We start from the raw sequence: 244,381 nt of genomic DNA, 5'->3' as shown, positions 1-244,381 counted from the left end.
ATTCCTGTGAGTCTATTCGGGAGGTTGAGGCTGGAGGATCGCTTGAGCCCAGGAGTCCAGCCTGTGCAACATAGTGAGACTGATCCATCTCTTTAAAAGAAAAAAAGGCAGGCCGGGCACAATGGCTCACGCCTGTAATCCCAGCACTTTGGGAGGCCAAGGTGGGTGGATCACAAGGTCAAGAGATCGAGACCATCCTGGTCAACATGGTGAAACCCCGTCTCTACTAAAAATACAAAAAATTAGCTGGGCATGGTGGCGCGTGACTGTAATCCCAGCTACTCAGGAGGCTGAGGCAGGAGAATTGCCTGAACCCAGGAGCCGAGGTCGCGCCATTGCCCTCCAGCCTGGGTAACAAGAGCGAAACTCCGTCTCAAAAAAAAAAATAAATAAATAAATGAAAGAAAAGCGGTCCAGGTGCAGTGACTTATGCCTGTAATCCCAACGTTTTGGGAGGCTGACACAGGCCAATCACATGAGGCCACGAATTCAAAACCAGTCTGGCCAACATGGTGAAGTACAAAAAATACAAAATATTTAGCTGGGCATGGTGGCAGTCACCTGTAATCCCAGCTACTCAGGAGGCTGAGGCAGTAGAATAGCTTGAACTTAGGAGGTGGAAGTTGCAGTGAGCTGAGATGGTGCCATTGCACTCCAGCCTGAGCAACAGAGCAAGACTCTGTTTCGAAAAAGAAAAAAAAAAAAAGGCTAGGAGCAGTGGCTCACACCTGTAATCCCAGCACTTTAGGAGGCTGAAGGTGATGGATCACTTGAGATCAGGAGTTCAAGACCAGCCTGGCCAACATGGTGAAAGGCTGCCTACTAAAAATACAAAAATTAGCCAGGTGTGGTGGCACATGCCTGAAATTCCAGCTACTTGGGAGGCTGAGGAAGGAGAATCACTTGAACCTGGGAGGCAGAAGCTGCAGTGAGCCGAGATCACACCATTGCACTCCAGCCTGGGTGGCAAAGCGAGACCCTGTCCCCTCCACACACACCCAATCCCTGTGGGCTACAAATAGGAATCATTGCTTTCTACCCACTTTCCATGCAGTTATGTGGGGCCAGGAGAAGTTTGTTTAAAAATTGTGGCCCAGATAAGTGGGTGACCCACCCCCATTGTCAAATATGCTTAGGGAGCTTGAAAAGTGGGAGAGGAGCCCAGAGCTCCATCCCGTGGAAAGCCACAGGTGTTTGCCGGGCCCTCAAGCCCTCCATGGCGGCGGGCCTCTGGTTATCTGCAAGGGTGAGTCAAACACGAGTGTGCCTGCAGGCAGCAAAAGAACGCCAAGGTTTCCTCCAGCCAAGCAGACTGCTGGACTTGATGATTTGTGGGTTTTCGTTTAGTTTTGTTTTTCTTTTTCTTTTTTTTTTTTCCCACAAGAAAACACCAATTTTAATTTAAAGAAAAAAAAAATCAGAAAAATATCTGTGAGAATATGGAGCAAAAGAAGTCCTGAAAAAGAGTTCTGCATCTTGGTGGTCATATTTATTGGAAGAGCTTGAGAAAAATGGAAATACAATTTAGCTTAAGAAGTTGTGAGTTATCTGCAAATCGACTCATTTCAGGAGTGGAAGAATCCCTGGAAATATTTCTTAATATCAAAATGTATGCAGGTTTCTCTTTTGAATGTCTTGTACATTTAAAGAGGCCCTTGTACAAAGTCTCCTGTTTTCCATACAGGACAAATTCTTTGTTTCAGCCAACTCTCAGCGGAGGGGCAACCAGTACAACGCCATCTCCCCGGACAAAGAGCATTGGAATATTTCGTTTCGTTGATTTATATATCTCTTTATATGTTTCTTCATCAATTTCTATAGTAGTCACAGTTTCTTCTACATCTCCTAAGATCATATTTAAATGTTGATCATAAGCGTGTAATCTGCCTCGAAGCTCTCGGTCATTTCTCATTTTCACATAAATTCGCTCATCTAGGCTGAGCCGGATAAGATCCAGGGGCTCCTCTACAGTGTTGGTAGTTTGTTGCTGGTCTACGTCGTCCGCCATGTTTCCTGTTTTTCTTTTTTGAGACAAGATCTCGCTTTGTTGCCCAAGATTGGAGTGCAATGGCAAAATCTTGGCTCACCGCAGTCTCAACCTCCTGGGTTCAGGCGATCCTCCCACCTCGGTCCCCTGAGTAGCGTGGACCACAGGCACGGACCACAGTCACAGACTACCACTTCCAGCTAATTTTCTGTATTTTTAGCAGAGATGGGGTCTCACTATGTTCCCCAGGCTAGTCTTGATCTCCTGACCTCAAGTGATCCACCTACCTCAGCCTCTCAGCGTGCTGGGATTACAGGTGTGAGCCAGCATACCCACCTGGACTCGGCGATTTTAATAGTGACTTGACACCAATGTCATCCGGGGCGAAGGAGCAACTGTATTTGATCAGGACACGGTTTCCTGTGTTATCCTCTAAATTATGACTGTGGTTCCCCTCAGGACAAGTGTTTTCTCCCATGGGGCAGATGCTGAAGCTCTAATTACACGAATGGGAAGCAGGGTTCTATTTACAGAAGCACCTCTGCAAAGCAAGCTGCAGGTTTCCCGCTCTCCATGTGTGTGGTTACCCCCCGAGCAGCCGGCCGGAGTCCGGTGATTCTGACTTCTTCACACCAGCCTCACTGGGGATGGCAAGTGGGCCCTGACTGGGAGTGACCAGGAGCTGCAGACAGGAGCCCCAGACACAGGTGTTCTCCAGAGTGACTCTTCTCTTTTTCTCTTGCTTTTTTTGAGATGGAGTCTCACCCTGTTGCCCAGGCTGGAGTGCAATGGCGCCAGCTCGGCTCACTGCAACCTCTGCCTCCCGGGTTCAAGCGATTCTAGTGCCTCAGCCTCCTGAGTAGCTGGAATTACAGCGCCTGCCATTACACTGAGTTAATTTTTTTTATTTTTAGTAGAGACGGGGTTTCACCATGTTGGCCAGACTGATCTTGACCTCCTGATCTCAACTGATCCACCCACCTCAGCCTCTCAAAGTGCTGGGATTACAGGTGTGAGCCACCATGCCCACCCTAGAGTTACCCTTTCGTACACAAAACTCTAATTTACTCCTCTTGCCAGTCAAACCACATTTTTCTTCTGGGGTAAGCAGCAAGCTGGGGTGGCTGAGCTAGGTGTGGTGGCACATCCTGTAATCCAAGTGGACCAGAGCTGGCCCAGGCACCTGCTCAGCCTGGGGCAAGGCTGGGGGCACCTGCTCAGCCTGGGGCAAGGGTGGGGAGCACCTAATCAGCCTGGGGCAAGGCTGGGGGGCACCTAATCAGCCTGGGGCAAGGCTGCGGGGCACCTGCTCAGCCTGGGGCAAGGCTGGGGGGGCACCAGCTCAGCCTGGGGCAAGGCTGGGGGCACCTGCTCAGCCTGAGTCAAGGCTGGGGGGCACCTGCTCAACCTGGGGCAAGGGTGGGTGCACCTGCTCAACCTGGGGCAAGGGTGGGGGCACCTGCTCAGCCTGGGGCAAGGGTGAGGGGCACCTGCTCAGCCTGGGGCAAGGGTGGGGGCACCTGCTCAGCCTGGGGCAAGGGTGGGGGGCACCTGCTCAGCCTGGGGCAAGGGTGGGGGGCACCTGATCAGCCTGGGGCAAGGCTGGGGGGCACCTGCTCAGCCTGGGGCAAGGGTGGGGGCACCTGCTCAACCTGGGGCAAGGGTGAGGGGCACCTGCTCAGCCTGGGGCAAGGGTGAGGGGCACCTGCTCAGCCTGGGGCAAGGGTGGGGGCACCTGCTCAGCCTGGGGCAAGGGTGGGGGGCACCTGCTCAGCCTGGGGCAAGGGTGGGGGGCACCTGATCAGCCTGGGGCAAGGCTGGGGGGCACCTGCTCAGCCTGGGGCAAGGCTGGGGGGCTCCTGCTCAGCCTGGGGCAAGGGTGGGGGGCACCTGATCAGCCTGGGGCAAGGCTGGGGCACCTGCTCAGCCTCACTTGTTCCCAGACCTCGGGTCTAACTTGTAAAGCAGAGGGAATAAAAGCACTCTGGGTTTGTTGAAGACTCAGCAGGAGAGTGCCCGTGGTGCCCTTTACATGGGCCTGGCACCTGAGTCAGTTGGTACCCATGTCCTGCCTCAACAGTCTGTGAGTGCACCCTGGACACCTAGTGCACCCTGCTCTGCCTCTCAGCTGACGCCTGCTCAAACATCTTGATCACAACCTTCTCCAGCCCAGCTTCAAAACGCAGACGATCCTGGATCCCGGTCCTATTGCCCCCTGGTTGATGCCTCTCTGTCAGCTGCGCCACCTCTGCTTACCTGAAGTCTCTGCTCCACCCCCGGGCCTCTCCTACTTCTAAGGGAGTCTCTCTGGATTCATCTGCTCCCTTGACAGCCTTCCCTATTTGAGTGCGGAATAGAGGCTGGACACTCAAAAGGCACAGGGGACACGGGTGATTTAAACCCACTCCTTTCCCTCCAGGGAAACACACACAAATATCAGGAAAATGTGCTACATGCCAGGATGTGTGTTTGGGAGAAGCATGGCAGAAGGACTAAGGAGAGTGTCCCTGTTTCTGCTGGGGAACCAAGCAAGGCAGGCTTCATGGAGGAGGTAAAATTAAGAAGGGTCCTGAGAGATGAATAAGAGTTCATAAGCCTAAAGGGCAGAGGCAGTGGACACCTGCAAAGTCCTAGAGACATGGAAGGACAGGGTGCCTCATGGAAAGGATGATGAGAAGTTCAGTGTGGCCAATCCAGAAAAGGGGATGATCAGTGGGGCCCAGCCTGTGCCCTGAGGAGCCTGGGTGGAGTGCATTGGCCTTAGGAGACAGGGGGACATCCGCCTCTAGGTGAGAACCCTGATCGGGCACCCTAGGGGCAGATTCTGTCTTCACTTCCTGGTTTTGCAGCTTTTCCTATCTGAGCCTTAGTTTCTGCTCTGTAAAATGGAGATGGTAACAGTATCCCACTCACTGAGGAGGAAATAAAACAGCAAAAGATGCAAGGGCTCCACGTCGGACACGAGGTAAGTGTTCAGTAACTGTTAGTGGCTTTTGTTATTTCCTGGAATCTAATTGCAAAGCCTGTTTGTTTTTTTGAGATGGAGTCTCATTCTGTCACCAGGCTGGAGTGCAGTGGCGCAATCTCAGCTCACCGTAACCTCTGCCTCAAGTGATCCTCCTGCCTCAGCCTCCTGAGTAGCTGGGATGACAGGCACGAGCTACCATGCCCAGCTAATTTTTTGTGTTTTTAGTAGAGACAGGGTTTCACCATGTTGGCCAGGATTATCTTGATTTCTTGACCTTGTGATCCACCCACCTCAGCCTCCCAAAGCGCTAGGATTACAGGCGTGAGCCACTGTGCCTGGCCAAGCCTGTACTTTTTTTTTTTTAGACGGAGTCCCACTCTGTCACCCAGGCTGGAGTGCAGTGACTCGATCTTGGGTTACTGCAACCTCTGCCACCCTGGTTCAAGCAATTCTCCTGCCTCAGCCTCCCGAGTAGCTGGGATTACAGGTGTGCGCCACCGTTCCAGGCTAATTTTTATATTTTTAATAGAGACAGGGTTTCACCATTTTGGACAGCCTGGTCTTGAACTCCTGACCTTGTGATCCACCCACCTCAGCCTCCCAAAGTTCTGGGATTACAGGCGTGAGCCACCGCGTCCGGCCAAGCCTGTACTTTTCTACTGGCTTCAACTAATCAGCCCCAGCCCCAGCCCAGCCCTCCAACTTCCTCCTGGCCCCCAGCCCCAGCTGTGGCCCAGCCATTCCAGGGCTGGCTGTCTTCCCAAAACAGAGAGATCCAGGCTCTCACTGTACAGAGAGGCAGGGCCAGTGACTTACCTGGGGTCACACAGTGAGTAGGAGCAGGGGCAGCCAGGGCTTGCACCCGGGCAGTAGCTGCCCTTCCCTGACTGTTGGCTGTGGTAGGCAGTGCCTGGAAGGGCTGCTCTGGTCTCTGAGTCGGCAGCGGCCCTGGCAGCAAAGAGGTGGCCGCCGTTGACACATGATAGCACGTGTTTGTTTAGCTGGAGTCACTCACCAGAGGGGTGTTCAGTTCCCTGCAGCAGAGAGCGGACTTTGAGGCCAGAGTCTTTCTACCCTTCCTCTCTGACACCCACGAAGGCTGATCTGGCCTTAGAGAACACCTGGCCGGAAACTCACAGCTGTGCGTCTCCTGGGTGTTTGGGAACACAGAACTCCAACAGGGTTCCACATCGCTGCTCTTGGGAGGAGTAGCCTGAGGCTCCAAGTGGGACAGCAGTCCCCAGCGTCCCCAGCGTCCCCGGCCTACCAGCTCTACCGCATGGGCTGCTCCAGGCTGGGGACCCCCGGGAGGCCCTGAGGAGTGGGGGTGCTGCTGGTCGGGGGTCTCGGCGCTTTCCTGGGTCATGAAGGTCTTTGCATCTGCTTCTCCCTCTGCCTGGGACCCCCTCTCTGCCCCACCCACTCAGGTCTCTTTGTAGATGTCACCGCCCAAATCTTCCCGCATCCCTCACTGCCATCCCCAGGCTTCCCTCCACTTAGCCCTGAGTCACATGGGGTCCTTGGGTCCTGGCCAATGTCAGGCTGATGTGGAAGGGGCTTCTTCTCTGGGAAAGCAGCCCCAGAGACTCCAGTGTCTCATTCCCATAATGCTGCAGGATTCAGGTCATCCTGAAGTCAAAGCCTTGGGCTGCCAGCCGCTGACAGAATCCCTGGGCCAGCCCAGACCCCTCCCCCGACGGAAGCATGGAGACCAGGAGGCCATGTTGGGCAAATAGGCTGTGCCCAGATAGTGCCCCAAGATCAACTCCAACTCATCACACCCACAGGTCCTGGCAGAGAAGGAGCCGGAAGCTGGGGGCAGAGCTTGCTCTGGGTTGGGCAAATGACATGGCCTGAGGTCTGAGCAGCCTCTGGCTTCAACCTGCTACTGCCATAGCCTGTGTGCCAGGAAAGCTCAGGGGACTGGCAAGGAACGAACTGTCCTCGAGTTGGCCCTCCGCCTACATCCGGGCACAGAGCCCACCCTGGGTTCCCATGCAGCCCTGAGAGCACAGAGCTCAAAAAACCCGGCCTTTTGAGGCAGGCAGATCACCTGAGGTCAGGGGTTCGAGACCAGCCTGCCAAACCTGGCAAACCCTGTCTCTACTAAAAATACAAAATTAGCCAGGTGTGATGCGTGCCTATAATCCCAGCTGCTCAGGAAGCTGAGGCAGGAGACTTGCTCGCTTGAACCCAGGAGGCAGAGGTTGCGGTGAGCCGAGATCGTGCCATTGCACTCCAGCCTGGACAACAAGAGCAAAACTCCATCTCAAAAAAAAAAATTACAAAAAATTAGCTGGGCATGGTGGCGGGTACCTATAATCCCAGCTACTCGGGAGGCTGAGGCAGAAGAATCACTTGAACCCGGGAGGTGGAGGTTGCGGTGAGCGGAGATTATGTCATTGCATTCCAGACTGGGTGACAGAGCAAGACTTCATCTAAAAAAAAAAACTAGCCTCATCCAGCTTCAAGGAGCCAGCTTCCACCTATTGCCTCTGTACAGCCAAGAAATACAGAGAGGGAAACTGAGGCCCAGTGACTGGCCAAGCATGTGTGCCAGTCAGAGGCAGAGCTGGCACGAGGCCCTCTCTCTCCTCCAGGACAGAAGAAGGGAAAGTGTGCTCTGATCGGTGGGTAGCGCTTCAGGCTCAAAAGAAGGAATGAGAGAGAGATGTGCAGGGTGCCCAGTGACGGACCCAGTGGGGAGATGAGCCTGGCATGGCCATGGTCTGAAGCTGCCCTTCCCACTCCCAGTGCCCCGTGCCCAGTGGGGCAGCCAGGTTAGCATGTGACCCCTTGCCTGGCAGACATGCAGAACAGGGCAGTCCTGGAGACGAGCCAGGTGTGTCCCATACCCCCCACACCAGGCAGCATTCCAAGCACTGGGTCACAGACCTGAGGTTCCAGCCATTCGGTCAGGTAAACAGACTGCAGCAAGGGAGACAGTGTGTCACTGATCACGTGGCTTCCAAAGGCTGTGGTGTCAGCCGAGTTCAGAGGGGCCCTGTTGAGAGAGGCTGACCTCGGACTCTGGCCTCCAGAATCTGCAAAGGACTGGCCGTCTTTCCCTCCTCCAGCTTCAGCCACCACAGACCAAGGCACTAGACGGCCATATTACCCTGGGTGGACTGATGATGTTTTTCAAAGAAGATAAAGAGGAGGTTTTGCTGGAGTCGTGGAATTTGGAGTCTGGGATCGTGCAGACCTAGGTTTGAGCGTAGAGTCAGCCGCTCACTGGCTGCTGAGCCGTTTGTCTTTCTGAGCCTCCATTTCTTCATCTGTGCAATGAGCGCTCGTGAAGCTTGGCAAAGCTGAAATGGGGAGATTCATCGCCTGTGCCCAGCATAGTGCCTGGCCTTGGGTCAGCTCTCCGTGAGGCCCTGATCTTGGCTGTTAGGGAGATTCCTGAGACAGAGGCTGGTCAGGCACTTGCTGTTCAGAGAAGGGGAGGACACATTATTCCCCATTCTCCAACAGAACGTTCCGTCCTCCACTGTTTCTTAGACTCTGAGCTCCAGCATGTACCTGCCACCTCCCCAGAGTCCATCCAGCCCCTGCTGCCAAGGCGAGGAAGAAAGGATGGCTGCCATCAGCAGGGCTGGGGACACTGGGGCCTGTGTCCCCTGTCACGGTCATTCACTGCTTCTGACTCCTGGAGTCCATTACCCCCTCTTTGGAAAGTCCACTTCCCCATTCCCAGTTCATATGGCTCAGGGTGGACAGGCCTCTGCCGACCCCAGCCTACTCCAGGGCTGGCCTAGAAGAAGGCGCACACTCTGGGCACTGTGATTGGTCATGGATGAACATGTCACCAAGCCTGGCCAATGAGATGCAGCCTGGGGACTTCAGCTGGGACCCTGAGGCAAGGTGACCTCTCTCTCCACTCAGGCGGCCTCATGGGCAGGATGTGATCCTGTAGCTACAGGCTGCTATCTTGTGGTCACAGGGGAAAGGCGGCCAGGGAGGAAGCTGGTCCGCCAGACTGGCGTCTGCAAGCCCCAGTGCCTTGAACTGCAGCCCAGATCATACCTCCAGGCCTCTGCCCCTGTGCAGCCTGAGTCCAACCTGGGTGAGGGGACTTGGAGGCTTGAGCTCAGGCCCCAGGCCCACCCCAGCACTGGTCTGCTGCATGACCTGGGGCCAAGCGCTGCCCTGTTCTGAGCTTCTGTCAACAGCAGGCCCTGTCCCTGCCCTGTGGAATGCATGGGGCTGACAAGGTCCAGGCAAGGTGGACAGCTGAGGGCCATGGCAGCCCCTACCTGACACGGCAGTGGCCCCAGGAGAGGGAGGGGAGGCAGGCCGGCCCCTGACTGGCGTCCCAGCCTCCCACGGGACACCGACCCCCAGCCAGGGAGAAACAGACCGGCAGAAGCTTCACACCCCTGGGTTTGAATTCACACTCGACCACCTCCCGACTGTGTGATTTGGGGCTAATGATGTTTGAGCCTTGCTTTCCTCATCTGCTACCTGGGAACGGAAAGAGTGCCTTGTCAGCCATGACTGCAGGCACTGGGCTTGTATTGTCCCCAGTTTCAGCCTGGTTTCTCTCCGAATCCCCGTGAGAGATGCCATCACTCCCTGTTCCAAATGAGGAAACAGGAAAAGGAGACTCAGGCACATGAAGTGACCGAAACACCACAAACCCCCAGAACTGGCAGAGCCAGGCTCGCAGTCCCAGCTTTTCTGTTCTAAAGCTAGTCCTGCCTCAGCCTCCTGGGGCCTGGCGCCGGTGAGTGCTTGGCAAATGCTGGCTGCTCTGTGGGTAGGACATTTCTGGTTAGAAGCCCCTGGCTGCTTATCTAGCTGCCCCACACCTGGTGCCCCTTCTGCAATGTGGAATTCCCCACTGAGGGGGTCTTGTTGAGCGTGGAGAACCGAGCCTTGTCCCTCCATGCCCAGCCTCTAGAGCTCAGGTCTATGGGCCCAACTTCTTTCCCTTAACAGCTCTGTCTCATCAAGGCTCAGCTGGGAAAATGGCATTTCAAGCAGGAAAGATGTTGGAAATCAATGTTGAGTGCCACAAAGAAAAATCAGCCCTGAGACAAAGGATCTTTCAGCCATGCAATTTTTGCTTCCTGGACCGCAGGAAGGGCTCCCTCACTAACCATCGTGCCACGAGAGTACAATGAACAAATGAAAACACACAAATTTATCCCTTATGCATTTGGGGTCGTCCTTACTGCTGTGTCTGGTCTCCATTGGCTGGAGCCAGACCTCACAATCTAAACTAAAACATGATTGGCTGATAACGTAAAAGTTTTCTAAACAGGCAAAAGCAATGGAGAGCTGGGGCATACCTGTGAGCACGTCCAGCACAGATATCTTGGTTAAAGTACAAGGTCATAGAATGTACTACGTGCCTGTAGGCACGGCATGTCTAACAACTACACAGGATAGGGCTTCACAAATTAGCACACTCATTCTTTAACAAGAAAGGAAACTTTAAAAAGGAACTTTTCTATTTCCCACAAAAGGACTGACACGGGGAATTTGAGGCTTTGCACAACCATCCAAAGAGCTGAGGGGCAGCCGTGCCTGGTCCAGAAATTAGGACTTGTAGCCGGGTGTGGTGGTGCATGCCTGTGGTCCCACCTACTCTGGAGGCTGGGGCAGGAGGACTGCTTGAGCCTGGGAGGTCAAGGCTGCAATGAGCCATGATTGCACCACTGCACTCCAGCCTGGGTGACAGAGTGAGACCTTGCCTTGAGAAAAAGAAATCTGGGCATGGTGGCTCATGCCTGAAATCCCAGCACTTTGGGAGGCCAAAGCGGGTGGATCTTGAGGTCAAGAAATCGAGACCATCCTGGCTAACACGGCGAAACTCCGTCTCTACTAAAAATGCAAAGATTAGCTGGGCATGGTGGTGGGTGCCTGTAGTCCCAGCTGAGGAAGGAGAATTGCTTGAACCCAGGAGGCAGAGGTTGCAGATCGTGCCACTGCACTCCAGCCTGGCAACAGAGTGAGATTCTGCCTCAAAAAAAGAAACCAGGACTGGAGGAATTGTAGGATTGTGCACCACTGGAGGGGCGGTATGCCCCAGGAGACCCTCAGAAGTCACGGGCAAAGTGTCACATCTGGCAAAGCCCGCCCCTGCCTGCCACCGTGTCTCCCCACAGACTTCCATGTGTCAGGCAAACGCCCATGACTGATAGGCTCTAACCCAAAAGCCTGCTGCAGGGGCTTTGAGGACATGTGGCTCTCAGGCTTCCAGCCCCTGCAGCCCCCTGGCAGCCACAGAGCAGGGAGAATGGTGCTGACTGTCCGAGGCCCTCAGCCCTAAGAGGACTGCCAAGTGTCCTGCACTGACCTGGCACACAGGGGCCCCCAGTTCAGCGCTGCCTCCTGTTCGTCATGTGTGTGGTCCTGGGCAGGTTGCCAGATTTCTGTGCCCGCCTGCTTGTCTGCAAAATCATGATAATGATAACCCCACCCCGCAGGGCTAACATGAGGATTCTCTGTGATGATCCGTGTGGAGAGCTTGGCCCAGGGGCCAGGCACCCAGTGAGTGCTTAACAAACGCTGGCTGCTGCTCTCCCAGGAGGAATTTCTTGGGGTGGGAGCCCCTGGCTGCTTGTCTAGCTGCCCTGCCTCTGGTGCCCCTTCTGCAATGAGGAATTCCCCACTGAGAGGGTCTTGCTGAGCATGGGAGCCAGAGGCTCGTCCCTCCATTCCCCAGCCTCTAGAGCTCAGGCTTATAGATCCCTCCACAAAGAACCGGGGCCCATTGGGACCTCTTCCCAGTGGCTGTGGCTGCAGCATCCCACAGTGGCACTGCCCTGATGGTGACATCCGCAGTGTCATCAGTGGTTACAGTCTATTCCTGGGGTAACCAGGCTGTGGGGCAGTTTCCTGCCTCCTTGAGCGTCTCCTTTCCAAACCAGGTTTCCCAGCCTTCCCAGGGGTCTGAGAAGAACCTTCCAAGAAATTCTTTTACTTCTTTTTTTCATTGAGATGGAGTCTTGCTCTGTCACCAGGCTGAACTGCGGTGGCACGATCTTGACTCACTGCAAGCACCACCTCCCGGGTTCAAGTGATTCTCCTGACTCAGCCTGGAATTACAGGTGCCCACTACGATGTCCTGCTAATAGTTTTTTATTTTTACTAGAGGCGGGCTTTCAACATCTTGGCCAGGCTGGTCTCAAACTCCTGACCTCGTGATCTGGCTGCCTTGGCCTCCCAAAGTGCTGGGATTACAGGCATGAGCCACTGCACCCCCGTGTTTTTTTGTTTTGTTTTGAGAGGGAGTTTCATTCTTGTTGCCCACAATCTTGGTTTACCGCAATCTCCATCTCCTGGGTTCGGGTGATTCTCCCACTTCAGCCTCCTGAGTAGCTGGGATTACAGGCATGTGCCACCATGCCCAGCCAATTTTTTATTTTTATTTTTTGAGACAGAGTCTCGGTCTGTTGCCAGGCTGGAGTGCAGTGGCGTGATTTCAGCTCACTGCAACCTCTGCCTCCCTGGTTCAATTGATTCTCCTGCCTCAGCCTCCAGAATAGCAGGGACTACAAGTGCACGCCACCACACCTGACTAATTTTTGTATTTTTAGTAGAGATGGGTTTTACCATGTTGGCCAGGATGGTCTCAATCTCTTGACCTCATGATCCGCCCACCTCGGCCTCCTAAAGTGCTGGGATTACAGGCGTGAGCCACTGAACCCGGCCAATTTTGTATGTTTAGTAGAGATGAGGTTTCTCCATGTTGGTCAGGCTGGTCTCAAACTCCCAACCACCCTCAGGTGATTCGCCCGCCTTGGCCTCCCAAAGACAGAATCTTGCTCTATTGACCAGGCTGGAGTGCAGTGGTGCAATCTAGGCTCACTGCAACCTTTGCCTCCCAGGTTCAAGTGATTTTCCTGCCTCAGCCTTGCAAATAGCTGGGACTACAGGCATGTGCCAACACACCCAGTTCATTTTTGTATTTTTAGTAGAGACAGGGTTTCACCATGTTGGCCAGGCTGGTCTCCAACTCCTGACCTCAAGTGATCTGCCCGCCTTGGCCTCCCAAAGTGCTGGGATTACAGGTGTGAGCAACTGTGCCTGGCCTGAAGGTGGTATATTCAGAGAACATTTGCAATGATTTTGGGGGATGGGTGCAATAGCTTATGCCTGATGTCCCAGCTACTTGGGAAGCTGAGATGGGAACATCGCTTGAGCCCAGGAGGTAGAGGCTTCAGTGAGCAGTGATTGCCCCACTTCACTCTAGCGTGGGTGACAGAGCAAGACCTCATGTCTGAAAAATAAAAATTACTCGGGAGCCAGGGGCAACACTCATGCTAAATGTTTCAGCTGAAGTGTAACTGACATGTAATAAAGCCCACAAACCTTCAGGTACAAGTCCATTTTTTCGTATGGTGGTAAAACACATATGAAATTTAACATCTTAACCATTTTAAGTGTACAGCTCAGTGGTGTTAAATATATTCATAACACAACTCAATTTTTTTTGTGTGTGATGGAGTTTCACTCTTGTCGCTCAGGCTGGAGTGCAGTGGCACAATCATAGCTCACTGCAACCTTTACCTCCCGGGTTCAAGTGATCCTCCTGTCTCAGCCTCCTGAGGTATTAGCGCCTGCCAACATTTCCAGCTAATTTTTGTACTTTTAGTATTCGTTCACCACATTGGCCAAGCTGGTCTTGAACTCCTGACCTAAAGTAATCCACCCGCCTCAGATTCCAAAAGTGCTGAGATTACAGGCATGAGCCATCGTGCTCAGCCCCAAGTATCTTCACTATTATTTCTTTTTATTTTATTTTATTTTTTAAAAGACAGAATCTTGCTCAGGCTGGAGTGCAGTGAGTGGCATGATGTCGGCTCACTCACTGCGACCTCCACCTCCGTGTTCAAGCGATTCTCCTGCCTCAGACTCCCGAGTAGCTGGGATTACAGGTGCCCACCACCATGCTCAGCTAATCTTATGTATATTTTTTTTTTTAGTAGAGACGGGGTTTTAGCATGTTGGCCAGGCTGGTCTCAAACTCCTGACTTCAGATGATCCACTCACCTTGGCCTCCCAAAATGCTGGGATTACAGGCGTGAGCCACTGCACCCAGCTAACTCAATTATTTTTGACAAGCCATATGCCTGTGTAACCACCACCCAGCTCAAGATATAGAACATTCCCAGCCCCCAGACAATATTCCCAAAAGTAAACCATCATCCTGAACATTATCCTCAAACTCCCCTCGATTAGTTTTGCCTTTTCTAGAACTCCAAAGAGACAGTATGAAACCAGCACACTCTTTTGCCTGCTTTCCTTCGCTTCATGCACGTCTGAAAGATTCCCCTTCACTGTCAAGCTTGTGGGCTTTCTTCGCTGCTCTGTGGTATCCAATTGCATGATGGGAATGGAAAATAAAATCCCAAATTACTCTGCCAAAAGGAAAAAATTAAGCTGAAAGCTGAGTCATGCAAGAAGCTGCCTTCCCTTTTGTTCCTAAGCAGAGAGCTACGGATAAAAGGTTAAATATCTACACTCTGCATTCACCTTCTCTTGTGTAAAATGCCGACCTATGAGCCCTGCATACCTGCTCCTTTTCCCCTGCAACATATGGATTCAATGATGTGACCATCCCTCCAACCTGCTTTTCCCTTTTAAATACTGAAGCCCTCAAAGTCATCTTTGATGACTGGGGCTCAGACTGGGAGAGTTTTTGCTGAGAAAAGAAAACAAGGCAGAACAAAGCAAACACAAGTTTATTAGAGAAACAGAGCGCAGGAAGGTAACTGCTCCATAGGACGGTCAGCACGCAGATTGCTGGCCAGCTACACTTACGGCGGTTCCTTCATTATATGCTAAACAAGGGGCAGGCTATTCACAGGCTTTCTGCAAAAGGAGTGCGGAGTTCTCCGGAACCAAGGGTTTCTCCTTTTTTTTTTCTTTTGAGACAGAGTCTCCATCTGTCTCCCAGGCTGACGTGCAGTGGTGCAATCTCGGCTCACTGCAGCCTCCGCCTCCTGGGTTCAAGCAATTCTCTTGCCTCAGCCTCCTGAGTAGCTGGAACTACAGAACTACAGGCGTGCACCACCACACCTGGATGATTTTTCTATTTTTAGTAGAGACGGGGTTTCGCCATGTTGGCCAGGCTGGTCTCAACTTCCTGATTTCGTGATCTGCCTACCTCGGCCTCCCAAAGTGCTGGGATTATAGGCGTGAACCACCGCGCCTGGCCTCTATCCTTTTTAAAATAAGGCAGCTTCTGAGAGTGGCCATAGCATTTGTGAACTGTCACGGTACTGGTGGGAGTGTCTTTAGCATGTGAATGCATTACACTTAGTGCACAGCGAAGAAGGAGGGCCACTACGGGTGGCTTCGGTCTCCATCTTGGTCTTAGCCAGTTTCCGCCCATGTCTCTGCTGTATCCTGCTTGATCAGATCCGGATTTGTTCAGGGGTCTCTTGAGACTGGTGCTCGGAAAACAAGTCCTGCCGATCTCCTACATTCTTCTCCCCTCGGGGACTCTCGACTTCTCCTTATTCTTAAGAGGTCGCAGAGGGGCAGAGGTCCGCCTTCTACCACTGCCTCCTGCTGATCTGACAGGCGTAGGCTCTGCCTGGGGTTGGAGAAGGAAACATGTCCGGATGCCTGATCCAAGGGGCCCAAAGGCAGGAGGAAGACAGGAGGGTCAGAACCCTTGGGCTAGAACCGTCTCCACGTGGAACTGGTGTAATCTAAAAGGCACGAACTTTACTAACAGGTTAAATAAGTAAGGGCCAAAGATCAATAGTAACAAAAGAGCTGGTAAAGGTGCCAGGTAAAAACTAGGTCACTGTTGGGAGAAGGCCCTTTATGGAATGCCACATAGTTTGGGGATTGGGGTTGTGGACACCACATAGCCACTTGGCTTGTTCTTTTTTTTTTTTTTTTTGAGACAGAGTCTCACTCTGTCGCCCAGGCTGGAGGGCAGTGGCACAATCTCAGCTCTCCGCAACCTCCACTTTCCAGGTTGACACAATTCTCCTGCCTCAGCTTCCCAAGTAGCTGGGATTACAGACATCTGCCACTGTCTCTGGCTAATTTTTGTATTTTTAGAAGAGATGGGGTTTCACCATGTTGGACGGGCTGGTCTCAAACTCCTGACCTCAAGTGACCCGCCCTCCTCAGCCTCCTAAAGCACTGAGCATGAGCCACCTCGCTCACCCAGCCTTGTTCATATATTTTGTTGGTATCTTCCTCTATTTGACCTGAGGTGTTTACATAGGTACAGCAGGTTTTATTAATCATAGCATATACCTGCATTGTGCAGCCAACAGATAATCCACTGTCAACATATTATCCAGGGCTGGGCACAGTGGCTCATGCTGAAATGCTGGGAGGCCGAGGAGGGTGGATCACAAGGTCAAGAGATCGAGACCATCCTGATCAACATGATGAAACCCCATCTGTACTAAAAATACAAAAATTAGCTGGGCATGGTGGCGCGTGCCTGTATTCCCAGCTACTTGGGAGGCTGAGGCAGGAGAATTGCTTGAACCCAGGAGGTGGAGGTTGCGGTGAGCCGAGATCGCGCCATTGCACTCCAGCCTGGGTAACAAGAGCAAAACTCCATCTCAAAAAAAAAAAAAAATCTATCATCCATAAGTATATTTGCTAGTCAAGAGAGAGTCTCAATTTATATAGCATCTCCTATTTTATTTATTTATTTATTTATTTTTGAGACCGAGTCTCACCTACCGCCCAGGCTGCAGTGCAGTGGCACGATCTTGGCTCACTGCAACCTCTGCCGCCCAGTTTCAAGCAATTGCTCTGTGTCAGCCTCTTGAATAGCTGGGATTACAGGCGCCTACCACCGTGCCCAGGTAATTTCTGCAGTTTTAGCAAAGACGGGGTTTCACCATCTTGGTCAGGCTAGTCTTGAACTTTTGACCTTGTGATCCACCCACTTTGGCCTCCCAAAGTGCTGGGATTACAGGCATCTCCCATTTTATAAGAAGGCATGTAGAGTGAAAAGTAAAGTTTTGAAGAGTTGCCTCACGTTAAGGCAAATCCTCTCCAAAAGGCCAACAAGCCAACAGCAGCCCTGGCCCCAGACAATCTAAGGCTGATTGCCCGCTTAGTTATTGGGCAAGCGATGTTGTATGATTGCATATTAGAAGGCTTCGGCTGTCTTACTGCGTGTTGACCTTTGAGCCGAATTTTTTTCTTTTTTTTTTTTTGAAACAGAGTTTTGCTCTTGTTACCCAGGCTGGAGTGCAATGGCACGATCTCAGCTCACCGCAACCTCCGCCTTCTGGGTTCAGGCAATTCTCCTGCCTCAGCCTCCCGAGTAGTTGGGATTACAGGCACGCGCCACCATGCCCAGCTAATTTTTGTATTTTTAGTAGAGACGGGGTTTCACTTCGTTGACCAGGATGGTCTCGATCTCTTGACCTCATGATCCACCCGCCTCGGCCTCCCAAAGTGCTGGGATTACAGGCGTGAGCCACCGCGCCTGGCTGAGCCAAATGTTATCAACGCACTGGTACCCACAGTCTCAGATGAGAGATGAGCTGTTTATAGGCTGACTGATTAGCAGATGTCCCAAAAGCCACAGATACCCACTGGTGCCTCACAGCCCCTAATGGAATGGGAGCTGTTGAGAAGGCTAAGTACCTGTGTTATTCAAGGGGTCCTTTGGTTTAAGCATGGATAGGATAAGAATTTTGGGGGAAAGTAGTAATTTAAAGCGTTACCAGTATTATGGGAAGCAGTTATGGGAACTGAGAAAGACACAGCCGTCTGTAGAGGGACTAAGGCCCTCCAAGGGGGAAAAGAAGAATTAGAATAGGTGGTACCATCAGGGCAAATTTGTGTGGAATTCCAAGGCGAGGAGTAGTGAGGCGTGGCTAACCCCCTCCCCCTACCCACTTCCTATCATGGACTGAACTCGTTTTTCAGGTTTTGTTTTTTTCTGATCAAGATAGGCCAGAGGCAGTATCATGGCCAGGCTTTTATTCCATCCCATATCAATGCCAGGGTTGTGTGCTACCTGCCCTGGCTACATCATGTCCCACAGCCAATTAAATATGCTAGGCTGGATGGGAATGGAGGTGGGCCGGCACTCAATCATCTTAAAACCCCTTTTAAGCAACAGAAGAGCCAAAAACCAGGGCAGGCGCTGTGGCTCACGCCTGTAATCCCAGCACTTTGGGAGGCCAAGGCAGGTGGATCACAAGGCCAACAGATTGAGAGCATCCTGGCTAACACGGTGAAACCCCGTCTCTATGAAAAATACAAAAAATTAGCTGAGCATGGTGGCGCATGCCTGTAATCCCAGCTACTTGGGAGACTGAGGCAGGAGAATCCCTTGAACCTGGGAGGTGGAGGCTGCAGTGAGCTAAGACTGAGCCACTGCACTCAAGCCTGGGTGACAGAGAAAGACTCTGTCTCAGCCGGGCGCGGTGGCTCACACCTGTAATCCCAGCACTTTGGGAGGCCGAGGCGGGTGGATCACGAGGTCAAGAGATGGAGACCATCCTGGTCAACATGGTGAAACCCCGTCTCTACTAAAAATACAAAAATTAGCTGGGCATGGTGGCGCGTGCCTGTAATCCCAGCTACTCGGGAGGCTGAGGCAGGAGAATTGCTTGAACTCAGAAGGTGGAGGTTGCGGTGAGCCGAGATCGTGCCATGCACTCCAGCCTGGGTAACAAGAGCGAAACTCCGTCTCAAAAAGAAAAAAAAGACTCTGTCTCAAAAAAAAAGCCAAAAGCAAGGTGACAAACAGACTTATCTATAAATTCCATGCATTTGATTGAATGTAACTGTGGCCTGTAGCCATGAGCTATACAAAACACAAGCATTTTGTTGAGCTGTTGAGGCATGTGTGTCTGCCGTTGATTTGGAGGGCCTGAACTAATTTTATTTCTCCAAACAGGCCCTTATGATCTCATGCAGTAGCTCCTGGGCCTGGAGAGATTAGTTTCAAATTCTGGAGATAAGATAAAACATGAAGAATTAACAATGTTTCAAGCAAAAAGGCCAAGAGGAGTAGGAGGAGGAGGAGGAGGGGAGAAAAAAAGGTCATAGGCTCTGCCTAGTTTTGAGAATGACAGCAAAGGAAGCTCATGGGTAGCTACACATTCAAATTATTTAGTATCCGAGGCATAGAATCAATTACATTAAATGGATACAAGTCTGTCCCTGTGTCTCATGAAAGCAGTTTATAGCGGGCACGGTGGCTCATGCCTGTAATCCCAGCACTTTCCGAGGCTGAGGCAGGCAGATCATGAGGTCAGGAGTCTGAGACCAGCCTGGCCAACAGGGTGAAACTTTGTCTCTACTAAAAGTACAAAAAATTAGCTGGGCATGGTGGCAGGAGCCTGTAATCCCAGCTCCGGAGGTTGAGGCAGGAGAAAAAAAAAAGACTGGGTGCAGTGGCTCATGCCTGTAATCCCAGCACTTTAGGGGGCCGAGGTGGGCAGATCACGAGGTCAAGAGATTGAGACCATCCTGACCAACATAGTGAAACCCCATCTCTACTAAAAAATACAAAAATTAGCTGGGCATGGTGGTGTATGCCTGTAATCCCAGCTACTCAGGAGGCTGAGGCAGGAGAAGTGCTTGAACTTGTGAGGTGGAGGTTGCAGTGAGCTGAGATCATGCCACTGCATTCCAGCCTGGGTGACAGAGCAGGACTCTGTCTCAAAAAAAAAAAAAAAACCCAAAAAACTAACTAATAAAGACAGCACAGGAACTATCTTGATGAAACATGAAATCTTGTTTCTTTTTTTATTTGTGACGGAGTTTTGCTCTTGTTACCCAGGCTGGAGTGCAATGGCGCGATCTCCACTCACCGCAACCTCCACCTCCTGGGTTCAGGCAATTCTCCTGCCTCAGCCTCCCAAGTAGCTGGGACTACAGGCATGTGCCACCATGCCCAGCTAATTTTTGTATTTTTAGTAGAGACGGGGTTTCACCATGTTGACCAGGATGGTCTCGATCTCTTGACCGCGTGATCCACCCGCCTCAGCCTCCCAAAGTGCTGGGATTATAGGTGTGAGCCACCGCGCCCACCCGGCCAAAAAAAGTATTTGAATTTAATTGGACACCAGAAGAGTATGTTCAAGGTTTGGCGTGTGGCAGGGGAATACATGGCTCATAGTAATTGCATGAAGAGTTTCCTGACTACGTTGAAAATTTAGATATATCAAGAAAAAGCCAAGAGTCTAAAATCAATGTGTACTGAAGGAAAGCACTGCTTTTATAGACCTCTAAGATAAGACATTTCAGCATCAGGCCATAACAGCCATGAGAATCAGGAGAGAAAAAGTTGCTAGAGCTGATGAAAAGGCTAAGACAGTTATCATCTCAGGCCTTCTTTTTCTCAGGGGAGAAAAAGCTGAAAGCGGCAAGATACAACATTTGAACTTCTGAGATATGAATCTGAGAAGTTTTCAAAACAAACAAGTTATAGCATTGAAAAGCAAAATTTCTTGTAATTTCATTAAGAGCAAATCAATACCTTAAGCAAGCCTTCTTTTAACATACGGGACCATTCCTTAGAAAGACTAACATAAGGCTGGGTGCAGTGGCTCAAGCCTGTAATCCCAACACTTTGGGAGGCCAAGGTGGGTGGATCACAATGTCAAGAGATCGAGACCATTCTGGTAAACATGGTGAAACCCCGTCTCTACTAAAAATACAAAAATTAGCTGGCCATGGTGGTGTGTGCCTGTAATCCCAGCTACTCGGGAGGCTGAGGCAGGAGAATTGCCTGAACCCAAGAGGCGGAGGTTGCGGTGAGCCAAGATCGTGCCATTGCACTCCAGCCTGGGTAACAGGAGCGAAACTCCATCTCAAAAAAAAAGACTAACATAAAGAATTCACTTTTAATCACAGCTAACTGAATCACAAACAAAATTCCTATTTTTTATAAATTCCCCTTTACAAATCTTATCACAAGTTACACAAACCATCTCTGACATGCTTGGACTTGACTTGTCCTAGACTGCCTAGTTTTTTCTTTTCTTTGAGACAGGGTCTTGTTCTATTGCCCAGGCTGAAGTACAGTGGCACAAACTTGGCTCACTGCAGCCTGGACCTCCTGGGCTTAAGCAATCCTCCCACCTTAACCTCCTGAGTACCTGGGACTACAGGCACAAGTCACCATGCCTAGCTAAGTTTTGTATTTTTGTATAGACAGGGTTTCACCATGTTGCCCAGGCTGGTCTCAAACTTCTGAACTCAAATGATCTGCCTGCCTCAGCCTCCCAAAGTGCTGGGATTACAGGCATGAGCCACATCTGGCCTACCAATTTCTTAAATAACCAGTCATTCTACTCTAGGACAAGAATTTTCCATACTAGATGCCTTGTCATATAAAGTTATTGTCTTTTCTTTGTAACCTTCCTTGCCAAACATACATCTTTACATCCATCATTTTCTTCATCTCTCTCTCTCTCCCCTACTTGCTGGTTTCTTTCAATCTTGTTTAAGAACCTCTTTTGCACCCAAATGCCCATTGATAATAGACTGGATTGGAAAAATGTGGCACATATACACCATGGAATATTATGCAGCAATAAGAAATGATGAGTTTGTGTCGTTTGTAGGGACATGGATGAATCTGGAGAACATCATCCTCAGCAAACTGACACAAGAACAGAAAATGAAACACCGCATATTCTCACTCATAGGTGGGTGATGAAAAATGAGAACACATGGACACAGAAAGGGGAGTACTAAACACTGGGGTCTATTGGGGGGAAAAGGGGAGGGCCAGTGGGAGGGGGAGGTGGGGAGGGATAGCCTGGGGAGAAATGCCAAATGTGGGTGAAGGGGAGAAGAAAAGCAAAGCACACTGCCATGTGTGTACCTACGCAACTGTCTTGCATGCTCTGCTCATGTACCCCAAAACCTAAAATCAAATAAAAAATTTAAAAAAAAAAAAAAGAACCTCTTTTGCTGGGTGCAGTGGCTCACACCTGTAATCCCAGCACTTTGGGAGGCCAAGGACAGGGGATCACCTCAGGTCGGGAGTTTGAGACCAGCCTGACCAACGTGAGACCAGCCTGTCCCGTCTCTACTGAAAATACAAAATTAGCCAGGTGTGGTGGCACATGCTTGGAATCCCAGCTATTCAGGAGGCTGAGGAAGGAGAATTGCTTGAACCCGGGAGGTGGAGGTTGCAGTGAGCCGAGATCATGCCATTGCACTCCAGCCTGGACAACAAGAGTGAAACTCCATCTCAGAAAAAAAAAAGAACCTCTTTCTCCCCAGTTAAAGCGATTCTCCTGCCTCAACCTCCCGAGTAGCTGGAATTACAAGTGCCAGCTAATTTTTGTATTTTTAGTAGAGATGGGGTTTCACCATGTTGGTCAGGCTGGTCTCCAACTCCTGACCTCAGGTGATCTGCCCACGTTGACCTCCTGCTTTAATTCCCTACTTGGAATTGACTTTTAGATAATTTTTTTTTGCGTTTTTAGTAGAGACGGGGTTTCACCATGTTGGCCAGGCTAGTGCTGGGTTTACAGGCATGAGCCACTGCATCCAGCCAGATTTAACTTCTGAATTAGACAAAATTCTTTTTTTTCTCAATAAAAATATATCTTTGGCACATTTTATATTTATATAAATCTAGAAAGCAAGAAATCCTGAAATGTGTATTAGATATTAGCATTTTATAGATGAGTAGCATCCACAAATCTTTTTGTTTGTTTGTTGTTTTTGAAATGGAGTCTCACTATGTTGCCCAGGTTGGAGTGCAGTGGTGCAATCTCAGCTCACTGCAACCTCTGCCTCCTGGGTACAAGCGATTCTCCTGCCTCAGGCTCCTGAGTAGCTGGGATTACAGGCACGTGTTACCACGCCTGGCTAATTATTTTTTATTTTTATTTTTTAGTAGAGATAGGGTTTCACTGTGTTAGCCAGGATGGTCTCAATCTCCTGAACTCAAGTGAGTGATACACCTGCCCTCAATGTGCTAAGATTACAGGTGTGAGTCACCTTGCCCGGCAGCATTCCACAATTCTTTTTTGTTTGTTTGTTTTTTGTTTTTTTGTTTTCAGACGGAGTTTCACTGTTGTTACCCAGGCTGGAGTGCAATGGTACGATCTCGGCTCACTGCAACCTCCGCCTCCTGGGTTCAAGCAATTCTCCTGCCTCAGCCTCCTGAGTAGCTGGGACTACAGGCGCGCGCCACCATGCCCAGCTAATTTTTGTATTTTTAGTAGAGACGGGGGTTTCACCTTGTTGACCAGGATGGTCTCGGTCTCTTGACCTCGTGATCCAAAGTTCTGGGATTATAGGCATGAGCCACCGCACCTGGCCCACAATTCTTAAAAACATGTTCCCACCAGGCCACAGTGGCTCACGCCTATAATCCCATCACTTTGGGAGGCTTAAGCAGGATCTTCAAGGTCAAGCGTTCAAGACTAGCCTGGCCAACATGGCAAAATCCTGTCTCTACTAAAAATATAAAAATTAGCCAGGCATTACAGGTGGTGTGCACCTGTAATTCCAGCTACTTGGGAGGCTGAGGCAGGAGAATCACTTGACCCTGGGAGGTGGAGGTTGCAGTGAGCTGAGATCACGCCATTGCAACCTGGGCAACAAGGGTGAGACTCCATCTCAAAAACAAAACAAAATCAACAACAAAAAACATGTTTCCCTATGCAATAACCCTTTCCTACTTGGAAAGGAGCTGGACATCCAATAAACATCTAAAATGATTCTATGATTTCAAATTATACAAAAAGTTAATTTACGGCCGGGTATGGTGGCTCACGCCTGTAATCCAAGCACTTTGGAGGCCAAGGCGAGTGGATCACCTGAGGTCAGGAGTTCAGGACCAGCCTGACCAACATGGTGAAACCTCTTCTTTAAAAAAAAAAAAAAATTTACTTACAAGCATTTATCTCATTACATTTACCTAATTTATTATTGTTATTATTTAAATAGTTTACCAGGACTACTTATAAAAAATATGATACTAGGCCGGGCACTGTGGCTCACAGCTGTAATCCCAGGACTTTGGGAGGCCAAGGCAGGTGGACCACAAGGTCAAGAGATCGAGACCATCTTGGCCAACATAGTGAAACCATGTCTCTAATAAAAATACCAAAAAAATTAGCTGGGCATGGTGGTGCATGACTGTAGTCCCAGCTACTCGGGAGGCTGAGGCAGGAGAATCACCTGAACCCGGGAGGTGGAGGTTGCAGTGAGCCGAGATCACACCACTGCACTCCAGCCTGGCCACAAAGCAAGACTCCATCTCAAAGAAAAAAAAAAAGAAAAAAACAAAAACAGAAACTATGATACTAGACAAAGCTAGACATCATTCAAAGTTATACCCTGGTTAACCATTTTTAAAGTCTGAACATGGCCAGGCGCGGTGGCTCACGCCTATCATCCCAGCACTTTGGGAGGCCAAGGCGGGTGGATCTCGAGGTCAAGAGATTGAGATCGTCCCGGTCAACAAGGTGAAACCCCGTCTCTACTAAAAATACAAAAATTAGCTGGGCGCGGTGGTGTATGCCTGTAATCCCAGCTACTCAGGAGGCTGAGGCAGGAGAATTGCTTGAACCCAGAAGGCAGAGGTTGTGGTGAGCCGAGATCGTGCCATTGCACTCCAGTCTGGGTAACAACAGCGAAACTCCATCTCAAAAAAAAATTAAATTAAATTAAAGTCTGAACATTAGGTGAACACCTGTCTAAAAATCTTAAACACATAATTTTGTGGACAATTCAGAAGACTCAGTCATTTTCATTCAACCAACAATGTGAAATTAGTCTTATTTGCACAATGCTGTTTTTGTCAGTAATTTGACATTTCTATTTTTATCAGTAATTTTACAACCAGTTTTATTATTTTATTTTATTTTATTTTTTTGAGACGGAGTTTCGCTCTTGTTACCCAGGCTGGAGTGCAATGGCGTGATCTCGGCTCACGGCAAACTCCGCCTCCTGGGTTCAAGCAATTCTCCTGCCTCAGCCTCCCGAGTAGCTGGGATTACAGGCACGCGCCACCATGCCCAGCTAATTTTTGTATTTTTTGTAGTAGAGACCGGGTTTCAGCATGTTGACCAGGATGGTCTCGATCTCTTGAGCTCGTGATTCACCCGCCTTGGCCTTCCAAAGTGCTGGGATTACAGGCTTGAGCCACCGCGCCCGGCCTACCAGTTTTATTTACCAAATATTCATGTGTGAATTTGAAAAGCATTTGTACTTAATTTATAAGTACTCATTTACTTAAAATTCAATCTGGGGCCAGGCACGGTGGCTCATGCCTGTAATCCCAGCACTTTGGGAGGCCAAGGCGGGCAGATGATGAGGTCAAGAGATTGAGACCATCCTAACCAACATGGTGAAACCCCGTCTCTACTAAAAAATACAAAAATTAGCTGGGTGTGGCGGAGGGCGCCTGTAGCCCCAGCTATTTGGGAGGCTGAGGTGAAAGAATCACTTGAAACGGCAGGTGGAGGTTGCAGTGAGCTGAGATTGCGCCACTGCACTCCAGCCTGGTGTCAGAGTGAGATTCCGTCTCAAAAAAAAAAAAAAAAAATTCAACTTGGTATCATGTTAGACACAACATGGTGGGGAAAGGAATGATATGACGTGTCAGTCAGGATAGGTCAACTGCTGTAACAAACAGCCCTCAAATCTCAGTGGCTGAACACTACACAGCTGTTTCTGGCTCTCACAAAATCCTTGCACGTGGTCTTTGTCAGGCAGGCATCCTGGCTCCTTCCTTGTGATGCTGTTATCTTCATCTTGCAGCTTCCTAGGTCTCCACGGAAGCAGAAGAGTGTGGGGAAGGCATACCAGGTGTTTCACCTCCTTGGCTCTAAAGGTGTATGTATTACTTCTGTTCATGCCTTAGTCCATTTCAGGTGGTAGGTGCGTAGACTTCCATGTGGTGATTCAGGGACCTAGGCTTTGTGGGCTAGTAAGTCTGCGAGATTTCCTCCCTTTGATCCTTTGCCACTATTTAGACATTGAGAGGGCAGAGAGGGCCTCCCAGGAGAGAGAAGCGACCTAATTAACCAGTCACATGGTCCTAACCACTGCAGGGCACTGGGTGGCTAGGAAATGTGGTTTTCTGGTGTGCCTAGGAAGAAGAATGCATCCAGAGGGTGGAAGTAATGAGTCTCTGCCAGGAGGGGTGGCAGTGTCCTTGAGAGGATGGAATCTACACTAGGGTTGGGGATAGGTTCAGGCTGGAGGCAAGAAAGGGGCAAGGCCAGTGAATGGAATGTCGAAGAGGGGTTGGAAAATCTCAGACAGGGAGGGTCCTAGAGGAGAGCGCTAAGCTCAAAGGCTAGGAGCTGCTGGACCCAAAGTCAGATGTTTAAAACAAATTTCAAGCCGGGCGTGGTGGCTCAAGCCTGTAATCCCAGCACTTTGGGAGGCCGAGGCGGGTGGATCACAAGGTCAAGAGATCGAGACCATCCTGGTCAACATGGTGAAACCCCGTCTCTACTAAAAAATATACAAAAAATTAGCTGGGCATGGTGGTGCATGCCTGTAATCCCAGCTACTCAGGAGGCTGAGGCAGGAGAATTGCCTGAACCCAGGAGCCGAGATCGCGCCATTGCACTCCAGCCTGGGTAACAAGCGCAAAACTTCGTCTCAAAAAAAACCCAAAAAAACAAACAAACAAATTTCAGAGCCAGGCCATTTCTAGTGACGAGAAAGTGGGGGACATGGTGGGAGGCTTCAGCAGAGATGTTGATGAAGGTGGCAAGGTAACAGAGGCCAGGCGCTGCAGAGGCCATGCAGGTACAATGGTGGAGTCACAGAGTGTGATGGCAGAAGCCTGGAGAGAAATGGGTTTTTAATTTTTTAAATCCTGTGGCTGTGCGTTTCTTTGAACACTCTGTCCCAGGCTCTTTGTAACTATGTAATCCTTTAACAAGCTCATGCGCTAGGTACTGGTATTGTCCTCATTTTACCGGCAAGGTACAGAGTCACAGAGAGAATCATCACCTGTCCAGGGTCAAATAGCCAACAACTGGTGAGGCTGGGATTAGAACTCGAGCTGAGATCGCGCCATTGCACTCCAGCCTGGGTAACAAGAGCGAAACTCTGTGTCAAAAAAAAACCAAAAAAGCACTGGAGCAGCAAGGCCCCATTAGGCTGCATCTGGAATCTGCACGCCATTTATTCATGATTCATTTATTCGTTCCTCCAAACAGCCATTGAGCATTTGCAATGTGCAGGCTCTGGAGGAGGAGGGGGTCTGAGGGGACTGTAGGGTCTCCACATGCAAACCTGGAGCCTAAAAGTCTAAAGTCCTGCTTGCCTTAGGCTGAAGTCTCCCACCCCCTGCCTGCTTTAGCCATTGTCCCTAATCGCCCAGCGGAGCTTCCCACAAGCCCCTCACCCAACCCCGCCGTCTTAACTGTTCTTATGATGATGTAAATACTTCTCACCCAACCCTGCCATTGTAACTGAACTTGTATACCCCTTACCCCTACCCCCACCACTGTAACTGAACTTACTCTGCAACACCCCCGCCCCCCAAAAAACTACCCAAACCTATAAAACCAACTCCTATCCCACTGCCCTTTGCTAATGCCCTTTTCGGCCTTAGCTCACCTGCACCCAGGTGAATAAACAGCCATGTTGCTCACACAAAGCCTGTTTGGAAGGTCTCTTCATTCAAAGAGCGTGTTTTTTCAATTGGGACCATAGATGCAGGAGGCAAGGACAGGAGAGGACAGCGTTGAGCCCAAGGACACAGAGACTTCGGGAGAGGACTGGCAAGGGGTCGTTGGCCGGGCTTGGGGGCCTTGCTTGGTGGGATTAGTCAATCCTGTCTCCCGGGCGGGGATAGGGACCGCAGGCATCCCAGGCAGCAATCCAGCCAGGGAACCTTTGCCCTATCACATGCTGCTGGTGGCCAAGGGTTTCCCTCTCCACCCCTCAGCCCCGTCCAAATGGCGCCGTAGCCTGGAGGGTTTATTGGTTTTAGCATTGTAAATATAAATTCTGATCGCAAAAACAGCTACAGCAAACTACGTTGAAGGAAAATTGTAATCCCGTTAGCCCAGCCCCCGCCCCAACTTTGCGGGGCATCTCTTCACCAGGTCCCAAGGCGGGGGGTGGGGTGGGGGCTTGTACAGCAGGCTGTGGCTGTCAGGCTGCACCGCTTCCCAGAGGCCCCAGGGAGGAGGGAGGAATGGGGATCCCTGGACCCCTCGCCGCCAACCCCGCCCCTCGCGCGAGGCCCCGCCCACTGTTCTGGGAGCTCCGCCCCGCCTCGGGCCCCGCTCCTTCCTTCCCGGGTGGCCCCGCCTCTATCCGGCCCCTGCGAGGCCCCCTCCTCCCCGCCCGGCTCCTGCCAGGAGGGGCCGGAGGGAAGCCAGAATCCCGTTGGTCCGGATTCCTTCTCTGCGGGTAGCCGCTGGCCTTGGAATTCGGCCCGGGCTGTGGCGCTGGGGGAGGAGGGTCCGGCCTTCGCCTCCCTGGACCCAGCGGATCTCCCAAGGCCGCCCCTCCTCCCCGCTGCCTTTTGTCCCCCTCTGCCTTCTTAGATGGCATTCTAAGAAGCTTGGGAGCCCGGCCAAGGTCACACGGACGGGCTGCCAGTGGGGCCCCATCGATCGCTGGTAGCTTCCACGAGCTGGTGTGGGGACGGGGGCTGCCAGCTCCCCTGCTTCCCTGTCAGTCACTCAAAGGGGGTGCCAACAGGACTGAGGGCCCCTTAGAGGCCTCTTGACATTCAGGCTGGAATGGCACGCGCCCTTGGGAGGGGAGGACAGAGGATGGAGTAGGCCCACGACCAGCCATGGCATCCTGGGTAAAGAGTTGCTGTCCTGCCTGTGCCCCTGTGCCTCTGCTTACCCATCTGTACAAGGGGTCCCCTGAAGAAGGGAGGGCCAGCCCAAAGCTACCAGGCAAAAGTCCAGCCTGCGGGACTCAGGGCTGACTGAGGGGAGAGGGCCCTGTGCAGCCAGCAGAGGGGGTGCAGTGCCTGAATTCAGGTTGCCGAATACCTAGTCCCGAAGTGGCATCCCCACAGTGTGACCTCCATGATGACTGGGGTCTTTTTAAAAATTGTATTTATTTATTTTTTATTTTATTTTATTTTTTTGAGACAGAGTCTTGCTCCATCGCCAGGCGCCAGGCTGGAGTGCAGTGACACAATCTTGGCTCACTGTAACCTCCGCCTCCGGGGTTCAAGCAATTCTCCTGCCTCAGCCTCCTGAGTAGCTGGGACTACAGGCACGTGCCACCACGCCCAGCTAATTTTTTTTGTATTTTTAGTAGAGACAGGGTTTCACCATGTTGGCCAGGATGTTCTTGATCTCTTGACCTCATGATCCGCCCACCTCGGCCTCCCAAAGTGCCGTGATTACAGGCGTGAACCACCGTGCCCGGCCACAAATTGTATTTATTTTTAATTTTATTATTTTGTTTGTTTGAGATGGAGTTTGGCTCTTTTGCCCAGGCTGGAGTGAAGTGGTGCGATCTGGGCTTACTGCAACATCTGCCCCCCAGGTTCAAGCAATACTCCTGCCTCAGCCTTCTGAGTAGCTGGGATTATAGGCACCTGTGCCACCATGCCCAGCTAATTTTTGTATTTTTAGTAGAGATGAGGTTTCACCATGTTGGCCAGGCTGATCTCAAACTCCTGACCTCAGGTGATCCATCTGTCTCCGCCTCCCAAAGTGCTAGGATTACAGGTGTGAGCCACCACCCCAGGCCAAAAATTACATTTATTGTGTTATAAACGTAATGCATGCTTAAAGCACACAATAGCAAAGGAGGTTTCCACCATCTTTGGGAAGGGAACTTAGATTGCCTGACTTAAGGTTGGGCACAGTGACTCATGCCTGTAATCCAGCTCTTTGGGAAGGCAAGGTGGGCAGATATTGAAATCAGCCTGGCCAACATGGCGAAACCCCATCTCTACTAAAAATACAAAAATTAGCCAGGCGTGATGATGCATACATGTAATCCTAGCTCCTTGAGAGGCGGAGGCAGGAGAATCACTTGAATCCAGGAGGCAGAGGCTACAGTGAGCCGAGATTATGCCACTGCACTCCAGCCTGGGCAACGAGAGACATGTCGTCTCAAAAAAAGAAAAAAGAAAGATTGCCTGACTTAAAATATAGGCTATGGGGACATAGGGGATGCACTCTGAGGGTCCCAGGGGATCGTCTCCAGTAGAGGGACAGTCACCAGGTCATTGCCAGGGTCTACTACAGCGGCACCAGTAGGGATTCATGTGTCCCAATGGCCTCAGATTTAGATGTATCTGAATAAGGATAATCAGATTTGCACAGAGATATGTTGTCGGGCCTGAAAGATACTTGTCACTCCAAACCACATAAGGTGCTCTACAAACTACTATTATTATAATAATTATTTTTTTTTTGAGACGGAGTTTCACTCTTGTTACCCAGGCTGGAGTGCAATGGCGCGATCTCGGCTCACCGCAACCTTTGCCACCTGGGTTCAGGCAATTCTCCTGCCTCAGCCTCCTGAGTAGCTGGGATTACAGCCATGCGCCACCATGCCCAGCTAATTTTTTTTATCTTTAGTAGAGACGGGGTTTCACTTCGTTGACCAGGATGGTCTCGATCTCTTGACCTCATGATCCACCCGCCTTGGTCTCCCAAAGTGCTGGGATTACAGGCTTGAGCCACCGCGCCCGGCCAGACTATTAGTATTATTTTTATTGACAGTATGTCACTCTGTCACCCCGGCTGGAGTACAGTGGCTCAATCATCTCTCACTGCAGCCTCAATTCCCTGGGTGATCCTCCTGCCTCAGCCTCCCCAGTAGCTTGGACCATAGGCAGGAACCACTATGCTTGGTTCCAGTATTATTTTAAATTAATCCCTGTATTACCTTGAGAATAGCAAAATTATCTTGAATGGAACTTTTGCATGTGTGTTAAAAGCATTGATTTGTTCAATTTTAAGTATTTCAAATATGCCTCAGTTTTGGTAACCCTGTCGAGATGTTTCTTCATTTTCTTGAGACAGAGTCTCCCTCTATCGCCCAGGCTGGTGTGCAGTGGCCCTGTCTCAGCTCACTGCAACCTCTGCCTCCTGAGTTCAAGAGATTTTCCTGTCTCAGCCTCCTGAGTAGCTGGGATTACAGGCGCTTGCCGCCATGCCCAGCTAATTGTTGTAGTTTTAGTAAAGACAAGGTTTCACCATGTTGGTGAGGCTGGTCTCAAACTCCTAATCTAGTAATCTGCCCGCCTCGACCCCCCAAGGTGCTGGGATTACAGGCACGAGCCAGTGTACCCGACTCTTTTTTTTTTTTGGTGGGGGAGGTGGGGACAGAATTTCACTCTTGTTGCCCAGGCTGGAGTGCAGTGGTGAGATCTTGGCTCACTGCAACTTCTGCCTACCGGGTTCAAGTGATTCTCCTGCCTCAGCCTCCTGAGTAACTGGTGCCCACCACCATGCCCAGGTAATTTTTCATATTTTTAGTAGAGACAGGGTTTCACCATGTTGGCCAGGCTAGTCATAAACTACTGACCTCAGGTTATCTGCCCGCCTCGGCCTCCCACAGTGCTGGGATTACAGGCGTGAGCCATTGTGCCTGGCCTAGATGTTTCTTAATTTTTGAATATGCCAGGAGCTTCAAAGAACGGAAAAGTCTCCAGGCCCTGCTGGACCTGGCAGAGATCCTATAGGCTTTGCCCTGCCACTGGCACTTGGGATGAACGGGTGATGGCTGCTCTCTGCCAGGTTCTGGGAATCCAGCTAACAATAAGCAGAAAAGCATAGATACCCTTTGTGGGGCCTTGGCTCTGCATTCAGCTCTTTCCTTGCTGGTTTCAGTGAATCTCCCCAACAAACCTGTAGAGTAGGACTCTGTTAGGGAATGAGGAAAGTGGCTTAGAGAGGTAGATACTCTGTTCAAGGTCACACAGTGGGTGGCAGCATGACCTCTAAATATTTTTTGTTTTTTTTTTGTGATGGAGTCTTGCTCTTGTTGCCCAGGCTGGAGTGCAGGGGCATGATCTTGGCTTACTGCAGCCTCTGCCTCCCTGGTTCAGGTGATTCTCCTTCCTTAGCCTCCCAAGTAACTGGGACTATAAGCGTGTACCACCATGCCTGACTAATTTTTGTTTTTTTTTTTGAGAAGGAGTCTTGCTCTGTCACCAGGCTGGAGTGCAGTGGCACAATCTTGGCTCACTGCAACCTCCGCCTCCTGGATTCAAGTGATTCTTCCGCCTCAGCCTCCTGAGTATCTGGGACCACAGGCACGTGCCACCACGCCCGGCTAATTTTTTTGTATTTTTAGTAGGGACATGGTTTCACTGTGTTGTCCAGGATGGTCTCGATCTCTTGACCTCGTGATCTGCCCGCCTCGGCCTCCCAAAGTGCTGGGATTACAGGCATAAGCCACCGCGCCTAACCAGATTTTTTTACTCATAATATTACACTCAAAATCCTACAAATGAGGACGGGAGGAGTGCCTGCCGCATCCACCAGACACATGGGTATTCTAGTCACCTGGCTTTCTCTGAGCCCTCTGGACCCTGGGCTCTGGCTGCGGGTACTGAGGCCAAATGTATGGTAGAAAGGTCAGTCCAAGTCAGACCACACTTGGGCTCAGAAACCTCCAAAAAGCTGCTGAACCTACACAGCCTTTTGCTGACAGAGCTTCCTGGGCTGGGGCCAGGCTCAACACTCAGGGAAGGCCCAGCTCCATGTCACTCTGCTAACTGGGACTGCAACCTGATCTTTAGGGTGGAGTACTGCAGCTGGGTGGCCTCTGTGCTCTCATCAATATTTTAAGGCTCAGAACTGGAGTAGGGGTGCTTGGTCCTGGGTGTGACCTGGGAGGGGGTGCGAGCACAGCCTTGCCAGGGCTCTGCTTCTCCAGCCTGCAAGGGAACCCCCACTATGTCAAATGTCTAGTGCTTCCTGGGCCAAAGGTGCTTATAGTGCAGAAGGCCAGAAGGACAAGTTTCCCCTTAATGGGGTCCTGGGTGGATTCCCAGGTCCTACTGGCTTTAGAGAATGGTTTTACCCCTGGTGAAGCTCCCTTTTCAACCTCTGCCTCCTGGGTTCCAGCGATTCTCTTGCCTCAGCCTGTAGCTAGGACTACAGACACGTGCCATGATGCCCGGCTAATTTTTTTTTGAATGTTTTTAGTAGGGACAGGGTTTCACTGCGTTGGCCAGGCTGGTCTTGAATTCCTGACCTCGTGATCCACCCGCCTTGGCCTCCCAAAGTGCTGGGATTACAGGCATGAACCACCGCGCCCAGCTGGAAATTTTTTTTTATCTTATCCTAGAGGAAAAGATTTTGTACTTGGAACAACCTCTCCTTAGGATCAGTGCCTGCCATAGCAAATTTCTCTCAAAGTCCTGTCCATTTGTGCACAGACATTGACGTTTCGGTTATCAGAGTGTTTGAATGATCTTTGTTTAAAATTTGTTTTTATTTTTTTAGACAGCCTCTGTTGCCCAGGCCAGAGAGCCGTGGCGTGATCACGGCTCACTGTAGCCTTGAACTCTTGGGTTCAAGGGATCCTCCCACCTCAGCCTCTTAGGTAGCTGGGACTACAGGCACATGCCACTGTGCCTGGCCAATTATTTTATTTTTTGTAGATACAAGGTCTCACTTGGTTGCCCAGGCTGGTCTTGAACTCCTGGCCTCAAGTGAACCTCCCACCTTGGCCTCCCAAAGTGCTGGGATTACAGGCATAAGCCACCGCACCCAGCCCAAATTCTTTTCTTATATGACGTTATCTTCCCAGGCTGTGAATTGCTATAAGTGTCGCATTATTCATCTCTGAAAACCAACCACTGGCAGAGGCAGTACCGTACAACGCACTGCAGCAAGCAACAGAATGGGTGCATCTTGTGTCCTTTGCATTTTGCATACATTCTCTCATTCAGTCCTTACAATAGCCTGATGCTCTGGGCATAATCCCCATTTTATAGTTGAGGAAACTGAGGCTCAGCCCAAAGTCATAAGTTAGTAAGTGCTGAGCCAGAAGCTCACTGATTCATACATTCGGCAAATAGGGTCTCACTCTGTTGCACAGGCTGGAGTGCAATGGGTGCCTTGACCTCCCAGGCTCAAGCAACCCTCCTGCCTCAGCCTCCCAAGTATTTGTATTAGTGTGAGCCACCATGTCCTGTTAATTTTTTTTCATTTTTACTTTTTGAGATGGGGTCTTGCTATGTTGGCCAGGCTGGTCTCAAACTCCTGGCTCAAGTGATCCTCCTGCCTTGGTCTCCCAAAGTGCTGGGATTGCAGGCGTGAGCTGCCATGCCTGGCCATGAGGCAACCTCCTACTCCCACAGGGAAAGGTAATCCCATAAAAATATCTCAGGGTTTTCATAAGAAAACCCAGCAGATGCCAGAAAGAGTTATTTCAAATTATAGAGGGCCACTCCTGACTTTAGTGCTCCCTCCTCCTGGCCAGATTTCTGGCATTCCTTTGAGATTATCAGACTGGTGCCAGGGGACAGTGGGACAAAGGGCTTGCCACCTGGGCAGGCCAATGGCATGGCTCCACTTCCCTGTGAGCTGGTATTTTTAGAGGAAAGTCCTTGGCTCCTTTATCCGAATGGCCTCCCCAGATTGGAGCCCTTGGCTTCTCAGCCTTTCAAACATCCAGTGAGATTCCCACCTTGGCTGGCCTCTGTCCCAGGGGCCTTGGTCTCTCCTAGCTCCCTGCAGGTCAACTTCCAGGCCTATTGCCACAGCAGCCTTGTAAAATTTAGACCCCTTTCATTTTTATTCTTCGTTAAATAAGACCATTCTTCTTGGGGCAAGTTCAGCCAAGTACACACTCTAAAAGATTTTTGCTTCCGACAGACTGTGAACTCCCTGCGTGGAAGCCATTTCCTGTGCATCAGGCACTGGATTTCCTAAGCCTCTGGCAGCCCAGGAAACCTCGTTTCAGCTCATGTCCCATAAAATGGGATCCGTAATTTTTATATTTATCTGCACCTCACTTCCAGGAAGGACAAAAGCAGCAGGGCAAAGAGCAGTGAGGGACGTGGGGCGGTGTGTGGCAAACGGGAGCAGGGGCCCTTGCCCCCCTACCCCGGCAAAGGTGTATTAGTCACGGTCACAAGGCTGTTTCCTGCGGGGGACGGGGAGGAAGGGGACAGCGTCCACAACGCCAGCAGCCCCGTGGCACGCACCTTTGGCCTGTGCTCTGGGCAGTAGCGGCAGCCCAGTGGCGGGGATGATGCCCCTCCCTCACCGGTCCCTGGGCCTCCCGCCCTGAACTTCTAGGCCCGAGCATCCTCAGCACCACGGACAGGGAAACTAAGGCTGCAGGGGGCTTGCAGAGGGCTGGGTCCGGGTAGCCGGCGTGCAGCCCGGCCCAGCCTGGCCCACCGTTGGGGCCTGGAGCCCGTCCCTTCTTCCCTCCTTCGGGCCTCGGTTTCTTAGTAATTCCTCGGGCTCAGCGTTTGACGGGCGAGAACGCGCCTTGCACAGCGCTGGGAAATGTTACAAAATCACATCCACTGAGCCCCAGGAGGCGGCGGCTCGCCCAAGGTCACGCGGAGAGGGCCGTAGCCTCCAGACACGTTTCCTGCCTGCCCTTGCCAGGCCCGGCCTCTGATGTCATGGGGCTTCCGAGGGATCCAAGGAAACTTTCAGCTCCCAAAGCCAACCCCGGGGTCCTCCGAGGCTCTGGAGCCTCCCCAGCTCTGCCCAGTCCGGCTCGGTTCCACCCCAGAGCTGCTTTGCCGGCGCCCCCCGCGCCTCGCTCCCCTCTCCTTCTTCCCTGCAAGCGGGGGCGCCCCCTCGACGCCCCGCCCCCTCCGCCCAGGCTCAGCTCCCTGAGGCCGCAGCGCTCCGGGAGGGGGCGGCGCCGCAGCCAATGGGGAGGCGGCGTGGCGAGGGCGGCGGCGGGTGTGTTGCGCCCGGCCGGCGGAGGGCGGCCAATCAGCGGCGAGCGCGAGGGCGGGCTGTGACGCGGCCGGCGCTCCTCGTGCGGCGGCTGCAGAAGAGCGAGCGCAGCGAACAGCAGCACGTACCCGCGCCACAGCCGCCGCAGCCGCCGCAGCCGCCACAGCCGCACCCGCCCCGCGCGCCCAACCGCCGCGGCCCGCCGTCCCCCGCCCCGCCGGCCGGCCCGTCAGAGAGCGGCGAGCGGCCTCCCGCCTGACCCCCAGACGCGGGCGTTCGGCCGGACCCTGAGCCTCGTCCTCTCGCGCTGCGGCCGCCCGCGCGTCCTCGGCCGCCTGTCCGGCATGAAAACCAAGTTCTGCACCGGGGGCGAGGCGGAGCCCTCGCCGCTCGGGCTGCTGCTGAGCTGCGGCAGCGGCAGCGCTGCCCCGGCGCCCGGCGTGGGACAGCAGCGCGACGCCCCCGGCGACCTCGAGTCCAAGCAGCTGGGCGTCCAGCAGCCGCCGCTCGCGCTGCCCCCGCCGCCGCCGCCGCCGCCGCTGCTGCCGCTGCCCCCGCCCCCTCCGCCGCCGGCCGACGAGCAGCCGGAGCCCCGGACGCGGCGCAGGGCCTATCTGTGGTGCAAGGAGTTCCTGCCCGGCGCCTGGAGGGGCCTCCGCGAGGACCAGTTCCACATCAGTGTCATCAGGTCGGTGGCGGCGGGGGCGGGGGCGGGGGGCCGCGGGCCGGTCGGGTGACGCGGGGCGGGGCCGGGGCCCGCAGCCCTCGGGAAAGGCCGGCGGAGCGGTTCCGCGGGCAGGCCTCTGTACGAACGTGGGTTTCACGGGCAGAGGGGTGTGTTCCGGGAGAACAATACGGTTCCGTGGCGAAGAGCGTGCGGCGCTGAGGCTCAGGACGCGGCCAGAGGGTCTCTGCGCTTTAGGGCCTTGAATGAAGGTGGGCGGTTGTGTCTGGCTGTAAAAACGGGATCACTTTTAAAACTTTGTTCTGCTGCTTTCTCGAGTTGGAGATTCCGTGTTGTTCCCCTGCAAGTCACTCGTTAGTGGAGGAGTAGCGTTTGCTCCTCCCTGAGACCGTGGAGACATCGTGTAGCTGTTAGTAGACAAAGGTGGGAGGCGTGGCTCCCACGAGTAAGGTGGGAATCTTTTTCCCTTTGTTTTTTTTTGGACGGAATCTTGCTCTGTCGCCCAGGCTGGAGGGCAGTGGCGTGATCTCGGCTCACCGCAACCTCCGCCTCCCGGGTTCAGGCGATTCTCCTGCCTCAGCCTCCCGGGTAGCTGGGACTACGGGCACCCACCACCACGCCCCGCTACTTTTTTGTATTTTTGGTAGAGACGGGTTTCACCATATTGGCCAGACTGGTCTCGAACTCCTGACCTTTTGATCCACCCTCCTCGGTCTGCCAAAGTGCTGGGAATACAGGCGTGAGCCACCGCGCCGGTCCATTTTTTCCTTTTTTAAAACTTGATAATATTTCATCTTAAATTTGAATTACAGAAGTACGCGTGTAGGTATTCAGACTTAACAGAAAAATGTAAATACCCCTTTTTTTTCACCACTCTGCTCACAAGACATAGCCATTCAGCGTAGTGCGTGCATCCTTCTGTTGAGAAGTTTAAGAATGTCTTTCCAGCACGGCACTGTGACTCAGGCCTGTAATCCCAGCACTTTGGGAGGCCGAGGCATGCGGATCACTTGAGGCCAGGAGTTTGAGACCAGCCTGGCCAACATGGTGAACCCCATCTCTACGAAAAATACAAAAATTAGCCTGGGCTACATGCCTGTAGTCCCAGCTACTCAGGAGGCTGAGGCAGGAGAATTGCCTGAACCCAGGATGCGGAGGTTGCGGTGAGCCGAGATCTGTGCCATTGCACTCCAGCCTGGGCCACAGAGTGAGACTCTGTCTCAAAAAAAAACAAAAACAAAAACAAAACGAAATACCCAAAAAATGTATCCCATCATTTTCTGCCACTTTCCTTTGAACTGCCTGACCGAGTTGTGCGCAGTATCTAGTAACTCGCTGGCTGGCTGCCAACCGTAATCCCCAAATCCAGTTTCGGTCATTTGATTCCTTTTCCAGGCCCACTGTCTTTCACCAGAGCCGCCGATGCAGCAAAATTAACTCTTTGAGCTTCAGCCCCTCCGACAGTCATGCTTGAGAGCTACGAGTGAGATTTAAAAGGCAGTTGGTGAGGAAACAGAGAAAAGAAAACCGAAGGCGTTTAGATAATCCCCGAATTGCTTAATGACACTTAAACATATGCAGCTTTCTCCAAGGTTTACTTTAATCCACTTTTTAGTTAGGCCTGAAAGTTCTCAGCTAGAAGGGCGATCATTCTAGACCATGTACCTGTCAGTCTGTGAAGTGAAAAACCTAGAGGGGAAGTGACTCACCTGAAGTCAGTGGCTGTTCACTGCCTTCAAAGCCTGACTTCCGGGTCTCTGGTGCCACCCCTCCTGCATCAGTGCTCTAGCCTGCGGCCTATGAAAATGTCTGGACACCGTCGATCCAGCCTTAAGACATTTTCATGGCCTTCTCTGGGGAGAGTCACTCATCAGTTAAACTTGTGCATTTTGCTCAAACCACTTATTAGGAAAACACAGAGGATTTCTTGTTTCTTTTCTCCAGGAGTTAGTAGTCTTGGCAAACACAGCTTTCCTTTTGGATTGGGTGATCTTTTCACATAATGTGGCAAGAGTACACTATCTCAGTCCTGTGTCCTGGAAGAATTGTAGAAGAGAAATGTAGTTATGGAGTAAGTTTAATAAGGAGAAAAAAGGTGATTTAGGACATGAGAAGGTGGGTGATGTCTAGCTTTAAAAAAGACAAGGGCACTTGGAGGTTGGGAGAAGGAGAGGAATTCACTTGGTTGAAATTCAGTGATTCTTCCTAGGCAATTGCAGTTATTATGTCTCCAGCTCTCAAATTTTATTGACATTTCCCAATCTGATTCTGGTTTGTTCTGGTTTGTGGTGTGAGTGTGTGTGTGTGTGTGTGTGTGTGTGTCTGAGAGAAGGTCTCACTGTTGCACAGGCTGGAATGCAGTGGTGTGATCGCAGCTTACTACAGCTTCAACTTCCCAGGCTCTGGTGATCCTCCCACCTTAGCCTCCTGAGTAGCTGGGACTGCAGGCACGCACCACCACTCCTGGCTAATTTTTGTAGAGATGGGGTTTCACCATGTTGCCCAGTCTGGTCTTGAACTCCTGGGCTCAAGCAATCCTGCTTCAGCCTTCCAAAGTGCCAGGATTATAGACGTGAGCCACCACACCTGGCCCCAATGTGTTTCTGGAGCTCCATGTTTCACTGAGTGCCAGTGCATCTGCAGGAGTTTATCAGACTTCACCACCTCAACTCAGTGCATTCAACCTATTCCAAATTTAACCCTTTGGCTCCTCCCCACCCAGGAATGTGCTTCTGCTTTCTCTCTGCGTTTGTAACAGCAGCCTGGCTAGAGCCCCAGCATCATTTCTAACTCTGCATTTCCCCAGAAATCCATCCTCTGCACGCAGTGGTAACTGAGACCTGATGAACTTTTTGTGTCTCCTACCTTCTGTCTGCTCCCTTTGCTGTCCTTGCTTAGACAGTGTAACAGGAGGTGGTTGTAGATCTTCTTGCCTTTTGTGTGTTCCTCCTAATTCATTCTATATCCTATTGCTGTGGATTTTTCAGATATTGGTAAATAAAATCCAAACTTGTTTGCATGGTCTAAACTTGAGTCCTGGCCTACCTTTTTATTTTATTTATTTATTTTTTTGAGATGGAGTCTTGCTCTGTCACCTTAGGCTGGAGTTCAGTGGTGCAATCTCAGCTCACTGCAACCTCCACCTCCTAGGTTCAAGCGATTTTCCTGCCTCAGCCTCCCGAGTAGCTGGGATTACAGGTGTGCGACACCATGCCCAGCTAATTTTTTGTATTTTTTTTAGTAGAGACGGGGTTTCACCATGTTGACCAGGATGGTCTCGATCTCTTGACCTCGTGATCCACCCGCCTCGGCCTCCCAAAGTGCTGGGATTACAGGCGTGAGCCACCGCGCCTGGCCAGTTTCATTTTTCAAGATAAAATTTTATTTACACTTTGTTTTTACTGGAAAGTTTGGTTCCTTGGGTGGCTGGCTTGCTGGCTTTCTTTTTCTTTCTTCCTTTTTAAACTAATACACTTAATTTTTTCTTCTTTTTTTTTTTTGAGATGGAGTCTTAATCTGTTGTCCAGGCTGGAGTGTAGTGGCATGATCTTGGCTCACTGCCACCTCCACCTCTTAAGTTCAAGTGATTCTCCTGCCTTAACCTCCCAAGTAGCTGGGACTACAGGCATATGCCACCACACCTGGCTAATTTTTTTTATGTTTTTAGTAGAGATGGGGTTTCACCATATTGGTCAGGCTGGTCTCAAACTCTTGATCTCATGATCCGCCCACTAGGCCTCCCAAAGTGATGGGATTACAGGCGGGAGCCACTGCATCCAGCCCTATACACTTAATTTTTTAGAGCAGTTTGTGTTTGTTTGTATAGAGATGGGGGATCTCACTGTGTTACCCAGGCTGGTCTTGAACTCCTGGGCTCAAGCGATCCTTCTGCCTCAGCCTCCTGAGTAGGTGGGGTTACAGGTGTGTGCCACTGGGCCCAGTTTTAGGGCAGTTTTTGGTTCACAGCAAAATTGAGCAGAAAGTCCGGAGAGTTCCCATATAACTCCCTGCCTGCACACAGTCACAGCCTTCCCCTTCCTCAGTATCCCCCACACAATGGCACGTTTCTTACAACTGAGCAACCTACATTGACATATTATCACTCAGTGTTCATAGCGTATTACAGGCTATTCTTGGTGTTGTGCATTCTGTGGTTTTCGGCCACCATATAATGACATGTGTCCACCATTGTACAGATGCTGCTTATGATGAGGTTACTTACAACAGGGTTATGCCCTGATAAACCGTCATAAATTGAAATGCATTTAATATATTGAATCTACTGAACAGCATAGCTTCGCCTAGCCTGCTTTTCATTTGCTCCGAACACCTACACAGTAACTCTCAGTTGGGCAAAATAACACAGTCTGTTTTTATAATAAAGTGTTAATGTCTTATGGAATTTATTAATTACTGTACTGAAAATGAAAAACAGAATGTTTTATGTGTGCTTGAAGTATACATGAAAGGTGCGATTCCGGTTCTCCCGAATCCGCACCACCTTTGCACTATTGTGTAGTTGAAGATTGTAAGTTGGACCATCTGTTGGAGACCGTCTGTAATATCATTCAGAATAGTTTCACTGCCTTAAAAATCCTGTATAGTTAATGTCTGTTTATCTGTCTTTTACTCCTAACCTCAGCCAATCACTGATCCTTTTTGCAGTCTCCATAGGTTTGGCTTTTCCAGAATATCATAGAATTGAAATCATATAGTAAGTAGTCTTTTCAGTTTGGCTTTTTTCACTTGATAGTATGCATTGAATTTCCCTGTGTTCATTCCCTCTCTCCTCTCTCCTCTCTCCTCCCTCCTTTCCTCTTGTCCTCCCTCCTCCCTTGTCTCTCCTCCTTCCTCTCCTCCCTCCTCCCTCTTCTCTCCTCCCTCTTCTCTCCTCCCTCCTCTCTCTTCTCTCCTCCCTCTTCTCTCCTCCCTCTTCTCTCTTCTCTCCTCCCTCCTCCCTCTTCTCTCCTCCCTCCTCCCTCTTCTCTCCTCCCTCCTCCCTCGTCTCTCCTCCCTCCTCTCTCCTCCCTCTTCTCTCCTCCCTCTTCTCTCCTCCCTCTTCTCTCCTCCCTCTTCTCTCCTCCCTCTTCTCTCCTCCCTCTTCTCTCCTCTCTCCTCCCTCCTCCCTCTTCTCTCCTCCCTCCTCTCTCCTCCCTCCTCTCTCCTCCCTCTTCTCTCCTCCCTCTTCTCTCCTCCCTCTTCTCTCCTCCCTCCTCTCTCCTCCCTCTTCTCTCCTCCCTCCTCTCTCTTCTCTCCTCCCTCTACTCTCTTCTCTCCTCCCTCCTCTCTCTTCTCTCCTCCCTTGTCTCTCCTCCCTCCTCTGTCCTCTCTCCTCCCTCCTCCCTCCTCTCTTCTTCCTCCTCCTCTTCTCTTCTCTTTCCTCCTCCTCTTCCTATTCTTCTAGATTTCTTTCTCTTACCCTTTCCTCCTCCTCCTCCTCCTCCTCCTCCTCCTTCTTCTTCTTCTTCTCTCTCTCTCTCTCTCTCTCTCTCTCTCTCTCTCTCTCTCTTTCTCTCTTTCTCTCTCTGTCCTCAGAGTCTCACTTTGTCGCCCAGTTTGGAGGATAATGGTACAATCTCAGGTCACTACAATTTCTGCCTCCAGGGTTCAAGCAGTTCTCCTGCCTCACCATCTCGAGTAGCTGGGATTACAGGCATGCACCACCACACTGGCTAATTTTTTTGTATTTTTAGTGGACACTGGGGTTTAGCACATTGGCCAGGCTGGTCTCAAACTCCTGATCTGATCTGCTCTCCTCGGCCTCCCAAGGTGCTGGGATTACAGGCGTGAGCCACCGTGCCTGGCCTCCCTGTGTCTTTCCATGGCTTGATAGCTCACTTCTTTTTAATACTGAGTAATACTCTGTTGTCTGGATATACCACAGTTTATTTATTCATTCACTTACTGAAGGACATCTGGGTTACTTCAAAGTTTTGGCAATTATGAATAAAGCTGCTCTAAACATTCACGTGCAGGTTTTCACTTATTTGGGTACATACTGAGGAGCATGATTGCTGGTCATATGGTAAGAATTATGTTTAGTTTTGTAACACACTGCAAACTCTTCCAGAGTGGCTGTACCATTTTGCATTCCTAACAGCAGTGAATGAGATTTCCTGTTATTCCATGTCCTCATTAGCATTTGGTGGTGTCAGCATTCTGGAGTTTGGTCATTCTGATAGGTATGTAATGGTATTTCATTTTAATTTGCAACTTTCTGTTGACATGATGTTGAAAATCTTTTCAGATGCTTATTTGCTGTCTGTATGTCTTCTTTGGTGAGATGTCTGGTCATGCCTTTTTCCTTTTCCTTTTTTTTTTTTTTTGAGACAGATTCTCACTTTGTTGCCCAGGATGGAGTGCAGTGGTATGATCTCAGCTTAGTAGCCAGGATTATAGGTGCCCACCACCACGCCTGGCTAATTTTTGTATTTTTGGTAGAGTTGGAGTTTCACCATGTTGGCCAGGCTGGTCTTGAACTCCTGACCTTAGGTGATCCACCTGCCTTGGCCTCCCAGAATGCTGAGAATTACAGGCATGAGCCACTGCAACCAGCTATATATTATTTTATTTTTTTTGAGGTGGAGTTTCACTCTTGTTGCCCAGGCTGGAGTGCGTTGGCACGATCTCACCTCATTGCAACCTCTGCCTCCTGGGTTCAAGTGATTCTCCTCCCTTAACCTCCTGAGTAGCTAGGATTACAGGTGCCTGCCATTATGCCGAGCTAATTTTTGTATTTTTAGTAGAGACAGGGTTTCACCATGTTGGCAAGGCTGATCTCGAACTCCTGACCTCAGGTAATTGGTCCATCTTGGCCTCCGAAAGTGCTGAGATTACAGGCATGAGCCACCATGCCTGGCCTCATTTTGTATTTTTTTTTTTTTTTTTGAGACAGAGTTTCACTCTTGTTACCCAGGCTGGAGTGCAATGGCGCAATCTCGGCTCACCGCAACCTCCACCTCCTGGGTTCAAGCAATTCTCCTGCCTCAGCCTCCCGAGTAGCTGGGATTACAGGCACGCGCCACCATGCCCAGCTAATTTTTGTATTTTTAGTAGAGACGGGGTTTCACCTTGTTGACCAGGATGGTCTCGATCTCTTGACCTTGTGATCCACCCGCCTCTGCCTCCCAAAGTGCTGGGATTATAGGCGTGAGCCACTGCGCCCGGCCTCATTTTGTATTTTTTTGTGGAGATGGGGTTTTACCATGTTGGCCAGGCTGGTCTCACTCAGGTGATCCACCTGCCTGGGCCTCCAAAGTGCTAGAATTACAGGCGTGAGCCACCACGTCTGGCCTAATTAATGTACCTTTTAATGATTCTTGAATCATAAAAGTAGTGATGTTGAAGATCTTTTCAGATGCTTATAAAGTCCTCTGACTTTATTCTCTTTCATTATTGTGTTGGCTATTCTAAGTCTTTTGCCTCTCCCTATGAACTTTATTTATTTTTTATTTTTTTGAGACGGAGTTTTGCTCTTGTTACCCAGGCTGGAGTGCAATGGCGTGATCTCGGCTCACCGCAACCTCCACCTCCTGGGTTCAAGCAATTCTCCTGCCTCAGCCTCCCGAGTAGCTGGGATTACAGGCGTGCGCCACCACGCCCAGCCCACCAGTTGACTTTTATGTATTAACCTTGTATCTTGTAGTCCTTGTATATAGTCTCTTATTAGTTCCAGCAATTTTTTTTTTTGGTCAGTTCTTTCTGATTTTCTACATAGACAATCGTGTCATCTACAAACAAAGTTTTATTTCTTTCTTCCTTCCTAATCTGTATACTTTTTTTTCTTTGAGACAGAGTCTTACCGTGTTGTCCAGGCTGGAGTTCAGTGGCATCATCTCAGCTCACTGCAACCTCTGCCTCCCAGGTTCAAGCAGTTCTCTGCCTCAGCCTCCCGAGTAGCTGGGATCACAGGCGCAGTCATCATGCCTCACTAATTTTTGTATTTTTAGTAGAGACAGTGTTTCACTGTCCTGACCTGGCTGGTCTTGAATTCCTGACCTTATGATCCATTCGTCTCAGCCTCCCAAAGTGCTGGGATTATAGGTGTGAGCCATGGTGCGTGGCCCCTAATCTGTACATGTTTAATTTCCTTATCCTGTTTTATTAGTTAGGACTTCCTATGATGTTGAAAAAAGTGGTGAGAGGGAACATTGTTACCTGATTCCTGTCCTTAGTGGAAAAGCTGTGACTTTCTAAGTATGATGTTAGCTGTAGATTTTTTTTAATAGATGTTCTTTATCAAGTTGAGGAAGTTCCTCTCTATTCTTCATTTTCTGAGAGTTATTTACTATGATTGGGTGTTGGCTTTTGTCAGGTGCTTTTTCTCGCATTTTACTGATATGATTGTGTGATTTTTCTTCTTTAGCCTGTTGATGTGGTAGATTATATTAATGGATTTTATTTTTTGAGACAGAGTCTCACTCTGTCACCCACGCTGGAGTGGAGTGGCATGACCTTGGCTCTCTGCAACCTCCACTCCCTGGGTTCAAGCAATTCTGATGCCTCAGCCACCTGAGTAGCTGGGATTACAGGTGTGTACTAAAATTTGTATTTTTAGTAGAGACAGGGTTTCACCATGTTGGCCTGGCTGATCTTAAACTCCTGACCTCAAGTGATCCACCTGCCTCAACCTTCCTAAGTGCTGGGATTACAGGCATGAGCCACCACATCCAGCCTATTAGTTGATTTTTGAATATTTAATCTGTAGTCCTATGGTGAGGTCTGTCTTTTGGTGAGCCTGTGCACCTAGACTGTGAACTTTCCCGTTTTTCTTAGTTTTCCTCCTCCCTTAGGTGGGACAGGATGGCCAGAGGGGGCTGGAATTGTATATTTCCCTTCTTCCAGGAAGGTTTGACTCTGAGAAAATCCCAACAGGTCAGGCGCTGGTAAAATAATTTCTCCTGATGGCAGACCTTGTTAAGAACACATATTTAAAAATGGTTCACTTGCCTCTTCCTCTGCTGGAAGCATGAAGGGATTTTTTTTACCCCCAGTCTTCATTCTAAGGAACTGGTGGAACTCCTAGAGATAAAACTCATCAAAGGATGGGGCTCCCCAGTAATTGGGTCCCCTTGGAGTTTTAAACTCCCACAGTTGTCCACACTGAGCCTCCAGCCATTTTTTAGTTATAGTTAAAGTTTTCCTACCCTTAAGACGGATTTAGTGGAGGATTTTGCCCCAGTAAATTGTGATTCTCTGTATCTGTCTGTCTGTCTGTCTGTCCAGTTTGAGGGGCAGCAGTTTCCCTCTTGAGCTTATTTCTTTGAGAGTTGATTTTTCAGTTCACTCAGCTTTTTGCATGTTGTTAGGATCAGGTGACGACTTCTAAACTTACATGCTGGACTGGAAACCAGAAGGTTGAGTGGCATTTCTTTTCTTTTTTTTTTTTTTTTGGAGACAGGGTCTTGCTCTGTTGCCCAGGCTGGAGTGCAGTTGCGGGACCATAGCTCACTGCAGCCTGGAACTCCTCGGGTCAAGCGATCATCCCACCTCAACCTCCTCATTAACTGGGACTACAGGCATGTGCCACTGTGCCCAGCTAGGAGTAGAATTTCAATAATAATAATAATAATAATAAAAGCACTTCTGCTGTTTATCATATATTGCTTTCAGTGATGTCCACGTTCTTCCTGTTTTCCCCTCCAGTGGAGTCCTGTCAGCCTGTCTGGCCTCTTTCCAGGATCTCTCCATTCTCTGTCAGCTGGCAACGAATCTCCCCATTCTGCTGTGTGGTTGGGGCATAACGCTTATCTTTAGTTTTCCCATTTAGATCGCAATCATGTCTTTCATAATGTATTTACATATCTTAATGTGCCTAGTACTCTTTTTGTCAAGTATTGACTGGGAGTCAGCCTAGGCTAGAAGGCGTGCAAGCACTCTATGAGAAAGTGGGAGGGAGTACTGCTGACCGTGCTTAGTGGAAGGACCTCCTAGATGGGAAGGGTAGGTAGAGAAGCATGCTATGTTCCGAGGACTGTGGCTTGAAATTTGTATTTTAGGAACACTTTCTGAGGTGGTCTGGGGAATATCTTAGAGGGGAGAGGGGACCAAGAAGCTGAGAGACCAGAGACGAGCCTGCTGTAGTGGGGGATGGATGAGGATGTATATTTGGGCAGGAGCAATGAGAATGGAAAGGAGGAGAGACTTCGGGAGATAGGAAGAGGACCAGGCCATTGGAAACAAGGAAGATTTTGAGCCTGGGTGAGTGGCAAAAAGGCACTACTGTTAGCTGAAGTAGCCAAATCAGGAGGAAGAAATTATTTTGGAAGGAAAAGATGATACGTTGGGAATCAAGCTAGAGAACAAATTGGTGTTCAAATTTTGGGGAAGGGAAAATAGGTAAAAACTGCAGAAAGAATCATGGAAAAAGTAGAATAGTGGGGTGATTTTATCCCCCCGATTTGGTAAGGTTTGAACATGTTTTTATTGTTACCATGGCGGGGGTGGCACAGCTGGTGTCTAGTGTATAGAGGGCAGGGTTGCTGCTAAACATTGCTACAGTGCACAGGGCAGACTTGCCCCTCAGCAAAGAATGACCTGGCCCCAGATACGAAGCATCAAGGCTGAGACATACTGGAGTAGAATTACTAAGACTGAGCTTTACCCTTTCTTCCTTCCGGCATCCTCTTAAAGATTAACCTTTGCTTTGCAATTGGTGCTGATAAGTGAACAGCATAAGATCTCATGCAGTCTTCACAGAAACCTCTGTTAGATGCTGCTGTATTATTTTATGGTGTGAAAACAGGCTTGGAGGCATGCCCAAGGTCACACAGCTATTTTGTGCAGAGTCAGCACTCTACCTGGGTTGGACTGTTCTTTTTTTTTTTTTGAGGCAGGGTTTTACTGTGTTGCCCAGCCTGGAATGCAGTGACATGATTATGGTTCATTGCAGCCTTGACCTCTCAGGCTCATGCAGTCACCCACCTCAACCTCCCAAGTACATGGGACCAGAGGCTCATGCCACCATGCCTGGCCAATTTTTTTTATTTTTTATTTTTTTGAGGCGGACTCTCTCTCTGTGGGCCAGGTTGGAATACAGTGGTGTGATCTCAGCTCACTGCAACCTCTGCCTCCCAGGTCCAAGTGATTTTCCTGCCTTAACCTCCCAAATAATAGTTGGGACTACAGGCGTGAGCCACCATACCCGGCTAATTTTTTGTACATATATATTTTTAAATTTTTTGTATTTTTAGTAGAGATGGGGTTTTACTGTGTTAGCCAGGATGGTCTTGATCTCCTGACCTCATGATCTGCCTGCCTTGGTCTCCCAAAGTGCTGGGATTACAGGTGTGAGCCTCCATACCCGGCCCTGCCTGGCTGATTTCAAAAAAAAATTTGTAGTGATTGGGTCTTGTTATGTTGCCTACACTGGTGTCCAGCTGCTGGGCTCAAGCAATCCTTTCAGCTTGACCTCCTGACGTGTTGAGATAGGTTATAAGTGTTAGCCACTGTGCCTGGCCTCGCCTGTTCTTTTAATGGTACCTGCTGGCTTTTCTTGTGTTCAGAGAGCTGGGAGTTAAGACCTTCCTGATTAGTCCACATAGATGCTGATGTTTTACTGCAGCACTTTTTTTTCTACCTGAGCCGTAGCTGCAATTTGAATTTTATATGGTTAGAAGAAATTTTTCAAAAATCTGCTTATTTTCCTTCTGCTGTAAATTCAGTAGCTGTTCTGATGTTTTGCTGTATTCTCTTTTCTATGTACCCAGCCCTGTGGCTTAAAGACCACTTTTTTGCTGAGGCACTCGTTATATTGTGAATTTTTTTTTCTAGTCATTTTGACTTTTAGATGATATTCATGAAACTGCCTGCTGTATTTTCTCCTGGGTCCAGGCCCTCAGCCGTGGGGCCTGAACCCTGTATGTGATGGACTGGGTGCCCTGTGACTTAAAGACTTAAACTTTGGGCTGGGCGCGGTGGCTCAAGCCTGTAATCCCAGCACTTTGGGAGGCCGAGGCGGGTGGATCACGAGGTCGGCAGATCGAGACCAACCTGGTCAACATGGTGAAACCCCGTCTCTACTTAAAATTACAAAAAATTAGCTGGGCACAGTGGCGTGTGCCTGTAATCCCAGCTACTCAGGAGGCTGAGGCAGGAGAATTGCCTGAACCCAGGGGGCGGAGGTTGCGGTGAGCCGAGATCGCGCCATTGCACTCCAGCCTGGGTAACAAGAGCAAAACTCAGTCTCAAAAAAAAAAAAAAAAAAAAAAAAAAAGACTTAAAGTTTGCAGAGGTTTCAGTGACTTATTTGCTTTTCAGCAAAATACAGTTGGTTTGGTAACCTCTTATCGTAATTTACTAGGTGGAGGTCGGGCGCGGTGGCTCATGCCTATAATCCCAGCACTTTAGGAGGCCGAGGCAGCTGGATCACGAGGTCAAGAGATCGAGACCATCCTGGTCAACAAGGTGAAACCCCGTCTCTACTAAAAATACAAAAAATTATCTGGGCATGGTGATACGCACCTGTAGTCCCAGCTACTCGGGTGGCTGAGGCAGGAGAATTGCTTGAACCCAGAAGGCGGAGGTTACAGTGAGCCGAGATCATGCCATTGCACTCCAGTCTGGGTAACAACAGTGAAACTCCGTCTCAAAAAAAAAATTTACTAGGTGGAAATCTTTGTGTTATAGATTGGAGCAAACAGTTCCTCAGGTTTGTCATCTTCCTGACCATTCATTCAGCTGACTTACACACATGAATCCCAAAATATCCCCGTTGCTGAAAATGATAGGGAAAAACCCAAATAATTAAAAATAGGTGTTTGACATTAGAGATGGCGTGTGTGTGTGTGTAGGTATGTATGTATGTTCCTTTTTTTTTGAGATGGGGTCTCACTCTGTTGCCCAGGCTGTAGTATAGTGGTGTGATTTCAGCTCACTTTCAGCTTCCGCCTCCTGTGTTTAAGCAGTTCTCTTGCCTCAGCCTCCTGAGTAGCTGGGACTATAGGCACTGACCACCACGCCCAGCTAATTTTTGTATTTTTAGTAGAGACGGGGTTTTACTATGTTGGCCAGGGTAGTCTCGAACTCCTGACCTCAAGTGATCTCCCCACTTCAGCCTCCTAAAATGCAGGAATTACAGGTGTGAGCCACTGTGCCTGGCCTAGAGATGGCATATTTCAAGACCTTGGGCAGCTTACTAAGTTGTATCACTGTAACATGTAGCACGGATTTTTCTTGGCTTTAGAGTATTGTAGAATGTAACAGCCATTTAATAACCTCTTTTTTTTTTGTTTCTCTTTTTGAGACAGAGTTTCACTCTGTCACCCAGGCTAGAGTGCAGTGGTGCAATCTTGGCTCACTGCAACATCCACCTCCTGGGTTCAAGCAATTCTCCTGCCTCAGCCTCCTGAGTAACTGGGATTACAGGTGTGCGCCACCATGCCCAGCTAATTTTGTATTTTTATAGAGATGGGGTTTCACCATGTTCGTCAATTTGGTCTTGAACTCCTGACCTTAGATGATCTGTCCGCCTCAGCCTCCCAAAATGCTGGGATTACAGGTATGAGCCTCTGTGCCTGGCCAGAATTTTATAATTTTATAACCTGTGTATTTGATGTAAATGCTGAAGCACTGGAGCATTATTCATAATGTTTATACTTTTTTTTTTGAGATGGAGTTTTACTCTTGTTGCCCAGGCTGGAGTGCAATGGCGGGATCTTGGCTTACTGCAACCTCTACCTCCTGGGTTCAAGCGATTCTCCTGCCTCAGTTTTTCAAGTAGCTGGGATTACAGGCATGCACCACCGTGCCTGGCTAATTTTGTATTTTTAGTAGAGATGGGGTTTCACCATGTTGGCCAGGATGGTCTCGATCTCTTCACCTCATGATCTGCCCGCTTTGGCCTCCCAAAGTGCTGGGATTGCAGGTGTGAGCCACCGCGCCCAGCCATATTTAAGGTGTTCTATATGTAAGATCATTTTGTCTACAAACAAGGATAATTTAACTTCATTTCCAATTTGGATGCCTTTTATTTCTTTCTCTTGCCTAGTTGTTCTGGCTATCCTTAGAAGCTGAAGTGAATCTTTTAATTTTTGATTAACAATTTATGTAAAATAACCTCTTTATACTGCTTATTATTCCCTTAGTATTCTGTTTTAATGAATCATGAGTTGGTTAGTGATGCCTGCACCACTGGGTCTGGAGGGCAGGGGTGAGAATTTCTACCAGCAGGTACTTCCTGCTCTTTTCTGTTTCCTTCCTTTCATTGTGTTGAATGTGGAATAAGTGTGTTATTGTCACCATATTTGAGATTTGCTTGAATATCTCGTGCCTCTCATATATGTGTGTGTGTGTGTGTGTGTATATAAATTAATTAATTAATTTCGAGATGGAGTTTTGCTCTTGTCCCAGGTTTGAGTGCACTCCAACCTCTACCTCCTGGGTTCAAGCAATTTTTCTGCCTCAGCCTCCCCAGTAGCTGGGATTACAGGCATATGCTACCATATCTGGCTAATTTTTGTATTTTTAGTAGAGCCAGGGTTTCACCATGTTGGCCAGAGTAGTCTTGAACTCCTTCCCTCAAGTGATCTGCCTGCCTCGACTTCCCAGAGTGCTAGGATTACAGGCATGAGCAACCATGTCCAGCCCATGCCGATCATATTTAATTATGACTTATAAAGCTGATATGCCAGATGATAAAATGTTTGTGGTTTAAAAACTTCTTACAAATCTTTGAGCGCTCCTAAGGTTTTACGTGGGAGGATATTTTTGATTAATTATATGATAAATTGGACTGTTATATTTTTGCTACCATTTCTGGCATTTCTTCCCACCAGATTTTATTGTCCCTAATCATATTATTTGACTCATTGGTAACTGGCTTTTTTTCTACTTAAGTTTTCAGTTTGGGTTATTGCTGCCAATTATGTTGCTTCATTTATTTTGACTGTCACTAAAAAATAATTGACAATTTATTCACTAAGACCTGTTGAACAATAGAGGCTTCAGGTAATACAAAACAGATGAAGGGTTTCCGGGTTGTGAGCTTGTTTCTGGCCAAGCTAGTCTGCTTTCCTTCTTTAGCAGTACGGGAGTAAGCTTTGAATCAGGTTACACAATTTAGAACAGTACTTCATCTGTTTGCTTTTGCATTTGACTGAGATTTCCAGAGTATGTGACCGGAAGAAAAACTAGGGCTTTTAACTCTGTTTTAATGCCTGTTCTGTTGCTTAGTAGCCAGAAACTTACATTGGCTGTGACCAGACACGGCAGGGGGATTCTGCTAAGCCACGCAGTTGAGGCGCCACCCCAAGTTTAGCAGAGAGGTTAAGGCTGATTTTTGTTCCTTGGATCTATACACTGTCGGCCTGCTTCACAGCTTGCTTTGGGAAAACAAGAACCTTGGGTTCTCTTTTATTTTTGTTCTTTTTTTTTTTTTAATAGAGTCTCGCGCTGTCGCCAGGCACCAGGCTGGAGTGCAGTGGCGCGATCTCGGCTCACTGCAACCTCCGCCTCCCGGGTTCAAGCAATTCTCCTGCGTCAGCCTCCCCAGTAGCTGGGACTACAGGCATGCCCCACCAGGCCCAGCTAATTTTTGTATTTTTTTAGTAGAGACGGGGTTTCACCATGTTGGCCAGGATGGTCTCAATCTCTTGACCTCGTGAACTGCCTGCCTTGGCCTCCCAAAGTGCTGGGATTATAGGCGTGAGCCACTGTGCCCGGCCTTTATTTTTGTTCTTCTTAACTAAGGTAGACAACCTTCTGGGAAAATAGATCCTGACTTTGCTGTCTTGTTCCTAGACACTCATGATGGTTTTTGATTTTAAGTAACCTTTGAAAAAACTTCTTAAATATATCTTACTTAAATCTGGGGAAAATTGTTTGTGTTAGAAGCACATTCATATTTTTTAATTGGTAAGAAAAAAAACGAGAGTTCACATACCATACAATTCACCCATTTAAATTATACAATCCAGTGGCTTTTAGTGTAGTCACAGATACTGACAGCTGTTACCATGGTCAATTTTATTTATTTATTTATTGAGACGGAGTTTTGCTCTTGTTACCCAGGCTGGAGTGCAATGGCATGATCTCGGCTCACCGCAGCCTCCGCCTCCTGGGTTCAGGCAGTTCTCCTGCCTCAGCCTCCTGAGTAGCTGGGATTACAGGCATGCACCACCATGCCCAGCTAATTTTTTGTATCTTTAGTGGAGACGGGGTTTCACCATGTTGACCAGGATGGTCTCGATCTCTTGACCTCGTGATCCACCCACCTCAGCCTCCCAAAGTGCTGGGATTATAGGCTTGAGCCACCATTGCCGGCCTACCATGGTCAATTTTAAAATGTTTTCATCTTTCAAAAAGAAACCTTGTTTCCTTTAGCTATCATCCTCTACCCCTGAGTACCCCCTCCCCACCAAATCCTGGCAGCCAGTAATGGACTTCATCAATTTTCTTGTTCTGACATTTCATATGAATGGAATCATGTAACATGCGGTCTTTTGTGACAGTCTTCTTTCACTTAGCATAATTTTTTTTTTTGAGACGGAGTTTTGCTGTTGTTACCCAGACTGGAGTGCAATGGCATGATCTCAGCTCACCACAACCTCCGCCTTCTGGGTTCAAGCAGTTCTCCTGCCTCAGCCTCCCGAGTAGCTGGGACTACAAACGCGCACCACCATGCCCAGCTATTTTTTGTATTTTTAGTAGAGACAGGGTTTCACCTTGTTGACTAGAATGGTCTCCATCTCTTGACCTCATGATCCACCCACCTCGGCCTCCCAAAGTGGTGGTGATGGTAGCACAGTGTGAATGTACTTAATGCCACTGAACTATAAATTTTAAAATTGGTAAAATGGTATTTCTGATGCTGCTTATTTTACTACAGTTTTATTTATTTTTATTTTTTTCAGACAGCTGGAGTACAGTGGCGCTATCTCTGCTAACTTCAACCTCCGCCTCCCACCCACAAGAGATTCCTCCTGCCTCAGCCTCCCAAGTAGCTGGGATTATAGGCCTAAGCAACCACGCCCGGCCAGCATAATGTTTTGAAGTTTCCTGTTGTAGTATATATCAGTACTTCATTCTTTTTTTATTAAAGCTATGGTAAAATAAGGCCAAGCACAGTGGCTCACACCTGAAATCCTAGCACTTTGGGAGGCCGAGGTGGGTGGATCACCTGAAGTCAAGAGTTTGAGACCAGTGTGGACAACATGGCAAAACCTCATCTCTACCAAAAATACAAAAATTAGCTGGGCATGGTGGCATCTGCCTATAATCCCAGCTACTTGGGAGGCTGAGGCAGGAGGAATCTCTTGTGGGTGGGAGGCGGAGGTTGAAGTTAGCAGAGATAGCGCCACTGTACTCCAGCTGTCTGAAAAAAATAAAAATAAATTAAATAAAACTGTAGTAAAATAAGCAGCATCAGAAATACCATTTTACCAATTTTAAAATTTATAGTTCAGTGGCATTAAGTACATTCACACTGTGCTACCATCACCACCATCCGTCTCCAGAATGATTTCATCTTCCCAAACTGAAATTTTGTACCCATTAAACTTAAACCAACTCCCCATTTCCACCTAATTACCCTTATTTAAAAAAATTCATTAGCTCAGTCAGAATCTGTTTTCAGTTGTAAGCCACTACATTTGTAGTGATTTGTTAAGTGATAGGACATGGAGACATTTGTGTCATAGGTTAAAGAGAGTAGTCCTGAGATAAGGTGATTTTGCAGCTCACACAGCTACTATGACACCTTTATTTTTGAGATATGAGTCTCGCTCTGTCGCCCATGTTGGATAGAGTGGCACGATCTTGGCTCACTACAACCTCCACCTCCCAGGTTTCAGCGATTATCCTGCCTCAGCCTCCCAAGTAGCTGGGATTACAGGTGCCTGCCACCATACCGGGCTAATTTTTGTATTTTTAGTAGAGACAGGGTTTCACCATGTTGGCTAGGCTGGTGTCAAAATCCCGATCTCAGGTGATCCACCCTCCTTGGCCTCCCAAAGTGCTGGGATTACAGGCATGAGCCACCGCGCCCGGCCCTCTATGACATCTTTAATGTGGCACATGGTGCTCTCCAGCTTTGCCTCCTGTCTCTGACAACTCTATGATTAGTTACAAGCAAGGACTCTGAAGCTGTGTGCCTGGATTTGATTCCTGGTTTAGCTACTTACTTGGTGTGTGTGATTAGAGTATTGAGGTTTCCTGTTTCATCTGAAGGCCCTAGAGAACAGTTAATGTTGCAAGTTTTTGAAAAAGCTGCTAGTCAAAACCAGTTGACAGATTTTTAGTAACAGTAGCATAGACGATCTTGGAACTATTAATATATGTCAAATGAAAGAGGAAGGTTTAAATATTACCTCAAGATTTTAATGGGAGGCTGAGGCGGGCGGATCATGAGGTCAAGAGATTAAGACCATCCTGGCCAACATGGTCAAACTGTGTCTCTATTAAAAAATACAAAAATTAGCTGGGCGTGGTGGCGTGTGCCTGTAGTCCCAGCTACTCGGGAGGCTGAGGCAGGAGAACTGCTTGAACCTGGGAGGTGGAGGTTGAAGTGAGCCGAGATCATGCCACTGCACTCCAGCCTGGAGCCTGGCAACAGAATAAGACTCTGTCTCAAAACAAAAAAGATTGTAACCTACTAGTTACAGAAATATAATGGAGATTTTGGATTCTAGAAGAATATGAGTTTGCGGGTATGTGGGAAGGAGGTTTCTTTGTTCTCAATTTCAGAACTTTCCCCACCTCTAATCTAGAAAAACAGATAGGGAATTAGTCTGTTTTTAATGCGACTGGTGGAGTTAATTGAGAGAATAAATTGAGACAAGATAACAGTTGTATAACCCTGACTTTTCATCCATATTTAGCCAAGAAGAGTGATTTAGCTCACCTTCAATGCAGATACTTACTGTCCTCTTACTTCCCACAGAGGTGGCCTTAGCAACATGCTGTTCCAGTGCTCTCTACCTGACACCACAGCCACTGTTGGTGACGAGCCTCGGAAAGTGCTCCTGCGGCTGTACGGAGCGATTTTGCAGATGGTGAGTCGGTAGGCTACTTTGGGAGGGGGGGCCTGTTACCATTTTAAATCCTCTGTCCTCAGATACCTGGAAAGAGATTTTAAACACTTACTGGTGTTACTAACGATATTTAAGTATATCGCTTTTACTTTAATTGGGCTGCACAACTTGGTTTGCATTCTAAGTTAATTCCTGTTTTTTAGTTATTATTTATTAGTAAACTAGTATGAATATTCCCAGTTTTACATCCAGAGAAGGTACAACGTTGGTTAAATCTTTAATAATGCTTGATGATTCTTGGTTCTACATATTGATTAAAATTTTCAACTCATATTTAGATTGTAAAATTCTAATGTGGAGAAGGTATTGTTTTTATAACATAATCAAAAAGATCTTAGTTAACAAAGTATGATCTCAACGAAGCTGAATTTAGTAACTGTTTCTCTGAGATTTCTTTAAAACTTTGAATAGTTTGTTGCAGTAAAAAAAAAAGAATTAGATTATTTACGTAATACAAAAATTTAGAAAGATTATTTTTAAATTTTAGTATTACGTAAATAATCTAATTCTTTTTTTTTTTTTTGAGACGGAGTTTCGCTCTTGTTACCCAGGCTGGAGTGCAATGGCGCGATCTCAGCTCACCGCAACCTCCGCCTCCTGGGTTCAGGCAATTCTCCTGCCTCAGCCTCCTGAGTAGCTGGGATTACAGGCATGTGCCACCGTGCCCAGCTAATTTTTTTTGTATTTTTAGTAGAGACGGGGTTTCATCATGTTGACCAGGATGGTCTCTCGATCTATTGACCTCGTGATCCACCCACCTCGGCCTCCCAAAGTGCTGGGATTACAGGCTTGAGCCACCGTACCTGGCCAAATAATCTAATTCTTAATTAAAGTACCTATTAAATTATCCAGTTATAGGATGTCCCAACTTGTCTGGGTTTATTATTATTATTATTATTATTATTAATGTCACACATTTACTATTTCATTGACCCCCAAAGAAATGTTTGGTTGATGTATTTCTTTTTTTTGAGACGAAGTTTTGCTCTTGTTGCCCAGGCTGGAGTGCAATGGGGCAATCTTGGCTCACTGCAACCTCTGCCTCCTGGGTTCAAGCGATTCTACTGCCTCAGCCTTCCAAGTAGCTGGGTTTACATATATCACTATGCCGACTAATTTTGTATTTTTATTTATTTATTTATTTAAAATTTTATTTAATTTTTGAGATGGAATCTCACTGTGTTGCCCAGGCCGGAGTGCAGTGGTGCAATCTCAGCTCACTGCAACCTCTGTCTCCCAGGTTCAAGCGATTCTCCTGCCTCTGCCTCCCAAGTACCTGGGACTACAAACACATGCCACCACATCTGGATAATTTTTTATTTTTAGTAGAGATGGGGTTTGTTCATGTTAGTCAGGCTGGTCTCGAACGCCTGACCTCAAGTGATCCACCCACCTTGGCCTCCCAAAGTGCTGGGACAGGCGTGAGGCACTGCGCCTGGCCAAGTTGATGTATTTCTGTGGTAGGATTTCTTTTTTTTTCCTGAGACAGAGTCTGGCTCTGTCGCCTAGGCTGGAGTGCAGTGGCGCAATCTTGGCTCAGTGCAACCTCTGCCTCCCGGGTTTAAGCAATTCTCCTGCCTCAGCCTCGTAAGTAGCTGGGATTACAGGCATGCGACCACGCCTGGCTAATTTTTGTATTTTTAGTAGAGACAGGGTTTTACCATGTTGACCAGGCTGATCTCAGACTCCTGATCTCAGGTGATCTGCCTGCTTTGGCCTCTCAAAGTGCTGGGATTACAGGTATGAGCCCTCACACCTGGCCTGTGGTAGGATTTTGATACCTGTTTTAATCTTCTTTGGAAGAGCCCCCTTTTTTTTTTTGAGGCAGAGTCTCACTCTGTCACCAGGCTGTAGTGCAGTGGCACAATCCCGGCTCACTGCAACTTCCATTTTCCGGTTTCAAGCAATTCTCCTGCCTCAGCTTCCTGAGTAGCTGGGACTACAGGCATATACCATCACGCCTGGCTAATTTTTTTGTATTTTTAGTAGAGATGGGGTTTCACTATGTTGGCTAGGATAGTCTCAATCTCTTGAACTCGTGATGCACCCACCTTGGCCTCCAAAAGTGCTGGGATTACAGGTGTGAGCTACCGCGCCCGGCCTGGAAGGGCCCATTTTCATCTTAATGAAATAGAGCAATTTTCAAACTAAATTTTTTAAGAGACCAGTCTATTTCAGCTCAATCTAAAAAGCAGTTATACCCATGTCTCTGATATTTGATAATATATTTAGAAATATTAAAGTTCAAATTGGCAGTCTAGATGTTAATTCATTAAAAAAATTATCATAACGTGAAGAAACCCTTTTATTGGATAGCTTTTCCTTGACTCAGGCTGTGAAAATGGTTAAGATCTAAAAATGCTGGGAACAAGTTAGCATGTTTGAAGGTACATAGCTGTTCTACAAATGTGTGCACTTGCTAAGGACATCTGATGTCACTTTGTAATTAGGTACAGATAGCTGGCATCCAGCTAGGCCCACGGTTGATCCTAACTGAAAACACTGACCCCTTGCTGTTAATACACAAGCAGAGAAGATTCTTGTGTTCACCATGCAGCTTGGTTTTAAATTTGATCAAGTTACAGTTTCAAAGTACAATTTTTGAAATATTTAATTGTGATTTTGGCACTTTTACTGATGAGCCTGTGTTTTTTGAGATAGGGTGTCACTTTGTCACTCAGGTTGTAGTGCAGTGGCACAATCATGGCTCACTGCAGCCTTGACCTCCTGGTCTCAGGTGATCCTACCACCTCAGCCTCCTGAGTAGCTGGGACTACAGGAGTGAGCCACCACGCCTGGCTAATTTTTGTATTTTTTGTAGAGGCAGTGTTGCACCATGTTTCCCAGGCTGGTCGCAAACTCTTGGGCTCAAGTGATACACCTGTCTCGGCCTCTCAAAATGCTAGGATTACAGGCATGAGCCACTGCGTCTGGCGTGTTATGTCTTGATAGTCATTTTTTCTTTGAGGACCATTTACATTCTACAGCAATTAAGAATAATAGATGCTGAAATTAACTGTGATATAAAACTATTGTTTAAATCTGATTTATGACAATTTCATTTCCTTTTTTTTTTTTTTGAGACGGAGTTTCACTCTTGTTACCCAGGCTGGAGTGCAATGGCGCGATCTCGGCTCACTGCAACCTCCGCCTCCTGGGTTCAGGCAATTCTCCTGCCTCAGCCTCCTGAGTAGCTGGGATTACAGGCACGAGCCACCATGCCCAGCTAATTTTTGTATTTTTAGTAGAGACGGGGTTTCATCATGTTGACCAGGATGGTCTCTATCTGTTGACCTTGTGATCCACCCGCCTCGGCCTTCCAAAGTGCTGGGATTACAGGCTTGAGCCACCGCGCCCGGCCTGAACTGGATTTTAAATTGTATTTAATTTTAATTAATTTAAATTAAAATAGTCATGTGTAGCTTATGGCCATTGTATTGGACAGCTCACCTCTAGAATGTTCTGGTTTATTATATGAATCACTAGTAAATACCAGCTGCAGCATAGCCTACAACTTGGCAATTAGCCTTTCTGTAATAAATTGTCGGCCGGGTGCGGTGGCTCACGCCTATAATCCCAGCATTTTGGGAGGCCGAGGCAGGTGGATCACAAGGTCAAGAGATCGAGACCATCCTGGTCAACAAGGTGAAACCCCGTCTCTCCTAAAAATACAAAAATTAGCTGGGCATGGTGGTGCATGCCTGTAGTCCCAGCTACTCGGGAGGCTGAGGTAGGAGAATTGCCTGAACCCAGGAGGCGGAGGTTGCGGTGATCCGAGATCGCGCCATTGCACTCCAGCCTGGGTAACAAGAGCGAAACTCCATCTCAAAAAAAGATTGTCAATTGTTAAGTCTTTTTTCCATTTCTAAATTTTAGCAGTCTGGAAGAATTACCTGACAGTAGTTAAATACGATAGAATTGTCTGGAAATAAAATTTGTTTGAACAGTATTCTATGGCCCTATTTATTTCTAAGAAAAACTATTAAGTAATTAAAAAAAAGAATAAGCCAGTTAAAATACAATTAACTCTTACCAAACTAATAGAATGGAGTATGTTTTATGTATAATTCTAATTTTGAGGGGAGGCACCCTACATTTAGCTTCTCAATTATATTTTTATTAGGCAAATGTTAAATGAGTTTCATTCCTGAAGCTATATCTACTGATGAAAGGTGGAAACCATATTTGAAAGCACCTTGGATAGAAAGGGAAGTTAGGGCTGGGTGTGGTGGCTCAGGTCTGTAATCCCAACACTTTGGGAGGCTGAGGCAGGTGGATTGCTTGAGTCCAAGAGTTTCAAACCAGCCTGGGCAACATGGCGAAACCATGTCTCTGTTAAAAATTAGCTGGGCCTGGTGGCGTGCGCCTGTAGTCCCAGCTACTTTGGAGGCTGATGTGGGAAGATCCCTTAAGCCCAGGAGGTGGAGGTTGCAGTGAGCCAAGATCACCTTACTACACTGCAGCCTAGGGGACAGAGAAAGACCCCATCTCAGGGAAATAAAATGAATGATTTTCTACATGGATAATAAGCACGCCTCTGACAATACAGTTGACATAGACAAAAAGCTCATTTTTGTTGGAAAAAAGCCATTTCTTTGCTTTGTAGGTAGGAATCTATATTTTCAATATAATTATTCACTTGGTGGATTCTTAGTTCAAGCACAGTTTTTTGGTTGTAGTTTAAGCTTAGTAAACCATGAAGCCTAGAGTCTCAGAGTTAAGTGTGCCTGTTCCCTAGAAGGCATACTAGTTGCCATTTAGGGTTTCAGATACTAATGGCCACTGGAGACTGTTGGTTATTGGGAGTATTGTAACAACATGAGAAGGGGAACCAGAATCAGGAACTCGGAAAGATGGCTTTGGTATGAAAGAAGGAAAGTAGAAAGCAGGCTTTGAAGCTCCTAAGATGTCAGCCGGCAGCAGCTGCTGTGTGCTTTAGAAGCTGAGCTGCCATAACACTTTGCTGGGGGTTTTAAATTCCTTTTCAAATATTTTCAAATGAGCTTTAGAGTTTCTATTTTTTATTTTTGCTGGGGTCTTTGTGTGATGAAATTGCTGATATATAGCCAACTCTTTAGAATGAATCTGGCCTATAATGGAAGGGGATATTTATGGTTTACAGTGAGGGTTTTGGTTCCTATCACAACAACAACAAAAAACCAGAATTGTTAATAAATTGTCAGGATTTGCATTAATTGAGAGATGTGCTCAGCAAATACACAGCCCCAAATAATAAATCACATTCATTTCATAAAATTATGGGTTAAAGAGAGAATTAAATATGGTATGACTCAAATCTTCTGCTTTCCTTCTTTTTACCCTACTTTATGGGAAAGCATACATATATCATTCCTATACATGTATGTGTATTTATACAAATATAACTGGGCTGGGCGCGGTGGCTCACGCCTGTATCCCAGCACTTTGGGAGGCTGAGGTGGGTGGATCATGAGGTCAAGAGATCGAGACCATCCTGGTCAACAAGGCGAAACCCCGTCTCTAACTAAAAATATAAAAATTAGCCTGGCATGGTGGCATGTGCCTGTAATCCCAGCTACTCGGGAGGCTGAGGTAGGAGAATTGCCTGAACTCAGGAGGCGGAGGTTGCAGTGAGCCGAGATCACGCCATTGCACTCCAGCCTGGGTAACAAGAGTGAAACTATCTCAAACAAAAAACAAATATAACTGGTATCCTCCCACAGCCAACTTTATAAATGCAGCTGTAGCATCCTTTAAGGTGGGTTAGAATTCACTCCTTTGAAAAATGTTAATTGAAGACTGTTGCACAAATAATAGGCCTATGTATTTTCTGAGAATATTTTGCATTTTTGCTTATATGACAGGTTTAATTTAGTATGTCCCTTCTTTCTATTTACCTTCCTTGTTTTAAGCTTTTGAACATTTTACTTCTGTGAGTCAGAGGTAACATTTTACATGTTCTTTGATCAACAAATGATTTACAAGTGATTTAGTTTAAAATAACCAGATGCTTCTCAACTTTCTTTTTTCTTCATCTTGGCATTGTGAGATGTCTAATTTCCTTTATTTCCATAGTGACAGTGAAATGACTGCTCTTTGGTACAGTTCTCTAAGGGTTAAGTGCCAGAAAACCAAGGTAAAACTTTTTGATTGGGTTTAGCCCCACAGCTTCTGTCCCACAAACATCTGTCCTTTGCAGCCCTTATTTCTGAAATCTAAGATGAGACAGAAGCAAACTTCTGACTGTATTCTGGAGGTTTTGTTTAGGATTTGTGTTAGTTTTAGGGGTCTTATGAAAATTCCTGTGTTTGGCAAGATCAAGAATGGGTCCTTTTGAAAATGTGAACAAGATAAGACACATACAACTATACAGTATTATTGGTAGGGAAATTTTTAAACATAAAAATATTGGTCTGATCTTAAAATAATGCATGTCAGTATAATTTAGTGTCTGTTTTATATAGACTATCTTTTATTTTAATGGAAATAAGGTTATTTTCATTAGCTGCATAGATGATGAAAACCAAACTCAACTGTAAAACTACCCTGAACTAAAGGAGGATAATTTAATAGAAGTTTTGAGAAGTAATACTTCAGCCTTTGCATCGTGGAAAGAGATAAAATTGCTAGAAGAGAGAGTAAATGTATAAAATTAGCTATAAATGTAACTTGATTTTTTTCCTTTCTGATACTGGGAAGGAACATGAGCTCTGCAACGTCCAGTAGCAGCCTTTTCAGAGAAGCAAGTTTGGCTGATTACAAATAACCAGTTTGCTTATTTATCATGAATTGTGGAAGACACAAATGTCAGTACGTATTGTTCATTCAATGTAACCTGTGCCAGTTGGCGGAAGTCTCAGAGGATTGCTTTGTCTCTTCCTCTGTCAGAACAGTGACTCTGTGTTAAGCCACTTCCTTCTGTGCATGAATGGAGAGATTTGGCCTCACCGTTACGAGCGGTCTCACAGGCATGAATGTTTATAATACACATCAAAGATCTCTCTTGAATGTTGTCTGGAAAATTGTTTCTGTTTGTTTTTTGAGTAATAGAAGGCTAATATTAGTGGTTGTTTGAGTACTAACAATAATAAAATTAAAGGCATCAAGGCACAACGCAGATATGTATTAGCAACTCAAAAGAGTAAAATTTGACACTGTCCTTTTTGAATCTAGAAAACAAATGTCTTCCTCCTATTTTCTCTTAGCCCAGTTCAGTTAAAAATTAAGCTACAATAAAATATAGAACAACTCATAGTTAGTATTAAACTACTGGCTACTAAGAAATCAGCTGCTTAAAACTATTTCTTTATGGAACTAACGTCGCACCATGCAGAGACCAGTATTGCTGGTGCCCTTTGAAGGAGTCATGTCCCTGGTAACTGAATTCCGTGAATTGTCACTTTTTCCTCATTGTGTTATGGTCATTAGGAGTTTAAGTTGTTCTGTTCACTCTGCTTTAAAAAAGTTCCCTTATACTTTGAGTATGATATAATTATGTATTCCTAAGGTAGTCAGAACTTCCCTCTCAGAAGTAAAACATTTTTCTAGTGTTGTGCATTCCCATTTGGTCTAACCTAATATTTCTTTAGCTGATACTCTCCTAAGATAGTTCCCAAATTACTACCAATAGTCCTTTCATACCTGCTTTGGTGCCTTCTTTTGATAACCAAATAAACCACAGACTACTATGTCTAATTTTGACATATTCAAAGTGTCTTTGTCTTGCTGGTCTTAAATGTTTGGGATTTCTAGCATGAAGCCAATGCAGATTTCTGGTTCATGGAACGATGGTTTGACCGCACAGCCCACCCCTCTCTGGGAAGGAATGTCTTTATGTTGGGTGGCGTGAAGGGCGTTGGGGGTAATGTACCACTTTAGCTGTATGTGCATGTGTTCTCTGCTGCAGGCTTGTCCATGCGATCGTGCCTGGAGCACTCTGGTTTCCAGGTGACAGACACGATTCACGGTATAGTATGAGACCTCTGAAGTTGGAGCATTCTCTACAGCTTTAATTTCTTTTAGTTCTTGGATTCAAGAAATGCTTTTTAAAAAAGAAGGTTGTAATGCTTGTTAAGTAGCACCAGCTACAGTTCACGCTGTGCTTAAAGAGGTACAGTGATTAAGATTTCAGAATGTTATGTAATAAATATATCACTTTTTTTGTTTGTTTGTTTTTGGTCCAAAGCAAATCAGATCCCTTTCTTCTGTTTCCTCAGTAGAAAATGACAAACACTTAGGAATTTTAGAAATTGATGGACCTCAACTTGATAACTTAATTGAAGAAAAGTACTTAAGTCCTTCCTTCACACCACTTTCAGCACTAAGGAAACACCATATATATTTGATATTTTAGTCAGAATTAGAAACAAGCAGTTAGCAGTTAGTACACTTTCATATGTCTTAGCTGGGTACCTGAGACCTTAGGGAGTTCTGCAGTGCTGATTTGATGTGAAAGCATGTCAGCCTGGCTGGAGAAGTGAAGGTGAAGACACACTTCTTTTAAAAGTGTTGCTTGCAAGTTAACCCTCAGGATACTTATAGGGAAGGTATTTTATTTAGTCTTGGAAGTCTGAGGAGTGTTGGGTCAGCAGGTTGCTCTGGATCAGACATAGATTTTGAGAAGGTTCTGAAATGGGCCTTTTTAAAACCTGGGCTTCCATTCACCTGTCTTGGCTTATGTTGCCTAAAGTATGTTAGAAGTACTAGTTTCCTAGTGATGTTCATCAAGTCATCCAATTTTGCAATTATTAGTGTCCAAAAAAATGAAGTTGTTTTAGAATGGTTCTTGGGATAATTGAAGACACTCTAGAGACAATGTAAAGTGTTAGAAATCACTTATCTGTTTAAATTCTCATCATTCGTATGTGCTCATTAAATAATCACATAAGGTATACTTTAAATCATTGCATTGAGATCTCACATTTTAATGTGTTCTGTAAAATATTTTCAGAAAGTGCTATAAGCAGCTAGGCATGGTAGCTCATACCTGTAATAGGCCGAGGCAGGTGGATCACCTGAGGTCAGGAGTTCAATAAAGTGCTGTAAGAAACCATAAAAGCAATAAATGCAGGATGGTTTAATTTTTTTGATAGAAATCAGGAAGAAGTAAGGCTAGGGTCCATGGTAACTCTGAGAAGAAGACATATTGCAAAGAAAGTATACTGCAAAATGTTAATTGAAAGAGTCTCATGACTACTGCACCTTCTATAGAGTCATGGTTCTCACACTTTCTCCTGCCCCACCTCACCTGAGATGGAACATAGCTGCATCATTAACAGGGACTTGGCAGGCCAGGGATTTTTTTAAAATTTTTTAATTTTTTTTGAGACAGATTCTTGCAGTGTTGCTCGGGCTGGAGTGTGATGGCATGATCTTGGCTCACTGCAGCTTCCACCTGCTGGGTTCAAGCGATTCTCCTGCCTCAGCCTCCTGAGTAGCTGGAATTACAGGTGCCTGCCAACACACCCAGCTAATTTTTGTTTGTATTTTTAGTAGAGATGGGGTTTTGCTTTGTTGACCAGGCTGGTCTCGAACTCCTGATCTCGTGATCCGCCTGCCTCTCAGTCTTCCAAAGTCCTGGGATTACAGGCGTGAGCCACTGCACCCAGCTTAGGCCAGGGTTTATAACAGATGCCACCCCTGTGTTAAAAATAATTTATCTCCTAGAGGGTTGAGTGTGGTGAGATAACCAGGGTGGGTGTTAGGGGTCTCCGAAGCCACAGTCCACACAGTAAAGAAGTTCATGCCACTCCAAGACCACATGAGCATCACATCTACTGAACTGAATCCAAAGGATGCACCACATCCTCCTGTTCTCAGGGTGAATACGATGGCCTGGGAGTTGCTCAGTACTCAGCTCATGAAGATAATATTAGGTCAGTAGAAAGATGGATTATTTTCCTAGACCAAAATTTAGGAATTTAGGTACCCTAGAAACTGAGTCTAGCTAACAGTAGAATTATTCTTTTTTTTTTGTTTTTGAGAAGGAGTTTCCCTCTCTCTTGTTGCCCAGGCTGGAGTGCAATGGCATGATCTTGGCTTACTGCAACCTTTGCCTCCCAGGTTCAAGCGATTCTCCTGCCTCAGCCCCCTCGGTAGCTGGGATTACAGGCATGTGCCACCACAGCTAATTTCTATATTTTAAGTAGAGACATCATGTTGGCCAGGTTGGTCTCAAACTCCTAACCTCAGGTGATCAGCCTACCTTGGCCTCCCAAGTGCTGGGATTACAGGCGTGAGCCACTGCACCCAACCAGGATTATTCTTTCTTATTTATTTATAGGTCTCAACGCATTTTTAAAAGTCAGCTTACTGTTTATGTAAAACCTTTAAAAGAGACAGTAAAGCAGAATGATCTATTTAATTATTTTTTGGTGAGGAAGGGGTGGTAGGAAGAAGAGAATGTCATCCATGTTTCTTGCTTTTTTTTTCATAAAAGGATAAGGATGACCAATTGTTTTCTATAAAAAGTCTGTACTCTTATTTATATCATCTTAGTTCAGCAGCCACCATTATATTGAACATAGTGCCTATTTCCATATTATGATTTTTGTGTGTGTATAAGATGGAGCCTCACTCTGTTGCCCAGGCTGGAGTGCAGTGAGTGGTGTGATCTTGGCTCACTGCAACCTCCACTTCCCAGGCTCAAGCTGTTCTCCTGCCTTAGCCTTCCAAGTAGCTGGGATTACAGGCTCCCACCACCAGGTCCGGCTAATTTTTTGTATTTTTGTAGATACGGGGTTTCACAGTGTTGGCCAGGATAGTTTTGAACTCCTGACCTCAGATGATCCTCCCTCATCGGCTTCCCAAAGTGGTAGGATTACAGGCATGAGCCACTCTGCCTGGCTTATATTATGATAGTATCCATAATTGATCATGATTTGATTTCTTAAATAGCATTTTCAATTTATTATGCCCTTGATGACATGCCATTCTTTGTAGCTGATTCATCACTTTTTAAAATCTGTCCCACAAGCAGCACATGTAGTAGTGGACCTTTAAAGATACTTTGAAGATAAATGTTTCAGATGTTTTAAATGACATCTAAATGATAGCTAGATATGACTTTATGCCACTTTCACCAATTCTTACTATTCACAGACTCTAAGTAAAGCAGATGTTTCATCTCCCAAATGGGTGTTATTCATTTAGTCATAAACCTGCTTCCCTCGGTATTAGAGAACTCTTTCATTAAGCACTGGCCAAATGATAAGTTTATTTTTTTCTGATGGCTTAAATAGGTTAAAAGAAATGCACCTGCTATATTGTGGAACATTAGATAACTCAAAGTAGGTTTTTGAATCCTAAAATAAATAACACACAATAAAGGGATGTCTCCTCCTTGGCCCTATAGCTGTCTTACTACTTACTGATTTTCATTTTATTTTATTTTATTTTTGAGACAGAGTCTCCCTCTGTTGCCAGGCTGGAGTACAGTGGCGCCGTCTTGGCTCACTGCAGCCTCTGCCTCCTGGGTTCAAGTGATTCTCCTGCCTCAGCCTCCTGAGTAGCTAGAACTACAGTCATGCGCCACCACAACCAGCTAGTTTTTGTATTTTTAGTAGAGATGGGGTTTCACCAGTTGCTTAGGATGGTCATGATCTCTTGACCTTGTGATCTGCCTGCCTTAGCCTCCCAAAGTGTTGCGATTATAGGCATGAGCCAATGTGCCTGGCCCATTTTATTTTAATTAATTAATTTTGTTTGTTTGTTTGTTTATTTATTTATTTATTTATTTTTGAGGCAGAGTCTCACCTGTCGCCAGTGCAGTGGCACGATCTTGGCTCACTGCAGCCTCTGCCTCCTGGGTTCTCCTGCCAGGATGGTCTCGATCTCTTGACCTCGTGATTTGCCCACCGTGGCCTCCCAAAGTGTCAGGATTACAGGCATGAGCCACTGAGCCTGGCCCATTTTATTTTTAAAGTATGAAATAGAATATGTTGAAAACCAGTGCTCTATAATATGAACATGTACTACTTTTCATAGTCTCATTTAAAATAGAAGGCCTAATTAGCCTGGGTGACAGAGCAAGACGCTGTCTCAAACACAAAACAAAACCAAAAGGCAAAAAAAGAAAAAAAACAAAACCCAAAACAACAACGACAAAAACCCAAAGCCTTAAAATGTATTTATTTATTTATTTATTTATTTGGAGACAGAGTTTTGCTCTGTCACCCAGGCTGGAGTGTAATACCGCAATCTTGGCTCATTGCAACCTCCACCTCCCAGGTTCAAGTGATTGTCCTGCCTCAGCCTCTCGAGTAGCTGGGATTATAGGCGCCCACTACCATGCCCAGCTAATTTTTTGTATTCTTAGTAGAGATGGGGTTTCACCATGTTGGCCAGGCTGGTCTTGAACTCCTGACTTCAGGTGATCTGCTCACCTCAGCCACCCAAAGTGCTGGGATTATAGGTGTGAGTCATTGTGCCTGGCCAAAAATACAATTTTGTTAGAAAAGTAACATTTGAAACCTTGTACCAAATGTATTTATTATAAAAATAATATATGCTTTTAAGCACTTTTTAAAGTATAGAAGTATTTAAAGTAAAAATGAAAGTTCTCTATTTTCTTATTTTGTTCCTTAGCTAATATAATTTAGCCTTGCAGGAATTTAGGTTTTAAATTTAAAAGTTCTTGGCCAATCAAAAAATCTTTTTAGGCTGGTCATGGTAGCTCATGCCTGTAATCCCAGCCCTTTGGGAGATTGAGGTGGGAGGATCACTTAAGCTCAAGAGTTCAAGACCAGCCTGAGTAACATAGTGAGACCCTGTTTCAACAAGGAAAAAAAGAAAGGCCAGGTGTGGTGGCACAATAGTGTGGTCCTGCTATTTGGGAGGCTTAAGACAGGAGGATTGCGTGAGCTGGGAAGGTTGAAACCTGCAGTGAGCCCTATTCCTGTCATTGCACTCAAACCTGAGAGACAGATCGAGACCCAAGCTCCACTTTTTTTTTTTTTTTTTTTTTAAAGGTGGCAGGAAGGCAGAAGCAATATTTTTTTTGGTATATAATTTTCATTGTTGTGTGAGTTTTTTTTTTTGGTTTGTAACATGTGATTTACCGTTTTAAAGTATAGAAATGAATGGTTTTCAGTATATTTATGGAGTTGGGTGTCTTAGGCAGAGTTGAGACATTCTGATTTCTTAGTTCTTGAAGTTTCAGTGTTTATTTTTTTATTATTTTTTGAGACAGAGTCTCACTCTGTTGTCCAGACTAAAGTGCAGTGGCATGATCTCAGCTCACTGCAATCTCTGCCTCCTAGGTTCAAGTGATTCTCCTGCCTCAGCCTCCGGAGTAGCTGGAATTACAGGCACATATTACCATGTCTGGCTAATTTTTGTATTTTTTAGTAGAGATGGGGTTTTGCCATGTTGGCCAGGCTGGTCTCAAACTCCTGACCTCAGGTGATCCACCTGCCTTGGCCTCCCAAAGTGCTGGGATTACAGGCATGAGCCACTACACCCGATCTCAATGTTTATTTTTTAGAAGTTTTTATTATGGGGAATTTCAGATATACCCTAAAGTAGCATAGTATAATGAACCCCCAGTGTCCATTCTTCATCTTCCCTTCATGGCCAGTCTTCTTCCATCTTTTCCTTCATTTACTCCCCCAGGGTTATCTTGAAGCAGATTGCAGATATTGTATTATTTCTTCTGTAAATATTTCAGTCTGTATCTATAAAACATAATTTAAAAAAAAGACCACGATGATGTTCACATTAAAACAATCTAATAATTACTTAATATTAAATAACCAGTGTTCAAATTTCTAATGTAAAAAGTTTAGTTGTGTTTTATAACTTATAGAGGATAATTTTTAACTTGTTAGAGAAAAGTTTGATGTCATACTAAATATTTATACAATGTATTTTAATATCTGATTCAAATGAGTTTGAATTTATGTCACTAAAGTAAAATCTCACAGATTCCAAAATACACACACACACACACACACACACACACACACACACGTATTTTTTTTTTGAGTTGGAGTTTTGCTCTTGTTGCCCAGGCTGGAGTGCAATGCATGATCTCGGCTCCCTGCAGCCTCTACCTCTCAGGTTCATTGGATTCTCCTGCCTCAGCCTCCTGAGAAGCAGGGATTACAGGCACCCACCACTATGCCCAGCAAATTTTTTTGTATTTTTAGTAGAGATGGGGTTTCACCATGTTGGCCAGGCTGATCTTGAACTCCTGACCTCAAATAAGCCGCCTGCCTCAGCCTCCGAATGTACTGGGATTACAAGCATGAGCCATTGGGCTCAGCCCCAAAATATATTTAACTTCCTGTCTTCCTGAATAAAAAAAAATATTCTCTTTTCCTTGAATATCCACTTGGTTTGAGATTTCCTGGTCTTAAACTTCTTATTTATAGTACTTAGGGAGCCTGAACATTCTGTACTGAGGAAACAGAACAGAGGGCTGGATATTGCAGAAGTCCATCTTGCCTTCATAATGGTGCTCTTATGGTATAAGTGATGAATTCATCTAGAGGTGGAGAGAGGGAGTGGGCAGGGGAGATTATTATGGAATTTACTTCCAGTTATAGTGCCAATACGTGAAAAAGGAAAGGCCTTGGAGACTCAGCCAATTTTTAACTTTGGATGAAGTATCTTGCTTTTGAGAGCACCATTAGACAAGGGAAAGGGACTTCTGATGGCTTAAATAACCCATTAACTGTATCTCTCTAAGATGATACAGTTAGAGTAACAACAGCGTAGGAATAACCATAGTCATTTAGAATTGTGTACAGGTCAAATCCCGTTACAACCATTTCAGAAGAATATCTGACTTTCTTATTTGTCTTAAAGCTTATATTGCAAAGTATTAATATGTAATGTATCAGATTGTAGACCTTTTTTTTAATTCTTAAATTTCTTTGAGGAAAAAAGCACAAGGACTTTTGAAGGGGCATTTCTAATTAACCCCACATCCAGCTTCCCTGTTACTGAGACCCTGGATGGGAATTTGCTATCGCTGGTTGGCTGCATGGCACCAGGCAGCTCCTTGAGCTCACTTGCCTTGTGCTTCACAGTGCCAGAGTGTTCATTTATTCATGCAGCCTGAAAAGTGTGGTGGGCATCAGGATTTGCTTGGTGCTCTGGGAGAAGATTAACCATAAATAAAAGATGCAGTCCCTATTCATTAGGAATTTACAGACCACTTGGAAGAGGCAACCACCAAGCAGAGTCTAAGGTATGATGCAGTCATAAGAGTATTTGGAATTAGGGGTGAAGTGAAGCTTTCCAGGGTTTATCATGTCGTATGTCAAACTATCAGCAAAAATCTGAAAGTATTTTGTAGTATTTCTATTTATATAGCTTTCATTGTAACGGGATTTAACCTGTAACATCTTTTCATCAGAGCACTGCAGATTACACAAATGAAAATATCATAAATCCCCATTTGTACTTTCTGTACTTTGTACCAAATGTACTTAACTGTATGCTAAATATAATATTGAATATGTATCAGTGTAAATGTTAAGAGCCTTTTGCAAATAGATTCATGAACATGGATACTTATTTTGTTTACTTTTATATTGAGTAAGATAAAACATGTAATGTTTATACAAAACACGCATTAAAACGTCTGGAATGTTATTTCAGTGTGTGATGGATGAGTGGTTGCTTTAAATCACTAGGTTTTTGACTGGTGCTAGAGTAGCTGGTGTTGCTTAACGTGGCGTTTTTTTTCCTGTCCACACTTTCCACCCTTGGTACAGGTATTTTTGATAAAGCTGTGGAATGGAAAGGTATGTTTTTCTTGAGATGTTCAAGAATCTGTTACCTTAAATTTTTTTAAAGAGGTTTCCTTTATGGGTTTCCTTTTGTGTCTGGCTTAAGCAGACTTAGTTTAATTGTAACAAGTAACATTTTTAGAGGCAGTATTTGTGTATAAAAGTTTGACATGACACAAGTTTCTGACTTTACTTTTCCCCATTCCCTTATTAAAGATAGTATGAAATATTTTAAAGCATTTGGGGTTGGGGGGAGGGTTGCTCCTAAAATATAGGATCTTTGCCATGAAGAAAGAACGTAGCCTAAGAGTTGTTTATGGTAGTTAATGACCTAGTATGTTGTTATAGCTAGAATCCTGATTAGTAATAGTTTGCAATTTCATTGAGGAAAGTGATATAAAAGTATTTCTTAATATATTAATATGTGAAATAATTTTAGAGACTTTATTAAATTCACAGAGTCCTCTGTATGGTGGAGGAACAGTTCAGCTTGAGCTGGTGACTGGCTGAACTAGAAGGGTTAGTCCGGGAAAGTGACAAGTCGGCAGGGCATGTCTGCATGGATTCTGTGCCAGGCTTCCTGCCTGCACAGCGCTTTTTTCCCTGTCCGAGTTCTGTGCTGACCAGGGCTGTCCACAGGCATGTTTACACTCCCTGTTCTTGCAGGTTGACTTGAAAGAACCACGTAGCTAAATTGGTGAGAGACTCAGCCTGACCGCTTGTCTTTAGAAGGCCTGATTGGAAGAGTGCACTCTATTGACTTTCCTCTAACAATGAAATTGTGAAAGGTACATGGGGCAGCTGTGAGACGTGCAGCTATCGGGTCTCACCGGCACATCCCTTTTCTCGTAAAGCAATGAAGCACTTTCTAAGGCATTGGTACTAGTGCTGGAGGCTGCCGGTGCATTAGATGCTGCCCGTCACGTCGATGGGCTGAGAAACCCTCCTTAAAGATCTGTGATGTTTTGTAAACCCTGACTGTACTGGTGGTTGCAAAGTTCGTGTCTGCTCAGTGTTCCCCATCTCACCAGAAGTGTTTCCTTTTTCTCATTCTTAGAGGTCCTGTAATAAAGAGGGATCCGAACAAGCTCAGAAAGAAAACAAATTTCAAGTAAGTAATTCAGTCCCTCTGCATCTGTGTGAGATGTGAACTGGTGTTAGCCACCCTTTGCTACTCCAGGGCTTGGCCGTGTCTGTTACCTACCCTTGGAAAATCCTGATATATCTTTCTACGAGGAGGGGCTCTTGGTATATCTCTCAGAAACCACCTCATGCAGGCTGAATGAACAGTGGGTATTCCTCATTCCTCCTGACAATGTAGACTGTGGCAGTTTGGTGTCTTTATGGCAATCGAAACAGCATTCGGATGCTGGGAGATGGCAGCCAGGGGACCATTCGTGTGTGGTACCTGATGTGGGGACCCTGGCTGCTGCTGCTCCAGTGTCTTTCTCACCCCGTTTTGGCTGTTCTCACACTTCCCATCAGGAAGCAAGTCACTGCCCAGTGGTTTTGGTGGCCACCCTTTTTCCCTGGGCAAGCAGCAGTGTTGTTTCCTATGTATGAGACCCAAGTTGGAAAGGCTTCTTCCTAGACTTAGAGAATGTGTCCCCACTCTGTGAAACGCACATGTGCAGATGGCTTGAGGCCAACAGCACTGAAGCATGGAGGCTCAGAAGCAGGGGTCTGGGGCACTGGTCTGCATGCTCCAGAAGAAGCACCTTTTAAGCATGTCTGCCATTATGTACAGTCTCACAGAAAAGGGTGCATGTGCACACACACCCCACGTATGTATATCTACGACATAGATATACACACACCACCACACCAGTTTTACCAATTGTATATTGATTATTTAAATGATCAAGAAATAGGCCGGGCATGGTGGCTCATGCCTGTAATCCCAGCACTTGGAGAGGCCGAGGTGGGAGGATCACTTAAGGTTAGGAGTTTGAGACCAGCCTGGCCAACATGGTGAAACCTCGTCTCTACTAAAAATACAAAAATTAGCCAGGCATGATGGTGGGCGTCTGTCATTCCATCTACTTGGGAGGCTGAGGCAGGAGAATTGCTTGAACCTGGGAGGCGGAAGTTGCAGTGAGCTGAGATCACGCCACTGCACTCCAGCCTGGGTGAGAGAGTGAAACTCTTGTCTCAAAAAAAAAAAGGAATGAGACAGTAAAACAGTTGAGATAAAAAAAGGAATGAAAGTGCCGATATTTTTTTCACACATTTCAGCAGCTTGTTTTGCATGTGTCCTGCTCTGGGGGTCCTGCTAGAGGATCTAGAATTTGTGCTCTCTGGAGTGACAGTGATTGGGAAGTCCTTGAGTGGGAAGTGATTGACCTTCTGTTGTCAACCATCCCAAGCCCTTCGTGCATAGACTTTTGGACATCCTGGTAACTGGAAATGTTGGATATCTAGGACCTCTGTGATGCTAAATCCAAAGTACTTTCCAGTTCTCATTTTATTTTGACTTCTCAGTAGCATTTTACATGCCTCCCTCCCTTTTGAAATGTTTCCTCCCTGAGGCAGCCATGACATAGAGACACAAAGTGCTGCTCTGGCTGTCTTCATGCTCAGTCGCCCCATGATGTGCCTGTAGGCTCTCTTCTCATGTCCTCTCTCCCTCATTCATCTGATACACAGGCCAAAGCGTCACTACATTTTTCCTCCAGCCCTGACCCCAACTTGGAACTAACGCCATCGGGTAGCAGTCTCTCCTCGGATGTCTCATACGCCCCTCCAACTCGCCACGTCCTACACCGCACACATGGTCTCTTCACTTCCCGCAATGGCACAATCAAAATCCAGTCCTTTCTGGCGATTTTCCTTTTTTGGTCACTCTGCCAGTTAGTTCCCAGGTCAGAAAGCAGGACATTATCCCCGAGATCTTGCTCTCACTCTCCCCAGCATCCCAACCATGAGTTCAGTTGATGTTGCCTTTAAACCACACCTTAGGTCTGCCTACTTCTCCTCTCGTATCCCAGAAACCATTCCCTTTATCGTTGCCAGAGTCATCTTTTTGAATTGCTGACCTGCTCATGTTCACCCCTTGTTTAAGATTCCTCCACGCTCACTTTGCACCTCCGGCCAGGTTAAGGGGGCCTTTGCCTCCCAGGTCCTCGTAGTCTGACCCCTGCTGACATTTCCAGCCTCAGCTCACAACCTACTGCCCCTACCCCTTATTCCCTTCAGCCAGGTTGTCTTAAACCCTGTGGTTTTTTCCCCCTGACCCTGGGCCTTTGCAGATGCCTTTCCTGCTGGCTGGCTCCAGGCCTTCATCTGTTTCCCATCCCTAGCTCTAGCTGGGGCCTCTTCCACAGGGCCCCTCCTGGCTTTCTAGACAAGATTGGGGCTTTCATTTCATAGCACCATGCGCTTCTTTGCACTTTCTTTTTCTTTTTTTTTTTTTGAGACAGGGTTTTACTTTGTCACTCAGGCTGGAGTGCAGTGGCACAACCTCTGCTCACTGAAGCCTTTACGTCCTAGGCTCAAACGATCCTCCCGCCTAGCCTCCCAAGTACCTGGAACTACAGGTGCATGACCCCATGCTTGGCTAATTTTTTCTGTTTCTCCTAGAGATGAGGTTTTGCCATGTTTCCCAGGCTGGTCTTGAACTTCTGAGCTCAAGCAATCTGCCTGCCTCCCTCAGCCTCCCAAAGTGCTGGGATTACAGGTGTGAGCCACTGCACCTGGCTGCCCAGCCCACTTTCTTCCTTTTTGAGACAGTTTTGCTCTGTTGCCCAGGCTGGAGTGCAGTGGCGCTATCTTGGCTCACTGCAACCTCTACCTCCCAGGTTTGAGCAATTCTCGTGCCTCAACCTCATGAGTAGCTGGGCCTACAGGTGTGTGCCACTACACCCAGCTAATTTTTGTACTTTCAGTAGAGACAGAGTTTCGCCATGTTGGCCAGGCTGGTCTTGAACTCCTGACCTCCGGTGATTCGTTCGCCTCAGGCTCCCAAAGTATTGGAATTCCAGGTATGAGCCACTGCACCCAGCCCTTTTGCGCTTTCTATGGCTTTAAGTTTTCAGAATTATATGATTGTCTGCTTTCATGAGACGCTGAAATCAAAGCAGACTGTCTACTTCCTGCTGTCCCACTGCAACTATAGCAGCGGGTACAGAGCAGGACACAGCGAAGAATTGCTGAAGGCTGGTGGCGGCTACTTCCAGTGGACGTCTTGGACATTCTTCCCTTGCCTGCCAGTACACGCCGTTGTCCATTTCTCCCTCAGGCTCAGATGCCCTCACTCAGGTGACCCTTCATTCATAGCAACTCCACTTCTTCCTCCTCAGGGGCTACTGAGAAACAGCAGAGGTTTGAGTTAAAAGATAGGAGTTGCTTGTCAGAGTGGAGGAATTGGTTTTGTCTTTTTACTTGAGCCCTTTTGAGTTGTCAGTGTTAGTCTGCAGACCCTGGTCTTCTGAACGTTTCTGCCATAACTGGCCTTCTCCAAGCCTTGCTATCCTGGAGACTCCCTGCCCTGCAGCCTTCTCCAGAGGAGGAGGTTTCCTCATTCACTTCCCAGGTACCTCAGGGCCACTAGTGGGGTTGGTGTCTTCTTGCTCCTTCCTCATTCCTGCTCGCCATGTCTCTTGTGTTGAAAACCCAGTTTTTTGAGGCTCACACCGGCGGCTGTAGCCCTCCTGACTGCTGTCATCCCTTGGTGAAGGTTTCAGTCCATGGCTTAGCCTCTGAGCCTGTTTTGGTTACTGCTGTCATTCTCTGGGCTCTCTGTCTTCCTCATCCACTAACAACCTTTTTCCTTCCATTCCTCTTCCATCATCCACTCATGGATGTGCCCCAGACCTTAGTGCCAGAAATTGTACCCTCTCTGACTTGCCAGTTTCAACAGCCCATCTGCTGACCTCCTAGTTCACTTTGGCACCATGGCTCCATGGCCATGGCTCCGTGACTGCCACCGAGACCTCCAATCCAGACACTGCCAACTCCTGGCTTTCCTTCAGCCCTCCATCCCACATTCACCTTGCCCAACTGAAGAACCACACTCTGCCATCATGAGCCTTGCCTTCCACACATTCGCAGCTCCCTGTCTCCACTGGCTGTCTGCTGGACTAAAACCCCACCCTTGCCAAACCCAGCCAACCACTTGCCTTCTTTGTGCTGCACCCAAGTAGCTGAACATTGTTAGAGGAAAAGTCCATCGTTGGCACGGCTTCATCCTGAGTTATGGGGCCAAGTCTCTGGTGGGCACACACCACTGCTGGGGGGCCTGCTGAGTTTCTCTAGGAGGTTTGACTTCCTGAGCCGAGAGGTCTGTTTCAGGCCTTCTTTTCTCTTCAAACCTCTCTGTTCCTGCCCTGAGCAGGCAGTATCACCTCACTCCCCGGCTGCTGCTTCTCCCCTCTGTCTGCCCTGTAAACCCTCCGCATCCATACCCCTGTCGTCCACTGACCGTGAAGGGCTGCCCTTCCCTGGGCTGCACATTGAGCTCACCGCTTGTCTTTTGGGTCTGACTTTTTGACTTGTCCCTTCATCACTTGTGCCTTCCTCTCCCTTTTTTCATTGGCTGTTTCTTCTCAGCTGTTCTGCCATCCGGATGAACCCCAGTCACCCCACAGAATCGTGAGAAATAATAAACTGGTCACTTGCCTTGTGATCTCCTTGGCCCCACCCCGTCCCTGCTTCCTTTCCCACAAGATTTCTGGCAGCGGTATCTCCTGCCTCTGCTTTCTCATTTCCCCGTCTCCTTTTTTGGAAGACAGGTTTGAAAGCATGGGAAAGTATAAAGAGCAATACAGTAAACACCTTTTATCTCACTGTGCAGAATTAATCACTTATTTTGTCATATTGCTTGATTTCAGTCTTTTTTATATGAATTGATTTTTAACTTTTATTCCATACCAATTTTAGACTTACAAAAACATTGCAAGAATAGTACAGAGATTTCCCATGCACCCCTCCCCCACCGTTCATAATGTGAACATCTCACATAACCACAGTGCAATGGTCAAAACCAGGACACTTACGTTGGTGGAATGGTGATAATAACTAAACGCCTATAATCTAGCACTTTGGGAGGCCGAGGTGGGCAAATCACTTGAGGTCAGGAGTTTGAGACCAGCCTGACCAACAGGGTAAAACCCTGTCTTTACTAAAAATACAAAAATTAGCTGGGCTTGGTAGTGAATGCCTGTAGTCTCAGCTACTTGGGAGCATGAGGCAAGAGAATTGCATGAACCCAGGAGGTGGAGGCTATAGTGAACCGAGATCTCACCACCGCACTCCAGCCTGGGCGACTGGGAATAGAGTGCAACTCCATCTCAAAAATAATAATAACTAAACTATGACCTGAATTGAATTTCAGAAGTTTTCCCACGCATGCTTTCTTTCATTCTGTCTCAAGGTTTAGCTAGATCTCAGCATTGCATTGACTATTTTTTAGTTGTTTTTAACCTGTTACAATTCTTTTGTTATTTATAATCTTTGTATTTGTGAAGATGATTAATATGTTATTTTGGAGAATGTCTCCTCAATTTCAGTTTGTCTGGTGTTTTCTTACAATTGAGGTTATGCATTTTTGGCCGAAATATCACAGAAATGCTATTGTGTCTTCTCAAGAGGTTCATAACATTGATACTCTTTTCTTCCTGGGTGTTTTTTTTGTTTTTTTGAGATGGAGTTTTGCACTTATTGCCCAGGCTGGAGTGCAGTGGCATGATCTCGCTCACTGCAGCCTCAGCCTGCTGAGTTCAAGTGATTCTCCTCCCTCAGCTTCCCAAGTAGCTGGGATTACAGGCATGTGCCACCACGCCCAGCTAATTTTTTTTTTTTTTTTTTTTAGTAGACACGGGATTTCTCCACGTTGGTAAGGCTAGTCTCAAACTCCTGACCTCAGGTGATCTGCCTGCCTTGGCCTCCCAAAGTGCTGGGATTACAGGTGTGAGCCACCATGCCCGGCCTCTTCCTGAGTTTTAAATAAATGAAACTTCATAGACAAAGTGAAAAGTCAGTTTAAACCCCTTGTTTCCATTTCCAACCAGTTCTCTCTCCCACTTCTGTTTACTCTTTACCTGCTCCAATCTGACACCTGTTTTCTCACTCTGAAACTGTTCTTGTTTTTGTCACCAACAGCTTCCATATTGCCTAATCTGATGGCCACTCAGCAGCACTGTTAGGGAATGCCACTCTCCTTCCTGGCGGTGCCGCCTGCCTCACCTTACCTCCTGGCCTCTCTTCTTGCTGCCTGAACTTAAACCAGTTTTTCAAGCTGTAGTTTGTGAACCTCTAGTGGGGCATGAAATGTTAGCATGTTGATTGCTTTTTAAAATGAAATAAAGTAGAAAATATTAGTAAGTTGCCCAGTTGTGAGAGTGAGTATTGCTGTGGATAATGTTTGTTTTGGGGGCATGTGTGAGGTACCCCAAAGCATTTTTACTGTGGTGACAGTCAGTTTGAAAGCCATTACTGTCAGTGTTGGGTGTTCTAAGGCCTATGCTGGTTCCTCCTCTTCTGTCCTAGGGATCGAACTCAGTTTGTGAGCTGTAAATATCATCAACATGTTGAGGACTTCGAATTTGTATCTTTGGCCCAGTCCTTTCTGTAAGTCCCAGCCTACCTGGCAATCTCATGCTATTCTCTTCTTTTTCCTCCATTGCCCTGTTCCAGTGAGACAGGTTTCTCAGTTCCCTGAAGGCATCACTCTTGTTCCTCCCTCAGGGCCTTGTGTTCCCTCCTGCGGGGCTGCTGTGGCTCCTCACACCTCAGGTCTCAGGTCAGTTCAGTGTGGCCTCCTTAGAAATAACCACCCTGCCACACCATCATGCTTGTTACCTTCATGGTCGTGAGCCCAGTCCATAGCTGCATGTACTTGCTTACTGTCTTTTTTTTTTCTCCCTCTCTCTCTCTCTCCATCCCTCCCTCTCTGTCATGTAACTCCCATTGTGGGCAGAGGCCTTATGTGTTTTGTTCTTTGTTGGTTCCCTGGTGCTTAGCACAGTGCCAGGACATAGTAGATATTTCAGTAAGTGTGTTTTGGGCAAATGTATGAATGAGTCTTTATTTCTCAAGCCCAGGTAAATTGTTTCAAGTTGAGATATGGATCTTCTCCTCTGAAAAAGTAGGACCAGCTTTCCCTCCACTGTCACTGGCTGTGGCTAAACCCGTGCGTGGTACAGGAGAAAACTCAGCCATGTCTGTCCAATCCCACTTTTTATCATGCTCACTTTCAGCAGCAATCAGGAAGGTATCTGAAGACTTAGTGATGACAAGAAGATTACTAGTAGTTGGTGCACTCATTCTAGGATTCCCCGCTGTCCTTAACCTGTTGTTTTTCTTGCTTGTGCCTTGGTGTTCCTTTTTCTTCCTCTCCAGATTCTTCTCTCCATACTCCATCTCCCCCTTTCTTCTTACAGTGAATAAATACTGAACTATAGTATTGCGTAAGAATGGGGTGTTTTTGTTTACAATGTTTAGGGCGGTGCTAAAGAGAATTGGAAAGTTTTTATGTCTCTTTCCCTCTTTTCTATGCCCTTTCTGGGAATAGATTGACTCAGCTCTGGAGAAGATTCTGGCTAGTGCTGATGACATGTGTTGACGGTGCCACATGTGATAAAGTCACCTCCCAGAATCCTTGGTTCTAAGTGGATGTGATGTGCAAAATGCTGAACTTATGAGTCCAGCACCCATTTGTCCTGCCATGCCCGGCCCCTGTTTACTTTTGTGTTTGACACTGCACGAGGGTGGTAGGGCGACCACAGTCTCCAGAGCACCAGGGCTGTGCTGCCCCCTGGGGAGCAAGGGAGCATAATGTCTAAGCAGAGACTTGGAGGAGGCTTTGCAGACCCTTGCATAAATGCCCCAGAGAGTTTCTCTGATGTTGGTCTTGGAGTAAGATGGGGACTGTACCTCTGCACTCTACTATAGCATTAAGCAAGTGGTTGGAAACCTTTTCACAACTCAATAGAGATACTAGATATTTGTTGTCATTTTCTAAGGTTTTAAGAAATAAAACCTGTCTGATATCAAATCCCACCCTAAAATTCATTAGCTTAATAGATTGATGTTATTTGTCTATTGTCATATATACACAAAACCACAAATTAGGAAAGAGTGAGCCTCACAAGATAATGGTAAGGCCATAATTGTGGGGGTTATACAAATGATGGTTGTAGACGATAATTGTGGGGGATTACCGACAAATCCATTTGTCCCCACAAAACGTAAAACTGACCAAAATACGTTTTACTTTAATGTGGTCTGATAGCCTTTGAAAGTAGCTTTTCTTTGTTGTTTTCTGCGTAGTAACTCTAGTGCTGTATCACTTCCTAGTAAGAGTGTCTCGGTTTCTCCGTGTTTGGTGATGTGAATGTATTAGAGAATATTTCTCTGGGATCACATTCCTCCACAGCATACTTCTTCACAGGGGGTGAATTAGAATCATCTGAAAGCTTTTTCAAAACAGTCCTGCTGGTGCCTCTTTTTCAGTACTTGGGGGAGGACTAGGAATCTCTGCAAAAGCTCTTTTTATTTTTATTTTTTTTGAGATGGAGTCTCACTCTGTCACCCAGGCTGGAGTGCAGTGACACGATCTCAGCTCACTGCAACCTCCGCCTCCTGGATTCAAGCGATTCTTCTGCCTCAACCTCCCAAGTAGCTGGGATGACAGGTGCGTGCCACCATGCCTGGCTAATTTTTGTATTTTTACTAGAGACAGAGTTTTACCATATTGGCCAGACTGGGCTTGGAACTCCTGACCTCGTGATTCATCTACCTTGGCCTCCCAAAGTGCTGGGATTACAGGCGTGAGCCTGGCCTTTTAAAATTTTTTTTTAAAAGAGACTTTGGTGGTGGTGGGGCATCTCACTATGTTTCCCAGGCTGGTCTCTAATTCCTGGCCTCAAGTGATCCTCCTACCCCAGGCTCCCAAAGTGTTGGGATTACAGGCTGAGCCACCGCCTGGCCTGTAAAAACTCTTTACGAGATTCAGGTGCACCTCTGGGTAAGAATGACTCTTTGACTCCAACTGATGGAAACCCTTATGCTGTTTAAGGGGGAAAGGCCAAGGAATGAATTTGCTTTGAGACCAAAGCATGGATTTTGAAGGCAAAATGATGAGAGATCTTACAGTAATTATTAGGACGAAGATAGAACAGACAGCATCATAGAGATTTTAGCAAGAAAACAAACATTAAGTAACAGGAAAAGGCCAGGTGTGCCAGCTGAAAATAGAAACCTGGGATGTGGCCGGGTGCGGTGGCTCACGCCTGTAATCCCAGCACTTTGGGAGGCTGAGGCAGGTGGATCACGAGGTCAAGAGATCGAGACCATCCTGGTCAACATGGTGAAACCCCGTCTCTACTAAAAATACAAAAATTAGCTGGGCACAGTGGCGCGTGCCTGTAATCCCAGCTACTCAGGAGGCTGAGGCAGGAGAATTGCCTGAACCCAGGAGGCGGAGGTTGCGGTGAGCTGAGATCGCGCCATTGCACTCCAGCCTGGGTAACAAGAGCGAAACTCCATCTCAGAAAAAAAAAAAGAAACCTGGGATGCTCCATGATCAGCTGCCCTTTGGACTAGAAAGCCATAGACCCTGAATCTAAATCAGTATTTTCAAGCTTGTTGGACCCATGGGCCAATTTATAGACAGAAGGTCCTTTGGATGCTTTGCTTTAATTAGGCGCACTCAACCAAAAGCAAATCAACCCTCACCAGAATGGATGGTATTGTGGCCTTTGGTGAGATGCCAAGGGTGAGACTCCTATATAGGTTGTGAAATAAACAGAAGCAATAAAAGCACTGATGGATATTTTTCTGTTTTTGGAACTAGTGACCTAAATTAAACTCAGATTTTAAAACTTACCAGTATAGTTTAGTGCTTGCAAGCATGAATCCTGTAAATGACAAGATCTGACTTTGGAACCTCTGTTTTTTCATATTTAAAATGGGGATGCTGATAACAGTTAGTGTCCATGTGAAAGAATACTCATGAGGATTAGATAAAACGCTTCTGTGAGAGTGCTTCTGATGCCTGGCGCATGGCAAACACTCAGTAAACACCTGATTTGTTGCCATCTGTTTTAGGGGGCCGAGACCATGGTTCTGGAGAGCGTTATGTTTGCCATTCTCGCAGAGCGGTCACTGGGGCCGAAACTCTATGGCATCTTTCCCCAAGGCCGACTGGAACAGTTCATCCCGGTAAGGTTTGTTCATAAATGCTCAGTTGACACGTGCCACACACAGAAGAGGTAAGGTTTGTTCATAAACGCTCAGTTGACACGTGCCACACGCAGAAGAGGTAAGGTTTGTTCATAAACGCTCAGTTGACACGTGCCACACGCAGAAGAGGTAAGGTTTGTTCATAAACGCTCAGTTGACACGTGCCACACGCAGAAGAGGTAAGGTTTGTTCATAAACGCTCAGTTGACACGTGCCACACGCAGAAGAGGTAAGGTTTGTTCATAAACGCTCAGTTGACACGTGCCACACGCAGAAGAGGTAAGGTTTGTTCATAAACGCTCAGTTGACACGTGCCACACACAGAAGAGGTAAGGTTTGTTCATAAACGCTCAGTTGACACGTGCCACACGCAGAAGATGGCTTCTTTGTCTTACTGCTGCAAGAACCTGTAATGCTGTGTGTTTACTGTTAACCTGACCTTTGTCTTTAAACTATGTATCAGAGAAAAGCTCTTTCATGAGAAAAGCAACATTTATTTTGTACTTATAACAGAACCTCTTTCTTTCCTGTAAAGGTGTATTCATCTAAATTTGAAATATGTATGAAGCTTACCATTTTGTTGTCCCCGGAGGCTGTGTACCCTGAAGCTTTGCCCTTTTCACCTTGTTCCTCTCAACTTCTGTGGTCCTGCTTTATGGAACTTGCTGCTGGGCCACCTTGGCCCTGACCATACCTTGCTCTGTCTCTGGCTGTAGCCCTGTGAGGCCATGCCTGTTCTTTCCCATTGCCCTTCCTTGGTTTGTTTTGTGCATTCCCACTGAGGTCCCTACCTCCCATATGCTGTCCCCATATGCTGTTCAAATTCTTAGATTTCAAGGCCTTACTTCAAGACCTTATAGTCTTATTTCTAAGCAGTCAGGGTTATTTTCCCTTACTTATTGTCCCAAGGCAGTATTAATGTTGCTGTAACATTTTCCAGTATAACCATATCTTAGGGTTACGTATTCTAAAGCATAGTTCCCGTCCCTCTACCTACCCACCCCTAACTCCATGCCCAGCACAGTGCTTCATGACCAAGTGTTTTCATGAACGCTAAGTGTTGAAGTGTGTCTCTGAGCCCTGGCAATGCTTGTTTGATTGGCAATGCTGGTCCTTATCAGCCTGCACTCCCTTCCTAGACAGTTAAAATATTCCCCATTTTAACTGAGCATAAGCTCCTTGAGGACTAAAGTCATAAGCCGCTAGCTTTCCCTGCCCTGATGCATGAGATATCTTGTCCATGAGAGGCCTGGGCACGTCCAGGGCTGCCCTGTACAGCTGTGCAGACAGAGCCTAGCACTAGGATGCCTGGCAGAGGGGTGCTTTGCTGTGTATGGTTGGGGACCAGGGGCAGGGGTTTCTTTTGTCTAATCCCACAGCCCAGAAACAGGGAGGCTAGTTGTTCTCTGTCTCCCCAGAAGGGGTATCCTCTTCTAGTTGACAGTGGCATGGTCCATCTGTGCTAGCATCGTGCTAGGTCCCAGTGCTGAGGGTGTGTTTAGATGAGTGGATGGTGCCTTTACTGCGCCAGCTTTTACCTGTAGTCTACTCCCCAGCACCTGGCTGTTTTTATTTCTGATTTTCCCAATAGAGACAGTAACATCTGTCAGGCATGAGAAACAAAAGAGAAAAGTTTTTGAAAGAATTTTGCAAATAATAAAACTTCGTATGGTTGTAAGTGGCAATATAGTTGAATCTTAAAAACATAATGCTGAATGATAAAACCAAACTGCAGGAGACTGTAAGTAGTGTCATACCATTTTATGAAACCTGATGCATTTTTAAATTGTTTAAGAATATATGCACATGTAGTAAAAGTTCTCTTTTTGGAAAAGGTAAGGGAATTGTGTTAACACAATTCAGAATAATGAAAATATCTTGGGGACAAAAAGAGCAGCCATCAGGACACATAGATTGTAGTATCTGTGGAATTGATTTTGTTCTAGTTCTTAAGTTCTATCTGTGCTCTTTTGTATATGTTGTTTATTACATATTAAATATTTTTTTTGAGATGGGAGTCTCATTCTCTTGCCCAGGCTGGAGTGCAGTGGCATAATCATAGCTCACTGCAGCATCGAACTTCTGGATTCAAGTGATCTTTTTGCCTTAGCCTTTCAAGTAGCTAGAACCCCAGGTGCATACCAGCACACCCAGCTTATTTAAGAAATTTTTTTGTAGAGATGGGTCTTGCTGTGTTATCCAGGCTGGTCTTGAACTCCTGGCCTCAAGCTCTTCTCCTGCCTCAGCCTCCTACATCACCACGATTACAGGTGTGAGCTACTGCACCCACCCATAGTGAAGATTTTTTAAAAATTCTATTGTATACTAGATTTGAACCATATGACACTGCCAGTCTTTGACTGTTTTTGACCCACAAGCATGGCAGTTTCATTTGACTCAATCTAATATTGTATGTTATTTCTAGGTTTACTTTTTTTTTTTCTTTAAGACAGGGTCTTGCTCTCTTGCCCAAGCTGAAGTATAGTGGCCTGATCTCAGCTCACTGCAGCCTCATCCTCCCAGGCTCAAGCGATCCTCTCACCTCAGCCTCTCGAGTAGCTGGGACTACAGGCATGTGCCACCACATTTGACTGATTTTAATATTTGTAGAGATGGGGTCTCCCTATGTTGCCCAGACTGGTCTCAAACTCCTGGGCTCAAGCAGTCCTCCTGCCTTGGCCTCCCAAAGTGCTGGGATTACAGGCATAAACCATCATGCCCAGATTCCAGCTTAGGTTTACTCTTGACTACTGCTTGGGATCAGGTGATTCAGTTTCATTATTCCTGTAGCCATCTTTCAAAGGGCATGTGAGAATAGTAGGGCCACTAGGGATGGTAGGTAGTCTGTTTCTCTTTCTCTTTGTGCCCAGGGAGGAATTTGGAATACTGAGATTTGTTCATCTTTGAGCATGTTAGCTCCAGATTTTTCTTGTTGCCAAATTATTGGCAGTTTTGAAAGCTGAGTGAGCTGCCTTGATAAGTCCCCCGTGCCCTGCTGCTGGCAGTGGAGTCCCTGTCCTTACTGCAGCATGGTCACTTGTTTACAGCGCTGCGGAGACAGTGCTTTCTGGAGGGAGTCAAATAGAAGGTTGAGCCCAATGCTTCCAGTGAGTGCTTAGCTCTCAGTAGCAGACATCTGCCACTTGCTGAGCCACACCCTGGGCTGGGTGCTATCCCAGAGATCTCACCCACATTCTCTCCTCCAGCTCTCCTGGCAACTCTGTACGAGACTTCATGTCCTGATGCCCAGTTGATAGAAATGGGAGCACATAGAGGTATGAGGTAACTTGGACAGCCATGTAGCTTTGAAATGAGAATTAAAGCCACAATTTCAAATGGTGTTTCCCTAAGTTGGGAGCATTCACTTTTTCCCCTGTGCTGTACTGCTTTGCATTTTCACAGAAATCTCTCTCTAGATTTCTGCAGGGTGGCAGATTACATGAGGAATCTCTAGTGGTCTCAGTTGATTGTGAGCTTCCATGAGCCTCCTGTAAAAGGGCAGCCAAACAAGCATGGCCCCGGGCTGATTTAGGGGAAGTGCGGGACGCAGAGGCCAGGAGGAAGGAAGTCTTCCTAGAGTCTGTTTTTTTGCCCAGCTTTGCCCTGGATACCTGCTCTGTGCCAGGCCAGCTGCTGACACCATCACTGGTAGCAGCTAGAGATGGCCCCCGTCCCCGTGACACATCTCCTGGTTAGGACCTGTTCTAGACCCCACGTCTCACCTGTAGCACATCAGAGTAGAATGTCCCAGCTGATGGAGAAGCTACGAGCTGGGCCATGTGATAAACTGCTGAAGACATGGACTTCAGCACTGGGTAGTGAATAGACATTCCATGTGGCTTTCGAGGGCAAAATAATAGATGGTAGGATAGGTTTTAGTTCAATAAAATTTAAGGAAGACCTTGTCGTAGTTAAAAGGGGTTCAGAATGAAATAGATCTTTGGAGGTGGCTGTTCCTCACTGTAGAAGTGCCGTAGCAATTGCTGGGTCACTGCCTGTGGGGACACAGTGTCCATTTTTGGGGCATTGGGTGAGATTTAAATGTACTACAAAAACTGGCTTCTCATTCCTAAGACTGTGTGATCTCACACTTTGTAGGTTATTTGGGTAAATGTCAGTTTTTAACTCCCTTTTCTATTTCAGAGCCGGCGATTAGATACTGAAGAATTAAGTTTGCCAGATATATCTGCAGAAATCGCTGAGAAAATGGCAACGTTTCATGGTATGAAAATGCCATTCAATAAGGAACCCAAATGGCTTTTTGGCACAATGGAAAAGTAAGTGGTGAAATCCCTTGTCCTAACTTAGTTTTACAGTGGCGGCTCCCAGGAGTACCAGAGTGAGCATTTGTTTGCCACAGCAGTCGGGGTCTTCCAATTTCACTGAGATGCAGAGTGTCAGCTGGTGATACTTGTTTCACAGATGAGTCTTCCTGCATGTAAAAGTCAATTACTAAACCAGGAAAGAAGACATGCAGAAATGCTATTGAATGGGTGAAGAGGCAGAAAGTCACCTTTCTAGAATGCCATGAACCCCTAAGACTGCCCCCTTTCCCTCAGTCACGGCAGTCAGAGGGGTCCCACTGCATTGTGACTGCGCTAGGATTGAATGTTTAACCAAAGCCTCAAGAACAAGCCTTGGTGAATTGATCAGTGATTCTTTGTTCTGGGTTTTTTGTTGTTGTTTGTTAATTTTTTAATAGATATCTAAATGAAGTGCTGAGAATTCAGTTTACTGGGGAATCCAGAATTAAAAAGCTTCACAAATTCCTCAATTACAATCTGCCTTTGGAACTGGAAAACCTGAGGTGAGTTTTCCTTCTGTTTCCTGACTTTAAGTATTCTTAGTTACTAAAACTGTTTTCAGTAAACATTGATTAAGCTTGCCTTATGTCCGGTATTTTACATTGGTTTTACAGGATGAATTTAAACGATGAGTTTTGTCATCTGGAATTATGGTTCTCTGTGAATGCCCACATGTGGCCTTTAGTCAGTCTGTGCAGGTTCCATTGAGAAGAAAAATGTTGAAGGAGTGGCTTGGTGGCCAGGGCAGTAGAGTGTCTAGCAGGTGGATTTTCTCTGGTGGGGAGAAGGGAGTAAGGGCAGGCTAGGGAGTGTGAGGAAGATCCCTTCTTCTTAAACTTCAGCCTTGCCTTGGCTCTTGCGGGAAACAGTAAGAATCTCAATGCTGATCTCTGAGGCAGGGCCATCATTATTCTCAGAGTGATACTGGGTGCAGGCCACTCACATCTGTACACTAACAATTATTTATACCTTAATTACTCAGGTATGTGAGTGTCTCCTCTGCTAGGCATGAAGATTTGCTGCTAAGGGAAAACAAGTAAACAAACAAAATAACATCAAATTGTGTTAAATGCTGTGACAGAAACAGATCCGAGTAAGCTCTTAGTCTGCATAGGGAACCTCCTTTGGGTTACTGTTAAGAGAAAGGCTACGGGGGTGCTGTATAAGCCAAGACCAGCAGAGAAAGGGGCTCCAGGAGGGAGCAGCATATACAAAGGGCCTGCAAGGGAAGAGCTGAGGGCTTGCAGGAGAAGAGCTGAGTGCTGAGGGGCTGTGGGGGGTTTCAGATGTGATCTGCTGTGGAGTTGTTGCCACATAATGACATAGTTGTCAGAATTCACATCACAGATACTACTCTGAAACTATTGCTTTGGAGCACACATTGGGTGCTGGCCATGTAAAAAGAGCAGGTCTGTGTGCATCTTACTGAGACACTTGATGAGTAACAGTGAAACCTTTCTTTTCAGATCATTGCTTGAATCTACTCCATCTCCAGTTGTATTTTGTCATAATGACTGTCAAGAAGGTAAGAGTTTGCTGTTTTGTTACAGATGAGGTATGTGTATATACTTAGAAAATTACTGACAGTGTGTCTGAAAAATGCCGTAGTAGCATCATCAAGGGTGTATTAGTTAGATTAAGTTATGACACAACCAGACAATGAGGTTGTGTATTATTTTTAAAAAGTATGAGGCCAGGCACAGTGTACTCATGTCTGTAATATCAGCACTTTGAGAGGCCAAGGTGGGAGGATTGCTTGAGCCCAGGAAGTCTAGACCAGCCTGGGCAACATAGCGAGACTCCATCTCTACAAAAAATAAAAAAATTAGTCAGGGATAGTGGTGTGCACCTGTAGTCCTAGCTATTTGGGAAGCTGAGACAGGAATTTGGCTTGAGCCTAGGAGTTCAAGGCTATAGTATGCTACTGTCACACCACTGCACTGTAGCCTAGGTGTCAGAGCAAGGCCCTGTCTCAAAAAAAAAAAAAAAAAAAAAAAACTGAGAAAACATTCACTAAACTTGGGAATTGGGATAAAGGCCTTAAACTTTCTAAGTTGCATATTATTTTTTCAGTGTTTATCTCCTTAGAGTAACATACATTTTTTTTTAACCTGAAAAAGAATGAAAGAGCAAGATCCACTGTCTATCCCAGTCAGTCCCAGGCCCTTCCTTTCTGCACCACACAGCATAGTGGTGCTTATTGCAACACTTGTAATTCCAACACCTTCTCTCCTAATATCAGTGCACTATGCTATTAATTACTCACTCTCTGCTTTGAAAACATGACAATGGGCCAGGCGCGGTGGCTCACACCTTGTAATCCCAGCACTTTGGGAGGCCGAGGTGGGTGGATTACGAGGTCAAGAGATCGAGACCATCCTGGCCAACATGGTGAAACCCCATCTCTACTAAAAATACAAAAAAAAAATAGCCAAGCATGGTGGCACGTGCCTGTGGTCCCAGCTACTCAGGAGGCTGAGGTGGAAGAATCACTTGAACCCAGGATTTGGAGGTTGCAGTGAGCCACTGCACTCCAGCCTGGCGACAGAGCAAGACTTTGTCGGAAAAAAAAAAAAAAGAAAACATGACAATGATATGTTCCTTACTATAACAAAACGTCATCCCATGCAACTGCGCATTGAACAGTCTCATCAGAGGCCCCTACTGTGCAGCTCCTACTGGTGCTGCTGACATGGCCCCGCTCTGTGTTGACTTTGCCTCCCCTAGTCACGGTAGCTCAGGTCCCACCTTGGGCCCTTCCTTGCCAGGCTGAGCAGTTTGCTTTTAATCCTGAGGACAGTCTCATGAAGACCCGTCATCTCTAAGCCATTCATTTGAGCCAAAATACCTTTTACTAATTAATTAGCTGCTCTCTGCTGGCTAGCTCAAGTCAAGGAGGGTGTAGACATTTCATCTCCAGCTTTGTGTATTATCCTTGCCCTCTGGTGGTGGCGGGGCATAGACATCACCACAGAGCGGGGTCTAGAAGAGATCAGCTGCATTGATGATGGCAAAGTGTAGGAGGGATAGAAGAGATAACAGCTGTACATTAGTTTTGTTCTGCTGATGTGGGTTTCTGCCTCCAATTTGTCTTTTTTTAAAAAAACTATTGCCATGTCACCCAGGCTGGAGTGCAGTGTTGCAGTCATGGCTCATTGCAGCCTTACCCTCTTGAGCTTAAGTAATCCTCCGGCCTTAGCCTCCTGAATAGTTGGGATCACAGGTACACGTGACTATGCCTGGCGAATTGTAGAGATGGAGTCTTTCTCTGTTGCCCAGGCTGGTTTTGAACTCCTGGTTTAAGTGGTCCTCCCACCTCTGCCTCCCAAACTGCTGGGATTACAAGTGTGAGCCAGTATACCTTTTCTGGTCTCTAGTTTATGTTTTAATTGCTACTCAAAATGGAAAAAGTATGCTGAATAGCTTAGAGACTGTACCTCCACTAGAAACCCTGGGGGGAGAGAGTGGCTGAAAACTTAGCAAAGGTTGACTCACTGGTGCCAGCACCAGGATGTCAGAAATACTGAAAGTCATGTCGAGTGTGAGGATCTCAGGAACACCAGGCTGGTGGCCAGTCCACTCCTGACCCAGAATCCAGCACTAAAGGAAGTAGTGTTGTAGGAATGCTGCCTATGGTCTCCTTGGGAAGGAAAACCAGGCCAGGGACAAAGCAGAGGATCCCCTGTGGCAGCTGAGCTCTCCCTAGCCTTTCTCACCGGGAGGACACTCCCACAGCTTCCCAGCTAGGGTGCTGCAGCCAGCTGGCCTGCCGACAGCAAACGAAGTCCCAAGGCAGCTGAGGGTGGTGTTTGGCTAGCCCGAGCTCCTGCATGTCACCTTGCAGAACGTTTGAGAATTACTGCCCTGACAGCAGAGTGAGAGGCCAGGCTCTGTTACACAGTGAGCCTGGGGGTCCAACAGGAACTAGGAATGTGAGCAGGGGTTCTCATGGCCAAGTGGGTGAGGAGTTGCCCTGCACAGGGCCAGGCCTCCCGTGAGCACTTCTCCTACACTCTTATCTAGGCCCTGGTGATGTCCACAGACCAAAAGCCACATTTGGTTAGTATTTTTTGAAGGGATCAGATCCATTCTGTGGCTCTGCTGTTCCAAGGACTTGAGCCTTCTATTGTAAAACGTAAGCCATGTTATCCAAACCTTTTGCAGGTAATATCTTGTTGCTGGAAGGCCGAGAGAATTCTGAAAAACAGAAACTGATGCTCATTGACTTCGAATACAGCAGCTACAATTACAGGTAATATGTTACAGTCCAGTATTTCCATCTCAATATTGTTTTATGATTATGTCATGCTTATTAAACAATTATAAGAGTAAATAAGTCAAAACACCACTCTGAGTTGCAAGCTGCTTCACCTAGAAGGGATGGCTTCTTGTCCAGTGGTGCATGATGGCTGTGGTGAGGAAGCATGGTCCCCCTTGTTCCTGGCTGATGGCGCTAGTAGGGAGCAGCCATGCAGTTCAGTCCAGACTTTAGCATTTTCTTTTGGCTTCAGAGATCATTTTCTTCTCATAAATCATGGTCGAGGAGACACATTGTTCTGGAGTTGTGGTTCAGGTGCGCCTTTATAGCTTCAGTCAGCTGTGATGCTGACAGTCACCTGATTGGCTCTCTCTGTCATTAAAGCAGTTGCAGTCCTGCTCCCTCAGCAAGTCCAGCTGGCAACAGGAGTGGTGTGCTCAGAACTCAGCCTTTCTTTCTTCTGCAGTCAGGGAGCATCCAGGCATATAGTGTGCCTCATTCTATGCACTGTCTTATCTCTTATTTCAGGGGATTCGATATTGGGAATCATTTCTGTGAGTGGATTTATGATTATAGCTATGAAAAGTACCCTTTTTTCAGAGCAAATATCCGGAAATATCCCACCAAGAAACAACAGGTAGGAGATGGGTTTTTATATACTTGATAGGAAAATTACATGTCAATTTCATGCAGTTAGAATTAAATCATCTTTTTTATTTTTTGAGACAGGGTCTCTGTTTCTCAGGCTGGAGTGCAGTGGTGCGATCATAGCTCACTGTACCCTTGACCTCCTGCGCTTAGGTGATCCTCCTGCCTCAGCCTCCCAAAGTGCTGGGATTGCAGGTGTGAGCCACCACATTTTCATTTTCAGGCCAGGTGTGAGCCTGGCCTACATTTTCATTTTTAAAGATGACCTTTTAAAATTTGGTTTATGTTAAAAAATCTTATTTTGTTTGTTAAATGTAGACACAAACTTGACCTTTTAGTCCAGCTTTTAAAAAATCTCTGTGCCAGAGATACTTGTATTCAGAGAAGAACTTTAGCATCCTTGACAGTTCCCTCTAGTGTTTTCTGAAAAGCCCAGCCTTGATTCTGCTTTCTGGCCATCTTTTTGGGGATCACTGACCTTTTTCTATTCATTTCACACTGTGGAGAGAGAAGTAATCTTTTGGGGACGAGGGTTTAGTAATGGGAAGAAATGTCTTTGGTGTTAACAGTTCTTTTTCCTGTCCTAAATGATGGTAGGATGCAGGTGATTGTTCGAGAATCAGTTCTCAGGGGAACTTTCTCCTGCTTAGTAGCAGTGCTGAAGCTGAGTAGGGCTGGGAGAGTGCACCAAGCCTGCCTCCAAAATAATGGTCTCTAGTTTATGTTTTAATTGCTACTGGAAACGGAAAAAGTATGCTGAAGAGCCTAGTTACGGTACCTCCACTAGAAACCCTGGGGAGAGAGAGCAGCTGAAAACCTAGCAAAGGTTGGCTCACTGGTGCCAGCCCCAGGATGTTGGAGATGGTAATGTCATGTCGAGTGTGTGTCTCCCAGGGTGTCAAAGTAGATGTGTATGCTTCGTGACAGCTGTTGACATTGTCTGTTTTAACCATCCTAACATAATTACTTTTTTTTAAGCTCCATTTTATTTCCAGTTACTTGGCTGCATTCCAAAATGACTTTGACAACCTCAGTACTGAAGAAAAATCCGTTATAGAAGAAGAAATGTTGCTTGAAGTCAATAGGTAACATTTTTCCTTTTCAATTTGTAAAAATAGCTTTCCTCTTTATAGACTATATTTGGGATGCTTACTTGCAATTATGAGTATTTTAGAAGCTTCTTTTGTTTTTCGTTTTTTTTGAGACAAGAGTCTTGCTCTGTCACCCAGGCTGGAGTGCAGTGGCGCAATCTCAGCTTACTGCAACCTCTGCCTCCTGGGTTCAGATGATTCTCCTGCCTCAGCTTCCCGAGTAGTTGGAATTACAGGCGCCTGCCACCATGTCTGGCTAATTTTTTGTAGTTTTTAGTAGAGATGAACTTTTGCCATGTTGGCCAGGCTGGTCTTGAACTCCTGAACTCAGGTGATCTACCTGCCACGGCCTCCCAAAGTGCTGGGATTACAGTTGTAGCCACCATGCCCACCCTAGGGGCTCCTTTTAAATCATCCATCTTTAAGACTTGCGCTTTCTCAAAAATAGAATCTCCTACTTCTCTATTGTGGCTGAGACTATGCAGATCTTTTAGATCTGAGCACACAGCAGGCAAAGTATATTACTCTGTTCTCACATGCGTAGAAACATACTACCTGAGAGTGGGTAATTTATAAAGAAAGAAGGTTTAATTGACATGGTTCTGCATAGCCAGGGAGGCGTCAGGAAACTTACAATCATGGCAGAAGGCAAAGGGGAAGCAAGGGACATCTTACTTACGTGGTGCCAGGAGAGAGACAGAAGGAGAGAGGGAGAGAAAGAAGAAGGTGGAACCACCCGACATTTTTAAAACCATTAGATCTCATGAGAACTTCCTCACTATTGTGAGAATAGCATGGGGGAAGCCACCCCCATGATCCAGTCACCTTCTACCAGCTCCCTCCCTCCACATGTTGGCATTACAATTAAAGATGAGATTTGGATGGGGACATAGAGCCAAACCATATCACATGAAGAGGTCCCATGTCCAAGAAGGGTCAGGACACTTTGTGGCATTCTGAACTGTCATCCAGACAGAACAACCCAGCCATACAAGGCTGCTGCCACCCAGGGCCTACAGATTCTTTTGTTTTTTTTTTGAGGGGGACAGGTTCTTGCTCTGTCACTCAGGCAGGAGTGCAGTGATGCCATCATGGCTCACTGTAGCCTCTAACTCCCAGTGACCCTCTTGCCTCAGTGTCCCAAGTAACTGGGACTATAGGCATGTACCACCATGCCTGGCTAATTTTTGTGTTCTTTTGTAGAGACGGGGTCTTGCTCTGTTGCTCAGGCTGGTCATGAACTCCTGGGCTCAAGTGGTTCTCCTGCCTCAGCCTCCCAAAGTGCTAGGATTACAGGTGTGGGCCACTGCACCTGGCCCTGCAAGCTTGTCACTGATGCTTGTGGAGTGGTAGGCACCGTCTGCTGTGTTGTGACTCTTAAGTTTTTCCTAGAAAATGATTAAACTCATGTTTATATCAGTATTAAGTCTTGCTTTTAATTGTTTTCTCAACAGTTTTCAAAGCAGGGCCCTGAAACTTCCAGATTCTGCAAAGGTCTAGACCACTATTTTTCCATCTCTTTAGTCAAGAGGCCTGTGGGTTATTCCTATTCTTTGGGGTCTCCTGTAACATTATTTGGTAAAATGGCTGTTTAAGTCACTGTGGCCCACCTCATCTTTCCACTGCATCTACCACAGTCATCTCCTCCTGGCCTCCAGAGTGCTTACCCCCACACTAAGTGCAACGTCACCTCTGCCTGCCTGCCAGTCCTCACTGCAGCATACATCATCTTTTTCTGTTTCTTGAACTGGTGGAAATAGAAAAAGGCAGTTGGAAGAGAACCCAGACAGAAAGGGGTAGCACAAGTGACTTTTGTGGTCCTGGGACCACAAAATGAACAGAGATTAGGGTTGGAGGATACTAGAGGAGGCACTCCTAAATTTGAGCTTTACCTTCATGTGGATGAACCCTCAGGGTATTGTTTGAGGAAGAACTTGGATTTGCAGTGACTTGTGGGGGGCGTGGTATAGCCTAGAGATGGTGATGTGGCTCATGCTCTCTCATCTGCTCTTTTCAATTCTGTGATAAGAGGGGATGGGACAAGGATGGGATTTGAGAAGGCTCTGGCTCAAGGAGTGAGGGCTTCATCCCACCTCCAGCAGAGGCCTGCCTCTTGGTTGATGATGCTGTGGCCCCTCCCTTGTAGCAAGCTTGCTTGCTTTTCTGCCAGCATGGTCACCTAGGCCTCCACCTGCATCCTGTGAATGTCGTCGTGTGTGCCATGGCTAGGCAGCTGCGTGTGTTCACACTCACAAGTGCACCTATCACTAGCAGAGGAGGGAAGGGTGTGGGAGTGATAGTCCCATTGCTCTTAATTAGTCCCATGGAATATAGACCCATGATTTGCCAACACTAACTAGGTTTTGCATCCACACAAGTTAAAATGTCCACCTGGCATGAAATTATTTTATCAGTCCTGTAACTGATACTGCGTATCTCATATGTGTTTCTTGATTTTGTCATTCCAGGTTTGCCCTTGCATCTCATTTCCTCTGGGGACTTTGGTCCATTGTACAAGCCAAGATTTCATCTATTGAATTCGGGTACATGGTATGTTTTAGCAGCTTTTTTTTTTTCCTTCCTACTCCCAAGAAAAAATGCTACAGTATTTGTGAATGCTCCACAGCAAATGACTGTTTCTTACAGAGGATTCTCTGTCTCCCCAAGTACCTGAATGTGGTAACCTGGTGGCACCAGGACACTGTGGCTGTCAGAGGAAGCTGTGGGAGAAGCCGCTCTCACTAATGCTGTGGTTGCCTTTGGAGGTTGCCCTCACTTCCAAGACAGCAGACCCCTGCCTCTCCTGCTTCAGAGAAGTGCCAGGTGGTCCAGCAGTCCTGCAGTGGAGAATGGAGGCATTTGCACCCTACAGGTCCAGCTCTGACCTCAGCCCTTTCCGACACGGGATAGTAGGTGAAGAAGAGTGGGTGCTCTTGCCCGTGCTCTGGAGGGTTTTATTTAGCGGTTACCACTGAATTCTCCAGCCTGTAGTACCCGATTTCGAGTTGGAAGCTGGTAATTACTAAATCAGACCTTCTGTTTTTTGCAGGCATGTTTGTAACCAAGCTAGGCTGTCATTTTTTTCCTAACGTTAAGAACCGCTAGCCGGGTGCAATGGCTAATGCCTGTAATCCTAGCACTTTGGGAAGCTGAGGTGGGTAGATCACCTGAGGTCAGGAGTTGGAGAGAAACCTCGTCTCTACTAAAAATACAAAAGTTAGCCATGTGTGGTGGCGTGCACCTGTAATCTCAGCTACTCGGGAAGCTGAGGCAGGAGAATTGCTTGAATCCGGGAGGTGGAGGTTTCAGTGAGCCAAGATCATGCCAGTGCACTCAGCCTGGGCGACAGAGCAAGATTCTGTCTCAAAAAAAAAAGTATTTTTAACCTTCAGATGAACCTTTCTGTTGTCCCATAGTGAATGAATGTTGGTGGGGTGATTGGGGTGGGGGACAACATACACATGTCTGTAGTCTAGAGAGCTGCCTTCCTTTGAGACAGGGACGGGACTAGTTCATTGTGTCTTCCTCAGTCTTAGACTAGAATGATTTGTACTTCTAGGCCAGAGGTTTGGTAATGCAAAAATGATATTAGGTAAATCAAGGGGACATTGGATTTTTAAAGCAGGTTTGAGTCCTGGTCAAGTGATACTGTAAGAAAATACGCTTCGTAATACTAGAGATACAGAAGGGTATTTTGAATAATAAAGGCATCCAGCGGACATTAAAAACCCTCATCTTGCTTCAAAAGACGTGATACCAAAACTGACAAAAGTGAAAGGTAGATTCATGATTAAAGTAGGAGATCTTGGCCAGGCGTGGTGGCTCACACCTGTGATCTCAGCACTTTGGGAGGATGAGGCTGGTGGATCACTTCAGGTCAGGTGCTTGAGACCAGCCTGACCAACATGGTGAAATTCCATCTCTACTAAAAGTACAAAAATTAGCCAGGCATGGTGGTACATGCCTGTAATCCCAGCTACTCGGGAGACTGAGTCAGGAGAATTGCCTGAGGCAGGAGGTAGAGTTTGCAGTGAGGTGAGTGGGCGCCATTTTACTCCACCCTGGGCAACGAGCTACGCTCTGTCTCTTGAGAAAAAAAAAAAAAAAAGGTCTCACCACTTCTCTGCTGTGGTTAGAACAGGAAGAACACACACAGAAAGAGAGGGCCTGACAACTCTCTCTGCCAGCCTGGCCTTCATGTGCGTTCATTAAACCTCCCAGCAACTGCAGGGTGAACATTCTTTTCAAATGAATGTGGAATATTCCTCAAGATAGACCATATCCTAGGCCATGAAACAGGTCTTGATAGATTCAAAGGAATTGAAGTAATACTGGATATGTTCTCGTGAAATTTAATTAGAAATTGACAACAAAAGATACCTAGAAAATTCCCAATTATTTGGAAATTAAACAGTACACTTCTAAATAAACCCTGGGTCAAAGAAATTTTTTAAAACATGAGAAAATATTTTAAACTGAATTATAATGAAAACATAGCATGTCAGCATTTCTGGGAGATACATAAAGCAGTATTTAGAAACGTACAGCTTTGTAGCTTAAATGTTTACATTCCACAAGAAGAAACATTACACAAAATCCCTATTAAAACATTGACAAAAAGTAAATCCACTAACATTTATAAAAGGATAATATGACCAAGTAGCATTTATCCCTGGAATGCAAGGCTGGTTTATAATTGAAAAATCAGTTAATATAATTCTTAATATTAACAGAATGAATGTGAAAACCACATGATTATCTCAGGAACTACGGGAAAACGTATTTGACAGAATTCAATGAGATAAAAAAAAATTCAGCAAACTAGGACTAGAGGGGATCTTCCTCAGCCAGATAAAGGCATGTATGAAAAACCCATGGCCAACATTGTCATTAGCGGTAAAAGGAAAATGCCCCCCGTTACCCCTGCCCCAACTACAGAATATGTAAAGCGCTTGTTCTCACTGCATCTCTTCCGGGTTGAACTGGAGCTCCTAGCTGGCGCAGTGAGGCCAAAGAAGGGAAATGTAGGCGCCCTGGGAAGGAAGAAACACTGCCTTTATTCTTTAGAAGACATTTAAAATAATAAAGGTATCAAGAAAAAAGTTACTTAACCTAATGAATGACTTTATCAAGGTCACAGAATACAAGGTCAGTATACAAAAATCAGTTATATTTCTACATGCTAGAAACAATTGTACCTGGAAAAATGTTTAATATGTGTCAGATATGTACATTGAAAACTATAAAAGAGTATAAAAAATAAAGCAGCAAAATAAGCAGGGAAGAGAGCACCATGATGGATGGAAGCCTTAAGGTGAAGATGTCCATTCTCCTCACACTGACCTATACATTCTCCATAGGCCTAAGCAAAACCCCTACAGGTGTCTGTGTAGAAACTGACACGCTGATCCTAAAACTTACATGAAAATGCAAAGAGTGAGGAATAACCAAAATGACTTTGTAAAAGAACAAAGTTGAAGACTTCTGCTACCTGGTTAGAAGACTTCTTTGAAGCACAGACGTCAAGGCAGTGTGGTGCTGGCATAAGATGACATAAATCATCTGGGTGTGGTGGCTCATGCCTGTCATCCACATATACTTTGGGAGGCTGAGGTAGAAGAATCACTAGAGCCTAGGAGTTGGAGACCAGTCTGGGCAGCATAGCAAGACCCCATCTCTACAAAAGGTACAAAAACAATTCGCTGGCTGCTGTAGCACATGCCTGTAGTCCCAGCTCCTCGGGAGGTTGAGGTGGGAAGATCACTTTAGCCTGCAGTCAGGCCAGCTGTGGTCCTGCCATTGCGCCCCAACCTAGGCAGCAGAGCAAGACCCCGTCTCAAAAAAAAAAAGACATAAATCAGATGGAACAGAATCAGTGCCCAGAAAGAGACCCACATGTATACAGTTACCTCGTACTCAACAGAAAGGCCAAGGTAATTTATGAGGGAAGGGATTATATTTTCAAAAAAATAATTAAAGAACCAACTCAAGAGTCACATGGAGAAAAAACTGAAACTGACGTCATGCCATACACACCAATCAACTGAAACAGATAATAGACCCCAATGTGAAGGCTAAAACTATTCAGTTTCTACAAGAAAATACAGGAGAAAAGCTTGGTGACCTAAGCACAGATTTAATAAAGCACTAGCCATAAAAAAAAAAAAAAAAAAAAAAAAAAAAAGAATAAGTTGCTATGAGTGGGAAACACATGAAAAGCAAAGTACTTTTTCCCGTTTCCCTTCACTAGCAGCAGCCACCACAGAAAACACAAGCGACCACATCGGGCCGGTTCTCCCACCAACAAACAGGCCATCAGTGCTGGAGCGGGCGCAGCTGGGTGTCCTCCAGTTCCATTCTGACACTGTCTACCCCAAGACTGCCCACACCCCACCTCTGATACCAGTTGCAAGTACAGGCCTCCAGAATTCCTACTAATCAGCCATATATTGGGGTTCCCACGTTCCCCTCCTTGGGTTCAGTTGATTTGCTAAAGTAGCTCACAGATTTCAGGGAAACACATAAATTCACCAGCGTATTACAAAGCGTATTTTTGTTGTTGTTATTGTTTTAAAGACAGGGTCTCACTGTGTTGCCCAGGCTGGTCTACAACTTCTGGGCTCAAGTGATCCTTGTCGCAACCTTTCAAGTAGCTGGGACTACAGGCGCTCGCCACCATGCCTAGCTAACAAAGTGAAGAGATACATACATGGGATGAGGACTGAAAGGGTTCTGAGCACAGGAGCTTCTGTCCCTGTGGGTGGGTGGGGAAACTCATTCATGTTCACCTTCCTGTCAGCCTACACGTGTTCAGTTCTCTAGAAACTCTTGGGCATTTTATGGAGATGTCATTGGATAGGCATGATTGAAAAATGGACAACCATGTTGAAATGTGATTGGACAAAAGATGTGATCTGAACCCAGCAAGGCCCTGACCAGGTTCTTCTGGCCTCTCTGTACAGCTTTCCTTCCTCCAGGGTAAAGGGCAGAGCCCTCTGGAATAAGGGTCTTGTGACCCACAATCAGATTAGAGTCTAGCTTTGGGCAGGTGAAAGGAGGGCAGAATGTCAGAGAGAGATTCTCTTTACTCTAGTAAGGGGTATGGGAGTTATGAGCCAGGGACCGTGGACAGAGACACATGGGTATCATCCCAGTCAGACTTCATCAAAACAAAGAACTCTTTGAACAGTATCATTAGGAAATGAAAAGACAAGCCGCAGACGGGGAGAAAATACTACAGATGTGTATTTCATAAAGGACTTGTATTTAGGGTATATAAAGAACTTATAACACAGCCAGAAACCAAACATCCTGTTTTATAAATGGATGGAAGATTTGGACACTTAACAGATGAGAAACACATGGCCAGTAAGAATCTTTTCATGTGTTTCATATAATTAGTCACTAAAGGAATGTGAATCAAAGCCTCATACCTACACGCCCACAGTGATGGCTAAAACTTGAAAGAACTGACAGTCCCAGGTGTCAGCAAGCAGATGGAGCAGTGGGAATGCGGCCTGGGACAGCCAGTGTGAAGAGGCATTATACCTCCCCGCAGCCCTCCTGGGGACTTCTCCCAGAACAAATGGAAGCAGATTCTACACCAAGACTTGCGCTCATACACTCACAGGAACTTCGTTTATTTATGGTCGGTTTGTTTTGAGACAGAGTCCAGAGTCTCGCTCTGTCACCAGGCTGGAGTGCAATGGTGCGATCTCAGCCCACTGCAGCTTCCACCACTTGGGTTCAAGTGATTCTCCTGCCTCAGCCTTCTAAGTAGCTGGGATTACAGGCTCATGCTACCATGCACAGCTAAGTTTTGTATTTTTACTAGAGACAGGGTTTCACCATGTTGGCCAGGATGGTCTCGATCTCTTGACCTCCTGATCCACCCGCCTCAGCCTCCCAAAGTGCTGGGATTACAGGCGTGAGCCACTGTGCCCAGCCTTATTTGTTTTTTTGAGACAGTCTTGCTTTTGTTGCCCAGGCAGGAGTGCAGTGGCCTGATCTTGGCTCACTGCAACCTCCGCTTCCTGGGTTCAAACAATTCTCCTAACAGCCTCCTGAGTAACTGGGATTACAGGCGCCCACCACCGTACATGGCTGATTTTCATATTTTTAGTAGAGGGGTTTTCGCCATGCTGGCCAGGCTGGTCTCCAACTCCAGACCTCAAGTGATCTTCGTGCCTCAGCCTTCCAAAGTGCTGGGATTACAGACGTGAGCCACTGTGTCCGGCCTGCAGCTTCATTTGTAATGTCCCAAATTAGAGTAGCCTAAATGCCAGGCAGCAGGTGCGTGGATACTACAGTACAGGATCCATGGACTGAGAACATTCGGCAGTGCAGAGGACGGCGGCACCAACGCACAACAGCATGGATGGCTCAGAGACATCACGCGGAGTTAGGGGCCAGACACAAGAGGCTGCACATTGTACGGTGCATTTATGTGCTACTCTAGGAAAGAGAAGTCCGATCTATAGTGACAGAAATTGGGTCAGTGGCTGCCTGTGGCCAACTGCAAGAGGCCCAAGGGAACGTCTAGGGATGCTGGAAAGACAGGTCTCCTGACTGCAGTGCCGGTGAACTGGCTGAGTGCGTCTGTGAAAGCTCTCCACCTGTACGTTTACAGTGGGCTCCTGCTTGTGGAGTAGAAATTACAACTCAAAGTTAATTTTCAAAAAAGTGACCTTGTAATCTTCCTGGCATCTAGAACTGCAGACTTTGCGATTAGGAGTGGGTCTTTGAGATTGTGTTGTCCTCATTGATGAACAGAGAGGGAAGAGACTTAGAAAAATATAGTGGCAAAAAACAACGCTGAGCCAGGTTTTCTCCGCGGCCTCTTAGTGTCCTTTTTAAAAGTCATGCTGCAGGAGATCCTGGTAGACAGGCGGCATCTTTTTTCTCGCCTTCTGTTCAGGATTTGCTTATGTTCCTGACCTTTTATTCTAAAAGGTGTGTTATGTTGATCAGTCAGTGCCTACAGCACCCAAGGTTAGCAAGGTGATGCATGGTAGCAGTGCCAAGTATGTGGACAAGAGAGGCAGGGCCTCCTGAGAGTGAACGTTTGCGGGTGGGCTGGGAGCTTGAGGAGCCTGCACCTGTGCAGCAGCCAGGCCCCTGAGCAGCCCTGCCTCACAGGCCGGTCCTGTGCTGATGGTCTCATGGGTCTGTGCCCTCAGCTGTTGACGGGTGGGGGTTGGGGGATACATGGGCAGGGTTCAGGCCAGCTCTTGCTGAGGCCTTCTCTTTGCTGTCTCCTAGGACTATGCCCAAGCAAGGTTTGATGCCTATTTCCACCAGAAGAAGCAGCTCGGGGTGTGACTGTGGGGAGGACTCCATCCACCTCATCACTGGACTGCATGGGAAGGCAGCGGAGCAGGGTCCCCTCTGTGCTTTGACTACTGCTCCTGCGGCAGGAGGCTTTGGGTGGCTCACTACTGAACACAGATGTGTGTGATACATTTAATTCATCTGTTTATGATTTCACTAGGACTCAAGACTGGGAAGCAGAAATATAGTGCAATAGTGCAACACCTCTGAATCCTTTTCATCTAGAGAAGGCGTTTCATATTTGGGGACTAAGGTTTCCAGTGAGATACAGCAGACAGCATGAGTAAGCAGTGTTGCTTGCAGGTACTGTGGTTAATGTTGATTTAATTTTTTTTCACGAATGTGCTGGTGAATACTGTGACCACACTTTTGTAGATGGCGACGTGTTAGACACTGCTCACTCCCGAGGCATGGCAAGTGAGCAAAGAGGTACTGTGAAGCCGCCAATCACTGCTGCAAGGTGGCCTCTGCCTGGTGCCCCCAGAAGCTGCTCCTCTACCCTCTTGGTCCCCTGGCTGAAGCTGGAGCAGCCGAGGCCACCTGCATGTGGAGTGGGTGTGTTACATTGCTGAGTGTCATTGTACCACATGTGACTTCTCCCCTGCCCTTCCTCCTGATGGAGTGTGCAGACAGCTGTGCGTGGCCATGGGGGCGGTGTGAGGACCTCCCTGTCTCCTGCCTCCCCTCCCAGGGGAGCCAGCTGCTTGAGCCAGCTCTTTGGGCCTCTCCTGCCTTCTACTTTGTCTGGAGCTTCGGATCCTGTGAGTGAGCTGGGCCGCACCTGGGCTCTCTGGGGGCCTGCTTTCCCAGCCCTCACCTTTCCTGATGTCCCTGACATAGTCACTCTTGTGGAAGACAGCAGCCTGTATGTGGTGCAGGGCGTGGAACGAGTGTAGCTGTGAAAACCGTATGTATGAAATGTCCCATGGGTACAGTCAGAGCTGACTCTTCTTTACTCAGAACTCATTTGAATTGTTTTCTGTGCATATATTTCTGCTACCACAGCGATTGTACTACACAAATAAAAACCCAACCTCAAGCTGTCACCCTTGGTTGTGTCCTTAATCTCAGGGAGGGCTCCTGGTATCTGAAGGAGCCCACAGAGGGCTCCAGCTGCACCCACCCCGCTCCTCAGCTCAGCAGGGCCCCGCCGCTTTCAGCTGGCATCCCAGCAGCATGTGGCCCCATCGGCCCCCGTCCTTCTCCTCCTTCCTGCCACACTCTGGTTTCCCTTCTTGTGACCCATATGTGAAGAGCCCTGGAGGATGCTGGAGACCGGGAGCTGTGCCGGTGCCTGGGGACACAGCAGCTGGGCAGGGCAGTGGGCAGCTTGCGCCATTCACCCTTCTGTAGAGTTACAGCTTTAAGCAGATGAAGCCAAGCTGAATTAAACAGTAATGGTGTCACACACCCGCACAGGAGCTCTGGTGGCTTCTCTCATTGTCTTCCTGTGCCAAGGGCCCTGCTAACCTCGCTCAGCCCTTGCCTCTGCCTGCTCCCTCGCACGTGAGCTCACTTGCAGTCTCCTTGTGGAGATATATTTGGAGCTGACCGTCAAATACTGGGCTCCTTGACATGCTCTGCGCTCAGCTCAGTCACCATCTCAGGCCATGCTGTTGTATCCAGGACACTGCCATTCCCTAAACCCCCTGGGCCCGGCCCTGGCCTGTCGCCTCTATCTATCCAGCTTAACCATCCTGGTTCCCCCAGTGGTCTCTGCATCAGGCCACAGCTCACTTGGGCGGGGATGGGTTCAGGCCTATCCTGTTCACTGCTGAGTCCTCCACGCAGGTGACCCACCTATCCCTGTGTCTCCCGATGACCTCCATGCCGCAGAGGTGCCCACCCCAGTGCCTTTTTCTGTGCTATTCTCATGGCAACTGGACTTCTCCCCAGCACTGCCAGGTACCCCCATGTCAAAGCCAGGGCAGGGTCGACTGGTCATCTCTCTGGGATCCCACACCGCACTGTTCCTAAATCACTGGCCACTCATCCCAAGTGCTGCTCACCTATCCCCACCTCACTGCCCACCCAGAGTCTGCCCAGCTCTCGCCCCAGGAGGGAGTAAGGCCTGAGGTTCTGGACTTGGTCCAGATCCGCGCACAACTCTGTAGTGGAGCCCTTTGCTCAGCCTCCTGTTTCTACCCCACTACGGTGAACACCGTTCCAGCCAAGTCTGCTAGACATGTGGAATTAGCTCAGAGCCCCTCATACTGCCCCTGGCATCGGGGGTCCCGAGCAGGGCAGTCCAGGAGCCAATGGACAGGCTCCTCCCAGCAAGCTGGCTACAGCCACAGCCGTGGCAAGAACCACTTTGCAGCTTCTTGGCCTTTGGGAAGTACTGGCTCTGCCTCCCAGCAGAGGTGGACCCCAGGCCAGAGGGAACTGGAGAAAGCCATCTCCCATCCCGCCAGTACGCAGGAAGGACCACCAGGGAGGGGTGGGGTAGACTATGGCCTCAGATGAGGGGAGGCCAGGCCTGGAGTTGGGCTCAACCCCTGTTCTGACCCCCGGGAGCCTGGGCGATGTTTGCTGCTCAGGATACCCTCTGCCCTTCCTGGCAGGTGTGTGGCCTTGGGCATGTGACACCATGGCCCTGCATGGAGCACTGGCCAGGCTCAGGTGCCTCAGGCTGCTTTGTACCTCCAGCCCCACTGAGGCCTGGCACCAGGGCTTGGATATTGGCACCACTTCTCCCAGAGAGTAACCCAGACACCTGCACACAGCCAGCTGTACACATCCAAGGATGGGGAGCTCACTCCCCTGACCTGGCCTGGGAAGACATTTCCTCACTCCAAGTTAGAATGTGCTAGAAACATCCCTCCTTGGCCCTATTCTGCCCTTTTTCACCCCAGGAGTCTGGGGTTACTGCAGATCTGCTCATGGGTCCTCACCTCAACTTTTCAAGGTCCCGGGTTCTAGACCATGCCTTCCCCCCGCACCTGCCTCAGCTAGAAAGGAGGGAAGAGAGACGAGACAGCAGTGCCGTGGCGGACCCTCTTTATTCCTCTCCTGCCTCAGGTCAGGACGGGGGGTCTGGCAGGACCTGCAGTGGGTCCTAGTCCTCTGCGGCAGCGAAGGTGAAGGGACTCAGCTTGTAGCCCGTGCCTGAGTAGAACTTGTTCTGAAATTCCACCCTGGGGTGAGAAGGAGGGGTTGGCGAGGGGAACCCCTTGCCTTGAGCAGCCCAAACCAGTGGGTAGTTGCTCACCAGTGCAGCCTCAGGGCATGCAGGAAGGCCGAGAGCCCCTCCATCACCAGCAGGATGGCCACAGTCATCACAGCGAAGGTGGCAAAGATGGGGACCAACACCACGGCTGCCACACCCACCTCCCGGCCCAGGCCCAGGCCTATGCGCATCACCATGGCCCACAGAACCTCCGACAGCTCTGCGGGTGAAGGAGGGGACAGTGGGGACCAAAGGCAAGTGGGTGCCTGCCAGCTCCCCACCTACCTGTCACAGCCTGAAGCCCTCCCTTCCCCAGGAAGGCCGGTGAGGGACCTCCTTGGACAGTCCCACTTTACAAAGGGGAAACTGAGGCTCAGAGAGAAGTGACCCTCCCAACTAGCAGCCGTGTGTGAGGAACGAGGACCCAGGGCCAGCCCCTGACAGCCAGGTCACTCACGGGCGTGGGCCAGGCTTAGGGCCCACAGGCGCAGGTAGGAGGCGGTGTTGGAGACGCAGCCCAGGCAGAACTCGATGGTGTGGATGGCCTGGTGCATGAACACCTCGGAGGGAACAAGCTGCGGGATGCGTGCAGTGAGGGCCGGCAGGGCCACAGTCCCCCCACTCCCTAGGAAGGCACCACACCCACCTCGGCCTCCTGTTCGTCCTCCAGGCCCCCTGCCTTTTCCTCATCAGAGCCCCAGCAGTTCACAGACGCATCGGGCAGGCCTAGCAACCCGGCCTTGTCTTCCTGCTGGGGCAAGAGCAGGCAGCGTTGGCAGCGCCCCAGCCGAGAGGGCCCCTGCCGCCCGTCAGGCCAGCTCCCGGCTGCTCAGGAGCCCACGAGGAAGTGGGGTGTTAGGGACCCGCTCGACAGTGGCCTCTCCTCCCAAGCAGCTCCCTACACCTCAGGTCCTGGTCCCACCTTTCGGCCAGTGGGCCTCCTCCGTCTGCGGCGGTGGCGGTGCAGCAGGTGCAGGGGTGTGCCGAGCAGCAGGACAGGCACCATGGCCAAGGCCAGGACCACCAGCATGGCCTGGACCACCTCCTGCCAGGGAGAGGCCAAGAGTCAGGGTGCCCCCGCTGTGCACCCCTGCACAGGAACCTGGGTCACAACAGTCACAGGGCCCAGAGAGCCTGCAGCCGCTCCTCCCTCCAGGGTCCCCGGGGGTGCCCTCACTGAGCGGGGATCTGGCTCCAGAAGGACTCCTAAGGGAAGGGACCCCAGGATGACGATGCACGCTGTCATCTCTGATGGCCCTGTCTGAACGGCCCAGGGCCTGCATCCCGTTTCTCAGGCTAGGATCCCGCAGCTCCCAGTGGCCCAGTGACTATGGGGTCCCCTGAGGCTGTGTGAGCCCAGGCCCCCTGCCGCAGCCCACCTGCCGAGGATAGAGAGGCCGGTTGGTGGGGCTGTGGGAGAACAGGAACATGTTGATGAAGTGGATGAGGATGCTGGGGGCCGAGGCAGCGTTGGTGGCTGAGACACGCAGCCACTTGTAGATGACAAGGAAGACGAGGTAGCCAAAGAGCCCCAGCAGGAAGGTGAGCTCCGGCAGTGTCTCCAGCAGCAGCCGGTGCCTCTGGCCAAAGTGCCTGGCAGGCAGGAGGAAAGCGCAGTCACTGGGGCCTGCTCTGGCCCGCCAGCCTCCCGTGCCCCTGGGCAGCCTTGACCCTCACATGTGGTTGAAGACTCCGAGGACCACCCCAAAGGCCATGTGCACGACCCCCAGGATGACGGACATCTTCATCTTGAAGGAGTTGAGGAAGCTCAGGTGGTTGGCAGCCAGGCTCCAGATCTGGGATGGGAGCAGGAGCAGGCTGGACTCAGGGGCTCCCTGGCCACCACTGCCAGGAAGTCCCCATCCCGAGTCACTCTCCCATCACCCTGTTGTCCCCCTCGGAGCCTGCAGCCTCATCCATTGCCCACCCACCAAGGAGCAACAGAGCACAGATGGCCCAGCTGCCACGGCTCCAGCCTGGGTGCCCCTGGGCATGGCCTCTGTGCCTCAGTCTCTCCACTGTAGGTGAGGACACTGTTAATGTGCGGCCTCCAGGGCTGTTATGAGGTTGTTACAGGTTCAAATAGAAAATCAGACCAGGCGCGGTGGCTCACACCTGCAGCCCCAGCACTTTGGGAGGCTGAAGTGGGTAGATCACCTGAGGTCAGGAGTTCAAGACCAGCCTGGCCAACATGATGAAACCCTGTCTCTACTAAAAATGCAAAAATTAGCCAGGCGTGTTGGATATGCCTGTAATCCCAGCTACTCAGGAGACTGAGGCAGGAGAATCTCTTGAACCCGAGAGAGGGAGGTTACAGTGAGCCGAGATTGCACCACTGCACTCCTGCAACTTGGGCAACATAACGAGACTCCATCTCAAAAAAAAAAAAAAAAAAAAGATCACTTCCAAAGAGGGCTGGGAACAGGGCTCCGCACGGAGCAAGCTGCAGCCTGGCGCCCACCCGGTTTCGCATTGCGGCGCACTCGGGACTGTGATGTAGGCACCTCAGGGCAGGAGCCAGTCCACCTCCCATGCCAAAGGCTCATGGGAGTGCTCAGCCACAGCACTGCAGGAGGGGTGAAGCAAGGGGAGCCCCGGCCCCACTCCCACCTGCCTTCACCGCCCACTGACACTCTGTCCCGGGACTCACAGGGTCGATGCCAAAGGGGTAGGGTCCCAGGAAGACGCCAGTGACGTTGGGATCCAGGGTAAGCATCGTGTGCTGGGCCAGGAATGCATCACTATGGCAATGGAGGGCAGGGCGGTCAGGGCTGCGGGGGCTGCGGGGCCCCCAGCCAGGCTGTGGCACGGGCCTCACCTCCAGCCAGACTGGTTGGCCATGGCAGCCACGCTCCAGCCCGAGGGGAAGATGCTGCTGGCACGGCTGAAGCACTCATTGTAGATGAAGCCGGTGTAGACGGAGAACAGGCCCATGAGCAGGAGCAGGTAGCGGCCCCCGAAGAAAGTCTGCCAGATCTGGGGGGCAGTGGTGCGGTGAGGGGCTGCCTGGCCCCTGCCTGGCCCCACCCGAACCCCCTCGCCTGGCCCCTCACCTCATTCTGTGCGGCCTTCATGGCTGGCCGGTTCTCCGCAAGCACCATGGCCAGGGCGAAGAGGAACATGAGCAGCCCGTGGCCCACGTCCCCGAACATCACGGCAAACAGGAAGGGGAAGGTGACGATGGTGTAGGGTGCTGTGGGCCAAGGGTGTGGTGGGTGAGCTGGGAACCCTCGAATATTGGCATCTACCTCCTCGCCCAAGAGGCCATGGAGGCCCTGCTGACCTGTAGTCAGGAACCCATCACTTAGCAGCATGGTGGGGTAGCTCACGCCTATAATCCCAGCACTTTGGGGAGCCGAGACAGGAGGATCACCTGAGGTCAGGAGTTCGAGACCAGCCTGGCCAACATAGCAAACCCAGTCTCTACTAAAAATACAAAAATTAGCCTGGCGAGGTGGGGCATGTCTGTAAATCCGGCTACTCGGGATCAGGAGGCTGAGACAGGAGAATCACTTGAGCCCAGGAGGCGGAGGTTGCAGTGAGCCGAGATCATGCCACTGCGCTCTAACCCGAGCAACAGAGGGAGACTCTGTCTCCAGGGAAAAAAAAAAAAAAAAAAACCCACCACTTAGGAGCTGTGTGACCTTGGACTAGCCACTTAACCTCTCTGAGCCTCCATCTCCCCATCTGTAAAATGGAGGTAACACGAGGCCACTTCATAAGGTCTCCACGGGCAGCACCTGGCCAGCCGCCGGCACCGCAGGAAATTAGCAGCTTCAGTTGTTGCTGTCCCTAAGAGCCCCACACAGAGGCCAGAGAGGACAGGGAGCCACTGGCGGCCCCGGCTGGCACATGGCATGTTCCAGGCCAAGCTGGTTGCTCCAGCTCTGAAGTCTCTACTTCCCATCAGTAAAAGGGGACCAAGTCCTCACGGGAGGAAGGAGGATCCCAGCACACACACCCTGACAGGGGCTGCTCTGTGGCCCCAAAAAACATACACAGGTGTCCCAGCCCCAGCAACTCTGGATGTGACCTTCTTTGGAGACAGGGTCCTTATGGAGGTCGCAGGCTTAAGATAAGGCCATTACACTGGGCCCTTATCCAGTGTGCCAGGATCCTTACGAAAAGGAACATCTGGACTCACATAGAGGGAGAACAGCGCTTAAAGATGAGGCTGACCTCTCCAAGCCCAGGGGAGAGGCTGGGGACGGATCCTCCTGGACAGCCTAGAAGGACAACACCTTATCATCTTTTATTTGTTTAAGAGACAAGGTGTTGCTGTGTTGCACAGGCTGGTCGCAAACTCCTGGACTCCAGCGCTTCTCCTCCTACCTTGGCCTCCCGAAGCGTTGAGATGACAGGCATGAGCCACTGCACCTGGCCCCTGCTGGACTTCAAACTCCAGGACTGTGGGCGGTGTCTGCCCCTTAAGCTCCAGCCTGTGGCACTTCATTTCAGCTTCCCTGGCACACACTAACCCAAAGGCTGGTGCTTTGAGCTGGCAGCATCCTACCCACTGTGGGCCTCTGAGTAATGCCGTGGCTGCACCAGCCTCTGTCCATGCGCAGGGGAAACCGGGTGGGGCCGGATCCAGCCCTGGGACGTGGGCCCTGCAGGAGCACAGGCCCCCCAGGACCACACAGCCCTGGTCTTGGTCCATGCAGCCTCGAACGTGCCTCACCTGTGCCACCCTAGGGGCCTGAGCACCCTGACTCTTGCCCACTGGGTGAGGCAGGGCCCCCTCCCTGGCCTGTGACCAAGCCCCTCCCAACAGGGGCTCCACCACGTCACACCCATGCTATAGGCTGGACCCCACACTGGGTCCCTCCACACATCTGACAGCACCAGCCACACTGCAACTGGCCCACTGTGTGGGGGAGTAGCGTCCCGAGCGGGAGGACCCAGGTGGATGACAGAGCAGGCACTGCAGGCATCAGGACTCCCAAGGGGGAGAGGGAGGAGGAGGGGGAGCACTAGAGTTCCCCTGCCCCCACCCTCCACCCTCATCCCTTACTGGTTTCTACTGGGAGCACTTCCCTTAACCTACCACTTCCTCCAGAATGTCCGTCTCAGGGAGAGCCTGACCTAAGACCACATTAATGCAAACTTTTATAAAAACACTGTGTAGGGCCAGTGGCTCACACCTGTAATCCCAGCACTTTTGGAGGCTAAGGTGAATGGATCAAGAGGTCAGGGGTTCGAGACCAGCCTGGCCAACATGGTGGCCAAAATATAAAAATTAAAAATACAAAAATTAGCCGTGCATGGTGGCACGAGCCTGTAATCCCAGCTACTCAGGAGGCTGAGGCAGGAGAATTGCTTGAACCTGGGAGGCAGAGGTTGTAGTGAGCTGAGATCATGCCACTGCACTCCAGCCTGGGTGACAGAGTGAGATTCTGCCTCAAAAAAAAAAAAAAAAAGAAAACCACTGTGTGACGAAACCAACCCCACACAGGCTGCCCCAGCTGTCCAGTGGTCACCAGGCTTCCCGACATTCCTCTGAGGCTCACACTAGTCTTTCTATTTTGCAGTTAAGGCAGCTGAGGCTCAGAGAAGCTATGAAACATATTGAAGTAGGTGAGACGGGCTTGGAACCTGGGCCTTGCCCGCTGCACATACAGCCTCTGTTCTTGGCACAAGCCCGTGCCGGTTCCTTTGTAAACTCAAGGGGTAGCATGCTGGGGGCCAACATAGACCCCAGACCAGGACAGAGCTGCCTCCCCCTCAGGCTCACACCCAGTGGGGCAGCTGAGCCTCCCAGGACCCGGGATGAGGGTGCCATGGCTCTCACCGGGGTTGACCTCCTGGTAGCGGCCCACACCATAGGCATCCACGATGCCCTGGAAGCTGGCAGTGAATCGGTTGGTGCGGATGAGCGTGGGGGGCATGTCGCGGCTGGGGATGCGGTGGGCCACGGCGCTCACTCCCTCCTCCATCTGGATGCCGGGGCAGAAACAGATCAGACTGGTGGTAGGGCCTTCACGGACCCTGATAGCCCCAGCCAGGCCCGGCTGGGGATGCAGAGCACTGTGGAAGCTCACTGGGCAGCACTTTCCCCGCTCTCAGACATGAGATGACCAGCCCCACTCTGCTCTGGTGAGGGCCCAAAGACGTCTCGTGGACTGGCAATTGCTCGGGAAAGGCAAGTGCCCCGCCTCACCTCCAGCACCTGCCGTTGCGAGGCGGGCAACCCCTGGAGGCACTGGCATCACAGGCCGTGAGCAGGCCCATGGTCACGGCGGGGAGGGGGGAGGCCTGGATTGGAACCAGGCTTCTGACTTTAGAGCTGCCCCGTGCAGCCTCTGGGGCTCAGGGAAGTCAGGGTAGGGAGAGCTTGTGGGGCCAGGGCCATCAGGGCAGACTCCCAGGAACAGGTGGGCCGTGGAGGAGGCTGGGAGGGGAAGTCCCTGGGCTAAGGCCAGGTGCAGGGAACCAGAGGCTGGACACCCGGCCTGGTGGGAGGGGTGGGTGGGGAGGACGAGGCCTCGGGCTGCGCTCACCGAGCTGTCCCGCAGGGCCTCCTGCAGGGCCGGCAGGTCTCGCGCGGCGCACCAGGTCTCCGCGATGAGGCACTTGTGCGTGGTGCTCATGCTGCACTGGTTCAGGGCCAGGTACACGGCCTTCATCTTACGGACCTGCACCTGCGCTGGTGGCAGCAGCTGCTGCACCCGGCCCAGCACCTGACTCAGGAACCGCTCCGTCTCCCCCAGGACCTGTGCCAGAGCGGGCGGTCAGCCGGGCCTGGGTGGGCAGCTGGGCCGGGGGCACCCACCTCTGGGAGGCCGGGGCGCCCACCTCCTGCAGCTCCTGGCTCTGCTGCTGCAGCGCTGCGCGGCGGGCCTCCTCCTGCTCCAGGAACGGGAAGATGTGGCAGTGGAAGCTGGCGGGAGGATGTGCGTGTGAGGGGACTGAGGGTCCCGGCTACCAGACTCTGGGTCTGAAGGGAGCTCATGGGGTAGAGTCTCAATACAGTGGGCGGTGGGGCGGGTGGCCCCGGCGACTCACCAGTCCGTGATCTTGCGGATCTTCTGTCCGATCTGCTCGCCCCAGTAGGAGATGAGGAAAGTCATCCACGTGGCTGGCTCACCCTGCGGAGCAGGCTTGGTTGAACCTGGAGTCCCGCTCTTTCCAGGATCCCCCAGCCCAGCACCAGCTGCTCACCGTCACGGGGTGCTCCAGTGGCCGCTCCAGCTCCCTGAAGCTGGCGATGAGGAAACCACGGCAGGCCCTCCAGAGCAGGCGCTCCAGGGCGGGGGCCTTGTGGGGCTCCACGGCACCTGCCACAAAGCTGGCGGCCACGGGGCTGGGCAGGGCTGCTGCAACCTCCCGTCCCACCTCCCCACCAGGCTGCCGGGCAGGACCCTGCCCAGCACAGGCAACTGGGCACACTGGCCCTGCCCAGAGGGGAAGGCAAGAGGCCCCCCACCACCGTCAGGGTCAGAAGAGAACCCCCTGCCCCTCAGGGCCAGGGCTTGGGACTGTGGGAAGTGCCAGGTCTGAAGGAAGAGGCGGGGGCAGCCTGAGGGCAGGAACAGAGGGGAGAGCACTGGACAAGGAGTCGGAGCTCAGCCCAGCCCAGCTCAGTGACTGGCCAGGGTTCTGGGCTGACCAGAAAGGGCACGAAGTCATCCCTCACTCACTTGACCCTCAGGTCCTGGTGCGGCCCCCCAGGGGCCTGGAGCAGAGGCGTCCTCTCCGAGGCCCCATATGTGTGGGTGGCTGCCAGCTAGGAACCCAGAAGCACCATGAGCCCTGGGACAGGCAGCCTCCCCCGCCCCTGTCTCCTGCCCGGGCTGGAGCTGACCTGCGGGCTGTGGCCCTGGCCCAGCACTGCCGCGTGGAGCTGCAGCTGGTGCAGCTGGACCCGTAGGGCCTGCTGGTTGCCCCGAACATCCCGCAGCTCCTGGGCCAGGCGCTCAGTCTCCTCCTGGATGCGCAGCAGGTCCCGGGGTGGGGGTGCTGGCAGCCTCCCTTCGGGCGGGGGCAGGACCAGCCCAGCCCGCTGCACCTCCTCCTGCAGGAAGGCTGGGCACAGAGGAACAGGAGTGGGGGACAGTCGAGGTTGTCTGAGCAGCTGAGGACCCCACCTGCTGCCCCACACTGTTACCTGGTGGATTCACCAGGCGGAGGCTGCTGGAAAATCCCAGCCAAACTCCATCCAGAAGCTATGCTCCCCTCCCTGTGCGCTCAGGTCCGGGCTGCTGTCCCTCCCCAGTCCCTTGGCCACTGCTAAGTGCAGGGCCTGAGGTCTCCCTACAGGCTGGTCCTCAAGCTGCAGGGCCTGGGTCCAAAACTGGTGTGAGTCCTGTGCCTGCCTGATCGTTGAAAAGCTATAAACAGCACCAGCAAACACGAAACTCAGCCTGCTCCAGGCCCATGCCTTGGTGCCCCACAGGCTCCTCCTGAGAGGGGCTGCCCAGGGCAGAGGTCCCTCTTGTCTGCTCCTTGGGGGACACCCCACCCTAGATTCTGGGCCCCACCCACCCCAGCCCAGCTGTAGAGGAGGAGAAAGCTCTGTCTGTGCCTCTTTCCTGCTTAGAAACCCCTGTGGCTCCCGGTGCCCGCAGGACGAAGTCCTGGGCTCTTGTGCTATATTAGGGGCCTCCCCAGACAGCCCTGCCCTAGGCCCTCTGCTCAGCCCACCCGAGGCAGCCCTTCCCAAGCACATCTCACAGATCCAGCTGCTCTGTCTTGGCCCTGCAGGGCCCTGCCCGTCCTTCCCTTCCCTCCCTTCCACCTGGCAAACCCAGATTTTCCTTTCAGATCAAACTTGGCCCACGCCTCCTCCAGGAAGCCTGCCTGGAATGTAGGCCTGGGACCAACTCACTGAAGGTCTTCTCCAGCTCCTCGCAGCGCCGAACATCAACCACAAAGCGTCTCTGGAAGGCACTCACCGAGGCGTTGAGCTGTGGGTGCCGCATGGAGGGGTCAGTGTCCCAGGAAGGGGGTCATGGAGGTCCCCACCCTGGAGCCCAGGCCCTCCAAAAAGGTGCTGGGAGCCACAAGACTCTGATCAGAGCACAGCCCAGACCCCACACCCTGGGGGAGGATGGGGAGGAGCTGGCTCAGGGGCCTCGGCCGTGGCTTCCCACAAGCAGCACCCATGGCAGGGGCTGTGGGGGTTCAAATGGGGCCAGGGCCCTATGGGAAGTGGTCTCCATCCTGGAGCGGCCTTCGGGCTAACCTCAGCAGCAGCCCCCTCCCACACCTGCCCACCCAACTCACATCTCTGAACTCCACGAGGCCCAGCTCGCCCAGCCGGCTCACGCAGGTGTAGGCAGCAGCTGTGGGCAGAAAGAGCTGGACCAGGGCCACCTCCTCACTCCGGAACATGGAGCCCATGGTCCTGTGGGTGGACACGGATGGGGGCCAGTCAGGGCTGACCACAGACAGTTCCCAACTGTGGGCACCTGTGCACCTTCGCTCATTGAATCCTGGAAGCTCCTGCTACCACCCCATCTGACAGAGGCGGAAACTGAGGCCTGGGCAGGCTGGACACAGTGCTGAGGTCATGCAGGAAGTAAGCGGTGGGACTGGGAGACCCTGAAGCCCACCCTCAGGCTGACCTCAAGCTCTCTCCTGGCTGGTTCTGCCCCTGGGTCCCCCGCCCCTACCCCCAGCATCTTCAAATGATGCCGACTCGACCCCTACCTTCACTCCAGCCTCCCTCCTCCCGGGCTGCCCTCACAGACAGAACCGCACTGGCCCAGGCACTTAGGCCCATGGCGGCCCTGGGGGTGGCTGGAGCCCTCCCTGCTGCCTGTGCTGAGTGGCCAGGGTGGGCATCTCCACTGGTCCCTTGGTGGGGGGACCCGTCCCCCGAGGCTTGGGGCACCAGCAGGAGCCGCAGCCTTCCAAGTGTTGAAACCAACAAAAGTGAAACTGCAGAATGATAGGGAGGGCCAGGGCCTCGCTCAAGGCCGATGAGGGTGGGGGCGGTGCCCGGCCACCTCCAACCCGCCCCGGCCCTGTGGGTGCTGGGCCCCCCTGCTCCAAGGCCACTGCTCTAAGGGCCCAGGGCCCCTCTGTGGGCCTTAGCTCTTAAATTAGTTCCTTAGCTCTTAAATTAGTGGGAGGGGACAGGCTTGGTGAGGGCCCCTCCTGCTGCCGGGCTGGCCAGGGCCTGCCCAGCCAGTCACTTCCTCCCCTGGGTCTGGTTTACTTAACTCTAAAAGGGAACTGCAGCCCCAGCCCCAGCCTGGGAAAGAAGAGAATGAGGGAAGAACGGAACACTGAGGGGACAGCTCAAGGCTGCAGGGGGGCAGGGCCCTGGCGGGGGCAGGAGCAGGGGTGCTGGGTTCCATCCCTAAGGACCAGGCTGAGCCATAAGGCTGAGATTTGGGGCCCAGGCTGAGATTGGCTGTGTGACCTTGGGCAAGTCTCTCTCCCTCTCTGGGCCTCGATTTCCTCTTTGGGTGAATGAGATATGACACCCCTGAATGAGACAGGATCTGGGGAGGTGACAAAAATAACCAGAGCCCCCAGTGACTCCCTTCATTCACAGGACCGCACACTAATCCCTGGGGGGAGCAATCCTGGGGGAGGGGCGCTGGCCCCTGGTTTTACACGGGGCTCCATGGACACTCAGAGAGGTAAAGTCCAGTGTCACATGCCCAGCGGGGCTGACCCACGCATGGCCTGCTCCGGGCCGCAGGGTTAGATGTCCCAGCACACAGCATGAGCTCGGAGAAGGGTCGTGTTCTGACCTGGCTCCCTCTGGGGCTGTGCCACCCAGATAGCGGGGTATGGGGAGTCAGCTCTGGGGTCCAGGGAAGGGGCACCCCTGGCTCAGGGCATCAGGGCTCCCACAGCCACTCATCTCCCTCTGGCACTTCCCAGGGGGTGGGGGGACAACCTGTGATGGGTGGGGTTGTGTGTGGGACCTGGTCGGCCCCCACTCCTGGCCTGTGAGGCTCCACTGGCTCACCCCCTACCCTGTCCCCCTTGGTCCCTGCTCAAGCAGGGGCTACCCAGCCACTTTTATGATGCAAACGAATATGCCTCCACCCTGCGGGCCCTCGGGGCCAGGCTCCAGCCCACGCCTCACCCTGTGTCCCTTTCCTGGCCCCTCACAAGGCTCCTCTAGGAACCCACCAGGTCTCTCCAAATCCCTGCCCTCCACTCCGGATGATGAGAAGGCAGAAGGAGAGGGTCTGGCGCCCCCTCCATTCCAAACGGTGTGGGCTCTGGAGTTAAATGACCCGGTTGGTCTCCAGCTTTGATACTTGCTAGTTGGGTGGCCTCCGCTTTCCCATCTGTAAAATGGATCCCTCCCTCCAAGGAAGATGCAGTGGGGAAAGCTCTGCGCACACCCGGCCCGGGAACGCATCCAACACCCCATCCTTCTTCTCCCTTGGCGATCCTCCGTGGACCTCCACAAGGCCTGACCCCGGCGTGATGGCGGGCTGGGCTGCATTCACGGAGCCCACTGAGTGGGGCAGGAGAAGAGGGTGGGCAGGCAGAGCTGGGCTCCGCAGACCTCAGCGGGGGCACTCACCCCGCGTGGGCTGTACGCTGCGCCTCCGCTGCTGGCTGCCCCGCTCCAGCACGCCGTGACCGGACTCGGAACTGCCTCCCGCCCGGGGCCAGCGCCGCTTACTCCTTCCCGAATGGGCGGGGCGATGGGGAGGGGCCAGGAACGCCCCGCCCCCGGCCCGAGTCTCCCCCAGAGTGCAGGAAGCCTGGGGGAGGCTGGCAGACTGTGGCCTAGCAGACGATCTTCCGTGGGGCGCTTAATGGGCGGAGAGGACGCCTGGAAACCGGAGAGGATAACGGACCAGTGCCAACCGTGTGAATCTGCGCTGGTACTGATGCGGGAGCAGCGGCTCAGGCCCAGCTCAGGATAGGGGATGAGACCCTGCTCTCCTCTCACTCCGAGGCTTGCTTTCCTTATGGCTGATGGGACGCCAACATTCGCAGGCTCATGGGCCTGGGATTCCCAGGATGCTCCCCCACCTCCAGGACCCCTCCTTTGGGTGCGTGACAGTGAAACCCGGTGCTTACACCTTCCTGCTCTTGACCACCTGGCAGGGGCTCAGCGCTGGCCCTTGGGAGGGGGGCTGCCCCCCTGCACCTGCTTCACTGCAGCAGGACACAGGGCCAGGTCATGCTGCCTTGTTCTGTCCAGGGCCCTGCTCCCAGCAGGCCCTGGGAGATGCCCTGGGGCCACAGAGGCCAGCTGTCACCTCCACCTCCCCCGGGGGGCTGTCACTGTGACCTTGCTCCAGGTCAGCTCCCTGGGGATCAGGTCCCAGTGCCTGGAAGCTGGGACTCACAACTGTTTAGCCACCTGCACTCTGGACAGGCCTGTGCTTTCCCACTGGGAGCCAGTAGGGCCCTTCAACTCTGGGGATCCCTAAGCCCCACATAGCAAGCAAAGGCCTGAGGGGGCTGTGGGAGGGGACAAATGGAGCCCCAGAGCAGGGCCTGGAAATTGAGTCACAGCCAAGCTCGGCTAGTTGCTCAGAAAATTGGGAGACTTACGGTTGGGCGCCATAGGTCTCTTCTGACAGGGGCAGGGCCTGATACAACCAGACAGCCCCGGCCGGGTCTCAGCAGAGCAGTGCCTGGGAGGCCGAGGTAAGGTGAAGAACCCAGCGGTGAGCTGGCAAGGCTGCCCGTGTGGAATAGTATTCCGTGCACCGCTACAGGCTCCATGCCACAAATCTAACAGCAGTTACATCTGAAAAATGCTAAACCAGCAGTGATTCAAGAGTCCTAGTCCTGCCTCCTGGGATTGCCTCAGTTTTGGAAAGAGCTATCTTCATCAGCGGCTGAGATGAGTTGTGGGCCGGACCTGTGGCAACTTCCCCTCACCTCCTGCAGTTACTTCTCACCCCAGTGCCAGGCTGTGGGCCCCAAGCAGTGGCCGACTTAGCATTAGATGGCAATGCCTGTACTGTGAAGGAGGCCCAGGTGTTAGACCTGAGAAAAGGCTCCCTGGGAATGGGCTGGGAGAGGCTGGATTTTTTGCTGCAGGCTTTGTCAGAGCCTTGAGTGTCTACCATGCAGTGCCTGGCCGCAGGCAGAGAGCAGCTGGACCGTTTCCCACACTCACTGGGCCAGGAAACACCTTCTCTGTTCTTTCAGAGAAGCAGCTCATTACAAAGTAGTGCTCTGTAAAAAGCACTTTTGGAAATGACGGGGGAGGGTACAGGTCTCTGAGCTGAGCTTTCTTACGGGATGTGCGCGGCATGGCCCTGGGCAAGCCCCTTCACCTCTTAGAGCTGGTTCGAAGTGAAATCCTTCCACACGTGTACTTAGCACAAGTTCAAGGGGGCTGCTTCGGCCATTACGTGGACAAGGGGCTTGTGTGTGATCCTGGGGGAAGCCCAGCATGTCGCTGGCCCTGCAAAGCAGGAAGTGGTGAGCAGCGGCCGGGCCAGCAGCCTGGCCTGGGGAATGTGGGGAGGAAAGAGGATGTGGCTGGAGGCAAGGCCAGCTCAGGGCCAGGAGGGCCTGTGTCACCCTCGTGTGACTGTAACCCCAAGCAGGCTTCCTCCTACCCCCAGCAAGGACGCCTCGGCCTGAGTTTCTGCCACTTGCTGTCCCTCAGCCTAAGGCCTTGGGAGGCTCCGGCTGGGACACCCAGGACAGTGGGAACAGAAGGTCTGTGGTGACCTCTGGCATTGCAGGACCTTGGGGAAGATGCCCAGGAAGAGGCATCTTCCTCTTGACATCCCTTCTTCATGACAGGGATGCTGTCATGAAGGCCTGGTGGGGCCCTGGAGTCCACAGGAAGGCAGGCTGGGCAGCAGGACCCCATAGAGCAGGGAGGTGGTGGCGCCACAGGCTTGAGGCAGGCTGGGGATGGGCCCACCTCGGCCCAGTCAAGACAGGAGGCGGTAGGGGGAGAGCGGTTTTATTGGCAGAGGCGGCGTCAGCGGTACAGGTAGTCGGCCTGGATGTTGGCAGCGATCTCCGCCTCCCACTTGTCCCCGTTGTTGAGCAGCTTCTCCTTGTTGTACAGCAGCTCCTCGTGCGTCTCCGTGGAGAACTCGAAGTTGGGGCCCTGCAGGTGGGGGTGCAGGGGTGGCGGTCAGGGCCCGCCAAAGAGCCTCCACTCCTCCCACCCTGGGCCCCACGTGCCTCAACTATGGCGTCCACGGGGCAGGCCTCCTGGCAGAAGCCGCAGTAGATGCACTTGGTCATGTCGATGTCATAGCGAGTGGTCCGGCGGCTGCCGTCAGCTCTCGGCTCAGCCTCGATGGTGATGGCCTGCAGGAGGGGCCGCCAGATGCTGCTGAGCTGCCTGCCACATCCCAGCCCCCGGGCCCCCGTCACAACTCATCCCCACCCTGGTGTCTGCCGGAAGCCCCTCCCCTCAGAGGCCTCCCCGACTCCGGCTAAGAGGCCGCCCTGCATTTATGCCATGTCAGCGCCTGTCTCCTCAGCACTTGCCCTGCTGGCGTCCCTGCCTCGCCTGTTGGTCAGGCAAGAACCCCACCTCCACAAAGGGGCTGTCCACTGCTTCATTCGGCGCGGTGCCCACTGCTGTACGGGTCCCACCCTGAGGTGACTGCTGGGTTGCTCGCCGGGCTTCCCAGGCATGGTAAGTTTACAAGTTGAAGGTCTGGGACAATCCTGCAGAAAGCAGCTCCCTGACGTCATTTTCCCAGGCACACGCTCACCTCTTAACTCTGGGTCAAGACTTTTTAGCAATAAAGGTCTTTGCTTTTTAGACAGTCTGGCACTGTCGCCCAGGCTGGAGTACGGTGGCCCAGATCAGAGCTCACTGCAGCCCTGACCTCCCAGACTCAAGTGATCCTCCCACCTCAACGTTGCTCCCAAGTAGCTGGGACTACAGGGGCTAATTTTTTGTATTTCTTCTGCAGAGACAGGGTTTTGCCATGTTGCCCAGGCTGGTCTCAAACTCCTGGGCTCAAGTGATCCACTTACCTCGACTTCCCAAAGTGCTGGGACTATGGGTGTGAGCCACTGTGCCCGGCCCCTATTTAGATAAGGTATATACACTGCATTTTAGATACTTTGGAGCCTATGGTACAGTGTAAATCTTTTTTTTGTGTGTGTGATCTTGACTCACTGCAACCTCTACCTCCCATTTCAAGTGAATTCTTGTGCCTCAGCCTCCCGAGTAGCCGGATTTCAGGCACTGCCCCAATGCCCAGCTAATTTTTATATTTTTAGTAGAGATGGGATTTCACCATGTTGGCTAGGCTTGTCTCCAACTCCTGACCTCAAGTGATCCACCGACCTCAGCCTCCCAAAGTGCTGGGATTACAGGCGTGAGCCACTGTGCCTGGTCTAAATGTAACTTTTATATGCACTGGAAAACCAAAACATCTGTGTGACTTGCTTTACTGCGATGGTCCGGAACCGAACCTGCAACGTCGCTGAGGATGCCTGCCTGCACTGCTGGTTGCAACCTGTACCTTAAATCTATTTCTCTCCATTTGACGGATAGAAAACTAAGGTTCCGAGAGGTCGAGGGGCTCCGTAAAGCTACACAGCAAGTGAGGGGCACAGCCCAAACTCAAGAGCGTGTCCTAACTCTCAGGTCCTGGGTAGCCCGCTAGGGGAGGGGCTGGCTGGGGGAACCTTCAGATGTGCTTGGCAAGGACAGACACCCTCATCCTAGAAGTGTAGTGTCCACAACTCACAGTGGGCCCCGTGGCTGGCAGCCTCATCTTTTTGTGCTTATAAAGATGAGGAGGCTGGGAGTCCACAGGAGGCACAGCGCCGGGTCTGCCTGTAGACAGCGCTCACTCCCTGGAAGCCACGGCTCTGACCAGTGTGACTGCTGTTTGGGGACACTGCTGTGCACTCTAGACAGCGCTCACTCTCTGGGAGCCACGGCTCTGACCAGTGTGACTGCTGTTTGGGGACACTGCTGTGCACTCTTGGTCCGTGGCTGGAGCAGAGGCATCAGGGCCGCAGCTCAGGGCCTGGAAGACTAGGAGTGCTCCACGGGACAAACTAGGACTTGGACAGGAACCACTGAGTCACAGAACACTGGGAGGGGTTGCTGTGCCCGAGGAAAGTAGCGATGTGGCTGCTGGGGCTCCTGCCGGGCACACACGGGTCTGACCAGAGCTCTGATCGAGTCATTCTGGTCCTGTGCTGATAGGCCCCAGCCCCCGCTGGTCTGAGTGAGACCCAAAGAGAACAGAAAGCCGGGCCTTAGACGAACAGTCACTGGGGAGGGGAAGCCTGCAACAGGCACGTAGCCAGGACCCTGGAAACAGTGGCTACATCCAGCGAGGTGTGGACAGCCTCAGATGCCACCCGTGGCTCACAGGCCCAGGGGTCACACCCCTGGCCAGACCCCAAGAGGGAAACTCCGTGTGTCATGCGCCTGTCCGGGGCTGGGAGCTTCACTCTGCCAACTCACTGACTGTGCTCTGGCAAAAAGGCTGTACCACTCCCATTCAGGAGGGAAGTGGCTCAGAGAGGGAAAGGGACTTCCCTGGGAACACACATCCAGCAGCTCCCACCAGCATGCACTGAGAGCTGACTTTGTGCCAGGCACCATGCCCAGAGTGTGGGCCTAGGGCTGTCTGGCCTCTGTCTCCCAGTGGCAGGGGCTGGCATGGTGGTTGGCTGGGGCAGGGGCTTACCTGGGCGGGGCAGATGGCCTCGCAGAGCTTGCAGGCAATGCAGCGCTCCTCCCCAGATGGGTACCGGCGCAGGGCATGCTCCCCACGGAAGCGAGGGCTCAGTGGGCCCTTCTCGAACGGATAGTTGATGGTAGCCGGCTCCCGGAACAGGTAGCTCAGGGTCATGGCCAGGCCTGTGGGCAGCATGGGCGTGGTGGGCAAGGGCACCTCCTCCCCCTTGCATCTGTGCCCACCCGGCACTGCCCCCATCCCATTCTGCCCAGCGCACACCTCGGAAGAGCTCGGTCCACAGCAGGGTCTGGGCTGCCCGGTCAGTCACTGACCTCATGTCCATCTTGGGCTCCTGCATGTTCACATGCTCTGCAGAGAAGTGGGGGGCGGGGAGGCTGTGGCAGGAGGCCTTGAACACTGTCTCCCTGGAGCCTCAGGGAGAGGAGGCCTGGCCTCGCTTCCAGGGGCAACTACTGGGCTCCAAAGGGGCCATTCACTCGCCACACCTCTCCCCAGCCTCAGCAAAGACCCTGGGAGGCCGCCTCAGGCCCAAGCCTATCCTTGCCCTCCTCTCCCTGTGCTTGAGAGGCCATTTGAGTCCAGAGACCCCCCCCACCCTCAACAGGGCTTGAAAGAGGAATCAAGGGGGCTGGGTGGGAGGCTTGAACCTTCACCTTCACCAGGGACTGGTAGGAGGCATAGGTATCCATGGCCCACACCTGGCAGCCCCTCCCCACGCTAACCTCGGCAATGATGAACCCTGCCCCATGAATCAGAGTCGGCCTCCATCCTCATGCTCATTTTAAGAGTAGAAACACCCTCAGAGAATAACGCCCCTGACAAAGCCAGGAATGGAACTCTGGTATCTTCCCCCGCCTCCGGCAGGACCACAGTCAGGAACGCCTGAAGCTAAAGGCCACCCAAGTACTCACTGTAGGTGGCTGCCACTGCACTGCTGTGGAGGCTCCGGCTACCAGGAGGTCCTGCAAAAAGAGGGGCGTGACCTCAGACCAGGAGACTGGGCTCCCCCACCCCCAGCAGACTCCCTGGGTCCTACCTGCACGGGCAGCCTGGGCCAGGGCCCGAAGCAGCATGGGCGTGGTCAGGCAGCGCATCTAGGGGCATAAAAAGGGATGGAGGGTGGGGTGTGCCCAAGAACCATCCTCTCCTGAGACTGGCACCGCAGGGATCCCGAGCCTCCCCTGGAGACCCGTGGTCACTCTGCCCTCTCTCCTACCCCATTGCTGTCAGCTGGCTTTCCTGTTCCCAGAGCCTCCCAGCCTTCCACCTTCTAAGAAACCTTTTAAATCCATTCATCCTTTCTCCCTCCCAGAGATCCTGTCTCCCATCTTTCTGCTCCTCCCCAAATCTGACCAAAAGCAACATTACCAGCCCCCACCAGCATACACGGAGAGCTGACTTTGTGCCAGGCACCATGCCCAGGGAAGGGGGTGGCATGCACTGCCATCCTGTCCCTTACAAGGGCTCCACAAGCGAAGCACAGATGAGGTGCTGGGGCTGTTTAAGTGACAGGTGAGGGCTGGGCGTGGTGGCTCACACCTGTAATCCCAGCATTTTGGGAGGCCGAGGCAGCTGGATCACCTGAGGTCAGGAGTTTGAGACCAGCCTGGCCAACATGGTGTAACCCCGTCTCTACCAAAAAAATACAAAAATTAGCTGGGCATGGTGGTGCACACCTGTAATCCCAGCTACTCGGGAGGCTGAGGTGGGAGAAGTGCTTGAATCTGGGAGCCGGAGAGTGCAGTGAGCCCAGCCCGCACCAGTGCTCTCCAACCTGGGCGACAGTGCGAGACCTTCTCTCAAAAGAAAAAAAGAAAAGAAAAAAAAGTGACTCGTTGGAAGTCACACGATTTAGGAGGTGGCCAGTGGATTGGAACTCAGCCCTGCCCTGCTGGAAACCCTTCAAGGTCTGAACAGTCCTCAGTACCACGGTCTTTTCTCCAGCTTCAAGGCCCTCCTGGAACTGTTCCCCCAGTCTGCCACGTGACCTTGGGCAGGTGACACGCCCCGGCCTCCGTCTTCTCACCTATTAAGTGGGTTGGGCGCGGGTGGTCTTGGGAATTAGGGGAGCCCGTACGTGCCAAGGGCACGCCAGAGCCGAGCCCGGCACTTAGCCGGAACTCAAAAGGGCTCCTCCCATGACCTGTGACCCCTAGCAGGCCCACTCCTTTGGACTACTGACTGCAGTTCTAAGGACCCAAGCCAGCACCTTCCCCGACCTTCCCCGTGATCTCCGACCCCACAGAGGTTGGTGCCGCCAAGCGGAAGGCGCATGCGCCCTGAGGGCCGGCTCCCAGCTGCACCTGAAGGGCACGGAGGCCGCGGGTCCTGAGTGGGCCGAGGGGAAGCCCAGGCGCAGAGCTGGCGGCGCCAACGGTGACACCACACTCGCCCCGGACGCCACGCTGCCCAAGCCGGGCCTTCCCCGCCAAGACGTGAACACCCACCTTGAAGCGCCGCCGCTACTTGCCTAGCCTGGCCGAGCGGAGCAGTCAACCCGGAGGCGGAGACTACACTCTAACACGCTGCCATTGGGCCGACCGGCTTCCCCTTTTCTGTATTGATGCTCTATGTTGTGGCCTGATTGGCCAGTAAGGCTGCCGAAAGAGGCGGGATTTAGAAACATCTTTCTTTTCATTGGCTAGGAGGCGAGCGGTCGCTTGAAGAGTGCAGGGCGCTGCCATATTGGTTTAGAGAGGCCACTAAATGAAGACTTCCGAGACGCTGGAGGCGGGACATCCGGGGCGTGGTTTAGAAAGCCACATTGGTCACCCCGGGCGGAGAGGGTGGGACCACCGGGTCCGAATTCGGGGTGTGGGTTCGTGTGATGATAGTAATGGCGATGAGATGCTCTACCCACGCGGCCTCCTTTAATCCTTACAGCAGCCCTGTGTGGAGAAACTACAGTATTGTGTTATCACGTCAAGACAGGAAACTGAGGCATGGGAGTATTTAGTAAAGTTCCCGGGTCATAGAGTTGCGGGGTGCGGCCGCTTGATCCACCTGGTCCGTTTGACTCGGGAGCCCAGTCCTTCAACCAGCCTGTGTTTCCTTCCCGCGAATTTTTTTTTTTTTTTTTTGAGACAGGGTCTGGCAGTGTGGCCCAGGCTGGAATGCAGTGGTGCGATCTCTGCTCACTGCAGCCTCGACCTCCCATCTCAGCCTCCCGAGCAGCTGGGACCTCAGGGACCCGCCACCACCAGGCCCGGCTAATTTTTGTATTTTTTGTAGAGACAGTCTCGACATGTTGCCCAGGCTGGTCTGGAACTCCTGGACTCAGGCGATCCTCCTGCCTCTGCCTCCCAAAGTGCTGGGATTACAAAGTGCCGGGAATGCTGTGGTAGATGGACCTGCGGAGGCCCCGCGGCTGCCTGTTTGTATGGGTTGGGAGGGTTTGCGTTGAGGGTGGGCAGGCCAGTAAGAGAAGGCAATGGAGGGCATGCCCTGTGCCCGTGTAGAGGGAGGACACACACAGTAGATCAGGACGAGGACAAGGGCAGGTTGAGTGTGCGCAGAGGAGGCAGTGGCTCAGGACTTGCATGTGGACGGCTGAGCCTCCAAAGGACTTGTGGGCCACAGGGAGACCCTGTGGAGGTTCAGGCTGAGGAGTGGAGAGGGCTGTGGGCTGGTCAGCAGGTGCTCCGAGGAGAGGGGCTGGGCCTGGAGAGAAGGGAGGTCTCAGGATGGTGGCCAGAACCTGACCCTGGCCCTGCACCCAGTGATTCCTGTGTGGACTGGGGAAGTCCTGCAGCACTATGGAATTGTTACCCAGCGCTGGGGGCTTGGTTCAGGGTTCTGTTGCTAGCTGCACAGGAAGCAAATCACCAAGTTGGAAGTATTGCCAGGGAAGAAGGCCTTGTTCAGATGACATCAGCCGGAGAGATGGGAGATGAAACTCAGGTTCATCCCTGTCCCCCTCCCCTACTGAAGTTGAAGGTTGATAAAGTCAGTCTGAAAAGAAATCGGGAGGCAAGGAAGAGTGGGTGGCCCGAAGGTTGCAGGAGCTGCCTCTCATTGTCCAAATGTAGGTTTCTGAAGCATCCAGCTTGTTAGGAAATTGGGCCAGTTTCAGAATCATCAACGTATTCAAAAATGGGACATGGGGGGATAAGAAAGGGTGTCAGGCAGGAAACCCTGTGTTCTGCTTTGGCTGAGTGGAAGGGACCCAGGAGGATGAGCAGGATGGGGAAGAGCATGAGCTGCAGTGGACATGGTGAGAATGAAGAGTTCCGAGCCCCTCTGGCATGGGCTGGAGGGAAGGGAGACCTTACCGCACAACCACAGCCTCACCTGGCTGGAGAAAAGAGAGAGGCAGCCCTGCTTTGTGCCACCCCACCGGGAAAAGACAGGACGTCTGGAGCCCCGGCTCAGCAATCCCTCATTTAATCCTCGCAACAACACAGGAGGTATTTTTTTTAAGACAGAGTCTTTGTCACCCAGGCTGGAGTGCAGTGATGTGATCTCAGCTCACTACAACCCCCACCTCCAGGGTTCAAGCAATTCCCCTGCCTCAGCCTGCTGAAGTAGCTGGGACTACAGGCATGCGCCACCATGCCTGGCTAATTTTTGTATTTTTAGTAAAGATGGGGTTTTGTCATGTTGGCCAGGCTGGTCTGGAACCCCTGACCTCAGGTGATCCGCCTTCCTCAGCCTCCCAAAGTGCTGGGATTACAGGTGTGAGCCACCATGCCTGGCCAGGAGGTATCTATCAATTGTTAATCCTCTCTACTGAATAGATGGGGAAACAGATTCAGAGAGGGTAGGGATGGCCTTGGATATACTGATTCCACAGTATAGCCTGAATCAGATGCCAGGGCCCCTAGGCCGCCCACTCCACATGATGGTGGTGGCCCAGAGGCGCCATGCCTGTCCTCTTCTCCTGGACATGGGTGGCTGGCGCAGGGACAGGGGTTGGTCACTACGCTGTTTCCCATGGCTCTCGTAGTTGGGGGCAGCTGAAGTAGGAGGCTGAGACGGGGAGAGGGAAGCCCCAGGAGGGAGAAGGCAGGCACTGCTCTGAGGAGTGCCCTGGAGCCTTGGCAATCCATTTCCTCCTTGGACACCTGGAGCCCAGGCCCTGTCTCCACCAGCTGCAGGTGACAGTGGTCATGGTGGTCTCTGGCCTGGGCCTGGAAAGGGGCTCAGAGCAGCGTGCAGCTGCAGCCTCGGGCCTCCATGGCCACCAGCAGCACCCTCAGGCGGCGCGGTGAGTGGGGAGGGTAGCGGATGGCATTGAGCTTTTCCATCCCTGGGCTGCGCAGGAGGCAGGCACGATGGTGGGAGAAAGTGTCGAAGGAGAACTTGCCGTGGTACCGGCCTATCCCGCTGGCACCTGGATAGTGACACAGAACACAGGTGGTCAGGCCCTCAGGGTGTCAGACCTGGGCTCTGCCAGTCACAGACAGTGGGGTCTAGGCGGGCTACTTCACTCCTCTGAGCCTCAGTTTCGCCATCTGTCCAGTGGGCTGATCATGAGGCACTGTGGATAAAGGGCTTAGCCCCGAGCTTGGCAGTAGCTCAGTAAGCCTTGGGGACACCAGGTGCCAGGGCAAGATAGGCAGACAATGGTCAAGGGCATGGATTCCATAATCAAACTGCCCGGGGTTAAATCCTGGCCCTGCTACAAACAAGCCGTGTCACCGTGCGTTAGTCTCCTCTGCCATGGGGTGACAAGGGCATCTCCCTCCTAGGGTTGTGGTGGAGATTGAGGGGGTGTTGAGACCCCTGGACTCAATAGGTGCTGTGTGCGATGAGCTGTCCTCAGCGTCTAGGTTGGGAGGCAGACGAGGCCCTAGACCAGTGTGTCCAGGGCACAGCCTGCACGGAGTGGGGTTGGCTGGGGGGCTTCCTGCAGTGAGTGAGCCCCAGGAATGTGCAATTAATGGGAGGAAGAGGGTGGGTGGGGGCAAGAGGGACCCAGGCTTGGGGAGCCTTAGAGGTGAGTGTCACACTGTGTTTTAGGGATCTGAGCAGAGTTCAGGCTTCTGGAGCAGCAGGTGGGGAAGCCAGGGTGGGGCTGCGGCCACCAGGAAGATCTAGGGCCTGGGAGCTGGGGGGAGGCTTTACTGAGGGAGCAGCAGGGTCAGATGTGCTCGCAGAGAGCCTGACTCTCTTCCAGGGCAGGGGAGCAGGTTGAGGAGGCTGCAGCTGGTGCCGGGAAGGCAGCTAGGCGGGGGCAGGGGCAGCCACCCAAACTTGAGCCGAGCTGGGACAGCAGCACAGGCACTGTTGTGGCCCTGGCTGCCCTCCAGGAAGGCTGTAGGTCCACCTGGGGCAGCTTGCCTGGCCCTGCCATCGTTTACTCTGGTGCTGAGTGTGGACGGGTCGCAGGGCTGCCAGCCACCTTCCTAGGGCAGGTGTTCACTGAAGAACAAGTGAGCTTAGAGAGGGGAGGTGTCACCTGGGCCACAGGGCCTGTCAGGGTGTTGCTGGGACCAGCTCTGAGGCTTCCTGTCTTGGAGGCCAGGACTCTGCAGTGGCATCAGGGGCTGTTCTGGAGGGTGGAGGATTTGCAGTCATTCGGCCTCCCAGGCTGGGGAAGTGTACTGAGTGCTGCAGTGGGGATGGGGTTAGAGGAGGCCGCCCTGGCGTGAAGGACGCCAGTGGCATTGCTGCTGAGGGGCAGGTGCCAGGTCATGCCGTTGGGAGAAGGGCAAGCAGCAGCACAGTGGACAGTGTGATCGTGATTGTGTGGGTTTTTAAAAAATTCACTGAATTATATGTCTGCGCAGAGATGGTCTAGAAGTTTCCACTGCAGACCTTTTTTTTGAGACGGTGTCTCACTATGTTGCCCAGGTTGGACTCAGACCCTCTGGGGTGGGGAGTAGGATGGAGGTTCTGGGGTGAGGCCTCCTTGCCTGTCCCTCCACACTGAGGTGGGGCTGGGGTGTTTTGGCGGGAATGTGTGCAGGTAACGCTGTTGCAATTCGACCATATGGTAATGGAAGGGGAGGGTAGCAGGCACCTACCCACTCCTCCGAAAGGCAGGCTGGCCAGGGTCATGTGCATGAAGCCGTCGTTCCCGCAGAAGCCCCCGCTGCTGGTCTGGGCCAGTATCCGCCTGACCACCTGAGAGAGAACAGGATGTGTGTGAGGCTGCCTTGAGCCCCATTGGGATCCTCAGGACCCAGAGCCTGGTCCAGGCTGGACTCTGTGACACTGATCTTGCCTCAGAAAGGGTCTGAGGCCACCATGTCAGCTGAAAGGCACGTGATGGGACAGGTGGGACAGGTGGGGCAGGGGGTTGTATAGCAGCCCTTTATGGGGCTTCCCACTTGGGACATGTTTCCTGGACTCTACTCATGTGTGGCCCATGCTGGGGGCACAGACTCTCAGGCCTGGGGGTAAGGGCAGGAAACCCAGTGTTGCCTGGGGACATGGAGGGTGCAGTGGCAGTGGTGCAGTGCTGGACAGCAGGGAGGCATCCCAGGGGAGGGGTGTCATGTGCCTGCTGAGTGGAGGGTTTAGGAGGGACAGAAGTTGTTCAGGTAAAGAGGGCGCCCCAGGCAGAGTGGAGGCTGAAGGGCTGTGTGGTGTGAGCACAGGGACATGAAGACATAGTGATGTGGTCAGATTTGCACTTGAGAAACAAGCTTGGCCCTTGCTTGACTTAATAAAGGACTTTCTTCCTCAATCTGAAGGCTTATTTGAAGACTGAAAGGAAAAAACGATTGGTAGTCACGAAATTGTTGCTGCACAAAAACTTCAACGTATTTAGTTGCAATCACCGAGAGCCTCTGATTACAGCTGGGTCAGGGCTTGTCTGATGTGGGGAGAGTGGACTCCCCCCAGTGGATTCAGACGTCACTTCATGACATGAGACCAGCATTACCCACAATGGCAGTGGCAAAAGATGGAGGAGATGGAGCAGAAGGCAGCAGAGGGCGTCCTGCATAGTATGGGCAAGCCACCCTGTGCATGGCTTGTATCTTAGATGTGACTGTGTGTCCTGGGACCAGTGCTGAGTGATCAGAAAAGTTTGAAGCCAGATGACTCCACTGCCAAAAAACCTCTGTAGCATTTTCTAAAGGTGAAAGTATCCAGATGAAGCAGGGCTCCTTGGAGGAATGGCTGCTTCTGGAGTTAGAGCAGAGTCAAGGGGAAATACAAGATGAGCCTGGAGCTGCTTGTAGCTACCAGAGGGAAAGGAGGTTGTCACAACCCAAGAGGTTGGGCCATCTTACAGAAACATGGGCTTCCATGCCTGAGCCTCAGACAAACCATGAGACCTTGGATTACAGCCCCTGGAGTCAAATAAATATACCTGAGTCTGTATTGACATAAATAAACAATTCAAGAGATGAAACTTTCTTACAAAATTCCAGGAAATAGATGTAGATACTGCTGCTAGCCAAGAATACTATATCCAGCTAAGAATACAATTCATAGATGAAGAAGAAATAGAGCCTTTCCCAGACAAGCAAAGGCTGGGGGAATTTATCACAACTAGATCAGTCCTGCAAGAAATGCTCGACTTAACATAAAAACAAGTTGATATTTGCCACAATACACACAAAAGTCTAAAACTCACAGGCCATGTAAAACAATCATACAAAGGAGGAAGAGAAAGATATCAGAGAGCAGTACAACACAATTCCACTAAACCACAAACGGAATAAGAAAAGAATGTATAAAATAACTAGATAATAACAATATGATAGAGCAGTATAGTTTAATTACTCCCACCTGGTGAGGGTGCAGTAGCCTTAGAGACTTGCCTCCAAATAATAAACAAACAATAGTAGCTTCCCAGGGAGACCCTGGCAGACACTGCCCCGACCCCATAGTGAAGGTTCCCATGACTAGCCACGTGTGCATCTCAGATGCCCCTGATGTGGTGTGAGAGGCAGGCTCACCTCTGTGGGATTCTCTCCTAAAACTGATAACCCTTCTTTAATAATGAGAAATACACCAGATGACCTTAGGCTGGGGATGTTCTACAGGAGACGCGTCTAGCACTCCTGAAGCCGAGAGGCTTCTTAATGCAAGGTAGAACCCTGGCTTGGATTCTAGGGCTGAAAGAGGACGGTGATGGAAAAACTGGCAAAATCCAAATAAAGTCTGGAGTGCAGTTAATAGCAATGCACTGCTGTCATGTTTGGGTTTTCTCTGTGGTCAGGAGATCCTCCCATTTCAGCCTCCCAAAGTGCCGGGATTACAGGTGTGAGCCACCACGCCCAGCCCTGCCATCATTTTTTAAGTTTTGACCCATCTAAGCACCGTTAAATGGGAAAACTTAGATGTGAGGGACATGGGAACTCTCTGTACTATCTTGGCAACTTTTCTGTAAATCTAAAAGTATTTCTCAATAAAAAGTTTATTTAAAAAAAAGTTCAAGTGGCCAGGCACAGTGGCTCATGCCTGTAATCCCAACACTTTGGGGAGCCAAGGCAGGTAGATCACTTGAGGTCAGGAGTTCAAGACCAGCCTGGCCATCATGGTGAAACCCAATCTCTACTAAAAATACAAAAAATAGGGCTGGGTGTGGTGGCTCACGCCTGTAATTCCAGCACTTTGGGAGGCCAAGGTGGGCTGATCACAAGGTTAGGAGTTTGAGAACAGCCTGGCCAATATGGTAAAACCCTGTCTCTACTAAAAATAGAAAAAATTAGCCAAGTGTGGTGGTAGGCACCAGTAGTCCCATATACTCGGGAGGCTAAGGCAGGAGAATCACTTGAACCTGGGAGGTGGAGGTTGCAATGAGCCGAGATTGCACCACTACACTCCAGCCTGCATGATGGAGTGAGACTCTGTCTCAAAAAAAAAAAAAAAAAATTAGTTAGGCATAGTGGCACACACCTGTAACCCCAGCTACACAGGAGGCTGAGGGAGGAGAATCGCTTGAACCCAGGTGGCAGAGATTGCAGTGAGCCGAGATTGAGCCACTGCACTCCAGCCTGGGTGATAGAGCAAGACTCTGTCTCAACCAAACAAAAGAAGTTCAAGTGGAGGGAATCGATTTGCTGTCTGAGGGCCTGGGGAGGGTGGGTAGGGACTGCTGGTGCCTCTTGGTGTTTTTTAATCTGAGCACTCTGCCCTTGGGGCTCCCAGGGTACCTCTGCAGCTTGAGCAGGGGTCGGGTATCAGGGCTCATTCTCGGACCTGCTCCTTCAGGTCATCCCGGACATGTTGCCTGTGCCTTCAGGGCCAGTTCATGCAGCCGCAGGCCCAGATGTGTAAAGAAGAACAAAGGCAGGGCTGACCTGGAGGAAACAATGGACCCTAGAGAAGACCCCAGGAAGCCACCCACTGAAGGCCTAGGAGAGTGGGGCCCAGACTAGGAGCAGGGTTGGGGTAGGTGATGCTCAGCTGTTTCCAGGACAGTGGGCAGAGACAGTCCAGATGACCACCATCCCAAAGTCCTGAAGCCACTGGACTTTGGTGGCCCCTCTGCTGCCACCATTTACACTGCCCACTGCAGGCTCCTGCGCCCTCCCAGCCCGGCCGCGCCCCCACCTGGCTGCTGTTGGAGAAGGCGTACAGGGCCAGGGGCTTCTCCCTCTGGTTGATGAACTCGATGGCCTCGTCCACGCCCCGCACATTCACGATGGGCAGGATGGGCCCGAAAATCTCTTCCTGCATCACCGGCTCCGTCTCCTGCACATCCACCAGCACCGTGGGGGCTGCCAGGCACCAGAGATGGCTCAGCTCCGGGGCCACAGTCAGGACAGCCCCCAGGGGTGGGGGTAGCAGTGGTGACAGGGCCAAGGGCCATGGTTCCAGGCCCGGATCCCTGGGTCTGACTTCCCAGGGCTCCAGGATTTGGAGTGTCTAGAGAAGAAAGTCTCCCCACAGCCCCCAGAAGGGACCCTAGGGCTTCCCCAGCCTGCTCGGGGCCTGTGGGGCCCAGAGAATCCCCCCACCTTGGTCTCACAGTCAGGGGTGATGGGACCTCAGAACCTTGGAGTTCATGAGGCAACAGAGTCCAAGAATGTTGGAGACGCAGTGTCCTGTGAGCTGCTGAGCTGTTCGGCCCAGGAGACCGGGGGCTCAGGGTGGGGCCATCAGAGTTTGGAACCCAGGGGTCGTGGGCTCGGGGAATCTGAGGTCGTGGCCCTTCAGGACAGTCGGTGGTGGGATGGGAGTTCATCTGAGCACGGTGGGCCCTGGAGCCCGGGGTCTGAGCTCAGTGAGTCCAGGGCTGAGGGACCAGAGTTTGGCCTCATGGGGCCACAGGCTCAGAAGAATGGAGACAGATTAGTGGCACCGGAGCTGTGGCTCCAGGCCGGGCTCTGGCAGTGGGGCCAGGTTTCAGGTGCGGGCCCAGATTCATGGCCCAGCTGTGGGCCCTCCAATGAGGTGGGCTCTCGGCCCACGTGGGCTGTGGCGGGGACAGCAGGACTCACCGATGTAGCGATCGCACTCGTCGCTCTGTCCCCCGATGGCCACGCGGCCGCAGCCCAGCAGTGCCCGCAGCCGCTGGAACTGTTTCTGGTTGATGATGCGGCCCAGATTTGGGGAGCTCTGGGGGTCGTTGCCATAGAAACGGGTGATGGCGCTCTGCAGGGCGGGCAGCAGCCTCTCCTGCATCTCAGGGCTACACAGGAGGTAGTCAGGGGCCACGCAGGTCTGGCCGGCGTTGAAGTAGCGGAACCAGGCCACGCGGTTGGCCACGATCTGGGGGTCACAGTTATCGTCCACATAGCAGGGGTTCTTGCCCCCCAGCTCCAGGGTGACGGGTGTCAGGTGCTTGGCGGCAGCCGTCATGACAATCTTGCCCACGCGAGGGCTCCCTGGGAGTGGAAGGAAACCAGAGTGGCCGTTCAGTGACCTGGACCAGGCTGGGGCCCGCTCCTCCCTGGAGAGGTGTTGGAGTCGGCAGGTGCCAGCCCTCACCTCGCCTTTCCTTGTCTCTCACTGCCACCCTGCAGCCCAGGCCCTGCTCATCCCTCCCCAGGACCAACCCCTAAGTGCAGGGTCTCGGGAGGGAAAGGTGCATGGCAGCTGTCGCCCCTCAGGGTCCCCCTCCTGAGCCAAGCCCCTCGGCTCCTCCCGCCTCTGCCTCTAACCCTGGCTCACCCTGCAGGGGATGCTGCAAAATGCTGCATAAAACCCTGCTCCAGAACCTTCGGGGATCCTTTATCACCCAAGGCTGGGGTCCAGCTCTTTGTCTGTGGCATTCAGGTTTTGCTTCTCTTAAACCTAAACCTGGCAGTTCTGCCACCACCCAGCCCTTTTTTTCTGACCCTTGAGGTGGACTGGCCCAGGCTGAGGCATCCCCGAGTCTGGCCTGGTTTGGCCTCACCTCTCCTCTGTGCTGGCCTCCAGGGGCCCAGCAGTCTCCCCCGTGCACTCAGCCTCTCTGCCCTAGCCCCGCCCAGGCCTCCAGGCCTCCTCGCCAGACCTCGCTTGGGGCCTACACTGCTGCAGCTGTGGGGATGGCCCTGGCACTTCTCCCCCTTGTGGCCAAGGATTAAAGCCGGCAGGAGCCACTGTCCCTTCAATACTCTCACCCCTGCCCCCTCCTGGGCACAGTGCTTCCTGGGCTCTGCGGTTGCCCCTGGGGCTCCTTCTGCCTTTGCTGGGATGTGGGCTGGTCTGTCCTCCAGGCCCTTCCCCATGATTCCCTCCACCTGCAAGGCACAGCCTCGCCTCCCAGCACCACTGTCTTCCTGCTGCTCCTTCTGTCCCTCATTAGCTCAAAAACTTGAGGCCAGGTGCGGTGGCTTGTGCCTGTGATCCCAGCACTTTAGGAGGCCAAGGCAGGAGGATTGCTTGAGGCCAAGAGTTTGAGACCAGCTTGGGCAACATAGTGAGACCCCATCTTTACTAAAAATACAAAAAAATTAGCCGGGTGTGGTGGTGCATGCCTGTAATCCCAGCTACTTGGGAAGCTGAGGCATAAGAATCACTTGAACTGGGAGGTGGAGGTTGCAGTGAGGTGAGATCGTGCCACTGCCTGGGTGACAGAGCAAGACTGTCTCAAAAAAAAAAGAGCGACCTCTGGTGGATTTCACCAGGGCTTCTCTGAACATTCTAGCCGGCTCCATCCGGCCAGCAGGTGACCCTGGGCAGGATGCCGAGCCCCAGTCCCTCATCTGCATGCAGGGTGGTGACTAAGGGCCGGGGGCAGTGGGGTCACGCATGAGGGTCTGGGGGCCGTGTGGGCAGAGGCTGTGGTTCCTGAGGCTGTGGATGGCATGGTGGGATGGCCCTGTACATGGGACTCCATCCCTTCCTAAGGGGTCCTGGGGGTCCAGGACTGCTCCCAGCCTGGTCCAGAGAGAGAGGAGAATTCAGTTTCCCTTTTGGACTCCCAGAGTTAGGGACCCCAGCCCCGAGCCTGGGGCTGTCCTCCCTGTCCCCCACCTGTCCCAGCCCTTGTCCCAGCCTCACCTGTGAAGAAGATGTAGTCGAACCTGTGCTCCAGCAGCTGCCCCGTCTCCTGGGGCCCACCCAGCACCACGGCAAAGCAGCTCTGCAAGGCAGGAGGTGAGGATCCCCCTGGGACCCCAGCTCCGAGAGCCCAAGGAGCAGCCTGCCCCACCAGACCCTGCCCTGCCTCTGCCCCGCAGGGTGACCCAGCCAGGGCCCTAGGAGGGCTACACGGAGGCAAAGTGGGGAGCAGGGAGCTCCCCAAGGGTGCCTGGCATTGGCAGTCTGGCTGGCACTGCAGGAGCTGATGCCAGGGCCAGGCGGAGGCAGACACAGGACCCCTGGGCAACAGGCTGCCCTTGCTGCTCCTCAGAGGGAAACTGAGACTGAGGGGGCAGTGACTTGGCCAAGTTTACAACTCAGAAGAGGCAGCATTGAGTGGGGAACTTGGGTCTGACGGACCCTCGAGGCCTGCCTGCTCCTGCTCCATCTGCCCAGCAGCCCTGCTCACCTGGTCCAGGTATCGGGGCAGCTCCTCGGCCAGAACCTTCTCTATGCTCTTGCTAATCTCTGACGGCTTCAGCACCACACAGTTCCCTGCAGGGCGGCGCGGGGAGAGAGCTGGGGAGGCGCAGCCGGCTCCTGGCCTCCACACAGTGCAGGTGCTGGCCTCCCCCACTTTCAGACATAGAACCTGGTTCAGAGAGGTGACATGATGGGCCCAGGGCCTCACAGCCAGGGGACGGTGAACCAGACAGTCTTTCTCTGCCACCTGGGCCAGTTTCCCATGTCCTCCCGGGATCCATGGGTGGCCCTGAGGCCTCGAACAGAGAAGGGCGGCCAGAAGGGGTAACCTAACTCTCACCTGCAGCGAGGGCACCCACTAGGGGCACCAGCGTCAGGTTCAGGGGGTAGTTCCAGGGCGCAATGATGAGGACCAGGCCAAAGGGCTCCTTCCGGATGAAGGCTGAGTCCAGCTGTGTGGCCTGGGCCGGGAGCCGGGGGTGAACATTAGGTACTCGGCACCCCAGCCCCTCGGCAGCCACCCTCACCCAGAGGGGCTACCCTGGGAAGCAAATATCCCCTGAGCCCCCACCCACCTCAGCCTGGCTGGCTCACCAGGTTCTTGGGCACATGCTCGTCCTTCATCCAGGCCCGGAGGTTCCTGAGGGCCAGGGTGACCTCACCCTGGCTGATGGCGACCTCAGACACCTCTGACTCGAAGGCTGACTGCAGGAAGTGGGTGGGGTCAGGGTGGGCCAGGGTTCCCAGGGTCAGCAGGAGGCCACAGCCTCCTCCAGGCAGGGCCTGCTTCCATTTGTCATTCATTCATTCATTCATTCATTCGTTTGTTCGTTCACTCACTCACTCCATGTTCAGCAAGAGCTTCCTGTGTGAGGTGCCGTCTGTGTGCAAAACAGAGAGACCTGCCCTGACACCGACCTCGCAGGGCGCAGTCGGTCCATGTGAAGCTGAGAACGGGGACGGCAACATTAGGACGCGGCTGTGCCAGGGGCACACAGAGCAGGGTGGGGTGAGACTGCTGGAGGGTGTCTGCAGGCGTGCACAGCTGTGCATGTGTTCATCCACATGAGCGTGTGTGTGTGCTGTTTATACAAAGTGGTCAGTCCAGGTCTCCAGGCGGTGGTGACATTTGAGCAGTGACCTGAAGGCAAGGAAGGAGGAAGCCGTGGGTACCAGGAAGCGGGATGCTGTGGGCAGAGGCCCTGGCAGCTGCAAAGCCCCTGAGGTGGCTGTGAGCTTGCCCCGCTCCAGCTCAGCAAGAAGCGGAGTGGGCGAGGTGAGGGGCCAGGGCTCCTGGGAAGAGCAGGGATGGATCTGACTTAGGGTGTTTTTAAAAAAATTTTAATTTAAAAACATTGTGAATTTTTGATTTTTTGCAGAGACATGGTCTTGCTATGCTGCCCAGGTGGGTCTTGAACTCCTGGCCTCAAGGAATCCTGCCACCTCAGCCTCCCAAAGCGCAGGTGGAGATTGGCCTGCAGGGGACACCGGCACAGCCACCCCTGGGTAAATGCTGTCAGTTCCCACAGCCCAGGGGCCAGGGCCACTGTCAGGCTTCTAAGCAGGAGTGAGGAGACCCAAATCAACAGGGATGCTGTCCTGCTCTCGGCCAGTGTGCCCTGCCCTCTGCACCCCTGGGGGGTGAGACCAGCCACGTGAAGGTGAGAACAGGGACAGGGACACCGGAGCCAGGCTGTCTCCCTGCCTGAGGCAGCGCCTGAGGTTATGGGGTGCAGGCTCTCCTGTGTCAGGGCAGAGGAGGACAGGCCAGTGGAGTGCTGGATGGCTCAGAGGACCAGCGAAGCCTAGAGAAAGAGATGCCCTGCCTGAAGTCACTCGGTGAACCAGGGGCCAGGCCAGGCTCCACTGAGCCCCAAGAGAGAAGAGACGGCAGGCCCACTAGCTCCTCCTGGCCCCTGAGGCTGGGTCACGGTGCCTTCCACACCGATTTTCCCACAGCCTGTGCTCTGGCTCTACAAGCCTGGTGGCCTGCCCGCCGCACCCCCTAGGTCGCCTGAGACCTGACTTTGGGAGACTGGCCTATTTTGAGCCAGGTTCAAACTCCGGCTCTGCTCCTCCTGGCTGCATGCCCTCGGGCGAGAATGCACTCTCTCTGAGCCTCCTCTGGGAACCAAATTCAGCCGGGGGTTAACTGAGAGGGTGCATGTGGGCAGATGCTGCCTGCTAGGGTGGGGACATCGGGCTGGCCAGGGCCAGAGGGAGGGACGGGGTTGAATGTTCTGCGCTGCTGCTCCTTTTGTAGGGCCCGGCTCCTGCAGCTGGGATGGGAAGGCAGGAGGCGGACTCTGAACCAAAGGGAGAAAAGGGACCAGTCAGGTCAAGTGTCACGGAGGCCGGCAGGCAGTCAGTGGCAGAGGCTCAGTGGTGGTGGGGCAGTCAGTCCCCAGGGAGCCCAGTGGGCTGGGGGAGGGTCTGGACACTGTGGCCTTCCAGGCAAAGGCAGGGGACATTTTGTCCAGGGAGCAGGAGCCTGGGGCAGCCCCTGGGACAGATGTCCTGAGGCAGGGAGGCAGGTGCATGGCCCTGCTGGATGAGGGGCTGGGTAAAGTGTGTCCCTTGGGCTTCTGCCTTGGCTACTGCTGAGATTGGGAGGGGCTGAGCCCCCAGGCCTCCAGGGTCCAGACAGAGACCTCAATGCCGGCTGTACCCAGAGGGAAGCCCAAGGCGTCACAGCCCACAAGGCCCTACACAGTGTGGCCTATGTCCCTGCTGTGTCTGCCTCTCCCACCCGCCGCAGCCACGCTGCCCTCCTCGCTGCTTCTCAAACAGAAATGCCGAGCAGCTCCTACCTCAGGGCCTTTGCATGTGCTGTACCCACTGCCATCTCCCCAGCGGCCTTGGTGAGCCTCCCCCTCCCCCTTCATGTCTCTAGAGAACATGTTTCTCAGAGAAACCTTCCCTGACCCCTACAAATAAAACAGCACCCTGATCCTGGCCCCCTTTTTCTCCTTCGCCCTGTCTCCAGGGCACGTATTTCAACCCAACATGCTGTGTAATTATTATTATTATTATTACTATTTTTGAGACAACTTTCGCTCTTGTTACCCAGGCTGGAGTGCAGTGGCACAATCTCAGCTCACTGCAACCTCAGCCTCCTGGGTTCAAGTGAGTCTCCTGCCTCAGCCTCCCGAATAGCTGGGACTACAGGCATGCACCACCACACCTGGCTAATTTTGTATTTTTAGTAGAGACAGGGTTTTTCCATGTTGGTCAGGCTGATCTCGAACTCCTGATCTCAGATGATCCACCTCCCTTGGTCTCCCAAAGTGCTGGGATTACAGGTGTGAGCCATGGTGCCTGGCCTATAATAATTATTTTTATTATTATTTTTGAGATGGAGTCTCAGTGTGTTGCTCAGGCTGGAGTGCAGTGGCAAGATCTTAGCTCACTGTAACCTCCACCTCCGGGTTCAAGTGATTCTCCTGCCTCAGCCTCCAGAGTAGCTGGGATTATAGGTGCCCACCATCACATCCAGCTAATTTTTATATTTTTAGTAGAGATGGGGTTTTGCCATGTTGGCCAGGCTGGTCTTGAACTCCTGGCCTCAAGTCATCCTCCTGCCCTGGCCTCCCAAAGTGCTGGGATTACAGGTGTGAGCCAGCCTTGCTGTGCAATTATTTATTTGCTGTTTTATTGTCTCTGACAGAAGGTCAACTTCATAGGCATGAGAACTTGGTTCATCCTCTGCTGTATCAACCCAGCCTAGAACAGTACTTGGCACATAATAGGTGCTCAATAAATAGTTGCTGCATGAATATAGATATGAATGACTGGATGAATGGGCAAGAGGGGCTCTGGCCTGGGAGAGGAGCTGCTTTGAGCCCCTTCATGGAGGGCGTGGCTGTCTTCATCCCCCTCTGCCCCAGCTGCCCCCCATTCCCCCCTGCCCGGTGCACGCTCTCATGCCCCCACCCAAGCCCACCTTGTGCAGGTCCTGGGCCAGGGCATCATGCAGAAGCTGCTTGTTGTCCTGCAGGAAGTGGCCCAGTCCCCGGAGCTGTGCAGCCCGGAACTCGGCCGGCCGCGTGTGCCCCGCGTGGAAGGTTTCCCGCAGCCGCCGCAGCGTGTCCTCGAAGGGGTCCATCCTGCCAGACAGGGCGGTGTGAACTGGGTGGCCAGGGCTGCCCCTTCTTCACACAGAACCACCCAGACGCCCCAGGGTCTGCGCACCCTGACCTGCAGACACCCCTACCTCATATGCACACAGGGACCCACTCAGAGGACCCCAACGGGACAGGGGCTGCCTGTGACCCCCTACCGCCAATAGGGGACACTCCCAGATACACATGAAGACCTTTGCACCACTCCCCTCTGCCATGGACCTGGGGGTGGCCACAGGACTGGGTATGGGCTTGGGGACACCCCCAAGAGTGAACAGGCAGGCAGAGGGCCACACTTCTTCCTGCCACACAGAAATTAACTCTAAGCCATGGCCTCTGCCCTGCCCTGGTGCCCCTCCTGGAGGCGGGGCGGCCTCACTCCTGCCAGCCTGAATGGAGTAAACGGGAGCTTGATGAGTAGGCGAGGTGACCCACCCACTGCCACCATGGCCACCACCTCAGAATTCTCTGCCTTCCCCTATCCCCAGCCTGGGGGCACTGCCCAGGGAGGCCAGGTCAGTGGGCAGTAGCCTCCTCTCCGGGTGCCTCAGCTTCTGCGGGAGGAGAGGGCGAACACCTCAGGTCTCCTGGAGGCCCTGCTGCCCACCCTGCCAGGGCTGTGGTCCTGGGAGGTAAAAACAGCAGTAGGGAGAAGATCGTGGGGAGAGGGTGTTTCTGCCTCGGTGCTGATGTCAGCCGGGGCTGGCAGGCAGGGTAGGGGCCCAGACATTCCCCCGAGCCCTGCCTGTTTACTCGAAGTTCATCGGAGGAGCACTCTGACGCACTCATTCCTCGGCCTGGTGCCAAGGATCCGTGGGGATCCTTTCTTCCTTCCGGCTCTGAGTTCCTTTCCTCCAGAACTCAGCTTGGCTGATGCTTCCTCCAGGCAGCCCACCCAGATGACGCCCCCATCCACTGTCACAGTGGTCCCTTGACTCTGCTCCCTGCTGTTCTGAGTTGTGCCGTGTGATAAACATCTGGTTACACTTTACCCACCTCCCCAACCCTGTCCACATCCCCCTCATTTCCCCCATTAGACTGGGAGGCAGGCCCCTCTGTGCCTACTTATTTGAGACCCAGTGCCCAAAGCCCCTCATGTTAGGGGCATAATGATGGCACCATAATGATGATGAGACTACGGTGTCGGTTCTGCGCCCAGGCTGAGGGTGGTTGTAAAGTGGCTACCTGGAGGGTGGGACCTATGTGGCCTGCAAGACGGCCCCGCTGGACCAGTGTGCTGCCGAGAGCCTGGTCGGGAGCCCCAGGCCAGTCCTCAGCTGGAGTGACTGGGTGGCCAGGCTGGACCCACCATCCTCCTGCTCTGATTGGGAGAAGCTGGGCAGCTGCCCACACGAAGGACAGGCACCATGGTCCCCGGAGCGGATGGCCCGTCACAGAAACAGGACTGAGATTGGGAGCCAAGAACATGCCTCTCGAGCCACCATCAGGCCTGTCTCCGGGCTCTGCTTCTTACCGGTTGTGTGACCGTGGGAAGTTACTCGATATCTCTGTCTCAGTTTCTTCCTCTGTGAAATGGGGGTGCCAATGGCACCTGGTGTCATTGTGAGGAGTGGATGACATCATGCTGCATAAAACATTGGCCGTTGTGCCCGCAGAAAGTACTCGACAAACGGCAGCTCTGGGTGTTTTGCTAAGCAGCCTGCAAATATTTATCTCCCCCAACTCTGCACCCTCCCAGGCCCTTCTCCGGTCTACCCTCACCCTCCACGCCTGGACCTCTCTCGCCTTTTGTAAGAGCCTCTGCAGAAACCACAAAAATGCAAGGCACATAACGTGAATGGTGGACCGTGGGCTGGGAGCTCTGCGGGGGATGGAGTTCTGCATGGAACAGCCAGCAACCCGCCTAGCAACAGTGAGACCAACTCGCCAGGGCTGTAGGACACATCTCTCCCACAGGGGGACCGGCCCTGGCATGGCCCCCACAGGTCACTCACTCTGGACTGAGGCCCCTAGGAAGCGCCCAGAGCGGGTGGGGAGCTGGGCAGGACCCCAGCAAGCGGAGAAGCCAAGGCCGCCTTTGGCCTGAGATAGAGGAACCCTGGGACTATGACCTCCCGAGGGCACTGGGCAGCCACTGTGGGCACACAGAATAGGGAATCCCTGAATGAGGCACTGGGGGGGGCCCAAGCCCACCCCCTTGGTAACTCTCATACAGTGTGAGGTCATAAGGAAGTCGCTTGTAAGACCCGTGCTGCCCTCACCCATTTCAGCACCATGGCCGGCCAGCGAGGGGGCCGCTATTCACTGAAGGAGATGGAGGCTGAGGGTCAGAGAGGGCTAGAGCTTGCCTGATGCCACCCAGCTCCTCACACTGGAAAACCCAAATCCAGAGGAGCAGAAGGCTACCCACCCCGGCTCCCACCTCCCTCACAGTTCCCTGGGGACGGGCACTCTGGTCTGGGGCCTGGACGTCAGACTCAGGCCCGGTGGACTCCAGCAGGCTGGCTCTGGGAGGGGTGCCTTCAAGGGGGAGGTCTGGAGCTGTTTGGATCCCACTTCCTCGACCTCCCCTCCTCACCATTGCTGCTGCTCCCCACAGTGCTGGGTTGGGGGGTCTGAGACCACCTCTTGTCTCCTGACACTGAGCCACTGAGGTTCAGGGGCTGACGGGCCTAAGGGTCACTGGGTGTGGTCCCCCATCGAAGTCTGAGGGGCATGTGGCCCAGACTTGCAGCTTCTGGGTTGGGGGAGTTGCCACATCATTTGGTGATGAAAACAGCGGCTCTGTTTCCTCTGGCCTGGGGGCCAGGGCAGGACCAGCCACTTCCCCTGAAGGCCATGGGTCTCAATACTCAGGCGCCTACATGCCAGGCACTGTGCCAGCCTGGGTGCTCACCAAGGGTGCCCATAGGCTCCAGGAACAGAGTGGGGAGGAATGGGGCGGACACATCCCGGGGGGTGAATGGTGCCCAAGGCCCTGTCCCCAGCCTCCCACCAGGGCCCTGCTGAGGGACCGTCCCTGGGCAGGGAGGCCCTGCTCGTTCACACCCTGGCCCATCAAGTGTGTTGGATTCAGGGAAAGGGACGCTCTGCCCGTTCTCCCATGCTTTGCCTGTTTCTGCATCTATACCATGGGCCTTCTAAGAACATCCTCCTAGCATGGCATGGTCTGGGCGCCCAATGACCTGGGTTCAAACCACAGTAGCCACATATATGAGTGGGGAATGTACTCACTTTTCCCATCTGTAAAATGGGGCAGTGCCTGTGGCACCATGCCACTGTCAGGAGCACTCAAGCGCCGGGACCCTGGGAAGTGCTCAGTATCCATGGAGGATGGAGGTACCAGGGGAGTGTGGGGGAGGAGACCCCTGGGCAGGGGCCTCAAGCGGCCTTGATCCAAGGCAGGTGTTGGGGAGACAAAGACATCACCCTGAGACCCAGCTGGGGACAGGGATGTGCTGACAGAGGGACTGAACATAGTGGGCGGAGGGCCTGGCACCCCCTTCAGGGCAGCCAGAAGGCGGGGATCACTAGGCCAGCTTCAGCAGCCCCTCAGGCCCAATGCTATAGGGTCTCCAATTCTAACCTCCTGCAGTTTAGCTTCGTTAAACAAGAATGATGAGAGGCTGTTGTTTTGAACTGAGTTCCTGCACTAGGCCCCATCAGACCAGACCAAGCCAAAATGGAGTCACTCATGCTAAACGCCACATCATCGAACGGAAGCTTTAAGGAAGCAGACAGATCCCAAAACAACAGGCCAGTTTCACCGGAGCCTCATCAGGAAGTCCCCTCTGCCTTGGCCCTTAGAAAAGAGCAGTCTGCCGTGACCCGGTGTTAGGTGGTTGGCTGTTCCCTATTTTTCTGTTTCCTCCTTCCTGCCTTACGAAACCCCTGTTCTGCCATTGCCCGGTGGGAGCTCTCATTCAATTTTGTAGAATGGAGGCGGCTGGGACTCATGAATCATTAGTAAAAGCCATTTTGATCTAGAACTAAATGTGTTGTCATTTTGTCTTTTGATGGCCTTAAGCTGGATTTTCATGAGGTCTCGAAAAGCTCAGCAGCCCCTCCCTTCCATGGGGTCCTTGGGGAACCAGGGACCAGCCATCCGCTCGCTTGTGGCTTAGGCCAACCCAACCCCAGGCCACAAAGAGGCTGAGCAGCCTCGGCTCCGGCTCCGGATGGGGCACAGTTCGTGGGATGAGAGGCGCCTCCTGCAGGCGGGGCAGGCTGGCCTCTGCTTCCTTGGGCCCTGGCAAAGTCCATTGCTAAGAATGATTCTTTTCCAGAGTCATTCATGGCCGCATCCCTGCATCAGCACTGGGCGTGCGTGCTGGTGCCCAGGAAACAGCTGGTGCTGGAAGAGATACTTGAACCCCTGCAGGGAAGGGGTGCACATTCCTTTCTGGGGCAGCTAGGCCCAGAGCTGGGCCCTTGGTTCCCTTGGAGGGTGTCCGAGAATCCAGGGAAGAGAAGGCCATGGCAGCCCAGCTCAGACAACAGAAGGGTGCCTGCTGGCCAGTGGGGTGCCGGGACCCGCTGCCGCTCCCCAGCCCTGCCTCTCCTCCTTCTGCTTTCTCCCCCAGTGGGCAGGCTGATGGGCGCAGCTGGGACAGGGTGGTGCCTGAGCGCAGCTGCCCGTGGCTAGGCCGGCCTGGGCTACTGCAACCCTGAGCTGCTGAGCTGGACTCCACCCCGGCCGCTGGCCCCCACAGCCCCAGCCTCCCCGGGATACCGTACCTGAGGCTCTGCCAAGCTGCCCTTCCTCCCGGCTGTCCTGCTCTGCCTGGCGGCCCTGCCCTTAAGAAATGTCCAAGGGCCGGCCCCTGGGGCGGAGCTGCCCTGGCCTCATGCCTGACTCTGGCTCTGGGCGGGCTGGAGGCTGCAAGCCGAGATTTCACCACCGCCTCCTCAGGGGCCTCGACGTCCCCTCCCAGACCACAGAGAAGGAACCAACACCCAGAGGGCACTAGGCTAGAGCCACACAGCAGGGCTGAGCTCCGAGCTGACGGGCCAGCCTGAGGAAGACAGCCTGGGGCAGTGCCCATGGGAATCCCAGTGTGGGGTGGGAATTATTATTATTTTATATTAAATGTCATGTGGAATGTTATATTCTGTGGTCCGGAATAGCAAGGAAGTCTCTGTCCCCCACTCCCTGCCTTCCCTCGATGACTCCCTTACCCAAGACTCAGTTTCCCCTTCTGCGAAACAAAGAGGTCAGACCCAAAGACGGCTGAAGTCTAGAAATACCATCTCAGGAGCCACACCTCGTGCCTGCTCCGTTTCCCAGCGCCGTGTTTCCCTATCCCTCCACAACACCAGTCACCCAGTCACAGAGCCTGCCATCCCCCAGATCCAACATTTTACAAACGAGGAAGCGGGGGCCCAGAGAGGGGGTGGGATGTGAACCTGGGGGTGTGTGTGGCAGGGCTTCCTGCTCCAGACCTGGGGCTGCACCCATCCCAGATGTCCCCTCTGCCTCCCGAGGAGTGCTGCCCTCTCTGCTTAGGACGGTGATCATGATGCCATGTGTCACCTTGCTGGTTCCTGATCCCCCTCAGTTGCCACAGCTGTGCAGAGGCCCCTGCCTGCCCCCAGCCCACCCTGGGTACACCTGTCAAAGCCAGCACGCTGTGGGGGGTGATGTCCAAGCTGCTGTGGGTGTGGACAGGCAGGGGACAGGGTGACAGGTGTGGGGAGGAGCCTCCTTTATGCCCCTTCCTGGGCCTGGTGCTGCTGTTGTCTCCCTGGTGCTCTGGGTCTCCCTGGCTCCTGGCCCCAGGGTCTCTGGGCCGACCCGGCACCTGGGAGGTGCTCCTCACGGCCCCCACCCACCAGCTCCCTGCCTACCTGGAAGGGCAACGAAGTCTTCTGGGCCACGCACACACTGGTGACCCGTGAGGATGTAGCTAGTTAGGGTGGGGGCGAGTGGCTGCAGAGCCCCCGTCCTCTGTGTGGGATGGAGCCCCCAGCCACTGCCAGTCACGTGGCTCAGCATGTGACAGCCCTGCCCTGGCGCTCTCTGGAGCTCAGCCAGATTGAGCCGGTGCCAGGCAGGGCAGGGCGGGGGCTGAGCCTGTAGCTGTCAGCTGGGAGCGAGGCCCAGAGAGGGCAACCACTGATCTAAGGTCACACAGCAGATCAGAGACCCACCTTGGCAGGGACTGGCAAGTGGGAGAGGTGTTTCAGGATCCCAGGAGCTGTCAAGGCATTCTCTGAAAGTCACAGGGCTAAACTTGTCATGAATGCAACCTGGGAAGAGCCCCCAAAGAGGCCTGTCTTCCTGGGGTAGAGTTTCTAGCCTGCCCCAGGAGTCAGGCTTCCCTGCCTGAGATGCCATGCACCTCCCAGCTGGGCTGGACACCTCCCGCTCTGGCTCAGGTGCCCCTCACTGCTCCTCAAAGATCCAGAGGCTCAGTGGGGTCTGGGAGTCCTGTCCTTGTTGAGGGGAGCCCAGGGTAAACGGGGAGCCCTCTGGGTAGGGCACCAGGAGGACTCACTCTTGGAGCCAGCTCTGGGGTGGGGGTTCTGCCGAGGCCCAGGCCAGCCAAGTGGGGAGGGTGGAGGGGAGCTCAGGGCTCCAGGCTCTGGGCCAGACAGCCCCCAACCTGCCTGCCGTGACTCCTTCTCACTGGGCGCTTCCCCTCTTTGGGCCTTGATATTTCCGTGTGAGAATGGGGCTGACTATAGTTCTGCGGCTGTTTGTGGGTAAATGACAGGGTTTGGTGAGCACTCAGCTCAGCACCTGGCACGGAGGGTGTCAAGTGTGAGATCGAGGCTCAAATCCTGGTCCTGTCACTTACTCGTGTGACCTTAATCCCCGTGCCTCTGCCTTCCCATCTACAAAATGGGGATGTGTAAAAAGTACATACCCAAGTGATTGTGAGGCCGAAACAAGTCATTTCATGCACGTGGGCCCAGAACTGTAACCAGTCCAAGTGCCTCTGCCTCTCTGGAGGGGTCTCTGAGCTACCATCCAGACTCCAGGACAGGAGCGTGGGCTGGGCACGAGCATGGCATCAGGTGGAATCATTCATTCATTCATTCATTCCCTCACTTCTCAGATGCATACCCCTGAGCCTGGCTCACAGGGCCTCAGAGCTGCCCATGAGCATCTAGCTGCCTCACCTGCCCACGAGTGACCTGAGCAAGTCACATCCCCTCACTGGGCCTCGGTTTCTCCAGCTGTAAAATGGGGCTGACTCTGCCTGCCTCACAGAGCTGCTTCGAGGGTGAAGTGAGAGCTGGTCTGAAGGCACCAACAGGGCGCCTGGTGCTCAGAAGGCACTCAGAGCACGTGAACGTCCCCCTGCCCCTATCCCTGCCCTCCTGAGGAAGTAGCTGCCCCAGGCCTTGGCCCCGAGGCCCTGGACCCACCCTGGCTCCTCAGAGAGGCAAAGTTAGAGGCTGCAGGGGCACCGGGCCCAGGACACAGCCAGAGCTCACGGGCAACGGTGAATGCGGGTCACTCATTCACTTACGAACTCAACAAACCTTTACTGAGCGCCTACTGTGTGCAGACCCTTCACGCAATTTTCACAATTCCCAGACATGACTGACCGTGCTTTCTGGCTGGGCCACACGGTGACAAGGACACATGGGGATCCAAACCCGGCCCGGCCTGGCTCCCTGGCCCACGGTCCTTCTAAGGCGCCTGGAACCCACGCACAGGAATGGGCTGGGGTCTTCAGCTCTCGGTGAGCCCCTTGCCCCCAACTCTCGGAAGGCTCAGGTCTCAGTGGAAAGCAGCAGCCACCTGGACATTTGCTGTGCCAGGCACCAGCCAGAGCCCTTGACGCACCCCAACCTGGGGACCTCCCAGCATCCTGTGAGCCAGCCTCGCTGATCGTCAACCCCACTGGCTTTCATGTTTAACATACTGTGGACTCGCGTCCAGGCGGGGGAAGTGGTGTTCAGTGAATCGCGGGGGCTGCCCAGCTCGCTACTGTGTCAGTGCGATGCAGGTCACAATGTTCCACGAGGTTGTTTCAGGGACTTCCAGTTGAGAGCAGCATTTATTCTCTTCTGCTTGCTTTCCTGCAAGTAACATTGACGATTTTCATAATGGCAACGGAAAGCAAAGCCTTATTATATGGAAAATTGGCAGACAGTGAGAGGGGATCTGGCTGCTCCTTCCTGGGGCTGTGGCTGTGCCCTGCGGCAGCCTGGATGGGTTGTCGGGGGTGCTGGCCCCGCTCCGACCTCTGTCCCGCAAGTCACACTGCTGCATTTATCTGGGCCATGTCAGCCTCTTAGGAAGTCTCCAGGCTCCCCAAGAGCAGCTCCATAAGCCACCTAAAAAACGTCCTTTCTGGTGGGGCGTGGTGGCTCATACCTGTAATCCCAACACTTTGGGAGGTTGAGGTGGGTGGATCGCGAGGTCAGGAGTTTGAGACCAAGCCTGGCCAGCATGGTGAAACCCTGTCTCTACTAAAAATACAAAAAACTAGCAGGTTGTGGTGGGCACACTCCTGTACTCCCAGCTACTTGGCAGGCTGAGGCAGGAGAATTGCTTGAACCCGGGAGGCGGAGGTTGTAGTGAGCTGAGATGGCGCCACTGCACTCCAGCCTGGGTGACAGGGCGAGACTCTGTCTCAGAAAAAAAAACCCCAAACAAGCAAACAAACAAAAAACCCCACATCCTTACTGGAGAGGGATGTATCACTCAGGGTTTAACGTGCTAAAGGGCTTTTTCTGTGTGCGTGTGTGAAGGTCTCACTTTGTCACCCAGGCTGGAGTGCAGTGGTGCAATCTTGGCTCACTGCTGTCTCATCCTCCTGGGCTCAAGCAATTCTCCCACCTTAGCCCCCTGAATAGCTGGGCTATAGGTGTGCACCACCACACCAGGCTAATTTTTGAAATTTTTTGTAGAGACGGGGGTCTCACTATGCAGCTTAGGTTGGTCTTGAACTCCTGAGCTCAAGTGATCCTCCTTGGCCTCCCAAAGTGCTGGGACTGCAGGTGTGAGCCACTGTGCCCAGCCCTCTCCAGGGGTTTTGAGTAGGAGACACTGAGTGTGGGAATTGGTGGCACAGCGCAGGTGATGGAAGAGCCCGGGATGGGCAACCATAGCAACTGCCACCACCCCCAGGCCTAGAGGGACATGGGGAGGAAGAGCTGTCACCAGGCCCCAGAGGGTTGGGATCCCCCAGGGAAACTGAGAAGCTTGGGGGGCCCAATCTTCGGGCACTGGGACCGTACAGGAGTCTGGTCTCTGCCAAAAGTGCCTCCAGAGCCCCGGGCAGGCAGTGAGAGCAGAAGTCCCGGCTTCTCTCCTCCCGCCTCATCTTCTGCCTTTGCTCCCCACTGGCTGAATCTAATCAGAAGCCAAAGGCGAGGGGTCCTGGTGCTCAGGTGTCTGAAGGCTCTCGTCTCCTGCGGCAGTCACATCCCGACTCCATGTCTGCACAGCTCCGGGGGTGCTTTTTTCTTGCTAACCTGAGGCTGAAAGCTCCTGTGTTCCAAATTCATATGGTGCCACCATGTGGGACCTTAAAAAGACCCAAGCTGCTCCTTACTATACGGGGTGTTTGTATTTGTGTCCTTTGTGTTGGGTTAAAAAAAAATGAAATGAATTTTAATAAAGCAATGTAAAATGAAAAGCTGCAAACAGGCTGGGCACAGTGGCTCACTCCTGAAATCCCAGCGCTTTGGGAGGCCGCGGTGGGTGGACCACTTGAGGCCAGTCTGAGCAACATAGTGAGACCCTCTCTCTACCAAAAATACAGAAATTAGTTGAGTGCGTTGGCTCACGCCTGTAGTCCCAGCTACTTGGGAGGCTGAGGCAGGAGAATTGCTTGAACCTGGGAGGCAGAGGCTGCAGTGAGCCAAGATAATGCCACTGTACTCCAGCCTGGGTGACGGAGCGACATTTGGTCTTAAAATAAAATGAAAGCTACAAACAGACCACGGAAGTAGTCCACAGGTAATAAGGTTTAAATTAAATAATTCTGGAACCTTAAACTATAGAGTAACCTCATTTCTAGGCATGGACCAGGAGCTCGCAGTAATCCTGCAGTACCTATGAAGTACGAGCCAGGTGTGGTGGCTCACGCCTGTAATCCCAGCACTTTGGGGGGCTGAGGCGGGAGGATCACTTGAGCCCAGGCATTTGAGACCAGCCTGAGCAACATAGTGAGACCTGGTCTCTACAAAAAATACAAAATGAGCTGGATGCAGGGGTGAGCACCTGTCGTCCCAGCTACTTGGGACGATCACTTGAGGAGGATCACTTGAGGCCAGGCGGTCAAGGATGCAGGGACTGTTGGTCAGACACTGCACTCCAGCCTGGGTGATAGAGGGACACCCTGTCTCAAAAAGAAAAAAGGCCAGGCATGGTGGCTCACGCCTGTAATCCCAGCACTTTGGGGGGGCTGAGGCAGGTGGATCACCTGAGGTCAGGAGTTTGAGACCAGCCTGGGCCAACATGGTGAAACCCTGGCTATACTAAAAATACAAAAATTAGCCCGGTGTGGGGGCACACACCTGTAATCTCAGCTACACAGGAGGCTGAGGCAGGAGAATTACACTTTCTCATTTTGCTGTGTGATGACGCCGGCATCTGCTCTCTGAGAACAGCCCCACTGAAACCCTACTCTCCCACCTCCTGCCTGCCCCAGCGCCTCAGGCCCTCTGCTGCTCCTTTCCACTCTCTCACTTCCAGCCACTCGCCTGCATCAATCCACCTGTCTGTTCCCCACAGCTGCACTCGAGTATCATGGCCTGGAGCAAGTTGTACCTCCTGCAAGCCTGAAGCCGCTGCAGATTCATACCTCCCTCCCCTGGCCCTCCAGCTTCCCAGCAATCCTTGGGGAGCCGGAGGTGTCATCCAGTCTCTCGTGCATCTGTCCAGTCACATGTATTGATCACTCAGTCAGTGCCCAGCGCCATCCTCTGCATGTGGGAGGATGTATCTGGAGAGCAGTGGGCAGAAGGGGGTGCACCGGGAGGGCACGGAAATCCAGAAGGGAAGTGGAGGGGCTGCATTCTCTGCAGGGACGGCCTTTTGCTTCTGAGAGCTGAGTGGGAAGGAAGGCACCTGGGAGGAGCAGAAGGAAGAGCACTCAAACCAGAAGGAATCGAGGGGCGAGAGAATCTGAATATTTTCTGGATATTTTCAAAAGTGGCCCGGTGGTTCCAAGCAGGTGGACAGCCAGTGCCTTAGAGTGTGGCCCCACCATGGGCTTCCGAGACAGCCCTGGATCCGGTTCCCAGTTGGACGGGGGCAAGCACCTGTTGGCCCCACTGCAGGGTGGTGGCGGGGCTCCCCATGTAGTCCACCTCCCAAGACCCCACCCAAGCTCCCACTTGCACAGCCCAAACTGGAGCAGGATGGGGACATGGGAGGTGGGCTCTGGCTGTAGCGTCCTGCTGTGGGAGGTGTGGTGCCACTGGTGATGCTAGTGTCCCTGCAGGCTTGGAGGTGGGGCTCGGATGACTCAGGAAACCCTGAGAGGAGCTTAAGATGAACCTGGCACTTTCTCAAGGTTTTGGATTAACTCAGTAATTCTGACATGGCCCCAGGGATCGCCCTGAGTATTCGTTTTGCAGTTGAGGAAAACGAGGCACAAAGAAATGGAGTTAATTTCTAAAGTCATAGGGCCAGGAAGTGGCTGAGCAGGGATTCAAACTCGTTCCCCACACCCGGGAGGGCACACACAGGCACTCCTCTGCACACACACTCACTCACACACACACACACACACACACACAGACACACGTGCTCAGTCGCACACTTGTCCTGGAGGAGGCGGCCCGCGGGGCGGGACGGGGCGGGACAGGGCGGGGCGGGGGCAGGTCACGGCCCCTGGGAGGAAGTGGCCGGGCGGTCGCAGGGGCTCCGGGGCCACCGCCGTGAGTCCTCAGTTGCTCGGGCCATGGAGGCGGAGCCGCCGCTCTACCCGATGGCTGGAGCCGCGGCGTCTCAAGAAGACGAGGACCGGCTCGGGGTCCCGGATGGGCCCGAGGCCCCGGTGAGCCGGGACTCTGAGCGCGAGGAGAGGGGGTCCCCGGAGGGCCAGGGTTTCCCGGGCGGGGGTGGGGGCGGGCCGGGGGGCGGCGGGCGCCGGGGAGGCGCGGGGTCTGGGCGCGAGCCGGGGTGCGAGCGGCGTGCGTGGCCCGCAGCTGGACGAGCTGGTGGGCGCGTACCCCAACTACAACGAGGAGGAGGAGGAGCGCCGCTACTACCGCCGCAAGCGCCTGGGCGTGCTCAAGAACGTGCTGGCGGCCAGCGCCGGGGGCATGCTCACCTACGGCGTCTACCTGGGTAGGTGCCCGCGGGGACCCGGGGCCGCCCCGCCCGCTCCCAGCCCGGCCGGAGAAACAGAAACCGCGGGCCGCCGCCTCCCGCGCGCTCTCACTTCCCCTCCGCCGCCCTCGCAGCGGCAGCCGCGGACGCCCACGGCGGGGGTGGGGTGGGGGTCCCCGCCAGAGCCTCGGCGTGTGTGGGGGGGCGGGCTCCGGGACAGACCCGCCGCCTTCGGGACTGGAGGCCGGCGGAGCCAGGCGGGTCGGGGTCTGGGCTCCGTTACCCGAGGGGCTGGCAGAAGGCGAGGCGCGGCCCGAGACCCCTCGCTGTTCTGGGGGCGCTGCCAGCGGGGATGCCTTTGGGGCTGGAGCTCCCTGCGAGGCCTGCCTGCCAGGCTCCCGGCTCCACGCGCTCCGGGCCGCGTCCCCAGGCCTCCTGCAGATGCAGCTGATCCTGCACTACGACGAGACCTACCGCGAGGTGAAGTACGGCAACATGGGGCTGCCCGACATCGACAGCAAGATGCTCATGGGCATCAACGTGACGCCCATCGCCGCCCTGCTCTACACGCCGGTGCTCATCAGGTGGGCACGGCTTTCCCGCGGGACGCTGCGGCACCCCGATTGCGGAGGAGTGCGGAGGCCGGCGGGCCCGGAGGTGCCCAGCTGCCAGGGTGTTTGTGGTGGGAGGGGCAGGCGAGAGGTTTTTTATACCCGGAAGCCTGAGAGTGAAGGGGGTGAAACTTGGATTTGGGGAAGAAAACAGGAACTTTGCCTCGGGGCACATTTGGTTTCCAGCCACAGATTCTCACGGACCGAGCTCCCTCCCAGCTTGCCTGGGCCCCACGTGGCATCCTCCTCCTGGTCCTTGGAAGCCTCTCAGAGCTACTGTGGCCTTCTGGGTTTTGGGGCTGTGGAGTTAGGGGTTTCTGATGGGTCAGCAAAGTCCGGGCACCCATGCCTGGCCCAGTGACTGTGACTGATGCTGAGGGGGTGTTTCTCACAGACAGAAGCGTGGCTGGGCAGGTGCCCCGGGAGGTCCACCTGGTCTCAAATGGCGAATTTGAGTTCCCTCGTCTTAAAAAAAAACCCATAACTCAATTTTTAATAAATATGAAGATTTAAAAAATCCCCAGTTGCAGGAGCAGGATTAAAATATAACTGGGCTGGCTGAGGTGGCTCATGCCTGTAATCCTAGCACTTTGGGAGGCCTAGGAGAGCAGATCACGAGGTCAGGAGTTCAAGACCAGCCTGACCAACATGGTGAAACCCTGTCTCTACTAAAAATTCCAAAAAAATTAGCCAGGCGTGATGGCAGGTGCCTGTAATCCCAGCTAGTCAGGGGGCTGAGGCAGGAGAATTGCTTTAACCCAGGTGGCAGAGATTACAGAGAGCTGAGATCATGCCACAGCCTGGGCGACAGAACTAGACTTGGTCTCAAAAAAAAGAAAAAAAGGTTAACAATAACTGAAATCAGACAAAAGAAACCCTGCCTAAGCCCTCCAGGAAATCGGCTGCCCATGCTGTCCCCCCAGCATGCGTGTATTACATTCACATACTTGTCCCCGAGCACACGTGTGTGCATGCACATGCCTGTGTGTGTGCATATATAAGCAGACAAGGTTCACTTTTGCTTGCTTACTCTTTTTTTTGAGACAGTCTTGCTCTGTCACCCAGGCTGCGGCGCAGTAGTTCAATCTTGGCTCACTGCAAGCTCTGCCTCCCAGCCTCAAGCGATTCTCCTGCCAAAGCCCCACGAGGACCTGGGATTACAGGCGCCCGCTCCGACACCTAGCTAATTTTTAGACTTTTAGTAGAGATGGGGTTTTACCTTGTTGGCCAGGCTGATCTTGAACTCCTGACCTCAAGTGATCCCCTGCCTCGGCCTCCCAAAGTGCTGGGATTACAGGTGTGAGCCACCGTGCCCGGCGCTTGCACTGAGTATGTCTCAGCCTCCCTACGGCCCTCACAGTTAGGACTTTGCAATGGTGGCATCTTCTGCAGATGAGGAACCATGTGGCTCGGAATTGGACATTGCAGCTCCTCTGTGCTTGCAGCTGTCTCCTTCTTTTTCAATTATGTGTTTATTATTATTATTTGGGACGGTCTCACTACGTCACCCAGGTCAGAGTGCAGTGGCACGAACACAGCTCACTGGATCCTCAACCCCCACATACATCAGGCTCAAGCAATCCTCCTGCCTCAGCCTCTGAAGTAACTGTGCCTACAGGCACATGCCATCACACCTGGCTAATTTTTAAATGACTGGTCTCTAATTCACCCACGTCAGTCCCCCAAAGTGTTGAGATTACAGGTCTGAGCCACTGGGCCCGGCGCTCCCCTCATTTTTTAAACAGTTATTTTTCCTAGGATAAATCTTCAACAATGTCTTTACTAGGTCAAGGCCACACGAAAGGCTTTATGGCTTCTGAAACCTATCACTTTTACTAACAGCAGAGAACTCTTGTCTCCTGTGTGCTGGGCACTTTGTAAGTGCAGTTTCATTCCCAAGAGTTTGCAGATGCTGCCCTCATGGATGTGAAGAAACCATGTTTTTAAGCAACTCGCCTAGGTCCCACAGGCAGTAACTGGCAGACTGGAGGTTTGAACCTGGCAGAGGGACTCAAGTCCACATGTTCACCCCGTGCCAAAACTACCGAGCTGGTTTTAAAAGGGTTATGCCAGTGTGCATGACCGCTGACTCTATGTGCCACTTTTTTTTTGAGATGCAGTCTCTGTTGCCCAGGCTGGAGTGCAGTGGTGCGACCTCGGCTCACTGCGACCTCTTGCAACCTCTGTCTCCTCGGTTCGAGTGATTCTCCTGTCTCCGCCTCTTAAGTAGCTGGGATTACAGGTGCACACCACCACACCTGGCTAATTTTTGTATTTAAAATTTTTTTTTTTTGAGATGGAGTCTCACTCTGTCGCCCAGGCTGGAGTGCAGTGGCTTGATCTCAGCTCACTGCAACGGGTTCAAACAATTCTGCCTCAGCCTCCGGAGTAGCTGGGACTACAGGCGTGCGCCACCAGGCCCAGCTAATTTTTTGTATTTTTAGTAAAGATGGGGTATCAACATGCTGGCCAGGCTGGTCTCGAGCTCCTGACCTCTTGATCCACCTACGTCAGCCTCCCAAAGTGCTGGGATTACAGGTGTGCGCCACTGTGCCTGGCCCTGTATTTTTAATAGAGACAGGGTTTCACCATGTTGGTCAGGCTGGTCTCAAACTTCTGACCTCGGGTGATCCACCCACTCCACCTCCCAAAGTGCTGGGATTGCAGGCATGAGCCGCTGTGCTCAGCCTCTTATGTGCCACTTTTAAATCACATCCTCACCAGTGGTGAATGCAGTTTTACTGACATTTTTACTTCAGGAGCGCAAATACAGAAAACCTGAAGATACCAGGAGTGGTGTTTGGCCTCATCAGCCTCCATGGTCCGATTGGGCCCTCATCCTGTCACTCACCAAGCCTCTTCTTTCGTCACTGTGTGACCCTTTCCCAGACCCAGAGAAGAGGAAACTTCCCAACTGACCTCCGTGGATCATAAGAGCAGTGGGCTGGAGGCAGGGGCACCAGGACTGGGCTCTGTAGCTCCCGCCGTGGGGCCTCTTCCTCCCTCTTCTCCCTGCCTGAGTCAAGCCCCTGGGAGGTGTCCCTGCGCTCTGCAGCCACAGTACACGAGCTTGGTAGGAGAAGGGGGAATGGAGAGTCAGAGATCCCAGAACACGAACGAGGGCTGGTTATTCCAATGGGCGGCTCTCCATCCTCACAGTGGTGATGAGAGGCCTGTGGTTTGGGGTCTGTGCCCATATCACTGCTGGGAAAACTGAGTACAGTAGCTCACCCGCGGCCACTCAGTAAGTCTGTGTCTGAGATTCCATCTCAGGGCCCTCGACTCCCTCTACCTCACACAGCCCTGTGAGCTGGGACCTGCGGTGGTGGCCCCGTTTGGCTTCAGGCCACAGTGTCTGGCAGGCCGTGGTGCCAGCATCTCTCCCACTGTCTGCAGGTTTTTTGGAACCAAGTGGATGATGTTCTTGGCCGTGGGCATCTACGCCCTCTTTGTCTCCACCAACTACTGGGAGCGCTACTACACACTTGTGCCCTCGGCTGTGGCCCTGGGCATGGCCATCGTGCCTCTTTGGGCTTCCATGGGCAACTACATCACCAGGTGAGCCTGGTGGGCAGTGGAGCAGGAGGCTGGAGACCTGGCCAAGCATCCACTTTATTGCTGACTTTGGGGGACCACGGGCAAGCCCCTTTCGCCCTCTGGGCCTCAGTTTTCCTGTCTGTGAGACACTGGGGCTGGTGTGCCCCTAGCTCTGGGTGCAGGACACTCAGGAGTGGCACAGGTCGGGCTGGGGAGAGCCTTCTCTCCTTTGTGGTCCAGGATGGCACAGAAGTACCACGAGTACTCCCACTACAAGGAGCAGGATGGGCAGGAGCCGAAGCAGCGCCCTCCGCGGGGCTCCCACGCACCCTATCTCCTGGTCTTCCAAGCCATCTTCTACAGTTTCTTCCATGTGAGTGCCATGTGGGCATTGTCGGGTGGCAGGGGCAGGCCCACACATTGGAGCCCATCCCACACTCTCAACCCTCTAGTCCCACTTTCCTTTCTTTTATTATTATTATTATTATTATTATTTTGAGATAGAGTTAAGCACTGGAGGGCAATGGCGGGATCTCGGCTCACTACAACCTCTGCCTCTCGGGTTCAAGCGATTCTCCTGCCTCAGCCTCCTGAGTAGCTGGGATAACAGGCATGAACCACCACGCCCAGCTAATTTTGTACTTTTAGTAGAGACGTGGTTTCTCCATGTTGGTCAGGCTGGTCTCAAACTCCCGACCTCAGGTGATCCACCTGCCTCTGCCTCCCAAAGTGCTGGGATTACAGGCATGAGCCACCGCGCTGGGCTATTATTATTTTTAAGAGACTTGTTCTCACTATGTTGCCCAGCTGGCTTTGAACTCCTGGGCTCCAGTGATCCTCCCACTTTGGCCTCCCAAGTAGCTGGGACTACATGCGCACACCCTTGTATTTGCCCTTCATTTCTTTTTCTTTTTTTGGGCGGAGGGGTGGACAGGGTCTTGCTCTGTTGCCCAGGCTGGAGCGCAGTCATGGCTCACTGCAACCTTGAACTCAGTTCAAGTGATCCTCCTACCTCAGCCTTCTCAGTAGCTGGCATCACACGTGTATGCTATCACACCCGGCTAATTTTTTATTTTTGTAGAGATGGGGTCTTGCTATGCTGCCCAGGCTGCCCATCTTCCTTTCTTGAGCCCATTCCAGCTTGCTCATCCACGGAGACGAGACTTCATCCGTCCCCGTCCACACTGCAAGCCAGGAGGAGATCTTCCTCACTGGGCAGCCCTGTAACCAGGCTATTCCCAGAACTGGGAAGGCCCCTGCTCCCCTAAGGCTGCCCCTAGACCCCTCCCCAGACCATGCCTGTGTCCCCTGCCTGGCTCTGTGCCTGAGTCTGGTCTCAACTGCCCTTGTGTCCGCAGCTGAGCTTCGCCTGCGCCCAGCTGCCAATGATTTATTTCCTGAACCATTACCTATATGACCTGAACCACACACTGTACAACGTGCAGAGCTGCGGTTAGTACTTGTGGGGGTTGGGGAGGAGTCCTCAAAGCCTGCTTACTTCCCCAGCAGACACTGGGCCCTCACTCACAGGATCTGGGGCTAGCCCAGCGCCCCACGGCTCTGGTGGGCAAGGTACAGGGCCCTGTAGGAGTCCGTTGTTAGGACATCTGACCCAGCCATGATAGCGGATGAGCAGGGAAGACTGCCTGGAGGAGGCGCCATCTGGGTTGAGGGTGCCAGTGAGATACCTCCTGGGGCCAAGCTAACAGTCAGCTCAGTCAGTGAAGGGGGTGTGTATGGAAATGTGAGGTCAACTGAGCCTTGTGGCAATAGGGTGGGAAGCAGGGGAAAGATGCCCGTCTGCTGTGGCACACCCAGCCCCAGTGGCCCTAACCTCCAAACTGCCCTGGAAGGAGCTCTGCCCTTGCTGGCACTCTCCTCCCCCTCCACTGCGCCTCCACAGCCCACTGGGCTGCATTTTCTGGTGGCTGGATTGACAGTGTGCCCTACTCCCTCCTCACGGTGCCCCCACCAACACTTTTCCCAGGCACTAACAGCCACGGCATCCTCAGCGGCTTCAACAAAACGGTTCTGCGGACGCTCCCGCGGAGTGGAAACCTCATTGTGGTGGAGAGCGTGCTCATGGCGGTGGCCTTCCTGGCCATGCTGCTGGTGCGACCTGGGATGGGGGCAGGACAGAGTCAGTGAACTAGAACCTGGGGGTCTGGGGACCGAGTGCGCGAGAAAGCGTCTGGACCCGATGGCGTGGCCGGGTTGGGTTGTGGCCTCGGGGCGGGCGGTAGGCCTAGGGGATCGATCTGAGTTGGGGAGCTAGGGCTGAGTCCTGCGGAGGGCCATGAGGCTCGGAGGTGGGGGCTGAGGCTTGTGGTCCGAGGCAGGGGTGGGAATCCAGAGGCCAGCGGGAGGAGGGAACAGGCTTGGTCCACAGTTTCGAGCTGGAGACAAGATCTTAGAGGACTGACTGAGACTTGTGAGGGGGTTGGGGAAGGGACCCAGGGTCCAGGGCTGGAAGATGTGGCTCAAACCTGGGGCGGTACCGGAAGGCAGACCTAAGGCGTTGGGGGCATGGCTGCAGCCTGGCCATGGGAGACGAGGCCAAATCTGTGGCTGTGTCAGGGCGGGGCCTAGCTCTGGGAGGCGGGGCTGAGGTCTGTGGGTGTGTCCGAGGGGCGGGGGCTAGCCTGGAAGGCGGGGCTGAGAAACTGGGCTGAAGTCTATGGGTTTGTCTGATTGTGAGATGTGAAGTTGTGTGTATGTGAGGCAGAGGGGATGGGGCCTTGGGCTGGGAGGCAAGACCACAGTCTTTGGGAGTGCAGAGGCGTGGCTTTGTGGTGAGAGGCGGGACCTTGAGCTGGGCTGAGGCCAGGCCAGGGCCTGTGGGTGTGTCTGGGGAGCGGGGCCCTGGGCTGGGGGACGGGGCCCTGGGCTGGACCCAGGCAAATCCAAGGGCTGTGGGTGTGTCTGAGGGGCGGGGCCGAGGGCTAGAAGACGGGGCGGAGCGCTGGGGCAAGGCCCAGGTTTGTGGTGCTTCTGAAGGGCCTGGAGGCCAGGCCTGTGTCTGGGCCTGGCTCTGGGCCTGGCTGGCTGCCCCTTCAAGTCAAGGATTCACAGGTGCTGGGTTTGTGCGGCGCAGCTTACCGGCCCACGGAGGAGATCGATCTGCGCAGCGTGGGCTGGGGCAACATCTTCCAGCTGCCCTTCAAGCACGTGCGTGACTACCGCCTGCGCCATCTCGTGCCTTTCTTTATCTACAGCGGCTTCGAGGTGCTCTTTGCCTGCACTGGTATCGCCTTGGTAGGTACTGCAGGGATTGCCCGATAAAAGACAAGGTAGCCAGGTAAATTTGAACTCAAGTAAACAACGAGTAATTTTTCATTACGTGTCTAAGTGTGTATACATATGTCCCAAATATCCCCCTCCTGCTCTCTCTTCTCTCTCTTGCCCCCATCCCCCCTTTACCTTGGGTAAGTTTTTTATTTTCTCTGAATTGAAATGGGATGGCAAACACAAGGTACAGCCCGTGGGGACACCCCAAGCATTTTCTCACCGTGATCTTAGAACCTTACCCTGAGCCTTGGAGGGAGGTCGGGCAGTTGAGGGAGGGCAGGGCGTGGCCTAAGGAACATCTCTTATGGGGAGGGCTGAGGCTGGGGCCTGGGCTGTCTGGCATCCAACACTCACCCCCTGTCTCCCCAGGGCTATGGAGTGTGCTCCGTGGGGCTGGAGCGGCTGGCTTACCTCCTCGTGGCTTACGGCCTGGGTGCCTCAGCGGCCTCCTTCCTGGGCCTGCTGGGGCTGTGGCTGCCACGCCCGGTGCCCCTGGTGGCTGGGGCAGGAGTGCACCTGCTGCTCACCTTCGTCCTCTTTTTCTGGGCCCCCATGCCTCGGGCCCTGCAGCACAGCTGGATACTCTATGTGGCAGCTGCCCTTTGGGGTGTGGGCAGTGCCCTGAACAAGACTGGACTTAGCAGTGAGTATACCTTCGGGCCCTGGGGAGGCGGGGCAGGGGGTTTTATGGCTATCTCTAGGTGGATGGCTGGACATAGACATCTTAGGGACAGATATGGGGTCCTGTGGTCACATAGTGTCCTGTGGGCATGGCAGAGGGAGTTGGGGCTTCCTGTGGTCACTCCAGGGGTGGAAGAGAAATCTCATGGACACAGTGGGGACAGATGGGTAGCTTTTTGGGCACCCTGGAGATAGGCATGGGAGTTCCATACCATGGGCATTTTGTTAGTACCCCAGGGTGGGCACAAGTCCCCGTCAACACTGGAAGGTCAGTGTGGAATCTTGTGCCTGCACAAGATAGGTGTGAGGTTCTGTGGACACCCCTTAGGGACAGTGTGAAAACACATCAGGATTCTTCTTTTCACACCACAGGAGAGGCTTACCTTGCCATAGTTTTTATGACACTGGGAGCATGGGCAGGAGCAAGTGGCCTTGTGTACACCCAGGGCATAGATACAGACATGGGCCTTTGTATAGAGAGGAGCTGGCATGCAGCCCCAACCCAGCCTGCTCAGCACCAGAGTCCAGGCCCCAGGTCTGCGCTGCTGGGGAACAGGGCCTTGTCTGCAGAAGGCAGTGGGTAGGCCCAAGTTCAGTTCTAGGTTGCTCCCTGCCCACAAGTGAGCACACACAGTGAGTGACACATGGCTAGCACACACAGGCACGGCCCTGCCAAGCATCCATGTCAGCGTCTGTTCTGATGGGCTGAAGCTGTGAACATTTTTTTCTTTTTGAGATGGAGTCTCACTCTGTTGCCCAGGCTGGAGTGCAGTGGTACAATCTTGGCTCACTGCAACCTCTGCCTCTGGGGTTCAAGCGATTCTCCTGGCTCAGCCTCCTGAGTAGCTGGGACTACAGGCACATGCCACCACGCTCAGCTAATTTTTATATTTTCTAGTAGCAATGGGGTTTCACTATATTGGCCAGGCTGGTCTCGAACTCCTGACCTCATGATCCGCCTGCCTTGGCCTCCCAAAGTGCTGTGAGTACAGGCACGAGCCATCACGCCCAGCCTGTAAACGGTTTTGAACCGTTGGGGGTGTGGAATGGCAGAGGTCAGGCTGTTGGCAGGGCAGGGGCTGGCTGGCCTCTCTGTTTGTAGTAGGGACTGGAGTCCCACACTGTGCCATAGTCTCTTGGCCATTTTGTGCAAGGATAGGCAGCTCTGGGCAGAGTCCAGCCTGGGTAGCTTGGACCCATGTTGTGCCGTCTAGGGTCTGGTCCTGGCGTCCCCTCTGCCCAGCTCCACATCTCGTCTCTTCCTCGTGAACCCCAGGGGCTCCTTGTCCCTTCACAGCAGCCCTGTGGGTTGAAATCACCCTGCAGGGCTCCAAGACAGGAGCGTGGATGTCCGGGGTGCCTGGCGATGTGTTAACAGTGGCTCCTATGACGTGGCAGGTGCCGAGCAGACTTTCTCACTTTAGAATTCCTAACAGCATGCAACAGGCACAAGCTCATCTCACCGTTGGGAAAAGTGACCCTGGGGAGTTAAGTACCCAAATCACCCGCAGGGCCGACATCTGTATCCGTCTCTCTGTACCTCTTAACCTCCAACGCACTCCACCTTACAGTCCTGAGAACGAGTGTGCATCTCCTGACTCCCAGTCCGGTGCTCTTTTCGCCCACCCTTGGGAGGACTCGTTGGGAAGGAAGCCCCCCTCCCCATGCTTAGCTTCCTTCAGGTTTGATTGGCAGAGTTTGGCAGCTGCAAACAGTTTGATCTCTTTAGCCCCGGCTGAGGAGGAGACATAGCGCCTGCATGCTTGGCACTGCACACCTGGGGCTGGGGACAGGACATGACTGAGTACAGAGCTTTCTTCTTTGGAGGCCACACATGTGTCGCAGAGTGGGACCACCTGCATCCACCCAGCCTGGAGCACCTCCTCTTTGCTTAGCGTCTGAGTGGTGTGGAGACCAGGGTCTCCACCAGGGGGCAGGCCAGGACAGCTCAGCGCTTTCTAGGCGCTCTCCAGTCCTGAGCTGGGACCCACACGGGACTTAGTCAAGCTCGTAGGTGGGAGCACCGCAGCCCCAGGCCCCAGGTGACACCTCTCCCCTGCCTGCCCCTTACTGCCTGCCCGCAGCACTCCTGGGCATCCTGTACGAAGACAAGGAGAGACAGGACTTCATCTTCACCATCTACCACTGGTGGCAGGCTGTGGCCATCTTCACCGTGTACCTGGGCTCCAGCCTGCCAATGAAGGTGAGGCTGGGCGGGGTTGGAGTCCCCATGCCCAGTGACAGGTACTTCCTTAGTCCCTGTCCTGGCTTCACAGCTTCCTAAAGGCCACAACTTCCCAAGGTAGTCTCTGAGCCAAGGCCCCATCCTGCAGCCCACTGGGTGACCCTCGACTCAGCACAGTCTGTTTGCCCATCTCTGAGGAGATTCTGTGGGGCGCATCACAGCCATTCTGTGGGCTGCTTGGTACCCTGTTCCCCAGATGTTGGGTCTGTCTCCCTTCATGGCCTGAAGGGGAGCAGGCCCCTCATGCTCTGCTCCCGAAAGATGGTGGCTCAGTCTAGCAAGTCCCAGTTGCTAAACATTTTTTAAAAATCAAATTAAAAATAGCAAGGAGTGGACTGAGCGCAGTGGCTCACGCCTGTAATCCCAGCACTTTGGGAAGCCCAGACGGGAGGATCACTTCAGGTCCAGAGTTCGAGACCATCGTGGGTAACATGGTGAAACCCTGTGTCTACTAAAAACACAAAAATTAGCTGGGCATGGTGGTGCGTGCCTGTAATCCCAGCTACTCCGGAGGCTGAGACACGAGAATCACTTGAACTTGGGAGATGGAGGTTGCAGTGAGTCAAGATTGCACCACTGCACTTCAGCCGGAAGGACAGAGCGAGACTGACTCAAAAAAACAAAACAAAACAAAAAACAGTAAGTGGGCTGGGCGCGGTGGCTCATGCCTGTAATCCCAGCACTTTGGGAGGCTGAGGCAGGCGGATCACGAGGTCAGGAGATCGAGACTATCCTGGCCAACATAGTGAAACCCTGTCTCTACTAAAGATACAAAAATTAGCCGGGCATGGTGGCGCACGCCTGTAGTCCCAACTACTCCGGAGGCAGAGGTTGCAGTGAGCTGAGATTGTGCCACTGCACTCCAGCCTGGGTGAAAGAGCAAGACTCTATCTCAAACAAAACAAAACCCCACAAATTTGTGTGTATGCACTGAGCTGTTATGTCAATCATTTCTGACTGGGCTATAGTCAAGACCCCATGAAAAGCATCACTACAGCCCACGGGTGTGTCAGCGACACAGAGTGTTCTGAGCCTGGTAAGGCAGGGCCTGTAGCCAGCACTTTATCCACACCGGCACATCCACCCCATGAGGCAAAGGGATTGGCATTCTCCCCTTACTGCGTGGGACACTGAGGTCCCCAGGGCCATGGCGACTGTAAGGGACAGTGCTGGGATGTGAGCCTCCCCTGCAGGAGGCAGCCCTGGAAGCGTGGGTGGAGGGACTGGAGAAGTTGAGGCTCCTGGAGGAGGGAGAGGCCTGGCCCAGCAAGGGGCCTAGGTGGGAAAGGCGTGGGGCAGGTGGCCGCGGGTCCCTGACATCCTTCTCCTTGCGCCCAGGCTAAGCTGGCGGTGCTGCTGGTGACGCTAGTGGCGTCCGCGGTCTCCTACCTGCGGATGGAGCAGAAGCTGCGGCGGGGCGTAGCCCCTCGCCAGCCCCGCATCCCGCGGCCCCAGCACAAGGTGCGCGGTTACCGCTACCTGGAAGAGGACAACTCTGATGAGAGCGACGCGGACGGCGAGTATGGGGACGGCGCGGAGGAGGAGGCACAGCCCGCGGAGCCTCAGCCCGGCCCGGAGCCTCAGGGACTCGGCCGCCGGCCCTGCCCCTACGAACAGGCGCTGGGGGGCGACGGGCCCGACGAGCAGTGAGGGGCGGCCTGGTCCCTGGACTCAGCCTCCCTGCTCGCCAGCCTGTTTACCACGTCTCAGGTCGGGGGCACCCCCTCCGAGTCCTTCGTTGTCTTCAAAGGCCCCTCTGTCCCCTCTCCCACGTTGGACACTCCCCTCCCAGAGCCCGGGGACGCCTCCGGGCTTCCGCAGCTCCCTCCAAGGCGGGGTGGATCCTTGGGACCCCTCGGCCAAGCACAGAGGTTCGAAAGCACAGCTGAAATCCCGCGGGCCCCCAGCACGCGCCCCAGATCCGGAGCAGGTCGGGGTCTTCTTGCACCCTGGCCCCGTTCCAGATCCCCCCAGCTCTCTGCGGCAGCCGCGGGCCGCATGTGGGTGCGCTTTGCATCTATCCGCAGGGTCCGCCGAGAGCCACGACTTTTTATAGAAAATGAGCTATGAAGAGATTTATTTATTTTTACTGTCCTGATTGGGGAATCCCAGGCCGCGGGGGACGGAGCGCCCCTGGGGTGCACGCCGGGCTAGCCCAGCAGCTGGCTGCGGTGGTGGGAGGCCCTGACTCGGGGGAACCGCGGGGCGTGCGGGGGGCGGGGCCAGGTGCCCATAGGCCCCGCCCACCAGGCGGCCTCCCTTCTCAGGCCCCGCCCCTCCAACACCTGCCTGCCTTTGCCAACCCCAGCCGGGAGAAAGGAGCGGCGGAGCGCGGAGCCGCGGGCAGGGACCACGACAGAAGAGGGTGTGATGGCGTAGCTGGGTCCTCGTGGGTCCAGAGGGCGGGGCAGACTCCGGAGACGCACCCTCCAGGGGCCTGTGTAGCATCCGCGGCCCTCCAGCGACCACCCGCACACCCACACCTTCTTGTTATTCGGACAGGGTCTACTTCTGAGCCATGGTGGGGTCACCCGGTGCCCAGCAGGGCCTTGGAAGTGGTGGTTGGAGGTCAGGTACTCTCCGTTACTACCCTTTCCCGGCTACAGCCTCAGCTGCAATAACCATGAGGAACAGGCTGGTGGAGGTGCAGAACCCTTATAAGGCCTGAGTGGCCGTTCCTCCATGCCTCCTCTTGTGGCCAGAGGAGACAGACACCCCCCGTAAAGAGCTCTGAACGCTTGGGTGAGGACAGGCAGGCGCTGTGGGAGGTCCCTGGAGCCACCTGTTGCACTCCAGGGCCCCGGGGCTGGCTCCCACCATTCCTCACTCCCCGCAGCCCCTCCACCCTGCCTGGGGCCAGACCCTTATCCCCACCTCCAGGCTCCACGCCTGCCTCAGCATTGCTCTACGGATTTCCCCAGCCCTAAACTGTGGCCCCATCTCTCCTCTTGCCCTCTCGTGAGTTTGGTTCTTGAAGCCTCTAGTGGGCTCTGAGGCCAGGCTCTGTGGCCTTGGACAGGGAGTCTCCCATCTGAGCCACAGGTTCCTTCTCTGTTGAGTGTGTCTTTGTAAATGAGGGGGCATGTTGGAGCCCTTAATGTAGCGGCTGCAGGCACCCCTGGCCCTGTAAGAAACCCAAAGGGTGCAGCAGAAGACTTGGCGCCGCCTTCAATGACAAGCAGACTCAGGAGCAGTCCTGAGGTACGACCCATAGGTTAGATGAAGGCCAGCACTGTGTGCTTCCTGTTCCCCTTGGCATCTGTGGACGGAGCTTTCTCTGGAGGTGGCTGGCAACACCCTCCCCGCAGGCTCCAGTGAAAGCAGTTGGAGTTGGGCAACCTGACACTCAGATGACTCGCCTCTGAGTGCAGGGCAAGGTGATGTTTGGAAGGGTGTGGGCCCCTGGGGATGCTGGGCAAATGGGGAGCAGGTGCCTGGATAGCGGGCCTACAGGTCTTCCCAGTTCAAAGTCATTTCTGACGTCCATGGTGTCAAGGAACAGAGGCTGTGGTGTTGAGCAGACCTGCAGGTGACCCAGGCACATGGAATGGCCACTGCGGGGCTTGGCTGCTGCCTGCGCTCTTCCAGTCTGGACATTTCCCAAGAGAAGGCTTCACAGGCCACCTGGCTGCTCCTGGCACACAGAGGATACCCAGATGCTGACATGTGCCAGGAAACATGTAGGCACACCTGGTAGGCCACACTTGTGCAACATGCAAACGCACGTGACGAGTAACCCCTGCGACAGGCACTACACAACAACACACGTGCACACATGACGGGAAACACACAGCGAAGGCCATTTGACGGGCCTTGGCAGCAAGCCCAGCAGGCTGGCCCTGTGTGAGGGGTAACTCATTATAAGAGATGACACTGGCCTGGGTGTCACCTTCCCTGTCTCCATCGCCCCCGGATAAGGTTACTGGGTGGAGGTTCTGGATCCCTGAGTGGACAAGCAGGTTGTGTCACGGTCTCTGTGTCTGATTGCTACTCTTGCTCCCAAAGCAACTCTGTGATTTTGTTGATTTGCACTGTGAGGGTTTTTCTTTCTGTTTTTCTTAAGACGGAGTTTCACTCTTGTTGCCCAGGCTGGAGTGCAGTGGCGTGATCTAGGCTCACTGCAACCTCTGCCTCCTGGGTTCAAGTGATTCTCCTGCCTCAGCCTCCTGAGTAGCTGGGATTACAGGTGCCTGCCACTACGCTGGGCTAATTTTTGAATTTTTAGTAGAGATGGGGTTTCACCATTGGCCAGGCTGGTCTCGAACTCCTGACCTCAGGCAATCTACCTGCCTTGGCCTCCCAAAGTGCTGGGATTATAGGCATGAGCCACCATGCCCAGCTGGGGTTTTTCAATTCTGTGATTCCAGGAATCTCCAGTCCAAGATTTTCCCTGTCTTTAAGTTCTCAGTAGCCTGTTAGATAACCTTAGTTTCCCTTTTCAAAACACCTAGAAATGCTGGGCAAGAAACAAATGTTCTTTCAAATATATAGCTGAGGCTGGGCGTGGTGACTCACACCTGTAATCCCAGCACTTTGGGAGGCCAAGGCAGACAGATCACCTGAGGTCAGGAGTTTTAGACCAGCCTGGCCAATGGTGAAACCCCATCTCTACTAAAAATTGAAAAATTAGCCCAGTGTGGTGTCAGGCGCCTGTAATCCCAGCTACTCGGGAGGCTGAGACAGGAGAATCACTTGAACCCAGGAGGTGGAGGTTGCAGTGAGCCGAAATCAGGCCACTGCACTCCAGCCTGGGCAACAAGAGTGAAACTCTATCTCGAAAAATATATAAATAAAATAAATATATAGCTGAGTTCCTAAGAAAGTAAGCCAGGTCCCCTAGGGCCAGAAGTGAAGAGGGAACCAAGACCCAAGGTGGGGACAGAGGACCTGGGGCTGCAGTTGCCTGAGGGCAGGGCTGGGTTGAGCGCTGGAAGCCCTTCCAAGGCAAAGGGTCAGGGTTATAGTCAAGCATGATGAAGCTGGGGACACAGGAATGCAACACCTTTAGAGAAAAACCGCAGAAAAATTTCCACCCAGGGGAACAGAGAGAGGCAAGAAAATTTGAGCTTCAGGTGGTGAACAAGTTTCCCCTGAAACTGTTACATTTTCAGGCCTGTCTTATAGGAGTGTGGAATTCGTTTCCTTTCGGCTGGAACCGCCATCTTCCCGTAATTCTCCAAAATGAACACAAAGGGAAAGAGGAGAGGCGCTCTATACATGTTCTCCAGGCCTTTTAGAAAACACGGAGTTGTTCCTTTGGCCACGTGTATGCGAATCTATAAGAAGGGTGATATTGTAGACATCAAGGGAATGGGTACTGTTCAAAAAAAATGCCCCACAAATGTTATCATGGCAAAACTGGGGGAGTCCACAGTGTTCCCCAGCATGCTGTTGGCATTGCTGTAAACAAACAAGTTAAGGGCAAGATTCTTCAAGAGAATTAATGTGCGTACTGAGCACATCAAGCGCTTTAAGAGCTGAGATAGCTTTCTGAAACGTGCGAAGGAAAATGATCAGAAAAAGAAAGAAGCCAAAGAGAAAGGTACTTGGGTTCAACTGAAGTGCCAGCCTGCCCCACCCGAGAAGTGCACTGTGTGAGAACCAATGGGAGGGAGCCTGAGCTGCTGGAACCTCTTCCCTATGAATTCAGGGCATATTAATAGATGTTAAAAAAAAAAAACAAAAAAAAAAACCTCTGGATTGTAAAAAAAAAAAGAAGTGTGGAATTCCTCCATTGAAGTCACACTGCCTATGTGGTCTAGGACTGCCAGGGCTGAGCAATTAACATTACAAAGTTGCTTTGGGCCAGGCACAGTGCTCACGTCTGTGATCCCAGCACTTTGGGAGGCCGAGGCAGGCAGATCACCTGAGGTCAGGAGTTCGAGACCAGCCTGGCCAGCATGATGAAACCCCATCTCTACTAAAAATACAAAAACTTAGCGGGGCGTGATGGCAGGTGCCTGTAATCCCAGCTACTTGAGAGGCTGAGGCAGGAGAATCTCTTGAACCTGACTGAGAGGCAGAGGTTGCAATGAGCTGAGATTGCACCACTGCACTCCAACATGGGCCACAAGAGTGAAAAATCCATCTCAAAAAAAAAAGTTGCCTTGGCTTAGTGGTACAGTGGGGTTCCTGGCAAAACCAAACAGAAAACCACTTTAGGTGGCTCCCTCAAGCCTAGCCACCCAGGATTTCTCAGATAAAGCTCCTCTGAAGCTGAGTTCACAATTCAGAATTACAGATCACACAGGAAACACATCACCATGAGTAAAGGCAACAGACACTGAAAGGGGCAGGATTTGACACCCCCTCCCAATACCCCCAGCTGGGAGAGAGAGGCTGTCCAATAGGTGTGAGAGATAGGCAGCTTCAAAGGGTTCCCAGTGATCTCCCACCCTTGACTCTTCACAACTTTGTATAATTTCCACCCCTTGACTGTGGGCTGGACCTAGTGAGTTTCTTTTAACCAACTACATTCTTGTTTTATTTATTTTCTAATTTATTTTTGAGACAGAGTCTCACTCTATTGCCAGGCTGGAGTGTAGTGGTGTGATCCCAGCTCACTGCAACTTTCATTTTCTGGTTTCAAGCAATTCTCCTGCCTCAGCCTCCAGAGTAGCTGGGATTACAGGCACGCACCACCATGCCCAGCTAATTTTTTGTACTTTTAGTAGAGACAGGGTTTCACCATATTGGCCAGGATGGTCTCAATCTCTTGACCTCGTGATCCACCCGCCTTGGCCTCCCAAAGTGCTGGGATTACAGGCGTGAGCCACCTTGCTCGGCCTTATTTATTTTATTTTATTTTATTTTACTGTAGAGATAGAGTTACACTGTGTTGTCCATGCTATTCTCAAACTCCTGGCCCCAAGCAGTCTTCCTGCTTCGGCCTTCTAATGTGCCGGGACTACAAGCATGAGCCACTGCGTTCAGCAGCCTTGGTGTTTATTTATTTATGTGTTTGTTTGTTTTTGAGACTTGCTCTGTCATCCAGGCTGGAGTGCAGTGGCATGATCTTAGCTCACTGCAACCTCCACCTCCTGGGTTCAAGCGATTCTCCTGCCCCAGTCTCCCAAGTAGCTGAGATTACAGGCACCCACCACCACACCTGGCTAATTTTTATATTTTTAGTAGAGATGGGATTTCACCACGTTGGTCAGGCTGGTCTTGAACTCCTGACCTTAGGTGATCCGCCTGCTTCGGCCTGGGATTACAGGTGTGAGCCACCACACCCAGCTAACCAACTGAATTCTAAGCTGGCCTAGGAGATTCTGGCTCCCTGGTGTTCACACCGCTAATGCCCCGCCGTGAGTGAATGTGATACGGTACAGTACCTTTGAGCTAATGAAAGGGGATGTCACCCGAGTGGACCTGAACCATCAGGCTTTAAATGAAAGGGACATGGCGGAGAGGCCCTCTCCTGCAGGCTTGGAGCAGGCAAGCGGCCATGGTGTGACTTGCAAGGGGACCTCCAGAAGCCGAGAGTGGTCCCTGATGGCAGCTCGAAAGAAAACAGGGACCTCAGTGCCCCAACGTAGGGACCTGAATTCTGGCAACAACCAAAAGGGGCATGAAGAGGATACCAGACCCCAGCTGAGAACATGGCTGGCTCACACCGTGATTGCAGCCTTGTGAGGCCCTACGACAGAGGCCCCGGGCACACCATGCCACAGTCTTCACCAACATCAACAGTGTGGCAACGCATAGGTGCTGCTTCAGGCCTTGGAATTTATGGTAATCTGTCACACAGCAGTAGAGAACTGATACAAGACCAGGCTTGGTGGCTCACACCTGTAATCCCAGAACTTTTGGAGGCCAAGGAGGGAGGATTGCTGGAGCCCAGGAATTTGAGACCAGCATGGGCAACTTACGGAGACGCATCTCTACAAAAATAAACATTAGCTGGGTGTGGTGGTGCATGTCTGTAGTCCCAGTTCTGGGGGAGGCTGAGGTGGGAATCACTTGAGCCAGGGAAGTTGAGGCTGCAGTGAGCTGTGACTGTGCCACTGCACTCCAGTCTGGGTGATGGGGCGAGACCCTATCTCAATTTAGAAAGAAAAAGAGGCTGGGCATGGTGGCTCATGCCTGTGATCCCAGCACTTTGGGAGGCCGAGGCAGGCAGATCACCTGAGGTCAGGAGTTCAAGACCGGACTGGCCAACATAGTGAAACCCCATCTGTACTAAAAATACAAATATTAGCCAGACGTGGTGGTGGGCACCTATAATCCCAGCTACTCGGGAGGCCGATGCATGAGCATTGCTTGAACCTGGGAGGCAGAGGTTACAGTGAGCCGAGATCACGCCTTTGCACTCCAGCCTGGGTGACAAGAGCAAAACTCCATCTCAAAAAAAAAAAAAAAAAAAGGAAAAAGAAAAAAACCCTCATACAATGGCAAAAGTAACAGGCTGTCACTTCCGGAGGCAGCTTGTGAAGGCTGACGCTGTCTTGGTCATGCTTCCTGGTGTGCTTTTTTGTTCTGCTGAAGACAGTTGCTACACTATGAGCTGCCCGGCCAAGTGGCCTACTTTGAAAGGAACTGAAAGCAGCCTCTGGGCCATAGCCTTGGAAGAACTGAGGTCCTTATTCCAACAAGCCATGAGAAACCGAATCTTGTCAACAACCAGGGCACCGACGTGGAAGCAGACAGCATCCAGGTCAGCCTTAAGGTGACCGCAGAGCAGCCACAGCTTGACCGCAGCGTTGGTAACTGAAGCCTGGCCTCCCTGCTAGCCGCTGGGGACTCTTGCCCCTCCAGAGATTTAAGAGTGTTAGGACGAACGACACCTAGGTTTCAATGGCAATGACAACATTGTTAACCACATGGTAAATGGCAAGAGGAATTCCCTGGGAGAGGGGCCCAGGTTGGGTCTGGAATAAAATGAGCATCAGCAGAGAGGGTGGTTTTGGGTTTCCATTTGGTCAGGGCTGGGGTTGAGGTGAGGGTGCCATGGGCAGCCTGGGGCTTATGGAATTCGAAATTTCTGCTGCCTCCAAAGTACTGACAGTGCGGATGAGCCTTGAAAACAGGCAGAGGGAAAGAGCCAGGCACACTGGCCGCAGGTTGCACGGTTCCATTTCTATGAAGTGTCCAGAACAGGTAATCCCTAGAGACAGGAAGCTGACTGGGGTGCCCAGGGGTTGGGGGAGTAGGAACGGGGAGCGGCTGCCAAAGCGGACGGCATTCTTTCTGGAGCATGACAATGTTTTTTTTTTTAGACAGAGTCTCGCTGTGTTGCCCAGGCTGGAGTGCAGTGGCACCATCTGAGCTCACTGCTACAACCTCCGCCTCCTGGGTTCAAGCAATTCTTCTGCCTCGGCCTCCCAAGTAGTTGAGATTACAGGCACCTGTCACCTCACCTGGCTAATTTTTTTTTTTTTTTTTTGAGATGGAGTTTTGCTCTGTCACCCAGGCTGGAGTGCACTGGCAGGATCTCTGCTCACTGTGACCTCTGCCTCCCAGGTTCAAGCGATTCTCCTGCCTCAGCTCCAGAGTTGCTGGGATTACAGGCACCCACCACCACACCCGGCTGATTTTTTTGTATTTTTACTAGAGACGGGGTTTCACACTGTTGGCCAGGCTGCTCTTAAACTCCTGACCTCTGGTGATCCACTCACTTTAGCCTCCCAAAGTGCTGGGATGACAGGTGTGAGCCACCATGCCTGGCCCATGTTCCAAGATTAGGCCGTGGTGATGGCTGCACCGATCTATGAATGACTAGAAGCAGGGAATTCTACCTATTACAATGCGAATTTTAGGGTATGTGAATTATATCTCAGTATGCTTGGCTAGGAAGGACAGATTTGCCCTCAGTGAGTTCCCTTAATAATGGCACACATTGGACCAAGGTGCCAGCTAACGCCGCATGTCACTCCACTCTCCTCCCACTGTGTGTAAGTTACGAAGGTTCTAACCCTTGCCGTGTACCTGCCCAAAGACAAGTACGGCTCCATCATGGCAAATAAAATGCCATGACATTGTTGGCTGCAGGCAGACTCAAACTGGGCAATGTAATCAGTGCCCCTTTCCCAAACATTCCTTCCCGCGCGAAAGAACAAAGCCAGAAAAGTAATGGATTTCACCTTAGCTGGGAGGTCTGTGGCCTCCAGTTAGGCGATTGTAACATCTCAGACTGGAGCCCCCACGGCCGACGGCAGGGCGGCCTTCCTGACATTTCCACCCACCACAGCATCAGTCACAGCTTCACAGCCACATCTTGTTACCCTATAATTTGGGCCAATGGGGGGGATGGGATATCCCAAACCCCGAGTAAAATCCATGCCACCCAAGGCACCTTCTGGCGCCTGGGACATCTCAGCACCTCCCTTAACACCTGGCTGGGGACATGATAATTCCAGTCACAACCTCGCTATGACCTTTCTTCATTATCACAATGATCAGTGCCTGATTTGCACTACCCATCCGTATGCTTTCCTTGTGGGAACTAGCAGTTCCATTACACCCCAAAAGATAGAGATAGGCTTGGTTTGCCTCATGCGTCACTAATCACAATATATCTAATTTAAAAATTACTAATGTGTCTGGGCACGGTGGTTCATGCCTGCAATCCTAGCACTTTGGGAGGCTGAGGCTGGTGGATCACCTGAGGTCAGGAGTTCGAGACCAGCCTGACCAACATGGAGAAACTCTATCTCTACTAAAAATGCAAAATTAGCTGGGCATGGTGGTGCATGCCTGTAATCCAAGCTACTCGGGAGGCTGAGTCAGGAGAATCACTTGAACACTGGAGACGGAGGTTGTAGTGAGCCGAGGTCACACCATTGCACTCCGGCCTGGGCAACAGAGCTAGACTCCATCTCAAAAAAGAAATTACTAATGTCACAGTATTAAGGAGACTATCTGAGGCATTGCTACCAGTCAACGTGGCACATGATTGGCAAGGTGACTCTGCCTTTGCCACCTTAGAACGTGCCCTGCCCCAGGTCAGACACAAAAGATTAGTAGTTACGCTCATGGCCTTTAGAGTCTCGGTCATGGTCATCCTGGCAACTGCCAGTATTGTGGTGGCATCTATTACTGAGTCAGTACAAACAGCTGCTTTTGGAGATAATCTGACCAAAAATGTGTCTAATGAATTTGTCCTACAACAAGGTATAGATTTAAAAATTATTGCACGTCTGCAAGTCCTCAAGGGCTGCTGTGGAATATGTGGGGGAGTGACAGGACGCCCTGGCATTACCACAGCAATGCAGCTGCGGCTGGGGACAGAAACGTATCTGTGTCACTTCTCTACCATGGGATGGATCAATACACGGTTGGCATGAGGTGAAACGCCACCTCTGGGGAACCTTTCATGACAGTTTAACAGCAGACGTGAAGCAACTTAAAACTAAAATTTCAGAATCCCTTCACACTATTGATCTGCATCCCCGACAAACAGCCATATGGAAAGGTTGCAAAATCCTCTCTCCTGGGTAAGCCCCTGCTCTTGGAGGTCACTGATTGACTGGAAAAGAATGTTGCTAATTGTACTCACGGTGTTCTGTGTTATTTAGTCTAGGACACAAAGCTGGAATGAAAGCAACTGCTGACAGATGGGCTGCTGCTGCGTCGCTTTGGTCAACAGGACCCAACGTCAAAAACAAAAAAGGGGGCGATGTAAGGATTCACTCCCGGTGGTGGCAAAAATATGAAAGGGAAAATATTCGAGAAAGTTGTAAAATATAGTCCCAAACTCTTTTGGAAGGACTAAGGGTTTTTTCTGTAATTCTTGGCTGAAGGCAGCCAGAGTCTCTTTGCAGGAGCCAGAGAGATTAGAGCACAAATACAAAGGAATGAGAGTATTTACCTAGCTAGCTTGTTTACTCATGTGATTTTAAACGTTACCTTTGAGCCAGATGGTCCTCTCGGGGGGAGGTCAACCAGGGAGGTTACCCTCCAATGGTGTTTGCTGTAGGGCTTGGAAACTGTCCTTTAATCTTCTCACTCTAGTACTAGCGGTTGACTCGAGCCTTTGTCAGTTAAACTTTACTAAATAAAAGCGAGTCTCACTGGCTGGCGAAGGCTGGTGGTTTCAGCCATTTACAGCACTCTCTTCAGGTACCTGAAAGTGGCCATGGACACCCAGCCCGCTCACTCACTGTATTCTGTATGTGATGTACTTTATTCATCCATCGCTAAGTCACGGTCTGCAGGACAGACCCCCAGAGGTGGTGACCCAGACAGTGGCACCCAATGTGGGGTGACTCCCAGCCACTCAGGAGGCTGAGGCAGGAGAATCACTTGAACCTGGATGGAGAGTTGCAGTGAGCCCAGATCACACCACTGCACTCCAGCCTGGGTGGCAGAGCAAGATTCTGTCTCAAAAATTAAAAAAAAAAAAAAAAAAGAAAAGAAAAGAAAAGAAAAAATAAAAGGAAGGAAAAAGACAAAGGAGGAGTACTCAGAGGACAGAACTAAGACCCAGAGAGTGGAGCCATGGAGAGCCGCAGAGAATTAGTCACGGACCTGGGAACCGAATCAAATAACTTTCTCCACTTCCTGGTAGGATTTCAAAAGCACATTGGGCCAGTGAGTGACTCCACTGAGTCACCTGTCTTCTCCCTCTTTGGACAGGAATGCCCATCCTGTTTATCCTGTACTGAGGGGGTAAAACCCTGCAGTCCAGGGGTCAGCCAGAGCTGTGGCCATCTCAAGGCTCGGATGGGAAAGCACCCACTTCCACGCTCACTCGCATGGTTCTTGGCAGAATTCAGTTCCTTGTAGGTTGCTGAGCTGAGGCCTCTGCTGCCTTCGGTCCCCTGCCATGTAGCCCTCTCACCGGGGCAGCTTGCACTGCAGCCACTGGCTTCCTCACAGCAGACAAGCAAGAAGCAGGGAGAGTGGACGCAGGTTGGAATCACAGCTTTTGCTTTTTTTCTTCTTGAGATGAGGTGCAGGCTGGAGTGCAGTGTCACAATTTTGCTCAAAATGAATAAAGAAAGAAAATTTCACGAATCTGGTTCTACATATAACATTCTTTGACTACAAGGTGATCAAGTTAAAATGGATAATAAAACAACATCAACACCCATACATTTGAAAGGTAAAAAATATACGTCTACATAATGTGTATGTTAACTAAGAAATTATAATGGAAATCAGCAAATGTTAATACTAAACAATAGTGAAAATATAGAAACCTTGTGGAGCGGAGCGATGTGATGCCCGGAGGAAAATATATTTCTCTAAATATTTATAAAGGTAACAGTCTGAGATCAGCCTGGCCAGTATTGTGAAACCACATCTCTACAAAAAACACAAAATTAGCTGAGCATGGTGCATGCCTGTAATCCCAGCTATTCTGAAGCCTGAGACAGTAGAATTGCCTGAACCTGGGAGGTGGAGGTTGCAGTGAGCTTAGATGGTGCCACTGCACTTCTGCCTGGGTGATAAAGCAGACTCCATCTCAAAAAAAAAAAAAAAAAGTAAAGAAAAGGGAACATCAGGCCGGACATGGTGGCTCATGCCTGTAATTCCAGCACTTCCCAAGGCAGCCAGATCACTTGAAGTCAGGAGTTGGAGACCAGCCTGGCCAACATGGTGAAACCCTGCCTGTACTAAAAATACAAAAATTACCTGGGTGTGGTGGCAGGCACCTGTACTCTGAGCTACTCCAGAGGCTGAGGCATGAGAATTGATTGATTCTGGGAGGTGGAGGTTGCAGTGAGCTGAGATTGTGCCACTGCACTCCAGCCTGGGTGACGAGAATGAGACTCTGTCTCAGGAAAAAAAAAAAAATAAAAAAATAAAAAGCCGGGCGCGGTGGCTCACGCCTGTAATCCCAGCACTTTGGGAGGCCGAGGCAGGTGGATCACGAGGTCAAGAGATTAAGACCAGCCTGGTCAACAAGGTGAAACCCCGTCTCTACTGAAAATACAAAAAATTGTCTGGGCGTGGTGGCGCGTGCCTGTAATCCCAGCTACTCGGGAGGCTGAGGCAGGAGAATTGCCTGAACCCAGGAGGCGGAGGTTGCGGTGAGCCGAGATCGCGCCATTGCACTCCATCTCAACAACAACAACAAAAAGAGAAAACATCAAAAAAAAAAAGTACAATTGATTGTAAACAATAAGATGCTTTAAAAAAGCTACAGAGTAAATCTAAGAAAATAAAGGAAAAATTGGAGCAAAAAGATATGAAATACAAAACAAACGTAAGGGATAGGCTCAACAAAATGGATGGTGTTTTTTTTTTGAGGCGGAGTCTTGCTCTGTGACCAGGCTGGAGTGCAGTGGCACAATCTTGGCTCACTGCAGCCTCCACCTCCTGGGTTCAAGTGATTCTCCTGCCTCAGCCTCCTGAGTAGCTGAGATTACAAGCACCCACCACCACGCCCAGCTAATTGTTGCAATTTTAGTAGAGACGGGTTTCACAATGTTTGCCAGGCTGGTGTGGAACCCCTGACCTCAAGCGATCTTCCTGCCTCGGCCTCCCAAAGTGCTGGGATTTCAGATGTGAGCCACCGTGCCTGGCCTGGTTCTTTGACGAGACCAGTATTGGCCAACATCTGGCAAGGCTGATGAGGAAAAAAATGACTATACACAATGTATTGTACATCAAATCATCACAGGCACACCTTGATATATTCAATCTTTATTTCTAAATCCAATTTTTAAAAATAAAAATAGTAAAAAAACCACAAAACCAAAACGGAAATAACTAAATGATAATAGGACATAATGATAGGTACAGTCAAAATGTTTCGAGGGAAAGAGAATTCTGTAAACAACTATGAATAAATTTGAAGACTTAATTTCCCAGGGAAGTGTGTGTCTTACAAAATTTGACCAAGGAAGAAATAGAGAGCCTGAATTCACATCTGACCATTTAAAAAATTGCGTCAAGGCTGGGCGCGGAGGCTCACGCCTGTAATCACATTATTTGTGGAGGCCGAGGCGGGCGGATCACCTGAATTCAGGAGTTGGAGACCAGCCTGGCCAACACAGTGAAACCCTGTCTCTAAAAAATACAAACATTAGCTGGGCATGGTGGCATGTGCCTGTAATCCTAGCTACTCAGGAGTCTGAGGCAGGAGGAATCCTTGAACCTGGGAGGTGGAGATTGCAGTGAGCTGAGATCGAGCCACTGCACTCCAGCCTGGGCAACAGAGCAAGACTTCATCTCAAAAAACAAAATAAAAATTAAAAAAAAATTGTCAGTAGTGATTTCCCTACACACATAAACACATATACACAAGAGTGACAGTAATAACAAAAACCGCTAGGCCAGATGCATTTTTAAGTAGAGTTTTACCAAGTAGTAAAGGAACAGGTAACCCCAAGCTCACCTGGATCTTCTAGAGAGCAGAAGGGATGCTCTTCAGTTTGCTCCATGAGGCTAGTTTGGTTTTGATACCAAGAACAGAAAAAGCAAGAGGGAGGAAAATGATAGGTCAATTTCATGCACAGAGATATAAAAGCACTTAATATTTTACAACCAAAAGGAGTCATGAAATATATAGATATATGTTTTTTCTAAGGTAAGTCATCACCTGAATAGCTCAAAGGAGAAAAGGCGTATGACGGTTTCAACAGATGGAGAAAAAATGGTTGATGAAATTCAACATCCATTCATGATTTAAAACAAAAGCAAATTTCTCATCAAGGTAGATGTAGAAGGGAATTTTCTTTACCTGGTATGGGAATCTTCCCAGAACCTACAGCAAACACCACACTTAAAGGTGGACTGTTGGCCGGGTGCGGTGGCTCAAGCCTGTAATCCCAGCACTTTGGGAGGCCGAGGTGGGTGGATCACGAGAGATCGAGACCATCCTGGTCAACATGGTGAAACCCCGTCTCTACTAAAAATACAAAAAAATTAGCTGGGCATGGTGGCGCGTGCCTGTAATCTCAGCTACTCAGGAGGCTGAGGCAGGAGAATTGCCTGAATCCAGGAGGCAGAGGCTGCAGTGAGCTGAGATCGCACCACTGCACTCCAGCCTGGGTAACAAGAGCGAAACTCTGTCTCAAAAAAAAAAAAAAAAAAAAAGGTGGACTGTTATAACCATCCCATGAAGAAGAACTAGATCAGAATGCCCACTGTCATCTGCTTCTATTCAACCCTGTCCTGGAGGTCCTAGTCAATACAATAAAACAAGAGAGACTAATAAATTATAAAATTGGAAAGGAAAAGGCTGGGCACAGTGGCTCACACCTGTAATCCCAACACTTTGGGAGGCTGAAGCAGGAGAATTGCTTGAGCTCAGGAGTTTGGAACCAGCCTAGGTAACATAGCGAGACCTTGTCTCTACAGAAAACCAAATAAGCTGAATGTGGTGGTGTGTGCCTGTAGTCCTAGACCTTTGAGAGGCTGAGGTGGGAGGATCGCTTGAGCCTGGGAGGTGGAGGCTGCAGTGAACCATGATCGAGTTACTGCACTCCAACCAGGGTGACAGAATGAGGCCCTGTCTCCAGAAACAAACAATAAACGTTTAGAAGAAAAAAATTATGACCTTAGGATAGAAAAAGATTTCTCAAGCAAGGTATAAAAAGCACAAATACCAAAGAAAAAAAGTAAATTTGACTATATCACTGTGAATGCCCTCCAGCCAAAGACCAGTGGAGACAATTATTTTGGAACAAGTTGGATTTATGCTCATCATAACACAGAAAAACAGAGGCAGTGGGGAGCTGGGGGGTGTCTAGATAAAGGGGTGTTAGAGAGGCTTATAGAACTGGTGTCTGTGTTTGGTGGGGTCACCCCACATTTGGGCACCACTTTTGGGGTCGTGACCTGTGGGAGTCTGTCTTGCAGACCCTGACTCGATGGATGAATGAGGTATACTGACACACAGATATTATGCTTTGCAGTTCAACTGAGGGTCCGTGGCTGCTTACAGGCGCCCTGGAGAGTGCTGTAAACAATTACAACCACCAGCCCCCACCAGCCAGAGAGACTTGCATTTATTTAGTAAAGTTTAATCCACAAAGGCTTGAATCAACACCACTAGAGTGAAGAGATTAAAGGACAGTTTCTGACGCCCAAAGCAAACAGCTTTCGTGGGTAACCCTGGTCAGCCTTTCCCTGAGAGGGCCATCTGGCTCAAAGTGGAGCTTAAAGATCACACGAGTAAACAAGCTAGCTAGGTAAACTCTCCAATTCCTTTGTCTTCGCACCCTGATCTTTCTGGCTCCTGCAAAGAGACTTTGGCTGCCTTCAGCCAAGAACTTTAGAAAACACCCTTAGTCCTTCCAAAAGGGATTGAGACTATATTCTATAACTTTCTCTAATATTTTCCCCTTAATATTTTTGCCACCACCCTGAGTGAGTTCCTACATTTTCCCCTTTTCTGTTTTTAACATCAGGTTCTGTTGACTGAAGAGATGTTACAGAAACCGGTCTGTTAGGTGAGGCGGTCACTGCTTTTATTTTGGCTTTGCATCCTAGAACTGGCAAATAACATAGAACATTATGAGTATGATTAGCAACAGTCAAAGAGCTCCCTCCAGGAGCGGGGGTTTACCCAGGAGAGAGGATTTTGCAACCTTTCCATATGGCTGTTTGTCGGGGATGCAGATCAATAGTGTGAAGGGATTCTGAAATTTTAGTTTTAAGTTGCTTCACGTCTGCTGTTAAATTGTCATGAAATGTTCCCCAGAGGTGGCGTTTCACCTCATGCCAACCGTGTATTGATCCATCCCATGGTAGAGAAGTGACACGGATAGGTTTCTGTCCCCAGCCGCAGCTGCATTGCTGTGGTAATGCCAGGGCGTCCTGTCACTCCCCCACATATTCCACAGCAGCCCTTGAGGACTTGCAGACGTGCAATAATTTTTAAATCTATACCTTGTTGTAGGACAAATTCATTAGACACACTTTTGGTCAGATTATCTCCAAAAGCAGCTGTTTGTACTGACTCAGTAATAGATGCCACCACAACACTGGCAGTTGCCAGGATGACCATGACCAAGACTCTAAAGGCCATGAGCGTAACTACTAATCTTTTGTGTCTGACCTGGGGCAGGGCACGTTCTAAGGTGGCAAAGGCAGAGTCACCTTGCCAATTTTGTGTTGCAATGACTGGTCGGAATGGCTCAGATTGTCTCCTTAATACCACGACGCCAGTAAGTTTTCAATTAGATAAGTGTGATTAGTGACACATGAGGCAAACCAAGCCTATCTCTATCTTTTGGGGTGTAATGGAACTGCTAGTTCCCACAAGGAAAGCATACGGATGGGTAGTGCAAATCAGGCACTGATCATTGTGATAATGAAGAAAGGTCATAGCGAGGTTGTGACTGGAATTATCATATGTCCCCAGCCAGGTGTTAAGGGAGGTGCTGAGATGTCCCAGGCGCCAGAAGGTGCCTTGGGTGGCATGGATTTTACTTGGGGTTTGGGATATCCCATCCCCCCACTGGCCCAAATTATAGGGTAACGAGATGTGGCTGTGAAGCTGTGACTGATGCTGTGGTGGGTGGAAATGTCAGGAAGGCCGCCCTGCCGTCGGCTGTGGGGGCTCCAGTCTGAGATGTTACAATCGCCTAACTGGAGGCCACAGACCTCCCAGCTAAGGTGAAATCCATTACTTTTCTGGCTTTGTTCTTTCGCGCGGGAAGGAATGTTTGGGAAAGGGGCACTGATTACATTGCCCAGTTTGAGTCTGTCTGCAGCCAACAATGTCACGGCATTTTATTTGCCACGATGGAGCCGTACTTGTCTTTGGGCAGGTACACGGCAAGGGTTAGAACCTTCGTAACTTACACACAGTGGGAGGAGAGTGGAGTGACATGCGGCATTAGCTGGCACCTTGGTCCAATGTGTGCCATTATTGAGGGAACCCACTGGGGATAAATCCTTCCTAGCCAAGCAATTGCATTGTTAGAAGCTGGGAAAAGGGGTGTTTGTCTAAGTAACAGGGCAGAAAAAAAAGGCAGATTTAGAAGATGGGCCTGATAGAGTGCAGCAGGCACAGGTTGCAGGGAGAGTGAGAGAATGACAAAGGCACAAATTATGTGGAATGAATGACGGCTGTGTCTGGAGTCGGATGGGTTCAGCCTCCTGAGTTGTCCTAAGCATTCCCCAGGTGATTTCCGGGCTTGCGCGGTGCTCTAGGGTCCTTCCTAGCCTGGCTCCAGTTTTTCCTTCTTTCCATCCTTTGATGAGGGTGTGGTCTCCAGGCTGGTGCTGATGTGCTGGAAATTCTAGGGGTGGTGCCTGTGCTAAGACACCTTTCATTCTTTGTTAAAAGGTAGGTTAGCGCTTTAAGAAAAACCTGTTGTGGTTTATTTTAATGTCTAGTTTCCAGAAAAACTGGATGATACGTCTTTAACCTTAGCCAATATATTTACACACAGAATTTCTTTTACAGTTAACGTTTTAAAACTTGCCTAGATCTTCCAAACAAAAATTATACAACCTTTCTTGCATAAATTCCTTCCTATAAAGTCACTTCTCATGACTTTCACAATCTCTGACATGCCTTAACTTTCTGTCTTTTTCTTCTTCTTTCTTGACTTCTGCTTCTCTTTTTGCCCCCCTGCCTCTTTCCGTCTCTCTCTTTCCCCGTCTTTCTTCTCTTCACACCATCTCTTTCCTCGGACTCACTTTCTGTGTCTGTCTCTGACCTCCGTCTCTTCTAGCCTCTCCCTGCATTTCTCTCTCCAATCTTTCTGTTTCTGTCTGGAGAGGTTTTAGCAAAGTTCTTTTCTACAGCTGATTGAAATTTGTCATCTAAATTTAGAAAAGTCAGAGTAAATGAGGCTTCTGCCAGCCGTGTTGCCTTTAAAGAAATAAAACAGCTTTCGCACCTTCTCAGTCAATAGGAAATCCTTTCCTGCTGAGGAACAAAGCTGTGTGGCTGACTTTTAATGGCTCCTTAACTAATTCATGGGCTAGCTACACTTTCTGTCCTTTCAGAGGCCATAGTTCTACCTAGATAGGATTTTAGGATAGCTACATCAAGGGTCGGATTGGAATAACAACAGTGGGCACCATCAGAAAAGGGGCTTTTAAATTCTTAAATTTTACTTAAATCTTAGCAGAGCTTGTGAAGAAGGAACATAGAAGTCTTGCTGTGGGCCACTCACGGAGCTAGCGAGGGGCGTGAGTCCTGGGAGGAGGCTCTATGAGGCTCTTCACTTGTGCAGCCCCCTCTCCACCCCCACCCACCTCCGAGTGGCTGGTGCCTGCTGCGTGGATTTTTCTGTGCTCACCTCCTGCCTCTCCCCAGCAGGCTAACTCCGGTGCGCTAAGCCTGGCTCTCTATTGCCATTGGCCCTAGGCAGGCTGAGTTCCCAGAAGCATTTGCTGAATCCAGGCTTGTGTCCTTTCCCGCTGCTAGCTCGGCTGCTAATGCTCTTCCTTATCTTTTTATGTACCCGATCGTCTTGTCGATCCTGTACTACTGGCAGGCTAAGGGCTCCCCTTCTATTGCTGCTCACTTATCTACTGGGGTGGGAGGCTCAGGCGCAACCTCCATTTTCTGTTTGTTATTTTGGCTCAGTGGTAACATTACTGGTGTGATTATAGCTGCCTAGAGTTAGAACCTGTACACTGCCATTTTATAAAGGACAAAGCTGTCTCCATTCTCCTCACAATGACTGCTAACCTTGGCTTCTGTAAACTGCTAATGTACCTTGCAAAATGCAAAGTGAGGTAAAGCTGCATACCTTCTCTTATCTGTAACTGCCAGAATTGCTGGCCTTTGTTTACAGAGTAAGCACCCCCAGATAATTCCATCCTGGCGCCAAGTAAATAAAAATCTATGGATCCCACCCCTACCCAGACGACGTGTAAACGAATGCTAATCTCAGCATCTGTGAACCCCTTAAATGACAATCAGAATGTCAAATAGTCCCCTGGCCCTCGAAATGTCCGGAATGCCCTCACCCTCATCTCCGCCCAGAAGGTGATTTGAATCCACTGGCCCTCGGAATGTCTGAAGCCCCTCACCCCATCCTTTCCCCCCACCCCCAAGGTGTTTTTATGGGTATAAAAAGGTCTTGTCACCCTTCTTTCTCTGCCACGGGTTGGAGAGACGTGAATCCTCCATGGTCGCCGGCAATAAACGCTGCAATTTGGCATACTTTTGTCTTGGTGTTGACTTTCTGTGCTCGGTCCGATACAACATTTTGGAGGTTCCACTGAGATCTTTTATTTTTCAGCACCAGACAAAAGCCATCTGAGTCTCGCCTGGGTGGCCGCTCCTACCTCAGAAGCCTCTAGGGGAGGAGCCTCCTGAGCTGTCTCAGGGCCTCGGAGTGCCACTGTGAAGGGGCGCCCACCCGGCCGACGTTCACCCAAAATTCTTCAGGGTCCTAAAAGCCTCTGGAGATGAGTTTGGTTTGGAATCTGGGAACTAGTTCAAGGGAAAGGGCCTGTGTTGGGGGACTGATGAGTCACTGCAACTCTGACCTGGCAAGCCTCACTGAGATGTTGCTTGAGGCTTCTGGTGGCTGTCATAGTGGGTGGCAGCCTTCTGGTAGCTGGTATAGTGGGTATCAGCGTAGGGTAGCTGGCATAGTGGGTGTCAGCATTCGATTGTTTTCCGTAGCCCCTGTGTGTGTGTATATGTTTGTAGTCCCACGGGACTACAAACCTCCACAATGGGACTTGAGTGGACCTCCACCTGCGGTTCCACGGGAGCGTCATAAGGCATAACGGTGATTCACCTCAGAGCTGTCCTACTCGGACTTCCATCCTGAGGTGACCAGGCCCGGGGGTTATACGGGTACACCTTAGCCAAGACGCACCTGAAAGACCCCTCCGGGGGCGTGGCCGGGCAGGCAACTGAGTGGTCTCCTCTGGGAGGCTCCCATCCCTTTTTCGTCACTCTTTTATGTAGTCCTGTCTCGTGTGTAAATTTGTCAGTTTTATTAGACTCCTGCTAGCAGGCATACACTGGATGCAGGGAACTTATATTGATTATACCCCTGCAGAGATTACTCTCTTCTCCTTCTTTCTCATCTTTTTCTTCTATCACTGAGGCCTCATTCTTTCTTCTTCCGCCATGGGGCAGATAGTCTTAACTTTAGTTGTTTTTATTTTCTTCCTTGTTATGATTATTGTGGCCTGTAAATTCTCCCAGCCACCTCCACTGGGAAAAGAGTATTTTTGCCTGTGCTGGGTCTGAGTCCATGTCAGGAAGGCAGTTGTGCCCTCGGCACCTCGAAAGTAGTTTTTTTGGGGGTTGTAGGAAACAAAGTCCCAAATCAGGGTCTATGAGAGCTGTTTGTCAGGCTTAAATGGAAAACTGGTGACTGCCTATTCTGTCAGAAAAGTGTCCAATGTTGTTATGGGCAGTGCCCGGTGGTGTATCACAGGGAGGTCCTACTAAAACCTGCTTTAGAGAGGGCAAAATTTGAATTGGAGGCTTTCCAAAATTGGCTATACCACCACAGAAAGAGATAGACACAGGTAGTAAGCAAAAGTCCCGAGAGAGGAGAGAGGAAATAGGGAGAGAGAGAGAGGAGACAGAGAAGAGAGTGGAGAAAAAGGGAGACAGGAATTAAATGCTTTTCAGGGTCCCTGTGTAAAGGTGACAAAAAGCTGCAGGGGCGGGGAACTCACAGCCAGCCCAGCGGCTTGGAGCTCAGTTTTAAACTGACACAAAAAGCGGTTTTTTCCTCTCTGCCGGCCGCCAGCTCCACCTGGCTTTCACGCAGACCACACTGCCTCAGGGTGCAGAATTTGCATCTAAAATCTGGCTTTAAGAACAGCTTTCTAACTCTTTGTAGTGCAAGTTACTTGTTAGCACAGCAATTAAGGTGGGGGGGGCTACAACTGCGAGGTTAGTGGTTCAAATCCTCAGTGAAGCCAGTCTTTTGGGAGAAAATTCAAAGATTGAAGAAAACGACCAAATGGGCTCATCACAGTCCTGTCCATGCACCCCCCTCCGATGCATGACAGAAAACTTTAAATAGGGTTCTCTGGCCAGTATGGGGTTAAACTAACCCCACAGAGGCTTTGGACCCTCTGTGAGTTGGAGTGGCCAGCCTTTGGGGTAGGCTGGCCAGATACCGGACATACTACCCCAAGATAACCCAGGCTGTCTGGAACATTGTGTCAGGGTCCCCAGGCCACCCTGATTAATTTCCATACATCGATCAATGGCTGAGGCTGAACCAGCACCCCCCTCCTTGGCTTGAAAAATGTATAAAGCGTGCTGGACTTCAGGTTATGCTAGCAGGCCCAAAGAAGGGCCCCTCAGCGCCAGCTGTTCTTCCAGGCCCTGCCGAGGACCAAGAGTTGCCTCCACCGTATTTTCAACCCAGTACTAATGATCAGCCCTTATCTGAAGCAGGGCCCCACACCCACCAGCGGTCCTTCCTCTCCAAGAGGCTCCCCCAACAGGAGAAAACAATTGGGGTCGCCCATTCTTTGTTCACTTCTTGTCAAGCGACTTATATAACTGGAAGGTGATAGAAATTAAGGGGGGGGGCAAAAACACCAAGTGCTGGCACAAGCTTTATTGAGAGCAAGGAAAAATCTGCTGGGCTGCACCCAACATTGACACGCAGCACCTGTGGCATGGCAAAGAGATCTCTATGGCCTGCAAGCTGGCAGATGCCTCCAGCGTGAGGGGCTGTGCAGGAGGGGAGGGGCTGGGGAAGTGCTAAGTTGGATAGTTCCTGGGAGGGCTGGGGAACTGCTAATATGACGAGAGAGGGAGGGTTAGAAACCTGCTGAGATGGAAAGTTCCCCGGGAAGGGGTCGTGCTGGGAGGCTGAGGATCGTAAGGTGGTAGTGAGGTTTTGTAAGTTCTGTCAGAAAGCTCAACATCCCCTGTTCTCTGAGAAGCCCCAGGCTTTGACAGGGCTCTTAAAATCTGTACTGAAGACTCATCGCCCCACGTAGAGTAACTGCCAACAATTATTACTGAGTCTGTTCACCACAGAGGAGAGGAGTAGAATTAGACAAGAAGCCCATAAAGCAATACTTGGGACAGGGGAAGGCCAGTACAAGACCGCCAGGAACAAATTAATGAACTTTTCCCTTCCACCAGGCCCCAGTGGGACCCAAGCACCCCAGCGGGCACGCAGGCTTTGAACAATTTTCACCGGTACTTGTTAGAGGGGGTTAGAGGGGCAGCCTGAAAACCCACCAACCTCTCCAAGGTAGGGACCGTGACCCAGGGTCCACAGGAGCCTCCAGCCGCTTTCCTTGAGCGCCTGCAGGACGCCTACCGCACCTACACCCCTATTGACCCTGAGGCCCCGGAGAATCAGCGGGCCATAAATCTGGCTTTTGTTTCCCAGTCTGCCTCAAACATCAAAAGCAAGTTGCAAAATTAGAAGGGTTCCAAGGAATAAATTTAGCTCAGTTGTTAGAGATTACCCAAAAAGGCCAGGCGCGGTGGCTCAAGCCTGTAATCCCAGCACTTTGGGAGGCCGAGGCGGGTGGATCACGAGGTCAAGAGATCGAGACCATCCTGGTCAACATGGTGAAACCCTGTCTCTACTAAAGATACAAAAAATTAGCTGGGCGTGGTGGCGCGTGCCTGTAATCCCAGCTACTCAGGAGGCTGAGGCAGGAGAATTGCCTGAACCCAGGAGGCGGAGGTTGCGGTGAGCCGAGATCGCGCCATTGCACTCCAGCCTGGGTAACAAGAGTGAAACTCCGTCTCAAAAAAAAAAAAAAAAAAAAAAAAGATTACCCAAAAAGTTTTTAACAATAGGGACACCTTAGAGGCCAAGCAAGATAAGGGAGTCACTAAGGCAGTGATAACAGCACCCCAGGAAACCCGAGTTAACTCATGGGGACCAGAAATCCAGCAGAGAGGCTGCCGCAAGGTTTTAAGAATTCCCCCACTTTGTTTGATGAGACACTGAGCCAAGACCTTGCTGATTTCCGAGCTGAGTTCCCAGAATGCACCCTGCTCCAATATGTGGATAACTTACTCTTGGCCACAAAAACCCAGGAGGACTGTAAAGAAACCACCCAGTCATTACTAAGGACCCTACAGACTTCAGGGTACCGGGTCTCAGCTAAAAAGGCCCAACTCTGCCAGCCGAGAGTTACTTACCGGGACTGTATTATAGACAAAGGCAAGTGGGCACTGGCACCCAGCTGAATCCAAGCAGTGCTGCGAATACCCACCCCCACCACGAAACGCCAAGTTCGAGAATTCCTTGGGGCAGTAGGGTACTGCAGGCTATGGATTTTGGGATTTGCTGAGATAGCCAAGCCCCTGTATGCCTGCACTGGAGGAAATCAGCCCTTGACATGGACAGAGGTAGAGCAACGGGCTTTTGACAAGCTCAAGACTGCCCTGACTGCGGCCCCAGCCTTAGCTTGCCAGACATCTCTAAACCTTTCCAGTTGTTTGTGCATGAAAAACAGAGAGTTGCTAAGGAGGTGCTCACCCAAACGCTGGGACCCTGGTCCCGGCCAGTCACCTATCTTTCAAAAGGACTTGATCCCGTAGCCTCTAGGTGGCCAGCTTGTCTGAGTGCGGTGGCGGCCACAGCCCTATTAGTCAAGGAGGTGGACAAGCTGACTTTGGGGCAGGAGTTAAGCTTAGTAGCTCCCAACACGGTGGCGTCAATACTCCATGGAGCCCCCGGAAAATGGATGTCAAACGCCCGCATAGTTCAATATCAGGCCTTACTTTTGGACTGGCCCCACACTGCTACCTGACAGCAGGCCAGAGGAGCCAATTCATGACTGCCAACAGACAATAGATGTCCCCCACTCTGCGCGACCGGATCTCACCGACGTCTCCCTGCAGAACCCAGAAGAGGTGTTGTATACAGATGGAAGCAGCTTCAGGGTCAACGGAGTCAGGTATGCCGGGGCAGCTGTGGTCACCCTAGAGCGGGTTATCTGGGCCCAGGCTCTCCCACACGGGACCTCAGCCCAGAAGGCAGAACTCAGCTCTGATAAAGGCCTTGGACTGGGCAGAGGGAAAAACTGTCAATATCTACACGGATAGTCAATGTGCCTTTACTACGGCCCATGTACATGCAGCCATTTATAAAGAAAGAGGGCTGCTTACCTCAGAGGGAAGGATCATCAAAAACAAAGAGGAAACCCTAGCCCTGCTAGAAGCTCTATGGAAGCCCAAGGCAGTGGCATTAATACACTGCAAAGGACACCAGGAGGGAGATTCACCAGAGGCAAGGGGATAGAGGGCAGCGGACCTGCAAGCCGGACAGGCAGCCTTGGGGCCGATAAAACCTCTGCCTCTTCTTGTGACTCTGCCGGCCCCAACCCTGCCTCCTACCCCAATGTACTCGCCTGAGGAAGAAAACTTTGCTAAAGAACAGGGGGGATGACAAGATTCCACAGAATGGTGGATTCTACTGGACATAAGGATTGTGCTCCCCGAGGCTCTAGGGAAGGCTCTAGTTAAGGACACACCAGGCCATTCACTTAGGACAAACAAAGCTCACTGAGCTGTCGAGGGCCACATACTACATTCCACATTTACATAAGATTGTTAGGGAAACTACTATTCATTGTAATGTAAGCGACAGGGTAAATCCAGGAGGCAGTAGGCCTAGTCAGGCAGGGACAAGGCTTAGGGGGACTAGCCCAGGGGACACTAGGAGGTAGATTTTACTAAAATAAAGCCCCCTCCTTGTGTTTGTGGACACTTTCTCTGGATGGGTCGAGGCTTTTCCTACTAGGTCAGAGACCGCACTGGTAGTAACAAAGAGATTGCTACAGGGCCTGGTTCCTGGGTTCGGCTTGCCCCCGACACTGGGATCAGATAATGGCCCTGCCTTTACGGCACAGGTTTCTCAGGGCCTAGCCAAGGCCCTGGGCATATCCTGGAAGCTACATTGTGCCTATCGCCCCCAGAGTTCTGGGCAGGTTGAAAGGATGAACCGGACCACAAAGGAAACATTAACAAAATTTATCCTAGAGACCGGTGAACACTGAGTCAACCTGCTTCCTTTTGTTCTCCTCTGTACCCGATGTACTCCCTATAAGAAAGGCTTTACTCCTTTTGAAATTATGTTTGGGAGGCCCCCTCCCTTGCTTCCCAGACCCACGGATACCGTGTATGCTGAAATCCATAACCACACACTCCTTAAGTCCTTGCAGGCACTCCAGTCTGTTCAGTCCCAGGTGCGCTCGCTCATCAGGGGAACTCGACCTACCCCAGGAGGCCTCACTGGCCAGCCGGTAAACCCCTTCCAGCTGGGGACGAAGTCCTGATAAAGAGATTCACTGCCTCTGGTCTGACTCCTCGCTGGAAGGGACCCTACACCATGATTCTGGTCACCACCACGGCAGTCAAAGTGGACGGACTAACTGCCTGGATTCACCATTCACACGTCAAGACTACCCCCCCCATGCGAGATAAGAAATGGTTTCATCCTCAACGGACCCCCTAAAGCTAAGACTTTCGCGCCATTCACGGTCGTCATCCTAATCTCTTTGATTTCTGTAACCACCCCCTAAAAGGGACCCCCCTTAATGCCCACTTATTATCAATGGATCATCATGGAGGGCTCAACGGGACAATTTGTTAGTACTGTACTTGGGGCTGGAACCACCCTTGTCAACTTAACCCTAGAGTACATTCCCAGAGATCCCATAACCTTCTCCCTAGACCTCTGCACTCTCTTAAGTGAGAGCCTAGATGCAAATACTATAGGACAAATGAAGACAAAAAGATGGGGCGGGGAAATGAGGTGAAAGCAAAGGAGATGGGGTGGGGGAACGTAGTGGCCGAAAAACGGCTTCAGACAGTAGGGCTATATCTATGCCCAGGGTCCACACCAGATAAGAGGTGAAATTCTCATAGCACCAAATACAGACAGACACTGGAAACGGGTCCCCATAATTATACCCCTATTAGTAGGACTTGGAATAGCAGGATCCGCCGCTATAGGACTATCTGCCTTAGTCACTGGGGACCAAAATTTCCAAACTCTTTCACACCAAATAGATGCAGATATTACCCATCTGGAAAATTCCATCACCAAATTAGCTGAACAAGTAGACTCCTTGGCTGAAATGGTATTATACAATAGAAGGGAGTTAGACCTGTTGTTCTTGAAGGAAGGAAGACTGTGCACAACTCTCAGTGAGCAATGTTGCTTCTATGCAAGTAATTCTGGAATTATCTGAGACAGCCTTGTGATAGTTAGGCAGAACTTAGAAACAAGAAAACCCTTCAGAGAGGCCTCGGGAAATTAGTACCAAAAACTGTTCTCTTGATCCCCCTGGCTGACATCCGTGCTCACTGGATTAGCAGGACCCTTGGTGTTAGTGGTCCTAGGGTTAACATTTAGACCATGACTTTTAAACATGCTCTGCAAATTTATCCAGGAAAGAATAGATTTGGTAAAACTAATAGTTCTAAGATCCAACTACAGGCTCCTGTGTGAAGAAGAAGACACCTATTAAAGATTTAATACATGTTATAAGAACAGGGAGGAGTGTGATATAGCTGGCCTAGAGTTAGAACCTGTACAATGCCATTTTATAAAGGACAAAGCTGTTTCCATTCTCCTCACAATGACTGCTAACCTTGGCTTCTGTAAACTGCTAATTTACCTTGCAAAATGCAAAGAGAGGTAAAGCTGCATACCTCCTCTTATCTGGAACTACCAGAATTGCTGGCCTTTGTTTACAGAGTAAGCACCCCCAGATAATTCCATCCTGGCGCCAAGTAAATAAAAATCTATGGATCCCACCCCTACCCAGATGACGTGTAAACGAATGCTAATCTCAGCATCTGTGAACCCCTTAAATGACAATCAGAATGTCAAATAGTCCCCTGGCCCTCGAAATGTCCGAAATGCCCTCACCCTCATCTCCGCCCAGAAGGTGATTTGAATCCACTGGCCCTCGGAATGTCTGAAACCCCTCACCCCATCCTCTCCCCTCACCCCCAAGGTGATTTTATGGGTATAAAAAGGTCTTGTCACCCTTCTTTCTCTGCCACGGGTTGGAGAGACGTGAGTCCTCCATGGTCGCTGGCAATAAACCCTGCAATTTGGCATACTTTTGTCTTGGTGTTGACTTTCTGTGCTCGGTCTGATACAACACTGGGACCCACGCCCTTGTGCCTGATGCTGTTTAAGATTTCTCCCCACTTGTTCCCAGAGCTTTACCTCTAGTGTACTTTCTGCTGGAGACCATGGCTTTGGGAAACAACAGTTTGCATTGGGTCCCTTAATTGAGCCTGTGAAACTGATGCTCCACTGGCTTTAAGCAACTGTTTTAATATTTTCATGTCCTCTTTCTGTTGAGCTGATAACTGTTGTCCCATGATGAAACCTCAGCCTGAACAATTCCTCCCGAACTTGGTCATCCCCAGCGGGTGCCAATGATTTACTGGCTCACTGTTATATTGACTTGACTGCATGGTCTTCTGAACCATTGTTTTCAGGGGGTCTGTCACTTTCTCTGCATTGACGTTCACGTCAGGGTCCTCTTCACCTGCCGATGTTCCTCACACGGGGTACACTGGGGGGTTGCCCCACGTTTAGGTGCCACTGTCAGGATTACCACCTGCGGGTGTCTGTCCTACAAACCCTGACTTGATGGATGAATGAAGTACACTGACACACAGATACTATGCTTTGCCAGTTTGGCTGAGGGTGTTTGGCTGCTTATAGCACCCTGGAGAGTGCTGTAGACAGTTACAACCACCAGCCCCCACCAGCCAGAGACTTGCATTTATTTAGTAAAGTTTAATTGACAAAGGGTTGAGTCAACACCACTAGAGTGAAGAGATTAAAGGACAGGTTCTGACGCCCGAAGCAAACACCTTTAGTGGGTAATATCCCTGGTCGACCTCCCTCCAAGAGGGCCATCTGGCTCAAAGTTTAGCTTTAAGAGCACACGAGTAAACAAGCTAGCTAGGTAAACTGCTCACATTCCTTTGTATTTGTGCCCTAATCTTTCTGGCTCCTGCAAAGAGACTTTGGCTGCCTTCAGCCAAGAACTATAGAAAACACCCTTAGTCCTTCCAAAAGGGATTGAGACTATATTCTATAACTTTCTCTAATATTTTCCCCTTAATATTTTTGCCACCACCCTGCATGAATTCCCACACGTATTAGGTGATTTGGGGCAGGCTTTAAGAGAGTGGGGGGATGCTTTGGGTTGGGTGCTATCAGAGGTGGGGACATTTCTGTGATTGCGTATCTTAATAAACCTCACCAGAATGAGACTGAAGCTGCAATGGGTCAAGAAGCATCAGTCATCCATAGTTGCCAGAAGAGAGGAATATCTGCTCATCCTTGGTCTGGATAATGTTCACGCTTGTCTGTGTTCCATCATATTGATGACAAGGTCTTCGTTTCATACATCCTGGTCACAGAATGGCTTTTTCTGGTGTTGATATTCTGTGAGATTGGAGAACACCAGGTTCTAGCTGGTTGTGCCAGGCCAACTCCCGGAGGTCAGGGCCTGCTTTTCTATAACTTAACATTAAACGTTAAGGTCTAATCCACAAAGAACACCATAAACAAAGTGGGAAGATGCACTGCCAGCTGAAAGAAGATATTTTCAAGAAATATACTTGGTAAAGGAAGATCATTGAGAATACATAATAAAGATGATTAATAATACATAAAGTATAATACTAAATGTATTACACTACATTGTATAATTAATGTATTATTTCACACTGTATTATATATTATAAAATATATAATTATGTATTATACATTTACAGTGTATTATACAATGTAATGTAATGTATAATAATACATAATAAAGAATTATTGACTGGGCACAGTGGCTCATGCCTCTAATGCCAGTATTCTGGGAGGCTGAGGCAGAAGGATCACTTGAGTCCAGGAATTCGAGACCATCCTGGACAACATAGTAAGACTATGTCTCTAAAATAAGAAAATGAACCAGGTGTGGTTACTATTGAATAAGTGTGCACCTGTGGTCCCAGCTACTTGAGAGGCTGAGGCAGGATGATAACTTGAGCTCAGGAGGTTGAGGCTGCAGTGAGCCATGTACCACTGAACTCCAGTCTCAGAAAAAAAATCTGACAATCCCAAGTGTTGGAAAAGATATGGAACAAGAACTTCCATCTAAGGCTAAGAGTTTTAATCAGTCGGTATGTTTGGAGGCAACTCCTAGGCCACATGCAAGAATCCCTGAGCCAGCTGAAGAAGCACATGCCTACCTCCCACTCACTTCCTTCCCAGATACGCTCGGCAAAGGTCAGCAGCGCATGAAGAGACGTGCACACAGTGCTCCTCCTAGCATTGTTGGCAATTGCCAAAAAGAACTCCATAAATGTCCACCAGCAGCAGAGCCTGATGGTAAGGTGTGATTACATATGCGACACAAGGAAATATGAACTGGGGCGGGCGATCACAGAAGCATCATGTGGAGAAACCAAGAAAGTTGCAGAAAGAGAAACAGATTATGACACTCATCGTCTAAAGTTTAAAAAGAGGCAAAAAAAAAAAAAAACCCTATGGAATGCTCCATGATGCTGCGTACACACCATGAGGGTAAAGATGCTCATGGCACAGTGAACGCAGAAATGAGCGCAGGGCTCACAGAGGCACTGACCATAATAGATTGGTTTGTATTTTTAACAAATTAGACACAAGTAAGGCAGATGTTACGATCTGACCAAGCTGGGTGCTGTATGCTGTATGTTGTATGCTGTATGTTATCCTTTGTATTTTATCTGTGTCCGAATTAGTGAATAAGGCATAAAGAAAAAAATAATAAGCTCTCCATATGCTGAAATTTAGAGTGGCATGGGGAACGATCCAAGATGGCCGATCGCTAACATCTCGGGACTGCAGCTCTCAGTGAAAGCGCAGAGAACTAGAGGACGCCACACTTTCAGACAAATTCTGGTCGCTCATGGAGCAGAAGATCCCCCAGTGGAGGAGTCACATGGGTCGCCAGCGCTTGTGCAGCGGTTTCGCCGGCACCTCGGCGCAGCAGCTCTCGGAGCAGAGTAAACAGGGCTGGCTCCCCTTCTGACCGAGGTTTGGAGGACCCACACGGGTCCCCAGCATGACTCCTGAGGCCGGCGCAGCGGCTGTGATGGCAGCTCTCGGCGCAGAGTAAACGGGACTGGTTCCCCTTCTGACCGAGGTTTGGAGCCCCAGAAAGGCAGAGTCGCCTATTACGGACACAAGAAGGAAGCCCGACGGGAGAATCCTGGGCAGAAAAGCACCATCAGTCTCAACGCCGCCGTTCTGGCCCTGGGAACTAACAACTTGGACGTCCAATCAAGAGACCTAATCTGAAAGTTGGTAATTTCAAAGACGACAGGAGGATAAATTTACAATGATGGGAAGAAACCAGCGTAAAAAGGCTGAGAATACTCAAAATCAGAACGCCTCTCCCTCTAAAGATGATCACAGTTCCACATCAACAATGGAACAAGGCTTGACGGAGAACGAGCGCATCCCAATGACAGAATCACTCTTCAAGGGATGGATAATAAGAAACTTTGGTGAGTTAAAAGAACATGTTGTAGCCCAACGTAAAGAAACTAAGCACTTTGAAAAAAGGTTTGATGAAATCCTATTGAGAATAGACAACTTAGGAATATAAGTGAATTAATGGAACTGAAGAATACAATACAGGAACTCCGAGAAGTATGCACAGGTTTAAACACTCGAATTGTTCAAGCAGAAGAAAGGATATCAGAGGTCAAAATCCAACTTAATGAAATAAAACAAGAAGACAAGATTAGAGAAAAAAGGAATGAGCAAAGTCTCCAAGAAATGTGGGACTATGTGAAAAGACCAAATTTACGTTTGATAGGTGTACCTGAACGTGACGGAGAGAATGAATCCAAGCTGGAAAATATTCTTCAGGATATTATTCAGGAAAATTTTCCTAAACTAGCAAAGCAAGTCAATATTCAACCCCAGGAAATACAGAGAACACCACAAAGATATTCCTCAAGAAGAGCAACCCCAAGGCACATAATCGTTAGATTCACCAGGGTTGAAATGAAGGAGAAAATACTAAGGGCAGCCAGAGAGAAAGGTCAGGTTACCCACAAAGGCAAGCCTATCAGACTCACAGCAGATCTCTCAGCAGAAACTCTACAAGCCAGAAGAGAGTGGGGCCAATATTCAACATCCTCAAAGAACAGAACCTTCAGCCCAGAATTTCATATCCAGCCAAACTAAGCTTCACAACTGAAGGAAAAATAAAATCTTTTATGAACAAGCAAGTACTCAGAGATTTTATTACCACAAGGCCTGCTTTACAAGAGCTTCTGAAAGAAGCATTACACACAGAAAGAAACAACCAGTATTAGCCTTTCTAAAAATATACCAAAAAGTAAAGAGCACCAACATAAAGAAGAATTTACATCAACGAATGGATAAAACAGCCAGTCAACATCAAATGGCAGTAACCCTAAATTTAAATAGACTAAATCCCCCAATCAAAAGACACAGCCAAAACCAATGGCATTTTACATCCAGACCTGTTTCACATGCAAGGATACACAAAGACTCAAAACAAAGGGATGGAGAAAGATTTACCAACAAAATGGAGAGCAAAAATAAATAAATAAATAAATAAAAAGCAGGAGTTGCAATTCTCGTATCAGATAAAATAGATTTTAAAGCAACAAAGATATAGTGGTAAAAGGATCAATGCAACAACAAGAGCTAACGATCCTAACACCCAGATACATAGAGACTTAGATTCAATGAGACAGAAAATTAATAAGGATATCAAGGACTCGAACTCAGATCCGGAACAAGTAAACTTAATAAATATTTATAGAGCTCTCCACTTCAAATACACAAAATATACATTCTTGTCAATACCACATCACACGTACTCATAGGTTTAAATGAAACATTCATTGGCCATTATTAATACCCATTTTTTTCAGAATAAAGCAATATTTCCGTTCACCCTCCCTCTTTCTCTCCCTCTTTCTTCCTCTCCTTTACTCATTCTTTTCTTTTTCTTTCCTTCTCTTAAAAAAAGAAAAGAAAAGAAAAAATAGAGTGGGTTGGATTGGATCAAGACTATATATCTCACCAGGAGTGGTGGCTCATGCCTACAATCCCAGCACTTTGGGAGATTGAAGTGGGAGGGTTGCTTGAGCCCAGGAGTTCAAGATAGGCCTGAGCAACATGGCGAGACCCCATCTCTACTAAAAGTGAAAAATAGCCAGGCATGGTGGTGTGCATCTGTGGTCCTAACTACTCTGGAGGCTGAGGTTGGGGGGCTGCTTGAGCCCTGGAGGTTGAGGCTACAGTGAGCTGTGATGGCACACCTGCACTCCAGCCTGGGTGACAAAGCAAAACAAACAAACAAACAAAAGCTACATATTTCCAAGGGTCCAAGGTTCTACCACGTAGTTGTTCGGGGATTTTCAGATGCTGCAATTTGAGAACCTGTCCCCCACAGCAGCCTCAGTGGGGCTCAGCTGAGGCATCCCTCGATCCCCTGACAGGAGGCCTGAGGTTTGGCCTGCAGGAAGAAATGGAGCTCCAGTCGAAAGCTGCCACAGGCTACAGTCTTGAAGCTTGAGGGTTATGGGGCTGCTGAGGGCCTCTTCTCGCTCCAGAGATCTGAGTGTCCTCCTGCCCTGGGGCGGTGGCTCCTTTGGCTGCCCTAACTGCACTGTGGTGTGAGAAACATGCCTCTTCCCCTCTCCCTGCTGCAGTTCCTTGCTTCACTGACACCTTGCTGGCTCCTTGGGGCTGGGGATGACACACAGACCTCAGTGCCTCCACCACCCCCCAGGCCTCTCACTGTCTGTGATGCTGTGAAGTTTCCAGAAAGACCCCCCTGGTGTCCTCATGAAGTACTTTACTTCTTCCCCATATTATGAATGAAGACTGTGGCTCTGGGCCTTCTGGGCAGGGCTGGTTCCCAGGGTAGGGAGGGTGCTGCCTGGGAGCCCTGATGTCTGTCCTAAACCTTATTAGATATCTTTTTGGCCAGGCATGGTGGCTCACACCTGTAATCCCAGCACTCTGGGAGGTCGAGGTGGGGGGATCACCTGAGGTCAGCAGTTTGAGACCAGCCTGATCAACATGGTGAAATCTTGTTGCTACTAAAAATACAAAAATTAACCGTGTATGGTGGCATGTTCCTACTCAGGAGGCCTAAGCAGGAGGATCAGTTGAACCCAGAAGGTGGAGGTTGCAGTGCTATGATTGTGCCACTGTACTCCAGCCTGGGCAACAGAGTAAGACTTCTCCCCCCACCAAAAAAGAACCTTGCATGGAGTTACTCAATATTTTTAATAAAATCTTGTTCTAACAAATTATTTAGTTTTGTATTAGTGTATTTTTAATATCAAAGTTCAATTTCCAGAAAGACTATTATAATTTCCTTTTATTTATAACCAACTTAATCATAAAACATTTTCAAAATAAATTCCATTTTTACTAACCCTATTATGAATTACACACACCATTGATGACATGCTTGGACTTTCTGGTTTGTCCTAAATATCCCTTTTGCTTGAACAACCAGTCATTTTATTTTAGGACAAAAATTTAGCATACAAGATTTTTTATCATATAAAATTAATTTTTTTTGAGATGGGGTCTCACTCTGTTGCCCTGCCTGGAGTGCAGTGCTACCATCACAGCTTACTGCAGCCTTGACCTCCCAGGCTCCAGTGATCCTCCTGCCTCAGCCTCCTGAGTATCTGGGACTACAGGTGCACACCACCATGTCTGGCTACTTTTTGTATTTTTTACAGAGATGGGGTTTTGCCATGTTGCCCAGGCTAGTATTGAACTCCTGGGCTAAAACAATCAATCTGTCCTGGCCTCCCAATGTGCTGGGAATACAGGTGTGAGCCACTGCAGCTGGCCTTCTTTTGACCTTTCTTACCAAAAATATCTCTTTATGACTTTTTTTTTTTTTGAGACAGAGTCTCACTTTGTCACCCAGGCTGGAGTGCAGTGGCACAATCTTGGCTCACTGCAATCTCTGCCTCCTGGGTTCAGGGGATTCTCCTGCCTCAGCCTCCCAAGTAGCTGAGACTACAGGCATGCACCACCACACCCAGCAAATTTTTGTATTTTTAGTAGAGACAGGGTTTCACCATGTTAACCAGGATGCTCTCAATCTCCTGACCTTGTGATCTGACTGCCTCAACCTCCCAAAGGGCAGGGATTGAGCCACAGGTGTGAGCCACTGCTCCCGGCCCTCATTATGACTTACTTTGTATCCTTCTTATTTCCTGGTTTCTTTTACCTTGTTTTATGTATAACCTTTAAATAACCTTTGAATTAGACAAAAATTATTTACCTTTTAATAAGAACACTTCTAAAATGTTTTCCTATTTTTTATATTGGAAATTACCCAGACATTTAATTAATATCTATTGTTTAATATAACCTTAGATTCTACATTATACGATAATTTTTTACAAGCATTTATTCCATTACATTTACCTGATTAATTTAATAGTTTACCTATGTTATTGATGAAAATGGTGATATTCATCATTTAAAGTTATTCTCTGTTAAGCATTTTTATAGCCTATGAATTTTAAGTGTTTACCTACGTAAGAAACTTAAGATGAAATATATGGGTATCTTACCAATAACTCAGGATTAAGCTTGTTTTCATTAAACCAACAATATTAAATGTCTTATTTAATGAAAATTATATGAGCAATCCTGTTTTGAGCTGGGCTTCTCGTTTTATAATCCTTTCGGCAAATTTGGACACCTTGTAGCATTCTGCAGGGATAAGTACAAAACCACTTGATCAATAAATGCAAACAAAATTGCTGACGAGTCTCAAGACGTTTCTAATATTGCTTCACCAATAATTTCAAAGCCAGCTTATTTATTAAAGATTCTGCTTATCCCATTTCCCATTTAGAAAAAGTGCAGCTTGTTTCCAGGGCTTATGTAATTTTACATAAACATGCTCTTTGAGGCTAAAGTGAATCTGATTTTCAATATGAAAATAAAAAGTAAAAGCAGTTCTTGGAGTTATTTCTAAACAGAACTTGTCTCTAATCCTACTGTTACAGAAATGTATATAATGTTACATTAGGGTTAGGGAGGCCAGGCATGGTGGCTCATGCCTGTAATCCCAGCACTTTGGGAGGCTGAAGCGGGCAGGTCATTTGAGATCAGGAGTTTGAAGCCAGTCTGGCCAACGTGGTGAAACCGCATCTCTACTAAAAATACAAGGATTAGCCTGGCATGGTGGTGGGTGCCTGCAATTTCATCTACTTGGGAGACTGAGGCAGGAGAATCACTTGAACCTGGGATGTGAAGGCTGCGGTGAGCAGAGATCGTGCTATCCAGCCTGGGTGACAGAGCGAGACTCAAAAAAAAAAAAAAAAAAAAAAAAAGTCGTGGCAATCAGGGCAGACAGGAAATGAGTAAGTCAAGTGAACTTGAGAAGCATTTGGAGTTATTTAATTTATGAATACTTTTTTTTTTTTTTTAAAGAGACGGGGTCTCTATGTTGCCCACGCTGGAGTGCAGTGGCTATTCACAGGCACGATCCCACTACTGATCAGGACCGGAGTTTTGACATGCTCTGTTTCCTACCTGGGCTGGTTCACCCCTCCTTAGGCAACCTGGTGGTCCCCTGCTCCCGGGAGGTCCCCATATTGATGCCAAACTTAGTGTGGACACCCGATCGGCATAGCACACTACAGCCCAGAACTCCTGGGCTCAAGCGATCCTCCCACCTTAGCCTCCGGAGTAGTTAGGACTATAGGCGTGCACCACCATGCCTAGACGATTATTTTTTTATTTTTAGTAGAGATGGGGTTTCACCATGTTGGCCAGGATGGTCTCCATCTCCTGACCTTGTGATCTGCCCACCTCAGCCTCCCAAAGTGCTGGGATTACAGGCATGAGCTACCGCACCTGGCCTCCCTCCTTTTTTTTTTTTTTAACTTAAAAGGTGGAGCTGAGCAGTGGCCTAGGGTTTAGTGCGGTGGGTTGCTGTGTGCTGGTTGTGGGTGGGACTCCACAGTTTACCACTGAGTTGTCTCTGCCCTCATACACATCTCAGTTCCTCTGATTAAGCCCCGCAAGACACTCCCACTTGGCTCCCGGTCACTCAGGCGCACCTTTTGGCTAGAAGGAGCAAAACGCCTTCTCTTCAGAGCTGGAGAAGTTCAGTATCTCATTCATCTAGAAAACCACGGCTCAGTTCCTCAATTAAGCTTAATTTTGGAAGAAAACAGAAGACCTTCAGAATGAACTTTCACACTAGAATTAGGATTGTAAACAACCATTTCTTAGGAGGAAAAAAAAAAGCACCTCAGAATAAACCAAGGGCCATCAACTAAAGGGACGTCCGAGCTGGGGAGGACTCACTGGTTCCACTGGAGAAGCTCAAGGTCAGGGAGGCTGTCCATGAGCCCCTGCTGGTGCCTTAGCTCCGAGTATGGGCAATTCCTTTGGGGTCCTGAGTCTCCTCTGAGGCCCCAGGTTAGATGCCAAATTGCTGTCTACCAAAAGAGTCAAACTCTGTAAAACATTTGAAGAGATTTATTCTGAGCCAGATGAGTGACCATGGCACATGATGCGGCCTAAGGAGATCCTGGGAACGTACGTCTACGGTGCTCAGGCCACAGCTTGGTTTCATACATTTTAGGGAGACATGAGGCATCGATCAATACATGTAAGATGCATGTTGGTTTGGTCCAGAAAGGGAGGACAACTGGAAGCGGGGGCTTCCAAGTCATAGGCAGATTCAGGGATTTTCTGATTGGCCGTTGGTTGAAAGAGGCATCAATAGAAAGGAAGGTCTGGGCTGCGATAAGGGGATGTGGAGATCAAGGTTTTATTATGTGGACGAAGCCTCCTGGTAGCAGACTTCAGCGAAAATAGCTTGGAAATGTTTCTTATCAGACTTAAGAGTCTGTTCTATCAGTAATTCCAAAACGGAGGAGGATGTAATGAGGCGTGGCGAGCTTCATGGCCTGAACCATTTTTCAGCTTAACTTGAGAATGCCTTTGGCTGAGAGGAGGGGCCCGTTCGGATGGTTGCGGTGTTGGGGAGGGGCCTTAGAATTTTATTTTTGGTTTATAGGCCCTGGCTTATCTTCTAGTTGAGCAAGGAGGGCTTTGTGCAGTAAGAAAACACACCAGTTGTTCTGACATCAACAACTCGTGATTAGCGTAACTGCAAGTTCAGAAGATTCACCAGCAGGCTACCTGGCCACACAATTTTAATAACCCACTGCTCAAACCATCTGAGACTCCCTCACAGAATACCTACAAAGTGTCACTTAGTTCCTATCTTTCTGGGACCTCTAATAGCTACCGTATTACCACTAATCTTTAATAGCTACTACCGTATTACCACTAATCTTTAGTAGCTGCCGTATTACCACTAATCCTTAATAGCTACGGTATTACCACTAATCTTTGGTCCTTGCTTGTTTAACCTCCTTGTAAAGGTTGTGTCTTCCAAGTTGCAACAGTTGCACATCAAAATGGTCAGGCAAGCATTTCAACCAATCCTTGTCTCTGATTCAGACTCTTCTGATGACCCATCCTCGGGACCCCTTAGACCAGGCAGCCAGAGATTTCCGTGCCGTCACTGGACAGGGCCAATGCTCCCAGTCCGCAGGAAGTGGGTGCAGAAGACTGGCCTCCTCCTGCATCACCCTGAAGAACAAGGGATGGCAACCTCTGAGGAGAGGAAAAGGAGACAGGAATAATGCCGAGTGGCTGCAGGAGAACAGAACATTCCAGGCAGTGGTTTCACATGACTAGAGCTATGGGCTGATAGGCCCTGAACAACCAGGCTGTGGTCCCAGCTAAGAATGACCGAATCCAACACGGCGCTGGATGTGATCTAGCTCTCACTTACGAACTCGTTATGTGCACCGTGACATTTCCAGGAGCTCTTATATTTGGCGTAAAAGCGGGTGGCAACACAATTCTGAGAAATCCCCACCTTTTTCCAGGAAGCTTCGTGCATCCTCCATCCCTTGGTGAAAGAAATCCATGAAAGTAGCAGCCCAGTTCCCTTGGCATATGCATCTGCTCTGAATTCAACCATAACCGCTTTCTTGAGTGTGGACTTTTTGCTTTGCAATAACTCTCTGTACTTTCAAAAAACCAAAGACAAAACAAGCAAACTAAAATGGCTCCTCCCGGGCACTGCAGAGAGAGCCCACCCACACCTGAGGATGCTACACAGTGCATGACAGAGTGTCTACGATGGTTTTATTTTACATTTTGGTTTTTTTTTTTTTGAGACAGAGTTTTGCTGTGTCGCCCAGGCTGGAGTGCAGTGGTGTGATCTCAGCTCACTTCAACCTCCGCCTCCCAGGTTCAAGTGATTCTCCTGCTTCAGCCTCCTGAGTAGCTGGGATTACAGGCACATGCCACCACGCCTGGCTAATTTTTCGTATTTTTAGTAGAGATTGGGTTTTATCATGTTGGCTAGGTTGGTCTCAAACTCCTGACCTCAAGTGATCCGCCAGCGTCGGCCTCCCAAAGTGCTGGGATTGTTGGCTAAAGCCACCGCACCTGGCCTCCTTTACGTTTTTACAATTGCCATTCAGTTGAGCATATTTTAATTTATTTATAGTCTATGCAGGCTTCTTGTCAGCTCAGTTTAACAAAATCAAACCAAACAGCTAATTGAGGCAGAATTCATATCCTATACAACTCACCCATTTACAGCGTACAGTTCAGTGGTTTGGAGGCAGTGGGCCTCCCTCGTGGCCAGAACCCATCTGCTGCTCTTAGACGGGCCCTAGACTCTGCCCCGTATCCCCTTGACTCACCCCGGAGGTCCCTTCCTAGTGTCACATTGGTATTCACATCTTTAGCTACTGAAGACTCCAGGTCCAGGGCTTGGTAGCGGGCTGTGGCCCCTGCCAGGCTGGCTTCAGTCACAATCAAGGGTTATCTCAGACGTTCCTCCTGCCTATCAGGGCCTGCACCCTCTGCCAAGAGACTCTCTACAGACCTCAGCGGGGTGTGTCCTTGGTCCCAGCTCGGGGGAAGGTGGGGTGGGGACAGGATCAGGTCATCCATGAAAGACCATGGCAGGGCCTGAGCTCATTCTGCTCCCTGGAACCTGGAAGGTGCTCAGCAAATACTTGTGGAAACAGTAGCAGGCAACACTGAGGGCACTGATTCTGTGCCAGGAGCTGTGATCTTCCTTTTCCATTCTCACGTCTCCCACTGTGACCCTCTGAAGAACCATGACAATTAGGTGTTACTGTTACTTCCAAAAGCCTCAGAGAGGTTAAGTAACTCACCTGGGGTTGCAAAGTAAATAAATAAACAAACCAATAAACAGTGCCCCTTCCTAGAGCTCCAGGTGCTGCCACCCATCGAGGATCTCTCAGCAAAGGTCTCCGCCCCTTCCTCTGCCCTGAGTATGCCAGCTGGGCACATTTAGTGTGGAAATAGAGCCACAGTTGCTCATCTTGACCTGCGCACCCAGAAGAGTGGGGAGGAGGAGAGGAGGGAGATGAAGATTTAGCATAGAGACCCTTGGTGGGGCCATGGGGGGCCTGGGACCACTGTGGCTGGGGGCTCTGAGGGCTTCCTAGAGGAGGCAGCATTTGCCACCAGGGTCCTGCTGATATTTTCATCCTGTGACCTTCCCCTGGGGGACGTTTTTCCTGATGAGGTAATTCCCTGCTAGCCATTCCAGTAAAAACACAGCAAAGTTTCAGACAACCTGGAGTTGACCAACCTGTTCCCAAGCCGGTTGTGCAGTGTGGCTCCCGGGGGCAGGGCCCTGGATGAGCAGGGCAGATACAGAGCAGTTGTAGGTCCTGGCAGTGAGAAAAGTGTAGGTGTGGGAATTAGGAGGTGCAGCCCTGCCCCACGCCTGTTGGGTAATCCTGAGCATCAGCCCATTGCCAGGCATGGGCACCAGGCTCTGGGAGGATCGCAGTCAGCCCAGGAGGGCTGAGGACGGGAGGTGGGAGCAGAGCCAGCACATCAGGAGGCAGCATGTCCAAGGAAGAGGGTGGAAGTGCGGTGAAGGGCCCGGGAGCAGAGCCCACACTGGGGTACGTGGGGCCACAGGGCGAGGGCCAGCTGGGGGCTCCAGGTAAAGTGCAGGTTTTACCTGGTGGGGTACATTGGTGGAGACCAGGGGCATGGAGGGAAAGGGATATTTGGCCATGGCATGTGGGTTTGGGGGTGAGCCCACTAAGGGGCTAGCACTGCAGGGTGATGGGGCCATGAGCAGGGGCTTGCTCGGGAGAGGGAGGTGGGCGCTGGTGTCTTCTGAGCCTCACTTTCCCCTGTGGCAGGCTCCTGGGAAGCACTCCGGAGTGCTGAAGAATCCTGTTCCCCAGAAGCCCCAGGGATGGGGACAGACCCCGTCCTCCCTTTGAGGAGCTCCCAGGCTAAGGGAGAAGGCAGATTTATGGACAGACGACCAGGGGCACCAGGGCTGGGATCTGGATGTGAATTGGGGATTGAAGCAGTGCAAGTGCAGATGAGGCCACCAGCCTCCAGGGCACCCACCTCGGATGCTAAGGCTCAGCTTGCCACTCGCCGCCCCTGCCTCACCAATGCGGGTCTGAGGCAGCAGCCCTGGGCATAGCCCTGTGACCTGCTGCCGAGGCTGAGGTAGCACAGATCCACACCCAGATACACACATGACACGCATAGACACAGACACCCACCCACACACAAACACACAGACACCCCCCCACACAGACACACAGACACCCCCCGACAGACACACACACAGACATCCACAGACACACAGACACCCACAGATAAACATACAGACATGCAGACACCCACACACACATAAAGGCTCAGACACCCATACACACACAGACACACAGATACACACACAGACACATCCACAGACACACACACACACAGACACTCATGCACAGACACACAAACATCCACAGACACCTACACACATACACAAACACACAGACACCCATACACACACTCACAGACACACAAACATACAGACACCCATGCACACACAGACACAGACACCCACAGACATACAGGCACACACACACACAGAGACACCCATACACAGACAGACACACAGACACCCAAACACACACACAGACACACAAACACACAGACACCCACAGATCCACAGACACCCATACACACAGACACCCACACAGACACAGACACCAGTACACACACAGACACCCATATACACACAGACCCACAGACATCCATACACACACAGACACCCACACATGCACACACAGACATCTATACACACACACACAGACACTCATACACACAGACACCCATACACACACAGCCACACAGCCACAGACACCCATACACACACAGACACACAGACACCCACACACCCATATACACACAGACACACAGACATCCATACACACACAGACACCCATACACACAGACACACAGACACTCACAGATGCACAGGCACTGTATACACACAGACACACAGATACCCACAGATGCACAGACACCACATACACACAGACACACAGACACCCATATACACACAGACACACAGACATCCATACACACACAGACACCCATATACACGCACAGACACACAGACACTCACAGACCCACAGACACCCATACACACACAGACACCCACACATGCACAGACACACAGACATCCATACACACACACACAGACACTCATACACACAGACACCCATACACACACAGCCACACAGCCACAGACACCCATACACACACAGACACACAGACACCCACACACCCATATACACACAGACACACAGACATCCATACTCACATAGACACCCATACACACAGACACCCACAGATGCACAGACACCGTATACACACAGACACACAGACACCCACAGATGCACAGACACCACATACACACAGACACACAGACACCCACAGACACACAGACACCCATATACACACAGACACACAGACATCCATACACATACAGACACCCATATACACGCACAGACACACAGACACAGACACACAGACACCCATACACACACAGACACCCACAGATGCACAGACACCATAGACACACAGACACACAGACACCCATACAGACACTCATACACACAGACACACGGACATCCATACACATACAGACACCCATGCACACATAGACACAAAGACACCCATGCACACACAGACACACAGACACTCACAGACACCCATATACACACACAGACACGCGGACACTCACAGACACCCAGACACACAGACACAGAGACACCCATACACGCACAGACATACAGACACCCACACAGACAGACACACAGACACAGACACACAGACACCCATACACACACAGACACACAGATGCCCACAGACACAGACACCCACACAGACACATACAGATACAGACACACAGACACCCATACACACACTCACAGACACCCATACACACATAGGCACACAAACACCCACAGATGCACAGACACATACATACACACAGACACCCACAGATGCACAGATATCCATATACACACACAGACACATGGACACTCTGAGACGTACACACACCTATACACACATAGACACACATACATACATAGACACACAGACACCCATATATACAGACATGGACATTCACAGACACACAGACACCTATACACAGACAGACGCCCATACACACATAGACACACAGACACCCATATACACACACACACACAGACACACAGACACCCATACACACACAAACGGACACCCACAGATGCACAGACACCCGTATACACACACAGACACACAGACACCCATACACAGCCACACAGATACCCATACACACACACACACACAGACACCCATACACACACACATATACCCAGACACACACACACACACACAGACACCCATACACACACAGACACCCACATACACACAGACACAGACACCCACAGATGCAGAGACACCCATATATACACACAGACACTTCTACACAGACAGCCACACAGATACCCATACACAGCCACACAGATACCCATACACACACACACAGACACCCATACACACACAGACACCCACATACACACAGACACCCACAGATGCAGAGACACCCATATATACATACAGACACTTCTACACACACAGCCACACAGATACCCATACACACACACACAGACACCTATACACACACACACAGATACCCAGACACACACTCATACACAGACACATAGATACCTATATAACAAATAGACACACCGACACCCATATACACATTCAGACACCCAGATACTTATACACATAAAGACACACACAGACACCCAGATACATGAAGACACAGATATCCATACAAAGACACACAGAAACCCAAAGACACACAGATAGCCATATACACAGACACACAAACACCCTGACACTCATACACACACACACACACAGACACCCATACATGCAAACATACACAAAGACAGACACCCATATGCACAGAGACACACACATAGACACACAAAGATATACAAAGACACAAAGACAAGCAGACACACGGATACACAGACACAGGATTTGCAAGGCATTCTTCAGTCTCTGGGTTGGGGTGCTCAGAGCCCTTGCCGGGGCCTGGCAATCCTCCTGAGTGTCCCCTGGGACCTCCCCGACCCTGTCCTGATCTCTCCTCTCCAGATGCCACTGGGCTTCCCCTGGGCCCTCTGGCTAAAGCCCAGAGAGGTTCACGCCCTGGGGCAGTCTCCTCTCTGCCAACCTATCCCCACCTGCCACTTGTGCCCATGGATGCCAGCCCCGGAGCTCTCTCCTCCGCTTCTGCTTCCTTCCAGGACCAACTGAGTGCCACCCCCCTCCACAGAGCAGGTGCCAAACCCTCCTCAGTGCTAGGGCATGCCTATGGCTTCAGTTTCCCCATCTGCCACCCCAAAGCTCTGTGATTTCTGACGCAAAGACCCCTCCGAGTTCCTTGTTTAGTCCCAGAAGGGAGGAAGATCCAGGGGAGACCCTGTTCCATCTGGGTGGTCTGGGTGAAGGGGTGACCAGGTGCCAATGTGGGTGGGTATGTGTGTACAAGGAGGGGAAGAGCAGGGAAGAGCTGGCATGGCGGGCAAAGGGGTCACCCGAGGTATGGAGTATGCTGGACTTCCAGTGCACCGAGACGGGAAATCCCTCCTTGGAGTGGGGGAGGTCAAGCCCAGGGCCCTCCCTCAAGGGTGCGCCTGGGAGGCAGGTGAGCGGAGGGGGTGCAGGCAGCCCCAGCCCCCGTGGGGTCATTCTGTGTGTGTGTGAGGTGGGGGGTGCCTGTGGGGTCATTCTGTGTGTGTGTGAGGTGGGGGGTGCCTGTGAACTCCCATGGGTGCAGCTGGGACAAGGGTGTGCAGACGCTGGGGTGGCTGGAGGGTGCCCATGAAGGATGGGCAGCCCTGGCTACGCAGTTCATGCTGCACCCTCCGGCAGGACGGACCCCTTTGAGGACACGCTGCGGCGACTGAGGGAGGCCTTCCACTCGGGGTGCACTCGGCCGGCCGCGTTCCGGGCTGAGCAACTCCAGGCTCTCGGCCGCTTCCTTCAAGAAAACAAGCAGCTTCTGCACGACGCGCTGGCCCAGGACCTGCACAAGGTGGGCCGTGGAGGGTGGGTGCAGGCAGGGGCTGGAGCGTCATCCCGGTCCTTCAGGAGCGTCCGTGCCCCCAGTGACTGGCTCTGTCCCTAGTTTTATTCTGATCAACAGACCCCTCCCTGTGACAGTCACCTGACCTTCACTCATAACACTCACGGCCACTCTGCGATGCAGGCTCGATGGCTGGCCCCATGTTGCAAATGGGGAAACTGAGGCACTCAGGGGTTAAAGTCACTTCCTTGCCAAGGCCACACAGCCAGAAAGTTCCAGATCAGAATTGCAGCCATGTGCAGTTCCCAGGGGACTGCAGCGCCTCCCATAGGAGCTGTCTCCATGTATCTGGTGGGGGTGGTGCCTGCGTGTGCCCTCCTCAGATCCTAGACCCCTCCTGGGCCAGCTCTGGGCCTGACCACTCGGCATTCCACCTCCACCACAGTCAGCCTTCGATTCAGACATATCTGAGCTCATCATTTGCCAGAATGAGATCAACCTCGCTCTCAAGAACCTGCAGGCCTGGATGAAGGACACGCCAGCGTCCACAAACTTGGTGAGCCATGCTGGCCACAGCGGGAGGGCAGGGCAGAGCACTGGGCAGCTCTGACCCAGGCTGCTTCCTGCCCCTGAGCCCGGGCAAGTCACTGACTTTCTCGTCTCTCCTGGGACTCCATTGCACAGGGAGCTGAGGCTACAAGTGTGAGGTGGGTGGGTTTGGGGTGGCCCTTGGCAGGCTCTCATGTCTGCCCTGTGCAGTTCACAAAGCTGGACTCAGCCTTCGTCCGGAAGGAGCCCTTTGGCCTGGTCCTCATCATCGCACCCTGGAACTTACCCATGAACCTCAGCCTGGTGCCCCTGGTGGGCGCTCTCGCCGCAGGTGAGGAGGGGTTCTGAATTCCATACCCTCCCTGCCCAGCAGCCCTTCCCAAAGAGGCCCCCAGAATCCTGCCTATGCAACACCCTCGGCCTCATGTGCCCTCCCAGCCCAGACCCTGGGTGGGTGCGGGGACCCTGGCTCCCCCAGTGACGGCCCCATCTGCCCGTGCAGGGAACTGCGTGGTGCTGAAACCATCAGAAATCAGTCGGGGCACAGAGAAGGTGTTGGCTGAGGTGCTGCCGCGGTACCTGGACCAGGTGAGGGTGGCCCTGTCCCGGCAGCTCCCGGCGCCCCCACACCTCCCCGCTGCGGGCTGAGGATGCCCTGCTGGCCCCAGAGCCTGCCCCTGAGCAGCCCGTCCCACCTTGCAGAGCTGCTTTGCCGTGGTGCTGGGCGGGCCTGAGGAGACGGGGCAGCTGCTGAAGCACAAGTTCGACTACATCTTCTTCACAGGTGAGGGGGCCAGGCCAGGGTCCCAGAGCATGCAGAGGGAACAGCAGGGGAGAGGGCGGGAGGACTGTGGAGGGAGGGGGCTGGGGCCAGCATGGGAAGCTGGAGCTGGCAGAAGCCATCTGCCAGTGCAGGCCAGGCCCCGGGCACACTGGAGGAATTGGACCCTGGGGTGGCCGGGCTGGAGGCAGGTCCCAGTGGGTGAGGCAGAACCGGCCAGGAGAGGTGGGAAGCAGGCCAGGACTTGGGCCGTGAAGGTTTTCTATGAAGACAGTGGGCAAGAGTCGACAGTGGGCAAGCCCGCTGACTCTACCACCTCTCCAAGGAGGAGCGGGCCCCGGCCTGGTCCAGGTCACTGAATGGCCACTCTGGTTTCCTTCCATGCCCAGGGAGCCCTCGCGTGGGCAAGATTGTCATGACTGCCGCCGCCAAGCACCTGACGCCCGTCACCCTGGAGCTGGGGGGCAAGAACCCCTGCTATGTGGACGATGACTGTGACGCCCAGATCGTGGCCAACCGCGTGGCCTGGTTCCGCTACTTCAACGCCGGCCAGACCTGCGTGGCCCCTGACTACCTCTTGTGTAGCCCTGAGATGCAGGAGAGGCTGCTGCCTGCCCTGCAGAGCGCCATCACCCGTTTCTATGGCGACGACCCCCAGAGCTCCCCAAATCTGGGCCGCATCATCAACCAGAAACAGTTCCAGCGGCTGCGGGCACTGCTGGGCTGCGGCCGCGTGGCCATTGGGGGCCAGAGCGACGAGTGCGATCGCTACATCGGTGAGTCCCGCTGTCCCCGCCACAGCCCACGTGGGCCGAGACCCCTCCTCACTGGAGTGCCCAAGCTGGGCCATGAATCTGGGCCCGTACCTGAAATCTGGCCCCACCGCCAGAGCCTGACCTGGAGCCACAGCTCCGGTGCCACTAATCTGTCTCCGTGCTTCTGAGCCTGTGGCCCCATGAGGCCAAACTCTGGTCCCTCAGCCCTGGATTCACTGAGCTCAGACCCCGGGCTCCAGGGCCCACCGTGCTCAGATGAACTCCCATCTCACCACCGGCTGTCCTGAAGGGCCACGACCTCAGATTCTCCGAGCCCACGACCCCCGGGTTCCAAACTCTGACGGCCCCACCCTGAGCCCCCGGTCTCCTGGGCCGAACAGCTCAGCAGCTCACAGGACACTGCAGCTCCAACATTCTTGGACGCTGTTGCCTCATGAACTCCAAGGTTCTGAGGTCCCATCACCCCTGACTGTGGGACCAAGATGGGGGGATTCTCTGGGCCCCACAGGCCCTGGGCAGGCTGGGGAAGCCCTAGGGTCCCTTCTGGGGGCTGTGGGGAGACTTTCTTCCCTAGACACCCCAAATCCTGGAGCCCTGGGAAGTCAGACCCAGGGATCCGGGCCTGGAGCCATGGCTCTTGGCCATGTCCCCACTGCTACCCCCACCCCTGGGGGCTGTCCTGACTGTGGCCCCAGGGCTGAGCCATCTCTGGTGCCCCGCAGCCCCCACGGTGCTGGTGGATGTGCAGGAGACGGAGCCGGTGATGCAGGAGGAGATCTTCGGGCCCATCCTACCCATCATGAACGTGCAGGGCATGGACGAGGCCATCGAGTTCATCAACCGGAGGGAGAAGCCCCTGGCCCTGTACGCCTTCTCCAACAGCAGCCAGGTGGGGGCGCGGCCGGGCTGGCGGCAATGGAGGGGCTGAAAGGGGCACAGACTGGCCCGTCTCCTTTCACAGCCCTTCTCAGGAGGGCTTTGGGGCAGCAGATACCTCAAGGGTAACTATATCTAGGCCACCTGGTAAGACTGCATCCGGCGAGGATGCCTGGCAGAAGGGGTATGGTCCAAACCCACCAGGCATGTGGTGGGCCCGCCTTTTGTCCAGGAGGGAGAAGCCTGCACCTGGACTGTGCAAAGGTTCTGCACGGGCCAGCAGAGGCCCTGAGTGGAGGTCAGGGACCGGGCAGAGCCGGGGCCTGGCAGCCAGAACCCAGCGGGTTGTGGTGGGGCCTGCACCCCCTACTGCAGCATCCTAACCTCATGACACAACTCAAGGCCACTGGCTCCCTGTGGTCCTGCAGGGTTTCCTGGTCTTTGCACCATGGTGGTAATCACCCCCATGGCACCCCGACACTCGCAGCACCCTGACCCTCACTGAGTGTGCTGTCCCCACCACCCCCTGCAAGATGGGTAGAGCGGAGATGATTGCCTGATAGAGGGTGGAGGGACAGGCGAGGATGAGGTGGGCCTCCTCCACCACTGCTGTGGAATGGGTGGGGCTCAAGCCCTCTTCCCATGCCTGGAGCCCACTGCCCCCTTCCCACTCCGCGGCAGGTTGTGAACCAGATGTTGGAGCGGACCAGCAGTGGCAGCTTTGGAGGCAATGAGGGCTTCATCTACATGACTCTGCCGTCCCTGCCGCTGGGGGGCGTCGGTGAGTCCCTGCCCATTTCCACCCCCAGCGAAGCTTGGGTTTGGAACCCCAGACCCAGGAAGTCCCTTCACTCACTGTTCAACCTTGATCCGGGCCCTGGGCCTCTCAAGGCCTCAGTTTCCCTCTCTGTAAAATGTCTCAGTGAATGGCCTGGCTCTCTCTGAGCTCCCTGCCAGCTGTGTGCCCCTGGCTAGGCAGCGGGCTGCTGCTGAGGCTGCGTGGGTGACCTGGCTCAGGCCCTCGCTCTCTGCGCCCACACAGGCCACAGCGGGACGGGCCGGTACCACGGCAAGTTCACCTTCGACACCTTCTCCCACCACCGCGCCTGCCTGCTCTGCCCCGCTGGCCTAGAGGAGCTCAACAACATCCGCTACCCTCCCTATTCCCACAGCATGCAGGAGCTGGTCCGCTGGGCCCTGGGCTCCCACAGCTGCACCCTCCTGTGAGCACCCTGCCCGCCTCCAACGGGTCGCACAGAGAAACCTGAGTCTAGCCCTGAGGGGCTCTGTGCCCCTCAACTCACATTGATCCTCCAGACCGTGGGGTCCCCCAGCCTGAGGTTGGTGGAGCTGTCACATGACTGCATCCTGGCTGCCGGGATTGAAAACAAGGTCCTGCTTCTATCTGGGGGACGCCATTCGTTCGAGAGAGGCCAAGAGGCCGCAAAACGTGCCAAGTGTCCCCACTCACCCCACCCTCCCCAATTCCAGCCCTTTGCTCTCTCAGTCACGGTTGGCCAGGCCCAGTCCTGTGATAGCTTTACCCCGGGAAGGACAGTGCCCTGCCTTTTTTTTTTTTGAGATGGAGTTTCGCTCTTGTTACCCAGGCTGGAGTGCAATGGCGCGATCTTGGGTCACCGCAAACTCCGCCTCCTGGGTTCAGGTAATTCTCCTGCCTCAGCCTCCCGAGTTGCTGGGACTACAGGCATGCGCCACCATGCCCAGCTAATTTTTTGTATTTTTAGTAGAGACGGGGTTTCACCATGTTGACCAGGGTGGTCTCGATCTCTTGACCTCGTGATCCACCCGCCTCGGCCTCCAAAACTTCTGGGATTACAGGCGTGAGTCACTGTGCCCGGCCAGTGCCCTGCCTTCTTAGGGGCAGCAGCGCTGAAGGGTTCAGAGCGTGGAGTTCTCTCCTCTAGGCACGCACAGGTCCACCTCTGCCCCATCCCAGCCGCACCGGCACCGCCTCCCCCAGGGACCCTCCCACATCTCACACCGGTCTCTGCACCACTCCCTGGCTCACACTGCACCCTGCACTCACCTGCAGCTGCTGCGTCCACTGGGAAAGCTGGGGTCGGCCTCACTCCACTGCGCAGCGTTACTGGGGCCTGTGGCAAGTCCCTTGACTTCTCTGAGCCTCAGTTTCCTTATGTGAAAGTTGCTGGAACCAAAATGGAGTCACTTACGTCAAATGCTAACAAAATGGAGTCGGGGAGGTCACAAGGAAGCCCTCACACACATGCCCGCAACAGGATTTTTCACAAGACACTCCTGCACTTAGATGAGACACAGGGCATATGGAGAGCACGTCCTGAGCCTGTAGCATTCCCCGTGAACTGCAGACGCTTCCCTAGCACGGCCGTCTCTAACTCCTGCGATCAGCTTGTGACCTATGAACCTTGTTTCAAAGCCGCTAACACGGCCTTCTGCTTTAAAAGCATCCCCGTGGCTGCGGCCCCCAGTGTGTAGCTGGGGTCCGTCCTCACACTCCCAGCGATCCTCTGGACTTCCCAAATAAACTCATCTGTTCTGGAGAGCCTCCCTCTCTGAGGTTGAACTTACCTTGTAGAATGGGGTCTCCACACATCTGGATCCTAAAGGAAATCTCAGATTTAGAACGATGTTGCGGAGTCTGCTGTCAAACCTTGGCTCAAGCGTCTCTCTCGGTCTCCCAAAATGCTGCGATTACGGGCGTGAGCCACCATGCCCAGCCCACATTTCTAAAATACGGTATTTCAGTCCAAACCTTGCTAATATAATCACTGTTTCTAATTGTATCCTGCTTACAGAGAGCAGGGATTTATTTTTATTTTAATTTTTGGCTGATGTTATATAAATAAGAATATTCATGAATAGTTTCTGAATTTTGTGGGAATCAAATAGGGAGAAAAAGTGAATCCTTCCACCTTTGTTCACAAAGGACACTTGGTCAAGTTATTGCAGATGTCAACCCAAAGAGTCAGACTCCGTACAATATTTGAAGAGATTTAATCTGACCATGGCCCGTGACACAGCCCTTAGGAGATCCTGAGGACATAAGCCCAAGGTGGTCGGGTCACAGCTTGCATTTATACATTTCAGGGAGACATAAGGCATCCATCAATACGTACAAGATATATGTTGGTTTGGGCCAGAAAGATTGGACCACTCAAAGCTGGGGCCACTGTACTCCAGCCTGGGCGACAGAGTGAGACCATGACTCAAAAATGAAGAATAACCGTGAGTGACAAAGCCCGGAACAGCCAGGCCGAGATCTGAAGACGGCTGACGATTGACAGGAGGTTTAAGCATTTCCGCAGCATACAACCACCCAACACGGTGATCACAGTCATGGATGTATCCTGGCACACCAGAGTTTGAGGACTTCAGACCGTTGCCCACGTTTTAGTGACACACTTACACAGACATTACTTACGGGAAGTTAAACACCATTTCTGTCTGGCAATGCTTCCCGTGTTACTCACCAAATAAGCCCGGTCATTTAATCTCTCCAAAAGATGAGATACACAAACTTTGAGGCACTCCAGGAGGCCCTTCTGGAAGAATCTCAAAGTTGATTTTAGGCCAGATGGCTTAATTTAGGATTTGGATCCTGGGAAAACCTTCGATCTAAAGATGTCAGAAAGTTGGAATGACTTTCTTCAACCAAATCAGAGATCACTGCTAAATAATAGTTACTCATTTAACCACAGTGACAATCAAAAGACTTCAAAAGGAAGGCCGGGCGAGGTGGCTCATGCTGTGATCTCAGCACGTTGGGAGGCCGAGGTGGCAGATCACGTGGTCAGCCTGGACCAACATGGTAAAACCCCGTCTCTACTAAAAATACAAAAATTAGCTGGTCATGGTGGCGGGCACCTGTAATCCCAGCTACTCGGGAGGCTGAGGCAGGAGAATTGCTTGAACCCAGGAGGCGGAGGTTGCGGTGAGCCGAGATAGCGCCACTGCACTCCAGCCTGGACGACAGAGCAAGACTCTGTCTCAGAACAAACAAACAAAAGACTTTAAAAGCGATACGGAAAGTTCCATGCATGGGAAAACCTTTAAAGCTCAGTCTCCCTAAGCAACCTGTGTTTCCTAGGCCAGTAAGCAGGGAATACATTACTAATACCACAGGAAGTCCTGGTGACATGAAACAACTCAGCCGCATTAAGAAAAACTAAGAACACAGAATGAATCTACACTGGCACAGTGCCGGGGCGCGGTGGCTCACGCTTCTAATTCCAACATCCCAACACTTTAGGAGGCTGAGGTGGGTGGATCACAAGATCAGGAGTTCAAAACCAGTCTGACTAACATGGTGAAATCCCGTCTCTACCAAAAATAGAAAAATGAGCTGGGTGTGGTGGCACGCACCTGTAATCCCGGCTACTCGGGAGGCTGAGGCAGGAGAATGGCTTGAACTCTGGTGGAGATTGCAGTGAGTCAAGATCACGCCACTGCACTCCAGCCTGGGCGAACGAGAGAGACTCCATCTCAAAAAAAAGAAAAAAACAAAAATAAAAACAAACAAACAAAAAAACCTGTTACAAATAATTTCATCTAATTATAGCCAACATGTTCTTTTTTAAAAGAAGAAATATATGTTTGTAATCATATTTTAGGTTCTGGGGTACATGTGCAGATCATGCAGGATTGTTGCGTAGGTACATACATGGCAACGTGGTTAGCTGCTTCCATCCGCCATCCCCTATAACCGGCATTTCTCCCTCTGTTATTCATCCCCAATCTCTCTACCCCCCACTGTCGCTTCCCTAGTCCCCCCGCAATAGGCCCCAGTGTGTGATGCTCCCCTCCCTGTGTCCATGTGTTCTCATTGTTCAACACCCACCTATGAGTGAGAGAGAACATGAGGTGTTTGATCCTCTGTTCTTGTGTCAGTTTGCTGAGAATGATGGTTTCCAGATTCAACCATGTCCCTACAAAGGACAATAACTCATCATTTTTTATGGCTGCATAGTATTCCATGGTGTATATGTGCCCCATTTTCCCTGTCCAGTCTATCATCAATGGGCATTTGGGTTGGTTCCAGGTCTTTGCTATTGTAAACAGTGCCGCAATGAGCATATGTGTGCATGTGACTTTATAATAGAACGATTTATAATCCTTTGGATATATACCCATTAGTGAGATTGCTGTGTCAAATGGAATTTCTATTTCTCGGTCCTTGAGGAATCGCCACACTGTCTTCCATAATTTACACTCCCACCCACAGTGTAAAAGTGTTCCTATTTCTCCACATCCTCTCCAGCATCTGTTGTCTCCAGATTTTTTAATGATCGCCGTTCTAACTGGCATGAGATGGTATCTCAATGTAGTTTTGATTTGCATTTCTCTAATGACCAGTGATGATGAGCATTTTTTCATATGTTTGTTGGCCTCATGTATGTCTTCTTTTGTAAAGTGTATTTTCATGTCCTTCGCCCACTTTTGAATGGGCTTGTTTGTTTTTTTTTTTGTAAATCTGTTTTAGTTCTTTGTAGATTCTGGATATTAGCCCTTTGTCAGATGGGTAGATTGTAAAATTTTTTCCCATTCTGTTGGTTGTGGGTTCACTCTGATGACTGTTTCTTTTGCTGTACAGAAGCTCTGCAGTTTAATTAGATCCCATTTGTCTATTTTGGCTTTTGTTGCCAGTGCTTTTGGTGTTTTAGTCATGAAGTCCTTGCCTGTCTATGTCCTGAATGGTTTTGCAGAGGTTTTCTTCTAGGGTTTTTACAGTGTTAGGTCTTATGTTTAAGTCTTTAATCCATCTGGAGTTAATTTTAGTGTAAGGTGTCAGGAAGGAGTCTAGTTTCAGCTTCTGCACATGGCTAGCCAGTTTTCCCAACACCATTTATTCAACAGGGAATCCTTTCCCCCATTGCTTATTTTTGTCAGGTTTGTCAAAGATCAGATGGTTGTAGATGTGTGGTGTTATTTCCGAGGCCTCTGTTCTGTTCCATTGGTCTACATCTCTGTTTTGGTACCAGTACCAAGCTGTTTTGATTACTGTAGGCTTGTAGTATAGTTTGAAGTCAGGTAGCGTGATGCCTTTAGCTTTGTTCTTTTTGCTTAGGACTGTCTTCGCTATGTGGGCTCTCTTTTGGTTCCACATGGAGTTTAAGGTGGTGTTTTCCATTTCTGTGAAGAGAGTCATAGGTAGTTTGATGGGGATAGTGCTGAATCTGTAAATTACTTTGGGCAGTATGGCCATTTTTACAATATTGATCCTTCCTAACTATGAGCATGGACTGTTTTTCCATCTGTTTGTGTCCTCTCATATTTCCTTGAGCAGTGGTTTGTAGTTCTCCTTGAAGAGGACCTTTACATCCTTTGTGACACCTGACATTTTCATTGTAAGTTCCCATTCACGAGCCTTGTCATGACTTACTCAGACACCTGCGACATGCTTGGACTGCCTGGTATTTCCTCTGTCTTAAACGTGCAGTCGTTTCAGTCTAGGACAGACACTGACCATACAGGATTCTTTCCTGTACAAAATTATTCTCACTGCTTCACATCCATAGCTTTCTTTACCTCTCTCTCTCATCTACTTATGGGTTCCTTTTACCTTTTTTCTATTTCTTTCTTAAGTTCTTATTTAAAAACTCCCTTTAAATAACTTCTGAATTACACAAAATTACTTTTTTCTCAATAAAGAACATGTTTTATACCTTTCTTATTGTTTTCTTATTAAGTACCCATTACTTTTGGAAACTTCCTCTATAGATTTGTATATTAGGATTTTTAAAAACCCTTATTACTCTTAAATTTTTGTTTTTAATTATCCTTTGCTTTTTTTTGAAAAAGGGTCTGTTTCAAATTGATGAAACAGGGTCTTGCTCCAACACCTAGACTGGAGGGCAGTGGCATGATTTTGGCTCACTGCAGCCTCAACCTCCCTGGCTCAAGTGATCCTCCCACCTCAGCCTCCTGAGTAGCTGGGACTAGGGTAGGCATGTGCCGCCACCCCTGGTTAATATATATATATGTATATATGTAGGGACATGGTCTTGCCGTGTTGCCCAGGTCTCAAATATCTTCCTGCCTCAGCTTTTCAAAGTTCTGGAATTGCATGAGCCACAGTGACTGTCCGGTACCTTTCAATTTTATTAAAAACAAAGGAAACACAAAATCTTGAATTGCCTATACCATATTGGTATTTTATGGAGAAGATCCATTTTTTAATTGTTAGAAAAATATGTTTCCCTGGCTGGGTGCAGTGGCTCACTCCTGTAATCCCAGCACTTTGGGAGGCGGAGGTGGGCAGAGTACGAGGTCAGGAGTTTGAGACCAGCCTGGACAACACAGCAAGACCCTATCTCTAAAAAGGAAATACAAAAATTGGCCAGGTGCATGCTTGTAGTTCGGCTCTGCGGGAGGCTGAGGCGGGAGGACTGCTGGACTGAACCTGGAAGTTGGAGGTCACAGTGAGCCAAGATCAGGCCACTGCACTCCAGCCTGGGTGATGGAGCCAGAGCTTGTCTCAAAAACAACCAACCAACCAAACAACTCCACTGCACAAGAGCTTCAGAATTGCTTGCCTCTAGAAACCATACTTTCCTCAGAACATCTAACCCTTCCAAAACTACAGCAGCAGCCAGAAGCCGCCGTTCACCCTGACGCATTCCTTCGTGATGAAGACTTTACTGATTCATTCTGTGACGGAGGGTGAATGAGCAGAAACTGCTGTGTGGTGTGTGGTTCACGCCAAACAGAACCTTTAGATGGATGGCTCATTGCTTCTCCCTCACGGAAGTGAAGCTCATTTATCATCATGCACACCTGATCAATCAGAAAGGTCGTGGCTGACACCAACTCCAGGCTCAGCACAGGCTTTATGGGGCGAGCTTAGAGTTTAGCAGCGAAACACTATGGCATGGACCTGAATGGAGACTTCGGCCAGTTGCAGGAGATGGGCATTAAGAAATACCAGTTCTCACAGAATAAAGGTGCTTCATGCAGACATCTGTTCCCAGGGCTTCCTTCTGCAAAGTGCTAATGCTGTTTTCATGAATAAGGTCTTCAAATCTCCCCTTAATGAGACAGAACAGGCCAGCGCTGGTCATATCAGTCATAACGTAAGGAAGCAGATCGTTATTAGTGACAGTGCCAAGCCTTGCAGATTCTCTCCTGGGTCTTCAGACTGACACACACTCATCTCCTCGGGTCAAAGATGTACTGTGGAACTATTTGCACACCCACAAAAGGATATTGACAAACAGCTCTGTTTTTTTCTTTTGTGATAAGGTTTCACTCTGTCGTCTAGCCTGGAATGCAGCGGTATGACAATGGCTCACTGCAACCTCCGACTCCCTGTGCTCAGGTGATCCTCCTGCCTCAGCCTGCTGAGTAGCTGGGGCCACAGGTGTGTGTCACCACGCAACTCATTTTTTTTTGAGACAGAGTTTTGATCATGTCACCCACGCTGGAGTGCAATGGTCAGCTCAGTGTAACCTCTGCCTCCTGGGATCAAGAGATTCTCCTGCCTCAGCCTCCTGAGTAGCTGAGATCACAGGCATGCCCCCCAAGTCCGGCTAATTTTTGTATTTTTAGTAGAGATGGGGTTTTGCTATGTTGGCTAGGCTGGTCTCAAACTCCTGACCTCAGGTGATCCACTGCCTCGGCCTCCCAAAGTGCTGAGATTACAGGTGTGAGCCACTGCGCCCACCCTGATTTTTGACTTTTTTGATAGAGACAGGGTCTCCCTATGTTTCCCAGGGTGATCTTGAACTCCTAGGCTCAAGCGATCTGTCCCCCTCGGCCTCCCAAGGTGCTGGGAGTACAGGTGTGAGCCAAGGCACCCAGCTGACAAAGAAGCTCTTGAACAAATTCGTTTTATCAGATTCTCTAGCGCTAAAATAGTCCTACCTCACTGTAATGTTTTGTAGAGTATCTCACAAAATAATGAAGAAAGCCCTGATATTTCAACAGGTATTTTTCTGTCTATTTCCTTCTAGCCTTTGTACCCAGGACAGCAGATTTGTAAACAGTTGCACGTGTATACAGCCTTGCCTGCTTTGTGTGATGATATAATAAAAACGGTATCTGAAAACAGTACTTTTTGCCTCAAATGGCAGAGCTCCTGCTACTGGTGACCCGGGGTGTGGCAAGGGGCTCTGGGGGACGCAGCTCAGCCTCCTGTGAAAAAATCTGTCTCTCTAAAAAGAACTAATTCCCAAAACCAGTCCCACTGCTGTCTACCCAGATGCGGGCTGCCCTTGGCCTGGCAGGTGTCTCTCAATCCCCCAGAGCACCAAGAGCCAGAAACAGAACCCAAAACGGGAGCTGCACCAAGCCGAAGTCCAGAGACCCCACTGCGGGGCCCGGGAATTTACCCACCTCGTCAACCCACAGTCAACGTCCGCTTTCTTCCCTGAGGGAGCAGCAACGACCCAGCCAAAGGTCCAGGCCGCCGCTTCTGCACTTTGGGGGTAGTGCCGAGCGACGGCCCCGCGGGCCAGGCGCCAAGCAGATCCCAGGGAGTCACCCTCCACCCTCTCGGGCCACGTGGGTGGGTTCCCCTGCGGGAGGTGCCACTGCCCACTGCTTCGCCCTAGGGAGCCTCAGGGAGTTAGGACCAGAACCCCATTCGGCCCAATCTGATGGCCAGAGTTTTGTTACCCACACAACGCGTGGGCTCAGTTGCTTCAGGACGATTTAGCAGGAGATTATATTTCTTGCAACAAGTAAGGAGAACACCGAGACAGCTCCCGAAGCAGTGTGTCCCCGAGCTGAGGGCTGTGGCAACTTTTATAAGCATAGCGTAGTGGCCGGGTGCGGTGGCTCACTCCTATTAATCGCAGCACTTTGGGAGGCCAAGGCAGGGGGATCACGAGGTCAGGAGTTCAAGACCAGCCTGGCCAAGATGGTGAAACCCTGTCTCTACTAAAAATACAAAAATGAGCTGGGTGCAGTCCCGGGTACCTGTAATCCTAGCTACTCAGGAGGCTGGGGCAGGAGAATCACTTGAACCCGGGAAGCAGAGGTTGCAGTGAGCTGAGATTGTACCACTGCACTCCAGCCTGCTCAGCAGAGCAAGACTCCATCTCAAAAAAAGAGAAAAGAAAGAAAAGAACAGGAAAGAAAAGCATCAGGTCATGAGGCGTGCTCCGACTGCAGCCAGCAATGAGGTGACGCTGCCGCAGGGGAACGCCACAGCTCTGACCCCTCTCTGGGTCTCAGTTTCCCCATCTGCAGTGAGGAAACTGGCCCCAGTGATTGCGCTCATGATGCCACCATCCTCTGCCCTCACTCGTGCTGGGGTCTGCATTTGCCCATTGTCAAGCTTACGCCTGCCCTTTTTTCCTCATTCCTTTCAACTGCCCTTGGCCGGGAATTTCACAGGGAGGAGCCAAGGCCCAGAGAGGGCACTGGATCTCTCCAGGTCACACAGCCTGTCACGGAGGCAGGGTCGGAGCCAGGTCACAAGTGTGCACAGAATGCATGCACACACATACATGCTCACACACATACACACCTGCGCTCTCACACACGTGCACACATGCTCGCACGCACACACAGGTACACGATGCTCTCATGCACATGCATGCGCACACAGGTGCACACACATGCACGCACGTGCACACACACTGTCGGGACTGGGGCTGCTGTTTCTGAGGGCTCCTGCAGGGGCTCTTGGACCCCGTGCTGTTCCATAAACACACACTGAAAAGCAGAAGCTGAAACCCGGCTAAGGGAAGTGAAACCTTCCAGCACCCCTCCTCCTGTCCTCCCTGGAGTTGGGCGACCAGCACCTCTTGGCAGGAAGCACCCTGGCCCCCAGTAGCCCCCAAAATAGCTAGGTCTGCTGAGCAGGCCCTTCCTTCCTGAGAGGCCCCACACCAAGTTGGCAGGATCGCAGCCTTTGGGGGGGTGAAGGGGGGCTACCAAGAAAGACCATGGCCTGGGACTCATAAAGCAGCGTGGGGGGTGCCATGAGCCCCCTACCCCAAGCAACGAGGGACCAGACCCAGGCCAGCAGGCTCCTCTGCTGACTCCCTCTCCTGCCACCTGCCAGGGACTCAGTCAAGTTGCTCAAGCCCCGGAGCTTCTTCAGTCCACACCTGGAAAACGGAGTCAGGGACAGCTGCCCCCAGGGCTGGGCCGGAGTGGATGGCATGGCACGGCCCCCTAATGGCAGTCTCTGCCCTCCTTTTGCTGAGGCTCCAGATGCCAGGAGTGGTGGCCTCTGGAGGGGCTCTTAGGTAGCCCTGGCCTGCTGGGTGCTCAGCCTCACGCTCCATCTGCCCCTCTTGGCACCTCGTCAAGGACCCAGCTGCCCTGATGGGAGCCAGGACGACAAGTCCCCTGCCCCACAATCCCCGTGCTCTGAGCTTGCAGAGCCCTGAGTGTGGGTGCAGGAGAGCCCAGGCCACACAGAGTTGAGTGCGATCTGGGCAGCTTACGAGAGGGGTTAGCCTAGAGGGTCCTAGCCACCCAGAGCCCCCCCAGGCTGGTGAGCCTGGCATCTGCAGCAGGGCTGGGCTGTCCTGGGGAGACCCCGTGTGGTGGTGAAGAAGGCCTGGGACTGATGCCTGGGGGAGGCTCCAGCTGAGGGTCCCAGCGCCTGGCATACAGCAGGCCCTGGCGTAGCGGCTTGCCTCACGCCCCAGTGACCTCTGGACTGGCCTCAGCTTCTCCCAGCAGACAGCTGAGCCTGGTGGGAGGGACAGGCCCTGGGGCTGAGTGCAGGGGACCTCACCTTCATCCTTCCCCTCCTTGCTCTTGAGAGGTAGCTGGAGGGGTGGAGCCAGATTGGATGCCCTGAGTGCCACCTGCAACCCACCTCCAGGGCTCTGAGTGCCACCAGCAGCCTGCCACTACGGCTCTGTGTGGCCCGGCCTGCATGTCTCTAGGGCGGCTCTGTGTGCCTGTGGGCATCCATCTGAACCTCAGTTTTCACATCTATAAAATGAGCCTGAGGGTCGTTTCTAAACCAGAGCAAACTGAGTCCTCTGAGTTATGCTGTCCTGGAAAATGACTGGGTTATCGAATCTGACATTTTGAAATTTTGCTTAAAGCAACAAAGAGCTGTAAAACTGGGGCTCCACATGGCACCTGTGGGTAAGAACCACTCACGAGTGATCAGAGCCCTCTGGGGGCCGAGGTGGTGAAGGAGGGACAACTTGTCACCCTGGTGGCCACCCAGGTGCACCTCTTAGTAGTGTTAGAGGAGCAAAGGGCAGGGGCAGGAACTTGCCAGCAGGGCCTGGGCTCAATGGGCCGTGGCAGCCCAAGCAGCGGAGAGGGGAGGGTGGGGCAGTGCCTGTGGAGCTGACCCTGGCACTCCAACCTTTGGCTGCGTGGACCTCAGCCCGTCCCATCCGCCCCCTGCTCTCTGCCGACTTGACACAAACACTTCCCGTCTGTGGATCTTCAGGCCCAGAAATACCAGCCTGTCTGCCAGTTAGACACCAGCCAGGGTACCCCGGGAAGCCCAGCTGCACATCAGCAGGTAAGTGCCCCCTGCCCTAAGGCCCCCACACCAGCTCAGAAGAGCATATGGGAGAGGCAGGAAGGGCAGCAGTTGCCTAGAACCCAGACACACGACAGTGAACTCTGGTGACGCTTCTTTCCACTCCCCACACTGAGCCTCAGTTTCTCTGACTATAAAAAGGGGCAGAACCCTTTCCCTGTAGGGAGTGTGCCTCGGTGAACCCGTCTACCTGAATAACTGGGCCCCGCTTCTCAGTTTAGGAAAAAGAAATTTGTTCTCTCCAAAGGAGCAGGAGAATTGTCTCATCAGAGAAAGGGCCACCGGGGTGCAGGTGGGACAGAGCTGAGACACCCCCAGCCGGCCACACCTCCAGGTAGGCGGCTGCCCTGTGGGGTTGGGACTCCTCAGCCCTCCCACCGCCATCCCCACTCTGAGCCTGGGGTTCTGCCTTGGGGCCAGGGTCTCCTGAGTATGCCCACCCCTAGGTGCCGCCCCATGCCAGCATGTGCTCACTGCCCGTGCCCCGGGAGCCCCTGCGCCACGTGGCGGTGGCGGGGGGCAAACACGGCAATGAGATGTCCGGCGTCTACCTGGTGCGGCACTGGCTGCTGGCCCCGGCAGAGCTGCAGAGACCCAGCTTCTCCGCAGTGCCGGTACTGGCCAACCCCGCAGCCACCACGGCCTGCCGCCGCTACGTGGACCGCGACCTCAACCGCACCTTCACCAGCACCTTCCTCAAGTGAGTTCTCTTGCCACCAGGTTGGCACAGGCAGTTGGGCAGCGAGTCCCCACCGCACACCGCCCCTCCAGCCACCAGCAGGGCCCTCCCTGGCTTCACTCCTGCTTCCCCTCTACCTGTGTGACCCATTCCTCCATGGGGACAAACTGAATATGTAGAGAAACCCAGATTGATGTCACCTCTTCCAAGAAGCCCTTCCTGACTGCAAGTTGTGTCAGGACCTCCTCTGGGAATCCCAGACCCAGTGCTTCCTTCAGATTCACCCCACAGGCCATGTTTACTTGTCATGTGCCCTGACCACTGTTCGTGCCTCCTTCCAAAGAATAGTCACTGAGCCCCATCTCCAGACCAGGCTCTGGCCAGCTCAGGGGAGAGAAGGGGGAATAGGACCAAGGTATTGGCTTCCTGCTTAATGGGGACACAGGAAGAACTGGGCAACCATAACCCAGGAGGCTAAAGGCAGGCCCGGGGGCTACACAAAGCAGCTAACCTGGCCGAGAGCAGTCAGGGAAGGCTTACTGGAGGCAGTGGTATCTCAGCCAAGCCCCAAAGGCTGAGTAAAACTAGCCAGGGGAAGAGAAAGTAAGAGGGAGTTTCCAGTGGAGGGCCCAGCACTAACACAGGCCTGGGGGTGAGACCAGCATGCTGCTTAGGCAATGTGGCTGGAGTGAGGGCATGAGAGGCAGGTGAGTGGGTAGGCAGGCGGGAGGGCAGGCCAGACTGAGGGCTTGGACATGACCGGGAAGTGCAGAGCCAAGAGGGCCATGAGCAGGGGCGAGCACAGCCACAACGGCAGAGGGACAAGCCTTGAGTTGCTCAGAGTGGCTCCTGCGGGGCCCTTGCCCCTCCCCACTTAAACCACTGAAGACTGACTGAGACTGTGGGGTGGGCGTCCCCCATTCCCGTTTCCCGCAGTTCCAGGCCTACCCCGGATGACCCATACGAGGTGACGAGAGCCCGAGAGCTGAACCAGCTGCTGGGACCCAAGGCCTCGGGCCAGGCCTTTGACTTTGTCCTTGACCTGCACACCAGCACGGCCAACATGGGCACCTGCTTCATCGCAGAGTCCTCCCACGACGTCTTTGCCTTGCACCTGTGCCGCCATCTGCAGGTGGCCTCGGCCGAGCATACTGCCCCAGAGGGGAGAGGGAAGGAGGGCAGGGATGCTCAGGGAATCAATTCAAAATCAGAAGACAGTTCTGTATTTGCACCTCCAAGCAGGTGAATTGGGTCATGCCTGCTCCACAGCCCCTCCTTCTGCCTTTTACAGCCAAGGTAGGGCTGTCTCCCTCATGCTCTCCACAGGAGCTATGTGGCCTCTCGTGCTAGGAAAGTGTGGGGTTCCAGGGAAGGCAGCAGGGCCAGGGGAGTGGGACCGTGGAGCCCAGCCTCCCATCCTGCTCCTGAACCTGAGGTTCTGGTGAGCTCGTGGGAGGCTTGGCTGCACCCTCTGGGGCTCAGTTTTCCTTGACAACCCTCTTCCCTAAGGCTGTGGCCACAGCAATCACCGCCCCACAAACACACACACACCTGAAGCTGAGGATGCACGGTGCCTGCCAGGTTCCCAGCCTCAGTGTCAGGGAAGTCCATGATGCCTACAGGTCTATAGGCTTCCATCTCAAAGGTGGGAAAGGCTGTGCCTGTGTGGGAGGCTGGGTGTGTGAGCCAAACCCTCCCTCCAGGATAGGGGACAGAGTGGGCCGTGCGGGGACCTCAGGGCTGGATCCCAGCCTGCATGTGGGCCTGGATCTGCTGCTCCTGAGCCAGGCCTTCTCTTCCTGAAAGCTGTTTCCCACAAGTCCCCGGGGTCTCACCCTCGTGGAAGAGTTCAATGAAGTCCAGAACTGTGGCCACCAGGGCCCTCATCCTCGAGAAAATGTCAGCCCGCAGCACACCCTGTGGCTGGGGGCCCAGCTCCAGAGCTGGAGACCAGGAAGCAAGGAATAGGACCCATGAACTCCTTGCAGAGGCCCGCCCCCTGGTGCATGGCCCCACCCCCAGCCCTCCTGGTCCCGCCCACTTCTCAGGAGGCCCCGGCTTACCCAGTCCATTTTTGGCCACAGAGTCCAGACTGTAGCTCTCCTCCCCGGACCGCTGGTACAGGAAGACCTGGCAGGACAGCTCGGGGTACTGCAGCTGGGGGGCGAGAGAGGCAGGTTAGGGGCCCAGGCATAGGTGGGAGGGGAAGCAGGTGGGGGGCGTGGCATGGAGGAAGCACAGGGCACCACCCTCCTTGGCCAGGTCTCCCTCTGTCCTCTGGCAGGGCAGGGGAGGGGGTTCCCGGGGCCTGCAGTGCTGGCAGGTGGCAGACCCCGGAGACTGGAACCCAGGGGACCTCAGCCCGGGGAAAAGGGACTAATCAAAGGATGTTCCGGTCTTGCCCTGCCCTGCCCTCCTTCCGTCTCCCCTCTTGGATGCCTGTTGGCAGGTCATCCAAGTATCTCTCTCTGGGCCTTCCCTTCCTGAATGTTCCAGGATCGGGCAATCCTGCTTCCACACCCGTCCCTTGCGTGGCTGACAAGAACCAACTGGCTGCTGCTCTGCTTGCTGCCACACGGGGCCGCTGTTGAATGGGTCTGGTGCAGTCTTGTGGCCTTTGGTGCCCTGAAGTTTCATTTTGAGGGGTTACCTTCTTACAAATAGGGGCAGCACCATCCTGTCCATGTTTAGGGCTAGAGAGTCTTAACCCAGCCATGTTCAGCCAACTTGCAGATGTTAAGCAATAACAGTCAATTTGGGTGGCTCCTCCTACAATTTTAGAATTTATTTTATTTATTATTGTTTTTTTTCGAGATAGAGTCTCACTTCATCGTCCAGCCTGGAGTGCAATGGTGTGATCTCAACTCACTATGACCTCTGCCTCCCAGGTTCAAGTCATTCTCCTGCCTCAGCCTCCCCAGTAGTTGGGATTACAGGCATGTGCCAACACACCCGGCTAATTTTTGGTTTTATTTTAGTAGAGACAGTTTCCTCATGTCAGCCAAGCTGGTCTCAAACTCCTGACCTCAAGTGATCTCAAGTGATCTGCCAGCGTCGGCCTCCCAAAGTGCTGGGATTACACGCTAAAGCCACCGCACCTGGCCTCCTTTACGTTTTTACAATTGCCATTCAGTTGAGCATATTTTAATTTATTTACAGTCTATGCAGGCTTCTTGTCAGCTCAGTTTAACAAAATCAAACCAAACACCTAATTGGGACAGAATTCATATCCTATACAACTCACCCATTTACAGCGTACAGTTCAGTGGTTTGGAGGCAGTGGGCCTCCCTCGTGGCCAGAACCCATCTGCTGCTCTTAGACGGGCCCTAGACTCTGCCCCGTATCCCCTTGACTCACCCCAGAGGTCCCTTCCTAGTGTCACATTGGTATTCACATCTTTAGCTACTGAAGACTCCAGGTCCAGGGCTTGGTAGCGGGCTGTGGCCCCTGCCAGGCTGGCTTCAGTCACAATCAAGGGTTATCTCAGACGTTCCTCCTGCCTATCAGGGCCTGCACCCTCTGCCAAGAGACTCTCTACAGACCTCAGCGGGGTGTGTCCTTGGTCCCAGCTCGGGGGAAGGTGGGGTGGGGACAGGATCAGGCCATCCATGAAAGACCATGGCAGGGCCTGAGCTCATTCTGCTCCCTGGAACCTGGAAGGTGCTCAGCAAATACTTGTGGAAACAGTAGCAGGCAACACTGAGGGGCACTGATTCTGTGCCAGGAGTTGTGATCTTCCTTTTCCATTCTCACGTCTCCCACTGTGACCCTCTGAAGAACCATGGCAATTAGGTGTTACTGTTACTTCCAAAAGCCTCAGAGAGGTTAAGTAACTCACGCGGGGTTACAAAGTAAATAAATAAACAAACCAATAAACAGTGCCCCTTCCTAGAGCTCCAGGTGCTGCCACCCATCGAGGGTCTCTCAGCAAAGGTCTCCGCCCCTTCCTCTGCCCTGAGTATGCCAGCTGGGCACGTTTAGTGTGGAAATAGAGCCACAGTTGCTCATCTTGACCTGCGCACCCAGAAGAGTGGGGAGGAGGAGAGGAGGGAGATGAAGATTTAGCATAGAGACCCTTGGTGGGGCCATGGGGGGCCTGGGACCACTGTGGCTGGGGGCTCTGAGGGCTTCCTGGAGGAGGCAGCATTTGCCACCAGGGTCCTGCTGATATTTTCATCCTGTGACCTTCCCCTGGGGGACGTTTTTCCTGATGAGGTAATTCCCTGCTAGCCCATTCCAGTAAAAACACAGCAAAGTTTCAGGCAACCTGGAGTTGAGCAACCTGTTCCCGAGCCAGCTGTGCAGTGTGGCTCCCGGGGGCAGGGCCCTGGATGAGCAGGGCAGATACAGAGCCGTTGTAGGTCCTGGCAGTGAGAAAAGTGTAGGTGTGGGAATTAGGAGGTGCAGCCCTGCCCCACGCCTATTGGGTAATCCTGAGCATCAGCCCATTGCCAGGCATGGGCACCAGGCTCTGGGAGGATCGCAGTCAGCCGAGGAGGGCTGAGGACAGGAGGTGGGAGCAGAGCCGGCACATCAGGAGGCAGCATGTCCAAGGAAGAGGGTGGAAGTGCGGTGAAGGGCCCGGGAGCAGAGCCCACACTGGGGTACGTGGGGCCACAGGGCGAGGGCCAGCTGGGGGCTCCAGGTAAAGTGCAGGTTTTACCTGGTGGGGTACATTGGTGGAGACCAGAGGCATGGAGGGAAAGGGATGTTTGGCCATGGCATGTGGGTTTGGGGGTGAGCCCACTAAGGGGCTAGCACTGCAGGGTGATGGGGCCATGAGCAGGGGCTTGCTCGGGAGAGGGAGGTGGGCGCTGGTGTCTTCTGAGCCTCACTTTCCCCTGTGGCAGGCTCCTGGGAAGCACTCCGGAGTGCTGAAGAATCCTGTTCCCCAGAAGCCCCAGGGATGGGGACAGACCCCGTCCTCCCTTTGAGGAGCTCCCAGGCTAAGGGAGAAGGCAGATTTATGGACAGACGACCAGGGGCACCAGGGCTGGGATCTGGATGTGAATTGGGGATTGAAGCAGTGCAAGTGCAGATGAGGCCACCAGCCTCCAGGGCACCCACCTCGGATGCTAAGGCTCAGCTTGCCACTCGCCGCCCCTGCCTCACCAATGCGGGTCTGAGGCAGCAGCCCTGGGCATAGCCCTGTGACCTGCTGCCGAGGCTGAGGTAGCACAGATCCACACCCAGATACACACATGACACGCATAGACACAGACATACACACACACACACAGACAGACACACACACACACAGACACACAGATACACACACAGACACATCCACGTCCACACAAACACACAGACACACACACAGACATTCACACACAGACACACAAACATCCACGGACACCTACACACACACACAGACACACAGACACCCACAGACACACACACAGACATCCACGGGCACACAGACACAGACACCCACAGACACACAGACACCCATACACATAGAGACATACAGGCACACACACACACACACACAGACACGCATACACACACAGACACACAGACACCCAAACACACACACAGACACACAAACACACAGACACCCACAGATCCACAGACACCCATACACACGGACACCCATATACACACAGACACACAGACACCCACAGATGCTCAGGAACCCACACACGCACAGACACCCATATACACACAGACACACAGACATCCATACACACACAGATACACAGACACCCACACAGACACAGACACACAGACACTCATACACAGACACACAGACATCTATACACACACAGATACACACACACAGACACTTATACACATAGACACCCATACACACACAGACACACAGCCACAGACAGCCATACACACACAGACACACAGACACCCACAGATGCAACGGCACCCACATACGCACAGACACACAGACACCCATATACACGCAGACACGCATACACACACAGACACACAGACACCCACACAGTCACAGACACACAGACACTCATATACAGACACCCACAGACACACAGACATCCATACACACACAGATACACACACACTCATACACATAGACACCCATACACACACAGACACACAGACACAGACACCCATACACACACAGACACACAGACACCCACAGACACACAGACATCCATACACACACAGATACACAGACACACACAGACACTCATACACACACAGACACACAGCCACAGACACCCATACACAGACACACAGACACCCAAAGACACACAGACACCTGTATACACACAGACACACATCCAAACACAGACACCCATACATGCACACACACCCACCCACACAGCCACAGACACACAGACACCCACAGACACACATTCATACACACACAGAAACACACACACAGACACTCACACACACAGACACCCATACAGACAGACACACAGCCACAGACACCCATACACACAGCCACACAGACACCCACAGATGCACAGACACCATATACACACAGACACCTATACACACACAGCCACAGACACCCATACACACAGAGACACACAGACACTCACAGACACACAGACACCCATATACACACAGACACACAGATATCCATAAACACACAGACACCCATATACACGCACAGGCACACAGACACTCACAGACACCCATATACAGACACACATGGACACTCACAGACATCCAGACACACACACACAGACACCCATAGACACACAGACACCCACAGATGCACAGATACCATAGACACACAGACATCCATACACACACAGAAACCCATGCACACACAGACACACACAGACACCCACAAACACCCATGCACACACACACAGACACCCACAGACACCCATACACGCACAGACACAGACAGACATTCATACACACACAGACACCCATGCACACACAGGCACACACACCCACAGACACGCAGACACCCATCTACACATACAGACACACAGACACACACAGACACACCCACCCACACAGAAACAGACATACAGACACAGACACACAGACACCCATACACACAGACACACAGACATCCATACACACAGACACACAGACACCCACAGACACACAGACACCCATATACACACTCACAGACACCTATACACACATAGACACACAGATACCCACAGATGAACACCCATATACACACACAGACACCTATACACACATAGACACACAGACACCCATATACACACAGACACGGACACACAGACACACAGACATCTATACACACACAGACACCCATACACACATAGACACAGAGACACCCACAGACACACAGACACCCATACACACACAGCCACAGAGATACCCATACACACACACAGACACCCATACACACACAGCCACACAGATACCCATACACACACACAGACACCCATACACACACACACAGACACCCATACACACACACACACAAATACCCAGACACACACACGCAGACACACAGACACCCATACACACAGACACACAGATACCCATACAAACACACACATTCATACACACACACCCATTCACACACACACACAAATACCCAGACACACACATGCAGACACACAGACACCCATACACACACAGCCACACAGATACCCATACACACACAGACACCCATACACACACACACAGACACACAGACACCAACATATACACAGACACACAGACACCCACAGACACCCATACACACACAGACACACAGATACCCATACACACACACACCCATTCACACACACACACACAAATACCCAGACACACACATGCAGACACATAGACACCCATACACACACAGCCACACAGATACCCATACACACAGACACCCATACACACACACACAGACACACAGGCACCCTCATATACACAGACACACAGACACCCACAGACACACAGACACCCATATACACACACAGACACACAGACACCCATACACACACACAGATACCCAGACACACACTCATGCACACAGACACACACAGATACATAGATACCTATATATACACATAGACACACCAACACCCATACATACAAAGACACACAAGACACCCATACACACATTCAGACACCCAGACAATTTTACACACAAAGACACACACCCCCATATACATGAAGACATAGACACCCATACAAAGACACACAGACACCCAAAGACACACAGATAGCCATATACACAGGCACAAAAACACCCTGACACCCATACACACACACAGACACCCATACACACAAAGACAGACACCTATACGCACAGAGACGCACACATAGACACACAAAGATATACAAAGACACAAAGACAGGCAGACACACGGATACACAGACAGGATTTGCAAGGCATTCTTCAGTCCCTGGGTTGGGGTGCTCAGAGCCCTTGCTGGGGCCTGGCAATCGTCCTGAGTGTCCCCTGGGCCCTCCCCCACCCCGTCCTGATCTCTCCTCTCCAGATCCCGCTGGGCTTCCCCTGGGCCCTCTGGCTAAAGCCCAGAGAGGTTCATGCCCTGGGGCAGTCTCCTCTCTGCCAACCCACCCCCACCTGCCACTTGTGCCCATGGATGCCAGTCCCGGAGCTCTCTCCTCCACTTCTGCTTCCTTCCAGGACCAGCTGAGTGCCACCCCCCTCCCCAGAGCAGGTGCCAACCCTCCTCAGTGCTAGGGCATGCCTATGGCTTCAGTTTCCCCATCTGCCACCTCAAAGCTCTGTGATTTCTGACGCAAAGACCCCTCTGAGTTCCTTGTTTAGTCCCAGAAGGGAGGAAGATCCAGGGGAGACCCTGTTCCATCTGGGTGGTCTGGGTGAAGGGGTGGCCCGGTGCCAATGTGGGTGGGTATGTGTGTACAAGGAGGGGAAGAGCAGGGAAGAGCTGGGATGGCGGGCAAAGGGGTCACCCGAGGTATGGAGTATGCTGGACTTCCAGTGCACCGAGACGGGAAATCCCTCCTTGGAGTGGGGGAGGTCAAGCCCAGGGCCCTCCCTCATGGGTGCACCTGGGAGGCAGGTGAGCGGAGGGGGTGCAGGCAGCCCCAGCCCCCGTGGGGTCATTCTGTGTGTGTGTGAGGTGGGGGGTGCCTGTGGGGTCATTCTGTGTGTGTGTGAGGTGGGGGGTGCCTGTGGGGTCATTCTGTGTGTGTGTGAGGTGGGGGGTGCCTGTGGGGTCATTCTGTGTGTGTGTGAGGTGGGGGGTGCCTGTGAACTCCCATGGGTGCAGCTGGGGCAAGGGTGTGCAGATGCTGGGGTGGCTGGAGGGTGCCCATGAAGGATGGGCAGCCCTGGCTACGCAGTTCATGCTGCACCCTCCGGCAGGACGGACCCCTTTGAGGACACGCTGCGGCGACTGAGGGAGGCCTTCCACTCGGGGTGCACTCGGCCGGCCGCGTTCCGGGCTGAGCAACTCCAGGCTCTCGGCCGCTTCCTTCAAGAAAACAAGCAGCTTCTGCACGACGCGCTGGCCCAGGACCTGCACAAGGTGGGCCGTGGAGGGTGGGTGCAGGCAGGGGCTGGAGCATCATCCCTGTCCTTCAGGAGCGTCCGTGCCCCCAGTGAATGGCTGTGTCCCTAGTTTTATTCTGTTCAACAGACCCCTCCCTGTGACAGTCACCTGACCTTCACTCACAACACTCACGGCCACTCTGCGATGCAGGCTCGATGGCTGGCCCCATGTTGCAAATGGGGAAACTGAGGCACTCAGGGGTTAAAGTCACTTGCTTGCCAAGGCCACACAGCCAGAAAGTTCCAGATCAGAATTGCAGCCATGTGCAGTTCCCAGGGGACTGCAGCGCCTCCGATAGGAGCTGTCTCCATGTATCTGGTGGGGGTGGTGCCTGCGTGTGCCCTCCTCAGGTCCTAGACCCCTCCTGGGCCAGCTCTGGGCCTGACCACTCGGCATTCCACCTCCACCACAGTCAGCCTTCGATTCAGACATATCTGAGCTCATCATTTGCCAGAATGAGATCAACCTCGCTCTCAAGAACCTGCAGGCCTGGATGAAGGACACGCCAGCGTCCACAAACTTGGTGAGCCATGCTGGCCACAGCGGGAGTGCAGGGTAGAGCACTGGGCAGCTCTGACCCAGGTCGTTTCCTGCCCCTGAGCCCGGGCAAGTCACTGACTTTCTCATCTCTCCTGGGACTCCATTGCACAGGGAGCTGAGGCCACAAGTGTGAGGTGGGTGGGTTTGGGGTGGCCCTTGGCAGGCTCTCATGTCTGCCCTGTGCCCCAGTTCACAAAGTTGGACTCAGCCTTCGTCCGGAAGGAGCCCTTTGGCCTGGTCCTCATCATCGCACCCTGGAACTACCCCATTAACCTCACCCTGGTGCCCCTGGTGGGCGCTCTCGCCGCAGGTGAGGAGGGGTTCTGAATTCCATACCCTCCCTGCCCAGCAGCCCTTCCCAAAGAGGCCCCCAGAATCCTGCCTATGCAACACCCTCGGCCTCATGTGCCCTCCCAGCCCAGACCCTGGGTGGGTGCGGGGACCCTGGCTCCCCCAGTGACGGCCCCATCTGCCCGTGCAGGGAACTGCGTGGTGCTGAAACCATCAGAAATCAGTCAGGGCACAGAGAAGGTCTTGGCTGAGGTGCTGCCACGGTACCTGGACCAGGTGAGGGTGGCCCTGTCCCGGCAGCTCCCGGCGCCCCCACACCTCCCCGCTGCGGGCTGAGGATGCCCTGCTGGCCTCAGAGCCTGCCCCTGAGCAGCCCGTCCCACCTTGCAGAGTTGCTTTGCCGTGGTGCTGGGCGGGCCTGAGGAGACGGGGCAGCTGCTGAAGCACAAGTTCGACTACATCTTCTTCACGGGTGAGGGGGCCAGGCCAGGGTCCCAGAGCATGCAGAGGGAACAGCAGGGGAGAGGACGGGAGGGCTGTGGAGGGAGGGGGCTGGGGCCAGCGGAGGGGGCACATAGAAAACCATGAAGGTTTTCTATGAAGACAGTGGGCAAGAGTCGACAGTGGGCAAGGCCACTGACTCTACCACCTCTCCAGGGAGGAGCGGGCCCCGGCCTGGTCCAGGTCACTGAATGGCCACTCTGGTTTCCTTCCACTCCCAGGGAGCCCTCACGTGGGCAAGATTGTCATGACGGCTGCAGCCAAGCACCTGACGCCTGTCACCCTGGAGCTAGGGGGCAAGAACCCCTGCTATGTGGACGACGACTGCGACCCCCAGATCGTGGCCAACCGCGTGGCCTGGTTCCGCTACTTCATCGCCGGTCAGACCTGCGTGGCCCCTGACTACCTCCTGTGTAGCCCTGAGATGCAGGAGAGGCTGCTGCCCGCCCTGCAGAGCGCCATCACCCGTTTCTATGGCGACGACCCCCAGAGCTCCCCAAATCTGGGCCGCATCATCAACCAGAAACAGTTCCAGCGGCTGCGGGCACTGCTGGGCTGCGGCCGCGTGGCCATCGGGGGCCAGAGCGACGAGTGCGATCGCTACATCGGTGAGTCCCGCTGTCCCCGCCACAGCCCACGTGGGCCGAGACCCCTCCTCACTGGAGTGCCCTAGCTGGGCCATGAATCTGGGCCCGCACCTGAAACCTGGCCCCACTGCCAGAGCTTGACCTGGAGCCACAGCTCCGGTGCCACTAATCTGTCTCTGTGCTTCTGAGCCTGTGGCCCCATGAGGCCAAACTCTGGTCCTGTACTGAGCTCAGACCCCGGGCTTCAGGGCCCACCGTGCTCAGATGAACTCCCATCTCACCACCGGCTGTCCTGAAGGGCCACGACCTCAGATTCTCTGAGCCCACGATCCCCGGGTTCCAAACTCCGATGGCCCCACCCCGAGCCCCCGGTCTCCTGGGCCGAACAGCTCAGCAGCTCACAGGACACTGCGGCTCCAACATTCTTGGACGCTGTTGCCTCATGAACTCCAAGGTTCTGAGGTCCCATCACCCCTGACTGTGGGACCAAGGTGGGGGGATTCTCTGGGCCCCACAGGCCCGGGGCAGGCTGGGGAAGCCCTAGGGTCCCTTCTGGGGGCTGTGGGGAGACTTTCTTCCCTAGACACCCCAAATCCTGGAGCCCTGGGAAGTCAGACCCAGGGATCCGGGCCTGGAGCCATTGCTCTTGGCCATGTCCCCACTGCTACCCCCACCCCTGGGGGCTGTCCTGACTGTGGCCCCGGGGCTGAGCCATCTCTGGTGCCCCGCAGCCCCCACGGTGCTGGTGGATGTGCAGGAGACGGAGCCGGTGATGCAGGAGGAGATCTTTGGGCCCATCCTACCCATCATGAACGTGCAGGGCATGGACGAGGCCATCGAGTTCATCAACCGGAGGGAGAAGCCCCTGGCCCTGTACGCCTTCTCCAACAGCAGCCAGGTGGGGGCGCGGCCGGGCTGGCGGCAATGGAGGGGCTGAAAGGGACATAGACTGGCCCGTCTCCTTTCACAGCCCTTCTCAGGAGGGCTTTGGGGCAGCAGATGCCTCAAGGGTAACTATATCTAGGCCACCTGGTAACACTGCATCCGGCGAGGATGCCTGGCAGAAGGAGTATGGTCCAAACCCACCAGGCACGTGGTGGGCCCGCCCTCTGTCCAGGAGGGAGCAGCCTGCATCTGGACTGTGCAAGGTTCTGCACGGGCCAGCAGAGGCCCTGAGTGGAGGTCAGGGACCCGGCAGAGCCAAGACCTGACAGCCAGAACCCAGCGGGTCGAGGTGGGGCCTGCACCCCCTACTGCAGCGTCCTAACCTCATGACACAACTCAAGGCCACTGGCTCCCTGCGGTCCTGCAGGGTTTCCTGGTCTTTGCACCATGGTGGTAATCACCCCCATGGCACCCCGACACTCGCAGCACCCTGACCCTCACTGAGGGTGCTGACCCCACAAGATGGGTAGAGCAGAGATGATTGCGTGCCAGAGGGTGGAGGGACAGGCAAGGATGAGGTGGGCCTCCTCCACCTCTGCTGTGGAATGGGTGGGGCTCAAGCCCTCTTCCCATGCCTGGAGCCCACTGCCCCTCCCACTCCGCGGCAGGTTGTGAACCAGATGTTGGAGCGGACCAGCAGCGGCAGCTTTGGAGGCAATGACGGCTTCATCTACATGACTCTGCCGTCCCTGCCGCTGGGGGGCGTCGGTGAGTCCCTGCCCATTTCCACCCCCAGCGAAGCTTGGGTTTGGAACCCCAGACCCAGGAAGTCCCTTCACTCACTCTTCAACCTTGATCCGGGCCCTGGGCCTCTCGAGGCCTCAGTTTCCCTCTCTGTAAAATGTCTCAGTGAATGGCCTGGCTCTCTCTGAGCTCCCTGCCAGCTGTGTGCCCCTGGCTAGGCAGCGGGCTGCTGCTGAGGCTGCGTGGGTGACCTGGCTCAGGCCCTCGCTCTCTGCGCCCACACAGGCCACAGCGGGATGGGCCGGTACCACGGCAAGTTCACCTTCGACACCTTCTCCCACCACCGCGCCTGCCTGCTCTGCCCCGCTGGCCTAGAGGAGCTCAACAACATCCGCTACCCTCCCTATTCCCACAGCATGCAGGAGCTGGTCCGCTGGGCCCTGGGCTCCCACAGCTGCACCCTCCTGTGAGCACCCCGCCCACCTCCAACGGGTCGCACAGAGAAACCTGAGTCTAGCCCTGAGGGGCTCTGTGCCCCTCAACTCACATTGTTCCTCCAGACCGTGGGGTCCCCCAGCCTGAGGTTGGTGGAGCTGTCACATGACTGCATCCTGGCTGCCGGGATTGAAAACAAGGTCCTGCTTCTATCTGGGGGACGCCATTCGTTCGAGAGAGGCCAAGAGGCCGCAAAACGTGCCAAGTGTCCCCACTCACCCCACCCTCCCCAATTCCAGCCCTTTGCTCTCTCAGTCACGGTTGGCCAGGCCCAGTCCTGTGATAGCTTTACCCCGGGAAGGACAGTGCCCTGCCTTCTTAGGGGAAGCAGCGCTGAAGGGTTCAGAGCGTGGAGTTCTCTCCTCTAGGCACGCACAGGTCCACCTCTGCCCCATCCCAGCCGCACCGGCACCGCCTCCCCCAGGGACCCTCCCACATCTCACACCGGTCTCTGCACCACTCCCTGGCTCACACTGCACCCTGCACTCACCTGCAGCTGCTGCGTCCACTGGGAAAGCTGGGGTCGGCCTCACTCCACTGCTCAGCGTTACTGGGGCCTGTGGCAAGTCCCTTGACTTCTCTGAGCCTCAGTTTCCTTATGTGAAAGTTGCTGGAACCAAAATGGAGTCACTTATGTCAAATGCTAACAAAATGGAGTCGCGGAGGTCACAAGGAAGCCCTCACACACATGCCCGCAACAGGATTTCTCACAAGACACTCCTGCACTTAGATGAGACGCAGGGCATATGGAGAGCACGTCCTGAGCCTGTAGCATTCCCCGTGAACTGCAGACGCTTCCCTAGCACGGCCGTCTCTAACTCCTGCGATCAGCTTGTGACCTATGAACCTTGTTTCAAAGCCGCTAACACGGCCTTCTGCTTTAAAGGCGTCCCCGTGGCTGCGGCCCCCAGTGTACAGCTGGGGTCCGTCCTCACACTCCCAGCGATCCTCTGGTCTTCCCAAATAACCTCATCTGTTCTGGAGAGCCTGGCTCTCTGAGGCTGAACTTACCTTGTAGAATGGGGTCTCCACACATCTGGATCCTAAAGGAAATCTCAGATTTAGAACGATGTTGTGGAGTCTGCTGTCAAACCCTTGGCTCAAGCGTCTCCCTCGGTCTCCCAAGCTGCGATTACGGGCGTGAGCCACCATGCTCTTGTAAACAGTGCCGCAATGAGCATATGTGTGCATGTGACTTTATAATAGAACGATTTATAATCCTTTGGATATATACCCATTAGTGAGATTGCTGTGTCAAATGGAATTTCTATTTCTCGGTCCTTGAGGAATCGCCACACTGTCTTCCATAATTTACACTCCCACCCACAGTGTAAAAGTGTTCCTATTTCTCCACATCCTCTCCAGCATCTGTTGTCTCCAGATTTTTTAATGATCGCCGTTCTAACTGGCATGAGATGGTATCTCAATGTAGTTTTGATTTGCATTTCTCTAATGACCAGTGATGATGAGCATTTTTTCATATGTTTGTTGGCCTCATGTATGTCTTCTTTTGTAAAGTGTATTTTCATGTCCTTCGCCCACTTTTGAATGGGCTTGTTTGTTTTTTTTTTGTAAATCTGTTTTAGTTCTTTGTAGATTCTGGATATTAGCCCTTTGTCAGATGGGTAGATTGTAAAATTTTTTCCCATTCTGTTGGTTGTGGGTTCACTCTGATGACTGTTTCTTTTGCTGTACAGAAGCTCTGCAGTTTAATTAGATCCCATTTGTCTATTTTGGCTTTCGTTGCCAGTGCTTTTGGTGTTTTAGTCATGAAGTCCTTGCCTGTCTATGTCCTGAATGGTTTTGCCGAGGTTTTCTTCTAGGGTTTTTACGGTGTTAGGTCTTATGTTTAAGTCTTTAATCCATCTGGAGTTAATTTTAGTGTAAGGTGTCAGGAAGGAGTCTAGTTTCAGCTTCTGCACATGGCTAGCCAGCTTTCCCAACACCATTTATTCAACAGGGAATCCTTTCCCCCATTGCTTATTTTTGTCAGGTTTGTCAAAGATCAGATGGTTGTAGATGTGTGGTGTTATTTCCGAGGCCTCTGTTCTGTTCCATTGGTCTACATCTCTGTTTTGGTACCAGTACCAAGCTGTTTTGATTACTGTAGGCTTGTAGTATAGTTTGAAGTCAGGTAGCGTGATGCCGCCAGCTTTGTTCTTTTTGCTTAGGATTGTCTTCGCTATGTGGGCTCTCTTTTGGTTCCACATGGAGTTTAAGGTGGTTTTTTCCATTTCTGTGAAGAGAGTCATAGGTAGTTGGATGGGGATAGTGCTGAATCTGTAAATTACTTTGGGCAGTATGGCCATTTTCACAATATTGATCCTAACTATGAGCATGGACTGTTTTTCCATCTGTTTGTGTCCTCTCATATTTCCTTGAGCAGTGGTTTGTAGTTCTCCTTGAAGAGGACCTTTACATCCTTGTGACACCCAACATTTTCATCGTAAGTTCCCATTCATGAGCCTTGTCATGACTTACTCAGACACCTGCGACATGCTTGGACTGCCTGGTATTTCCTCTGTCTTAAACGTGCAGTCGTTTCAGTCTAGGACAGACACTGACCATACAGGATTCTTTCCTGTACAAAATTATTCTCACTGCTTCACATCCATAGCTTTCTTTACCTCTCTCTCTCATCTACTTATGGGTTCCTTTTACCTTTTTTCTATTTCTTTCTTAAGTTCGTATTTAAAAACTCCCTTTAAATACTTCTAAATTACACAAAATTACTTTTTTCTCAATAAAGAACATGTTTTATACCTTTCTTATTGTTTTCTTATTAAGTACCCATTACTTTTGGAAACTTCCTATATAGATTTGTATATTAGGATTTTTAAAAATCCTTATTACTCTTAAATTTTTGTTTTTAATTATCATTTACTTTTTTTGGAAAAAGGGTCTGTTTCAAATTGATGAAACAGGGTCTTGCTCCAACACCTAGACTGGAGGGCAGTGGTATGATTTTGGCTCACTGCAGCCTCAACCTCCCTGGCTCAAGTGATCCTCCCACCTCAGCCTCCTGAGTAGCAGGGACTAGGGTAGGCATGTGCCACCACCCCTGGTTAATATATATATATATATACATATATATATATTTATGTAGGGACATAGTCTTGCCATGTTGCCCAGGTCTCAAATATCTTCTTGCCTCAGCTTTTCAAAGTTCTGGAATTACATGAGCCACAGTGACTGTTCGGTACCTTTCAATTTTATTAAAAACATAGGAAACACAAAATCTGAATTGCCTATACCATATTGGTATTTTTATGGAGAAGATCCATTTTTTAATTGTTAGAAAAATATGTTTCCCTGGCTGGGTGCAGTGGCTCACTCCTGTAATCCCAGCACTTTGGGAGGCAGAGGTGGGCAGAGTACGAGGTCAAGAGTTTGAGACCAGCCTGGACAACACAGCAAGACCCCATCTCTAAAAAGGAAATACAAAAATTGGCCAGGTGCATGCTTGTAGTTCAGCTCTGTGGGAGGCTGAGGTGGGAGGACTGCTGGACTGAACCTGGAAGTTGGAGGTCGCAGTGAGCCAAGATCAGGCCACTGCACTCCAGCCTGGGTGATGGAGCCAGACCTTGTCTCAAAAACAACCAACCAACCAAACAACCCCACTGCACCAGAGCTTCAGAATTGCTTGCCTCTAGAAACCATACTTTCCTCAGAACATCTAACCCTTCCAAAACTACAGCAGCAGCCAGAAGCCACCGTTCACCCTGACGCATTCCTTCGTGATGAAGACTTTACTGATTCATTCTGTGACGGAGGGTGAATGAGCAGAAACTGCTGTGTGGTGTGTGGTTCACGCCAAACAGAACCTTTAGATGGATGGCTCATTGCTTCTCCCTCACGGAAGTGGAGCTCATTTATCATCATGCACACCTGATCAATCAGAAAGGTCGGGGCTGACGCCAACTCCAGGCTCAGCACAGGCTTTACGGGGCGAGCTTAGAGTTTAGCAGCGGAACACTATGGCGTGGACCTGAATGGAGACTTCGGCCAGTTGCAGGAGATGGGCATTAAGAAATACCAGTTCTCACAGAATAAAGGTGCTTCATGCAGACATCTGTTCCCAGGGCTTCCTTCTGCAAAGTGCTAATGCTGTTTTCATGAATAAGGTCTTCAAATCTCCCCTTAATGAGACAGAACAGGCCAGCGCTGGTCATATCAGTCATAACGTAAGGAAGCAGATCGTTATTAGTGACAGTGCCAAGCCTTGCAGATTCTCTCCCGGGTCTTCAGACTGACACACACTCATCTCCTCGGGTCGAAGACGTACTGTGGAACTATGTGCACATCCACAAAAGGATATTGACAAAGCAGCTCTGTTTTTTTCTTTTGTGATAAGGTCTCACTCTGTCGTCTAGCCTGGAATGCAGCGGTATGACAATGGCTCACTGCAACCTCCGACTCCCTGTGCTCAGGTGATCCTCCTGCCTCAGCCTGCTGAGTTGCTGGGGCCACAGGTGTGTGTCACCACGCAACTCATTGTTTTTTGAGACAGAGTTTTGATCATGTCACCCACGCTGCAGTGCAATGGTCAGCTCAGTGTAACCTCTGCCTCCTGGGATCAAGAGATTCTCCTGCCTCAGCCTCCTGACTAGCTGGGATCACAGGCACGTGCCACCAGGTCCGGCTAATTTTTGTATTTTTAGTGGAGATGGGGTTTTGCTATGTTGGCCAGGCTGGTCTCAAACTCGTGACCTCAGGTGATCCACTGCCTCGGCCTCCCAAAGTGCTGAGATTACAGGTGTGAGCCACTGCGCCCACCCTGATTTTTTACTTTTTTGATAGAGACAGGGTCTCCCTATGTTTCCCAGGGTGATCTTGAACTCCTAGGCTCAAGCGATCTGTCCCCGTCGGCCTCCCAAGATGTTGGGAGTACAGGTGTGAGCCAAGGCACCCAGCTGACAAAGAAGCTCTTGAACAAATTCGTTTTATCAGATTCTCTAGCGCTAAAATACTCCTACCTCACTGTAATGTTTTGTAGAGTATCTCACAAAATAATGAAGAAAGCCCCGATATTTCAACAGGTATTTTTCTGCATATTTCCATCTAGCCTTTGTACCCAGGACAGCAGATTTGTAAACAGTTGCACGTGTATACAGCCTTGCCTGCTTTGTGTAATGTTATAATAAAAACGGCATCTGAAAACAGTACTTTTTGCCTCAAATGGCAGAGCTCCTGCTTCTGGTGACCCGGTGTGTGGCAAGGGGCTCTGGGGGACGCAGCTCAGCCTCCTGTGAAAAAATCTGTCTCTCTAAAAAGAACTAATTCCCAAAACCAGTCCCACTGTTGTCTACCCAGATGCGGGCTGCCCTTGGCCTGGCAGGTGTCTCTCAATCCCCCAGAGCACCAAGAGCCAGAAACAGAACCCAAAACCGGAGCTGCACCAAGCCGAAGTCCAGAGACCCCACTGCGGGGCCCGGGAATTTACCCACCTCGTCAACCCACAGGCAACGTCCGCGTTCTTCCCTGAGGGAGCAGCAACGACCCAGCCAAAGGTCCAGGCCGCCGCTTCTGCACTTTGGGGGTAGTGCCGAGCGACGGCCCCGCGGGCCAGGCGCCAAGCAGATCCCAGGGAGTCACCCTCCACCCTCTGGGGCCACGTGGGTGGTTTCCCCTGCGGGAGGTGCCACTGCCCACTGCTTCGCCCTAGGGAGCCTCAGGGAGTTAGGACCAGAACCCCAGTCGGCCCAATCTGATGGCCAGAGTTTTGTTACCCACACAACGGGTGGGCTCAGTTGCTTCAGGACGATTTAGCAGGAGATTGTATTTCTTGCAACAAGTAAGGAGAACACCGAGACAGCTCCCGAAGCAGTGTGTCCCCGAGCTGAGGGCTGTGGCAACTTTTATAAGCATAGCGTAGTGGCCGGGTGCGGTGGCTCACTCCTATTAATCGCAGCACTTTGGGAGGCCAAGGCAGGGGGATCACGAGGTCAGGAGTTCAAGACCAGCCTGGCCAAGATGGTGAAACCCTGTCTCTACTAAAAATACAAAAATGAGCTGGGTGCAGTCCCGGGTCCCTGTAATCCTAGCTACTCAGGAGGCTGGGGCAGGAGAATCACTTGAACCCGGGAAGCAGAGGTTGCAGTGAGCTGACATTGCACCACTGCACTCCAGCCTGCTCAGCAGAGCA

General features: G+C 51.4%; 8 protein-coding genes, 1 long non-coding RNA gene and 1 pseudogene across 45 annotated transcripts; 5 read left to right on the top strand and 5 right to left on the bottom strand.

Annotated features, from left to right (window-relative positions):
• Positions 1-1,467: 1,467 nt before the first annotated feature.
• Positions 1,468-2,014, bottom strand: LOC100400445 (LSM3 homolog, U6 small nuclear RNA associated (S. cerevisiae) pseudogene; annotated as a pseudogene).
• Positions 2,015-35,827: 33,813 nt separating this feature from the next.
• Positions 35,828-103,021, top strand: CHKA (choline kinase alpha). 12 transcript variants are annotated; one of them, XR_004730780.3, is made up of 14 exons: positions 35,828-36,422; positions 55,297-55,408; positions 71,149-71,178; positions 72,221-72,274; positions 82,210-82,323; positions 86,488-86,621; positions 87,047-87,151; positions 88,115-88,173; positions 90,813-90,900; positions 91,435-91,543; positions 92,533-92,639; positions 95,114-95,195; positions 95,313-95,660; positions 101,907-103,021. XR_004730780.3 is itself a non-coding variant. In XM_035263543.3 (13 exons), the coding sequence occupies exons 1-13, from the start codon at positions 36,079-36,081 to the stop codon at positions 101,964-101,966; spliced, it is 1,398 nt and encodes a 465-aa protein (XP_035119434.1). In that variant the 5' UTR covers positions 35,828-36,078; the 3' UTR covers positions 101,967-103,021. The 12 variants fall into 12 exon arrangements, 5 of the variants coding, with proteins under 5 accessions (XP_035119434.1, XP_078197722.1, XP_035119435.1 ...); XR_004730781.3 differs by lacking the exon at positions 71,149-71,178; XR_013523545.1 differs by lacking the exon at positions 91,435-91,543.
• On the bottom strand, positions 96,984-116,714 carry TCIRG1 (T cell immune regulator 1, ATPase H+ transporting V0 subunit a3). Of its 11 annotated transcripts, none has more exons than XM_035263536.3 (20): positions 116,642-116,714; positions 114,370-114,490; positions 113,972-114,050; positions 112,949-113,169; positions 112,785-112,870; positions 112,306-112,432; positions 112,150-112,232; positions 111,940-112,024; positions 111,645-111,857; positions 110,936-111,080; positions 108,198-108,337; positions 107,963-108,120; positions 107,795-107,885; positions 106,822-106,940; positions 106,524-106,737; positions 106,067-106,189; positions 105,791-105,895; positions 105,602-105,719; positions 105,187-105,364; positions 104,959-105,112 (listed from the first exon to the last, which is right to left on the bottom strand). In XM_035263536.3, exons 2-20 carry the CDS (start codon positions 114,484-114,486, stop codon positions 105,034-105,036), a joined length of 2,481 nt encoding a protein of 826 aa, XP_035119427.1. In that variant the 5' UTR covers positions 114,487-114,490; positions 116,642-116,714; the 3' UTR covers positions 104,959-105,033. The 11 variants fall into 11 exon arrangements, 9 of the variants coding, with proteins under 9 accessions (XP_035119432.1, XP_035119433.1, XP_054097126.1 ...); XM_035263538.3 differs by having other exon boundaries at positions 105,791-105,892; XM_035263537.3 differs by lacking the exon at positions 116,642-116,714 and adding an exon at positions 114,796-115,225.
• A 2,277-nt stretch (positions 116,715-118,991) lies between these two features.
• NDUFS8 (NADH:ubiquinone oxidoreductase core subunit S8) lies at positions 118,992-124,238 on the bottom strand. Of its 5 annotated transcripts, none has more exons than XM_035263550.3 (7): positions 124,037-124,238; positions 122,770-122,827; positions 122,645-122,695; positions 121,992-122,081; positions 121,722-121,894; positions 119,233-119,361; positions 118,992-119,155 (listed from the first exon to the last, which is right to left on the bottom strand). In XM_035263550.3, the coding sequence occupies exons 2-7, from the start codon at positions 122,825-122,827 to the stop codon at positions 119,024-119,026; spliced, it is 633 nt and encodes a 210-aa protein (XP_035119441.3). In that variant the 5' UTR covers positions 124,037-124,238; the 3' UTR covers positions 118,992-119,023. The 5 variants fall into 5 exon arrangements, with proteins under 5 accessions (XP_035119441.3, XP_035119439.3, XP_035119440.3 ...); XM_035263548.3 differs by having other exon boundaries at positions 124,181-124,238; XM_035263549.3 differs by lacking the exon at positions 124,037-124,238 and adding an exon at positions 123,760-123,976.
• Positions 124,239-126,100: 1,862 nt separating this feature from the next.
• On the bottom strand, positions 126,101-152,579 carry ALDH3B1 (aldehyde dehydrogenase 3 family member B1). 9 transcript variants are annotated; one of them, XM_035263532.3, is made up of 11 exons: positions 152,373-152,579; positions 147,532-147,688; positions 139,516-139,678; positions 136,167-136,277; positions 135,913-136,033; positions 135,559-135,644; positions 135,069-135,150; positions 133,079-133,465; positions 132,189-132,355; positions 128,702-128,801; positions 126,101-127,065 (listed from the first exon to the last, which is right to left on the bottom strand). In XM_035263532.3, exons 3-11 carry the CDS (start codon positions 139,675-139,677, stop codon positions 126,875-126,877), a joined length of 1,407 nt encoding a protein of 468 aa, XP_035119423.2. In that variant the 5' UTR covers position 139,678; positions 147,532-147,688; positions 152,373-152,579; the 3' UTR covers positions 126,101-126,874. The 9 variants fall into 9 exon arrangements, with proteins under 9 accessions (XP_035119423.2, XP_054097129.2, XP_035119422.2 ...); XM_054241154.2 differs by lacking the exons at positions 147,532-147,688; positions 152,373-152,579 and adding an exon at positions 145,502-145,628 and having other exon boundaries at positions 136,167-136,713; XM_035263531.3 differs by lacking the exons at positions 147,532-147,688; positions 152,373-152,579 and adding an exon at positions 145,502-145,628.
• UNC93B1 (unc-93B1 regulator of TLR signaling) lies at positions 151,446-164,335 on the top strand. The gene is made up of 11 exons (XM_035263535.3): positions 151,446-151,623; positions 151,775-151,916; positions 152,329-152,482; positions 155,906-156,067; positions 156,287-156,419; positions 157,405-157,498; positions 158,034-158,158; positions 159,119-159,301; positions 159,704-159,977; positions 162,100-162,218; positions 163,599-164,335. The coding sequence occupies exons 1-11, from the start codon at positions 151,528-151,530 to the stop codon at positions 163,908-163,910; spliced, it is 1,794 nt and encodes a 597-aa protein (XP_035119426.1). The 5' UTR covers positions 151,446-151,527; the 3' UTR covers positions 163,911-164,335.
• LOC118145545 (uncharacterized) lies at positions 157,094-158,612 on the bottom strand. Its single transcript, XR_004730779.3, has 3 exons — positions 158,533-158,612; positions 158,042-158,165; positions 157,094-157,230 (listed from the first exon to the last, which is right to left on the bottom strand). It is a non-coding gene; the product is annotated as an uncharacterized LOC118145545 (long non-coding RNA).
• Positions 164,336-203,885: 39,550 nt separating the features above from the next.
• On the top strand, positions 203,886-213,155 carry LOC118145542 (aldehyde dehydrogenase family 3 member B2). Its single transcript, XM_035263517.3, has 10 exons — positions 203,886-204,120; positions 208,463-208,625; positions 209,062-209,172; positions 209,376-209,496; positions 209,668-209,753; positions 209,868-209,949; positions 210,336-210,722; positions 211,445-211,611; positions 212,280-212,379; positions 212,641-213,155. Exons 1-10 carry the CDS (start codon positions 204,062-204,064, stop codon positions 212,823-212,825), a joined length of 1,461 nt encoding a protein of 486 aa, XP_035119408.3. The 5' UTR covers positions 203,886-204,061; the 3' UTR covers positions 212,826-213,155.
• A 10,811-nt stretch (positions 213,156-223,966) lies between these two features.
• On the top strand, positions 223,967-228,635 carry LOC144576469 (N-acyl-aromatic-L-amino acid amidohydrolase (carboxylate-forming)-like). 3 transcript variants are annotated; one of them, XM_078341584.1, is made up of 4 exons: positions 223,967-224,043; positions 224,312-224,398; positions 224,511-224,764; positions 225,680-228,635. In XM_078341584.1, exons 3-4 carry the CDS (start codon positions 224,529-224,531, stop codon positions 225,987-225,989), a joined length of 546 nt encoding a protein of 181 aa, XP_078197710.1. In that variant the 5' UTR covers positions 223,967-224,043; positions 224,312-224,398; positions 224,511-224,528; the 3' UTR covers positions 225,990-228,635. The 3 variants fall into 3 exon arrangements, with proteins under 3 accessions (XP_078197710.1, XP_078197711.1, XP_078197712.1); XM_078341585.1 differs by having other exon boundaries at positions 224,281-224,398; XM_078341586.1 differs by lacking the exon at positions 224,312-224,398.
• A 591-nt stretch (positions 228,636-229,226) lies between these two features.
• On the top strand, positions 229,227-241,003 carry LOC100399356 (aldehyde dehydrogenase family 3 member B2). 2 transcript variants are annotated; one of them, XM_078341579.1, is made up of 10 exons: positions 229,227-229,348; positions 234,007-234,169; positions 234,606-234,716; positions 234,923-235,043; positions 235,215-235,300; positions 235,415-235,496; positions 235,747-236,133; positions 236,844-237,010; positions 237,666-237,765; positions 238,027-241,003. In XM_078341579.1, exons 1-10 carry the CDS (start codon positions 229,290-229,292, stop codon positions 238,209-238,211), a joined length of 1,461 nt encoding a protein of 486 aa, XP_078197705.1. In that variant the 5' UTR covers positions 229,227-229,289; the 3' UTR covers positions 238,212-241,003. The 2 variants fall into 2 exon arrangements, with proteins under 2 accessions (XP_078197705.1, XP_078197704.1); XM_078341578.1 differs by lacking the exon at positions 229,227-229,348 and adding an exon at positions 233,100-233,335.
• The last annotated feature ends 3,378 nt before the right edge of the window (positions 241,004-244,381 follow it).

This window comes from Callithrix jacchus, chromosome 10, assembly GCF_049354715.1.
Source record: "Callithrix jacchus isolate 240 chromosome 10, calJac240_pri, whole genome shotgun sequence".
Classification (NCBI taxonomy): Eukaryota; Metazoa; Chordata; class Mammalia; order Primates; family Cebidae; genus Callithrix; species Callithrix jacchus.
This window is presented reverse-complemented; position numbering and strand designations above follow the sequence as displayed.

Excerpts from the sequence above, each read along its gene's own strand:
- CHKA (XM_035263543.3), top strand. The coding sequence starts at position 36,079 with ATGAAAACCAAGTTCTGCACCGGGGGCGAGGCGGAGCCCTCGCCGCTC. Across the intron at positions 86,622-87,046 it reads CTTTTTGGCACAATGGAAAA|ATATCTAAATGAAGTGCTGA; the intron begins GTAAGTGGTGAA and ends ATTTTTTAATAG. Across the intron at positions 88,174-90,812 it reads TCATAATGACTGTCAAGAAG|GTAATATCTTGTTGCTGGAA; the intron begins GTAAGAGTTTGC and ends AACCTTTTGCAG.
- UNC93B1 (XM_035263535.3), top strand. The coding sequence starts at position 151,528 with ATGGAGGCGGAGCCGCCGCTCTACCCGATGGCTGGAGCCGCGGCGTCT. Across the intron at positions 152,483-155,905 it reads TACACGCCGGTGCTCATCAG|GTTTTTTGGAACCAAGTGGA; the intron begins GTGGGCACGGCT and ends CACTGTCTGCAG. Across the intron at positions 159,302-159,703 it reads CCTGCACTGGTATCGCCTTG|GGCTATGGAGTGTGCTCCGT; the intron begins GTAGGTACTGCA and ends CTGTCTCCCCAG.
- ALDH3B1 (XM_035263532.3), bottom strand. The coding sequence starts at position 139,677 with ATGGACCCCTTCGAGGACACGCTGCGGCGGCTGCGGGAAACCTTCCAC. Across the intron at positions 135,645-135,912 it reads AGTGGGTGCCCTCGCTGCAG|GGAACTGTGTGGTGCTGAAG; the intron begins GTGAGAGTTAGG and ends GCCGCCCTGCAG. Across the intron at positions 132,356-133,078 it reads CGAGTGCGATCGCTACATCG|CCCCCACGGTGCTGGTGGAT; the intron begins GTGAGTCCTGCT and ends GGTGCCTGGCAG.
- NDUFS8 (XM_035263550.3), bottom strand. The coding sequence starts at position 122,827 with ATGCGCTGCCTGACCACGCCCATGCTGCTTCGGGCCCTGGCCCAGGCT. Across the intron at positions 122,082-122,644 it reads TGCAGTGGCAGCCACCTACA|AGCATGTGAACATGCAGGAG; the intron begins GTGAGTACTTGG and ends ACTTCTCTGCAG. Across the intron at positions 119,156-119,232 it reads CCGTGGACGCCATAGTTGAG|GGCCCCAACTTCGAGTTCTC; the intron begins GCACGTGGGGCC and ends CCCCACCTGCAG.
- TCIRG1 (XM_035263536.3), bottom strand. The coding sequence starts at position 114,486 with ATGGGCTCCATGTTCCGGAGTGAGGAGGTGGCCCTGGTCCAGCTCTTT. Across the intron at positions 106,941-107,794 it reads ACCCCTTTGGCATCGACCCT|ATCTGGAGCCTGGCTGCCAA; the intron begins GTGAGTCCCGGG and ends CTCCCATCCCAG. Across the intron at positions 105,720-105,790 it reads AGGACGAACAGGAGGCCGAG|CTTGTTCCCTCCGAGGTGTT; the intron begins GTGGGTGTGGTG and ends CGCATCCCGCAG.
- LOC100399356 (XM_078341578.1), top strand. The coding sequence starts at position 233,199 with ATGCCCTGGGGCAGTCTCCTCTCTGCCAACCCACCCCCACCTGCCACT. Across the intron at positions 233,336-234,006 it reads CACCCCCCTCCCCAGAGCAG|GACGGACCCCTTTGAGGACA; the intron begins GTGCCAACCCTC and ends ACCCTCCGGCAG. Across the intron at positions 237,766-238,026 it reads CCTGCCGCTGGGGGGCGTCG|GCCACAGCGGGATGGGCCGG; the intron begins GTGAGTCCCTGC and ends GCGCCCACACAG.
- LOC118145542 (XM_035263517.3), top strand. The coding sequence starts at position 204,062 with ATGTCCAAGGAAGAGGGTGGAAGTGCGGTGAAGGGCCCGGGAGCAGAG. Across the intron at positions 204,121-208,462 it reads GGAGCAGAGCCCACACTGGG|GACGGACCCCTTTGAGGACA; the intron begins GTACGTGGGGCC and ends ACCCTCCGGCAG. Across the intron at positions 209,754-209,867 it reads TGCCGCGGTACCTGGACCAG|AGCTGCTTTGCCGTGGTGCT; the intron begins GTGAGGGTGGCC and ends CCCACCTTGCAG.
- LOC144576469 (XM_078341586.1), top strand. The coding sequence starts at position 224,529 with ATGTGCTCACTGCCCGTGCCCCGGGAGCCCCTGCGCCACGTGGCGGTG. Across the intron at positions 224,765-225,679 it reads TTCACCAGCACCTTCCTCAA|TTCCAGGCCTACCCCGGATG; the intron begins GTGAGTTCTCTT and ends CGTTTCCCGCAG.